General features: G+C 42.5%; 3 protein-coding genes, 3 long non-coding RNA genes and 2 other non-coding genes across 9 annotated transcripts in view; 1 reads left to right on the top strand and 7 right to left on the bottom strand.

The window, feature by feature from the left end:
• LOC147269091 (protein kinase C-binding protein NELL1-like) overlaps positions 1-73,149 on the top strand; it is a 254,959-nt gene extending 181,810 nt beyond the window's left edge. Inside the window, exons 14-20 of the mRNA XM_086179487.1 lie at positions 13,555-13,677; positions 42,895-42,990; positions 53,457-53,597; positions 62,406-62,599; positions 65,751-65,927; positions 66,039-66,263; positions 67,572-73,149. Of these exons, the coding sequence (XP_086035613.1) occupies positions 13,555-13,677; positions 42,895-42,990; positions 53,457-53,597; positions 62,406-62,599; positions 65,751-65,927; positions 66,039-66,263; positions 67,572-67,622 (1,007 nt within the window). The 3' untranslated portion in view covers positions 67,623-73,149. The remainder of the gene's footprint in view (positions 1-13,554; positions 13,678-42,894; positions 42,991-53,456; positions 53,598-62,405; positions 62,600-65,750; positions 65,928-66,038; positions 66,264-67,571) is intronic.
• Positions 73,150-100,706: 27,557 nt separating this feature from the next.
• Positions 100,707-105,195, bottom strand: LOC147269090 (uncharacterized). The gene is made up of 4 exons (XM_086193813.1): positions 105,067-105,195; positions 104,578-104,678; positions 104,312-104,464; positions 100,707-103,880 (listed from the first exon to the last, which is right to left on the bottom strand). The coding sequence occupies exons 1-4, from the start codon at positions 105,076-105,078 to the stop codon at positions 102,194-102,196; spliced, it is 1,953 nt and encodes a 650-aa protein (XP_086049939.1). The 5' UTR covers positions 105,079-105,195; the 3' UTR covers positions 100,707-102,193.
• A 22,449-nt stretch (positions 105,196-127,644) lies between these two features.
• LOC147269089 (uncharacterized) lies at positions 127,645-130,320 on the bottom strand. Its single transcript, XR_015111290.1, has 3 exons — positions 129,957-130,320; positions 128,515-129,117; positions 127,645-128,415 (listed from the first exon to the last, which is right to left on the bottom strand). It is a non-coding gene; the product is annotated as an uncharacterized LOC147269089 (long non-coding RNA).
• Positions 130,321-133,180: 2,860 nt separating this feature from the next.
• On the bottom strand, positions 133,181-139,053 carry LOC147269086 (uncharacterized). Its single transcript, XR_015111289.1, has 5 exons — positions 138,917-139,053; positions 138,064-138,161; positions 136,425-136,524; positions 135,092-135,196; positions 133,181-133,694 (listed from the first exon to the last, which is right to left on the bottom strand). It is a non-coding gene; the product is annotated as an uncharacterized LOC147269086 (long non-coding RNA).
• LOC147269088 (small nucleolar RNA SNORD67) lies at positions 136,688-136,801 on the bottom strand. The gene has a single exon (XR_015111694.1). It is a non-coding gene; the product is annotated as a small nucleolar RNA SNORD67 (small nucleolar RNA).
• LOC147269087 (small nucleolar RNA SNORD67) lies at positions 138,278-138,391 on the bottom strand. Its single transcript, XR_015111693.1, has one exon. It is a non-coding gene; the product is annotated as a small nucleolar RNA SNORD67 (small nucleolar RNA).
• Positions 139,054-140,071: 1,018 nt separating the features above from the next.
• lrp4 (low density lipoprotein receptor-related protein 4) lies at positions 140,072-263,051 on the bottom strand. Of its 2 annotated transcripts, none has more exons than XM_086179464.1 (38): positions 262,524-263,051; positions 206,345-206,491; positions 186,048-186,164; positions 179,276-179,389; positions 179,069-179,185; positions 177,456-177,584; positions 173,600-173,719; positions 173,233-173,358; positions 171,511-171,636; positions 168,608-168,742; positions 168,132-168,257; positions 167,477-167,707; positions 165,693-165,849; positions 164,998-165,215; positions 156,341-156,517; positions 154,634-154,759; positions 153,604-153,812; positions 153,256-153,337; positions 153,065-153,170; positions 152,781-152,982; positions 152,340-152,529; positions 151,496-151,627; positions 151,225-151,365; positions 151,056-151,142; positions 150,800-150,971; positions 150,040-150,202; positions 149,445-149,670; positions 148,967-149,270; positions 148,645-148,863; positions 147,676-147,810; positions 147,485-147,593; positions 147,001-147,193; positions 146,432-146,545; positions 145,825-145,936; positions 145,578-145,642; positions 145,308-145,395; positions 145,081-145,222; positions 140,072-143,670 (listed from the first exon to the last, which is right to left on the bottom strand). In XM_086179464.1, the coding sequence occupies exons 1-38, from the start codon at positions 262,582-262,584 to the stop codon at positions 143,329-143,331; spliced, it is 5,760 nt and encodes a 1,919-aa protein (XP_086035590.1). In that variant the 5' UTR covers positions 262,585-263,051; the 3' UTR covers positions 140,072-143,328. The 2 variants fall into 2 exon arrangements, with proteins under 2 accessions (XP_086035590.1, XP_086035600.1); XM_086179474.1 differs by having other exon boundaries at positions 147,001-147,145.
• Positions 263,052-286,459: 23,408 nt separating this feature from the next.
• LOC147269084 (uncharacterized) lies at positions 286,460-288,181 on the bottom strand. The gene is made up of 3 exons (XR_015111287.1): positions 288,038-288,181; positions 287,360-287,510; positions 286,460-287,235 (listed from the first exon to the last, which is right to left on the bottom strand). It is a non-coding gene; the product is annotated as an uncharacterized LOC147269084 (long non-coding RNA).
• Between the last annotated feature and the right edge of the window lie 177 nt (positions 288,182-288,358).

Below are 288,358 nucleotides of genomic sequence, written 5' to 3'. Positions count from 1 at the left end.
GTGTGTACTGATGATGGGGGCGTGATCATTAGGACCAACAGCTACAGCTGGCTCCATTCTGATGTTTGAGCTCTTGATTGACATTGCACGCATGTTATACTTGGCGGAAAAAAACGCATGTTTTGAAACTTTGATCGTCCACCCACTCACAATTTAGTCCCGTCTCGTTCTCGTCAGACGAAAATGTATACAATTTTGTCACATCTTAGTCTTTACAGGGCGATGGTGACGTTCGTCTTAGTCTCATTTTCGTCATGGAAAAAAGGGGTCTGACGTCGTCATTTTCGTTTTTGTCCAGCGTGACGAAAACAACACTGATGAAGCCAATATAATTGATGTCCAGGTTTTAGACTGGCTCACACTGGCCCAGTATGCGTCACCTGATGGATCCCATATGTTTTGCCGCAATGTAAATCTGCTTTCCCGATACCATTCAAAGAAACTTAATTACAATATTTACAGCTCATAGATTATCTGGGGAGCTTTCGGGTCCTCGGGGTCACACACTGAGGGGCGCAGACGTAATTCAATTGACAGGCTGTTACATGCTGTTACAATATACTGATGATACACTCATATGCTTATGAGTCTGTGTGTCATGGTGAGCAACCCTGGTGGGATGAATGTTACTGCATATTTGTTGGATGTGTCAACAAGCATAATTTGTCAATGTTGAGCTTATATGTCCTTAAATATAACCAGAGATATTTGTTGATGGAGGTTGAAGGTTGGTTAGGTTGACGCAACTTGTTTTTTATTCATTCAAGTGAATGTATTTAATCTTCATGTAATACATAAAATGAATAAGAACTGACATAATGAATAGAGTCAAGTTGAACAATAACTTAGCATCAAAAGATGAAGGGTAATAGCAAGTAATCATTTTAAAGGACAGATGACAATGCAGACTGAACAAAAGTCCCTCTTCAAGAATGGAGTGTCATTGTCATCCTGTCTTAAAACAGTCCATCCATACCTGAACATGCACCGTTTTCCTGCAGGTGCATTGAGGAGAGTCTGTGTCAGATAGAATTCACTGACTGAGTCAAAAGACAAATGTAGCTTGAACTTGAGGTGCATTACTGCAGGAAAATTTGAAATTTACTCCACTAATTTTATGGAAATCTATGTCCTCCGGGGTAAATGCTCTGGCAGGCAGGCAATATCTCTCCCCTGCCACCCAGGACAGAGCTCAGCTGAGTTCTCATCACGCCAAGGTGAGCAGCAAGGCCGATGTAGGAAATGAGCTAGACGACTTTGTGCAAGTGGAAAAAAAGAAGAGAACAGAGACAGAGAGAGAACCCAGGGAAGTCCCTCTGTGCTGGTTTCTGTTTTGATGGGCTTGTTGCTGTTCATTAAATTTTACATTACGGAAGCGTTCTGCCTGATATTATTGAAAGAGACAACAGTAGGGCTTAAGTGATGAAGACATGTTTTAGAGATGCATTATGCAGAGTGCCAGTGAATCAGATGGTATTGGTTAGAGTCAGACAATTGCTAAGTTCTGCAGTCCTTTCACATAAAATGGATCTGGCAACTGAAGGAAACAGAAAATGCATAAATGTAGAATTGTCTTGTCCTGTAGTAACAATGATTTATTTCCAACCACGAATTGCACTGTGAATTATCCTCATCTTTTAACGGTGCATTTTACAGTGAATGTAATACGGTGCTACTATATCATTGACAATAAAAATAGCAACGTTGGTTTGATCTAAAATAAGGGTTTTATTCTTTTACACATCTCAACTAAAGAAAGATCCAAATTTATGCAACTCAAATGATACTTTGATAAAAAACACATCGTGTCAGATATGCTCGAATTCGCTATTTGACAGGTAATGCATTTTTTCAGTTGTTTTTTTCCCTTTGCTGCTGCAATGGCCTTGACTGGAGGGGATGGAAGACACGACCCAAACAAATCGGCTGGATGTGTGAATAAGTAACAAGTTTGCAGGATCAGCTCATCAAAGTTGATCATAGAGACCTAAAACCCAGAAATAAATTTGCAGGGTTGAACATCTCGTTGCCTCATCTCAAAGTCAATGGTTTTCGGTTAAATGCCTGAAATAAAGACTGCTGTTGTCATAGTATTAGCAGTGATGACTGACCTGTTATATGTAAACCGTGTGTGTGTGTCTTTTCAGTAGCTCACACAAGTTGCCTGACAACCTTTTGAGTGGCCTCTCACTAATGAGTCAAAGCCCCGTGGAGTCAAATAACAGGCCTTGGTAGCAGCCTCAGTGAGCTGTGAGTAAAGTGAATGTGGTTGTTTTATATTAATTACAATCGCAGATATGTCTTTTCTTTTTAAGTAATGATTATCTCCAGTGACACACACGCTCAAACATACACTGCACTTGACAAAATGTCATAAATTATTAGTCTGATCCTCCATGCTTCAACACAGATTATATTAAATTTCACACTGTGTCAGAGCCGCTTAAGCTACATCCTGTATTTATATTTGAATAAAGTATCTGAGGCATTGGGCTGTCTGTTTTAACCAGAGCAAATAAGAATAATAAACGATATGTCCAGGAAACTCAAAGTGTGAAACAAGCATACAGTAGAGGAATGAAATAAATTAATGTAAAGCAGAGAAGGCTTGCAGAAAGAGCTCAGTCTTGCCTGCGAAAGCAATTTCTATGAATGTTTTTTGATCCGATGCAAACTCTCTCCCTAACCATAACAGATGACCCTGATTTTCCATTTACGTGGTCGAGGTTTGGTTTGGTTCAGACATAAAATTTACTTAGGTATGGAGAACAAGTGGCCATGTCTTAAACAAAGAAACATTGACAACTAGTCGAACACAGAATACAAAGAAGATGATTCCACAGAAGTTTCTGAAAGTACTTCAGAACTCCTGGAAATTAAAGGAAATTAAGCAGATCCATCTATCATCTGTCTGTTTTACTGTTGGCAGGATTTCTACAAAACGTAACCGTACGATTTAGATGATGTTTGGTGAAAAGATGGGTAATATCACAACAAGCAATAACTCTTGCAGGCTACTGGGGCATAATTGTAGATAATGCTTTATGAAGGGTACAGAGGTAGCCGTTAGCGGCACTGTTCACCGACATGTTGTCTATTTCTGATCATGTTCCTTGAGTCCGCGTGAAATAATTGAATCACCAACATTTCAGATTCTGAAAATCATATTGTTCGTGTTCTTCATCTGTGATCCAGAAGACCCGTCTTTGATTTAATGGTTGATGTCTCACAAAAGTCATATTTTTGATGAAATGTGTTCTTGTTAATATGAGACAGAGAAAGACGGAGAGAGAGAGAAAGAGAGATGCATTCTGCATCGGTGATACTGCACAATACCATCACTGCTTTTATTCTTCACATAATGCTGCTTTTAGTTCAGTCCAGTTTCTATTCTATACTTTATTATATTTGATTGCAGAGAGGATCGCGTACCACACAACATTAGACACAACACACTACAATACAGACAGATGGGCACAAAATAATAATTTAGTTGAGATAAATAGTTACAAATTTTGAATTAGAAATATTAATTAAAAATGTCAATAAATAAGGTAGATGTAAAAGGAGGTAGTGGATGGGGGGCACTAAGTGGACAAGGCTATTTTTTCTTTTTGAATGCATTCAGCACTTGCATAGAAAAGGGGATGAATGAATTTAGTTACCTCTGTTTAAAAACATTTTACTGTAAATTGACTACTAGTACTGTTGCTTTTCTAGCTCTATTTATTGAAGTTCCTATTTTAATGCACACAAACAAAAAAGAAACAATTTTATCTGAATGCATGCAATCTATCTTCCACTTCATAGCATTGCACTGGTTTTATTGTGACCCTTATGAATCATTTATCTGAGAGTTTAATGTATTCTTGGTATTTTTTTACAACATGAATACACTGAAACAGTAAACAGTCAAGCTGACATGCTTAATTCTGCTTTTTTTTCCATCCTGTAGATGGTAATATTGGGGCGTTATAATGAGGTGCTTTTCAGACCTTACCTTTTCCATTTGTTTATGCGACATGGCCGTAATATGAAATAATATAAGCCCAAAGTTATGTCTGTCTTTCCAATAGACAGGGTATTGGTGTTCCTGCAAGCAGCACTAGGGCTTGTCAGTGAGGCTGATTCATGTTCAGGCTATAACAGGACATGATTAGCACACCGCTGTAGTTCTTGGATGTGACCTGGTGATTGTGTGTTCCAGTAAATCTGTGAAATGGGAAAATAAACTCAGTCATCCCACTAATCCTCCATGCTTAGTGTTCTTTGGTGTGTATAAGTACAGGTACCATCCTGAGTGTGATGGCCGCTGGCCATGATCCTGATGATCATTCATTATGCATCATTAGCCCGGCGCTGTGGGGGGTCACCTCGACATGTCCAAGCCTGACACCGCATCACTCCGTAATCATCTCTAATTATACCAAACTTGACAGAGATGTGCTGCATGGACAGACGATGCTGCTGCGAACTCCAGTCCCTGAGTTTACAACCGGATTCCTCTGCTTACTCAGTCAGTACAGTACAGTACAGTCAGTCATCACTGCACTGAAATCTGTTCTAGCAAGATATATTCAAAAACAATATGAGCACTAAAGCAGCTGCAGGATTAAAAAAAAAAAATGCATTCATCTAATATTATAAAGCAGCCAACAATAGAATAAAGTGGCACTAGATCAGATTCCACCTGTCAACACAAGCCAGAACACAAACCTACATGAAAGCATTCAAATAGTTAATAATCATAATTGTTTTCCTACAGTCTGTCTTTGTCCAGTGTTCAGTTGCGGGCCTTGATTTTAGAAGGTGTATGAGTGCAGCTCTGTTAGCTTAGCTAAGCTAGCAGAAGCGGTCATGCTTACTCATGTTGCCTGATGTGCTCCTCTTCCATTGTTTTATTCATTGTGTAATACACTTAATTTGCCTTTTCAACTGCACAGGTTATTGCAGTTAATGTTGAATAGAAGACTGAAATAAGCCAGCTAAGCTATGCAGGTTAGCAGGGCAGTGCTTTTAATTGGCTTTGGTGCCCCTAATTTAGAAATGCAACATTTTCATTTTATTAGGGCCTGAGCCTGAAGGTACTTCAGGCGAAGACCCTATTGTGTTTGCTCGGCAGAGCAACACATTAGCAGCACTAAAAACACACACTAAACAGTGTCCCAGCCCCCCCCCCCCCCCCCCCCCCCAACACCCATGAGGCAGCTCGGCCAGACGGCCCGGAGCCAGTTTTCACATACACCCCCGTTCAAAACCTGATACTGGACTGTTCTTGCTGTCAACGCGCATAACGCGCATCATGTAATTTCACCGCCTGAACATGCATGAAATTTGCTGAAATTTGGCACACTTGTATACAGTCTGACTAAACATTCACTAATCAAAAAAACAAACACCACAAAATTTGTATAGCGCCATCTAGGGAGCCACACAACTAAAAGATCATTTTTTATAATTTGGAGCGCTATAACTCCTCCCACGAATGTCCCACAAACATGGGACCAACACCGTTGGACTCGTCTCATGAAGACAAAACATTCCTACACTCTGACCCCTCACCTATCTACAAATGAATGTCCACAATTTGGACAAAACTGTCAAAATGAGCACTTTTTTTTACTCCCCGAACAAAATCTATCTCCTCCTAGGGCATTAATGCTATCGCTTCCAACCTTTCACACATTACTCTCCCAACTCTGCTGATTAAAAATTGCTAAAGGTTTTTATATGAATTGCTCGGTTTGGATTTTACAAGCCGTCAAAGTGGGGGAGACATGTTTCACGCTTACAATGGAAGTCTATGGGGAGACCGCCTCCTCTCAGGGTACATAGTCTCAAACAAACGCTTCTCACATCTATCTTCAATGACGCGGCCATAGGCCGCACGGGGGCTCAGGCCCTAACAATGCTGCTTGCAGCTTTAATTAGGGCCTGAGCCTGAAGGTACTTCAGGCGAAGACCCTATTACGTTTTTGTGCTTGTTTTTTGTGTCTCTTTTCCAATTTTCAATGAGGAAGTGAGAAGAAGTATCTTCTTACAGAGAGCTCGGGCTTTTTTTGTGGGCGGCCGTTCCAGTTGTAAGTCTCTGCACAAGGCGCTGATGTCGTCACGGTCTCTCTTCTGTGCGGGACATTTATCTCAATCTAAATCTGATATTGGGATTGAGCAAGAGAAGTGGGAGCTGATCAACACTGAATGTTAATGGTAGATATTTCCTGCATCAATTCTGATGTCAACCGATGCTGTCACTGACGCACACCCTTCATCTGTCAGATGAGGGGAAGCAGATTTCGGTTGATGCGCACGGGTGAACAAAAACAGCCGAACCAATCAGCAAAGGGGTCATGCTTGTCTGTTGTACAATTTCTCTGATATCAATCATGTTGTCACAGACACATGACAACATAAAGCTGTACCCAGTGCTGTGCTGTCCCAAAAAAATAGTATGATATTGATCCAAGCCCATGAGAAGAAAGATCCTGTTCTCTTCTTTTTCACCTTTCCATCGTTCTCTGCATCTGCTATAACATTCATGGCACACTTTTACATCTTTGATAGATGCAGCGGTCTGTCAGTCACTTCTGATGAAAAGAAATTAGCGCTAATATGAGGCCGTCAGAGCCACAGCTCCAGCTGCCATGTGACTGCCACATCCACGACCTTGAAAAAACCCTGATAAATCCTTAGCAGTCTGGAGGAGCCGAACAAGGATCTCATGGGGCAAATGAGAATTCAACACCACTGCGAAGGCTCCCTTGAGCTTCAGTATAATACTGCATCCTTTTTACCTCCGAAGTCTGATGTGGATTGTCGTCACACCCAAATTGGGTGAAAGTCGAAAAACACATTGTTGGCGTCTCAGCCCTTCATAATACCAGTTGGTAACATTTTATGCAGTATTGTGAAAATACAAATGTCATACCTTTCCATAGAATATGAACAGCATTGATTTGACTGATTTCATGTGATGGATTAAGACATAAATGCAAAATGTATATTATCAAAACATATCAGAGTTAAGAGTAGGAAGTCCAGCCTCAAGGAGGGAAATTAGCATTATTATAGTATAATTATGAATCTCTATAATGTTACTGCAGACAAGCTTTAATTTGCAGTTGTCAGTGTTGTGCCTGGGCTGCCCTCCCCTCCATCAGTACCCTAAATGTTTCATCGTGTAACTCTTCCTCTATTATGCCACCAATAATGTAGTGTACTTTTCATATCCCTTCACATAAAGTCTTATGCATCCCAGCAGCTCTCTTGACATTCACCTTTTTAGTTCAACATGGGGAGGAAATCCTTGGGAAGACAAAAGCTAAATCATTTCTCCTGCTCGCTCGGGGGCTTCATGAGCAACACTCATTAATTAAGGGAAATGTATTAGTCATGACTCCCACCAAAGCTTTTGCATATTAATTTAGTGTGTGCGTGCATGTGTGGGTGTGTGTGTGGGTGTGTGTGTCAGTGAGATGCCTCAGGCCAAGTCCTGCCTGGCACTTAAAGTCGCAGTTCATGAGTGGATATAAAAAACAGAGTTCAGCCCTGCAGATCTGCTGTAAATCCCGACTGAGCATCATCAAAAGATCACTTTTTAATCTATTGTTTTTAATTGTCCACAGTCATGTCGTATTCTGATTGAAGATCCATTAACTGTTGTTTAATCGGTCTGAAACAAGCTCAGGGGTGAGACTTAAATCAATACACACATTGCTAAAAAAAATCAATTAATCCCATAAGGAGCAGAAATTCATCATTATTATTTATAATCATTATTTATGTTCTTCTTAAAAATGCATGAATGTTAATGTTCCTTGTTTCTCTTCAGTCGCATTACTCGAGCAGGCTTGTGACGGCCTGAGGTCATCTCCAGATCAGCCTCATTAGGATCCATCAGGGCAGGGCTCATTAACCGAACGTGGAACATGTTGGTGTTTTTCGGCTGCCACAAATTTTCTGCGGCAGACTGATGCAGAAAATCAGTTGACAAAAATCCTGTTCACTGCTGATGTCAAAATAAACTCTTCAGTTGTCTTAAAGCCACATGTTCGTCATAATTCACTGCTGTATTTTACTCCTCTGTTATCCAAGAAGCCTCAACTTTTTCATTGAAGGTGGTGTGAGGTTGTGGTAGGTAAAGCTTAGGTTTAAGGAATGAAATGACTCAAGATCGACTTCCTTTTAGTAGCCTTTACTTGAAGGTCCTGTATTTTGCATTCTGGCTCACTGCCGCACTGTTTGGGTTTGACATCACTCCTTCATTCACTGTCTCGCCTACACAACAGCTGACTCAAGGCTGGGCAGTGAAAGTGATTTCACCAGTCATCATTGTGACTGTGTTCACGTCGGTAGCTTCAGATAATAACCTGATTAAGACACTGCCAGATTAAGAACAGCATTTTCTAACAACTTTGACCTGAATAATGACAACAACAATAGTCAAAGGAAACAGTAATCTGATCGTAAGACCTGTGGAGCATTCTGAGCTCACTTGTAGTAGAGGAATGTTGTAGACGGGTTCACCTTGAGAGGCAGCTGGGCTCTTGAGACGATGACTTCTCTCAGTGACACAATGAACCATCTTGTCAGGCCTCATTTTACATGTTTGTGTTTCAACCAATTTCTTTCTTTTGAGTCGATAACGTCGTGATACAATGTTGTGACTGCTCAACAGCCCAACGGCGGCTCCTGACGAGGCTAGCAAAGATATTATGGCTCTAAACAACATTCTCTGCATAGAATTACAGAATCTGTCGGCAAGGGAGAAAATGAAGGGAAGGGAAGCTTCTGTTTTTGGGCTTTGACCAATCACAATGGAGCTGGGCTGGGGTGCGTCCATGTAAACGAGTGGAGTATAACAGAGAGAGAATGCACTGGCTGAAATGCAGAATTGGAAAAAAATGGCAGTAGTAATTGTACTAAGATAGCCATTGTAGTGGTTTTCAATTGTTAATTGAGTGTAAACTGGCGAACTAAGAAACAATCTGCTCATATTTGTCATCTTTCAACTCCATGCAAATGTCTGTAGTTGCTTTACTGTAAACAATGAGCAGCGGACAGAATGACAAGTGTTGGAGCGGCTATCACCTGCCTGCACCAGAACCCTGAAATACTGGCCCTCATTCCCAGAGGCTGAGCAGTCGAACATAGCTGATGGGTTCAAAGATTGGCATAGATGCTACAGTAGCATCAGTTTTATTAGAACTGAAAAGTATTTCTTCTTGACTTTTCCACCAATTGTCTTTATGCTCTACCTCTTTTAGCTGTTACAGACAAACAATGACTGATGGTTCATCCAACCAAAAAAACCTCCATCCATTCATCCATTTTTTTCTTCATACCCTGTTAAGGGTTGCGGGGGGCTGGAGCCTAGTGGCCTTCTGGCAAGAGGCGGGTTCACCCTGGACAGGTCACCAGTCCATCACAGGACCAACACATAACTTTTTCTATCTAGTGCTGTGCAGGTAGTGTTCAGTGGCATATTTTTCCCCTAAAAACAGCTGCCTGCTGTTACACATTTTTAAATTGTCAGTTGTTAATATTATTGAAATACAAATTACTAACACTTAAATGATATCTTGGGTGACATTAATAAATGCCTTAATATGGTGGTATTATGAGTACTTCACTTCTCTGGGTGTTACCGTTTCAGTCAGACGTGGTGCTTCGGATCATTTCTGTTGGAGCTACAGTTTCTGAAGCTACAAGAGGCCCAACTTACTTCCCAAAAGTAATGTAATCCATCCATTTTCTACTGCTTATCCTGTTAAGGGTCGGGGGGAGTGAAGTCTATCGTAGAGGCGGGGTTCACCCTGGACAGGTCGCCAGTCCATCACAGGACCAACACATAGAGACAGACAACCATTCACACTCACAGTCACACCTACAGTCAATTTAGAGTATCAATCAGCCTCGTCCCCTCTTGATGTCTTTGGACTGTGGGAGGAAGCTGGAGTACCAGAGAGAACCCACACAGGAACAGGGAGAACATGCAGACTCACACAGAAAGATCCTGTGATGGAGCTGGGACTGGAACCTGGAACCTTCTTGCTGGGAGGTGACAGTGCTGACCACTGCACCACCGTGCCACCCCAACTAAAAACCTGTCAAGTAATTTTATTTTTGATGTTTTGTAAACTTTTCGAAACCCTTTTTTTTTTTTTTAATTAACCACTCCTTAGATGGTTCCAATAAACAAACCATCTGGCATGTGAGGTAATCACACATTGAAGACCTACTAGAGTTTTCAAGTCTTTTTATGACTGCTTCAGGATGCAGCTCTAGCTGTAACAAGTGTTACAACCTTGGCTCTGAGCTCTGAGTATTTCATAATTATTAAGAAAACACTCAAAACGTAACAGAAATGTACCTGTAAAATGCAGGACTGACCTCAGTAAATTCTCTGCTTCTCTCAGTATGAGTCACCATTCCTACTTTGTGAATAAGGTCTAATTACCTACAATTGAACATACAATTTGGAGGCTTAAATTAAATGAGAGAAACTAAATGTACTGTAGAACAACATGTGTCAAATGCTGATGACCTAGAGAACGATCTGGTCACTCTGGGTGAAGTATGAAATATCTCCAAATTTTTCAGCACAAAAACTCAAAACATAAATGTTCATTTGAATATTCTTCACCAGCCAAGCATCAACACTGGAGTTAAGTCGAGGATATTTCCTGAACACATGCAAATACATGTATGTTGGAAACAGTGGAAGGTGTCTCAGTGGTTGTTGCCTGCAGCACTCATCCCACTTTTTTACTTCCTCTGGCCGCATGTACTCCTCCGCATGTACTCCTCATGTACTGTGTTCCACCAGACTATTAGAGAGTCAGCATTTCATGAATACAACTAAACTGACTGTATTTCCATCATGCTGACCTTGCGTTATGTCGTTAAAGAAGAGCATTCCACTGATTTATGATTATAGAACATATTCAGCTCAAGGATAAGTGGAGAAATATCAACGCGAGGGTCCCGATCTGTTTTTTAAGCTTTAGATAACTGTGTGTACCCCCTCCATTCTGCTGTGTGAGAGCCTTTTGTGTTCCCATATTGATAATGCAATATACTAACAGGGTAGGAAGAATTTATCAGCTCAAGGTGGAAGTAATGTGGCGTAGCTGTGATAAATATGAATGTGAAGCAGATATCTGCTCTGAGAGGATTCTGTTCAATTTCCTCTTCTGTCCTCCGACCAACAGAGGAGGTAAAGCTGGATTTAAGTTGAGTTTTTAGCTCCGCATTGGATTTCACTCACTGATAGAGCCACCGCAGCAACAGGCAGCCTGTCACCCCTGATCTGACCATATTGTGCTTTAGAGTTGTATTTTTTCTACTGTCTATGCAGGGAGGCTCATCAGATTCTTTTCAAATGGTTCCCAAGTGATCAGAAAATTATTTTAGTATTCCCTTTTGCTCAAAAGGTAGAAAGCCTACAACAACCACAATGCACAGGGCCGGTTACCCTCCTAGGTTACCCTAATCTTTATAATGGAACAAGCTGATGAGTGGCAACATGGTGGGAAGTTAAACTCCAGTGTAATGACTCAAAGCTTGTTGGAAATTGGCGCTCTAATTTAATTGCCTTCCACACATTAATTGTGACAGTTTTGTAATTTACTTCGCAAGCAGAAGTGTGAAGGTCCACTTGATCTCGGTGCTGTTATGGTGGTTAGTCGTAGAGACGCGTGTCAAACCATACTGATTCCATATTTAGCCAATTATTATGCTGGGACACTCGTAGTACTACGCAGTATCATGATTGCTATTATTGCTGGTGGTACAATATGATAAACAGTATCTTGAATCTACTCGTGCGGTTTTTAAAGACATTTCTTCGACATTTCTGTAACAGTTGTTTTATCCAGTTGTGTGAATGTGCCGGCTAACACTGGGATTCTGTAATCAGTTGTGCAGCACTAGACACTAGGACGCAACTGAGACAGTGGAAGGAACCATGTCTCACTGGGCTGGTGAGTCCAGTGTTCTCACGTGTTCTTTTATGGACATGATTTAGCGAATGTGTTGATAAAGCTCTTTATGAAGATGTTCTGATACCATTATTTTTTAATTCCTGGTGGCTGTTAATATATATTAACTTGTCAGTCTCTTCCGATATATGTGGGTTACATAAAACCGTTTGCTCTAGTTTGTATATACTGTACATATTAAATTTTTAACACCGATTTTTTTGCTACAGATTTTGCAGTAAATTACAGTGTTGTTCAAACTAAAGAACATCACACTGGTGAACTTGAGTGTACGGTTAGAAAAAAAATGTGCTGAAGTAGAAGCCTGAACTGAGATTGAGAGCCTCTCTGTGTTTCTATGGTCAAATATATCACTATGAGAATGTCCTCTCAAGCAACTGTGCTCTCTGACAACAACTTTTCATCATTTCAGTGACTATAAAACATGACAGCAAACCACAAATGATAAACTATGTTTGGCTGTTTTTGTTGTTGGTTTTGCCAATGAGTCAGCACACATTAGTGGTAGCACTGAAGTTGGTTCAGCTCATATCAAAGTGTTTGTGGATCTCTGACTGATGGAAAGGACGGGGTTTATACTGGAAGATGCACTTTGCTGTTGATTTTAGTTGGTGGCTGTGAGTCGCCGTTAGCATCAAGCTAATTATACACGGTTGCATTCTGGAGAGGTTATGGAGGAGGAAATGTCACGACCCGGCTCAGAGATCATGACATTAAAGGAGGGAGACGCGGATTCGACGTGGAAAAAAAACTAATAATTTATTATTGACAAAAACGCAAAGATCAAAACAAGGCAAACCATAACGTACAATGGAGTGTGGTTATCAGTAGTGTCAGTGGTGAGTGCGAGTGTGTGCATGAGTGTAAAGGGGGTGTATATGTGTGCGGTGTGATGGATGCAGAGAAATAAACAAGACAAAACTCAAGGAACGCAACCATCGCTCCGACATGAGCCAGGAGGAGTGAGCGAGAGCCAGCGCGGCCGGGTTGGCCGTCTGCCTTATAGCTGGGAGAAGCCGGGCCCAGGTGCTCCCAACCAGCTTAATTAGTCAGCTGCTCCGCCCTGTAAAGCTCCAACCTGGAAAGGGAAGGAAGTCACATAAATGATGCCACGCCCCCATGCCCTTGACCATGGGGACGTGACAGAAAGAAAACCTTTGAGCTCAAGACCCCCTGTGTGTGTTTGTTCTTGAAAGGCAAAATATACTTTTTGAGGGAAGTATCACTTTAACATGTTGCGAAACTCTCTGAGCTGAGTAAAACTCGTGGATGACTAAGTGTAGTCATCAGTATCCTTGAACTAATTGATGCTACTGAGTAATTAGCCTTGGCATGTGTCAGCTGCTGCTCTCCACGTTCGCCTCTCTATGGTGGCAGAATCCACTTCATATCCATTCTGAAGTGGAAGTGGTGTGTGGAAACATGGCTGGTGACAGTTGAGAGGCTGTGACCTTTTATTTTCACCCTACAAGCTTGTTTACTATTGTCATTCCGGCCCGGTTTTTAACGTCCTCGGCTCCTCTGACTATGGCGTCTGTCTCTGTCCCTCACTCAGAGCATGACGAGTGCGCCAGCAGCCAAAATTCGTGTGACGATAATGCCATCTGCACCAACACCATCAGAGGACACCTGTGCACCTGCAAACCCGGCTACGTGGGGAATGGGACCATCTGCAGAGGTAGGGTCCTGCCCTGGAATGTCCCCTCTGACACATAAACACACGTACACACTCATAAATACACCGTAGCGATGCTGTGTTCCATAACATCATTGACAGTCTGGCTCACTCTTCCCTCACACCACCTAGCCAGGCTGCAGCTGCCACAGAGATGATGAAAATTGATTCCTGACCAGATTCAGCCTGTTATTCCACATGTGTGCCTCCTCACACAGCTCCCCGCTGACCTGCAGCCTTCAATTAAAAAAAAAAAAAAAAAATCCCAGAAAATGGAAACTTGGCTGGCCAGCCATGAAAGTGAAACGTGCCCTGCAAGTCCTGAAGTGGACACTATAGAGATGGTCATTGGATATGAAATTCCTTTGGATTAAAATGTATGTCGGAGTTTGAACAATTTTATTTTTATAGCACCTTTTAATAAAAAGTGCAACATGGGTTACACTTGGACACTGGAAAAAACAGTTCATTTACTGCTGCTTTTATTGTTATAACATAATTATTATTAATAGTTTAAGATATAGTTACAGTGATAGCATTATTTGGCTTTGTGAGAGTGAAATTAGAAATTATTTTTGTGACTTTTATTTTATTTTCATAGCAACTTGTAAAACAGGGTCTCTTACCTAAAACATAGTAAAGGGTTAACTGTAGACATGGTAATGCATGCCTGATAAAAGACCTACAAACATCAGTGAACAATCATGAAATATCAAGATGACGGGAAGAAGAAGGAATCAAGAAGTAAATTATGAGAGTAACTGCAGATACACATCAGTGGAAAAAGCCTTTTGCGAAAGCAATGTGTGAAATTGTGTGTGAGTGTGTGCAGGTATAGTTTAAGTAGGGTGATGATGTCAAACTGTGATGAGGGCCACGTTTGATTTCACAGGACGATTCTAAGCTTAGATTTGGAGGTGTTTAGAGGTGTTGAAATGTGAACGCTTGGCTCGTCTGTATTGAATTGGAAATTGACGAGTGGGTGTGCGAAGGTAATTTGAGTAGCTTGTCTCATGTGCAAGTGTATGGCTAAAATTCACTCGTAATAAAAAAAAAAACATCGGTGCGTTTTTCGAGCCTTTCCAGCAGCCTGCTGCCGTGCAGTCATTTTGAAGCAACTTCAATTTGCGCTCTCTGTTTCTGATGGGGCAGCGTGGCTCAGAGGTATAGTGGCCGTCCTGCAACCGAAGGTTGCTGGTTTGATCCTCACTTCCCCCAAAATGGGTGGATTGATGTCTTTGCGCATGAACACTGGCTATTGGGCAGAAGTGGGGTCAAGTGTCATCAGAGGTCACTGGTGGGCTGATTCCAGAATGCTGTCTTTAATACACAGTGGGAGCATATTGAAAGATCAAGTGCTTCTCCTTTTCTCTGAGATTTCTGTTTACAACTCCATTATAGAGCAGAATGATAAAATCATAAGAATAAACGATCAACAAACCAGTTACATGAAAAGCACATGGGGAGCTTGCGGGGACATTTTTGTCCGTGTTGTAGTTGTCTGATCTCACTCTCATGTTTAATCTGTGTAAATATCATCAGAGTGTTCTGTTGACTCGACCTCTGACATTCAAGTGTGTGCACCCTCATGTGACCTCCAGCTTCAGAGCGTACGCCTGTGTGTTCACTCATCCATGTTCTCTGTGAACTATATTTAACTGTATTTGCTCTGAGGGCGGCCACGGTGGGAGAGGCTGTGTTGGATCAGGGGAGATGAAGGGGATGGCAGTCTGACAGTCCCTGTAGGACCCTTATGAAGTCTGAGGGGACTCGTTAGAGGCTTGGCAGCTTCTTCAAGGCAAAGGAGTGTCCAAGCTCCAGCTCCCTGAGATGCAGAAACGGAAGCATCACCCAGGGAACTGGACTCTCCTTTCCACCTGACTATTAACAGCTATGTTTGCTGTGGAGCCAGTGAGCTGAAGAGAGAAGCACATTGTAGATCAGCAGCCCTCCAAGCTCAGGCTCAGGCTCAGGCTTAGGCTTAGGCTAACCCAGCAAGGCTCCCCAGGCGCAGCACCTCTAATACCAGATCCCGTACCATTATGGGAACAGTCCTGCTTTTTTTTGTGTGTTGTTCTGAAGTGGTATAAAAAAAGATGAATCTTTGAAGTACCTCCAATAAATTGAAGAACGTGAGCATTTTAATGTTCATATTTCAGTTTTTGCTCTCAAATATTGTGCATGTATATCACTTACAACTGTCCAACTACATATTTATAAGATGAGAGGCTGATAAATATTGATCCCAGGTCCAGACTGACGGATGCTGACTTTCTCAAGGTTACAGGTTGAATGACTGAATTACATCCTCAAGATATCTTAACTAATTTAAAGAACCAAAACAGCCTTTTCTTCCTTTTGGATAGGTTTATCTGCACGAGTTCATCAATTTCAAGATTATCACAACAACATTTCACACAAGGAGTGTCAAGTGTTCATCCAGTTTTTGCTCCTCATTTATCTTTTACATAAATTAAATGATTTGTTAGTCCTGGATTCACCAACAAATCATGCAGAGAAAGGACCCTTACCTTGATAGCACTTGGATGAAATTTCCCTTTTAAAAAGTAATGACAAGCAGTCGTCCTCTGTACAGATTTCATACACGGTCATTTCCACACGTCTTCAAAGAAGCCGTTAAGCACAAACTGACAGAAATACAAACCATTTACAACCCTGAAATAAACCATTAAAGTCGGACTCAAGTTTGACCTATTGGAAATCTCAATTTTGAATGAGGTCTTAAAAATACTTCAACGTTTAAATTCATCATACGATGCTGAGTTTGTTTGGTATTTGTTTATCATGACCATGAATTATTAATTGACTTCAAAGTCCCACTCTATGTTTTGCTCTTCTTTCTCCCACAATTCACTGTTTAGAATGACGGTGTGCAGAGTTCAACACCAGACAGAATTTTTCACATCCTCTCATGACCGTGAGAATCTGCTTTTGAGAGGCGGAGCTTCTTCATTTGTGACATCACAGTATGCACAAATATTACATGGATGTTTGGAACCTCCAGTAATCAAACAGTGAGAATCTTCTTCTGTCCAGCAGACAGGTAAAATGAAATAGATGTAATATGGAATTTTCAATAAGGGATCAGAGTGAGTGGTGTTTTAAGCATTTCAACATGGTAATCGTACATGTTTTTCTACAATGCCAGACACATATCATAGTATTTCTTAAGACTATTGTGTGTATGGAGAGCATCTTTAAGTTGAAATTATCCAATTAAAGCTGATCAAATCCATTCCTAAGACTCGTAGCAAGGCTTGGATGCACACCACTCATGTCAAGTGCTTCATTTGCAAATAAAGTGATCCCACAGGCTCAGGAGAAGCCTTTTCATGTCATTTTCATGACTGTGTGCTTATGCTTGGCTGCTGTCCAGAAATGTGAGGGTCATTAAGCTTAATTACAGATTGATTTTCCCAAACATGATCTCTGTAAACATTCTGCAAAATGCATTGCATCATGGCACAGCCGCTGTGATGGATCCCCAGCTGTGATGGATCCCCAGCTGTGATCAGGTCCTCCAGTTGATCCGATCACGTCTCGCCTCTGTAACATTGAACAGCGGATAATTACGTGCTGTTGTACCTTATCTAGCAGTTGGAATTGTAGTAATAAAATTTCCAGATGTCGTACCAGTCAATCAGTACCAGTGTGATAACACCATTAAACAATGGGCTGATAGCAAAATTCTCATTAAACACAAGTTCAAAAAAATTCAAAGTGTCTTGGACACGGTGTCATTTTCCACCATGATTTCTCATTAATTAAGTCCTTCTCTGCGTCTGCAGTGCTGCTCATCATCGTGAAGTCTAATACTGGTATAATTAAAAAGACAGAAGGGGCAAAAGCATGTCAGTGATTAGTAGTGGAAAATGTGTGTGTGTGTGTGTGTGTGTGTGTGTGTGTCACCTTGTGATCAATTGAGAACGATCGCAAAGTGGTTACACAGAAGGAAAGTGAGAGGAAGCAACCAAGACAGAAATAAAGGGCATTGATGATGATGATGATGATGATGATGGTAGCAGAAAGAAGAAGGTGAAACAAGTGGTCCTGTGTAACTGCAGCCCACCCCTGCTGCTCGTCTCTCACACAGGCATTAAGATGTGCAGCAGGTCCAGGAGGCAGGTCTGGGGAGGGATCAGTGCAATTTGCAAAGTGCCGTCCGTATAATTTCAGCCTCTGGACTGTCTCCAGGTGTCTGGTGAACCATACGTGCACATATTTACACACTCAGACAATAACTGCATGATTGTTCGGCTGCCTCTGCATTTTTCACTCTGGGAATCGTGGCTAATGTGCAAATGAGGCAACAGAGCATTAGCAAAGTGAACATCTTCAAACACTGTTGGGAATATAAACTAAGGCACAAATGCATCGATGACATGATGGAAAGACTCTGTGTTCAAGCTAAAAGTCAGAATATATTATAAAACATGTTGCCAGCAAAGTTATACATGACATGTATGTGTGACTGCTCCATGTTCTAAAACTGCTAACCTTACAGTTAAGTCCAAAGAAATTATGTCAACAAAATGACCACCGTTTTAAAATGCAGAAAGTAAATTTCCCATTCATTTATGCCACTGGCATTTCCCATGACCATCTGCTGGCTAACTGGTCATTCATGCCAGGGAATACATATCAAATGTGTGTAATAGTGATGTAATACTGATTGATTTCAAGTGATTAGATATAGAAAAAAAATAAAATGAGTGAAATTAATCAGGCCCTTGACCCTTGACCCCATCTGTGGCCTTAGCTTGAAGAGCTGAGAGTAACCAGCAATACACCTTGGCTGCATCTATCTGCCGGAAATTTAAGAAGAAGAAAATGAAGACTCCACCCACCACACTTTGGATTTGTGGGTAGTGTAGTATTTCTCCATGAGATTGCTACTTAAATAAAGATGATAGCATCTACACGAGAAGCTTCTACGGGAGCAGAAATCATTGCTTCAGTCATTGCTCACATTATGGCTGATAATCAACTCCTCTGTGGAGAGCATGAATATGGATTTTCACTTCCAGAACCACTCTGGCATCATTGGCTTTACAACGCAGTGTTCTGGGTGGCAGTTGATGTTGTTTTGTAGTTTAGAAAACTTTAACTCTAGAAGGTCATTTCTCGACATGTCACCATCACACAATGCGATGTGGAGCTTGTACCATATTTATGTTACATGTTTTTTGTGAGATCAGATCCAAACAAACCAAATGTGGGACATTTTAAAACATTTTACGTTTTAAAATACTTTCAAGTTTTTTTCAATGAAACCTGAGGGTTGGCGGCTAGCAGGAAATGCTGCAGCAGGGGATGGGGCCCTTAGTGCCGGAATGAGGGGTCAGAGATGCAAGACATTTGCTCGTGTGTGTGTGTGTGTGTGTGTGTGTGTGTAACATGGGACAAGGGATGAAAACGCTGAGTAAGTCCCACACAAAGCAGGACACCTCATAAGATTAGATAACCCTTGGTCAGCCTAAAGTTCAGTCAAGTGCTCACGCACTGAAGTTGGATGCAGCCTGATCACAGCTGTCGAACTGGGTTCTGCAGGGTTCTGTAGTTCTTCACATCAAACTGAAGAAATGTTTCTTTATGACTCAGAGTTGCACCTGAATGTCTCAAATGTTTTTTCCAGGCAGGTGAGGACGTACTTTCCAATAATGTCATTAAAACCTCCCCTATCCTACCTTTCCTACTCTTGCCAATTAGTATTATGTGAGCAGGGAGTTGCAGTAACTGGCCTCTTTTCCCCCTCCCCCTGAGATCTCATTACTGTGTGATGGCGACAGTGTCGGCCAATCGACCTGTGCCTCCCATCTCATTCCCCTCATATATCACGGCATCCCCCTCAGGAATAAAAGAATTAGTCTGAGTGAGACTGCAGCTCCTCTGCCTGTCCCTGCTACTGTTAATAAGGTAAAAGTATTTAGCCCGCTTTGAGCAAAAATCAGGTATTCGAGCAAAACGTGTGTTATTAACAGGACATTCTGAGAGCTGTTCAGGTGATGAGCACCCTTGAGTAACAATTTCTTATTGCCTGTAAAAATAGACATTTTCCTATTCCATTATTGCTCTTTAATTGACTTGCAAAGAGAGTGTACCTTCACAAATGCCAATTTGACCTTTTGTATTTGTGATTCAAGGAATGACAAGCTAGAGATGTGGCTTTGCATGTTTGATGACTTTACACCTTTCTCACATTACAAGTGGTAGTTGATGATGACTTGTGGACTTCCTGTTGCTGCATCAACTTGCCTGGACTTGAAGCATCGGGCCGTTGGTCTGCACATGGACAGTCAGGACGTAGCCATACCAATGTCTGAGGGAGCCTGGTTGCTGTATATTTAGAATTAAGTCATATTTGATCATTCTGGTGATGATACTGAGGCTACATCCCCTAGAAGACCTATTAGACGCAGTGACTGAGAGGGAATGAGTATATTTTTAGATTGGAAAAAAAAAAGAATTTTACTAGTATCAAGTTATTTTTGTATATCCTTTATTTTACGTATTCATGAATATTGCATTACAAGGCAGGTTGTTAGCTGTTGCTCAAATTTTTAGCAGTGCGCACACACATGACCTCAGTTACCTTGTCCCTACTCCCCTGCTGTCCTGGCTCTGGATCTGACCTAGCTGATGGCATGGCTGAGCTCGCTAATGCAAGATTACCACCTTCCTGCTGTCAGGAATGAGAAAGGAGTGAATATCCACTCTCATGTCAGCCTCTCTACTCTACGCACTTTAACACACACTGTCCCTAAAAGGTCACAGCCCAAACTGAAGGACTGCTACTTTACCAGTGAGCCAGCGAACAGCAGGAGGAATACACAAGGTGCACGGTAAGGATTACATCATCAGATTTAATTATGGCGAGCATGAATTACTGGGTTGTGAACCTGTCAGTAATGTTATCTAACATAACGAGCAGGTGTTGAGCAACATTAGAATTGTCATACTGTGTTTCTAGTCATCAAACACATTTAACCCTTGGTGGGGAAACATATTTTTTACCACAGGCATTGCACTCAAACATGGAGGTGTGAGATAAAACAGTCAACTAATTGCTGGTACACTTTTAAAGAATGTACCCTCAAAGGTACATTTGTTACCTCAAAATTACAGTAGCTGTCCTTAAGAGGTCTAGAATATGCTGAAATATCAGATTTTTTTTTTTTTTTAATTCGTACCCTCCAAAAGCCAATGCATTGATCGGGGGCTCCTGTTTTACCTTTCCACCTCGTCCATTCAATCTTTACGTTGCAATACTCTGTACTCAGGTTTAAGAATTTGATTTGTGAGACACTAGAGGATTAGTACCAGGGTGAACCTATTAGATTTCCCCAGACAGACAGGCTCCTCTAACGGATGTGTAACGTGGCTCCAGTGTGGCTCTCAGTGGGGCAATTTCTCCCCTCTCTGTCTGAATCATGATCTCAAGGGATCTGAGCGAATCCCAGCGTATTCACCGCAATCAGTCAGTCTACCTCGCGCGGCCCACTTCTGCTCACTCGCAGACTGTGAGAAAGATGATTACACCTCCCGTCTGTGTTCTATTACAGCAGAGTAATTATGGCTAATGTTGCTACAGAAATGCCATGCCCCGTCGGTCACTGTTAATGACACAATAGAGTTGCCTGCTGCTGATATCATGCCAACAGACAATAGATGGAGAGGTGCTGCTATCCTAGAGGTGCCTAAGCTTCAGCTTTAGAGTGGCGTTGGTTTAAAAGCACCTTTCAAGAGCGCTTATCTCTGACTCTGACCTTTTTCACTGCGTCTAGCTCAGAACCAGATGTTTATTCTTATCTGAAAATTTTCTAAAATTTACCTCCGTGCTTGGCCCCAGTAGACCACTCCACCACCTCCCCTCCACCCACAAGCTTGACTGGGATTATTGCAGGAGCATGTTTTGACTGGCCTCCATCTCAAGAAACCATTATACTACTATACTGTAGATCACCTGGCCTGACTGAAAATGAGACAAAATGAGGGGTTAAGACCACCTCTACCTGTACTTACTCTCTCCACCACACCCCTCTTTATTGTATTGCAATTCCCTTTTGGAGAAAAAGGTTATCATCGTGTCATTGCCTTTTCACTGTGTGGGAGCACAATAAACGGTCCACAGTAGTCCAATCAGAGCAAGGAATGAGATTATAGATTAGCATTGTTCCTGCTGCCAGCCTAATGATCAGCAGCCTATTGCAGAGCCTTTGTCAGCAGCAGAACGAGTGTGCTAATCTTGTTAATGGTTCGTTTCATTCCCCAGGACTGGTTTGTATAGACCAAGGGGTTTTGAATAGAGAGGATTTGAGTAGCGAGTCTAAACAGCGCTGCAGAGGACAAAAGCATTGACTCTGGCTTTTCTCATCACGCTATCAGAGCTAATCACAGAGGAACCATGTTGCAACCAGCTAGCAGAGAGTATTGAAACCCAGACTAATGTATTCAGTGAGGAGGAGCGGGCGGAGGGGGGAGGGGGGGTGGCTATATTCAGCCTTGATTTCCCCTACAAGTCTGAAGCATTTAATTTTCTGTTTACATAATTATTGCTCCCTCTCATCCCTTTTTGATAGGAACAACACATTTAGCGGCTTCCTTGCTGTGTAGTCAGTGCTAGAGGGCATAGTGTTTTACAACATTTAATTGGGTGAAACCACACTATCTGAAGCTATGATTAATTCCAAATGCTAAAAAAAATGTACTAAGGGGGAAAAATTGCTTGCTTTTGAAGCTTTGTAGCAATTATCATTTGAGGCAATTATTTTTAGTCTGTGTCCCGCTGTTAGCTGTTGCTGCGCTCTCTCTTGTGTTCAGCTCTATCACTTCCACTCTTGTAATTTATTCCAAGGCAGCAGGAAGAAATCTAGCGTGCTGTCCCCATTCCATCCGATCATTGCAGGTTTTCTGTCTTCACTTTTTTATCAAGGGTGCTTCACTGTTTGGAGAATTCCTTTCACTATTTTATTAAAGAACCGAGAAAATACCGACTGTATAAATGTGATATTAAGAATGCACCAATGTGACTGAAGTTTGGACTCAATGCACGCGAGACCTCAGTCGAAGAGTTCGACTTCTGTGTGTTGACATGTTCGATGATTATTATATTTGTACAACAATTTCAACATTAAATTTCATACAATTCATTATTCTCTACAAGGCAGAGATTTTGATAGTGTCAATAAACACACGAGGTGAATAATCACATCAGCACCATTGATTCCACTGCGGGTGACAGACGTTGGGGTGTAACTCTGTCAGTAGCCCCGCAGCCTTGAACCAAGGGAGGCAAAAGTAGATCAGCAGATTAATATTAATAAGTCAATTACCATCCCAACACCTCCACCCACCGTGCAGACTTTCACTAACTGCACCTTTGCCTAACATGTGACTGCCACATAATGCGACAATTAGAGGGTGTGACTGCTTTCAGCACATAAAGTAGCACTGCTGCTGGAGGACAAGAAGAACACCAGCTAATGCAGCAGTCTATTATACCCTTTTCACACAGAAAAACGAGTGTCAACGCTGGTTTTTGGACCCCCGTTTGCTCGGCATTAGGGCGCATTCAAGCTTCCAGCAGACCCGGGTCTGAGCTCCGCTGCGAGGGCTGCATGCCTATGTTTTTCTCTCTCTTACGTCATTGCGCTGACAACGTCATCATTTCACATAAACATGCGCCAGAACACTGAGAGGTAAACAAACGAAAGCATGGATGTCGCTGAGTCAAACCTAAGTTGCGTGCATTGCAATGTTGTCTCTTTTGTAAAGCATACAAACTTGGCTCAGATTGGAAAATGTCTGAGCGCTAATGCAGCGAAGGAGGATGGAGTTTTTGGCTCGTCTGGAAGGGAGCCGATGAAGCTACAGGTGAAGCCTGACAGGCGGCACAGTGACAAAATAAGGATGCGACACTTGAGCTGCTGGTTCGGTTCTCACCCCTCCGGCCCCCCAGGTCTGGGATTTACCTCAGATAGATGCAGCGCCATGATAAAGAAACAGCAACTCTGTCTCAAGTCGACTGAAAAACAACCTACTAGGGACAAGATCCTATCTATGCGTCCTCAGAGCGCTTCCATCTATCCAGGGATGGGTGTGGGTCTATTTCAAAAACAGCACCACGCATATGACACAGCTAAACACATTTCAAGACTTCTATCATGTTGAGCCTCATAAACTTCTGAAGCCTACTCAGACCTGCTGTCTTTCTCACACACACACATGCACACACAAAGCAGAGGCTCAGGCTTTTCTTCACCGATCAGTGGCTTCAAGTGAGATTAAATGCAGCAGAAAACAAATTCAATGTGCTGAATAATGAATCACTCACGCTGTATTTCCTCTTTTTGGACTGGGCTCTGCTAAAGTATAGGGGCCTTATCACAACCCTGAGGAATGAGACGGTGTGAGGCATATTGTCTCTCATGAATAAGGACAGTGTTCTCCTCACCCTCCCCTGGCTCCTTCCATTTCATGCAATATATTTTGATGTCAGCGCGACACCTTTACACTACTGAGAAGCTTCCACCTGCTGTCATCATGGACAAGAAATACTTGAGGGTTTGAACATTGATGACTCAATTCTGAGCCAAATGAAGTGCTTCTCTCCTGCCACTGTGATTGATGCACACCCACAAGCACTGTCCCCCTTCCGTCGATGCCAACAGTGCCCTGCCACTAAACTTTCCTGAAAACACCTGAGAGAATGAGAGTTTGCAGGGTAAACAAACATGGAAGTGACAAAGCTAGATGTTTTCATATGCACCATACCTGCAGCAAAAAAGTCTGAAAAACAGGTAAAAAACATTTTTGGGGGTAAGTGTTTGAGGGCGATATGTGTAGAGTGTGGACGACTGGTTGTAGCTGGCAATAGGTGGCCCATGGGCCAAACTTGGCCCCCCAGCAATGACATCTGGCCTGACAGATTATGATGACAAACTGTCTTTTAAAATTAATATCTTTATTCCTTTGCTTACCTGAAAAAAACACTCGCACAAAAAAAATCCAGTGCTTGAATTGTGTACGTTGGTGCCTGTGTGCTATGCTGAGGAACAGACACGGTCTGGATTGTGATTTTTGTCTCTTCTGCTTTTAATTTCTGCTACATGTGAAAGTAGTGCTTGCTGCAGCATTTGCTCTCTTCATAAGAGCTCATGTCTCTCACACACCAGCTGATGCCCCCCCAATATCAGTGATAGACATTGGGGGGTTGTGCTAATCGACACATTCACAGTAACAGTCAACGTGTGACTTGAATGTAATGGAAGCAGCTTTGGTGAAACTTTCCTTCATAGTGACATGTTTCTCTTGTTAGAGATCAATGTTTAGTCAAGTCAAGTTAAGTCAGTTTTATTTGTATGGTGCCAAATCACAACAAAAGTTATCTCAAGACTCTTTACTGGTAGAGCAGGTCTAGTCCCACGCTCCTTCAATGAATCTACACCCAACAATTCTCCATCAGCAAGCACATCCTGCAACAGCGGCGACGAAAACCTTCCTTTTAACAGGCAGGAACATCAAGCAGATCCAGGATCAGTGGGGACGGCCTTCTGCTTTGACCGGTTGGGGGGAAAGAGAGCAGGAGAGCAGGGCAGAGACAAAGACAGATAATGGAGGAAGACAGATATGCAGAAGGAAAGAGAGGGACAGAGATAAAGAGAGAGAGAAAGGAAAGAGAGTGATGGACAGACGGGGACGTGAGTAGGTGGAGCTACGGGTGGCAGCTTGAGCCTCTTCAGGTCTGCAGCCTCCTCCAGCAGCACCCGGGATCTCACATATGGGGGAGCCCGAAGGCTCAGAGAAGAAGACTAGTTAGTAAAACGTATGAGTATGATGTATATATGACACATACAGGAGGACAGAGAGGAGGAGAGAGAAGCCCAGTGCACCATGGGAGATCCCCAGGAGCCTAAGACTATAGCAGCATATCTAAGGGCCATCCTAAGCAGCCCCAACTATAAGCCTGATCAAAAATGAAGGTCTTAAGTCTGCTCTTAAAGGTAGAGAGGGTGCCTGCATCCCGGACTGAAACTGGGAGACGGTTCCACTGGAGGGGAGCCTGATAGCTGAAGGCTCTGGCTCCCAGTCTACTTTTAGAAACTCTAGGAGCCACCAGTAACCCCGCATCCTGGGAGTGAAGGGTTCGAGCTGGATAATAGGAGACTATGAGCTCTGTCAAATACGAAGGTGCCTGATTGTTGAGGACTTTGTATGTTAGAGGAAGAATTCTAAATTCTATCTTTAATTTGACAGGGTGCCAATGCAGAGAAGCCAGTACAGGAAAGACATGGTCTCTTCTACTAGTTCTCGTCAACACGCGGGCAGCAGCGTTTTGGACCAGCTGGAGAGTCTTTAGGGACCTGTTTAGCATGTTTACAACAAGACACTCAACACTGTTTTATCAATCAACTTCACAATGACTTGGCACAGTTAGGATTCCTGTATGACAGCTATTTAGTGTACCTCCAGGTCAACAAATTAACTAGTGTAAACACTTGGTGTCGTTTCTTGGTATACTTGTTTTATCCGTATCTCACATGCCTCCTGTGAGCACGCGGTCTCAAAGTAAATGATAATGACGCTTTGGAACAGACGGAAACTCTCCGTGATGCACAAATGTCTAAAAACAATAAAGTTAGTGCATCCAATCTTTTTAACAAAAGAAAGGACCTTCACCAGCGGCATCTGAGGCTTCAGTAAACATTAAGAGCTGCCTGAGTTGAATTGGACTACTGGGAAGGATTATCACTAATCCCACTCATTTTTTTCTCCCTTCTGTTGTTGAGTGGCCACGAACATGTAAAGGTTCTGAGAGAAGTTCTTTGTGACAGAGCAATGCTGGACTGGTTTTGACTGCTTAACGGGATGGACTCAGAGAGCAGAGCCTCCATGTGTTACAGCTGGGTGAGCAGTCGCAGTTGTCTGAGGGGCGGGGCCATCGGTTGTGTGATGTCACCCCTCGTACATGCCCCAACCTTTAGCCCAGTGCAGTGCTACTTGTTTGAGGGGTGGCCATGGGTTTTGTTACATCATAGAGGTCATTCTTTGGTGCTTACTTTGATGTCGAGGTTCTGACTCTTCTCTGACACCCAGATTATTAGAGCATCAAAGCTATCTGGCAGGATCTGACCGTCATCTCAGCTAGAACAACTGAAACTATTCTCTGGGTGGCTGTCACCTCAGACACCCTTCCACCAATACCACCCCCCCCCCCCCCGACTTAAAAAATGGCACTGCACTTCCTTGAGGCACCTGCAATGCACACATTGATGGGATGAATGGTTGTTGAGGTAATCCAGTGGTAGCTATGTGGAGCCAAACTTGTCTGATTGTCTGATTGCTCAGATTTCAGTTCCAAGTCTCAGACATTGAATAGCAACCACACTGTAACACACGCAGAAATGACATACGTGGCTTCAGTACCACCCTTAAAATTGCAAGTAGTTTTTCTGACTTTGGAGGGAGAATGTGAAGAAAAACTGTGTCTACTGTGGCTTGACGATCTGGAGTGCGTCTGTTTTTTCATCAGTGTTTTTTGGTTTTAATGTTCCATCTCTTCCCGTCAGTACAGTGTCTCTGCTGCTGCTCCTCCATGGCACCATGATGAATGTGAGACAAGTGTGAGAGGTGGGCTGGCTGAGGGCAGGAACGTAGGGATGCAGCTTCCTGCACACTAATAGGAAGCCGTGGATTGGAGCTACTTGTGATTTGTATTTACAGTTCATAGCTATACTGGGAACCTGTGTCGACATCTTTTGAATCCAGTGTGAGTGAGTCTTCCTTTTCTAATTGTGTGATTTCAAGGATTTTTTTTTCGAGGTCTGTCAAGTGTTTCAAAAGGTGTTGAGCAAGAAGGTGTCACCACTGCTGACACCAAGACACCTGTCAGTCAAACAAACAAACAAACAAACACACACACACACACACTTTTTTCCAAAGTAACTCCTGAGACTCTATTCGGAAATAGCTATCTGAAATGGCTCCAAATGGCAGCTGAGGAGGAAGATGACACCATATTGTGCTCCCAATAAATTACTATGGGAGAAAATCTGTTCCTAGCCCTCACGGGCTCTTCATCAGGTACCTTATAGTCAATATACTGTGTCATGTGTCTTCTTCAACCACACGTTCATGACTAATATGACTCAGCCCCTGGAGAAAAAGTTTAAATTCTTTGACTTTTCATTCAGGTCACCATAGCTAGAAGCTCTGTCAGGAACAAGGATAATCTCCTTTGGTAGATGTCACCTATGAAATTAAAGTGATATTTCACCCAAAAGGTGTCTCTTGCCTTTCAAGTACTCATGAATACATGTCCTGAGCTCATGAAGATGTTTTTCCCTCCTCCATCACTTCTTTGTGACTCTAGAATGTAAAAACAATCAGCCATGTATATTTAGCTTGAAGCTAATTTTGAGTGATGGCTTACAACAGCTAAAGCAACAAAATAACACCAAAACTGTCAAAAATGTCTGTATACAAACTTTTATGTGCATCATTTAGTATAACCCACATCGTCACTATGCTCAGTAAACCACAAACACTTGTATTTCAGCTAAAAAAAGAACTAATAACACTTGATGGTTTGTGGCATTGTAGCAGATGGGAGTGTGTGTGACAGAGGAAGTGACATCATTAGTAACATTGGGGAAGGAGGAAGTGGAGATGAATTAGGCTCCACCTGTGAGCTTAAGATGTGCTTTGATTAATCTGTAAAGCTGTTTATTGCACAAGTTTGTTGACATGCTTACTAATTTAGGTGATTTCCTATAGTAAGAAACTGGCCCAGGACATGTTTAAATCCAACCTTTGTCACCCACTTGTCCTGTTTCAGGGTTGCGGAGGGCTGGAGTCCATCCCAGGCGAGAGGCAGGTTACTTCCTGAACAGGTCACCAGACCATCGCAGGGCCACACTGACAGACAACCACTCACACTCACATTCACACATACGGGCCATTTAGAGTGTCTAATTAAGTCCTTCTCTCCTTTTAAATTATGTGGAAATTAAGAGGAAAACTAATTTTACACGGAGCCGGTTGTCTTACTTTTAACATTCTGTAATTTACTCTGAATTTAATGTGCGACCTTCACAAACACCATGAAGAAATTCTCCCAGCATGGAGGTACAGTGTTAGAATACTTCAATGTGGATCCGTGGGTCCTGACTGATTTATGGCTGCAAGCTACCTCTTTATACACACACATAAATAAAAGATGTACGTGAAAATATCTGACAAGAAAAACACCTTAAACAAAATCATGTTTGTCCAAATATGTTCACCCACCGCCGTGCTGAGCACACACACACTTTAAATATTAAGACTTAAATCCGAATTTTTTTTTTTAAAAAAGCCTAACATTTCTCTTGCCTGTATTTCTCCAGTGCACATCTGCCAGATGGTGAATGTGCTGCTGTAAACATGCAGCATTTTAACACCCTGTGTAACTGCTGCCGATCGTAGCCTGTAAAAAAAAAAAAAAAAAAAAAAAAGTGGCAATAGGCTGTGTGGTCACACGATGGAATTATGACAATGATTTGTGACAGCAATGACTGAGGCTACATGACAGGGAACCGGTTCAGTGCCCATTCAGGATCCTAACCTAACCTACAATTGATACGTTCTGAACACCCAAATCAGGTTTGCAACACAAACCAAAAAAATACTGTTTTTCTTGGTGATCAGTGATCACATCTCACCCAGCCCTCGTCCCAGACAGTGAGGTGATACACATGAGTGGGGAACAGTCATTGACAAAAACTTCAGTCGTGACCTCAACACGTCTGCAATCTGCAAAAAGGGCCTGCGGAGACTTTATTTTCTGCGCAGACTGAACACTTTTAGTGTTGACAAAACACTGATGGTCCTATTTTACAGCTCTTTTATTGAGTCTGTTTTAACGCTCTGTATTATTAGCTGGTACGGAAGCCTCACTGTGCAGAACCAAAAAACATCTATCTGGCATTATCAGACCAGCCAGTAAGATAATTGGCACACGGCAGCTTTCTCTGTCAGACATCTACAACCCACAAGTCTCGCAGAGGGCACCGTGGATGTTGGCCAGCACTGACCACCCACTTTTAGGAGAACTTGTCCTTCTTCCTTCTGGGCGGTGTTACAGGTTCCCCAGGGTTAGAGGCAATAAGTTTAAATTTTCTTTTATTCCAAGTGCAATAAGTGTTCTTAATTTGCACTGAGTCTTGATGGATTCAATTTGCCTGCTCTATCTATAAGCACTCCACATGGTCCTGGAACTCAAAGGATTTTTATTCCTTTATAGATTTATTCTTCTATGGACAGCTTGATCTTATCTATCTTATCTATTTATTCATGGTTCTTGTGGTTGTGATTGTTGATGTCATTTTCTCGATTGTCCGTTGTATGTTGAATTGCACTGCCAACCAAATTTCCCCTTGAGGGACAATACTGAACTGAACTATAACACATGAGACCTTATCAGTCCAGGATCCACCAAGTACACCTCAGCACCGGTTCCAGAACTCATACACAACTCAGTTTGGAGGGAGAAGGGCTTGAGAGAGTATTAGCAACATACTTAGGTTGTAAAAGGGAGCTGGAGGTGATCTGTCACATTCACTGTCAATCTGATGATCCACATTCATTCATCATTTCTGCCGTAGATCATTATAGAACATTTGAACTGATAGACTGAGACAGACAGTAACATCGTGGCTGCAGCTGATGAAATCAGCCGCAGCTTGTGTGTGTGTGTGCATGTGTATGTGGGTGAGGTGGGATAAGCTGTTTGTGTGTTTATCATAATCTGAAATTGGGCTTTTGATTTCATCAGCTAATTAGTGCCATGTTTCTAGCTGGCAGGGAATTTGGACACACACACACACACACACACACACACACACACACACACACACCAGGAGGGGTGATATTTCCATCACTTCAGAGGACATGACATTGACTTGTATTAATTTTCTGGAGACCTTGCCATCATCCCAAAATTGAACAATTTATGTAATGTAGACTTGCTTTTGTCCTCACAATGAGACTGTTAACACACAGATACACACACACACACACACACACAAGTAGACAGAGAGAGAGGGAGAGCAGAACAAGCCAGAAATACTAATTTGTCACCCAGACAGCAAATGAAAATTTTTTAAAAAGTAAAAAAAAAAAGTATATAGCCTTTCATCAGTGATAATAATGATGTGCTTTATTGCCCCAGTGAATATCTGTCCTGGATGGACTGATTTTTAAAGACGGAACAGAAAAAAGTGAAAAATAATGACAAAGCTCAGGTGGATACAGCGTCTAAAAGCAGCACAATCCTGCTTTTGTTTACTGCGTTGGCGTGCTACTTTAAACTGATTGGCACTAAACAAAAAAAGTCATTAGATTTGAGGGCAAATGTAGGCCTGATTTTACTGCAGGAAAAGTCAGGAGCTTGATGTTATTATAGCCTCCATAAATATAAAAATGATTTACGCTATCCATCTGCTCTATGCTGAGATTTCATATGGAAGATGTTGACCGCTGCTAGATGGAAAGTCAGAGCTGTTTCTCTTGGGATTCTGGATGTCTGTACAGAGCGTTTTATTATAAAAAAAAAAAAAAAAGCTGCCGAGATGTGCCACAGAGATGTTGCCGTCCCTCGAGCTCCAGGTCACAGAGATAGAAACACGGGTTAGCGTGTTTACAAACTACAGCAGCAGCCATCTCCTGAGATGATACCCTGACAGGTTCTTTTCCTAGCACCTTCCTTTGATAGCAGCTGCTGCTCCGCCTGATGGGGCTGGAGCCTGCATGAGACATGAAAACAAATGCAAATAACTGCACTTCAGCACCCCCATCCCCTTTTCCTGCAGATTTCTGAGCTGCCAATTTGAACATCTTGCTCCTCCTTTCCTCAACTGTCCTTTGTGCCGTCAATGTGCTGTCTAGTATTCGTGGGCTGTGTTGCCTGCCCCGTATCTCTGGATGTACCATATAATAGATGAGCAAACAGATTTAAGAGATTCGTCACTCACTCTTATCAGGACTAATGTCAAAGTTCACCACCATGGCATGTTACAGGATGGGTCCCATTGCTATTACCTTTATACACCGGTGACCTTACTAACATTGTTTAAGGTTTTGGAATCTGGCCAGAGAACTGCACACGCAACTGGTGGAGGGGGTATTGATTTATTTATGTGTTCTTGTCTTAAAGAGTAACCACTGAAACACCATTACTGTTTGTTTACCCTGTTTACTGGTACATTTGCGAGTTCAAACGTGACACACTATGAACAAAAATCGAAAGGACAATCCTCTGTTCTTTTAAAGAAAAAACAAGATAAAGATAACACTGTGCCCTCGCAAATATCATTAAATTGGCTGACTAAATAGAATTTAAAAAGGAAAAAGTCAAATACAAATAAGTTTCAATATACACCCAAGTGAATAAGACCCCTTTCTTCAGTTAAAATGCTAACCAATTAGAAATGGTGGAAGTTTCCTGTCGCGGCCTGGTGGAGGCTGCAGGGATGATAGATTTTTGTGGGCCTCCTCTGGAGTTTGCATCAAGCAAAAGCCAACAGGATTTTTGCACTTGATGTTGGATTATTGCCATATGAAGGAACTACTCCGCAGATGCATGACTACCACGTCACACTTCTATTTTTTATAATGTTTGTGCTCTCTTGTAGCCGCTTGTCAGCAACTGCTGATTTTAAGACCCATAAAGTCTTCATGGTAGCAGTACTTACTGACAGGTGTTATTCTGTACAACAAAACCTTAAAATTTTTCCATTTGATCAAAATAGTTTCTGTTACATCTGCCATCTAAAAGTGAAAGAAAACAAATTACCCAGTTGGCTAAATAGTGATATTTCCCTCACAGTCTCGTCAACATCAGGGCTTGATGTGCTGCACATCCCTCCTCCGAACCCCAGCAGTGTGGGTCACGCCTAATTCCAGCACTACATCCCGCCGCTCAGCAGTAAACGTCTTCTTATCAGTGAAACAACACAGGTTGGTGAATACGGCGGTGCAGAGGGAGATGTTCGCTGTGTGCAGCCCTCGGTTTTGAAAGCTCCTCACATCCCAGCTGCCAAGGACGTCCCTGCCCCCCCCTCCCCCCGCTCTTCTGATAGGTTCATGCCCCCGCAACTCTTCCACAGATGAAAAAAGATAAAATCGTTCAAACGTGTCAAGAATGGCTAATGATCCAGTTAATGTTTCATCACGCTAAGATTGTTTTGAGAGATGAATATTTGTATTCACTTTTTATTCATCTGATTATTTTTTTTTTTTACATGGAAAGTGCTTGGCTTCAGGTTGGTTGTTTTTATTCTTCTTCTTTCTACATTTTCTTTGACAAACTTTGATTTTCAAAGCTATACACATTTAAAAAATTGTCATTTGCTGTTCAGCTGATGCTTTCAAATACATGAATGCGTCTAAATGTAAGTGTCTCTGTTTACAGAGGCATAAATGTTTTTGTATACATCCTGTATGTGGGCATTAACTCACCTGCACTTTGCAATCACACTTAAGAAATTCTATGAAATCAATCAGCCACAAAAATAAAAGCAGCTGTTTGGTTTTGGTAGAAACATGTAAACCATGTGAATTCACGTTTACAGGCTGTAAACGCAAAATAGATCCATTATTTCCTTGTAAGGGGACATTTTTGAGACAGCGCATTGGAACAGATGTAATCAGCTCATTACAGGGCTGTTATCAGTTGTCATTCTGGACATAGTGTTATGACTTCCTGCCTAATGTTGAATAGGTCCCTCTATTGTTACCAAATCAAAAGCCCTTTAAATTGATGTGGACTTGCTGGACTGGATTAAGATCTGCGGATTTTAGAGGTCAAATCAAGTGAACTCATGTGAGTGACCCTCAAACCATTCCTGAACCAGTTTTTCAGTCTGGCAGGGTGTGTTGTCCTGTAGATAAAGGCCACTGCTAGTGGGGAATGGGTGTCCTTGGTGGTGGTCCATGTCAAAATAGCACCCACATGAATGGCCGGACCCAAAGGTTCCCAGTAGAACATGGCCCTGACCATCACACTGCCTCCACCAGCTTGCCTTCTCTCCATAGTGCATCCTAGTGTTGTCTCTTCCCCAGGTCAGCCCCTCCCATATGCATACACCTATCCACATCTTGTCTACGATTCATCAGACCAGGCCACTTTATTTTATTGCTCCATGGTCCAGTTCTGATGGTCAAGGGCCCATAATGGCTGATTTCAGCGGTGGATCGGGGTCAGCTTGGGTACTTTGGCTGGTCCGAGGCTACACAGCAAACTGCAGAGCATCATGTTTTTACACCTTTCCTTCAGAACTGGTATTCATTTTTTTCACCAGTTTGTTCTCCGTATCTCTTCTGTTGGAGAGGGCTAAATGGGCAAACTGCATCCGTGAGCCTTGGGTGCCGGACCTGTCACTGGTTCACAGATTTGCCTTCATTGGAACGTTTGTGGTCAATGCAAACCACTGCAGACTGGGACAGCCTAAGAAGACCTGCAGTTTAGGAGACACTCTGACTGGATCATCTAGCTGCCGCTATCTGTCCATATCAATATGTCCCCACACTCGCCCATTTTTCCTGCTTTCTACACATCAGTCTCAAAGACAAAATGTTCATTTGCTGCCTAACAACCCCCCCACTGACAGGGGCCATTGTAATGAGATCATCATTAGCTGGGTTTACATGGAGCCTAATATTCCAATTAGAATCGGATTAGAAGCCCAAACCGAATAAAAATGTTCCATATAAACACCTCAATCCGGCCTAAATTGAATGGAATTTCATTCGGTTTCACAGGGGTAGAATATTCCTCTTCCCAAACTGATCAGATTTAAAATCTTATCATGTAAACGGTGAAACGGAATGCTGTCAGGCTGTGTTCTTTCTGCGTATGCTCTGTCTTGACGTAAATGCGCAGTGACGTGACAAACGTATGTGAATGATACAAAACCAAGACATTGTCAGCCGTTTCTAATTACTTATTCTCAAATAAAATCCCTCTCCCTACTTCTATCCAAGAGCTTTGTGTGCCTGAACCTAACCAGACCTTAACCACAGAGTTGTCGCTGTTCTCCACTAACACCCTCCTGAGTATACCATGGGCTTGTTTTCACTGCAAGCACTAAGTTCTCATTATGCTGGACATCAAGAGGTTTATGAATCAAAAATTTTGCACAACCTTCCGTAAAATATCCCAAACTTTTTTAAGAGTTGAAGTCTGCCACAGATTACTGGTTCCAACTGCTAGTTTCATATGCAACTGCTTGGCAACGCTATTTTAAAAATGCAGTTTTAGTTTTCCCATTTCCTTACCCGTGTGGTTATTATGGTAACCTTCAGGAAGTAACCCTTGTGCATCTATTTCAGCCTCTCCTTTCTTTTCTTATGACCAGCAAGTACATAGTTCATTTTCAGCAATCAGCTTGTTTTTCCCCCCCATGTGAGGACACTCTAAGCCATATTTGTGAGTATTTATTAACATCTGGCTTCAGTTTAAGACTGTGTACAATGCTTTTAAAATATCAACTGTAACTCTAGAGACAAAAAACCTCACAATATTGAAATGGTATTACAGTAAACAGGGCTTTGCGGTAAAATGATAACTATGTGGTCGCCTAATTCAGTACTTTGAAGGCTTTTATATGAAAGTAGCAATCTCAGAGGGCCATTTAAATGCTGTTGTTGTCAGTTTGTGTCCCTGTCTAGCAAAAACAAATGGCAGCTCAGGTTAGGGAGGCAAAAATAAAACTGTCAGCTATAGGTGCAGTGATTTATTCTCACTGTTTTCCTGTCAGGTTTGATAGTTGAAGGATTACAGGAAACAAATGTAATGCAGAAATCAGGTGTGTTTTGCACAATAGTCTTTACACTAAAGTTCATGTTAACATTAAGTACAATTACAAGTAGCTATCTCAAATCTAAGTGATTTAATTATATTTTAGGAGAATGATAAAGGGATGGAAATATTTCACTTTTTTTATTCCCTTTGATTTTTTTTTTTTTCTCCAAAATTCAAATGGCTGACTAACTTGCAACGCCCTTTACCCTTGAGCTCTTTCCAGAACAGAAAATCTGTAAAAGCACCTGGTGGAATAAATTGTCGTGTCAGCGGTATTGATCAACCACCCTTTCAACCCGCTGCCGATACATTATGCCAGTAAAAATCCTCCTTAATGCGTCTTTAATCCATGGCGATCACTTGGCCCGGCTTGTTATCGTCTAGTAAGTGCGACCATTCATCTGTGGTGTTAGCTAAATACCCGACAGAGAGTTCGGCCAAGAGTGAAGTGCCTCGACGCTGATGCAGAACAAAGTGAGGCATTTGCTTGAGTAAATGGGTCGTCGTTGATTCCTTTTTTTTAGCTGAGTTTCTAGCCTGCTCATCTCCTCTGCCAGAGGAGTTTTACCTCTCCATTTAAGCCTGCTGGTGTGCAGTCATTAGCGCAGAAGCTGGGGGGGGGCTGTCTTCCCCTGAGATCAGGGTTTGGGGTTAGAGTGATGGAGCGTTCCGAGATGTAATTCGCATTTCCTCCTGATATCAGCATCTGCTGGTGGTCATGCTTAGATTTAACTGGCTGCATTAATTTATTTTTATTTTTATTTTTTTGCGGGTTGGAAAACTGCAAAAGAAATAAGGATATATAATTGCTTGATAAACTTCTTGTGGTTAAAGTTTGAGCTAATGGCCTCCTTACACATCCAGCAGATAAGGAGTAACATTGCCACTCAGCTGAGATAATTATAAGTCCAATTCTCTCTGCTGTAGTGATCACATCTGAACAGTCGGTTTGGGCAGGTTCAAAGTGTGCAGCTGTGGGAAAGCTGGTTTGAATGAGAGCAGCTGAACCATAATTCACCTCTGACAAAGATGTCAGTGTTTACGCGCTATGGAATTGTGCATATATACGGTCCAACATGGCCCTGACCTCAGCTACAGCTCTCGCTCTCCTCAGGGCTACATGGAACTGTCAACCAGCAAATACACAGATTTTATTACCTTTATATTTTACTGTCCACTGATTTATTCATTCATGGTGGAGGTGAAAATCTGCCAGTAAAATTAAAGGCCTGGACCCTAATGTTCCACTTTTTACATTATACATTTTGAAAACATGTATGTGATGTGGAATAAGTTATGTCAAAGTGCTTTCAGGAGCATTTATTCATTTTTTTTATTTATTTATTTATTTGTCTGTCTGCCATATTAGACAAAAATTACGAGCCCATTTTTCACCAAACCCATTGGAGGGGTGTAGAGTGAAGGAAGAACCCATTAAATCTGGGGGCAGCACTTGATCTTTTTTCAGTTTGATGTTCTCCTGCTTGTGGGTCATCAGGATCCATCTCAAATTTGGTCAGAAAAACCTTTAGAATTTGGCTAGGGATGGGCATAGATCTGATTTTTACGATTCCGATTCCATTTTTCAATTCTGCTTAACAGTTCAGTTCTTTATTGATTCTCATTTGGTTGGTTAGTTACCTGCACCATTAACAGCAGAGGACGTGCCAACGTTGCCGCTGCTGCTGGGTTGAGATTCACTCCGGAGCAGATCAAAAATGCGACATTCACCCAAAGTTATCACATGCTGTGAGTGCAAATGTTTCTGCATACTGGTAGTATTTCCTCCCTTTGAGGAAAGATCCACTTTGCCAGTTGCCCTGTTGTCATCCTTTATCTTGAAATGTAACCAAACTTTGGAGTGTTTGTGCCACTTGGACGCCATGTCTCCTGCTGGCTGCACAGGTGAATGACATTGCTATGCACATTGCGTAGCTTGCATAAGCAACGCAGCGTGTGTGGTGACGTCATTCACGCCCACTGGAATCGTTAAGGGAATTGTTTGCAAAATTGACAAATGATCCTCTCAGTCAATGTGCCATAAAGTCAGAGATTGAGCTAAAAGGCACACTGACCTTGGTGGTATTATCAGATACATCTGGATATATCAGGTACATGCCCCCTGCGCACAGTGCCCCCTGTCACATGACACGTAAGGAAGCATTTCAGTCACATGTAGTGTGTGTGTGTCATGTGCATAGCTGTAATCCACTAAGAGGCCTTCAGGAAGAGATGGGGTCATTATCAGGAGACGAGGAGACGCCTTAATGCAGCGCATCACTGGACTGTGATGTACTCAATGGGACGGTAATTATTAGCTCAGTTCAATGCTCTCTTTTTTTCTCCTTTTCATATCAACTTGCATGTGTGGTATACCCATTTGCTTCCTCTGTTAAATTCCTTCTCTTAATTCTGCGATGGATCCTTGGATGCCCAACGACTGTAAATGCGTCTGTTAGCTACGGCGCAGACTGGAATGATTTCATTCTCGCCACCCACTGGAAAGCAATCTAGGCCCGTAATGGGAAACTCAGATTGCAAATCCATGGGTATAAGCATGTCTGGAGAAGTCACGAGTCAGCAACAGGCTCAGTTAGGCAGTGAGATAGTTTAGCTTGAGGTCACGGGGACAACAATGAAGGAGGGCGGTCTCCTCCCCCTAGCAACACAGCCTATATGGGTGCTGCAAGGAGGAGGCTGTTAATGTAATGTGGAGGTTAAGCACAGGGCGGTGTGGGAGAGGGAAATGTGACAAATGTGGATAGAAGGTAAGAAAAGAAAAAGAAGGCGGTGTTGTTGACATCCTTTATAAAAGTGAGAGATTGCAGAGGCAGGCCATATTTCCAGCAGCATGTTAGAAGTATGTAACTTCAACAGTAACTTCATGTTCTGGTGTCAGTAAAGGAAACACGATTTTTTTTCTTACAAGGAATGAAAACTGAACACAGAACAATGCACCACGTTTGTGTGTTTATATTTTCAGTTGTGTGGGTTGTTCTCTGTTCTGGCTCTCTACACGTTTTTTTTTTTTTTTTATTTTCTTCTTAAAATATGACTTGTTGCCAGATGGAAAAAAACATTTCTCTACAGTCAGTGTAACTAAAAAAGATGATCTGGCAAAGCAATTCTACTTCGCAATTCTTCTTATTGTCTCACATAAACAGATGTAATCATGATGATGATTAGACCAGAACTGAGACGCAGTAGTCAAAGAAAATAGAACGTGCATCTGAATGAATGTGCCTCTTTTCATCGTCTTTTGTGTCCTCTTGCCCAAGTCAAATTAGCACTGGTTTGATCTCTCAAGTAGTAAAAGTCATAAATGCGTGAGAAGAAAAACCGCTGGTGATAAAAGAAATGTAAGACAAGATGTTGACTTGGTCTGCTTTTTTTGTCAAATGGGAGTCACTGATGATTGACACATTTGTCTTGTAGGTTGTACTCCATTTCAGCCACACACATCTACATTTACTTGTGCTGTAGCACTCATAAAGGGCTGCAGACCTGGAAGTTAGCATCGTGTGACAGGCCCAAAAGCCAGAGAATTAGGCTGAAAGTAAACCCTGTGACAAACAGAAGTTTATGAGACTCACATATTTTGATGCATGCTAAGGCTGTGCCATGCTGTCGTCAAAGTCGCCACAACTAGCTTAACGCTGGTGATGATGTTTGATGTTCAAAACGACCTCTGTAGTCTCATTTAGAAACTTGTCATTATGAAGATCCACAAAGACTTCAAAATTCATTCGTGTCATATTTATTAGCACATTTTGTGACGAAGGAAAATGTTAAACTATCCCAAGCCATAGTTAAGCACTGACATTATTTTAAGTATTTAACTTAAAATCCATCTGAAAAGCTCATCAACGTTGACACGAAGGAACCAGACTCCAACGATGCTGGCGTATTTCCATTTTCAGTCTATACTTCTTCTCCATCTAAGAGTATCCTTCAAATACTGCGGTTGTGATGAGGCCAAGTAACTAATGAGTCATGATGTGTCATTAACCCTGCCTGGTTTTCTGTTTCTCAGATGGAAAGTTCTCATTGGGTGTCTGTGTTCCACAATGTTCTGATTGGCAGCTGGCGTGTCAGTCACACATAGAGTTGGAATGACCCACGAGAAGACACAGTGGTTGCCCGTTGGAGTCGCATCAGAGCTACTCAGGCCGCACCAGATAAATACTGGCACCAACAAGAATAGTAGAAGAGGAATTTGTTTGCCAAAAATGAAATAGCAAGATTTCTTGCCAAAATAATCGTGAACATCGCACATTTTACTGCTGAAGTTCATTGACTGGTTGTAGGTAATAAACAGCAACAATGCTAGGAGCTTCATCATCATTTGTATTACAGTATAATGGTCATCGTGGGTTCGTGAGTCGATTTTCACCCCCCGCCCCTACCATCCTTCGAAGTCATTAGTGTGTGAAGCGGGTGGCGTTATGCTGATGGTGTTTAAATGATAATTAGAGTTGGAGATGGATTGAGTCAATATAAGTGTAATTAATTTTTAAGTGTGAGGTTTATTAGTACAGAGGCAATCAGGCTCCTAATGAGGGCCTGATAGAACTTCTTAAATAGTGGAACCAATCAAATTAATAGCTTCTGGCATGGAACTCTGATTTTATTTATTGCTTTTACGTGTTTGTTTGTTCTTTTTTTTCCCAAAACACGATGGTGATCATTTACAGGAACAAATTATGCGTGTTCAGATTCATACACAGACAAGCTGCTGCACATACACACTGATATTACTCAACATGTATGTGACTATAAATAGCTCTTCAGTCCATTAAGGCTCATCTTTCAAATCATGTCATTAATCAAGCTTAGAAATACTTAGTGATTTCTCTTTAATGAACTTGCTCAATTAACCCTGCTCTTTTTTTGGTGGGGGGGGGGGGGTAATCCTTCTCACTTGAACACTGACAAACTACTCTTCCTTTCCCTTTGTCTTTTCTTTCACCCACTCGCTCTCCCCTTTTTGTTTAGCCGGCTATATTTCTCTATCATAGCTCCTCCATCCATCCCTTCTCTTTTGTGTGTTGGCCTCAGCCGTATTGATGTATCACACAGCACGCGCTGCTCACAGATCAGATCAGTCATTTGCACTGCTAGGCTGCTTCCAGTAGATGGATGTGCACACGGGTCCACACACTCACACACACACACACACACACACACACACACAGTGAGAAGGTTTTCAAATGACTGAACTGACAAATGCAAAGTAGAGGAGGGAAATGTCACCTCATGAATGTTGCAGTCAGCTCTGAAGACGATCAATAACAATAACCATCACCTCACCGTTTAGAACAAATCAGATCGGCTGTTCATTCAGGTCACGCTGGTCCTAGATTATTACCATCAGGAGGTAACGTCTTTAACGGCCACTTGGACTAAAGTCTATGGAAGCAGGGAACTTCAAGCTCAGGTAAACTCAGGTAAACTACTCTTGTGAATAAAGTAGTTGTCTGCCTGGTGCTGTGCAGTGGGTGAACAGCTGCTAGCTACCGCAGACGGGATTGATGGGCCAGCCACTATGTTGTACTGTAAACCGAAACAGAGAGCTAAATGTTATCTGGTATTAAAGTGAGATATATGGAGAGGTTAGCTGCATGGTAATTAGTGCACCAGATCAGATCTGATCTGGAGGTCTGGCTGGAATGGTGTTTGGAATCTTTGATGGGTGTAAACAAAATCAGTACCTGCACAACCATCCTTCTTCCATCCTTTGGATGAATACAGAAAGAAATGGGCGTCAAATCTGCCCTGCTGCTGCTCGCCAGTGCTACACATCTCTCATCAGACGCAGGCGACGGCAGCGGAATATTTGTCCGCAGCAGTACAGATCAAGCAGTGCCTCACGGATGTAATCCACCAAAGGTTTGCCTTCAGAACATGCTCCACTACTCATGATTCTGTCCTCACGTCCACAGAGACCAGTTCACTATCATAGCCTTTACAATGCCTGAACACATGGGTAGGCTTCACAAGCACCATTATCTCATACTTGCCACGTTGACACCTGCACCACATCAGACTCAAGCAGGTTTTCCTCTGGAGGAAGACTGGATCTTCTCTTATCTGGATCATGTGTCCAGATACTGCACACGTTATTTTTTTATACCGGGTGTAAATGGGGTCTTATGTTATTGACAGAAAAACAACCAAGCTGAACGGTTATCGGACTGAGCTGTTGTGAGCTCACATGTCTGACATGACTTTTGTCTCTTTGAGATGCTGCCGTTCTCACTGACTTTTTGATATGCAGGCTGTTCTCAGGATGAATCTGAAGTTATTCGTACAACAAGTTCTACTGTATATTTCACAAGATAACTGCAGGAGGGGAAAGGAGCGAGACATCAGGAAATTTGCAGCCATGCTTGAGGAAACCGAACTGCGCATTCTCATCAGGACATTTTCAGGTGTATTAAGCAGGACGGTCGGGACAATTTTTGCCGTGTTTCTGGTACCAACATCAGGGAGACAATTTGGACATTATTAGCTGTTGCTAATTGTTTATGTCTATTTTAAGCTGAAAAGGAAAAGAACCTCTGACGTCCTCATTGCAGAGGATTACACATCTGAAGGCTGTGAGGTTTAACTTTGTTGCTGCCCAGCTTCTAACACCCTCCAAGTGAGAGGTGAGCGGGCTACGATGGAGCCAAACCCCTGAGACTGTGAGAGCATGTCTATCAAAGAATGAACCAAAAGAATCAACTTAGGCAGTGCTGCTCAACTATGACAGATGATTCTGTTCCCTATTGAATGTGTTCAGAAACATACTTCAGTGTTTGGTCATAAAAACGATCTTATTTGGAACTTGGCCTCCTTGTCGGAAACAACCAGAAAAGCCCCCAACGATGCTGAATGCCACTGATGATGATGTCTAAAAACATTTGCTGGTTTATTTGTTGACTTGTTCCTGCCAGTGAGAATTAAACAGCAGTCTCCAGCTGCATCAGCTGTCAAAAACAGCCGCGTTCACTCGGTTCACAACAGGAACAAATAGCATCAGCACACCAGACTATTTTTATATTAACTGACTTCATTTGATTTATTATTCCTCTGGTCATGACTATGGCCACTAGATGGCGTCTGTCCCTTCACCCTAAGTGTAGTTGGTTTATGCCACTTGTGACCTATCAGGGAGGACAGACTCATTTTATCAGGTCACCCGACTACACGCTCCACATCTGGAGTACACACACTCACACATCCATGATTTATGAACCCACACCAGAGACAAAGACACCTGTGGGCAGGCAGTAACTCTGGATGAAACCTTGAATCCAAAGCTTTTGTCATGCAGCTGTAAAATATAATTTCCCTTCTCTTTTTCCTCCTTCCAGCCTTCTGTGAGGAGGGGTGCAGGAGCGGTGGGACCTGTGTGTCTCCCAACACATGTGTGTGTCCTTCAGGATTCACAGGACGCCGCTGTGAGACAGGTAAGGCCTGAAGATGGGTCTTGACCCCTCACCTGTCTGCTCCTTCTAGCCGTCACTCCTAATTAAAGCTCAGCTGGATCACATTGTTTGTATTGAGGTTCAGATGTAATATGGTCATTAAGTCTATCTGTTTCCTCTGTATTTTGCTCTCTCTCTCTCTCACTCACACACACACACACACACACACACACACACACACACACACACACATTCTCTTTCACGCTCCATCTCAGAAAGTCCTGTGTTTAAATTGGACATTGCAGAGATTGAGGATCCCAGGGGAGTTCCACTGAAGGACAGATAATTCTTCTCTCTACCCCCCCCTTTTCTCCTTCTGACTTCTTCACATTTCCTCTTTCGTTTTCATCCCCTTCTGTTTGACTTCTTCCTCTCTTCTCCCCTTTTCCTTTGGTGTCTTGGACTTCTCTTTTTCCCCTCCCTCCATCCCTAACTCTCATCTTCTTGTCCTCCATCCTTGGATTTTCTCTCATCTCCCTTCCTTCCTCTTCTCTTTGTTCTCTTACTTTCTTCTACATCTCTCCTCATGTCCTTTTCCCATTTTCTAGTACCTTGCATTTATTCTTGGCTCCAAAGCCTCATTTTACATCATTCACCCAACATGGATGGCACCCACATTCACTGTGCTGCTGTTCACAGCACATTCACAGCAGGTTACACATCACATACACGTGCACATTGTTGTTATTAACGATGTAACCAATACTATTTGGACTTTGAATTGATTTCGTTTTCATGATACTTCTCCCAAAAAGTGTAATTTTACCATTCGTGTACTCACAAATAGGAATTGGCTCAGCTGAATGTGCTGGCTGGTCACCCTCAGCTCTACCGTCAACTTACGCCAAACTAGAAATGTTATAGCTTGTTTGTTTTTAGCTCTAGTCAGACTGTTTTGTTGATTACTGAGTAGGTGATTGAATGAAAAATATGTGGGTCATATTGAATGATGAGCTTGAGAGTTTGAAAATGGATGTTTCTGGCTAGTTTTTTTACAGTAGATGTTGTTAGCTGACAGATTCTCCGTTAGCCTCAAGCGTTTTCTCGCTCTCTCTCTCTCTCACTATGTGTGTGTGTGTGTGTACAGGAGGAAAATAACATCTTTGTGCCTGCTTGTAATTTAATTTAACCTGCCAGTAATGCACATGCATACGTCTTCATGACAAGTCTGCTGTCTGTGTAGGATATTCAATCAAACACACTATAACCTTATTACCGTTTATCCTGCTCTGTCATTAAATCCTGCTTTTCTTCTCAGTAAAAAACACTTCAAATTTTATTATGTAGAAAATTATACTGAAGCTAATTTAGACTCTCTCTGGTGTGATCATTTTTCGCAGTAATCAGTGTGCAACACATTTGATAAAATCTGACAATGACAGAGGACTAATTTACATGGCAATAAACAGCCTCAAAGGTCTGTTAATTAATTAACGTGCAAGTTAACGCCTCAGTGCTTATAACCGAAAATTACATTTTATATCCAAAGGTATCATTTCACTGATGTAATATGGGACAGACGTTAAATTAGATTGTTTGGGTTTTTTGTTTTTTTAAATGTCGACAGTGTATTCGAAGTTTCTGTTGCTTCTCTTTCACCATTAACCCATTTTCCGTGTGCACCTGCTGGCCCTTAGAGGATACTGTGTTAATATCACATTGTACCTCACCAAGGTATGAAAAGGTATGTGTATGGAGGTGTAAGAGCCGCAGAGAGTGATGAAACAAATCACAGGAGAACAAAGTTGCAGTACTTGCTGTAGAGCTGTGTATTATTGAGAACTATTCAATGCTAATACTTTCATCAGTACCTTAATTTAGGAGCTGGGTCCTGACTCAACTTTTCTAATTCAAAACCATTGCTACAAAATGACAGTTACATTAAAAATCTTTGGATTTCTGGTATTTAATACATAGAGGTGTTTTATAACATGAAAATATCAACCAGTTGACCAAAAAAATGTTGCATTATCTCTTTCAGCTCTACGGTGAAACATTTTCAAAAATATGAATATGCCCCAGAGACAACATCATAGTGCCCTTTGAGCCAGAAACTGAACTCTGAATCGCTCCGGATGTCTCGATCATCACCATATACACGTGTTGGCACCTTGTGCAGCCCCCTGACTGCCTACTTTCTATGAGCGTATGTGTATGCGTGACTGGGGATGTCTCATAGAATATTTTGAGTGATCGGTAGACCACTGGAGCGTTAACCAGGGTTTTAGGGCCAGGTTAGGCTTGATTTACATTTTTTTTTTTCTCATGAATGTCCAAAAGTGCCCTGATCTTGATTAGAAAATATTCTCGCAGCTATGTAGATATTCTGACTTTTGATCATGATGTGATTGCATAATGTCTTATTTTGTCATGCGCATGTGTGTATGTGTTCTTGCATCATTCTCCCATGATAGTTCCATGTCATTAGAATGCTGTCAGGGCTGGCGGGGTCGTCCTTGAAGTCTTACTGTCGTCAGCTCCTACGGGCTCTTCTTTTACTCTGGGTGAGGCGTGATCTCTGTGTCTGTCTCCACATGCCTCTGTCTGTAAATCCAGTCCTTCACTCCGTCTCTGCTGCCCTTCACTCCTGGCTAACAAGGCTGGTCTTCTCCATTTTGGTACAGTAGCACTGCAGGAAGTTCAGAGCATCTCATTACAAAGCTCTCGGGAACTGCTTCAGTTCATGTGTGTTGCAGGTCTCTGCTGGATTCAGTCGCCTCACATCCACTGTTGCATCCGTGTTTTATTTTCAAAAAGATTTCGAGAAAGGATCAAACAGGGAAAAGCTGAACTTGTTGGATTTCATGACAACCTTTTTTGTTCATGTAGTGTACTGGAAAGTGGAGTTAACTCAGTCTGTAAAACACATAGTGAAATCCAGCATAGTTTACATGCGTGTGTCAGAATATGAACAGCAGGAGCGAGTATGAGTGCATCACTGGAGTAATCCCATGCAGCTCGTGATGACCTATATCAAACCACTCAGGACATCCACAGTCTGACCTGCTGGCCTCTCTGCTGCTCCACTGAAGCAGTTGGGGTGTACATTTTGCCTCTCTTTGCCTCAGGAAAACGTTTTTGCTTTGTTTTGTTTTTCTCTCCTGTGACACTCATGTGACACCAGAATGCAGAAAGACCTCTCTGACCTTTCGGTCACAACTGACATCTCTGTTATGGAAAGCAAAAGAAATAGCATCTTGCATGTTTTATAAACAAAATAAATAATTTTCAATGATGTCATCTGGAAAGTAGAGCATGAACGCACACATTAGATAAGATGTCGCCGAAGTTACAGACGACTGAGACAGGAAGAGGTTCTAACTGTTGGATTTGATACGATTTTTGTTAATTGCTCAGCTCTAATATACAGTATAGATACGTAGCAAGCTCAGAGACTGGCCATAATTGACATTTTCATTTCAGCTTTTATTGTGAAAAGATCAGCATGAGTTTGGTTTTGAAATATTAGTGGCACCATCTGTCTGTCCAAATGAACGAGTCCTTTCAGGCTGTTTTCACAAACATTCATCTGGTCAGACTAAACTGTGTGTGTGGTTTTTGAAACTAGTCCAATGTCCAGTCAGTGGAGAGAGCAAACTCTGTGTTGGACAGATGTCTGCCAGCACAACTGGAGATGCAGGACAATGTTTAGACCACTGAGAGCAGTAAGCTAGGGCCTCGGTTTGGATGGAGGCTTCACAAACAGCGTGTTAGTGGGATTGATCCATTGTTATAGGACGTGCTTCACATGAAAGCGTCCAAAATTTAAAAAAAAAAAGAGAGAGAGAGATTTTTGACCAGCAAATATAAACTGTAGCACCCTCCAAACACCGATTTAGCCCTCCCTCTGTTGTAGCAAGCAAATATTTTGTCAGGTGAACTTTGATGCATATTTATGTGCAAACACAAAGCCCACTTGTTGTTCCTATGGGTAGAACCTTTTACTTCACCTTATGTTTCAGTGGGTTCATAAGGCTGAGACAAGTCCAACTACGTAAAGCTCAGCAGGCCCAGGAGTCTCCCCAGAGTTCAGGGATTATTTTAACAGTGTGGATTAATTCCCATTTCCTCGCTTTGCTCAAATTTACAGCCCTTCACAGTCCATACTGTCATAAAGTCTCCAGATATCCCCGTCGGGAAAATCCACAGAAGTGAAGCCCCGCCGAAAGGAGCACACGCCTTGGTTTGCATGGTAATTAAAGGGAAATGAGGGGAATGTCACTTCCTCCAGCCGTGATAAAGATTGATGTGTGTACGTGTTTGTGTGTGTGTGTGTAACACATTGTAACACACCACAAGGTCACCTGTCCACTTTACTGCCACAGAAAAAGAGGGTGGAGGGCTGTTCACACCTGCAGCAAACACACACATCAACTAACAAGCAGTTTTATGCATGCTGAGCAACTGAAATTACTGACTGTGTGTATGAAATTAACTTTTATTACATTTAAATAAAAAGGTCACACCTGGCAGGACTGATGGGGCTTTAAATAATGTCCTCCCCGACAAAAGACATTCAAGTGCCCCAGCAGTGGAGCCAAATATGGCCGATGGCAGGTTGTTCACTTGCAATCGTTGCAATGATGCGTTACACACTCAGCGTTTATTCTAGTACACGTATATTGACGATTTAACCTCCTAAAATTGGGAATATCATTTCAAAACGACATTGTTGCACCTATTTCTATTTCCAATTTTAAAAACAGATTGAAATCCCTGCACTTCACAGGAGTCCTGGGGGAGCTCTGTGATTACATTTGGTGCTGTCGGAAGTTTTACGTTTCTTTTCTCTTCTACTCATTAGAGGATCCATCGATCCAGACCACTGAATGCTCAAAACTCCTGACGAAAATGAAAAAGATTACAAGACAATCAACCGTTTGAAGTTGCAATGTGTCATGTATTTGCAACTTTCTGTGTTAAACCTTCGTCAGACTTATAGTTTGTGACAAGAAGCTTTCGAAAATTGGTTTCTCATCATCACAAACCATTTGCCTGATGAATGTCCAGCACCAAAACATCACACACGAATGAAATGTGGCATATTTAGACAGTGTGTCGAGCTGACTGGGCAAAGACAGTTTTGGGGGGAAAAAAATGTTCATCGTATTCAAGACATTTTATTGAAAATTTGTCAAAGTAATGATCACAGTCCCCTGGTCTGTCTCCAGGAGGTCTCCTGTCAATAACTGGTCAGATCTGGTAGTTAATAGTTGATAGTTAATAGTACAAACATTTGTGAAAGTTTTAAAATCCAAAGTGTTTTGGTCCATACAGCTAAAAACTATATATCTTATGATTTGTTTGACCGTTTGAAAGAAATGCAGCAGACAAAAATGTCCTGCTGCCTTCTGATGCTCTTAGATGACACTGCTGATTTTTCTGTGGGTGTGTGGGCGGAGCTTAGATAGTTATGTCATTTCAAGGATTCATGGGAATGTCCATTCATCCAGTTTCTATACCACTTAACCGTTAAATTTACATTTAATTCAATTTATTCATTTATTTAAATTTACGTTCCTTTTGAAAGATGCTTGAATTTGGGTGGCTGCAGCTTCTTCAGAGGGAAAAAAAACCTGGTAACCTCCATTTTCTTCCGCTTATCCTGTTAAGGGTTGGGGGGGGGGGGGGGGGGGAGCCTATCCCAGCAGAATTCTTTAAGCATTACCAGGTTTTTTTTTTCCCTCTGAAGAAGCTGCAGCCACCCAAATTCAAGCATTTTTGTAGTCACGTAGCTTTGGATGAGTCACTTTTCATACATTATGTTGGCAAAGAAGGCAGGATTATTGTTATTAGGACGGCTGGCAGTGTTGTCACCTGTTTCCAACTGGGCATTACTGCTTTTCTAAAGCCTCTTTCAAAAGGAACGTAAACACGTATTCATGCAAAACAGGTGTTTTGCTTGAAATTACAAAATGTGGAGCCTCAAAAACACATCTATAGGAGCATTTCATACATGAACAAATTAAAAGAAAATGAATAAATGCATCTGATTCTTGAGTCACCCTGATTATATCATCATACGCTATAGAAAGGTTTGCAGCAGCATGTGTGTAGTTTCACTTGGCAGACATGCCTACAGTGGTATGTCCCTGGTGTGTAAATGTACTTCATGTACAGAGCTGAGGGCCTGTGTGCTGCCACGGTGGCGGATAGAGACTATATGTGTACTGTTGCAGGGTTAAACAAAGACACTCTCACACTTGCAGTATTCACATAAAACTCCAAGCAGCTTCTTAAAATTTTGAATAAGATGGATAAATTGATGAGCGTTTCTGGTGCTCATGTCTCACTGCACTTCTGTGCGTACAACTCCACCACCCTCACTCGATGACCGAACCCAGTAAGTCTTCATGTACTGATGTTCTGTGCACCCGTGCTTAGGAGGGAGGGGTCATGGATTTTTTTTTTTAGAGGTCAGTCTACCCCTAGTTGCTCCTGATGGCCCTACGACGAACTATAGAAAATGGATGAATGGACATTCCCATGAATCCTCGAAATGACATAACTATCTAAGCTCCGCCCACACACCCACAGAAAAATCAGCAGTGTCATCTAAGAGCATCAGAAGGCAGCAGGACATTTTTGTCTGCTGCATTTCTTTCAAACGGTCAAACAAATCATAAGATATATAGTTTTTAGCTGTATGGACCAAAACACTTTGGATTTTAAAACTTTCACAAATGTTTGTACTATTAACTATCAACTACAAAAGATGTGTGTTCTCTCGGTTTGTCATTCATTTCATTTTTCAAAGAAAGATAATTTGATGTGTCCTTGAAAGATTCACAAATCCATCCATTTTCTACCGCTTATCCTGTTAAGGGTCGTGGGGGGCTGGAGCCTATCCCAGCAGCCTTCAGGTGAGAGGTGGGGTTCACCCTGGACAGGTCACCAGTCCATCACAGGACCAACACGTAGAGACAGACAACCATTCACTCTCACAGTCACACCTACGGTCAATTTAGAGTATCAATCAGCCTCGTCCCCTCTTGATGTCTTTGGACTGTGGGAGGAAGCTGGAGTACCAGAGAGAACCCACACAGGAACAGGGAGAACATGGAGACTCACACAGAAAGATCCTGTGATGGAGCCGGGACGGGAACCTGGAACCTTCTTGCTGTGAGGCCACAGTGCTGACCACTGCACCACCGTGCAGCCGAATCACAAATCCCGAGAAGCAAATCATGTTTTCATTAGTTAAAAACTGTTTTTGTTTTTATTCAGATTACAAGCCAAAACGAGGGAAAGAGATTGTTTCTTCTTCTTAAATGTCCCATGGTTGAAAGGATTGGAGGTTTGTTCCAAACAGTTTCTTCCAACTTTGTTTATTTAGAAAAAGAGAAAAAAACCACTTGAGGTCAAGGTCACACCAACTTCTGGTGTACTTTCTGAAAACAAATGCAGAGACTGATCATTTTTAGGTTGAACAGAAAGTGACACAGAAAAAGAAAGTGATGTCTTGTCACACCTTGGTATAGACAAACACAGAGACAACTTCAGAGCCATCCAGACTCTTGTCTCTCATCTGAATTTTTCACCCCTTTCATCTCAGTTCATCTTCTCAAAAGCTCTGTCATCTTAACTTCTCATCTCAGCTGCTTTGTCATTTCAGAACCCAGCCCCCCAAACTCAGCATCCCACTCCTTCAGGCCACCAGTGATCCACATCCATCAGAGGGACAGCTGATGGCATAATCGATCCTCAAACAATAATACCTACTTCCAGACAAGCGCACACATATTTTTACCTTTATTGTTTGACGATTCTCAGCATGCAGGACAGCCTCAGTGATGCGTTCTCTGTCATGCACATGCTCAGTGCTGTTCATTTGCTGAAGACTTACCGGAGCTGCCCTCAGCCGCCAGCCAGCTAGAGATCTTTGTATGTTTCAGAGGGATGTCAGAGAGGGAATCTTTGGGTGTAGCTCTGACTGGGTCTCTGACCTGAGAGGCTGATGGAGGGCAGCCCTCCAGGCATCTGTCACATCTTATTACTTATGGAGCAGCAGGCCAGCAGAGCAACAAAATCACACACTGCTAAACGGATCACCCGCAGTCTCTTTTTTCAATCTGTGGACTGATAAGAGAGACTGTTGTGTGTGTGTGTGTGTGTGTGTGTGTGTGTGTGTGTGTGTGTGTGTGTGTGTGTGTGTGTGTGTCAGAGGTACTGTATCAACTCTGACTTTCACATCAGGGCTGGGAGAACCCGTAAATGTTCCTTGCATGAGAGCAAAAGGCCAGATAGGTTCTACAGGACTGCACGTGTTGATGTCATGTGGAAGGTCTCTTGGTAGCAGCTGTGGGTATTGGAATACAATAGAGTAAAAGGAATCTTGGCAGTACTCTACAGCATGTCCAACTAGTTCAGTAACATCAGGGTGCTGTCTGAGGTGCAGCCCTTCAATTAGACAGGACTTTACAGTAAAAAAAATAACCCATAAATGAAGAAAAAACATGTTTTTTAATGATATTTTCAGGTCTAAGTAATCATTAAATCAGCTTTAACAGCTGAATAATTTCCCATTGAAATATTACATATCAGTAGATAAAATGTTTGACATTGCATGCAATGTGCAAACAAAAGAACTGCTACATGTAATAGTATTATGTGTGTTGTTAAAATAAAGGAACTTGGATCGAGAATGCATCCAAATGGGTCAGTTACCAAGTAGTGTGACGGTAAACTTTGTGGTTGGCTTTTGCTTTGATGATGCAGCTCAGCTGACTTGAACTTCTAAGGAAACACTTGAAGGCATCTCTGCTGTTCACGCCACATCTGCTGCTGGATTGTTCATGGGTCAAAGCCCCTGCTTGATATGCTCGTACTTGGTCATACAACATAAAAGCCTTTGATTTAAGACCATTCCACCACAGCTAATGAAGTAGCTGCAGCAGTGTGCAGCAGAGAGCAGTCCTGACTGAAACGTCCTGCATGGATTAGACAGGGCAAATTATCGGGTGAGTGTTGGCTGTTGGGACTTGTTGTTCCTGTGATTTATTTTTTATTATGTTGATCCCTCATTTGTCTGATGAAGACCTTGATTGTCAAAATGCTCATCAGTTTTATCTATAATGGAAGAAATCTATCTTTCTGTTTAGATGTGGTGATCAAAGTAGTCACAGACAAATGAATACCAAGATCACAGTCAGAGATCGAAGGTGACGTCAGATAAGAGAGACTTATCTTATATGAGAGTATTCCAAATAAAATCACTGTCACAGTATCTACCCGTTCTAAACAGGCATATTTTGAGAGGGCACTGACTCTAAAGCCCCGAATCCTGGGAGCTCTGACTCTAATCTCAGATACTCAGGCACTTCCCTCATCAGTAAAAACGTTAGCTTTGATGCCAGTGTGCAGACGGATCCATCTTTCCTTTTTGGGCACATCAATTGAGTAAGATGTGTCCCTATTTGTCTGAACACCATTTGGACCGATCTCTCTTCTGAACAAAGGGATGGCATTGATATTGATCTCATTGTCAGTGAGAAACAAAAGAATAAGAATATCTTTCTTAGAGCAATAAATAACAGTGACGGTTATATGTCTGCTGGCTGTATTATGGAAAGTAAATTCTTTTAAGCAGGGGTGTATGCATCATGACTTCTACTGCATTAAGTTCAGATCTACTGCGTTTGTTAGAAGTGCGCAGATCTGCAGTTAACCTCTGCTGATTTCACAAGCATCCAGACCACATGGTTACTCTATAAACTGATAAAACTCTACAATCCTGTGAAAACTGCCTGGTGGTCTCGTAGATTTGCTTGGGAAATGAGGTTTCTCTCCTATCCTCCTTGAAAGTATGAGATCTACACAAACATGACAGTTAATGAACAGTCCCAAGATACCTTGCTACGGTTTGCATTTAGGTGATTCAAAGTGTGACTGAAGGTCATGGTTTAACTATGTGTGTGTGTGTGTGTGTGTGTGTGTGTGTGTGTGTGTCTGTCTGTCTGTCTGTGTGTGTGTGTCTGTGTGTGTGTTGGGTCTGCAGCCAGGAGTGAGAGAGCTGCAGTTGAGGGGCAGAACTCACATCATACATAATGGATGAGAGAGATTTAGTCTCCCGAGAGGGAGTGAGGACCTACCGCCTCTGGGTCGGCTGTGTGCGTGCTCTTTGCTTGGCGGGCAGAGCCGGCAGAATGAGTGAGGAGCAGAAATAGAGAAGTGCATGTAGGAAACAACAATGCTGTGATCTCTAATCGACTTGTATTCCTCCTGTGGCAGAGCGGCTGTCTAATATGGGGAGCTGCTGACCCAGCTCCATGAGGTGGTGGTGGGCAGTTTGCTCTGATTGGATGAGTCCCCACTACTGTAACAGATCAAAGAACAGCTAAATACAATATCAGACAACTCATATGAGCTGAAGTGTCAGTTTCAGGTTCATGACCAAGAAAATCTATCTCCATGCTGATTCTCCTGGATGTGTGTGTTTGCATCCTCAGATATTGACGAGTGTGCCGAGGGCCTGATTGAGTGCCACAACCACTCCCGCTGTGTCAACCTGCCCGGCTGGTACCACTGTGAATGCAGAAGTGGTTTCCATGACAATGGCTCCTATCTGCTCGATGGGAGCTCCTGCATTGGTGAGCATACACTTAATTTAACAAATCCTTATCACTGCTTAAAGACCAGCTTCTCAGCCTTTGCATGTCTTCCATCTAGCTACTATACAAATGTTGTGTCTCTCTGTCAGTGTCCAATTACCCACCACCACTCCCTGACTTTCTCTTCACACCTTAATTATCTGGACTCTGATCAATGATCCTCTGATTGTCATGCTTTGTCAGAGCTATCATTTATACTATAGCACTATAGTAACGTGACACATCAGACCCATGACTGACAAGTGACAACAATGTATACTGGAGCCTTACATAGAAAATTAACCTCCTCACCCAACTGGGTCTACATCCCAAGGCACTGATGTCACAGTCTCAGACTCTTTTAAGGTGGAGGATTTTCCCCTCCAGAAACCCCTGAAATAGACATTGGTGGGGTGGAGGACCTCCATGCTCCCATACCATATCAATTTCTGCCATTTGTTCCAGCCCCTGTAGTGTCGCATAGCTATCACCACTCCACTTGGCCAGTGACAAACCGCTGGTGTCGTGTCTGAGGTGTCTGTGTTTGTCCTTTAGACCAAGTGAATATTTTTACCATATTTGAAGAAATTCCCTCAAAGGTAATCCTGAAATATCATGTACTACTATAAAACTATAAAAACACTGTTAACAGTCCAATAAACAATGACACGTAGAGGCAACAATATAGTAAAGAAAACAAAATCCTAATAAAAGGATTAAAAATGGTCCAACAGCAATAAGAGAATTAAATCTAAAAATAAATCTCTGGCTCTGGACAAAAACATAGGATCAAATGTAATAATGTGCGTGCGTGTGTGGTCGCTCTAACATGCTTCACAGCAATTGCATAAGAACCTTGCACATATTACCAAGGAAACCACCTCCAGTCTGTGTGTCATGTGTCCATTGATCCTTCCTCATCTGCTGTCCAATGGAGACAGAAAGAAGCAGTGTTGAAGACACAAACACCAAACACCAGACACCCGTGTTTGTCACAACAGACCACGCTGATTATGGATGAAAGGGGGAAAAAACAAGTTTAGCAGTATAATAAATGATTAAATGGCTTCACTCTGCTTTGCATTGCTTGCATGGGTATTTATAATGAAAAGTATTTTCAGTTTACAATGCTCTTATATTAATGATCTCATACAACAATAAAGTTTCAAACAGGCAAGGGGCAGTATTTGCCGCAGCTTTGACATTTCCTCTAAAGTCATTAGATGATTTTGATGATTTATTAGGCAGTGGCTCACAAACAAGCGCCAGGTATCAAGGAAAAAAAATGAAAATGAGAAAACAAATCAATAAAAGTCCACTTTACTCCAGCGTAGCGGCGTTCAATCTTCCTTCCACATCCAGATATTTGTTCTACTGAAAAGCTGTGAACGGCGGTAATAAGGTGCTCCCGGCTCATGTCTCACAGGTTTCTCCACTAAGCTCAGTCATCCACAAATGGTCAAGACATCTCACGAGCTGGCATCATTTTCATGCTGATGTTAGAACACGATCCAGAAATCATGAGTACCAAGTACCACAAAAACCTCCAGGGCCACAAACGTTTCAACTGGTTCAGGGTAGAAATGTGAGTCCTCAGCATATCGTTATCTCAAGTATGTCATCAAAGTACCCGGCAGCATCATGGCTTGTTGAGGTCAAGACAAGGGGCCCATCTGAGCTCCCGGTCTCTGATCGCAGAACTATTCAGTGACTTTACAAAACTCAAACAGAAGGAAAATTGTTCTGAATGATTAGCTGACAGTTCTGTCTAGCAGAGAGGGTGAGCTGGTAATAATTAAGTCTGAACTGTCATGAGACTTCACCAGACAAAACCTTGACACACAAAATAACATTCATGATTCGCATTTTTCTTCAAATTCATTCAGAAAATATATTAAATGTCTGATTCCTGCCTCGTGTAACAGACTAGACGTCCAAACATGTCATTATAAAATTTTTATACGCACATTGTTTTCATACTCTACAGTTTGCCCCTATAAAACATTGCAGCATATTCTATAAAAATGTATTAATAGAATGTTTATGTTGTGCCAATGTAGAACTTAAAGTGAAGTTTATTAGATGATTAGATTTGGCAGTAAAAATTCATCACAAAACCACATGCTGACTTGATGCATGGGAATATGCCGCAGTTTGTTGATAACTACGAATTTGATCATTTTATGGACTTTTGAATTTTGCAATGTGTTATTTTTATTTACTTGAAAACTTAATGAACAAAGAAGAACATTTTGACAGATCCATGCGTTTCAGCAAGGGAGTATTTAAAAGAAACTCTCCCGTTCTAAACAAACTTTGTAGCATTTATGGGTTTCACGGTGTAAGAGGAACACCTGAGGACAGCCTGATGGCTCTTGGTTTGCAGGATACTGTACGGTCAAGTTTTAAAACAGAGTGATGTTGCACCAAAAGTGTAGATGACATAACCACAAATTCAAAAAGCCAGAGGAAGCAGTGTGTAGTGGGGGTTGCCTGGGGTGTGTGTAGGTGTTTCACCGTCTTCTTTTGGAGAGTGTGTAACTGGGATGTGAATCTCCAAAAATGGAAAGTCTTTGTATTGTGGGTTTTATTGTGGCGGGGCCTTTCAAGTCATCTGTCTCCAGCCAAGTTCCAAGTTATATATATATAACAAGTCAAGTCGAGTCTTTAATCATTGTTAGTCAGGCAAGTTTCAAGCCCTCACTAGTCTGAGTCAAGTCCCGTCTCGTGTTTGCATCAGAGGAGTTACTGATGGGCCAGGAGACTTTACAAGCAGCATAGAACACATAAGTGTTCTAACTTCCGTGATCGCTTGGGGTCAGACTGGGGTACAATTTTTAAAAAAAGGGGGAAAAAAGGACAGATTCATTTGCTGCCACCTGATATGGCCAGTTAAGTAAAATAACCCAGTGCAGTGAATCAGTTTTCAGTCCGCTTGACGACACCGTTACATCAGAGATCTCAGCTCTCCCTAAGACCCCTGAGGGCCCTGAGTGAATGTTCCTCTCTGGTGTGTGTGTGGGTGTGCGTGTCACTCCTTAACCAGAGAGGTGTGTGTTGCCATGGCAGTGTTTCCTGCCTCTACTATGCAGTATCAGGCTGTAAGCCAACAAGGGAAATAAGTACAAATGACAATTTAACAGGATTTTTATCCTCCACAACGTCTCTGCCATAGCATCACGAGTCGAGAAAGTTTCATTTTGTAAGAAGGGAGATGCTTCTGAGCAGAGAGCTGCCAGCGCTCAGTGCTCACTTAACCATCAATATAAGATCAACTGCTGCAATTCGACCATTTTGCAGTGACAAAGCAGAGCGTATCTGTGCATAGATATGTGTGTAGGCATTTTGGGTATTAATCAGCCAGGATTTGGCTATCGGAGATCATTTAAGAAACAGTAGATATAATTGTTGATGATATTAATTGACTGGCTTTAAATTTCAATTAGTCGAGCTGGGGCACCACCCTGAAAGATAAGAAAATAGCTAATATACGTGTTGTTGTTCTTTTTAATCTAATGTTAACAAACAGTCTATGCTGTATGTTGTGTTGTGCCAAGTTATGGTAACCGGTTCACATGTTGTGTCTCAGTGCTAATCTTGTGCTCATTACTGGCAGTCAGTTGTCTGGTTTCACTGCTCTTGTTGACCCTTTACTTTTCATTAGCATCAGTTGCTAACAAATAAACGTAGGCAGGTAGACTCTTGCGTTCCTGCTGTTCTGTGGCAGATGCGTCTGCTCATAGCTCTGTGCTCCGGTGGATAATGAGAGCAGGTCGTTTTTAGGAATCGTAGGAAAGAGGATCATGGGAAGTTGAGGGTCCTTAAATATGTATGTCAGTGACCGCCCATCTAACTTCAAACATCAAGAGAAACTGAGGCAACAGCATATTAGAGGATTATTCCAATTCATGTTTTGAACATGGAGCAACAGTTTGTGCATCTCGGGGACGTCCTGCTGGGTAACGGGCTGTGAAGCTACTGAACACTTGCTTACTTGAACCATGACAGGGCAGCTTGTCACAAACCAAAGTCTTGGTCCTCTTAATTACAAGAAAACACCTCACAGCTGACTCCATCTTATCACCGGTAGATCCTCACGCGGTCATGTCTTTAAGCTTCAAGTGTTTTTGTCTAGTACTTTTGTCGCTGTTTTTTTGTCTGATTGTTGTTGTTGTTGTTGTGTTTTTTTGCAGTGACATTTGTGTGCAAATATGTTGCATTTAATTTGGATCTCTTGTTAAAGTTGGAGGCGTTGTTTCTTGGTTCCCATCCGTCTGTAGGATTCTTTGATCGTGAGATATCTTTGGAAGGCATGAAGGAATTTCTTCATATTCAAATTGTGGGACTCGAGGATGAACTGAACACATGTTGATGGTCAAAGGCAAAAGGGCAAGGTGACTGTCACCTCACACTTGCCAGTCTGATTAACGTGATATCTCTGGAAAACCTGGAAGGATTTTCTCCAAATATAGCTCAAACGTCCACAGGGGATTTTTGGAGGTCAAGGTCAACGTAACAGGCAACACGTGGTATTTCAAGTTGAACTATGGTCTACTAAAACATGGTTTTCTAGAATTAAAGTTGTATTGTTGAGCATTTAACACTGCAACAGTCTTGCTCCGTCAGTGATGTCACAATGTGAGCCTATCATCAACTTCAGTGTCACGTCAAAACCTTGTGTTACATTATTACAGTATTTTTGTAATTTTAGGTCCTTTTGTGTTTTCTTGTGTTGGATGTTGCTGCTCTATTTTGTATTAGGTTGTGCTGCACTGCTTCCCATTTCATCAGGTTGTATTATGATGCAGGCTGTTGCTTTGCATTGTGTTACACTGACTATAGACAAATTCGGGACCCCAGCAGCTGCGAGCAGCAGAGCTTTATTGCTTCTGACTGAGAGCTCCACGGGCTGCATTTCAAAATACATTTGTTGTGCCTGATGCTTTAGGGAGAGACAGGTGGCTTTAATAAACAGATTGTGTGTAAAGATGAGGATAATGCATCATAAAGTCCCATTGCACGACGGTGCATAAGTGTGTATGTGAGTGTTCATTTGTGTGTGTGTGTGTGTGTGTGTGTGTGTGTGTATAAATATCTATGTGAATCAATGTCTCTTTCAATAATCTACTTGACTTTTCACCATACCAAGAAATATCATTTTAATACTCGAATACTGAATTCCCCAGTGCCTTCTAATTACTGACATCTATCAGAGGGATGTATTTGTTTTGTGCGTGCGTGCGTGCGTGCGTAAGTGTTTGTGTTGAGATTAATGTATTCATATACAGTACTCCGCAGGATTAGCGCCTTCATATGTAACACCACATGAAGTTGTGAGTTTTTCATACATTTGGCTGTGCTTATCAAGGCTCTCCAAAGGGCTTTTGTGTTTGTTTGTTTCTTTACTTTTTTTCATAGCCGAAGTATCTCCCAACTGTGAGAAGGCTGAATGTAGCGAGCGTAGCATGAAGAGCATTAATCCCTCAGCGATGCGGCCACGTTCTACCCGCTGATGGGGTTTTCATCTTTCACGCTTATTCAGTACACATAATATACTGAACTATTACAACGTATCAGCAGCGTGACGGTGTGTCGTTGCGGCTGGTGCTGTATGTCACCCAAGAAGTTTCATTTGCCTTCAATTTTACCCACTGATGGGTGTCTTGATGTCTTGTTGTTTCAGTTTTATATTGAAATAACTTTTAACACTCAACATGTGTACTCTAAGTCAAAGAGAACATTAATAGTGCCTACATTGCTATGTTAAGTGGGCCTGTTAACATGTAAAAATAAGATAGTTAGATAGAATAGGCCTTATTTTAAGAACTGCTCTCATAGATTATTCTTGAAGTCATTGATTTCAAGTACAGGCAATTTTACTCAAACGCAATAAAACTCAATGTCCAGACCACTGGCTTGGGTTATATCGTGAACATGTGTCTTGAACCAGCACTGCACGAAGTAACAGCTGAGGTTACTGTTGGGCACCTTATGAAGGAACGTAGAGGCCTAGCATGAGAAGCAGCAGCACTGGAAGTCAGAAGATGCAGCAGACAGATGTTGTGGTTCTCCAAGAGAACCGTGGAACCACACCAGGCAGATAACTACAGTTTATTTTGGTTTTGGTTTTTTTTTACGTATACGATTAGATTTCTTGGAGTGACGAAAAATCCCAAAAGAAATAAATACAAATATCAAATCGTTTTTTGTTTAAAATCACTTCTTCTAAAATAAATACTGTACTTCTCTGACTTTTCAGATTTTTGTTCAAAAACCATTCTAAGTGTTAAATAAACAAACAGAATAGATAAACTTAAAAAGAAATGTTTCATTGAATTAAAATGTGGGCTTTTTTGGGGGGGGGGGTGTGTTCAGTTTTTTTCATTCTCCTAGCAGAATATACTCTGGGTGTTTTAGTGCAAATGTTAGTGACTTAAAACAAAAGCAGTGGCTAGGAAATGGTTAGGTTCATTGAGCCTTTGTTTCGAGACAGGCCTTTTTTTCTTATTTAGCTAATTAGCAGGATCTGTCTTGCTTCCACTGGACCTGTCAGGGCTGCAGCTCCAGTTCAACCTGACGTGGACGCTGTTAATCTCCTTGAAGCGGTTTCTCCTGTGAGAAGAAACATGTCATGTTGTGGCTTTGGCTCTGTCAGTCCTCTTCCTCTAATCTTCTCTGTCAGTTTCCATGAGGAAAATGATGGCAGGGGAAACTCCTAAATGACACCTTTGCTTCCTTTGCAGTTTGAGGTTTAAGGTTTATAATGTTTCTGAGGATGTGGAAACGGACCTGTTGAACATGACGCCGGCAATGTGTTTGTGATGACAATAACCCCAAAGAAACAAATACAGTAAAAACAAACAAACACAATAACAAAAAAAAGTTGGATACCATTTGTATAACCACGTTTCTTCTGGTGTGTTGTTCCTGGGGGTCTCTGTCAGGCTTGTATGGGTGTGATGGGGTTGGGGGGGAGGGGGGGAGCTGCTGTCAAAGCTTCTCTCTGAAGCGCTCCCATGTTGTGAGGATGTAGAGAGTAAAATGACGTGGCTTGATAAGAAAGCAGAGGCAGACTTTTGGAACTTGGTTTCCTGTGTTATGTTGATAGCAGTTGAAAATGTTTCTCCGCTGCTGTTGCTTCTTTAGATGTGTTCAGTGGAAAAAAATAATGTAAAAGAAGCTGACTCAGCAGAGCTGTAATAATCCAACCACATGTACCCAGTGAACAAAGACTTGTGACCGAAGCAGTGATGCTCATATCTCTCCTTCATAAAGCTGCAGGGTGTAAACACTCGTTCATTAATTCCTTCCTCTTGTTTGATGCTGCAGGTTGGGTTTCGTAGACAAACCATGACAGTCTATTTCTTATATCTCATATCTATACGTGCTGGTTGTGCTTTTTTGTGCCGGGGATTTTTAAAGATCTTGAATCAGGAATGTTGCAGTCTACAGCCATGTGACAAATTAAAAGAAAGAGGCCTGAATAAAAGAATGTAGAAAAATACTAAAAAATGTCCATCGCCTCATGGTTTCATGATATAATGGCTATGCAGCACCAGAGCTTCAGTAGCGCAGATGTGAAGTCCAGCGAGCAGGGACAGCTAATGTAGCATACTCCGGCACCTGCTAGACGCCTCAGAACTCTGACAGTCCTCAGCCAACAGCTAAGGTTAGCAAGAAATGTTTCCACCCTGTTAAAGGAGATTCAGGAGGTTTTCTGTCTCTCCGATGGAGGGTCTACGCACTGAAGATGTGCTGTAGCATTGTTTGAGGACTGTCAAGCAAATTCAGATTTGGGATTTTTGGCTTTATCTGTACAAAAATGGATTTATTGAAGGTTTAAACACCTAAAGAAGCTAAAAGATGATTCAAATGTATATAAGCCGTAATGGTAGCGCAACGACGACTGCAGTGTTCCTTCCCCCCTTCTTGTGGATGGGGATACTCACGGAATCCTGTTCACAATGCTCAAATATACAAAATATGACTAGTCTGAGTCTGACTTTAAGACTCTCTGCTGATAGGGGGTTCTTGACAAGTCATGCCTACGGTGGTGGTTCAAGGGGGCGCTACTGAACACCCCTGGAGATATTAGATCAGTGTGTTATATGTGTTTTTTATATATACACACACTGTATATATATATATATATATTTTTTTATTTTTTTTATTTTTTTTTTTTGCTGTAACCCATAAAGGTATATATCAAGTAATCCTTTATTTACTTTGTGTTTCCTTTATGGGTTACAGCAAAAAAAAAAAGAAGAGGAAAAACGGTGAGTTTGGAGGGGTTCATGGTTACTTCAGGGACAAATCATCTTTAGGAGAAAGATTCTGTCAGAGTAGCTGTTTATTATTCCTACATGCATAATACATCACATGAAATTCTATAAAATTCTTCCATATTCGTTGCACAAATATATATTTTGATGCTTTGATATGACAAGAATTTAAACATGCTTTTCAAGTAAGATGTCTTGGCTAATTGGCTCCAAGAAGCCAAGGCACTTGTCATGCTTTAAGTGAGAAAATCAAAAGGTTTATGTCAATCAAACATCATAACTTGCATTAAAAAGTCATATTTGAGTATCTCTGCTGCAGGTAAACTGCCGATGCTTGTTTTCAGATGCAATTATGTTCAACCTGCCAGGTATGGAGGACCAGCACGTCTGGACTTGTTTTGTGTATTTTTATCATAGATGGAGTGACAGGAAATTTCAGTTGCACGACACTATACACATGCACCGTTGTCCTACGATGAAATCTACATCAGCATTCATCTGCCTTGGCTTGCTTTCTGTCTTCTAGACCTGGACGAGTGCAGTTTGCAGACACACACTTGCTGGAATGACAGCGTGTGTGTGAACCTCCCGGGAGGCTATGACTGTGTGTGTACATCTGGTCCAGGCTGCAGCGGTGACTGTCCACAGGACGAGGGTCTCAGACGCAATAGAGAAGACTGGAAACCCAGTTTTGACCTCTGTGCTATATGTTCCTGCAAGGTACTAAACACACACTCACATCACACAAAACAGACACTGATTTAATAATGCAGCAAAATCCAGGTAAGGGTTCAGGGGTCGCTCAGCGTCTCTGTGAGTCAGTGGAACAGTGGGCAGGTGAGGATGCTGCGCTACTGCATGATGATTGGACAGACTGTCTCAGAGGCGGAGCCACTTTTTGGTTGACAGTATTTTAGAAATATGCAATGCCACCATTTTGTGTCTCAGTCCTGCAGAATTTGCAAGCGTAATCCAGTGACAAACTGCAGCCCGTTGTGTGATATCTGCTTGGTGATATAGACCCTTTCCATTTGTACCCCTGTTTCACAGACCAGCAACCGCCACTGAGATCTCTTGAAGTCTGAATGTGGTAATGAACATAAACAAGAGACTTCCTGCTGCACACATCCCGCAGCGGCGTTCCTTTCGGTGCAATTAATATGATGAATTTAGAGACTGATGACCGTCAGTATGTTTTGGTTGCTCCATTCGTCCACCTCGTGTGTAGCTGATCAGATTTAGACTCAGAGAATCTTAACTATCTCTCCCTCTCGTTCCTGTAGTGTTTTGCTAATATGTTTGTTAAGCCCATTCATAATTATATAAATGCTACAGTGAGCGGAGATTTATCAGTTACAGTTACTGTATGAATTTTTTTATTATTATTTTCTGTTTCCAGAGAAACTTATATTAGCAGGTCATGTGCACCTGACAGAACAGAGAAAAGAGGCACTCGAGTGATGCAGGTGAGACTCTGCTCATGGGGTTGAGTGTTAGGTTGCCCAGGTGACCTAACACTGCACATCCCGGCTGGTTTCCATCCTAGCAATCCAATCAGCAGCTGAGTCTGATACTGGATCTTAACTCAGTGTCAAAAGTTAATAGTTCAGGGACCCCGAAGGAAAACTAGCAGCTGCCTGGGTGACAGTCACAAAGTTATTGCAGTGAATGAAGAGAGAAAATATAAGATAAGGTCAAAAATTAAAGGCGTTTGTGATCCGTCAAGTTCAGGCAAACTTGATGAGTCCAAAGCTAGACAAGATAAATGAAAGTGATAGAAATGTTTGTCTCTATAGCTAATATCGTTCTAGTTAAATGTTCAACTTGCTGGAGTTTTAAGGGAAATTGAAACCAGAAATTCTAATTTGATAAGAATTAGTTCCACACAAGAGACCCCACTAATATAGAAAGGCTCATAAATTTAATTACCTTTATGAAAATATCCTATTGAAGCAATTATGCCGATTCATTAAAAAAAATGTTGGCCCCAGTAATTAAATTCAACATAAAGGGGGGGGTGGGGGGGTGATTCAGTAGCATGCAGTGCTGGTGTTCTGGGTAAGACAACAGCACTGCATTGCTACGTACGCCTGGTCTAACTCCTGGTCTTCCCTCCTCCAGCCTGCCAGCACCTCACAATTGGCAGAAATCTCCCAGCTTGCCCAGGGCCAACCCCATAAAGACCGAGGCCATCAGAATTGGCCCCACGGTTACAATACACATCGATAAAACTTTGGCTCTATAGTGCCCTTTTAACAGCATGCAAAATGATTTTATGGCACCCATACATTTTCTAACAGCCCTTTTATGTAACATTTTAAAATCTACATCACACAGTCGTGCCCCTGCCAGAGAGTGTCTCGAGTAACAGGAACCATAAAGTTCTCGCATGATAGAGCCAGGGACACAGTGGCTAGAGACATCTGATCTGTGCTTGACTTTGCTCTCCAGCCCATATGCTCCACCTCTAACACATTCCATCATCCATCCATCCATCGTCATCTTCCGCTTATTCCTTACTAGTAAGGGTCACGGGGGGCCTGGAGCCTATCCCAGCAACTACAGGCAAGAGGCGGGGTTCACCCTGGACAGGTCGCCAGTCCCTCTAACACATTCATTTGAAATATTTTTAAGGCATTAAAACTGATTTTTAAAATCTGCTATCACTTCCAGGGGTGTGTTGACCAAGAAAAATAAGACTGAAACCAGTGGAAAACTTGCGGCTTCTGAGATGAAGTTTATGACTCCTACGTCCACACTAATACGTTTTAATTTAAAAATGCAGAATTATGAAATGTCTGCAAATAAGTGACTTATTGTTTCCATGCGCATGCCCACTGTAAGTGAACGGTTATGTGACGGGAACTTTCAGGCACGTTAGTATGAACCGAAACTCACTGATCCACATTTTTCACCTACCCAGTTGCACTAGCTGAATTTGAATACCTGCTGACACGATTCACTATTGTTTATGTTATCATCAGTGGTAATACTATGTGCAGTGTTACATTAGGATGTACAGTAGTAAACCACACAGTACATAACAGCTTCACCTAAGAGAACTTTGAACAGATCTTGGACCTTATTAGCACTGTAGTTGATTGCAGTTGCTCACATGGGGAAGAGATCGTCTCTGCGGGAGTTCCTCATACGTGTGTATATGATGACAAATGAATTATTGCTGTTTATTGCAAACGTGGCATGCAGTAGAACCTTGCTAGAGCAGCAGTGAAGAATGGATCAGGTCGAGCTGCATGTTGCCCACTGATCACTTACAGCCTCTTTCACATTAGCCTCCCGTGGTACATAAACTACAGCAAACAACCAAATCAAGTGTCCGCGGTTGGCAGAAGAACACTTGGCATTTCATGGTCATGACTTCCACATGCAGCCAAAAGGGTTTAGAGCTGATCGCTTCACTGCATGGTGATATTGATGGATGCAGCTGGGCCTCCGACTCGTGCTCACCGCTATCGATGTCGCTCTGTCGAGCTGGATCAGGCCGTCCTTGATGTTTTAATCCATCCACACCTCTCTGAACACAGATGCAGCAGTCCCTCACACTGCTGTGAGAGGCCTTTAGAAGTCTGGTTTAGTCTAAACGGTAGCCAGCGTCTTCATTTATTTACCAAAATGTAACAGCCTCTGTCCCACTGTCACAAAACCCGATCCAGCAAGAAAACGAAAACTGCAGAAAAATTTGCCTTTTCAGCAACGTTACTAGCATTAAGTGTTTTACAGCCAAGGTATGAGAGGCAACCCATGTGTCTGTCTTTGTTGGCTCCAGTTCTGTGATGCTCGTGACATGTGCCAGAGCCACATAGATGACCAGGGTTTGTTTGCCATGTCTCCTGTGACCTCTGTGTTGCAGGATGGGCAGACGTTCTGCAGGAGGAAACCCTGCGACTGTGGAGACCCAGAGGAAGATCTGTTCTGCTGTCCTAGTTGTGACAACAGGCCCAGCAGCCAGTGTCTGGACCAGAGTGGACGCACACTCTACCGTAGCGGGGCATCCTGGCTGTATGGATGCCAGCAGTGCCGCTGCATGGTCAGAACACACACAAACAAACACACACATGCACACTCCACACACATAAAACTGTTTCCAGCACCTTTTGGCTTATTTCTATTTTTACTCTCTCTCTCTTTATCACTGCAGGAGGGGGAGGTGGACTGCTGGCCTCTGGTCTGTCCCGTGCTGATGTGCGAGTACACAGCAGTGGCAGAGGGCGAGTGCTGCCCGCGCTGCGTCACAGACCCCTGCCTAGCCGACAACCTGTCCTACGACATCCGGCAGACATGCCAGGACCCAGCAGGCATCGCCCGCCTCAGCGGAGACACATGGCATATGCCCAACTCACCCTGCACCACCTGCAAGTGTAAGGTAAGCTGAGATTAAAAGATCGCTCAACTATACAGCAGTCCTGTTTGTTTCAACACTGAAGAAAAGCACTAGTGTCACATAATCCCTGCAGGGAGTAGAATATTAGGTAACACTGAATTTATCAGCTGAAGAAAAGAGTGATTATCTGACGTGTCATGGAGGATCTGGGTCTCTTTGGGTGTGTAACATAACTCTTAGTTAAAGTAATGAAACGAATGTGAAAAATGATTCATTGAGTGTGGACGGTGGCGCCGACAGCCCGGAGACCTGACCTGCATCCGAATGACCTCTGCTTCCACCTTTGAATTTCTTATTTAATAATAATAGATAAATAAAAATAACGCCTATGTAATGCGCTGATTTGAGCAAAATATGAAGAACTAATATGCTTTGTAACATCTTTACACAAGACAACAAGGAAAGAGCATTTATAAATACAGGTTTTCTGAATGAATATAGTTGAAAATAGGGATTCAGAAAGGAAATCTTACTCTCCTTACGTCATTTATCATCTGTTTGATCAGTTTGGAGGCTGGATTCAGGCATCCAGTTTGCATGTGGGTGAAAGTAATTATTATTAATCTTCATGAATTTCAGCAGCTAAATCTCACCCTTTGTCCGCTGGTGTTTTTGGAACTCCACGATCATCAACATCACATTTTTTATCATCCTTATTGACAAAATCAATAGATCTGGTTTACATTTGCTGAATATTCTATATGAAAAGTATGTTGTTGGTCTGAGAACATTTATTTTACATAGGAAAACAATCCGATTTTTATGTGTCGGGCCTTTAAGATATTGGCCTCTCAAACGGCTTCCTAGGAGATATTAGAAGGGGGGAAAAATGAAAACAGTTGGAATGGAAAGAGTGACACTGCAACAGTTTTTCATCCGGAGTAACTGGGACATCATCTCTTAAATTTGTCATCGTGTACAGATATACAACTGTTCACATCCAGTGTGCTCCAGCGGCAGCATGAATCTTACAGCTCTATTTTTGGGAGCCCAACAGGGTGGTGCAGATTGCAGAGAAGTGCTCCCTGAACAGTGTGATATTTGTTTGTGTGATTTTTTGTTTTTGTTTTTTTTGGAGGGGGTTGGATTTAAGGTGTGTGTGTCCTCATCAGATAGTGACAGAATACTTTGAAACATAAGTCAAACTTTGTCTCTGCTCTGAACAGAGGACATTGAGAACTCATCGTCTTCATATGTCAACCAGATGTCGACCTGTTACTGCTTGCAATATTGTAATCTCTTCCATAATCTACCAGATTAATGCTATCTCCTTCTTCCTTCCTGTCTCAGAATGGGAGCGTTTGCTGTTCAGTGGATCTCGACTGCCTTCAGAACAACTGAGTCTCTCCTCCTCCTCTTCCTCCTCCTCTTTTCATGACTCCTCCTTTCACTGCGGGACTGCCACCCCTCCCTTTTTCATTCGACAATTCTACCCTTGGATTTCTGACAGACTCTCGCACACGTACGTGCATGACAGTGTGTGCACAGAAAATACAAACACACACTGGACAGACTGGGGTGTTGAAGCTGTGCTTTTTATGCCTGTTGGCGAATGATGAGTGTGTGTGTGCGTGCGGCTCAGGAGGAGGCCGATGTTGCTCTCACTAGTCTCTGTGTTGTGTATCTCTGTGTTGTTTCCATTTCACTACGTGTCTTGAGGAAACATGTCCACCGTTAGTGTTTGAAGCCCCAAACCAGAGACAAGCAGCCGAGTGTCAGCAGTCAGTGTCGCCTAAATGTAGCTTCACTATCACTTGTTCACCAAGGAAGTCGACATTTACTTTAAAAATAACTCAAGCACTTTTATGTTATTCAAAACAGAACCATCCCAAAAACTGACCAAATCTGAGCTGGATCTGGTTGACTCGCTGGAAGGAACACACAGAATTAAAAAAAAAAAAAAAAGTATTTTCCTGCTACCACCAGAAGTCAGTGTGACAAATGCGTCCAAGAATAAGACGGGTTCTTCTTGACCACTTCTACACCCCTCAACCACCGAGTCTAGTGACGTACATGGAGGTGAGGGAGAATGAAATCTGGAAGACTGTTTTCATCCCTCAAGGATTTCTTCCATTTCCTTCTGTATGCAGAATTCCCTGCAACATTAGTCCTTTGAGAAGAGAGATTGTCTAAAATTGTCATTGACATTTTTTTGTGGTCGTTCCTGTCCTCTATAATAGCAGCAATTTGTCCACCCACGAGTGTGGTTATTTGGAATAGCTAGTGCACACTTTCACCTGTATATAGGTGGACATGACTTTGAAGGAACAACTTCATGTTCAGATCCGCATCCTCAACTGTCAGCGACTTTGTGGGTCCTATTGTCATGAGGGACTTTCACATTCTTCAGAGGGTTCAGCTTCTCAATTCAGACATTGTTGTTTTCCATCCCGCTGAGCCGGTAACCTTTCTGTCTGACACACTTTCTACAACCTCAGTGTTCTTTTGATGAAGTTGCCGGTCAGGTAGACAATGAAACAGTAAGTATTTTGAGGAGAGGCTGAGAAAACGTTCATGGTTTGTGTAGAAATAAAATAAGGTGTTCGGCTGCTCCCTCGCACAGGAAGAAACGTGGCTGATCTGGACACTGAGAAGCTGAGGAGTTTTTCTTAAAACAATTGTAGGCCCAGATGATGGAACACTAGCCTTATATTAGCTAAGCAGATTAAACAGTTGGGGAGTTGTTTTGCCCTTCTGTCCGACTGTCTTTGTCTCTCTCAATCATCCAGATTCCATGTGAATGCAGCATTATAATGCATGTGCTCAGGATTCATCGCTACTGCCGTCAAGGAGGTCACGTGATCACCAGCTTTTGCTTGTCTGTTAGCAGGAGAACTTAAAGTTGTGGAAAGACTTTGATTAAATTTAGTTGAATAATAGAACTTAGATTAAGGGACAATCTGCTCCATTTTGGAATTGATCCAGAAAGAAATCTAGATCAGGTGATGTCATATTGTCATGGCGGAGGATCCGAGGGTCCTTTGGGCGTACTATGGCATCAGAGGTGGTTGAAGTCAAGAGAACATGTTGTACATGTTGAGCTTTACACTGAAGTGTCTGCGTCATGTTTTCAGCAGAGGCCATCACTAGCAGCAACCTTTGATGTCTAGTCCTGCTTACTTTTGTAGTTTTAATTAACCGTACATTCAGAAGAAAGATGTATATTTTGTGTCAAGAACAGCAGTAATGTATTGCTACCTTGATCTTGCAGGAATAAATTCCCGTGTTTCCTGTACATTTGCGTGACGCAAGAAACTTGGATCTGCACCTCACTTGGACATGCAAGACTTACACAATAATAGGGTGTTTAAAAAAGGCTTCTGTGTTTCCCGGGATGTTTTTATTAAAGGCCGTTGCGTTAGCTGGGCAGGGAACACTCTTCATCAGAAGGGTGTTGCTGCAGTTTGATGCTGCTGCACCAATTTCTGGACCCCAGTAGGAGCACCAGTGGTTGACATTGATGAAATTTGAGGATTTTGTTGCAGACTGAACTCCGATACTTCATCCCAGGGCTCCTCAGCTTTGCACCAAATGGCCATTACATACAGGAAGAGAAAAAAGTGTGAAGGGTGAGAAAGTTGGGATCATTAAAGCCGTGTCATGCTGGCCTGGATTTGAGTATGCCAGGAGGTCACAGAGTGTCGAATGTGTTTACAGACGGCCAGGCTCATTAAGGCAGGAGACTCCCATGTTTTTCTGCAACAGTTCACACAGTCAAAGCTGTGACGCTGCTCTGCTCCCCTCTTCTACTCCATGCCTCCCTCCGTCACCCCGCTTTGTCTCAAGATGAGTTTCCCTGAACTGTCTTCTAGCTGCATGTCCACCACTGTCAGGCTTTGTCACAATAAGTTTCTCTCCAAATTTTGTGAAATGACTTGTTCATTGAATATTAGTGGACCGTGCAATGAAACATCTGCTGTGCCAAGTTCACCTTCAGGTCAGGGGAAGTGTTAAGCAAAAGGACAGCTGGTCTTTCCCTCCAAAGCTGCTCAGTGACCAGGGTCAGTCACACTTCTTCTTCATCTTGATTTCTTCTCTCCTGTAGCAGCTAGTAGAGCTACATGTGAGCGTTCACCAGCTGTTCAAGGTAATTCTTCTCAAAAATGAAACTGTTCAGTTCTCTCATATAAAAAGAGCAATAAGATGGTGGTGTTGCCCGTTGTGGTCACAGTTCATTCTGGAACGTTCGAGTCTAGGGCGCATTTTCAACAATTTGACACCAAACACCAAGAGTGACGCTGGCAGCAGCCTGTTTGCTGACATCAGCCTGTTTGCTGACATCAGCGCTTACTTCCATCTATATTAGACACGTGCCATTTTCATGTAAATATAAAGCCAGAAAGACAGCGTGTGCTCCAGTTTCCCCTCACATTTAATACATATATCAGGTCAGTTCTCCTTTCGGGGCTCCTGACGGAAACACTGGCAGAAAGATCTGGAGTTGGTCCCCGAGTGCTGCCCCTCACTGCTCTGCAGAGGATGAGTTAAACACAGGATAAATGTTGCTGCAGCTATGTACGATAAGGAGAAAGACCCCTTCTTCTTCATCTACAAGGAGGCAGGTTAGTTGATGAGTCCCACCAATGCCAGACTCTCCAGAGAAGTCTTTGACTTCAGAGTCAAAAGTGTAACAGCCACCAACTTTCTCATTTGCAACGACTCTGAGATGTGACAGCAAACATAAACAGATTGAGACACTTCCTTCACGCAGATTTAAATGACTTCTTACGATATTGAGCTGCTCGTCATCTGCAGTAAAGTGGAAATCCGGCGACACCGTACAGGATTTATGGAAACATCGCTGGCATTTTGAGGGAGCGCGTGTTTGACCGGACCACCAGGCAGGTCATCAACAAGCTGAAGGCCCTTAAAAAACAGTTCTTAATAAACGACAGGATGAACAGGAGCGGCATGGGGTGGTCTGAGTGGCCTTATGACAACATTACAATGTGCGCAACGACAACGCTAATGTTCGACTCAACGACGTCCATGTTGTCGTTTGTTTACCTCTCTGTGTTCCGGCGCACGTTTCTGTGTAATGATGACGTCAGTGCGATGACGTACGATAGAGAAAAACACAGGCACTCAGCCCTCACAGCAGGAGCTCAGACCCGGGTCTGCTGGAAGCTTGAATGCGCCCTAATGCCGAGCACACGCGGGTACAAAAACCCATGTTGACACACGTTTTTCAGTGTGAAAGGGGTACTACAGTCTGTAAAGGACCAATTTAACATTAGTATCCCATACTGATGGTCCACCAGGGTTGAGAACAGGCTGACACAGAAGCTGCGTTCTTGTACCTCCAGAGCTTTAAAACATGCTTCATCAAAGTTAAAAACGAGACGAGCTTTTGACACGCTATAGATGAGAATGAGACACGAGAACAACAGAAAACCAACGCCTGGAAATAAACTTAACCCAGCTATGTCATACGGTCCAGGTCGAAACATGTCAGAGCTACTACACTCGCTATAAAGGCAAAGCTGTCTCCTCCATCTCCCTCTTCCTGACCTTCCTGTGTTTAATGTCACACAGTGTGTTGTTTGGATTCCAAAATGCGCTGGTCATTTCGCTGATTTCTGGGAAAAGGTGACGCCAGGTTGTTTTGCCTCTGGAGGGATGGCGGCGTGCAGCGAGGCGTGCCACTGCTTTTACCTCTCAGCCACAGTGACCTTGTCTTGACTTTGTTTGCCACCACATCTCTTTGTGTCTCACCGGAGCATTACACTATGTGTTCTCCTCCATTATCACTATGCCTCTTGTAAAATTGAATCTGTTCAATGTGCACAAAGTAACACAAACACACACACACACACACACACACACACACACAAGAAAAACAAGTGTAAATGGTATCTGTACTCATTGAAATTTAACACAGCAATCAAGCGCAGACATTTGTACAAAATATCACAGAAAACAAGCTGTTCAGATTGCTCTGTTGAATGATTTGATATGAAATATAATGACAACTCTAAACCACTTTGCAAGTCTGTGTGTAATCGTTTTTACATACTGACTGATATGATGAAATTATACAGTTTTTTAATTGTGTTCATGAATAACGTGTTCATTTTAGTGGACTACTTTTCTTTTTGTGCGATAGGTTGTTTTGCTGTAAATATTATGTAAAGTGGCGGGTTCTGTAAAGAGAGTAAGATAATGTGAATAATTCTCACTACCACAGCTTCTTAGGATCTGAGTGTTGCAAGTCGAGAGAGAAGCAACATTTCTATTGTTTTTACTATTTCTTTATTTTTCTATTCTTGCCTTAACCCTTTTAGTATTTTTCATAGTTTGTGTCTTTTCACTGTCCTAGAAAAAACATCATGGATTTGACTAGTCTGTGTTTGTACAGATCTCTGATCAGTTTCCCTCCCAAAAACCAAGAGGATTTTTCGAAATCCAAATGAACTTTCACTGCACTGACAAGCCTTTTCGTTTAACACTTGTCCGTATGAACTGAACTGCAAAATCTCCTCGTGAAAATGAACAGAAGACATGTTTTAAAAAAAGGGGGGGAGAAAACATCGGTTGTTAAAAATAACAGTGCTGTTCTGGATTCAGTTCCAGCTAAAAGCAGGCCATTGTGTTGTTGTGCTAATGTCTTTAAACTTTGACTTTTTAAAAAGAGGCAGTTTTGGGCCTTCTACATCCTGATGTGCTCGTTCATGTTTTTATAGAAGACCACGGGAGAACCATGGGGGAATCCATCCATTAATTCACTGTTCCTACTCCTGATCCAACTGGCCAACCTACTGTAATTGTACTCAAAGGGTTAAGTGTCATTTGACTTGAAGACCGTGTCGTGATAAGAGTTTGCTGTAAAACCTTCTTCCGTTAATAAATATTTTAGTTGTTTACTTTATCCGCTGTCAGTATTTGGCCTCAAAGGGTGATGCTGTGGGTTTTATGGTGTAATGGTGAAGCTTTTCGACCATCGTGGGGGCTCCAGCACCCTTCTCTCACAGGGGGTTTCCCTTTGCATCATGGGAAGTTTATAGTTTAGGGCTTCCTCCTATCAAGAGCTTTGCAATGCCTCCTTTTATAAGAATGTATAGAACATTTTTCACCAGTTGTACACAGTCACTGCAAAAAAAAGTAACATAATATTTGCCAGTTAATTGGATGAACAATCTGTCAACCAACATCCATCAACTTCAACCAATCAGATCAATGCACGCATGTCAAAGCCAGTCAGTCGAAGAGAGAAAAGCTCATTTACCAGGAGAAAAGTCTTCAGTGGCGTCCTTTGCTCTTCAACTTCAGGAGTTGCCATCGTTGTTTTGAACCAGTATTTCTGTCATCGTTTCCTTGCCTTCCCCTCTTGTCACCCCAAATCAACAATAATCTGAGATAAAAAAGTCAATCTCCCAACATAAAAACACGGGCCTGGTACCCATATTACACCTTTATATCGACTACTCCACCTTCAACTTCCTCCATGTTTGTGTGCTACATTTGCACCAAATGAAAGGATGTCGAATTGGAGGCAGATGGTTATTATCGTTGTTACCATAAGGTCTTTTTAAAGTGGATTTGAGAAGAAAAAGTGGCAGAAGGAAGCTCTCTGATTAAGAAAAACAAAAATTTTCTATCATAAAACATCCAGAAACTCCACAAAGAGAGAAGGAACATGATGCTGACGTTGCCGCAGGTTAGCAGACCTAGCCAATGTTAGCAGTCTAGTTCTATACTGTAGCTACGATTGTGTTGGGTGGAATGGAGAAAGGTCTCTCGCTGGTCTTTGCCTGAAGCCTCCAAATCTCCAAAACTGGTTCTGCATCCCCTGATGGTAAACGAAAGACACCTTTCTGTGCCTGAGAAATGAGAGCCTGTCCCAGCACCAGGATGCATTCCTGGAAGTCCTTAAAGTCTCTACTTTTATCAGTACTGACTGCTGCTTTCTATTTCCCTGAGGAAATGCATGAAAGGCTGCACTGCAGTAAAGATAACTGCCTCTTTTTGATGATTTAATGGAGCGCCGCTGTGACACTAACGGGAGCTGGTACAAGCAGTGATTTTTGGAACGACGCTGAGGAAGAAATGGGAGAAAGCTGCACAACACGGAAGCTGATGTTTGTCTCTTTCCTGCAGTCACACAAACAACACTAACACATGCACAGCTGAAATTATACAAAGTGATAGAAACGCAGACACCTCAAACAACAGGAAGTTATTCTTAACTCAGCCACAGCTCTTGGATATTATTCATGTTTGGCTTGTAAAGTCAAGGATGAATCATTCAGGTAGTTTTACAGGGAGTCTGTGTTTGTTTTGGGAGAACAAATACTACATTTGTCTTCTTAGTAATGATAAGCTAAATGAATTCACAGTGAAAATACACCTTTTCTCAGTTACAGTAAACGCTCTCTTGGGATTTGACACTACAGTAGTGATAAAAGTAGTAGCAAGAAATAAAACGGTACTAGAACACCTTAGATAAATGCTACTGTGTCTTGTAGTTGCTAGTGTTACAATACACAAACCATTTTGAAGTTAACGCTCTCAGTTAAGAACACGGGGATGCAGTGGGTTTTCTTCAGCTAAAGTTACTCTGGCTTTAAAGATGTTTAAACTCTGTACTGAGCCTGGTGGTTTTAACATGGAGGGCGGTGGTCAGCCTCCAGGAGGATCGTGGTGAGAACAAACACAGCAGCAGCATCAACATGCACAAATAGAGAAATGAATGTGCTTGGTTAGGTATTTGTTTCTCAGCCTCTCCTTTCTGATGTGTGTGATCTCTGGGTCTTGGTGCTGCTCACCATAGAGCCACTGTCTCCTGCTGTCCCCTCCTAAGCAGCCACAAAGGAGCCACAGCTTTACCAGAGGGCTGCGGCAACACTCATGGAACCTGGAGTTACTGTACATAACCACCTCTCGCCCAAGCCCCTCCCCCAGCAACAGAGAGACACCGTAGCAACGCTCGTGTGAGTGTGAGTGGCCACCATCCACAGCTCCTGACCACAGGTGAGGGTCAAGGCTCCTGCTTAGGAAGGGAACGTTTCCTTCGTCCGTACAAAAGGTGGACGTCCAAACTTTGTGATATTAAACAGCCCCTTATACTGAGTTGGAGTAAAACCTGTGACTCCTACAAGTGATACCTCTACTTGTGTTGCTTAACAACTTATAAAGCAGGAGCCTCCAGCACATCAAACTGTTATTGTGAGTATTTATGCTGTCGCGACTACAGTTACACACCTGAAACACGCTACTCTGTTGGGTTTCCTTGTCTTCTTCAAAGGTGACAGAAAACAAAGTTGTTTGGGGTTGGAGCTAATAAAATACTGAACGACAGCTAGTTTTAACATGCACCAACTCTGGCCTTTTGAAATAATCCAGGCGATAAAAACAAGGAATATCCTCCATTAAGATTCCATATTTATAGTCCCCCAACATCTGAGAGGGAAATATTCTACCATTTGTTTCAACTTAAGTGAAAAATATGATGTGTATTTCAATACGATATGCCAGATAACACATCTGCAGTCTGTTACATCCCTCAGAAGAGAGATAAACAACAGATTTCACTGATTAATTTTAATACTCAAACACCAGAGACTACATGGTTTTAACATTATACAGGAACTATTATGTCATCATTCCCAGAGCATTTCCACGAGCATCTGCTTGCCAAAGAACCGTATGAATGTCTTTATCTTACATGGAGAATAGAGACACCTCCTGGGGAGGGGAAGCTCTGGTGAGCAGCACCGTGCAGGGCTCAGTCAATTAACCTGCTGTCAGTCAGCTGTAGAGCAAGTGCTCTGTTCTCTTCGCTCTGACGGCCCTGGTCACGGTGAGTGGCGGCCCTGTGCTCCCTGTCCATCCCTTGGCCGAGGGAGGCTCCACACTGAGGTGCTTACCATTCATGGGCTGGAGCCATGGAGGTCCCCTCCAGGGAGATGGAGTCATTCCCACCGCAGAAGCTCTCATCTACTGTACAAATGCACAGATGCAGCTCGCGTCTGTTTATGAATGGAGTGACTTAAAAGCACCGAATTGAAAAATTGTTCTTTCAATCAGCTCTATTTAACTGAATTTACTTCATTACTGCCCCCCCACACACACATACACACACACACACACACTTTCGCCTCCCCCTCCCACCAACAGTGCTCAAATTGATCTCCCCTTTCTATTGGCATTTCTGCAAACCCGGGTCAACCAGATTGAAATGCAAGAGGCAACAAACAGTGCCTCCACCTCAGGCTGAGAATTAATACATTAACTATGTCCACATTGCTCATGTTAATACAACAAGGATTAAGCTGCTTAAATGCCTTATCGACATCTTGACTAATCAATGGCTGTATAATTAAAAAGTGCAGCTGAGCCAGTGACAAGGCCGTCTGCACTGCTGCTATTGACCTGCGGTCAGACGGAGCAGTTAAGTGTTTATTTAACCCAGCGTCATGTTGTGTGTGTGTTTGTATACTAGAATGTATCAGTATGACCTGCTGCCCCCCTGCTGCTAATCCATGCATTTTTTTTTAAATATGAGAACCACAGTAATGAAAGAATCGATGGCATTTACAAACAGGAATGACCTGCATGCTCAGGCAACTGTGAAATTTGAAGAACAGGCGAAAACAACAAGAAGAATATTGCTTTCTGCTAATTGCTCGTTAGTGTCGTTACAGGCAGTGAACGCATCGATGTTGGCAGTCTGCTGTACTAATCAATGTGGTCTCTCTCCACTTTTTAGAAGGTTCCTCTCCCCGGAGCTGTAGATTCAGATCTAAAGGGGCGGTCTGATTGTAAAGGTATAAATGAAATGATGTGTTTTAAATAAGAGCGAGCAGGTCAGCATCCCCAGGTGTTCATTTTTTATAGAGCTCCTGAAAGGATGGATGAGAGGGAGAAAAGAGACGGACAGATCTAACAACCCAGACTACCTGAGGGCAGCGTGTGACTTATCAGACTGAAACACTCAAGGAAGTCGGAACATTTCTTCAAGACATTTTCTGTTTCTTTATTATTAGTTTTTACAATATGTGTTTTTTTTCCCTCTGTCATGGACAAGATATTTTTTGGCAGATGTTTGGCACCCGGGTCATAATAGCTATAATATCTTACAACCTTATTTTACTGGCTTGTCTCTCAGATTGCACTGAAACTAACTCACAGCAAGTGTTAGCCAGGCTTATAATCTGCGGAGTACAACAATTGACTGAAAAAAAGTTTTTTATTTTTATCGCCGCAGAATCATGCATCCAATGTGATGATGTCACGAGCCATGTGACTCTATAGTCCTGTGGAGCAGAGGAGCCTGGTAGTCAACCAGGGGTTACTCTAACAACTAGCAGGTACATACTGTGTGGTGCTATGTGGTTAACACATGGACAAATTCTCCTGAGTCATTGGTATCCATCCATTGATTAATTAAAAACCAGTATCCTCACCTTTATCAACCATCTATCTTGAAAAGGTAGCATCCACTATGTCTATCAGCTGTATAATAATCCTCCCAGCCATGATGGATGATTAGATGTACGTCATGAGTAGATACACAAACTGTATATGTGGAGCTGAGCGAGCGTATTAAAGCAGACTAACTATTTCAAGCTGGAATACACGAGCTGACTTTTCTACAGGATTCACGATCACACCGAGTCTTTCTGAGTCTGTACTAGTCGCGGCTCGTTGGCGGAGTGTGAGGGGAACGGACTCCTCCTGACATCAGTCTGCGGTCATTACCTCTCCCACCATATCTGCTGCACCCAGCGTTAGCCTGCATAACCTAGCTTCGGCACCAGTACGCTTGTGATTTCATACCATGAGCTGCTCGCTGTCTCACTTTCATGCTTGTTTGCTGTTAGGATTGGGGGAGTCGGCGAGTGTGTTCCAATCTTAGCCACGTCTGTGGGGTCAGCTGTAACATTTCAGTCTGTTGCATTTAATGCAGTTCTCTGAGAAAATATATTTAAATGTGTTGCCAGTCCTGGGAAAAGTCAATAAAGTAGACAGACTTGCATCACCATAACAAACAGCCCTTGTAATCATCAGATAAAGATGTTCTAAATAACAACTTGACACTACCCAGGCTTCTGTCTGTGCCACAGAGAATCTGTCTAGACCCTGGATCCATCCAGCGTGGATCCTGACTCACGTGCCAGCAATGGCCATCTGGATGGTGTCAGAGTGCTGAGGCTGGCTAAAATACTCCAGCCCAGTAAAAAGCAATTAATCCATCAACCATCATCCTACGCCGTGACCTTCAAACACCCGCTCTGACCAGCACCATTCATTTTCTGTCACAACTTATTAAGTTATAGCATTTATCAATTAGGCAAACTGATTTAAATTGAGGAGGGCATACAGCCCAGGCTAACGCACATCCACAGGTGCCGAGCAGGTTTAGAGAATACACCAGACCTGAATTAATTTTTCAGAAGACCTTGTGAGTCAGGAGGTGTCAGCAGATGTGATGGTCTCTAAAGTGCTTGTTTATCACTGTGTATGAGACTAGGGATAAAATGCCAACTAGGCAGCTGGCCTTCATTAAAAAATCATGTTTTTACGGTCAGCTGTTCCGACGCTCGGTGCTCTTGTCCCCTACGAGGATGCTTTATGAGACGTTCTAACAGTAAAATAACAGTTAATCTATTTTTCACTTCACAAACAAAAACAGTTTAATGTGATAACCTACTAAAACGCCTGTAAATGTCTGCATGCCAAGTTCATATTTCAGTTGGAAGCTTAAGTTAAATATTCCAAATTATGTAAATGCAGTGTCACAGGGAAACATTAGGATTATGTTACACCAGCATGACACACAGATCTTGAAAGGAAATGATTGCATAACGTTGAATAATTACATCTAATTATACCTCCTACCAGCTCCTGTGTTACCGTGATTCATACATCTACCCTGCTGTGAAATCCTCAATCTGGGCCTGGGAGAGAAACTGGGGCAGCTTCAGATGATCAATAGATGTTGCGTGATAAGCTGACAGATTCTTGTTAGACGTGATGGACTGCAGGGCCTGGCCCTGTCATCACATTCATCTGGGTTCACGCTGATTGACTTTAAATATTTGGATGAGAACAAAGCAACCAGCGACCTCTCCTTACAGGTTTGACGGCCTGACTTCGGAACTCTGAACGTGTTTTCGCTCCTCTAGTCTGTTTGTTCAGGTGTGACGTGGTTAATATCTTTTGTAAAAACAAGTGACAAGGCGCTCCAAGAAACCCAACCAAACTGCATCACTGCAAACCACCTACTCCTGATGACTCCCTACTCCTGCAGTCTAGCTGAGGGATCGGGTTGTGCTATGGGAGCAGTTGTGGCTGTTGCACTTTCATCTATTGGATGCTGCTCTTTCAAAATGACTCAACACGACTCAGTGACCGTCTCAGTCACAGCCTCAGAAGAAGAGTTTGAAATCCGCAAGGGAAAACACAGGTGTAAATAATAACATTAAAGTGACAATTCAACTAAAAAGTGTATTTCGCCCTCCGGGTACTCACAAATAGGTGTCATGATCTCTCAAAGATGTTTTCTTCACCTCTGCATCACTACTTTGTGACTCCAGGAAGCAGAAAGAGCCGGCCCGGTATATTCAGCCTGTAGCTGCCAACTACAAATAACAGCAAAACTGCCCAAAAACAACAGTTTACATGTTCTTAAGGGCATCGTCTGAATTAATCCACATCTTCTTTGTCCAGCCATTTGCTCAATAGTCCACAAATGCTTTGATTTGAGGGAAAAAACACTCAGTCGCTCTGTTCATAGCAGCGCTGAGCGGGACCAGCTAGCTCGTTCATTTGGACCACCTCACAGCCTTCACATGCTCGTGACGAAGGGAATAAGAACTTGTAGAGGCAAAATATACTTTTTGGCTGAATTAGGTCACAGTTCTAATTGGGAGGGCCAGAGATCTGCAGAGATCAGCTGATGTGGAAAGAACCTATTGCTTCATTGCAGGGGACTTGACATTTGTTTATCAGAGATTAAAAACCATGACGTCAGAGAACCTCACGTGAAAAAAAAAATCAGCTCAGTTCTGCAGACTTCCTCGTGACATTGTCATTCCTCAAGGTCAAACTCCCTTTAGAAAACCAGGGATTTTATAGCAGCAGTGTACAACATGCTGTCCCCTCAACTCTGAGGCCAGCAGGCAACTGTACAGCCTTTAGGAACCAGACGGTGAGCAGCATGTTGCACACTGACCCTGCTGCACATCACTTCTCCTGCCAGCAGACAGAGGAGCTGCAGCAGGACCCGGCTCAGCAGTGAGGCGACTGTCCACTGTCCTCTCCGACTCCAGGTCCAGTGCAACAGCAGGGTCAGATTTGAGCAAATTATTTGTTCCACGGTGGGCTGGTCACCTGCACGCAGCTGTTTTTCGCAGCAGCTATTTAATTGTGTAGTCCTGTGAATGCGTGTCATGCAGTGATGATTCCAGTGACAAACTGGCGACGACACTGTCAAACCCAGGGACACTTGTTTGTATGTCCTCTACTCTTCTCTTCCACTCAGCTGCTTGTGTGTTCTGCCGCATCCAAAAATTCAACAGCTTAACACAAGCGCATGTATTTACTTTATATGGTTGTGGCGACTGAACATTTTGAAACCTCACCACTAAAGGAGTTAGGACCAGTCCACTGCCCTCAGCTCATCATCATTTTTAGGAGAACCAGCCTGGCTCTCTCTAAATAGTCCCACCTCCACACTCGTTGATAACTGCGCTTCCTGAATTCCCGCTCAGAACACCCTGCACCACCCACATGCCTGCAGGTTTCCACCTCTGCACACGCTGCATTTTTGCATTTAGGCCCATTGTTTGGTTGTGGACATTCATATATGTGTTGCTTTGAGTTTTTCAAACAGAGAGTACACTGTCGGGAAAGCTCAATAGCGCTGTGTTCCTGACATTTGCTTTTCGCTCAGTGATTAAGGAGATATTTGGGGAAAATTAACATTTAGGTAGAAACTTGATTCTCTTCTGTTTTGACATTTGAAAGTAAAATAAGGACAGTAAAACCCACTTTATTTCAAGTTGCATATTTTAAATATGCTTCTGTTTACTGATTTTGTTTAGTTGCAAACTATTCAGACTCCTGCTCCCTACATCAACTCTGTTTTCACTTATAGATCAGGCAAAACTGGCACATCAGATTCTTGGAAAGACAACACAGAGTAGATGTGAAGTATGTTTGGTGTTACACACACAGTGATCAGACACTGAGTAATTAATCAAGACAAGCTCCTGTTTTTAAGCTTGTGCCACTAACGTGTGTGTGTGTGTGTGTGTGTGTGTGTGTGTGTGTGTGTGTGTGAGTGAGACAGTAAAGGTCTGCTCATCTGGAACAGATAACATGACTCTCACTGGGTAATGAGACAGGAAGAAATGTTAAGGGAGCCCTTAGAGAGACGTGTAATGGAGCATTGTTTGGATGAGAATACATGCACATACACACACACACACTCTCTCTCACACACACACACACACACACACACAGGTAATGAAGCATTGTTGAAGGCTGAGGCTGGCTGAGGCTGATAACATCCAGTAGCGCCTGATGGAAGACAATGGGCCGTAGAAGTAGAACCACACTGACTGCACATCAAACTCTGCTGTCAAAACCTCACACACACGTGCACCCAGGGAGAGATGGATGTACCTGAAAGATAACAGCCAGGCCTGAGGGGGAAATAGGACGCTCCGGTCCAGGGTCATAGCGTATGTTTGGCCAACATCGCCACCCGTAGCCTGCTGCATTCCTCCAACGAGTTTAATTAAAAGAACCAGTATCCCAGGAGCGGCGCCGAGGATCTTGAGTAAGGAACACAAGATGCCTTGCAGATTCTAAATGTTATGGTGACTTAGAAATGTTCCTGTGGCAACACTTCTTCAATGGCTGGCTGATTTCTTTTCCTTTTCATGTTCCTCTGACAATTTCTGTTTGCCAAAAGATTAGCGCACTGTCAGAATATCCACCCTGCGCCTGTGCTTTACTGTTATATTTGACGCGTGTAGTTAATTATTTGTTGAGTGGGTTAGCCGGGGCTGACGGGTAAAACTCCCTTGGGCTTTTGTTTCCAACATCCTGCTCTCGTCTTTGCTTCTTGTACTGCTAACACAGGCGGAGCAGAACAAGAGTGCAGCACAAATGAAATTGACTGCACTATCTATGTGAGCAGATGGAGAACAGCGGCTGGAAACTGACAGCACCTCAGTGTACACTGTAGTCTAGACCAGCAGCCAGGGTTGAGAAATGATTATGTGGTCTGTTATGTTCCGAACAACTGTTTTGTTTGCCGGAATAATGACGTGATATTGATATGGCTCAGGCAACAGAGAAATGCGAGGAGTGGAAATGGATTCTAAGAGTCAATTAACCCCGGATAGATGGGGGTTGCAATGCAAATTCCAGATGCCGGTCTTGAAATTTGGATCTCATGCAAAGGAAGCCTGGGGAAGAATTTATGCTTTCCATTATGAAAAGGGTGGCATCAATTTCCCTGAGTTAATTTCAATTATATGGTGGAGTTAAGGATACAAATTGTAGAGGGAGTTTAAATAAATTTGAAAAGTAGTACATTTGAGTCTATTTGTGCTCAGCAGAGAGCTGAATCCAAATGAGTAAGGCACTCCACTGGAGAAACAGACTTCTAATGCTCGGATTCCTTCTTCTGAGATAGTTTTCATCATATTCAACCTCATCATCGCCCCACTCATCTAAACAACCCATCTATGCCACTATGACTGGCATCCACAGTGGAATCTGCCCACGCACAGCCACCACAATCTAGGGCCACCTCCCCTGCACGAGCTTCACGTTGCTGCCAAATGCTGTGACCCGGTTTATAGACAATCTGCTACCCAGTGGGAGTCAGAGGGAAGACGGTGTGAGGAGCGCCGCTGCAGAGACCCAGGAGGCCGACCTATAGGGAACCAACTCTTTGCAGCTTTCAAGCAGAACACTAAACACAACAAGAAAAAGTGGGCTAATGTGACCTGAAAAAATAGCACAAGAATTTCATATAATCTAATACTTAAGTTCTGTTCAACCCACATAGGTGGCAGAATGCTTAAACAGTCACTAATTCTCATTCATGTCATCCCATAAAAATGAAAACAACGTATGTAAACAGCATCAAATGGGAAAATGTTCATTAGTGTTGAAGGTTAATTTAACTAACATTATTCATGTTTTTGTCTTACCTCGTCATTTTGTTGTTTTGATTTGTTGTGTTGAGGATGAATCATTGAAAGGGCAGTGCTGTCTTAAGGCATCCATCCATTCTATACCTCTTATCCATTAAGGGTCACGAGGGGCAGCGACACTGACGCTTTCATGAAGCAAGGTTTCATCCACCTGGCCGTCGGTAATAATGGTCCTCGGTAACCTGGTTCAAATATAGACTTGAGCTGCATCCAGTGTGGCTCTTTCTTTACATTGTGTGTGTGTGTGTGTGTATATATATATATATATATATACTGTATGTATGTATATATATATATAATGTATGTATGTATATATATATATATATATATATATATATATATATATAATGTATGTATGTGTGTATATATATATATATATATACTGTATGTATGTATATATATATATATATATATATATATATATATATATATATATATATATATAATGTATGTATGTGTGTATATATATATATATATACTGTATGTATATATATATATATATGTGTGTGTGTGTGTGTGTTAGTCTGCAATCTCCACTAAACAGCCAAACAGTCATTTCACTTTTTCAAGTGCATGTGGCATTTTCCTTTCCTTTTTCATTTCTTCTTTCTTTTTTTTTCAAATTTACCAAGTCAAATGGTTCTGACCCATGAGGACGCACAAGGCTGCTGCCCTTGTATGTGTTTATTTTTTGGAGCATGACTACTCATCTTACCCAGGGGGGAAGGAACAGTTTTGGTTGTCAGGGTAAGTTTAATGATCACACGCAGGAATTTGTTATTTTCCTCATATTGCTTCGTGCAGTAACAAATATAAGAGAAAGAAAAACAGTCATTCACAATGTCCACTGACCTCTTGCTTATTCAGAGAATATTTTGTTATTGTGCCTCCTGACATTTGAAAGAATATTAATTAGCAGCACATTGAGCCCAAATGTCTCTAGTCTTCATGTCCATGAACAAGGAAAAAGATCTTGGACCAGTGTGTTGATGCTGTGTAGAGTTTTGTTCCGCTGGGTGTCACATGAATAATTGTGTTTAATCACTGCATGCTTTACACCCCGGCAGAGCAGTGCTAGCTGGATACGGTGTGATCGGTGCATGACGGGAGTCAGCGTGAAACCCTCAGAGGTTCGCTGCAGGGGAAGAGGATCTGAGGGAAAAAAGAGGAGGGGGAGTCAGACCGCAGCACTTGACATTTACTGGCCTTTGGCTGCATTGTTAGTCAGTGGGAGAAGCCGCACAGGACGCATCATGCAGGAAACAATGTCTTACACTCCTCAACAGAATATTATTATAATATTCAAACCTAAACGTCTCTGAATTGAAATTCCACATAAAAAACTAGGGCGCCGCAGTGGTGCAGTGGTCAGCACTGTAGCCTCCCAGCAAGAAGGTTCCTGGTTCCAGTCCCGGCTCCATCACAGGATCTTTCTGTGTGAGTCTCCATGTTCTCCCTGTTCCTGTGTGGGTTCTCTCTGGTACTCCAGCTTCCTCCCACAGTCCAAAGACATCAAGAGAGGACGAGGCTGATTGATACTCTAAATTGACCGTAGGTGTGACTGTGAGTGTGAATGGTTGTCTGTCTCTATGTGTTGGTCCTGTGATGAACTGGTGACCTGTCCAGGGTGAACCCCGCCTCTCGCTTGAAGGCTGCTGGGATAGGCTCCACCCCCCCTGACCCTTAACAGGATAAGCAGTAGACAATGGATGGATGGATTCAAAAAAACTCTGTCATGAGACATTGTTTTTTGTCAATATATTGATTACCTGACCAACAATACAATGTAACGAGCTCAAAGTCTGAATATTGATCCATATTTTGCTCTGCCATCTTATACCTGCACCTTTATTTTGAAATTCCCACAGCACATCTTTTTACTGTACCTTTTTCTGTAGCTTCATATTCACATTTATTCAGTTTATAAGTAATAGATAGTAATAGATAGTACAGAAACTAGACAACTAGACACTCATGAGGAGAAATCTTGAGAACTGGAGCTCAGTCTGTTCAGATTGAGCCTTTTTCTACATATTCCTCCAAAAAAAAAAAAAAACCTTATCCCTCACCTCTTTTTCTTTGTGCAGATAAAACCCACACAATCACACCTCCTGCTGCTGCCGCCGCTGCAGTCACCCCCGCAGCGTTGATTCTTCTTCTGTGGTTTTGCTTCTTTCTGTGTGCGGCCTCAGACTTGATATGTTCCGTTTTCATGTCTGCCCCCAGCACTTACATCGTAAATACCAGGGCCCCTAGAGAGGGCTGCGTCCCTCTTAAATAGTCATGATTCTTTGTCCCGAATCACTAGAATCTGTTCATTTACAAAGGTGAGACTTCATTTCTAAAACTTGGCATTTTAAAAGTTTCTTATCTTCATGCAGGAGAAGAATACTGGTCATGGACAGAGACACAGACAGACAGACAGACTACTTTATTACACATGTTGGTTACTGACACTATGCACACGTCAGCTGACTTCAGACATCAGATTTATGTTTCATCCACTTCCTGATGAATCATCTCAGCCACAGTTACCTTCATAACAATTAAAGTCTGAAGAATACGAACCGATTAGATTAGCTGAGCTCATTCAGCTGATATAGTGTAAATGCAGCTTCAATTAACTTTTAGCCAGATGTCCAAGGAAATGCCAACCCCCGCTGCTCCTGAGAGCTGTGCTTCATATTTCACCAGAAAGGTCTTTTTTCATATAAAGGGGTAAAGTTGCACCCTGCTAGATTAACTCTGTGTGAACCCGCCTCGCCTCAGGAGTGACTCCTGTGAGCAGTAACCAGAATAGAAAAGGCATAGAGAATGAAAAACTGTGTACGGACTTTGTCATTCATAGTTAAAGAATGAACACACAATAGAAATATGGCTGTGCCAGATATAAAATTATGCTCAAAGTTTTAATATGCTGCTGTATGTTATCATATCGTGTTTTGATGTGGGAACTATGGTGAGAAATTCTTTGTGCAAAAGCACGGATAGTAGAGAACAGATTACAAGGAGATTTATTTCCTGACATCCTCGTGTTATGTCGCTGCTCTCCAGCGCCAGAAGGAATCGCTGAAACTTTCCGCTTCCTTTCATGTGCAGTTTCACTTGCGCTTTCAATATTTCTGACAGTCTTTGCAGTCGGCAGCCTTTATCTTGGACAGCCAGGCCGTTCTGGTCAGCTTCAATGCAAGCGCAGTTGTTTGGTGTCAGTGACAGCGTCATCAGTCAGCACATATCCAACCTGCTCCAAAACCACAGTTTATACTCATCGCTTTTGTTGATTGTTTACTCATTTATTCCCATCAGTGTGATTTCCAGCTAAACAGATGACATTTTAGGGTAGAGAGGAGGACGACGCTAAAGAGGGTAAGGGGTGAGGAGATGGGGTAGTTACAAAAATCAATACTTTTAATCGCACTGAATCATGACGAAGGCCGTGAAATATGACATAAAACAAGCTGTTGCTCCTAGAAGATACAGATCCATATAAAATGTGTTAGTAGAACCACCTAAAGAACAAAAGGGAACACGGTTGTGAAATATTCCATCCATCCTCGTCTTGACATATTCAACATGGAAAATGACAAACAGGAATTCACTGTGTGTCTATAAAAGTAAGGATTTAATCTTAAAGGTAAGTAATTTGATGTTGACTGCTGTCGGGAGGTGACAGTGTACAAATACTTTTGATAAGATTTTTACTGAATTTCTAAAATAAGACAGTGTTTAACTTTTCTTTTTGATCTTTTTTTTTACCAAACACATTCAATAAAAAACTCATAATCAATATGAACTTTTTTTTTTTTTTTTTACTGTTATAATCCACTGGTATAATCGACCATAGAAAGCTTTTATTTTAATTCATTTAAGCGGAAATTCCTGAGTACTCCAACTAACTTTCAGAGCCAATTTTGAATCAATAGAAGTTGAACCGGTACGAGTCTTTTCTTTTTAACAAGTATCTGCTCTTTCACAACCTTTGAGATCTTGAATGAAATAGTGAAACTTGTTTGTGAAAGTCAGATTGCTGCAGTGTTCTAGATGAATGAATATTTCATATCGTCTGCTGCTGTAAATGGAAGTGTGGGATTGAATGGGACAGAATAGAATACATTAAAGGACGCCGACCAGGATTGGGACAGGAATCTCTCAAGCCGACACACATCAGCATGTCAGGACACCCCTCCGATCTGTTTCCCAGCGTAAACGTACTTTTACTCTCCGGAGGCAGTTTTGACACATTTGGCACCTGGATCTTCACATTTCTCTGATTCAACAGTGAATCTGATTAATGGATGCAAATATCATCAAAACAAAGTCTTTGTAATGATGATAATATTTTAGAGTCAATGCAACAGAAGGGTCCAAGAACAGGATAAAGCTGCACAGATGCTGGGTACAGTTTGAGTTAACACACAGAACAAATACATTTGCAAATGGAAAAAAGAACAATGAGAAGGACTTTGGGTATTTTAATTGCAGTTTGGGATTTTTATTAGTATGACCTCGTTAGATTTGTCAGGTATGGAACTCAATCATCCCAAACCAACAAAAGATTTTTCTGAAAATGTAACAGTAAGAAAATATTATGATAATTTCCCATTAATTTGTAATTTTTTTCAGTGATTACATCGTTCCTGCACAGGTTGCTGCTGTGTTCCTGCACTTCCCACCACAGGTGAGATGTGAAAGGCTAAAGTCAGACATCCTTCTGAACCCCTCCCAGTTGATATCAGTACACAGTTACAGAGGAATTCGTGTAATGCTGTCAATAAAAGATGGACAGGTGGCTACGACGCCTGATTTCGTAGGCTTGATTCGGGCCCCAGAGAGGTGTGTATGATGAAGTCTACTGAACCAGGTATTGTTAGAGATGAGAGGATTTATTTATAATTGACCAACAGCCATTGAAATCCCCGCTAGAATTGGCGAGAGTCACACGTAGTGCAGCGGTGTGGCTGATACGGGCTCCCACACACACTATGAACTACAGTGTTCAGAGCAGGCAGACGTGAGTCTCAGGTGTTCTGATACACAATATCAACAGACTCTTTTTTTTCCTACCTGAGAGGTGAAAAAAGACAAGCTGTCCCCGTTTGCCCTTGCACACTTAAACTTCAGCGTCCACATAGCAGCGTCGGAACTTGTCCTGTGTGTCTTTGCTTTGTTTGTGTTTGTCTTTGCATCTACATCAGGTCCACCGGGGTGTGGCTGCTCCAGCAGCTCCAGGTGAGAGTCAGTAGTGAGGACGAGTGTCCACTGAGAAGATGTGGCTGACCAGCTCCAGCTCTTCTACGCCAAACTACTGCACGCCTGCAGGTTCGTTATATAAGCCATGTTCGATAGAAGGAAGCCTTTTTCAGGATTATTAATTCTGTTTCCGTGTAGCCAATCAAACATCATTGAAATCAGACAGTTGTGTTATTTTATGGTGAAAAATAATATTTTTAATGGCAGTCATCTTTAAAAATGGCATCTGTCTTCAAAACAAATACACCTCAGCCTGTTTGGCTAATAAACAGTAACTTTTGACTTTTCTCTGACGTGAGAACAATCAGTCAACTGGAACTCTAATGACAACCTATGACAAATGATGAATTCAGGAGTTTGAATTCAAAAAGTAGAAGCACAAACAAGGCAATGCATTTTCTACTGGAAAAATACTTGAGACAATAGAATAAGCAACATTTTCATTTTGTCTTTCTAATGTGTTCTTAGTGCATTTATGTGCTTTGTAAGCAGTGTGTTAATGGCAGTGTAAATCACTAACGATGTGCAACAGCAGAAATGGAAAAAGAGGGAAGTTCATGAGAGATGTTCCTGCTCAGTGACTGGTGATGAAAGACAGAACGGAGAGGGAAATGAAGCAAGAAAGAAATCATTTTTGAGGAACCACAGCGCTGACAACTCACTGCAAAACCAGCCTGGGAGTGAGAGCAGAAACAAATCCTCTGCACTTGTCAGGAATCTGTAAATATCCATATTCATGATGGTGCAGTGAAAGTCCTCTGACTCCTCCAGGTACAACAGCCGGTCTCCTGCAGGGAGGGGGTGGGGGAGGGAGTCAGCAGCCTACAAGCTATGGGTTTTCTTTGTTCATCTGTTGTTGTTGTTGTTGTTTTTTTACCTTTACAAGTGTGTCTCTTTGTTGTTGATCTAATTTTGGCACGGACGGCTTCATTAAATAAAGATCCAGCTCCTGCTGTGTTACTTTACATTTGAAGAGTTGTGAGAAAAATTTTATCTTGTCATTCATGACTTGGTCCACAGTGTATTTTTCCTTTTGCCTGTTTAACTCATTATAATCCATATTTCTGTGGTGTTATACTAAAGAAAAATATAATTCATTCAACACAAAACAATTAAGATGGCACTCTCTTAAAATAAAACTTTTTTTTGGGGGGGGGGTAAATCAGTCTGAGGTGGCACGGTGGTGCAGTGGTCCTTTTAATTAGAGAAGATAATGCTGGGGGTGGCACGGTGGTGCAGTGGTCAGCACTGTCCCCTCACAGCAAGAAGGTTCCTGGTTCCAGTCCCGGCTCCATCATAGGATCTTTCTGTGTGAGTCTCCATGTTCTCCCTGTTCCTGTGTGGGTTCTCTCTGGTACTCCAGCTTCCTCCCACAGTCCAAAGACATCAAGAGGGGACGAGGCTGATTGATACTCTAAATTGACCGTAGGTGTGACTGTGAGTGTGAATGGTTGTCTGTCTCTATGTGTTGGTCCTGTGATGGACTGGTGACCTGTTCAGGGTGAACCCCGCCTCTCACCTGAAGGCTGCTGGGATAGGCTCCACCCCCCCACCCCATGACCCTTAATAGGATAACTGGTAGAGAATGGATGGATGGACAGATTTAATCAGTCTAACATGAGTAACAAAAAAAAAAAAATCTTGAAATACCACATTTGGGCTGCATGCCCCTGAGAACTGTACCGGTAACCTTGACCTTTGACTTCCAAAATCTTTTCATCCTTTAGTCCCAGTGGACATCTGTGTCATATCTGCCATATGGTTTTGATGGTTCAAAAAGCTGTTCCATCCACGACCGCTGCTGCCACCATCTGGTGGAGTAATGTGAAGACGTGTCATGTCACGTGAAATGTTCATCAGTTTTTGAGGTGAGGAAATGTGCGACCAACAGGAGCAGCACAAACATCTCCTGCAGCTGATTGGCTGGAACAGTGTTGTGTGGCTGCGTCGGAGCCCCTTTGTTTGTTTTTCATTTACAGAGCCAGGGGTGTGTATGAACACAGGACAACACACAGAGTGGACAGCCAGTGGACCCTTAGGTGTAGTGATGAATGGAGGTCGATGGACCCATTTACAGAAATCCGCCAGCAGCCAAACAGGATCATAAAGGAACTGAATGTATTGTTTCCTAACCAAATTTCAGACGGTCTCAGCCGCTGGCGGAGCTCAACACAAGGCAACCTTTACTGACAAGGACAGAAGCAAAGCATGGAAGCAAAATACAACTGATTCAATCAGACAGGAGGGAGGGACACGAGCAGACATGAACATGAACACGGTGTAGATGAGCTAATGAATCGGAACAAAACATTTATAACTGTTTATTAATAACATGCTAGTGTGCATTAAACCAGAAATAATTCTTTAGGAATGTTCAAGTGTTTAACTTAAGCTTGGTCGTGTGTATTTATTACAAAGTGTTACCGTTCCTTCAAAGTAGAACAGGACGGAACTTGAATTGAGTCAAGAACAACAACATCAAAAGTCTGGGCATCAGAGACCCTGATATCACAGTCGGACCAGGAGGAGGATGCTCCACGCTCCAGTGCACCCACGTCCACGTCAAAGCTCCCCTCACTCATACATCCATTTGCTTCCACATTGTAAGAACACATTCTTATTTCTTTTTCTTGCAACGTTTTTTGTTTGTTGGTTCTCATTTTGAACAGGGAAGCAATGTCAATAACTTGAATAACCTCCTATTGCAAAATAACTATATGGAATATTACATTGTCTGTAGAACAATTGATTAAATTAATTAAATGTGTCAGTGCTGTCCATAGACTGAGAGAAACAACTAGAACTCCCGACTGAGAGGAAGAAAAGAAACAATGCGGCTAGACATAAACCAGATGTAATGGCTGAAACTGATTTAATGAGAAGAGGGCATGAAAACAAGACAAAGAGATATTAGGCAGAAGGGTGTCTAATAGGAAATTGAAGGTGAGGAGTCACAAGTTGTCTGTAGCAGGCGGAGAGTAAATTGAGACGACTAAAGCCAACATCTTCAGAGATCAATGCTTCCTAATCCAGGACACATTCACGCATTAATGAGGTCTTAACCTCTCACACATTCTGTCAGCCCTTCTTGTTCCCTCACGACTGTTATAGAAAATCTTCCCAACTCTCTGGAAAAACACACATTTGCCACCAAGGTTTTAAAAAAGTGACTCCCTGTCAAAAGCGCTCTCCACCCCACAAGGGCACTCTCCTCTTGATAGATATCTCACCATTAACGACGCAATTTTGCTGAAAAGTTCAAGATCATTACCAACCAGAAAGTGAGAGGTACATACGTTAACAGCGACTTTGCACAATGAGACTTCCAATTGGCCAATGAATAATATGAAAGGCTCCACATTTATGGCAGCCCATTTGCTGCAGTGGATATTAGGAATGAGTAATAACCTGTGTGGTATCTACAATAAAATGTGATACAGTAGCAATAAAATTGTGGGTATTTGTACAAAGTGGTGCAGGAATAATTTGATTTTGTCTCATCCACTGTTCCACAAAAGTTCACCATAGCTGCTGAGAGAGATAAGAAACCGGATAAATATGCGATGTGTAGGTTGCTGACCAGATTGTGAGAGCAATCGTGAGTCACTGTAGCACAAAGTAGTGCCAACCTTTCCATCAGTCACTGCTAAAAGTTTGTGATCTAAGGTGAGGGTCATCCGCCTAGAGTAGTGACCACAGTATTGCTGATTACGCACAATCCATCCATCTTCATCACACTCCATTTTACCTCTGGACCAACGAAGAATACTTTAAATCTGTTGGCACCAGAAAATGAAGTGTTTCGATGGTGCGGCATGGCTTCATAGAACAGGAAACTGTAATCGCTGGATTCTCGTCTTCTATAGAGTTCAGCCAACGCAAATCATGGGCGTCGTGTTTGCTGCCAACGCCACACGATTCTACAATGAACTATATGGGGTAGACATGCTATATTGATATGAATCGCTTACCATCACTATTAATAAGCCTATAAATATCAGCGTCAATGTCAGCCATTATGTAGAAGGCCCTCACTTGAATAACGCAGCATGTACTTACCTTAAATATCTTAAATGGGCCTGTCAACTGCATTGTAGCCCAGTCGCTCAAATAATCACGAAGCTGTTTAATCTCTCCTGAGTCTCCCGTGTCCATCCATTGCCAAAAAAGGTTGAAATTACTTTAAAAATTATAATGATTCATATAGTAAAAATTACCTAGTCTGAGTCATACTGTTACTTCTTGTTAGGGTTATCACTAGTATTGTCATTATTAACTCACATAAACCCTTCCCAAGACGACATGTGATTCCAATCATAAAATATCTACATTGGTTAATCCTGCCAAGAAAACCATGCAAGTCATGATGGTAGCTTCTAATTTTCTAAGCATTTAGTCTAGACAAGTAGCTCACTGGCGTAAGGCTAGCTTAAGTCTTGGTAAACTTCATTCATCATTCATTTCTAAAGCGCTGTTAGGAGTTTTTTAGAGCCTGATATGAACAAATATGATATGACTATTAAATCATCAGCTCCCACACCCTCCTCTGTTTTTTTGGTCAGGGGGAAAATGCATTTCTTTGTGCCCCATTCTTGCTATGCAGCTAATGTTGATTGTTGATAATTTATTAAAGCTGAAAATTGATCTCTGATATTCGCTTTGCTATGTGTATCACTGGATAAGTCATGGTTAATGATAGCAAACACGGCGCCCATTGAACACGTGGCCGCCTCTCAACCAATGCCATGACAGAATCGTTCTTGAACGTTCAAACCCCAAGTTGCCCGAACTGTATATACAGCTCTGCACTTTTCATCATTATAGCACCACCTGGTGGTTCCAGGAAGTAAGTCTGATACAACAAACATCATTTGATCTACATCCCTGTTGTCTTCATGTGATGTACAGCAACATCATACATAGGGTGTGTTTTCTGGTTGCACCCAGTGGATACAGGAGGTGATATTGGCACCAAAGTGATGTGATGCATTAGTCTGCTCCTTAACGCAGAGTCAGGTATCACCTACTTCCCTGTCCCTCTGGGTGGGTGCGGAAGGAGCAAAGGCCAACTCAACTCACAACTCACTGATGCAGCTTTTGAACAAAAGTTTGCTTTTTTGGAATTACGCAGTCCCACACTGAGTTCTAGCTGTGGGCTTCACATCCTGTTGACCACAGGTCATGTGACCAAGAGATTTCAAATCACTACCAGGTATTAATACTAACCAGGAAAAATAAGACAATTGTCCTCTTTTTTTAATTTTTAATTTTTTTTAATTTTTAATTTTTTTTCATTCTTTATTTTTTTTTTAAATGTAGTCAGACGGTCTCCACTTCTAAACTAGTTTAGTTTTTCAACAGAAACCCTTTTATATCCCTTCTAATGCTGTGCTGAGGGGGCTCAAGCATGGTCTCCTTCGTACCGTCAAGGTCGCCTTCCACCAACCCTCTCACGCTGCCAAAGTTGATCTGTTAACAGCATTCTCAAGTTTGCATTATACCTGTCATTTTTACCATGACTTTCCTAGTTGTTCTGGTAGGCATACATCACTCTTGAACTCCTGAATTGTGTTCATTATAAATCGTTATAACTCCACTGAATCAGAGCGAAATCACCCTCTTTCCACCGATAAGAAAGAAACCTGTCTGAGCTTGCATTAACACAAAAATGCATAGGTGAAAAAACTGATCAGCAAGGTGGTGCAGTGGTTAGCACTGTCGCCTCAAAGCAAGAAGGTTCCCGTTTTACTTCATCTGATTTTTTTCTTCTCAGTCCATTCGTGCCCCCTCATCGCTACTCTACGGATGCGGTAAACGTTCCTCAGGCCCCCAAACCTTGCGTCACTAGCTGCATGCAGATCCCTGTTGGGAGTGTTGGTCAGAGGACAGATTTCCTCAGACCAATACCACAATTGGCACCTGTGGGAAAAAAAAAAAGCAGCCATGGAACTCCCAGACCCATTTCTCACCATCTCGCTCCATATAACCGTCTACTGCTTTTGAAGCAGTCTTAATAGAGATTCTTTTTTTCAGCGAGCGCTACCCACTCATAACTTCACCACTGGACGGAAACATTTGAGTTTGTTTTGGATCGACGTCTGCAGTCGTCAGATGGAAGGTATGGCTGGAGTGTTTTCATCCAGGAAATTGGGAAACACTTTCATGCACACCGAGGCTATGGTAATGCAGCTAAAAGGTTCCACACGCATTTTGTCTATAAACCCCAACATGCTTGGATCGCTGCAATTTGCATATCAACGAATCCTATAAATGCAGGCAGTCTTGGTTAGGGGCTCTGGCCAGCCTCCTCCTTTGTTTGTTTTTGTTCAATTGCAGTCTCTGATAACATCTTCGCACTGCTCCCGCTGTAAAACAATATTATAAATATAGTTAATATATTTTCAAGGATTTTTGGATGGGTTCAGCATGACCTAAAATATAGTAATAAATATTTAAAAGATGACTCATAAGAAAATCACTTCTTCCTCTTCTGACATGCACTCCAAGTCCCGCTTTTATTTGACAAAAACATGAAAAAGAAATGGTTCTAAATGTCAGAATCAATAAAGTTTTTCCAAATAAATACCACCCAAATCAAATGAGGGAGCTGAATTTGACCAGGATTCAATGAACGGGTATGATAACATCATATCCTGTTATTTAAACATAGCGGCGTGAGGACAAGGTTTCACATACCAATTCCTGTTTCATTTACCTTATTTTCATTTCCATTATTTACCTACATGTTCCTCCATCAGCTTGGGATCTCAGGATGCCGGAACAGATCTAGTTTGAATATTTTCATTGTTTTCCTCAAAGCGTGTGGATTTAATGTGGTACAGTATTTTTATTTTATTGAGATGGTGACATCTTATAGTACCTGGGTGTTCACCTGAACAACAAACAGGACTGGTCAGACAAAACCTTGGCCATCTACACCAAGGGTCAGAGGTAGGGTTGCCAACCGTCCCGTATCAGCCGGGACGCCCCGTATTTTGGGTGCACCCCTTTTAGCTTAAATATGGGGTGTCCCAGCTAATACGGGACGGTTGGCAACCCTAGTCAGAGCAGACTCTACCTGCTCAGGAAGATGAGGTCCTCTGGAGTGCGGGGGGCACTCTTGAGAACCTTCTATGATACAGTGGTGGCATCACCCATCTTTTATGGGGTGGTCTGCTGGGGCAGCAGCATAGCAGCTGCAGACAAGAAGAGACTTGACAAACTGATTAAGAAGGCCAGATCTGTCCTGCGATGCCCCCTGGACCCAGTGGATGTGGTGCGATAGAGGAGAATGATGGCCAAGCTGTCATCTCTGTTGAGTACTGACCTCTCCATGCACACCACCCTGACAGCACTGGAGAGCTCCTTCACTAACAGGCTCCTCACCCTAAGTGAGTGAAGGAGAGGTTCCGCAGGTGCTTCCTACCTGCAGCTGTCAGACGACAACAAGCACTGCTCCCAATAGCCACCCCTACCAGACCCTGGACAGTCTTTTTACACTGTGCTGTGCAATACTTAACATAGTACTGTGCAATAGCCAACACTTATGCTAATATTTACTGTTGTACATAGTGTATTATTGTAGTTTTTTTTATAGTTTCTGCAATTTATTGCTCTTGTTCTTTTGCCCCTGCTACTTCTCTATTTCTGCTGCTGTAACAGTACCAATTTCCCAACTGAGGGACAAATAAAGGTCTATCTTATCTTAAATTAAGATTTAATCATAAACACTCATCAAGATAGACAGCTCTCTCTACCCTGTTGCTGTTGAGTAGTATTTGACATTGGTCGCAGTATGCATATTCAGGTTCTATCTGTCTGTAGACCCATAGACTCAGACTGTTTACTGACATAGGGATTTAAGCAGGAAAAGTGTTTTTTTTCGTCTTATCTTCATCCTCTCCGCACCTGTTAAAGACATGCCTATGATTTTGTGATTTAACGAACTATACAGGTCCGTTTAACAGGCCTGTATAGTTCACAAACAGACCGTCTGTGTGTGTAGGCCATCAGATGCCATTATTCCTCACATTACATGTTTTACGATCTGATGTTTACGATTTGGTGATTTAATAAACTATATGACACAGAGGTCTGTTTATGTGTGTCGGCCATCAGACGCTATTATCTCAGAGGTTTTACGATCTGTGCGTCTACCTCCTTACCATGTAAAGCCCTGAAGGTTGACCTTAGGTTGTTAAAGGTTCCTAAAGTTTAAAAAGTTAGGGTCATTGCTTAATTTGTAAATCATAAGGTGCCAGAACGCTAAGTACATATGACAGCTCAGGGGTGAGAGAGGGGCACAGGTCCCTTAACATATACAGAAAACATACAAATGCCCACTTGCCATGATGTGGGACTTACGAGCCTCCTTTTGATGCCCACATCACCACAGGTGGGACTTAAGAGTCTAAAGTAAGCAATTAGTTTCTCAACAGGTCCAACTTTCAAAACAAACAAAAAAACAGCTCACAATAAATCACACAAATCTTCCATTATTACTATTACGGTATTTAAAGATTGGCACGGCAGGGTCAGGCTCAGATAGTGGTTGTAGCCAAATGTGCCAGGTACCCCAGAGACAGAACAAGGTTTTTCAGTCCAACAAAAAGGTTATTTACTTGAGGAATGGGGAGGGTGCTGACCGAGGCAGTAATGGGGAAATATCCAAGGAGGGGTGTGAGGGAAGAGGGTCCAGGAGGCAGTGGGGAGCTTAGAACGACGACGGGACACTGGGATTACGGAGGGAGCCTGAAACACGGAAGAACAGGATTAAACAGAAGAAACTTAAATGAAGGCAGTAAAACTAACACTCACAAATATACTAAATGCTATGAGAGACACAGCCGGCTAAACTGACCACACTAGTCAACATTCAAGTGACGGGCGCCCCTTCTCAGCCTCCTCTTATACCCAGTCAGTCCTGATGAAGATGAGGAGCAGCTGGGCTGATTGGCATTGCCAGCAGCTGTGCTGGGCTGACTGGCTGCTGGCTGCTGGGCAGCCCCAACAGGCGGTCTATTATTGGACAGTATGCTCACCATTTAGTTGTCCAAGACACCCCACATCACGTTAGACCCGGCTTGGCTAGCTGGAGGTGAACCTGGCTAGCTGTGGTGGTGCTCGCCTCCTGCTGCAGCCGATTTTGATCGTCAACATGATTGCTGCAGCTTCCCTCGTCGCCGCTTGTGGAGGCCTTTCTGACTCGTCTGAAGCGTCATGCGACTCTTCCTTCTTTTTGAAAAAACAGCAAATTTAACTGTCTTGTTGACATGTTGGCGTTGAAATAGTAGCTGTTTATTTCCTCTCTGTTTGCTCCTCAAAGACAGCGAATTTCGAAAGGTTATTTGTGTATGTCAGGGGCGTGGTTTGTTGGCATCAGCGCATCAACAGATCTCCGACTCTTTCAAATGACATTGAGTCTTAATAAACAACATGAAATTCTAAGGATTTGGTCTGTAAATTTATCTGTGCACATTATTGTTGTATTTTAAACATTTTTAAAACATTTTCATATTTCCTTTTAATACAAGAGGTACCGGATCTGCCCAAATAATTACCGGAACACAAGGAGGCCAAAATTCAGAGGTGCCGGATCTTGTCGGAGGATCCGACTCGAATTAACCCCTGGTTAGGGTCTGGTCATATCCTGATAAGCTGGAAAGGAGAAGCGCCAGGGAAAAGCATCGGAAGCCGGGAAAAGTATGGGAAAAATATGAAGGACCCGCCATCATGACGTAGCCATACCTCACTAGATCAGAAAAAAACACCCAAGGAAAACCATGGGAAAGAGGAGGATTCAAGGTATAGCCCACTCATGGCATGGCAACATGTCACTGGATGACTTCAGGTCAACAAGCTTTATACTCTCTCTCCAGTCCCAGCTCCATCACGGGATCTTTCTGTGTGAGTCTCCATGTTCTCCCTGTTCCTGTGTGGGTTCTCTCTGGTACTCCAGCTTCCTCCCACAGTCCAAAGACATCAAGAGGGGACGAGGCTGATTGATACTCTAAATTGACTGTAGGTGTGACTGTGAGTGTGAATGGTTGTCTGTCTCTATGTGTTGGTCCTGTGATGGACTGGTGACCTGTCCAGGGTGAACCCCACCTCTCACCTGAAGGCTGCTGGGATAGGTTCCAGCCCCCCCCCCCCCCCGTGACCTTTAATAGGAAAACTGGAAGAGAATGAATGGATGGACAGATTTAATCAGTCTAACATGAGTAACAAAAAAAATCTTGAATTACTACATTTGGGCTGCATGCCCCTGAGAACTGTACCGGTCACCTTGACCTTTATATAAATTTCGGACAATAAGCTGCTACTTTTTTCCCCTCCTTTGAACTCTGCGGTTTATACAGCTAATCTATGTTTTTTTTTTCCAGCTAACGGCCACTAGGGGGGCTTTTTTGGTTTTGAGAGCGACGAAGGACAGACTAGGAGAGTGGCTGAAGAAGCCCTCCTGAGGCTGTTCCTTTCCGACACTGAAGATGAGGACTTTGGTGGTTTTAGTACGCAGGAAGAACAAAGATGAGGATGGTTGACTGACTTTTCTTGTTACAGCTGCGTTGCTGGATTGATGGATTAATAGATTAATGGACTGGACTTTTCTGGTTGGCAGGTTATATTTTAAGCAGATGTTCCTGCACCTTTCGGCCCACTGCCATGTTACACGCACTTTTAAAAAATGCATTTAATTTAGGCATTGCCTCGTCAAGCGCTGTAAGCTTTGTTTTTGGTACGTGTGCTGAGAGCACACCATTTATTTCTGCACAGTAAATACGTTTCAAATGCTGTGAAAGTTTGTGTGTCTGAAACGCTGTGTCGTGATACAGTACAGTTTACACAGCATGGTACATGTTCCGTACTATTGCACTAAATGGTAACACTTGAATAAGTTATGCATATATGCAACTTGTTGTTTGTAGGAAATGTTAATAAATGGGAAGCTTCCCCAAACAACCATCTCTTTCCTGACAATCCCCTCTGTGCACGAACCCTTGCATATGGTAATTAAACATTGAAACACCTGCAGCTTATAGTCCAGTGCGGCTTGTATATGTACACATTTGGTTTTTTTTCCCTAAATTTCGCTGGTGCGGCTTATATTCAGGTGCACGGAAATTGCGATGCAAAGACGCTTCCCATTAATAGCAGCAGACTATACAGCCACAAGAAATAAAGATTCAGCGCAAATCTAAGTTGCTGCTATTATCTCAGTTATATGTGCAAGTATGTAACATGCACTTGTGTTTTTATTAGTGTAAAAAAAGGGGTATTACGAAATGTACCAAAATAAAAAAATGACCAAATAAAATTCAAAGATGCACAAAATAAAAATCAATGTAAAAAAAAAAAAAAACAATGCGAAGCAGCACCGCTTACGCTGATGATTTTTGACTTTCTCACCTAGTGTATACACATATTACAAGAACAAGAACACTGTAGCAACGCCAGAGAAGAAGAAGCGAAAGTAGCTGACGCTCCTTCATCAAACAAATTGGTTGTGTGGACTTATTTTGGCTTCCCATGTAAAAGACCAGGTAACGATGAGACGGTTGTGGATAAAACAAAAACCGTGTGCAAACTGTCGGTACACAACAAGAAGCAATAACTTGTATGTCTGCATATTAAGGAAGAAAATAAAGAATATTCGATTTTTGCATTCCTGATTTTTCCATCCATCGTCATCTTCCGCTTATTCCTTACTAGTAAGGGTCGCGGGGGGGCTGGAGCCTATCCCAGCATCTACGGGCGAGATTCACCCTGGACAGGTCACCAGTCCATCTCAGGGCCAACACATAGAGACAGACAACCATTCACACTCACAGTCACACCTACAGTCAATTTAGAGAATCCAATCAGCCTCGTCCCAAATTGCATGTCTTTGGATGGTGGGAGGAAGCCGGAGTACCCGGAGAGAACCCACGCAGGCACGGGGAGAACATGCAAACTCCACACAGAAAGATCACGCGCCCAAGCCGGGACTCGAACGTGGAACCTTCTTGCTGTGAGGCCACAGTGCTGACCACTGCATCACCGTGCAGCCATTCCTGATTTTTGATTTTCTTAAATCTTTATTTCATATTGTGAATATTTCGTATCATTTCGTGAGTTGACCATTTCATTGCATCCCTAGTAAGAAGATTTTAGAAAATGTCCTTTTATATAGCTACTTCACCTGTTCAAACAATTAAAGGTAATGTGGAGGTGGTGGTAAAATCAATGAAACTTAGACACTATTTATTCTTTATGGAGGTAAATTTAGGAAATTGGGTTGGAAAACTTGGAAAACACTGATCCAAACCACTTCAAGCTAGGCCCTGAGACAGTCAACATAGGTTTTACAACTTTTCACGATATTCCATTGAATTTTTTGTGGAAGTAATTAATGATTTGAAAAGAAACGCTAACCACCATTAACTTCCAAATAGTAGAACTTATGTTAGTCAAACAATCATAAAACTACTGGAGATGTATGATATTGTTTTTAAGGGGTTAGGGTTAGGTTAGGGGGTCGGTTAGGTGGTCACTACTCAACATGCTGATATTTTTACAACTGATTTGGCTAATAAATGACATCCAACAAATGCTGATAACAGTAAAAAATAAAATACATATTTATATGTACTTATGTACGTATGCATACTGAATGTACTCACTGAAAAAAAAGTGAACATGAATTTGATCAATTAATGTTTATGTCTTTAATAATCCCAAAAATCAAATTCATTTGGTGATATTCCCTTATCATTAATAACAGGTGATCTAATATCGAGATGAAGTGGCTCGAGCATCTGGTCGGGATCCTTCCCGGACACCTCCCTAGAGGTGTTCAGGTTATGTCCAAACGGCAGGAGGCCTCGGGAAAAACCCAGGACCGAGTCTGTGTCTCTCAGCTGGCCTGGGAACACCTCAGGATCCCCTGTTAAGACCTGGACAAAGTAGCCAGGGAGAGGGAAGTCTGGGTCTCTCTGCTTAGGCTGCTGCCCCTGTGACCCAACCCGGTAAGCGGAAGAAAATGAATGGATGGGTGGATGGAATCAATTCGCTTATATCCCCATGCCTTAAAAAATATTGAAATGACTACCATCTGGATTTTGACCTGACCCCACCATAGATATTGGAACTAATGTTAAAAATACATAATATCAAGGATGCTATGGGGTGGAGCAGCCTGAGTTCGGTCTGTCAGAATCGATCCAGAAAAATATCATTTAAAAAATCCATTCATGGGGCAGCATGGCTCAGAGGTGGAGTGGCCGTCCAGTGACCTCCTTTTATCTATATCCCCAAATCCTAAACCCAAGTACCCTCGTGGGTGCATTGTTCTTCTCCAACGTTTAGAGCTGCAAAGGTAATTCCAAGTTGTTAAAGTCATCAAAAATCTCTGTCTCTGCAACGATTTGCCCACATTTTGGCTCTGGGATCAGGAGTCAGCCCATACACCAGGTTTCACCTAGTCTTGTTGTCATCCTCTTTGAGGCCTCAGCAGAACCACTTCCTGAGAATTCTGCAAATGAATGTAGGCCTCTTGGTGGTGTCAGGGTGGCCCTGTTTTGTTCCAGAACCCAGGGTTGCTCCAGTAGCCGAAGGGACTTGACTGGCGGGGCAGATTTTTGAGTTCTTTTTGAAAAGTCTCCTCATTTTTTCAAGAAAGCTGAGCTGCTTGGGCATCTGCAGCTGGGCTTTCAAGGCCCTGGCAACAGCTTTGGTAAAGGCCACGTTATCTGATGTCAAGGCAGCCTGCAAAAGCTCCTTGGATCCGAACTCCTGACAGAGCCTCTTGTACACGGGAATGTGCACGTCAGAAGTGGTCTGAGGGATTTTGGAACCAGTTTCTGCCACGGTAGCTGTGATCAGACTCTCCAACATCCCATTAAAGCTCAGAGGCAATAAAAAAATTTTAGAGGACCGAGTAATGCGCCTCAGCAACTTCAAGAGAAGCAAAGCAAGAAAGAATTTCTCCGCACGTGACAGCTCCACTTCAGGACTAGGAGGAGCGGAGCAACTTGAGTCATCCTTCCTCGTGCCACAGTCCTCATTGGCATGATGGGGAGTACCAGGACAAGGGGATTTAGTATCCTTTACGCTCATGGCCCATTTTTCAGGACTGGGAGTACCAGTGCAACTGAGCGCTAAATCCTCTATGTTTGTGTCATCGTTTGCAGGACTGGGAGTACCAGTGCAACTGAGCGCTAAATCTTCTATGTTTGTGTCATCGTTTGCAGGAAAGGGAGTACCAGTGCAACTGAGCGCTAAATCCTCTATGTTTGTGTCATCGTTTGCAGGAAAGGGAGTACCAGTGCAACTGAGCGCTAAATCCTCTATGTTTGTGTCATCGTTTGCAGGAAAGGGAGTACCAGTGCAACTGAGCGCTAAATCCTCTATGTTTGTGTCATCGTTTGCAGGAAAGGGAGTACCAGTGCAACTGAGCGCTAAATCCTCTATGTTTGTGTCATCGTTTGCAGGAAAGGGAGTACCAGTGCAACTGAGCGCTAAATCCTCTATGTTTGTGTCATCGTTTGCAGGAAAGGGAGTACCAGCAAAGATGAATGTAGTACTCTCTGTGTCTGTGTCCTCATTTGCAGGACAAGGATCATCTTCTGAACCAGAGTCCTCCCTAGCAAAACAGGAGGTGCCACCGGACAAGAAAGCTGAACTCTCTGAATCTGAGTCTGTGCCTGAGTACGAGTCTGTGTTTGAGTCTGAGTCTGAGTCGCTGCTGGTTTCATCACTGTCTAAGCGCTCACTGACAATGAAGGGAGTACCACAGTAAAGGAATTTTGTACTCTTGGTGTCATCGTCCTCAAAGACAAGACCAGTTGGATGAGGCTGACAGTCTTGCAAATCTGCTTGTATTTGAGGTGCCTTCATTCCTAGCGTGCGCTCCCTCATTAGTTGCACAGTTTGGTTAATAATATCCAATAACTTTGCTGCATGACATGTGTCAGTCTCAGCCAACATATCTGACTGTACGTTACAGGCAAACATTGTAGCCAGATTGGTGTTCACTCTCGTTGTCACCTCCTCTGCAACCATCTCCATGAGTCGTTTGGAGTGGACACTTTCGTTGTCTCTGACTGCTAGCGCCAGTTCAATAGCTGGACAAAGAGAATCCCCAAGGGTGGCTTGGATGTCTTCCTCTGTCACACTGTGATAGTTGCGCTCCATCCTTAAAAAAAAAAACAGACAGTCATTAGTCAGTTGATCTTCCTCCTGCAGTGGAATTCAAACATATCCCCCTTATATCACTTAAATGAAATTAATTTTATATCCTGGGTTTGAACGGAGCTCATAAATTAGGACTCTGACAGCTGATTACTCAGACCAGAAGTTACTGGTAAATCGTTAACCAGATCATCGATGGAAAGCAGCATCTACGCTATTGCTGTGCTCAGACCAGTAACTGTAATTTTTTTGGCCAGACCCAGGAACCGATGCTAGCATAGAAAAGTTCCAGGTTCTTACTGGGTGACTAAGTGGGAAGGGAACATGCATCAAAGCCAGAAATTAAAAGTGTGTGAGCCTCTGGGAGGTTTATAAGCTGGGCGCGACACAATAATGCCGTCTGCGAAGAAACTCCAAATATCAGACCCAACTTACATGTCACAGCTTGTATCCAGGCGCACTTGAGGTACAACAACATCCAAAACAGCAGTGGTGGTCAAATCCAAGATCTTCTCCCACATGCTGAGCAGGATGGGGTTGCATGTAGGATTTATATCAGCGGTACAAACTACCATTTGCATCCAGTCCCTGCAGGAAACCATAAGGAATGGTTAGGCAGAGCACACATTTACTTGCACATTTTCAGTATATAGACATCATTTCTGCTGCTTTGCTTGATGGTTTGAAATCTTTTTACTCACTGTTCGGTAATTTGTTGAAAATATTCCTCAAAATGTGGCTCAAAGAAGTCTGGCATGAGCACTGGCACGTCCAAGTCACTGCACCGCAGCTCTCCAAAGCTCTTTGACAAAGAAAGAAAAAAGAATGTCTATCATTCAATCTGTAAGATAACATGTACGACATAGAAGCTCGCAAGCAGGTCTGCTAATTGTGTTTCGAGCCAGAAACAGATCAACTTGTGAGGAGCCATGTTTTGGTTGACATTTTGGGCGGATATAAAAATGCTGCTGTAAACAACATCTGTTATTTGGTTGTTGTGGCTGATGAATGGTTGTCAGTTGGGGTTCTCAACTTCTATCATTTCTTAACGTCCAACCTCTTAGGATTGCTAGCCCGATCATATATCATTCTATATTGTTTTATCACAACTGAAACCAACAGGAGGTGGAAACCCCCAGTCTTGCACATTTCTACGTGTTCTCGTGTGAATCCAAGTGTTATTTTCTTACCGCGAAATCCATCTCAACACTTATTTTCCTCAGACGGTTTAAAACACTTGAGTTTTTTAACGTTTGATTACGGGGAAATGTTTGTTTCAAGGTATTGAATTTCTGTTGAGATTCTTTTTCAAGGTCAGAGGAATTGTAGTCGATTTCATTTCATTGGGTCTCAAACTTCAAAATTCAGTCAATGTCAGTGAAGATCACAGGATCACAGGATCACTGATCAAAAGCAGAAGAATCTGGCTGGCATTCATGTTTGGTTCATGAACACTGAACACTGGAATCACACTGTTGTGACATCATCACATGACCAGTTTTTCCACCCCCTCAGACAGCAGGCACTACACAGTCTGAGATCAAAGAGAGATGAAAGTCTGAACTCAGAGATCAGAGTCATAGTTTTAAAATCAGACCCCAAGATCAAAATCAAACCATTCAAAAACGTCTTGATGGGATAGTTCACCCAAATATAAAAAGTCAGTGATAATGTGTTTAACCTCACTAAAAACATGGGGTCTTAGTTTGGAGCTCCAGGCTTCAGTGAGCAGGGAGGCTAAAAACCCACAGCTCACATTTAGTGGTTGAGTTCTGCACTCCAAGGGAAAAAGTTGGGACACCCCTGCAGTATAGACTTACTCATGAATGAGAATTTAATTTGTGCCCTCCTGACCGACATGATTCCAAATGTATAGAACATCAAACTAATTAAATGACTGGAAACACTGTTATTGTGCCTAAACAATATTTTTATTTTGTAAAAAAAAGAAGAAAAGTGTCGAAGATACAAAAAAAACTTGACCTTCGTACGAGACATTAACTTGAAACAAACAAAATACCAATGTCTGCTGTCATCAGTATTCAATCCATCCATCCGTCCGTCCATTTTCTACTGCTTATTCCTGTTAAGGGTCAGGGGGTGGAGCCTATCCCAGCAACCTTCAGGTGAGAGGCGGGGTTCACCCTGGACAGGTCACCAGTCCATCACAGGACCAACACATAGAGACAGACAACCATTCACACTCACAGTCACACCTACGGTCAATTTAGAATATCAATCAGCCTCGTCCTCTCTTGATGTCTTTGGACTGTGGGAGGAAGCTGGAGTACCAGAGAGAACCCACACAGGAACAGGGAGAACATGCAGACTCACACAGAAAGAAGAATAAAGCAACACCTATTCCTCTTGAAATTTCACTGATTCAGATTTTCTTAAGAATATTTTCTTGGAATATTGTCAAATGCCTAGTCTATTTTTTTCACTAGCTCCCACGTTAATGTGACCCCGTGTCTCCAAATGAACACAGATAGTATGACTAGAATGACAACTAAGACGCACCTTGTCTTTCTAAAATCAGAAAATTCACTTCAGGCTGTTTGTGAACAATGGCCAAGCAATCATGAAAACAGAAGAAGTGGTTTGATCTCCTGTCTCACTGCTCTCTGTCTTTAATATCACTCGTCACCATCAGAGTCCAGAGGTTGCCTTTCTGAAGAGTCAGTAAGGGAGAAAATGAAAATCTCACTGGGTTGAGTTAATTCTACACCCACAACCTGAATTGTTCAGCAGCCCATCATTCAATATATTTTAATCTCAAATCACACTGGAAACAGAGCTAAACATGCAGCATGTCGGACCTGCGGTGTTGCATCACCGCCTGTGAAAGCGCCACTCTCCCAGAGTATGCGAGCTCTGTTCATAGCGTTGAGATCGAGCAGATAACCCAGCAAGTGTTTTAGTCTGTTTCACTTAAGAGTTGGAATAACATCAAAAACCAATGAGAAGAAAGTCTATTTCTGATCCACTGCCCCATGTACAGAGGTCAGAGCAGTGAACGTTTGAAAGAAAACATGTTAAGCTTCTTACAGAAGCTTTTTAATGAGGAGGTGCTGTTATGATGAGGTTTAGCAGCACTGAGAAAATAAACCTGAGTACAGTGATTAATTTTAATGCTGCCCGCATCCAAATGGATGATAAATGCAAAATGTATGTAAATGAGAGCAGCCCTCCACTTTGTCCAGCTGCAGTATCTTCCCTGGGCTTTTATGATAAATGGCGTATAAAACTGGACAATGAATGACCGTTTAACATGTTATACTCGATAAGCCCCCCCACGACCCTTAACAGGGTAAGTAAAGAACAAATCTGATGAAAATGTAGCCAACCTGACACTTCCACCCACTGTCAGGTGAATTGTCACAGTAATTAAATTCATGGCTCTGTGTTTCTGCCACATCAACTGAGGATTAAAGAACAAAAGGATGAATAAAAGAAAACGAGCCAACAGTGCAGAGTTTAGAGGACGACATGTCATGGCAGCGGGCTCTTAAATTGTGACGAGAAGCGGGATGTGACAAGGACCATGTCCCTGACACTAGAGAGCTTTAATCATCTCTCATGGTTTCACACATCATCTCTCCTGGCTCCAGATTAGATAAATCATTCACTTTAATGAAGCCTTTCTGGGAGTTTTCAGACTCTCAGAGGAACCTGATCTACGGTGTCTCAGATTCCGTGATGTCAAATATATGCACAGGTCCCCTGCAACCTACACGCTGCTGCTATATTACCTTGTTGGTCATGGAAGGTCACAGCGCTGATGCTTGTCACAATATCCTACGAAACTGAAACTGGAGCAGCTCTAGCATCAGATGCTCTGAGGTCATCAGCCCAGTGGGCTGCACCTTTTGGCAGGCTTCCAGTTGTAGTTCCAATGGATGATACAAGATTTTGTTGGGTGCTTTCTTCTCTTTTCTAAGTTCAAATCATTTGCATTCGAGTCTCCCCTGGGTGCCTGTCTCAGCTAACTGGATGTATTCTCCAGGAAGATGGTTTCAGTGATCAGGAAGAGGATTAGAGAAACTATCTTTCCTCAGGTTGATTTCTCCTGGAGAACGCAGATTTCCCTTCTACATACATGAGTAATCCGCTTTAGACAAGCTAGCAGTGCATGACTAAGACTCCAGGAGAGTCCCACTGGAACTCTGGAGGAAAGGTGAGGTTGTTCCATGGAGTGATTAACTTGAACCTAAACTGGCAGCCATATTAGTTATGTTTACTGAAGTGTAGTTTAAAGCGTTTGTTGAAATGTCTCATCAGAAAAGGATTGGAGAAAAAAAAGCTCAATTTTGCAAAAAAAAAAAGTTTTTTTAATCTCACTTAAGGTGATTTTTTTTTTTTTTTTCCTTTCTCAAAGAGTGAAAGTGTGACACCGGAGACTGAAAACTTCAACTTTGAGAAAACTGTTTGCTCCGAATCGGTTGATTGAAAACAATTCATATAATCTTTTTTGCCACATTTTTACAATTTGCAATTAAAAGGAAACACATTTAGGTAATAATAGTTATGACTGGATGTTTTAATTTAAATTGCTTGATTTCTCTGAGTTACCCAGTGTAGACAAATTTATACATATATATTTGCTTAAACTGTAGTTAAATTTATACATACATTCACTTAAAACAGAGTGCAGGAAACACGAGGCAGTTGTAATAAAGATGTTTCTGTGGCAGTTCCCAAAGAGGTAGGAAAGGTTCCAACACTGTATTTAGTTCATCAATGTGCTTCTTTAGTGTTAGTAGCGGTACCGGGATCTCCTGCTCATGCATCCCAGGCAGAATCGATGACTTAGCTGCAAGTCACCTTATTTGACCTCGTGAACATCTGGAAGTAGTAAAAGGTGTTTTACAGAGGGGTCCCACAAATCTCCAAAGCACCAGGACTAGTTGGTGCCGTTGCGACTCCAGGAAGGAACTTATAAATACTGGAGACAACACAGATAGACGTTCCAAGATATAAGACAACAGAAAAACACTTACTATCAGCAGTGAAGCAGAGACCAGACTGTTTAAGAGTGGACAGGTGAAAAGGTCACAACAGGGAATAGCGGGAGTGTAGCTCATGCTAGCATCACTCCCTCAAGCTAATTAAGTCAGAACAGAGTCCACAAGAATTTCTATGGTGGGATGAGGCCGTGAAAGATAAGAGCATGGCCGTAAATCGGAAAGAGGTTTTAATCTTCACAGCTGCAACAACAAGGCCACGATGGAACAGAAGGGACTGGCATGGGGTCAGACAGAAGATCCTGCAACAGACATGAAGATCAAAAATACACACTTGCACGCAGAAGCGATCACATAAGCACCTCCCCTGTAACACATAAAACTGGAGAAGATAGTTAGATCGTTGGACTTCTTGCCCCAACGCCAGGGACGACGCACCTGCGTATGCTGACTCCAGCATAGGGGAAGACCATCTCCAGAGCTCTGTATTCTTTCCTGTTAATCTGAATAAATTCTTTTGAACCAACTGGAAGGTGTCCTCTCCGGATTTGGAACAGCGCAATACATATACTCTGTGGGTCCTTCTGATTGATTAATGATGACTTGTTGAAAAATTCCTACACCAGTTACAAAGATTTGTAGAATTCACTTCGTACGTTAACGCTACGTACGTTAACGCTACGTACGTTAACGCTATGTACGTTAACGGTCGATTGTGTTAGTCAGGCAAAAACTGATCTTTTTAAATGCACACTTCAGACTAACTTAAATTGTACATTTTGACGTCGGCCTTACTTACCTAGATGAAGCATTTGAAGATTGATTTATGCAAGTCTACACTTCAGTTGGCGCTAACTTGGCCAAAGCAGTGCGCACATGTTCTGCAAGTCCCACTGCTGTAACATGGATGTGGAATGAGTTGTTGTATCATCGTGGCAGGGGTGAGGGTGAAAACAAGACACTTCTGGACGGATGAAGAGGCAGACTTCATGCTGTCTTAGCTTTAGTAGATGTCTGCTTTCAGTCTTTAAACTAAGTCCACCGTGTGACCGGGACGCTGCTTGCTATTTACTAACTTGTTTTGTATATGAAGCAAATTGTGAAGTGGAACAAGCAGCAGCAAGTTACCACCTACTGTTACAGAAGAGGAGCTCCGTCAATAAATCAATGGCTTCCCAGATCATGTATTCTGGGACAACAGCAGGACGCCAATTAAATGGCCAGTGCATGTACGTAATCCCGCTGGTAATATTTTTCCCATTAAAGCACCAAAACACAAATAGGTGGAACTTCAGAATAAAAATTCAGGTAGTACAAATTATTTGAATTTATATTTTTGTTGAGGGCTGCACGGTGGTGCAGTGGTCAGCACTGTCCCCTCACAGCAAGAAGGTTCCAGGTTCCAGTCCCGGCTCCATCACGGGATCTTTCTGTGTGAGTCTCCATGTTCTCCCTGTTCCTGTGTGGGTTCTCTCTGGTACTCCAGCTTCCTCCCTTTGTTGAGGAATTATGTCGAAGACATAACAAATGGAAACAAAATGTTGCTCTTGTGCTCTTGCGATAAGTATTCAGGTGGCACCAGTTGCAGCTTCCTGTATTTGAGTCACATCCTCCAGATTCTCAGAGGGTATCCGTACTTACATTCTAATCCCATTGCGTCTGCCACAGGGGTTCTTTGCAGTGCCTGGACTCCTTCAGGGAAATGTAAGAGAGGCGTGATCAGATGCCCAAACCAACACAGTCAGGTCCATTCAGTGTAAAGGAGCAGCAATTCTATACCTCAGCCGGTCCCCCGGGAGGTGAGCCCACACAAACTCAGAAAGTAACTCATTTCAGCCTCTTGTGTTTTCAATTTCAGTCAGCGCTTTTGGTGCAAGATAAGGACAGAAATGTACAAAGAGCAACAAAATCTAGTGCACATCCATCACAGTGGGGAATGTAATGATTGTATCAAGTGGATAATTTATACAAACATGTCAGAACAAAAGTTTCTCAGCTTCCAGCAGGCCTAAAGTTGTGGCACTGGAGTCAGAACGTGTTCTGTTAAAAAGAAAAACAAGGCATTATTCCTCCTACAGCCATCCATCTTAAAGTTGAAGTTCAACTGAACAATAAAGTAAATGATTAAGTCATCCAATTGTGGTTAAAGTCAAATCCAGAATACATAATTCACTGAGGTGAAACGTCCACTCGTAGCATGTCTCCGCATGTCGGACTGCTTCCTTCATCAACTCATTGAAGTCTTCACCAAGAACCCTCACAAGCAAAGATCGTTGGATGAAAAGGATGAAGATGGAATATAACTGCAGAAAGCCTCTCTCTATATATGATGAGTCATTATGTTTGTTCTGGGTTTTTTATTTTTTTCACTCCAAAAACTAGCAGAGAAGGCAAAATATTTTTTGAAAAGAAAAACGGAGACGACCTGAGACAACACCCTGATGAGGGCAAGCTAGCTGCAAACGTTTCATGAATAAAGCATGATGTACTGGCTCAGAGATGTGTGAACTGTTTAAAATTAGAATTTTTTGAGCTTCTGGGGCTCCAGACCCAAATATTTTCTCAAAAGTACTGAATCTCTCAGGTTTTTGAAATATTTTCAACTTTGTATCTTCATGGCAAATCAATACGGCAAAGTTATAACAGTCGAGCTGAAAACGTGGAACCTTCAGACACAAAGTCACAACGGCACTCACCGTGCCTAATGGTCTGCACCGCACCGTGGCAGTTTGTGCGGCACTGAAACATTACTCTGTTCACTGTGGTTTGGCCTGGTGTTTTTCACTTCATTCATAATTTATTCATATTTAAGAGGGCTGGAAAATCTTAGTGAGGCCAATTAAAAAAGTCACCTCATAATTTCAGGAGTTCTTGCCATTTTGAAAAGTATCAGTCTGGTTTCAGAGCCCTTTCAGGGAGGTCACTCCTGACTTTATCCTGGTGATTCCTTAATCCTGGTCAGCCTTGACTGAAGTGTGGACCTCATTGTACTCTTCAACCATTAAGTATACTGGGAGGTCTTGGCTGCACCACCATCCAACTTCTGTGTTCAGAACCCCTCTGGTGTTCTTGGCAATACCTCTTCCTTTGTCAGCCCATCTCACTGTGGTCTGGCCTCTCAGGGCCTGCCAAGCAAAAGTCCAGTGTTGTTTTCGTCACGCTGGACGAAAACGAAAATGACGACGTCAGACCCCTTTTTTTCATGACGAAAATGAGACTAAGACGAACGTCACCATCGCCCTGTAAAGACTAAGATGTGACAAAATTGTATACATTTTCGTCTGACGAGAACGAGACGAGACTAAATTGTGAGTGGGTGGACGATCAAAGTTTCAAAAAAATGCGTTTTTTTCCGCCAAGTATAACATGCGTGCAATGTCAATCAAGAGCTCAAACATCAGAATGGAGCCAGCTGTAGCTGTTGGTCCTAATGATCACGCCCCCATCATCAGTACACACACAGAGACAGTCTGGGCCTGTCTGCAGCGGACGAGACTCACACCACGGCAGCAGCAGCGGCGTCGGGTGGTCGTAAAAAGAGGGATGATTAAAGCATAGCTTTAGTCTATTTTAGGCCAGCCCTGTGATGCATTTTCTTGTTTGTATTAAGCCTAAGTTTGTGGTGGTGGTTCCACCTCCCCCGTGGTGCAGAGAGCGCTTCCTAGTGCTACATGCTAAAGCTAGAATGAATGGGGCTGCCAGGGGCCCCGCTAATGTTGGCTCATTAAAACCAGCCCTTCTATTACTTTAGCACGTTATGAATAAAACCCCTGTCCATTTGTGGACGGGTGGCAAGTGAAATGCTTTGACCCATGTTTGTGGGACTGGGAAACACGGTAGTCCTCAGACCTGCTGCTGTTCCCTGTCGTAAGCAACACACGTGGATGCTTTAACCAATAACAGCAGCTGAAGCCAATATGTAGGACATGTGGTCATTTATATGGAAGACAAGTGTGCTTTTATTTTTTGTTTAATCCTATTTTATTGTGATACAATGCTCATGTTGTGTGCCAGTGTGTTGTCTGCATCTGCAACAAAATGATAAAAGTAAAAGGTAGAGAAAGAAAAAGAGGGGAAAAACTCACCTTTGAAGGTAGATCAGTTTCAGTGTGCTTCATTTTAACACCTGTATTGGCCTCTTAAGTACATGCACATATCTTTTATTTATAGGTATCTTTGATATTTGACTAAAACCTTAGAGTATCAAGGATAGAAATGACTAAAATGTGAGTAAAACTAAGAAGCATTTAGTCCAAAAGACTGAGACTAAAACTAAATCTAAAATGCCTGCCAAAAACAACACTGGTCTAGTCTTGTTTCATAATCCTTAGACACATTTCTATGATTTCTCATTGCTCTTAACTCATGTCTCAGCGGACTATTCTGTCTGTGGTTGGTGCTGAATGTGGCTCCACTTACTCCTGGGTGAAGGAGGTTTTAACTTTGGTTTTAATGTGCTGTTCACTGGCTGACAGTCAAATTTAAGATTGATTTTTTTAAGATTGTGTTGTTAACTTTTAAAGCTCTTCAATGTCCAAAGCTCTTAAATCTTTCTTGGTGACTCAGGACGCTTGTATGGTTTTGCTTTTGCCACTGAAAACCCCAAGACTTTGGAACAGCCTGCCAGTGAACATCAAGTCACCCAGTTCACGTATTAACCACTTTTTCCGTACCGCAAGTAAGATGGCTTCTTAGAAATTCAAGGCAGTACCTTGGGCACCTGCATTTACAGTTTTGCATAATTCAGTCCTCTTATGCTTGTCCTGCTTTCTTTTTGTTTGTTTGTTTTTTTTTGTGTGTTTTTGTATGTTATCTTTTCAACAAATATAAACCTCCAACAGGGAAAACTTGATTTCATCATTTCATCAGAATCAGCTCAAAGCTTAATAGTGTTCCTCAGTCTAGGTTCCATGATCCTACCAAGTTTCATTAAAAACAGTCACAACATTTTGAAGTTGTCCTGCCAACAGACAGAAATTGTACATCTGTGTGTTCAACTGTGTCCCGGCGGAGAGGTTAGACCAGATGAAGAGCAAATGAACACGCTGACAGTTTGTGTAACTTGGCAATAGGAGCAGGTGAGAATAATTCACAGGTTTTATTATCTGCAGACATGGAAGAGATGATAAATGAGACACTGAGGGCTATTCACTGCAAATTTGTTACAGGAACTTGTTCTCTCCAAGGCGATCAGGATAAACAAAACTTCTCATGCTGAACTGAAATTTCATGCTAATTAATTAAGCTTCTGGGGTTTCGCTGGCCCGAGAAAAATGTACATTTTAATTAAGAGCTGAAGGTGCAGTGCTTCTTGGCCCTAAGTATTTAACTATTCATTCAAAAATTAATTTAGAAAATGCCACTCTTATCTCTGCTGGACTATTTCATGCCATGTTTCTACACAAGAAGTAAATATTACATTCTGCGTTCTGCGACGTACGTCCAATTGTTTTCAATTTTTTTTGAAAAAGTTTTCCTCTTGTTTAAAGACTATTCATGTGGTCAGAGAAATGGGTCTGACTCTCTGATACAGCACATTTGTAGCACATTCTGGTTAGATTTAGGAAAAAGTCATGGTTTGGTTTAAAATGAGTACTGCTGATAAAAAAAAAAATAGAGACGACACTGACCACTGTGACTGCTTGAATGCACTCCATGTCAGCGACCGTACGGCATCCAAAAAATCCTAGCAAAATAAAGCATCCTTCAAAACCACTGTCTCCACGCAACATGAGTCTCCTGCACTACCCTGTCCTTTAATCCAGTCAATCCTCCGCTTCCTCCACCTCTGTACACGGTTTTCTTAACTTTTACATTAACGTCATATCTGCTATCCTGTAGTGATAATTATATCGGCCACTAGATGGCATCGGTCACACTTGTATTTTGAACCCATCTTTTTGTTCGTCTGCACTGATAAAAAGGTCAGCATGCTAACCCTGGACCAGGTGGCTGACGGAAACCATTATAAAGTTGACCGAAACAGAAGCGCTGAGAAGAATGTTAATCTGGATCACTTCTCAGGTGACCACCCACCTATTAAAATCAGATGTTGCACCGTGTCAACTCAAAATTAAGGTTTAATTATATATATATATATATATATATATATATATATATATATATATATATATATATATATATATATATATATATTATATATATTTGCATCACTGAAATCCAGATCATTCATAAGAACTCAGCAGCGCTGAAGTCGTCCAAGATCCCTGTCAGCTGTCATGGTCACCAAAGGGGGGCTTGAGCCGACTGCCACAAGGTCATTATGTCAGACCACTTCAGCATCAACATACATCGGCGCTCAAGCTGATCTCCCTTCCAAGATGGAGACATAGACATCAGACACACACAAACAGCTTACAAAGTGGCTCTGAAATGTTTACAGCTTGCAAGATGGCATTTGCACTAAGCCTGGATTTGATGACCCAGTTTGACAGCAAAAGTATAAAAAAAGTAAATTGAAAACTCTTACGCTGTCACTGGAGCAAAATATGCTTTTCCACTGTCTAACCCTTACCCAAAATAATATGTATTACTTTTTAGCCAATCTGACACTTAATTCTTATTCTTGCTTCGTGTCATTTCACCAGTTTTAGTAAGGTTTTAAGTTTTCTTATCATTGAAAAAGAGCACATAAATTCTAAACAGATGATGTCAAAAGATGTCTATTAAATGACAGAGGTAGGCCAGTGCTTTTGTTGTTATATGTGTATTGTCTAAAAGACAGAATGTGAGTCAGCGAGGTTAAGCAGACACATGACAATCAACTCCTTTCATATATAAGATTTCACCGCAGCATGACATCATTAGCAGTGCCTCAAAAAGCTTCAAGAAGTTGTTATTTTTCAGTGTCAACAACTTAACAGTGGGATTCCACCTGCTGGCTGTCCAGCACTTTGTCAGTCTGACTTACTCAAATTGCTATAATTTATGAACAATAAGGGCGGCACGGTGGTGCAGTGGTCAGCACCGTCACCTCTCAGCAAGAAGGTTCCTGGTTCCAGTCCCGGCTCCATCACAGGATCTTTCTGTGTGAGTCTCCATGTTCTCCCTGTTCCTGTGTGGGTTCTCTCTGGTACTCCAGCTTCCTCCCACAGTCCAAAGACATCAAGAGAGGACGAGGCTGATTGATACTCTAAATTGACCATAGGTGTGACTGTGAGTGTGAATGGTTGTCTGTCTCTATGTGTTGGTCCTGTGATGGACTGGCGACCTGTCCAGGGTGAACCCTGCCTCTCACCTGAAGGCTGCTGGGATACGACCCTTAATCAGGAATAAGCGGAAGAAAATGGATGGATGGATGGATATAAACAATAATGCTGCAGCTGTAAATGAAACAAACAATTAAAGTTGCTACCCCACCACACACACACACACACACACACTCACACACACACACACACACACACACACACACACACACACATATGACAGTAATGCTGCTGTATTTCCAGATTTCTACTGAAATCATTTTCTGCCTCTCATACTTGAGTTATATGCCCATAATTTAAGGGGGACTGTGGCATGTGATGTGTTTTCTGTCTCTTGGTGTTATCATGTTCTTGGTGTTCTTCGTTTGGGAGTAAATACTAGAAATACATAAAGTTAATAACAGATTTGCAAAGTGGGATATGCTGGTAATTGTGTGGGCTTTCCCATTCTTTAATGTAATCTGATTTTTACAGATATTTAGAGCAGGATTCCAGATTTAATGCGGGGGGGGGGGGTCTCTACTGACTCTAAAAAGATGGCATCAATAACATTGCCCCCCTCGCACCCTCATGAATGGCGTGATGAGATAAGAGCAGTGCTGTACTTCCATGTACACTTTAGAGGAATCATCCCCCAAAGGCACATTTACTGTCCGTGGTAAAGAGGCCACAAGTCCACCTTTTCACCAGCAAAAAGGACAGATAATGAACTGAACAGTACGCACTTGTCTGTCATCAAGTATGCAAAACTCCATCGATCCCCAGTCACACATTGACTTGAGTCACAGTTGCAAATTTGATGACAAGCTAACTAGTTTAGCTGTGCGCTAATTTAACATTCACCCAGAACTTTTTTTTTGTTTATGTCTTTCCTTTAGTGATACAAACATGCTTTTGAGCTCATGGCAGCTGTAGAAATGTCCGCCCTATAAACTACAACCAGATTGATCCCAGTTTAGTGCAATTATTTGCACAAACAACCAATTCTTACAACAGCAAAAGAAATAAAGCAAATGATATTCACAGTGGTAAAAGACTAAAAGAAACTGTGAGTGGGGTTGATCATGTGACTGAACCAAGCCAGCCCCTCCAACATGGCAGGAAGTAGAAAGGACCTCTGAGTTTTGATCCACTGCTCGTTTGCTCCGCGAGGGCCTCCTATGTAATGACGGCGCTGTTCCGCGCTGGCCTGCAAGGACACAACAAGATGTGCACGTTGATCATGTATCGATCACGTTGTCAACTGACTTCAACAAATTATGCTTTTTTAATTTCACTTAAAATACATGCACATCCCAAAGTCATAGCCACCAGCAGCTGTAAAAAGGGCTTTCTTAATCACATACTTGACATTTAATGTACAATTAAATGTGCAACGTATCACCATCTCCTTTTCACTAGTATCTTGTATTGATTAGGGATGAGCCTTTGTGGAGTGCAGAGCGAGGTTAAGTGCAGCTGTAGATTTATTCATTGCAGACTTGTCGATAGCAGAACAACAGCTAAAAACCAGGAAGCGTAAAATGCAGTATTTTTTAGATAGTTGTGACAAGGCTGTTGTTCAGTTCTGGTCAGGTTCAGGCGGAAAAATCACTTGGTTTATGATTAAGGGAAAATTATGGATTGGCCCAAGATAAAAATGAATAAATCCCAGCTGAGTCACTATGAGGAGCTGTTTTTGTCACCAGAAAAATGGCTGAGAATGTGCCGCCGTCTTGCTGCCGCCTCACTATTAGGGTCGTATACAAACGGCTGTCCAGTGCATTGTTTTTGTTGGTATCACTATGAAGAGGGTTTGAATTTGAGCAAATAAGTTAAACTATGACATAACTGGTGAGGCCTTCCCCCTCTGATCCTGCTGGTCAGTTGCCTCAGATTTTGCATCATGTGATTTATGATACAGGCAACATGACATCACTGTAGCTGATATGGCTGTAAATGTCTGAATCGTGAATTTTTGTCAACATTATTCCCTGTACTTTGTTGTGAGTTAATTATAAATGTGTTTTCTCGTCCATCTTATCTGGCTTACTGCACCACAAATCGTCTCTGAAGACCCAGTCAGGAGCTGGAGAGCGTGGCGAGCGTCTCATTGACAGTCCGAGCAGCTGTGTCTGCGCACATCTCACCTCCATGCTCAGCAATGCAGCACAGATGGCATCAAATATACTGCTTAAAGTCATCATTCACTTTAATGTTGCAACTGCCTGGCTGCGAGAAGGCTGAGGCTCCTCTCCTTTCTGTCTTTTTCTGGACACTAAAAAGTTACCTGCGTGCCCCGCAGACTCACAACAGCCTGCTCTGTATTCTGGGCCGAGGGTGAAGAGCAGCGATGCTCCCCTCTCACCTTCAAATTGATCAAAGGAGAGCAGACTTTGTACTAAGCAACTCTGGAAGTTATACGCTCACTATCTGGTCAGCAGAAATAACAATGGAGCACCAAGAGTCAGGTTGCCCCTTTTAGAGTCTCACAATGGAAGTTTTCAGAGAAAAATACCTTGAACTTCTTCTTTTGTCCAAAGACTGTGCATATTCCACCATTTATTCAGCGGTCCTAGGAGGTTGCTGTCACAGCCTCACCACTGATACTTTAGAAAATATTATGTGCAAGTGGAATACTTCAACTTAATTTGACTTTTGTCCTCGAATCACTCCTTTTGATGAGGAAAAATGTGGTGTGCACTTTCCTACAATGCCTTGGGAGAGGTATAGCTGCCCCATGAAGGTGTGATATTAGCAACATGGCTGACTCAGAGAGATAATCCTCCCTATGAACTGATGATTCATCTGGATGTGAGGGCTTAGAGAGGAGAGGGAGGACTGGAGGGTCCCCGCGGGACTTTAAACAAGGTGTAAGAAACCAAACATGCCAGCAATTTGACTCCACTACTTTGTAATAATCACTCACTCTGTGCAGAATTCAAATGAAAGAAAGCAATTGATGCGAAAGATTACATCTGAAATGAAATCCTTTGTGCAATTTGTTCATACCAGCACATCTGAAGAATAATAATATCCCATCTATGTTCCTGTCACCTTACATCATCAGAAAGAGTAGGCCAGTCTAGCTACTGGATATCCCCACTGAACCTGCTCCCTCCCTCTCACCGCACACATCTGGATGTACTCTCCTTCTAAAATAAATGTAATGCAGGAAAATAGAATCAGACCAGGCCACATTTCCTCTTTATGTTCACATATAAAAGCTCTGTAATAATCAACAGTCAAAACTTATACTGTCCAAGAGCCAAAACTCAAACAATATTGATCCAAAACCTAGCACATATGGTGTAGCCACCGCTTCTCCAGATCAATATTATTACTAATATTATTATTATTGGGGCGCCATGGTGGTGCAGTGGTCAGAACTGTGGCCTCACATCAAGAAGGTTCCAGGTTCCAGTCCCGGCTCCAGCACAGGATCTTTCTGTGTGGAGTCTCCATGTTCTCCCTGTTCCTGTGTGGGTTCTCTCTGGTACTCCAGCTTCTTCCCACAGTCCAAAGACATCAAGAGGGGACGAGGCTGATTGATACTCTAAATTGACCGTAGGTGTGACTGTGAGTGTGAATGGTTGTCTGTCTCTATGTGTTGGTCCTGTGATGGACGTGACCTGTCCAGGGTGAACCCTGCCTCTCACCTGAAGGCTGTTGGGATAGGCTCCACCCCCCCACGACCCTTAACAGGATAAGCAGTAGAAAATGGATGGATGTTGTATTTATTATTATTATTATTATTATTATTATTATTATTATTATTAAACCGCTTCAGCCAAAGCTGCATTCTATGTGATGGACACCTGATGGGTGCAAAAAATAGTTTCAGGTCAAAAGTAAACTTCACACTACATTTATCACCTCAGTAAATAGTTTGAGTCATTTTGGTTCTATTGATGATTCAGGGTATTAGGATTTGATTTATTTGTATTTAAGAAGATTTACCACATCTCAGCTTAGTAGGCTCACCTTGCTCCTCTCCTGCTCCACCTTCTTGTCCAAATATGCTGCAAAAAACAAGATGGACGACAGCAAAAGTGCCAAACTTGAGGCTCTGAATTCACAGGAATTCCAGGAATTCACAAACCAACGAGTGACATGACAGTCGGCAAAATGCTTAGATTCCTTTAATCATAGCAAAGACTCAGGATGACGTTGGAGTCACTAATTATGATAAACACACATCTATTATTCTTTCATTTTGATAGCATGATGGAAAACTAAAATATTTCCCTCTAAAAATTAAAAAGGTTTCTCTGAGTGGGTTTTTGGGCAGCCTCTCTCAGGTGTGGGTCAGATGGACGTTCGCGCTGCGGTTTGAGTTACAGCTGCAGATAGAGAAGAGTGAACGCGCAGTTCATTAAATCCTTAATGCTTCTACTAACAAAACTACAACTAAAAACAATAATGGCAGTAACAATGAAGCAACTCTACTGCTAATTCATGAATTCTGAAAGTGCACCCACGTGGTTTGATCTCTGACGTATTTCATACAGACCTGTAGATTTGTCTTTCAATCAAAACTGAGTCAACAACAACTCCAGTCACTGGGGTGTAAAAGGCAGAATTCCGACTAAGCCACTACAGGTCACAACATACGACACACAAGCTGTTCTGAAAACAGCCTACGTCTCAAGTAGGCTGCGTTCTGTTAGCTTCTGTCTTAGATGTGGTCCTTGTTGCAATGAAAACGTCATCTTCTGACTTCTTGAAGGTTTTCTAATGGACAGCCTCTTTCCCGCCTCCTTCTGCTGACACCTTGTTTACATGTAAACAGGAAGAAATACCGAGATGCCACCGTATGACGAAGCTCAGCAAACGTGAGACTGTGACATCCCACTTACATGCTGCTGGTTCGCATTTGCCAAGATGTAAATAATATTAATGCAAAAGAGAAAACAACACAGGGGTCGTCTTCTGAACTACTTAGATGGCAAGCAGACAGGATTCACCTTGAAACAGGGGGGACAAAAAACCTTGGTTGAAGCTGTTGGGACGTTCAATAATGACTGTGTTCCTGATAACCACGCTGGCATTGTGTCAGGACAGGTGAAGGACAGGGATGAAGGTTTTGTCCAGATAGGACCAACAATACCACGATCCTCCACTGAGTAACCTTCATCTCCTTCGTGACAGGCCTGCAACGCCCAGGATCCAACAGTGTTACTGACCCGCTGGGCAAACATCTCTCTTGAAACATTACAATAACAAAGAACGCTACCACTCACCAGAAATGGCGTCTAAATCTACATATTTAGATGCACATTTTGAAGAATCACATTAGAAAAGGAAATGAAAATTTAACCCCCCCTAAAAAAAAATCTCTCAATTTTGCAACGTTTTAACCTTTTGTTTTGAGGTGTTTTGTGCCTTGACGAGCAAATATGCATGTATGTATGAAACGCCTCTCTTGAACATAGCAAATCTTTTAACTGACATGAGGCAGCTGCCGGCGTCTTCCTGGAAATTCCAAAATGTTTTCTTTGTGTCCTGACATCAGCCTGTCCGATGCCAGCTTGGACGGATGAAGTATTACAGATTGTCCAACCTCTGACAGAATTACGAAGCCTATTTCGTTGCCTCCAAACCAGTAGATGGAAACACTACTAATGCGTGTTTCATTTATTGAAACAACTGTAGATGTTCAACTCTCACACACGAGAGACAATTTAAAGAAAAAAGAATGTAAACGCTTCCTTGTACAATCTAAAAACACAAACATAAAAACATCCTCGTAACACATAAATCTGTTAGAGCAAAGTTATTTGTCCTTTGTCACATCGCTGGAAGACCTTTTGTGCTCATGAATTTCAAACATGTAGACGCAGAGGGAGTGCTTAATAGTCCTTATCATATATGCATATACCTATAAGCACATCAGTCACACTTCATGTTATATGTGTGCATGTTAAATGTGAAATCTTGCAGCATAGTTTGTCAAAACCCAGTGCTATTTATGTAAATCTGCTTCCTCCTCCCCCAGTTTCCTCCTCTGTCTTTGTGCCATACGTCAGTCAGTCTGTTTTCTCCCACCTCTCTCTCTCTCTCTCTCTCTCTCTGCTCCCATCATAAGCTGTGGTCACACTGGATGGTCGGCGCTATTTGGATCCTGGCACTGCGATGGAATGAGGAGGTCGAAGAGGAGGTGAGGCGGGAGAGTTGGGAGGGGATGGAGGAAATTTGGGTCATGCTTGATACTGTAATGATGCTATAATGCTGCAGCAAAACCTCTGCTGCAGCACGGAATAAATCATAGATGCAGCACCCTTCATAACAAATGACTCCTCTTGACACCTCAAAGCAAAGTGCACAATATCAAGCTGCAAGCGAGTGAGACAAATGAATCCAATATTTGACATTGAATACCCCCAATCTTTCTCTCTCTCTCTCTCTCTCTCCCTCTCTCTCTCTCTCTCTCTCACACACACACACACACACACACACACACACACACACACACACACACACACACACACACACACACATACAGAGCCAATGGCATTTCCTGACAACATCAGAGGCACACAACACAAAAGGTATCAAACAGGAGATTATAGGACCAGGTTCTGCAAGTTTCCATTACCGGCCTACTAATCCCTTTACAAAGATATGTTCTTAATGGGCTTGAGCTGTGAGAGCTGGAGTGTGTGTTGTGTGTGTGTGTTGTGTGTGTGTGTGTGTGTGTGTGTGTGTGTGTGTGAAGAAGAGGTCATCCATCATGGATGGACCTCTGAGGGAAAAGCAGCGAAGGTTAATGTCAGCTCGGATCTGACTGAGGCTCTCATTTATTCCGTATCCAAATCTCCAGCGACAGCACAGAGCGATTTAGCGGCTTTCTTGTGCTGCTCTCATTGACATCAGTGATACATAAGACAGATAAACGCGGGGTCAGCCACCCAACACACCACACAACAATATCAGCCCTGGCGATCACGCTTTAGAAATGTTCCCAGGCACACAGGACAATCCTCTTTTCCTAGTTTCGCTGAGCGCTCTCAGGACAGCATTAGTATCACGATGCAGCTGCAACAACTGCAGGACACTTCACCAGGGATGCGTCTGTAATCTGCTCAGCTGAGGGAGAAATCACAGCTGTGAAAAGACAAAAGACAGATTCAAATATTTTTTTATATGATTGTCAGGTCAGTGTTGCAGAATGTTAGTCTGGGCATAGCGCATTTTAACACACACACACACAAACACACAGAAAATTCGATTGGAAATAAACCAGTAAGGAGCTAAAGTTTTGCAGCGGTGTGGCTGTGAAATAGTTCCCTAACTCTATTCAAAGTGGCCTCAAAACGTTTTAAATTATAATGCTGATGAAGTGTATATTGAGTGGAATATGGATGTAAATGTGCTGTCCTTACAGATAAATGACTCTCCCTTGACTTGTTGGGAAGACTTGAGTGCACATAGCAGGTAGAGGTCAACTGAACTGAAGGTCTCTCCACATCACTTGTCTGTTTCACAATCGCGGTTTTCTTCCCAATCATTAGGATGAGGATAATTTCTGGAGGCTGCAACGTTCGTCTTTCAAACCATTTCACATGGACTTGAGGGAAATGATTTGTCTTGAACTGTCTTCGGGATCAAGAATGGACAATCTAGATCACCTCCAAACACAGATCACTTGCTCCTGGTAACAGCACTGATCTTTCCACCAAAATTAAGCAAAATCCATCCGTCACTTTTTCAGATATCCTTCTAGTACAGAGGACGTTGGCCGTGACCTCCTAGGCAGGCGTGATAATCAAAATGGTCGGCTTCATGGTGACAGGGAAAACAATTGATATTTGGCGCCAGGAATTGATATCACAAGAGCAAACATCCCAATACTTTGTGATATCGATATTTTGTCCCACCCCGACTTTACATAAAACAACTTTGACCTTATTTTTCACTCACCTTGTCTCAGCTGTGACAAGCCTCATACGCTACAATATCTGCCCCAGTTTTCTGACCTCCTCGACCTCCACCTCTATAGTGCATAGATGTGCTCCAGACTGGCAGGTTTCCAAACCGGCTCTGTCTATTTACTGGGAGTGTTCCGTTACGTTAGGCCCCCTAACTTCATGTATCTCAGTGGCCTTTCTGTCTGTGAAAGCCCTTGTTTGGTTCTGCTGGCCCACCTTCAAAACCAAAAAGAAATCTCTGACTCCAGGCTGAAGTGGCAAAGTACTTCTATCTCCAAAATGTGCAGCCAAGCGCACCCAGAGTTCCTGCTCTCTTCCCCACGCTGGTGGAGAGACGTTTACTCAGCCATTCAGGCTATGATGGGTGGGAATGAGAGGAAACGAGGGAGAATTAATGATCGAGGTTTTAATCTGCTCTCATTGTGGAGGTATTTACTGTCAAAATGGAGGAATGTTTTCTACAAGCGTGTTGAAGCAGAAATCCACTGAGCTTGTAGCCTCGCTGCTCCATCACCTGCACAGGAAGCGGAGAAGTCATCATGTATTCATGAGCGCCACATGAATATGAAAATATGGAGGGGAGGAAAAACATTTGACAGATCTCACTATAAAAAAGCAACCAGCATGACATGATTTCAGAGCGGAGAGGTGTTGCAATATTTCTGAAAGCCTGTTCTATGATATCAGAACGAGCACTCATTGCTTTGATTTGCCCACAGACTCACGCTTTATGAAAATAAACGGCGCGTCTTTGAACCAGAGACATGGCAGTCTATTGAGCACCAGCCTATTTGAGTTTAATTTTCCCGAGGTGAAATAAACAAATGTGCGCTATTCATTTCTGTTCTCCCTTGTGGGTTTGTGAACACCTACACTGGCACGGAGCTGGATAGAAATGTGCTGCACGCTGCTTTTGTTAGTAGAATGTAACTTCAGCCAAAGGCATTCTGTGTTCCTAATTATTATAAACAGTATATTTCCAGTTTTCAACTGTTCTCAACCTCGTGATGATTCACAGTCGGATAAACAGCAGTCAGAAAGAGTTCTCCCTTCAAAGAACATCAAATTGGGTCATCGTGATGTGGATTTTCAGGCTGTGAAGCCCAGTCGGGGCCAGATGGAGCCCGGCCTCTTTCCCGCCTGAGTCCCAACACCTTCTTCCTCAGTTAAAGTTTCAGAGTCCAAGACACAACTAAGTTCTGATAGTAAAAGGCATAAAGTTCAAATAAGCTCTGGAGTCCAGCAAAGTGGAATTCAGAGATTTATAATTCTTGCGGAGTACAAAGCCCGAGCAGTCCTGCAGAAACAACTGAACAGGTATAGACCATTCATCTCTCTTTATATTATAAAAATGGGTGTGGCTTTCACTGCTTCTTTTTTTTAATCAATATCTGATGTCGTTATTCGGTTTATAATGGAGTCTGATAAAAGGGTGAGACGCAGTTCTAATTGGAATCCCAAGAGATATGGAGAGATAGCGGAACTATAAGTTGGATTTTTCAGACCATAAACCTATTGGGGTCAAAAGTTCTTGCATTCAGCTTTTAAAAAAGAACACTTCTCCATGTCTGCTAGGCTTGACAGTGTGCCAAGTCCATCAAAACAAGAGTTTATACACACAAATACACGGAAATAAAAACAGACGTAAAGTTTAGACACCACACTTGCACCAACAAATAAAACGGCGCTACAAGCAAAACTCATCTCTGTTTTCCTGCCTAAGGAGTTTATTGTGTCTCAGCTCGTCGTTCCTGAGTGACAGCTGCCACCTGCTAGCGTCCCTGCGCTAGCTAGCGGTCCAACACGGCAGCAAATTCAGCCTGGCTTGGTAACTGCTGATGCAGCTGGCACTTTCCCAGCCAAGCCTCATGCAGCTACTTTTAAACAACCGAACAATAACTAACATATTTGTTCTGACGGCCAACCAGGAAGTTAGCATCAACAAAAGTTACAACAGAGTATTAGGGTCACATCAAGGGGGAAATTAATGCATTTTGAGACTTTGAGAATAAAGTCGGCATTTTATCAGGAAAAGGAAAAGATTACATGAAAAACAGCGGAAGTAAACAAAACAGGCGGGAGTACAGGCAGCCTCCTTAGCGACCTGTCTCCAGTCTCCTCTATTATCCATGTTAAACATTTACTCAACAGTTTTGCTCATCGGGCAAACCCAGATGAAACAAGAGATGAAGTATTTCCTAGTTTTTTCAACCAATACTGAAGTGCAACTTCACGACCCTCATTTTAAAGCAGGGGACTGCTCTTCAAATATTTCTCTTCTGAAACAACACACTAAAATCACGACTTTACTCTCGTTAAATATAACAACTTTACTCTTGCGAAGCTATGACTTTATTCTCATAAATTTACGTCTTCATTCTCTAAGTCGTCTTTTTTTTTTTTCTCAATGCGGACCTGATACTGAAAAGTAAATGAGACTTTTAAATAGGATTTTTTGCTCTGTGGAAGTTTTATTTTGCAAGATAATTACACAAATGTCCACGTGACTTCTGAATCATATTTGCATTTGGTAGTAAAACACTAACGTCACCCCATGGACAATTTTGGTGCGATGTTCAATGTGAGCAAAAACTTCTGTAGTCTCATTCAACCACTTGTTAGTCACTAAATGTTGCCACTTTAGAGGAATGTAAATGTCTTAAAATGAATGGGTGCAGTACTTACTGACACATTGTACACCATATATCAAAGCTCTTGAGCTGGTGTTAACCACAGACTTTATTTCAAGCATGTACTGTGCTCTGACGTCGACAGTATTGAAGTATTTTTAGGACACTAATCAGGAGTAATTAGAGGTTCAGTATCGTGCTCGAGGACACTTCAACACTTTCTCTGCAGGTTTTAAACCGGTGACCATTTTGTAAGTAGACCTGAACGAGTAGAAATGCATTTGAGGAACTGGGATGTCATGAACTCGACACGATGTGCAGTTACTTTACCAGGGAAGTGCATGTGGACGTATGTATCCATGACTACGCTATGACCGACAGTTTTGATTCAGCGCAGACGCATAAACCAAGCTGATCAACGTGACCTCATCGCGACTCATCCTGCTTCACTCCAAAACAAACGTATAGCCAGACGACTGCATCAGGACGATCATAATCTCGGTCAACGGACAGCGGCGCTGTCTGGGAGAGAGCTCATCTTCAGTCCTGATTTTGACCAGAGGGGGCGCCAAAGTCAAAACAGTCTGAAAGTTGATGGTCTCTTAAGATCCAGACATTTACAGGTATATAGCGAGGTGTCGCGAGTGTGCGCGCTTGAACCACCGCACATTTGAGAACGAGACTAGCAGAGAGGTGACCCGGGAGAGACATTGAGATGAGAGGGTTGAAAGTACAGCTCATCTAAAGCCGGATTCAGACACGAGGAGAATAGTGTTTGAACTCTGAGGACACTTTAGACACGGTAATCTGTCGCATTAGATACTATAAACACACCAAATATACACTATAAGCAGTACAAGCATATATAAGAGACAGATGCAGAGTACTTTATTAAAATAGTGGCACTCCATTATTCTTCAGCCTGTCCTCTCCAGGACCAGCAGGAAAGTAGTGACAGGCCCATCTAGTGAACGTAGTAATTATAAACACATGAACACAGAGAGGCACCCAACATGAATGGATGGATGGATGGATTTATTGATAGATGCTACATGGATGGATGGACAGTTGGATGGGTTGATAGATGGACACATGGATAGATGAGTCAGTGGATGGATGGATCAATGGCTACATGGATGGATGGAAGGTAGATGAATATGTGGTAGATGGACGGCAGGGTTGATGGATGGATGGATGGATATATGTATGGATGAATCAGTGGATGGATGGATGGATGGAGAGACTGGTTTGCTGCTGATTCGTGGCTGTTTAGGTGGAACACCTGGACATGAGTTACTTCCGGTTTCTTTCAAAACTCAGGTCATTAAATACTGTAACCTTCATTTCACACAACAAACATGGGGGAGCCTGAAAATGAGTCAGATCAAACTCCCTCCAGGAAACAAAATAATAGACGAGTGCACAGATGTTCAGGCTCTGGAATAATTTACCTCACCACACTTGCAGGATGTCACCATGTCCTCGAGTGTAAAAGGCCTGTTGTAAGTCTATCACATATGTGGAAGGAACATGGAGACAAAAACAAACACGACAATCGACAATGTGAGAGTTCTGCACACTGGCAGGTTTTGTGTAACCTTGTAGGAACCTGGATATCTCGTGACTGTTTAATTAGAGGCTTTCCAGGGATGCAGCTCACTTCCTGTATATACTGAGGCTGGGAGATGACAGCTGGATCACTTCAAGGGTCGGCTGGACATTCTGCTTTAACTTGACGTGTTTTCTTACCATATTTGATTGATTAAAAAGTCCATTTAAGCTCTGTCCTGGAGGCTGGCTTCAGAGCTGAAAGAGAGGGAAATGCATATCAGCAGCAATGATGGATGACTCAGCAAATCAGTACAGGGCTACACAGCGTGTTTATGTTTAGACCCCAGGGCTCACTTTTTTGCTGGTTTCAAGGTGGAAAGGAGGCGATACATAGACACCATCTGTAACTTTCTTCCCAGCTGAGTCGGATAGAGGTGGTTTAACAACAACAGGGGTGCATTCACAGTTTCAAAGGAGAATAAACTTTATACATTATCAGAAAGCATTCGCAGCAACACAACATTTCCTGTGTGTTTACATACCAGCACACACAGGCCCGAGGTTACCACACAGACAGGTCATGTAGACCTGGTTAGAGAAAACTCAACAAGCAAGCAGAAAATGTATTTAGGTTGTTGATATGAAACCTTCCTTTGATCGCCTGCTCACATCGTCTCAGCAACATATGCAAGTGATCAGAGCATCATGAAAGGTTCCCTCCAGACCTCCAGGACACGATCCTCGGGCAGCACTAACATCTTTTTAAAGAGCTGCTCCCGTCTCACTCTCCGGTTTTTGGCTTACTTTCTCCACTTGATCCTCAGGAGGCATCTGGGGGCGGCCGGTCGCTGCTCTGCGGCCTGCTAAGTTTGGTTAAAAGCAGAACAATAGTTGCCTCAGGTGCCGAAGTCTAGTCGATATGTTCTCTATGATCGCCCTCCTTTCAATCATAGCTTCCTGTGCAGGCAGAGAAGCAGATGAGATGAGCAACTGCAGAAGATTTGAAATCCCTGCAAGGCACGTGCAAAAGAAACATGATTTTCCCTCTGTCTGATTGAGCAACTCCACTGATGTAGTATAAATACTACAAAGCCTAGATTATTCGAGTTTGGGGCCACATGGTAAATCAGGGCAGGATACATAAGGAGCACATCTGGTGGAGGAATCAGTCCTAAAACTGGGACTAAATTTATGTTCCAATTCCTTTGTCATAAAGTCTGATTTTCAGGTAATTGTCTGAAATCAGGGCTATGAATCACACTGGCTTTTAAACTTCCGTTCTACGGCATAAACCACCAGTAAATACAAAGCACGTAAATGTCAAAGCATTTATGAGTCTTAAAGAGGCGACACGGTGCCTGGTCATTAGCACTGTTGCCTTACAGCACGACGGTCCCAGGCTTGAGTCCTTCCTGTGTGCATGTTGTCCCGTCCTGCATGGGTTTCCTCTGGGTGCTGCTGCCCCCTTCAAAAATGTGTCACTGGAGGGGTGGGGGACTTACTTACAGCACGTAGCTCCAGGGTGGTGTAAGGATTACATTTATGCAGCAAGTTAAAAACAAATAAAAAGGGGGGGAGAGCAGCCTTGGTGCCCGGAGAAGCTGTGATAAATACAGGATCTCTGTCTCCTAACTAGCAGCTGAATTCTCTCTTAACTAACACTTACTGCTCCTTGGGTGCTGTGGGTCATTAACCAGACTACTGATAACAAAAGAAACTAAAACAACCACTTCAAAACAATAAACCAAGACGGAACCAAAGTAAAAGCCACAACAAGATAGCTGATCAAAGCTCACCTCTTAAACAAGTCAACAGATCCTGTTTCCTCCAGCTAGCTGGGGTTCAGGTCCTGGTCTCCGAAGCAACAATACGAGAGGGGCGGAGCGCACCTCACTTCTGGCAGGTGTCTCGCTGTTGTGGTCAGGTGTAACACGTCCACCATGCAGCCCCTGCGGGAGGTCGCCAAGTTGCTCAAACCGCCTTGCTCGGCTCCTCCAGCGGTCTGTTGACTCTCCGTTCTGCACACTGTTGCTTTTTTCCCCCCGCTGTTCATCCGCTTACATCTGCACACATATTAATGGACCGCCACTCCGGAAACAGAGCCCACACCTCCAAACACCTGTGCAGTTCACAGCGGAAACAGAAGAAACGGTGACGTTGAAGTCCTGCGTCAGTGGTGTAGTTCCTTCATAGCATAGCAACGTTAGCATTGTACCTATAACAGCTACATTTACACCGCGAAAACATGCAGGCGGTCTTCATTGGTTAAAATCATCAGGAAATCATCGAACTTCTGCTTACCAAAGAGCTTTTTTTCAGCAACATTTCCAAAAAACAAAAACAAAAAAACGAACAATTATACAATGAGGTCGTACACACCTTGTAGGAAACGGGTCATTTTAGATTAAGAGAGTTCATCACTAACAAAGTCTGTTATGAAACTGTTTTTTGAGAAGCAGGATGATGATATTTGAGTGAAAGAAACAGAGGAAGATAAAAAAAAAAAGTTAACCCAAAACAAACAAACAAAAACAATTTGTTTTTCTTCATTTTTACAGTGACTGTAATTCACCATGATGGGAACTGGTCTGCTTTCTCCGTCACATACATTTAACATAAAACTGTTGATATTCTACATTATTAGGCATTATTATGCAGGATTTACACATATTGTGTGTTTTTTTTTAATCATTTTATTTTCATTACTTTAATGCACACTGAGGTAAAAATAGCAGCAATGTGACCTGTAGCAGAGACAAGACTGTAAAAGAGCTGGAGAAGGGAAGAGGAGGACAACATCCTCAGGCAGCGCCACTGAAAGCTGACACCTCAGCAAATAGAACTCACATTCGGCTCCAAACTCACTCCCAAGTGCAGGAGACTGCGAAAATCTTTGAACAAAACACTTCACCAGATGCAGGCGGAGGACACCCGCTGCTCTCGGCCGTGGTAATGCTGGTTTCAGGCTGCAGGTCTTGTACAGTCAGGTTCAGTCTGACAGGAGGAGTGCAGGAGAGGAGCGCAACTGTCCTCCAGTCTGACAGACGGAGCTGATGCTGACAAGCTGGATGAAAAACCACAGCTGGACAGATGTTTGCTGGGAGAAAACAGGCCAAAAGTGAGTCCCCTGGGGTTTTGCGATCTGTAAAGTGATACTACACCCAAAAAGTGTATCCCCCCCCCCCCCAGGTACTCACAACTTGATATCTTAAATTCACAAAAGTTTCACTCCTTCTTTGTTACAGCAGAAGGAGCCAGTCATGCATAGTTAGCTTAAAGCTAATGAAGATTGCTTACCAGCAGCAGCAAAACACTCAGAAAAGATCTGTGTACAAATATATGTCATGTCACCGGTATGCAGCTGTACGCTCATGAATCCACAAACACATGCTGGCACATTCAATCCAAGGGTTTGTGGATTACTGAGCCTATAGTTCGATAAACCAAGATGAGGATTAGATGGGATGATGCGCTTGAGTTTGTAAATGGATGTTTTTGCTCTTGGTTGTAGTTAGTGACGATAAGCTTCAAACTAGATATACATGGCTGGCTCTTTCTGCACTCTGAAGTCACTAAGTGATGCAGTGGTGATAAAGCTGAACTCAAGGCACTTTGAAAGGCAAAATTCTCTTTTCGGTTGGCGTATCCCTTCTCATTCCTCTTGAAACTAATTTTTCAAGCGAAGAAAAAGAGCGAGTATTCCAAGAGTGTTTGTGACTTTGAGTCCCTTTAAAGAAGTACATGGTCATCTTTAAGATGTCGAGTTATCCGTCAAGTCTTCTCCCTGCAGGTGCCACCGTGTGCATGTTTGTATGTGTCTGCATGAGAATCAATCCAGGGAAATGTAATGCTTTATTACCCACCTGAGACAGACAATATGTACCTGTTCTGGCTGGTGTTAAACTGCCCCCTAGTGGACAAAGTCACACTGTACAAGAAATGGACACACTTCAAAGGTTTTGGTCTCCTATGGCAGCAGTATTCAAACATGAGTAAATAAAGGCCAAAAATCGATTTCTCATTAAAAATTTATATAAACCTTCCTTTTATTTTTGTAGCAAGTTTGACCCTGTCAGTCAGTCAGCCTCGTTTCATCCTCAATGTCCTCACCCATGGAAGGAGGCGTTTGCCTAAAATCTCACGATACATGGCCTCATTCATCCTCTCCTTAATACGGATCAGTCGTCCCGGTCCCTTTGCAGAAAAGCAACTACAAAGCATGATGTTTCCCCCTCCATGCCTCACAGTGGGTACGGTGTTCTAGAGCTGCAGCTCAGCATTCTTCCCCCTGCAAACACGGTGAGTGGCGTTTATACCAAAGAGTTCCACTTCATGACATTCTCCCAATCCTCCTCTGGATCATCCAGATGGTCTCTGGCAAACTTTCGACGGGCCAGGGAGATTGTCAGGGATCTTGAATTTATTCCATTTTCTAATAATCGCTCCATCAGTTGATCTCTTCTCACCAAGCTGCTTACCTGTTGTAGATTGTACACCTGCACAAGACTGGGATGAGCCAATCTAGTGCTTGCTCTTTGGTCTTGGCCATGGTGGAGAGGTGACAGTCTGAGTGTGTGGACAGGTGTCTTTGAAACAGATAATGAATGGAGGATAGAAGAGCTTCTTCATGACGAGCTAACATGTCTGAGTGCCAGAATTCTTGTTTTTAGGGGCTGAATACTTAATTTCTGCACCATTATACAAATAAGTACTTCAAAAATCATGGGATTTCCTGTTTTTGTTTTTTTTTTAAATATTCCGTCTCACAGTTGAAGTGTACCAATGATGAACATTACAGACTTCTCTTTTTAAGTGGGACAACCAACCCAGGATCGGTAGCTGCTAAAATCTCTTGCCCCATTGTGTGTGCGTGTATTTATGTGTGGAAGTTTAGGTAAATTGGTATCAAGATTTCGAGTCAAGTTTATTACTGTGGCTTCTGCATCAGCTCAGGATCTCTCATACCGATCGAGTTTAAGAAGACTCTTGAAAGCAAACCAAGATCATGAGAAAAAAACCATTACCATTCATACTGAACTTTACTATTCATTTACTCATTTATTTATTTTAACAAACAAATCAAACATGGCTATGCTAGTTTCAGGACAAGGACCTGCCTCTTTCAGTATTTATTCCTTCTCAGTAATTCATCTGTGGTGAGGTGACATAAGGGTAGTTGTACCCTGCTCTCTACTTTGACCAAACAAGCACGCTGAGCCTCAGGCCCACCGATGATGCAACAGAATCACACAGACTGTAACACTCAGTCATCTGATAACAGCCACCGCTGCAACAGCAGCCCCGCTGTGACATGAAGGGTTGTTCAGCGAGTCTGTGGGTGTGTCTGCACCAGGTTTGAGTTATTGACAAACTGCAGAAAGATAAATGTGCTAAAACTAATTGCCTTTGTCATTAACAATTATAAACCTTGAATGACACTGTGGGGCTCCAAGGTGTCTTCCAAATGTAGACGCCCACCATGTTGATGCTGGAGATGAGCTGCAGCTGCCCCGACGTCCTCACCCCTTCATAACCTGTCAAAGAGGCGAGATGTCAGCTTGGTCTTGTTTAGAGATTCTTGATCAGTTCACACCAGACGCCAGTCAAGTCAACAATTCAGTTCTGCATCGGGAATCATTACACACACATGCAAGATGAAAGCTGTGTATCACAATCTGCCTGTACAAGACAGACCACTTGTGGAGCTCTGGGCCTCTTCAAACTTAAGTAGATTCAGGAGAGCACTGACACAGCCTTGGTAAAGAAATGACTATTCTATTAACAGCCTTCTACTAAGAGGCGTGTTCATATTAGATTTAAAGGTTACTGTCAGTGGGATACACAAGTCTGAACATAAGCTCTCTGAACGTTGAAAAGGTTGCCACATCATTCAGGCTTCAAGTTGATCTCGGGAGATCCCTGAGGTCATTTCAGATTCTCTGGACAGGTATGTGTGTGTGTGTGTCTCTTAATAAAAACAACAACAAGCAATTAATTTATGTGCCTTGATAGCAAAAGGCTGTTCTTTACAAAAGGGTTTATTTGTTCGTAGAAGAACACGGTCAGGCCCGTCAATTTTTTTGGCGAACAATTGAATCTAGCATACCTGCATTCATCCAGTAATTTGCTGTCATGTTCCTGACTTTCTGGATCAATTTGTTCTTTGTGCTTGTACCTGACCCTGGACGTGCGTTTCATATCATCAGGAGGGATCAACTCAGGTGCCAATGCAGCAGCATCAGGGATCAAGAGAGGATACGGTCAGGAGGAACTGGGTTATGATCATTGGCACTAGCAGGCCGTACTCAGTGGAGCTGGCACAGTTTCCTGAATACTAGCTGGCTACTTTCAGGATGGAGGGACAAGACGACTTAAGAAAAGCATAAAAACCCTATGATTATGTTCGGGAAGTAATCAGGATGGAAAAAGGATTGTTGTAGGCAGTTTGTGCTTCCCCAGAGGAGGAAAGCTCATTTCAGTTATCCGACAGACCAGTGATCAGCAGGCAACTGGAGTTTTAAGTGGGTCACCAGGGAGCCAGAGAGGAGCTGATTTTCTGGTCATGGACGTGAACCGACACCTGCTTAGTTACTAATGCGTAACAATCCAATGTGAGGATCAAGCCGGAGAGAACACACCCTCACACTCCCATAGCCACCAGAACTGAACATTTAACACCATTTTTTGAAAACACCTATTGATGAATCCCCCCTCCCCCCCCTTTTTACATGATCAATTATTGTTAAGCTGTTAATCCAGCATGAGCCTCATGGCCCGCCCCCTTTAGTGCTGAGCAGCTGCTCTGATCAGCTTCACACGGCTCTCTCCTAGTGGAAGTTAGTGGGGAATACACACATTGGGAACATCATACACATTCAAACACTGAGAACTAGTCCACGTTACAACCGACAAGCAAAAACTCTTAACTCACCCGTTTGCAGATCGAAGTTCTTGGACTTTATTCCACCAATGAGGTGGAAACATTTCCCATCATCTTCCCAAGAGCTTCATCCTTCTCCTCCTCCACATTTACTAGCTGGGATAAAAGATAGCAAGATGTGTTAGAGCCTAGACATCTTGACACAATGACCAGACTTCTGCTGTCAGGTGAGGGACAACACACCAGAACCCTAATCTCACTTAACTGGTGTAAGTTCTTGAAGCGGTGCCATTCAGTTTTTCTAGATATGGGTTCTGTCTCAGGCCTGACCCATGTATCAGTCAGCTGACATATCAGCCAATCACAGATGTACCAACAGCTTGTTTTCCGATATGCACAGTTATTACAAACCTTTTCACAGCACACAAAATGTAGAAAATAGTCTATGGTGATTTAAAAATGATGTAACAGTGTGCCCAGCAGAGGGCGCTCTGGTGCCCTAGTTAGACTCCCAGCATCGTCAACAGGCAGCGCACATCATTCAGCTACACCAGTGAGACTGATTTCCATTTTTGTTCTAGGTCAGCAGCTAACTTAAAGTGCAAAGTACTTATGTTTATTAATTTTTTGTCTTCAAATACAATACTTTTTTTTTAATTAGCTGTCTGACTGCCTATACATAGTCATGTCAGAACAAAATTGGTGCACAAGGAACACAGGGTCTATTTGGCCATACTGGCATTTTTCTGCAGCAAAATCCCACATTGGTCGGACTCTCGTGCCGCCTACAGAAGCAGCCAGCTTCCTCACCAGTTTTGAGCTGAACCACTGCACCATCAACAGACGGTTTTCCACAGACAGACAGACAAGTGGACAGACAGTACAGCAAAACTAAATTCAAATACAAATGCAGAGCTGCCTCTACCAGTAATTATATAAAGCAATAAGTAATTAAAACATTTTATGTGGGGAATCTAGCTATTTACGGTTGGTGAGAACAAACTTAACTCCTCAGATTAAGGTACATAAAAAGGGTATTGAAGCAATTATAGTGTCACCAGGTAGCAGCACCACTAAGGGGGCTACTCATCCCTCTCGTGCTCCAAATACAGTAGAACGGAACACCGACAACCATTTTGATTAGTTCAGTTTATCCATTGTCTTCTTATTTGTATGGGCTGTTCCTCTCTGTCGTCCCAGGAATCATCTGGATTACACTGTATTAGTAATTGTGCCACATTGCAAATTGATTTGGCAGCAAACTTCTTAGTAGTCGTGAAGATTGTTCAGTTTAACAGATTACAGACAGTAAAGGCTACCACAAACCAATGACCAGATCTACCATGACAGGGTGGAATGACTCGTGTGTGTGAATGTCTCACACCTGAAGGGATGAAGGAACTGAACATGGACAGCTGGCTGAGAGGTGCTGAAGAGCTCAAGAACCCTCCAACACACCATTCTTCCATCTCCAGGTGAAGAACCTAAGAGGAGGGAAAGGGATGAGAAGGGATGAGGTGGCAGCATGTTTTTGTTTCCAGAGGAATCTCACTGGTGAAGACTCATGAGCAGAGGTGATTGCTATTATTATTATTATTATTATTATTATTATTATTATTATTGGAAAATGGTGCCGGGGTGGGGGGGTGGTCGTCAGATGGCCCCTGTGCACACTGGGTGTCCTCAGGTTGGATCAGATTGGGGTGCTGTGGCCACTGCAACACACACCCCAACTGCTTAGTGCAACTCATCACTCTCACACCTTCCCCCTTATTTCATCAATCTGCTGCTGACATTTTATACTTCTAAAATGGGAAAACCCTGGATAAAAAAAACCTGGAGTTAAAAGGCAATAGAATTTGAATTACTTAAGTGTTTAATTAGAAACAGATTAATTGGGTGTAGTCATGACTATAACTAACATTCTCATAACACTTATTTCCAAAATAAACTGACAAACATGTAGTGATGTAACATTAGCACTTAACAGTAACATTAGCCACATGCTGTAGGTGAAATAAATTGGATAAAAAAAAACATGAACTAAGAACAAATTAAAAACAAAACAACACAAACAAAAAAACTAAATGTTGAAAATTAAAAAATGTTTGATGGCTTGAACTGCTTTCCTTACTGGGAGTATTGTTTAGCTGCAGCACCTCAAAAAGCCCCATCATAACTTCAGTTAACAAAGAGAAAAAAAAAGTGTGTTGATGATAAGAGCGACTGCTGCTGCTAATATAATCATGGCTGACTTTGTATGAGAGGAAAAGGGGGATTGCTGGACAAATCAAGACTCTGATCATGATCTATTTGAAACAGAATACATACAGGGGGGAACTGCCAAGACAGGATAGGATAGGATAGGAGGCTGACGTAGTCAAATTAGTCACGGTATGTATCTGATATACGAACATCCCACACACAACGCTCATTCTATTACCGCAAGCAAATACTATTTGCAGCGTGGCTACCTAGCAGTCATCTGTTGGGGGGCGGTCTGGAGCCACAATCCACATGAAGGAGGAGTATCAATCTGCTTGTATTGCTCTAAAACTGATTAAAACAAAAGCATATTCGAGAGGGACTCAGTTGAGGTGGTTCAGGTATCTGATGAGGACGCCTCCTGGACACCCCCCCCCCCGGGTGTTTTCCAGGCATGTCCAACCGTGAGGAGGCCTCGGGGCTGATTTAGGACATGCTGGAGGGATTACATCGCTCTGCTGGCCTGAGAATGCCTTGGGATTCCCCCGGAAGAGCTGGTGAAGTGGCTGGGGAGAGGACAGTCTGGGCTTCCTTGCTGAGGCTGCTGCCCCCATGACCTGGACCAATTGGATAAGCGGAGGAGAACGACGACTACATTTCCCCAAATTTTGGTATGTTCCTTTAACTAATTGCAGCAGGTGATGCATTTTATGGAAACATGATGTGATCATGAAAATCTGAGATATTCAATAAAACTGAAAAACAGGAAATAATCCTACGTGAGTCTGATAAACATAAGAGCCTCTAAAATTACACACCTGAACGATGATGAGGGGGTTTGCCATGGAACAACCAGCCGACCTTTCAGCTGGGAGGGGGCCTCAAACACACCATCCTTCCACCTCCAGATGGTGCACTAAATCAAGAGGAAAAGATTAAGTGAGTGCAGTAATTATTGTGTTTTATTATGCAATCCAACATTTTTCTGGATGTAGTAAGGATTAATATGTGAATGTTTAGAAAGGGGTGAGGCGTGAGTCAGATGGCCCCTGTGCACACTGGGTGTCCTCAGATTGGGTCAGATTGGAGCGTCGATGCCACTGCAACATACACCCCAACTGCTTAGTGCAACTCATCACTCTCACACTTCCTCCCCACTTTAAATGACAAGATAACATTAGCCGCCACAGAGGCTATTCGACTTAAATTTATGTATTATAATGTTTATTAAAAAAAACATCACGTCTTCGACTCCCATGGAGAACTCTCACCCTAACGTTTATCTTTACATTGAGTTTTAAATATTTTAGCCACAATGCAAGCTAACGTTAGCCTTTGTTAGCTGTAGCTTGAGTGCACGAGGCTATACCGGAATGAGTCACCGTGGACCAAAAAAAACACAAAGAAAATGGTCTAAATGATAGAGATCAATGACCAAGAGTGGTTATATTATACTTTCTGAGGTTATTAGTTCCCCAGCGATATTACAACTACTTGGTCCGAACGAGGTTAGCCAAGTTAGCTTTTGGCTATACTCTCCTGCGTTGGCTATGCTATCATCTTGCAAGGAATTTTGTTTGCCAAAAAGGTCAGACTGCCAACTTAACAAATAACGTTGTTATTCATTCTGTTACCCTCATAACATACAAATGAAAAGTATTTTCTGCTCACCGTGGGTAACGCTGCTGTTTCGTCTTCTTCCTGAGGTAGCAACGCATTTCACTTCTCGTTTAAAACAAGTGCGCCGAGTACAGCGAAACGATAACAGGCTCAACAGCTTCTTCTCCCGCTCCTCCTCCTCCTCCTCCTTCTTCTCCTATTTCCGTCAGACTCGACGCACATATAGCAGTGCTGCCTCCTACTGGTAAAACCTGAAAATCCCTGTATGATATTACAACTGCACACCTGATATTTCTTACGACAGAACAATAATTGCTTAGACAAACTGGAGAGAGAGTAGAACTCTAAGATAGCTTTGAAGGGAAAATACCCAAGTGAAGTTAATCAATACTGTAGGCTATGGTGAATAATGTTATACTTTGTATTTCCTCCAGATGAGTTAACCTCCGCTTTCACTTTCCTTTGTTTTAAATTAGGATTTTTAATTTAAAGCTTTTTTTTTTTTTTTTACGTAAACCCCTTCTTCAAGTACCTTTGTTAGAGATTCTATTAGTGGATTTTGGCCATTGTGTATGGCAATATGCATAATAAAGGACATTTGATATTTATTTTTCCTCTTCTCTGGAAATGTGCATCTCATCTCTGACTGAACTCCTGCACCACAGCTGCATTACACAGGGATAAGGCTGCGTTTAGCCTAAATGTCATTCGAGTCCATGTGCCTGTTTATTACAGGTGATTGGTGGAAAATATGAGAACAAAGCATGCTTTCTTCTTGACTTTTTCACAGTCTAATTAATACCTTACAATAATAATATATTTCTGAATAGTTTAAAAATGCTAATTAATCCAAATTAAATATACCTGCCACAAATAAATAGGTTTGGTCTTTGCATTAGAAGGTATAAATACAAGGACGTAGATCTGATGTTTGCCTGAAAAAGCATCAAAGAACAAACTAAAGCACATGAGAGAACATGACAAAGTTTATATAAGTATTGTACAATTAAGTGCTTTATGGCCCTGTAACAGCATCCAGATTCTGTTTTCATCCTGTGTGAATGGTGTCACTGCAGTCCGTCCTCTTCTCAGAACCTCTTGGTTCTTCAGCTCTGGGTTTTTAATTCAGAACACCACTTGAACTGAAGATCGCATAGAAACACGATACATAGATGACCTGATGACCACACTAAACTCGTCTGTCTGGCCCAGAAGAGTGAGGTAACCACACTTCATCTTACAGCAGGGGTATTTAACTGACTGACACCCAGGGACCACCATCCTGAGGGCCGTATGCAACCACACAGGGCCGGAGTGCTGCATCCCGGAAACAAAACAATTAAAACTCCTCTCTAATTAAAGTAAAAGTATAATTTTTGATATTAAAATCCATTATTAAAGCTACCTAGTGTAGAACAGGATCTAGTAAATGTGGAGGCCAGTCCATCACAGGGCCAACACATAGAGACAGACAACCATTCACACTCACACTCACACCTACAGTCAATTTAGAGTATCAATCAGCCTCGTCCCCTCTTGATGTCTTTGGACTGTGGGAGGAAGCTGGAGTACCAGAGAGAACCCACACAGGAACAGGGAGAACATGCAGACTCACACAGAAAGATCCTGTGATGGAGCCGGGACTGGAACCTGGAACCTTAATTCATCCCAGAACAATCTGAGCTGTAAAAACAGATTTCTCTGGAACTCAACATCTCAATGTAAACCGTGTCAACAGATGTAGGATTTCCGACGCTGAACGACTCGGCTTCGAGCCTCCGGGTTCGAACGCTGATTCTCTGATGACATCACTTTAACAACTAGAATTACCCGCAGCAATAAGCGACAGATGAGTGAGTCCAGTGTTTCACTGAAATGCAAATGCAATTTTATATTAAAAGATAGCAAAGGGATAATTCACTATATCACACAACACAGCTTGTTAGTACCGCCATGGAAATACATATACAGTCTTTTCATATTTACACATCAAATGACAACCAAACAAATCATAAATACCTCTTTTTGTTAACTTTACAACAGCTATACGCGACCAGTATTTCATACGATAAAAGAGCACTATTAAATAACTGGCATCTTCCCTATCATTTACAAGGCTTGGAAACACAGTGGTTAAAATAATGCAGCAAAAAAAAAAGAAAAGAAAAGAAAAAGAAACAAACAAAAAAAAATCTTCTTCTCCAGTGAGTAAAATTAATACAAGTCTAAAAACAGTCATGAAATCCCTTTGTACAAAAGACTATACAGCACAATATCTTCAACAGAACTGTTTGCTTATACTCGCATGATAAAATCTGTACAGTTTTAGCGTTCCTGCAGCAGAGTTGGAGGGACTGTGAGCTGGGATGATTGCTTACTGGGTTCCTAGGACGCTCTGGAGGCAGAGACCGTAGTTCTGTAGCTGCCGAGACCCTCGTTCATTGGCTTCAGTGCTTCGTCTAGCAGCAAATCAGCAAAGTTGCTGAGCTTGTAGCAGATACTTCAAATATACACGGTTCTAGAGTCTAACTGATATATTTGTCAAAAGAGCAATATAGTATTTCCTTGTACCATAGTTCAACAACACACAGAATGGTACTCTAGAGTTGAGGCGGTGCATAATATCTTTATTAAATTAACGTACCTTGTCAGTGATATATTTCTACGCTATAACCCTCACTGACTGACGGGCTTGGTCATGCTCAGTGTTGTAACGCTTGTTATACGGTACTGTGGCACATACTGTTATGGAGTCGATAGATCGAAACTTTACAAAAAAAGAAAAATTCCTCATATACCTCACGCAGTAGACAAAGCAGATGATTTGGGATTTTTGAGTCGTTTTACATCTTCACCAAGTCAAACCAAGTCATTCCGTCTAAAAGAAAAATGTTTTTTAAAAAATGAAAGCTTGTGTGTTTTCGTGGTGTGCTCTTTAGTCCGTGAGCAGGATTATGTAGAAACTGTGAAGCCGAATGTCAATGAACTTAATGGATGGATGAAGAACGAGCCAAAGAAAGAACCTACTACATTTTTGGGGCAGATCTTTCAACGTCGTGAAAAACTGCCTTTTTTTTTTCATTGGGTTTGGCATGAGGGAGTTTATGGCTCTTCAAATACGCTCTAGTTCAATATATATTTGTAGCAGCTTTTAACTAAACACATTTCCTAACAGCCCTAAACACATGTGGGTTAAAATATCAAGCTACCGGGATGGAAGGGAGGACCAATTAGCAGTTTTTAGGAGGTAAAGAATACTATGACAACATAGAATACACATTATGCTGAGAAAAACTATGGCAGTCTTTTTTTTTTAAAGCTAACAAATTGATGCTTACCTTTTTAAAATCAAACCGCTTCAAAATCTAACAGTTCAGTAAGTGTTGTGAATGTGACTCCAACATGATTTTATTTTACTTTGAAAGAAAGAATTTAAAAAGAAAATTGCTTTTGGGTCCCAGAAATACAACATGAAAGCAGAACTATCAGTATGGCTGGATACCACAAGTGGTAAGTGAGAAAGTGTTCATTTTGTGTGATTTCAGTGAACCAAAGCCTGAATGAGGATGAGTTAAAAATGATGTCATGGACATTTTACAGCCTCTGAGGAGAATAAATATGCAGCTGAAGATTATGAAATATCTGACTGGCACTTGAACTGGTGGGTCACCGCGCCGCCTCAGAGGATCAGCAAAAGGTTAAATTAAAATTTAAAAATAAATGGAGTTCCAGCAACATCCTTGACCTGCCAAAGGTCTGTAACATAGGAGGTCTTCCATTGGTGCCGTATACATCTCTCTAGACATGTAAATGCGGGATGAAGCATGGAGGGTCAGTGAAGCCCCACCCTTTGGCACTGTCATAAATAAAAATGTTGAATACCCAGGTCCTGCTGCTGCATGGAGGTCTGAACATCAGCAAAGCCACTCGGAAGTAGAAAAATGTTCATAAATAGAGTTCAGTGGTATTAGAGCATCATGGTTATGTAGTCCAGGGGGGATGTTGTTTTAGCTTTGTCAACAAAAAAAAAAAATCACAAAAAAAAAAAGTTGTACACAGAGAAACTTAAGTCGTCTGCATCCTTTAAAAAGGCTCCAGATAGCATTTGTGTCCCTCTGGTCACGTCCTTTGCTTTCTTATTCCAGCGTGCTCATTAGTTTATCGTTTACGCTCAAAGGCATCACTGAGCACTGAGAGGACTGCACTGTACTCTGTGTGTGTGTGTGTGTACAAGTAGGACGGAGCCCCAGTTTCTGAGAGAGAGTTGTGTGTTCATGAGAACTTGCTTGTGTCTAACCACTTTGACTATTGTGTTTGTACCATTTTATCTTCTCTACCTGTGTTTGTATGTGTGTGTGCGTGTGTGCTTGTGTGTGTGTGTGTGTGCCAGCTATAAATACAGAGGTGTTTGTGTGTGTGTGTGTGTGAGCTTCAGGTAAAGCAAGCTAGATTAAGGGTCTCCCTCACACTTCGCTCTCGGTGGAGGGCTTGCGTGTGGAGGCCCAGCCGGTGTCGGGCAGGCTGTGCTGGGCGTGACGCTGGGGAGTGATGGCTGAAGGGGTCAGGGTGGTTATGGAGGAGCATTCTGATGCCTCCTCCTGGAGGAGCTGCTCCGTCTCTCCGTCATCTAGTGAAGCGCTGCTGGCCTGCAGGGAGACGGTGTCGGTGCGCATGCATGTGTGCAGGCCGCCCCGGGATGGTTTGATCTGTTTAAGGTCATCCCAGTAAAGCTCGTCATTGGACAGGAGACAGACACCCTCCACGATGCGGATCTTCTCCTTGGTGTAGCCTCCATCCCCGCCCCCCTGGAGCAAGACAAATAGAGAGATAGTGAGCAGCAGTCTAGCAGTAGCCTAAAGGAAAAAAATCCACCCCAGATGCGCTTTGATAGGTAAGTTCAGCTCAGGCCTTTGATGATGACATGGTTTTTGTTTTCAGTCTTTACTTCAACCAGGAAATGCTGGGAGCCTCCCTCACATCAACCTTCACTCATGGGTTTTCTTTACAACCTTCACAGGAGAACTATGGACATAAACCATGAGCTCAGAAGTCGAAGTTCAGTCTGTTTAAGGTGGATTTTCCTCGCAAAATATGAGTTAGGAACCATGTACACAACACTGCAGAGCAACCTTCAAACACATGCACAGCAGAGACTCCCCTCAGTAACGCTGCACCCCTGCCCGTGCATCTTCTAGAAGTTATACAAATGAACGTGTGTCATGTAGAACTAAATTCACTGTGTGATGACAAAAAACAGTCGTTCTAGTCAAAACACAGCAAGTTTCCACTGCCTATAAATGGCTGATGGAAAAAATTCTGCTTGATGAAATAATGATGATAACAACAACAATAACAATCATAATTATAATAATAATAATGATCCAATTTTTGCCACAATCCATTTCCAAGTCGACTCCCATGGTCTATTTAGAAATATCTTGTCTATTCTCCTAAAGTGCAAACTCTTTTACTTGAAGTATTTCTTTAACGTCCAGATATGAAGAATATCATATTTAAAATGCAGTGTTTGGGGTGAAGCTGGTGTTTTTATATATTCTTTTTTTCTTTTCTACCAGCAAATACAGCTGGTAATACTACCACCACCACTACTACTGGTGTTGATAATTATTATTATTATTATTCTTTTTACAAACAGACCCCAGAGGGCCTCCTGTGTTTAATAATTTCCTGGTTGCGAACCAACAGTGTGCATGGCAACAATCATTTCATTAGTTTGACATTCTTCATTATTCATTGTGTCATAATTAATTTGATGATACACGTCGCACCTCCAGCAAAATCAATCTCACATGGCCTGTTATGTCCATGAAAGAAAACCAGACACTGACATGCTTGTGATTACCGCTCAGGAACCAGACAGAGAAGTCATTAATGTCAAACAGCAGCAGCTCCCATGCAATGAAAGAAGAAATCAAAAAGAAAGATGGAAAGCACAACATGAACAGACAGAGTGTCTCCATGCGGTGTAACTACCTCTCCACAGGACATGTGGGTCAAAAGATAAAGGGAGAGAGGGAGTTGTAGGGATGAGAGAGCTGCAGTGAGGGAGAGAGGGGGAGGAGAAGGTGAGCGCACTGGTGTTGGTGACAAGTCGATCAGAGCAGAGACCGTCCAACTGTCGCAGTGCTTCAGCAGCAGAATAACTCAAGTGATCCATCCTTCTAAGCACCACAGAGCTCCAGCTGCCTCTTTACCTCTTTCTTATATCGTAGCTGGTTGTATATGGGAGGCTTCTGAGACGCCTCGATCTTGACCTCCTGCGTAGACGTCCGGTACGAGGGGTTACTGTAGGTCAGGTTGCTGACTCCCGGATCAGCAAACTTTGACTTTTTATGTCTGTGGATGAAGAGCAAGTTGACATAAGCATTAGACGCTGTGGTTAACAATGACTGTGAGACAAGCAAAATGTAGAAGGACTCACCTGTAAATAATCAAGGCAGCGATGAGGATCAGGATAGCTAGGATGGTCAGAACTCCACCAATCACATAGCTGATATGAAGGCCTTCCCCTGGAACAGAGAGCACACGTCAGAATCCAGACATACTCTGAAAATGGTTTTCATCAACATCCCGAGAGAAGGCAACTAGAAACCTTCCCTTTCTACTTTTGTCTAAGCGTACAGCTTCAGTTCTAATCTCAGCATGGCTGTAAAGGGTAATCAACTTTCCAATGGCTGGACTGAACACTGACCATGAGGAGCTGTCACCACGTTGCTCTGTAAGCAGCCTTCCACATTCAGATTCTTGTCTGTGCAGCTGAAAAACAGAGGCAACCAGTTTGGGAAAATACATATATCAAAGGAAGTTGAAAAGCTTATTATGAGTTTTGAATTTGGATGAGAGAAATAGTCACCGGGCTACTATAAACAGATCAAAGTTATTGATAAGATATTGTAATATGGAATAAATGAATTCATTAAAGAGTCAAAGGGACCTACTTGACAGGTGAGGGTCCTCTGTGTGGTGGTTCTGTTGGACCTCTGGGGATCTTATTGGGGGCAGGCGTGCTGCTGGATTCTCTAGCAGGAGATGTGGGGACATAACCTGAAACTAGTGAACAGATGAGGTTCAGTCATATGTAAATCTGGAAGTTTATCTGCAGAAAGTCATTTTACTGTAAAGGTCCAGACTCACTTGGCAACAGACATGTTGAGATTATTATTTACCCGTGCAGGACACAAGTGTTTTGGAACAAATTCGGTGTTTTTCATCAAGGAAGGAAAAGCAAAACTGAATGAAACATGTGGCGTCCAGTGTTCACGAAGGAAAGATCTCTGAGGACTTTGTGCATGTTGACAAAATTACTCCCAGCATTCACCAAGGAGGAACGACAGTAAATACATTTTGAGGCAGCACATCTGTTAAACACAGTGAAAATGTTCTTTTTTTGCATTGGGTTTGGTTGAGGTGGCCCTGGCGGTCGTATGTGCTCTCAAGAGTTCTCTACTTCAGTCAATTTTTGAGATGACTAGGTTTTACCAAGCTTCTTACTGGTGCAGCTGATTCAGACTAAAACACATTAACAAACAGTTGACTCTCACTTACTGGTGGAACATGGCCGCCCATCTGGTTCATCGGGGCATGCGCAAACAAAGCTGTTGGTTTTAGCGAAGCAGAGGTGAGTGCAGCCGCCGTTATTCACACCGCAGAGGTTGGTCCCTGAAAATACGAGAGGGAATATTCATTGTGAGCACCAAGCAGCCAGTGAGGTTCGTCTGAACTCTGGGAGGGTTTCCTCTTTGACTGGATCAAGTAGGAATGATTGGATTTAAATTTGGCTCAAGTCAAACCCCCGTGACATTACTGGTTTCACAGTTGTGACACTTTGATAGAACTTAAAGTGTAATTCAAACTTATTATGAGATGGTACCCCAAGTAAAAATCTTTATATAATGAATGAACTTAATGTAATCTCTCATCCTATATTACACTACAGGTTCAGACAAAGACAAATCTGTCATGTTGAGGCATTTTTGTTTGGCCACAACTCTCATCTGGGCCTGATGAAAGGTCACTGATTCATGTTTCCTGGCACTGAGCCTTCTGTGTGCATATACCAACCACTGCCTCACTCTTGTCTCCCGCCAGCTGAAAGCGTCTCTCCAGAACCTTACCTGTCTGTCTGTGGGGTGATACCACTATAATGTCCATAAGGCCCTCCACATTGGCCAGCACCGTTTCCTTGTTGCGGCCAGTGTGTTTGTCCACCCGTTGGATGGACTTAGTCTGCCAATCAGTCCAGTAGATCCAGCGATCTTGCTGCGAGAGTCGGGAGAAAGGAGTTAGAGGGGAGGACACCGGCTTCAACTGGGGAAACGAGGGAGAAGAAGAGGGGAAAGGAAGAACACAGACAAGGAGCAGGGGGACGGGAGGAATAAAGGGAGGGGACGGGAGGGAGGAGGAAGAAAAATGAGGGTCAGAGTGGAAAGGAAGAAGAAGAAATGGTTACGTTGAATGAGTTCAGTATGAGTTGGAGGACGAGGAGATGAGAGTCACAGGGTGAGCTGATCAGTGAGAGAGCAGGTGAGTGAAGGAGGCAGCCAGGAGGAAGGGTCAGCCCAGTGATTGACAGCAGAGAGTTGGGGAGGCGAGGGGTACCTGCGTAAGGGCGAAGGGGTGTGACACCGGGCTGACAAGGATCTGACGCAGTTTCCCGTTCAGGTCAGAACTTTCAATCCGGTCAAGATGGGCATCGACCCAGAAGATCCTGTAGAATAGCACACATTCATTCATGGGGAGTCATTAATGGCTGCACCACAAAATCTAACTTTCTGTCTTCTCCTCCGGACCTGCGTGTGTCATAGTCCAGTGTGAGTCCGTTGGGCCAGCCCAGGTCAGTGTTGATCAGAACCTTCCGGTCTGAGCCGTCCAGGTGAGATCGCTCGATCTTCGCAATGTGACCCCAGTCGGTCCAGAACAAGAACCTGCGGAAACCAGGCTGAACTGGTGAGAATGAAAACTGGAATAACATGCAACTACATGTCTCTTTCAAACTGTGAACTTTCTGTGAATATTCAGCTTTCTATTCAGCATAGTTTGATTTCTAGCTGTCCAGAGACCCCAAATATTATCGCAAAAAATCCTGAAAAATGCAAAAATAAATGACCTCAGCAACAATCAAATCAGGGTTATCTTATGTTTTCTCAACTTATTTTCTAAATAAAAAAAACACAAGCTCAAATTCTGTTTATTGAATGATTATTATCTATCTGAGGCTCAAGTACACCTTCATTTTCTAGCAGGCAAGTGCTTAGGGGAAATTCCCACACACAGTCCTAATACAGCGCTTCCAATTTGGCCTGATCATTGTCTACACTGACGCCTTGTTTCCACATAGCAAGTCTGTCTATGAAAAGTTATAAGTCCTTTCATTCGGAAATCTGTGCAATCTCTAATGTGTATATGAAGCCTTCCCTGCTTATTTTTTTGAATTGGTATTTGCCTTGATTATGCTGAAAAATAAGTTATGCTGCAGATCTTTGAGAGACTGCAGCCTGTGTGCTAACAAAAGCAAGCTAACAGGCTATGAGGTTGCTAAACGGCTATTGCTATCTCTAAAGCTTACTCTGTTGCCACATTCTTTGTGTTCAAGATTTGAGGGCATAATTGATTTATGAGCACCAGATAAATCTATGAGAGTAATAAAGTTTGTTGCAAGTATAAACCCAGAGTGCTTGGATTCTCCTCTCCCACTTATTTTAATGATCAAAATGTTACATGAAATCACATGCACATTTAGCTCAGGCTCCGTCTCTCACCCTTTGCTTGGGAACACTGCGATGGCTCGGGGTTCATCCAAACTGTTGTTGACCAGGACTTTGCGGCTCGTCCCATCCAGACGGGCCACTTCAATGGTGTTTCGGCCAGTATCGGTCCAGTACATATTTCTGGCGACCCAGTCCACAGCTAGCCCATCAGTGGTCTTCAGGCCCTGGCTGATCACCGTCTCCATGTTGCTGCCATCCAGGTCGGCACGCCTGAAAACAAGGCATTAAAAAGGAAAATAAATACCTGATTTTGTGTGTTTATACTTTTTCCTATCTGTACTACCGGTTGCAGGTCAGGGTTTTAGGTTTGTACCTTATCACATCCAGCGTGACATCGGTGTAGTACAGTTTTCCGTCGACGCTGTCGTAGTCCAGCGAAATGACGTTGTGCAGCTCAGGTACGGGTACATGCACGTCTGTGTGGTCGTTGGTGTCCAGGGAGATTCTCCTCACGCTGACACGGTTGGAGAAGAGGAGGTATGTCTCTGGTGAATCGTCACATGACCTACCGTCCCTCTTCAGCAGGATGCCGGTGGGACATGCACAGGAGGTGCCGTTGGGACGTGGCAGGCACAGATGAGAGCAGCCACCATTCCTCCTGCCACACTTGTTAAATCCTTAAGAGGCAAAAGAGAGAAAGAATGGTGAAAAGAAAAATACGAGCTCTAGAATGATTAATTTGCTGTCAGTGTGTTTGCTCACACTAACGTAACCCTCTGGATGTAAATGGCCGTTTTCTTTGTGTGACCAAGGTTCCCCTGGACTAGTTGTGATACCGTACTCAGACTCACCCAGAGGTCTCTCCCTGTCCACAGCCTGGATGTCCATCAGGCCTGGTAAGTTGGCCCGCACCGTGATGGTGCTGGCTCCTGTGTTCTTCTCAGCCCGCTGGATGCTGCGGCTCTGCCAGTCCGTCCAGTAGATGTGGGACCCCAGCAGGGTTAAACCGTATGGGTGCTGGACCGGAGTCACGAGTGTGTGACGGTTCTGCCCATTAAGGTCGGCGGCTTCGATACGCTGAAGAGAATCAGAGGGAAAAGAGTTCTTACAATGACAGTTACACTTGACGCTTCCAGTTCAAATCAGAAACCCATTTTAGCCACTAAGTGGTCTGTTTATACACTTTTATGGATCAATCTGCTTTTCCTTTGTATTGTCCAACATTATTCAGTTGTTCAGTGCTGTTATCCAATTATGTCGTTTTTCTGGATGAAAAATGCTTTGAAAGCACATAAAATCTCATTTGAATATAAACCCACTTAGACACAGGCTCTCTTTATTTGTGATATCAAAATAAACATGAAGGCCAAATTTCTCAAAACCAAAGAGGGTAGAGCCTTTGTCTTTGTACACTTTAAAGACCTGTGAGTTGCGATCATTACTGACCTCAGTGTGAGCATCCGCCCACAGTAGCTGTGAACCGGCCATGTCTATGGCCAGGCCATTGGGCCACCCAAGGTTGTTACTGATGAGGACCACACGGTCTGATCCATCCATTGCTGAGCGCTCAAGCTTAGCATGTTCTCCCCAGTCTGTCCAGTACATGTAACTGTAAGATATCAAGCGAGAGGAAGACTGAAAACTAGACAGATGAGCAGATCAAGACAAAATAGAAAATCATTAACATTTTATTTTGGAATCTATTCTGTATATCTGAGCAGCAGATGAAGATGTTGAAGTGATATTCAAATAATAAATATCCTGCGATCAGTTTTTTTTTTCTCTACACAATAAATCAGACATAAAATGAAGACAAGTAATATTTAAAAATCATGCCAGTTTCCTGCTGCATCACTATGACAACCAGCCACACAGAGGGGGTATGAAAAGTGACAGTGGAAGAGATGTTCAGGGTTGCACAAGTTCAGTTGACACGAATAAAGATGACACTGTGTAATGGATGAACAGCTCTACATGAGGACACCGTGACAATAATTGGAGATGATGATCATGAGACTGATGTTAATCTCATCTCAATCTCAGAAACACATGAAATAATCACACTTCCATATATGTTGAAGAACATTAGCTGGACTTGATAACAGCATTATAAATGTAATATAACAGCTCGATCTAATTTTGTCAGTGTTGTCAGATAATCTTTAAGAATTAAAACTGCAGAACTACCAAGCTCTGGCAGCCTTACCCCATTTCATGGTAGAGGGCAATGGCTCGAGGGCTGTCGAGGTTTTGCCAGACCAGAACTCTCCTCATGGAGCCGTCCAGATTAGCCACCTCGATGCGGTTGGTTCCAGTGTCTGTCCAGTAGATCTTTCTGCCAACAGCGTCCACCGCCAGGCCGTCGGTGGTCATCAAACCTAATGAGACAGACAGGTATATGAGTCATACCATTATCTCTGGGTGGAGTCAGATGTGGAGGCACATGAAAGAGTCTCCCTCACCTGTAGATATGATATCTTCATCTGCTGTTCCATTGATGTTGGCTCGGCTGATTTTTTTCAGAGTACTGTCAGACCAGTACACTTTTCCTACAACACACCAACCCAAGGACTCCGTTTATACACCACTTGTCTTTATGAAAATTTGCAACCTTTATGAAGATGAACAAACCTTCTTTTGGGTCAACCCCAATTGCAATAGTGTTTTTCATGGAACTGTTGACAGCAAGGACCACATCAGCAAAGTAGGGGATGTCCAGAGAAACCATCCTGATGTCTGTCCTCCGTGCAAAGATCAGGAAGCTGCTCATCCCTGCACACACACAGCCCAAGCCAAATCATGACTTTTTCATCACAACATCTTTCGTGACTAAAGAGCGACAGAGGTCAAATTGTCATCTCCACATTATCATTCTCAAATGCAACAACATGTTGCTTCTTACCCGGTGTGCAGGTCTTTCCATCTGACTGGAGGTTGATCCCAGTGGGACAAGCACAACTGGAGGCTTTGGGAGCAGGAGCCAGGAGACAAAGATGGCTGCAGCCTCCATTATTCACTGCACACGGGTTGTGTACTAGAGATGGAGACACACAAACACTCAGCTCACAGCCCATCCTCCTTACTAGCTCAGCTTAGAGAAAGGCATCATGAAGGGATGGAGGGATTTGTGGCCAACAAAACACCCAACATGTAGCTACAGACAGTTTAACCCTTCTGGGGGCACAGGAGAGCCCTACAAGTCTGTGAGGTTTCAGTTTGGTATGAGCCCCCTGAGGCTCTGCCTTCTCAGCCACTCATCCTGGCTCAGTTTACCTGTAATCCTCTCAGTGTCAACACACACACACACACACACACACACACACACACACACAGGATCCAAGCTCTTGGAGAAGGTGGAAAAAATCAAGCCGAAAGTGACAGGAGGAAATTTTATCCTTTGAAATAAGAGTGCAACACAGGGCTGCTACACATTTAGTCAGATTAGATAATGTTTCTTAAAACCTTTTTGTTTTGACTCTTTCTAGAATTTTATTTCTAAATTATATTATTCATCGCAAAGCAATGAGCTTCAACTTTACATGAGATAAATTTCATTTCAAAAGTATTTTGAGTCACAATAACCAAAATCACATATTAGCACCTATCAGAAATAATGGAGGACTGACTTAAGAGTGTCTTCTCTGAACGAACCAAACAAGGTTCTTGAGCTCAGCCTCATCTGTACTCTTTCTGTACCCTACATGGACTGGAAGAGATGCAGCACTTGATATCACATGGAACTGGACCTGTTTCACGGTGTCGCTGGAACATGTGAATGTCCATGAGGTTCTCCAGGTTTTCAGCCAGCGTGTGTCGTCCCAAGCCGGTCAGTTTGTCAGCGCTCTGGATACTCTTGGACTGCCAGTCTGTCCAGTAGAGCTTGTCCTCGTGAACAGTCAGGCCGAAGGGGTGAGGCAGCTGACTGCCAATCAGAACCTGCACAGGTGGAGTGACATCTCCTGTTATTTATAAAGTGGATTAGCAGTGTTGATTCCACACTTGCGCAAGCACTAATAATAATTCAAGTCCCGTTGCAACAAAATAAATCAGTTCAAATTGCTGACATTATTCCAATATTTAACGTTTGAGTAATCTATCCAAGTATGATCCACTGAGTTTTTAAGTCTTAAAACATCTCTGGAGGAATTTTTTAAGATTGTGAAGATAGACGAGTATAAAAATGTTACCTGTCGGTCCGAACCATCAAAGTTGCCGTATTCAATCGTCTTCATGCCAGCATCAGCCCAGTACAGGCGTTTCGTCTCATAGTCAATGGCGAGCCCATTGGGCCACGTCAAGTTGGAGGAGATGATGACGATGCGACTGGAAGAATCCATTCCGGCACGTTCGATCTTGGGGTTGGCGCCCCAGTCAGTCCAGTACATGAAACTACAGAAAAAGAAGAAAATGTGAGAGATGTAGAAACGCTCAGGTAAATATGTGGCTTGATTAGCTCTCCCAATCATCTTACCCTCCGACTGGGTCGACAACGATGTCCCTGGGACGGTCCAGGTTCTCCCAAATCAGCACAGTCCGCATGCTCCCATCAGCATTGGAAACCTCGATACGATCCGTACCTGAGCAAACCAAGATATGACACGATTGGCATGGCATGACTGATTCTCCATAGTGCAGCATGAACAGCACTTAAAGTGTGTTTACCTGCATCGGTCCAGTACAGCTTGTTGGTCACCCAGTCAATAGCCAAACCAGCCGGGCTCTCCAGACTGGTGTCCACAACCACCTGGACAAAACAATGAAGAATATGATTTAGTCTATTCCAGCTTCCACGCAGCATCATTTCAGTTGTCATCACTCATCTGTTGTCTTTTCCAAACTTTCGGATTACACGTTTTTAAGTGATTTGTTCCAGAATTGCACTCCTGCATCCCTCCCACTAGATGGCAGTGTTGCCTAAGCTTATCTGCAGTTGTCTTCAGTTACAGATGCTCTGTAAAGTCACTGGGACCTGCAAGACATCAGCGAGGGATCACATCGTCTGTCACTGACCTCCTGTTTGGTGCCATTCCATAGAGCTCTGTTGATGGAGTCAGTGGTGACATCCGTCCAGTAGATGTAGCCCTCTCTGGCGTCCCAGTCCAGTGCCACAGCATTGCGCACATCAGCCAGAGGGATGACATCATCGGACATGTCCTCTGTGTCGAAGCTGATTCGTCGGATGTCCGTCCTTCGGGCAAAAAGCAGGAACTTGTCAAGACCTGATTAAAGACCAAAGGTCTTCTGTCAGTCTTCTAGGTTTAACAGTGGGGTCAACAATGAACACAGCACAGAAGCACTAAAACACAGCAAACAGCCTCCACAGGGCTAATCTACATAGCATGAATCATAACCATTCACCCACCAAAAACTATATGTTTTTTAGGAAGTGTGTTTTATGAACAGCATATTTTGTAAGAAAAAAAAAGGAAACTGGCTTTTAGTTCAGTAATGTAGTTTACACTGAATTGATCCTTAACTCTGGTGAATATCTTGTGAACTTCCACAGGTGCGTTTATTCACTAAATTATGATTTACCCTGACAAACTGCCAGGATGATTAGAAACGTTAGATGCCTGTGTAAAGATGGGGTTCGGCCATTTCAAACCGCTCCAAAAGCAGATGGAATGCATCCAAAGGAAGATGCCTGCTATATGACACTGCTGTTGCAGATCTTTCATTTGGAGCTTCTACACTGTCTGTGCAAGAGATCTACATTAGTGCACGCTGATCCTATCACTTTTTCTTCTACACATGGCACTGACCTCTGTCAGGCATATTAAAAATATCAGAAATTACAAGAATCAGTTCAAAAATGATTATAAAAAAACACCTGATTGTACCAATGTTGGATTGTTTTTTTTCTTCTTCTGCATTTTCTCGTCTGAAGTCGAAACAACTTTAATAACATATTTTTGTACAGGTTCAGATTGTTGCAGTTGGAAAATATTAAACACACATAATATTCTGTATATACACATCATCCCCAAATATTCCAAATCACAATCACAAAAGGTACAAGTTTCTGTGTGTAGGGACTCACTGTTGGCACAGTTATAGTGGTCCACCTTCTTGAAGCCAGTAGGACAAGCACAGGTGTACGTCTTGTTGCTAGGGAGACACAGGTGGCTGCAGCCTCCATTGTCTGTGCCACAGCGGTTCCTGCCTCCTATGGGGGGGGGGGGGGGGGGGGGGGGGGAGAGAGGAGAGAATAGGTGAATCTTTTATATGTTAAGAAATCAAATAAGCCAATGTGAACAAATTATTCCTTCAAGTATTAATCAGTGCTGTGTGTACGCCTCATGTTGGATTATTCCTAATCTAAGAGTACAACTCCAAAAAAGTCACAAGGCCTTTTTGCTGTTTGATGGACACAAAGTTTACATTTGTTGATTTCCTGCATTTCAAACTATACAAAAAGAAAAAGCCAACCTTTTCCTGCTAACATGGGGGCAGCTCACAGTTCACAACGCTGTCTGGATGCTACAGGGTTTTATCAGCATGATATCCAAAATTTTCTCCTGGCCGCAACTCAAGTTCAACAATGTTTGTTAGCAAAGACCACAAAGTTTTGCCAGCATGCTTATAAAACGTCTCAACTTGCCTGTTCACAAAAAGATCTACCACCGGGAGAGCAAATTGTTTTATTTATTTACCATGGTGAGAATCTGTTTTCACTTCTGTATTTTACCCTTCTCTCTTTGTGTCTCCTACAACCTTCTCCTCATGTTCTGTTGTTGAGAATTTCCTGCATGATGTGAGCAAAAAGTTGTTGTTTTTAACTGAAAACTCTGTAACTAAATTAAGTTTAAAAACCTCAAAACTGGTGGCCGTCCACCAACCAGTCCAGTGGCAGTTTACATCCACGTGTGTACAGACTCCAAATATATGATATTATATATATGTTTCATAGCAGTCTCATCTGTCAGACCTTGAATCCCCCCACACCCCTCCATGTTCACTCAGGTCTTCAGGCAAGTAACTGAACAGGGGTGATTGTGTCTTTGCAGTTGCTGTTTCCCATTACTTTCTTAGTTTGGGGTACGATGGAACTTCTCATCGGTCCCTCAAAGCGCTACAGAGGCGGCATTGAATAATGGACAGAACAGGGTTTTTGCAGAACTCTGAATGTAGAGTAGCGCAATAAGCATTTGTCCCAAATTTGAAGGAATTCAATGGACGTATTCAGATTCAACAAGTTAAAGAGAAATGAAAGTAACAGATGGAAAGAAAATGATTCTTAAAATAGCGTAAACCATCCAGTCTGATATTCATACATCTGTACTGTCTTTTGTCAATGTAGCACGTTTTTGTCTGGATTCTACTAGACCACATGAATCTAAAATGAATGAAGCTGCAAACAAAACTGAGTCTGGTTCTTTACTCACTTATCACTCTGTAAGAGAGTCAGTTCTGTGTCTGCCAGCAGCATTACACACACACACTATGAGGCTGAACTTCACCAAAACAGAGAAGGGTGTAGTACGGGGCGAGGAAGAACTCATTCAGTTGTGGGGTACATTGTTACATCAGAGGTCATAAAATTGTTTTACATTGGGTTTGGCAGGTTTGCCTGGGCAGTGATGTGATTCTGATTTTGGGGGAGAAATGGGCCTCTACATCACTTCTACTCCTCCTTACAATCTAAACAGCTCTTTAATCCACAAGGAAAACGGTGACAGGAACATTTTAGGGATGTTAAGCAAACTTTAAACATGTCCTTTAGCACCCTGCCGGCTCATGTACCAACCTGCGGGCTGTCTCTGGGGGTGCAGTGTGTGGATGTCCATGGGGAAGTGCAGCTTGTTGCGAATTATCTCCTGGTTCTTGCCTGTGAACTTATTGGCGCTGTTGATGCTCTTGGTGTGCCAATCAGTCCAGTAGAGGCTGTCTTCAAATACAGTGATGGCAAATGGGTGGGGCAGGCCTGATGAGAGAGAGAGAGAGAGAGAGAGAGAGAGAGAGAGAGAGAGAGAGAGAGAGAGAGAGAGAGAGAGAGAGAGAGAGAGAGAGAATAGGTGAATGTTTTATATGTTAAGAAATCAAATAAGCCAATATGAACAAACTATTCCTTCAAGTATTAATCAATTCGTGCTGTGTGTAAGAGAGAGAGAGAGAGAGAGAGAGAGAGAGAGAGAGAGAGAGAGAGAGACAGAGAGAAAACAGAGAGTAAGAGAAATGAAGCATCCAGTAAATCCAGTAACAGCTTGTTAAAGTAGGAGTTGTTTTTTTTGGAGGGATGAAACCATCACAGTTAACAGACGCCTTCATAATGAGCACAAAATAATGATTATCTTGTGTTAGTGTTGAAATTTTAAACTTTTTCCAAACATAAAATTCAAAAGAACACTTCATTTGGCTTACTCCAGCGACGCATCCTCCCTCTCAGCTCTGCGGGCGTGGTTGATGTCCTTCTATCCTCATTTACTCCCTCATACCAGGATTGACTTCAATCTAATTTTGCTTTGTAGATTCTCATCATTTGAATGGGTGATATAATCTGACGGACTTCCCCAGGGTCTAATCTGCTTTCATGATTATGTTATGACGACATGTTCCTGCTCTCCTTCCACATGATGAACATTGTGACGAAAGAACAGGCGTCTTTATCCCATGTAGCGTGACACAATCCAGGAACAGCTACATCATGACCACAAGTCCTGTCTGGCATACTCGTGGGCAAATACCACTGCCTTTTGACCCTTTTTCTTCTAGTCTGACAGTTGTTGCACCATGCAGGGGATGTGTTGCACGACTGAGAGAATGTCAGTGTTTTCTTGTGCACTGATGTGAAAATCATCGTGCGGAGAGAGCGGGATGGAACTGTTGCCGCTGTCAGATAGAACAACAAACCTGAGGAAGAGTTGTTGAGAAGTGGCAACAACACCACTGCATTTTTGATGTTTCCTGAGAGAGTCAGGAAGGACACACATAATGAAGATTAACAGCCACTTCAGCCACCAAGTGAGTGGCCGGTTAGCTGAGCTATGACGTTCGCTACACAGCTCGGCATACCGTTTACTGTTTCGTGCAATCAAGTCAACATCCACTTTTCCTTCTTTTCAGAGCACAAGACCTCCATAGTCACACAGAGCACTTCTTTTCCAAGAATGACAACAACTCCACCCTCCTCGCTGATGAAGCTCCAGTCATCAGCGAGGAGGGTGGAGTACAGAGAAGGCTGCTATAGTTTTGAGGTTCTACCCACCAACACACGGGGAGAATTTATGGCACAATGTTAACCTAATCTGACATGAGCAGCAAGTTTAGTCTGATCCCGGATTACAAGTGTGTACGTGTGTGGGCTCCAAACCAAAGAAAGAAAAAAAAAAAACAAGGAAAATTAGTTTTACAGAAAAAAGGTACTATTCGTTTGTTATTGGACTTTATAGATTCAGTAGAACACAAGTACAGAAAGTACAGCCACTACTGCAGGAACGCTGTCCTAAGTACTAAATACCGCATGCAGGGAAGTCCATGCACCTTTGTGTTCACAGGAAACGTCACTGAGATGAATCCTCCTCATTAATACAAACCAACATTCTTCCGCTCCCTCTGGTTTAATCCTGCTCCAGTGAAGCAGCTGCAAAACCAACCGTGGGACTGCTGAATGGATGGAAAAACTGATTTGTGCTGCTGCACAGAGAGGCGCTGGTGATGGTGGTGGTGTGGGCAGTGTGCTGGTACTTAAAAAAAACAAAACAAAACAACAGCTCTGCTCATTTAATGACAGCATTTTACGGTGGAGAGTAAATGTTAAAACTGGAGAGAGAAGATTACGATAATGAGCCACAAGAATCACAGCAAGTGTGTGTTTATGCTTGTGTACGCTCAGTTAGACCAAAGATTTATTTGTAATTTAGTTTTATAAGCAACATGCTATTCATCTAATTATTCTGCGGCTGGGGTAAACACGTCTTCATTAGGGCAGATCAAGATACTTTTTTATTGTTAAACTGCGAAGCATTTTACAGCAAATAGCATCCAGAAAATGTTTCCGTCAAACAGAAACGTCACACATTTGGTAACAGTGTCGCCATGGCGAGTCACTCTTTAAACTGTGAAATATTCTCTTCAGTATGCATCTTGGCAGTAATTCTTAAACTCATTAAGACGGTCAACACTTTTTTGAGATGCTGTCCTGACAATCTTGGACAAGTGGGTGCCTTATTGATAAGTTTTGAAGGACATTTGCCAAATCATATAGTCCTGGTATGTGTGTGTATGTGTGTGTGTGTGTGTGTGTGTGTGTGTGTGTGTGTGTGTGTGTGTGTGTGTGTGTATGAGCCGTGCCTCTCACACAAAAGGCAGATGATTTTAACGAAAACTCCATGATAGTTCTCCTTTCTTACTCACATATTGTTGCTTTGATTTAGTTTCCACTTCCTATGTTAACTATTCTCACTTTTTTAGGGTGAGAGCCAAATTCTCATTTGTTGTGATATCTCAGAGAACTTGAGGGAATTTCTTCTAACTTGGCCCAAATGTCCACAGGGATTTGAGGATGGACTGAATATGTTTCGGTGGTCAAACGTCAAGGTCAGAGTGACAGACACCCATCATGACACGAAACAACTGCAACATGATATTTCTAGTATTTACAAAATATAACATCTGTAGAGTTCACTGCTCAGTGGGATTTTAAAAGCTAAAATCATGAACTGTATTTCTAACAGTATATCTTTTTTATCAATTAAGAAGAAGAATGTCCTTGTTGAAAGTCTCTGGAAAAAAAAAAGAGAGAAAGATTCTAAAAATGAAATATCAGTGAAGATGGCCTTGAGGACACAACAACCCATGGACCTGTGGATCCACCTGTGGTGTGTGAGCTGATAACAGCTGATAGTGTGTGTTTTCTGATCTTATCAAACACGAGGGAGAAAGGTAGCACACCCTTATATGCACAGAGGTGCCAAGTTTTGATACGGTCACCTTCTTCTTTGTCACTCTTCCTCACTGCGGCCCTCCTGCTCTTTCTTTCCGGGACAGCTGGAAGAGCAGCTGCAGGCCGACGGGGCATCAAACATGCCAGCCTTCACAGTTAATGTCCCCTTTAACCTACATGTGGCACCTCCTGCTCCTCTCACACCGCGACTGAATCTGTCACCCTGTCAGTGGTGCTGCCTCCAGCTGGACAGAACACTGCTGGTATTCTAATGGACACCAGTGTGGGGAAAGTTTTCTCTCTCTAATCACATTCCTTCTTCTACAACATAGTTTCCTGATACCTGATTACTAATCTAACTTTATAACTGTGATTTATACATTTAGAGTGTCAAAAGAAAAAAAAAAGTGTGATTTACTAAACCTACAGAATGACATAAGCACATCAATGAAAACTAGAAGTACTGCACTGTGAATGTATGGCTCTGCAATGTGTACCTGTCGCAGGGACCTTGACCAAAATCTTTTCAGTTCATCAGTGTTGTTTTTGGCAGGCATTTTAGATTTAGTTTTAGTCTCAGTCTTTTGGACTAAATGCTTCTTAGTTTTACTCACATTTTAGTCATTTCTATCCTTGATAGTTTTAGTCGACGAAAACTCACAGGCTTTAGTCAAATATCAAAGATACCTATAAATAAAAGATATGTGCATGTACTTAAGAGGCCAATACAGGTGTTAGAATGAAGCACACTGAAACTGATCTACCTTCAAAGGTGAGTTTTTCCCCTCTTTTTCTTTCTCTACCTTTTACTTTTATCATTTTGTTGCAGATGCAGACAACACACTGGCACACAACATGAGCATTGTATCACAATAAAATAGGATTAAACAAAAAATAAAAGCACACTTGACTTCCATATGAATGACCACGTCCTACATATTGGCTTCAGCTGCTGTTATTGGTTAAAGCATCCACGTGTGTTGCTTACGACAGGGAACAGCAGCAGGTCTGAGGACTACCGTGTTTGCCAGTCCCACAAACATGGGTCAAAGCATTTCACTTGCCACCCGTCCACAAATGGACAGGGGTTTTATTCATAACGTGCTAAATTAATAGAAGGGCTGGTTTAAACGAGCCAACATTAGCGGGGCCCCTGGCAGCCCCATTCATTCTAGCTTTAGCATGTAGCACTAGGAAGCGCTCTCTGCACCACGGGGGAGGTGGAACCATCACCACAAAACTTTCGGCTTAATATAAAAAAGGGCTGGCCTAAAATAGACTAAAGCTATGCTTTAATCATCCCTCTTTTTACGACCACCTGACACTGCTGCTGTTGCCGTGGTGTGAGTCTCGTCCGCTGCAGACAGGCCCAGACTGTCTCTGTGTGTGCGCGCGAGAGGCTTTTCGTGTGTGTGTACTGATGATGGGGGCGTGATCATTAGGACCAACAGCTACAGCTGGCTCCATTCTGATGTTTGAGCTCTTGATTGACATTGCACGCATGTTATACTTGGCGGAAAAAAAACGCATGTTTTGAAACTTTGATCGTCCACCCACTCACAATTTAGTCTCGTCTCGTTCTCGTCAGACGAAAATGTATACAATTTTGTCACATCTTGGTCTTTACAGGGCGATGGTGACGTTCGTCTTAGTCTCATTTTCGTCATGAAAAAAAGGGGTCTGACGTCGTCATTTTCGTTTTCGTCCAGCGTGACGAAAACAACACTGCAGTTCATCCTCAAGTCCCGGTGGATGTTTGTGGCAAATTTAAGAGGAATTACCTCAAGGAGTTCTTGAGATATCACCTTAATTAAAAGGAGCTGTGTGGGTGTACGCACAAGCTGAAAACATAATCCCTCTGGCCGACAGCTTTTACCAGTGTGGGGGCACAGTAAAACTAATAAATGGGCAGAATTGAGTGAAGAATTTACAGAAACCCTGAGAGAGTCACCTTGGTCAGCCATGTGCACAACAGCAGGGTTGATAAGAATTTACTGCTCTGTTTTAAATGAGGGGACAGCACGGCTCAGAGGTAGAGAGGCAGCAGGCAACCGAATGTTCGCAGGTTCAATCCTCATTTCCCTCAGTGACCATGTCCAAGTGTCCTTGAGCAAGATCCTGAACCCCTAATTGCTCCTGATGGCCCTGTGACGGACTGGTGACCTGTCCAGGGTGAACCCCGCCTCTTGCCAAATGTCAGCTGGGACAGGCTCCACCCCCCTGTAACCCTTAACAGATAAGCAGTGTAGAAAAATGGATGAATGGATGGATGTTTTAAATGAAAAACTGTGAAACCTGCACTACCTTGAGTGAGGATAAAGCATTCCACACCCAAGGATTTCTGCGATAAAACCCACTAAAGTTTGTGTAACACTGAAAGTATAACTGGCCCAACCCGCGTACAGTTTGAACACTGTAGCAGCTGCTACTGATGTAGACATGCACGATCTCCAAAAAAGGAGAGAAACGATCTTGTCTGAGACTTGTTCCCTTTGCGCCACCTTCAGATTGACTTGCACACAGGAATCCAAGTGTATTGAGATACAGATTGATGCATCTCTGCACTGATGATCCCCAAAACAATTCACCTTGGACCTACCCTGAATTCTCCTGTTTCCACAAGCCAAAGGATCAGTTCTGCAAACATCAGTGCAAGAGGAACTATTATCCACCAGGGGGTGCTGTTTTATGGCTCTAACTGACTGGATCCACAGTATCACATTGAGGCATCGCTGCAGTGCACACTCAGTCAGATGTACTCCAAGATCATGTTCAGAGACACAAACACACCCCCACACCTGCCCACATCTCTCCCTGCCCTCCACCACAGGCTGCACAGGTGTGCAGATTGGAGAGCAGCTTTACCCGCCACACCCATCCACCTGGTGTCCAGCTCCAGTGATGGAGGAGCTGGCACATATCCAGACGGCAGATAGACGCTTTTTAACGTTCTGTGGCAAATGGCTGAGAACATAGCCATGCAAACAGAAACACACCCGCACCCACGCCCACACCCACACCCACACCCACACAAATACATTACACACACACATCCCATTTGTCCTGTGTGTTGTCTGAACAAACAGAGGCTATAGAGGACGGACAGGGCCAATTACAGCCTTTTATCCTGAAAGTACACATCATTAAGGAGTGCTCACTGGAATGCTGGCAAACATGCACATTCACACACACGCACGCATGCGCGCACACGCACGCGCACACAATTTCTCTTTTTTTTTAAACACTCAACACTACAGGAAATCTCCCCAACTCTAAAGTGGAAGCCAAATTCAATAACCACATCAGGCTTTTGTATTCATTTCAAACCATTTTCTTGTCCCCGGGAAACACACTCGTCAATAAAATTGCTGTGAAAAGATCACAAACATTTCTTGGATGTGGTTCCTATTCCAAGGCAAAAATGCCCACCAGACAAGGTGGAAATCTGTTTTGGTCTGCAGACAGAACGACAGACAGGTGCATGCAAACACATAGTGTTACTCATTGTAGTGAGGGGCACAGATGACTCCATGTTCAGGCTGCAGCAGAGCTGAACAAACAAGCGCTGCACTAAACTTATCTTACACAGGAAAAAGACACACAAACCTGGGCTGCTGAAAACATCACACCACTGAACTACAGCGAAGAGGGTGTCTTGCTGGTTTGCTGACTGTGAAAAATGAGTGTGAGCACACAACAATGCAGGACAAAATAACAACTATCAGCTAAAAGTGTGAGAAACTAATGTGACTGCAACTTGCAGCCTCAGAAGAAGCCCAGTGAGCGTGTTTGTGTCTGACAGCTCAGTATCCCGCCTGCTTACGTCTGTATATGCCAGATCCCTAATTTTAGTGTACACACAAACGTTTCACTGTAGGGATCAACAACATAAACTGAGGCATGCAAGGTTTTATGGGATTTGCGTGTGCACGCATTTCAGCTAAGGCAGACACAAATGCTTTTTAATGGAAATATGGCACTCATTAACTCAATATGGTATACTGTTGAGTGTGCTAAGTTCTTTATCTATCATTGTGTGTGTGCGTGCTTTGTGTACTTAAACTTAATAAAATATGGCATTTGTGGTCTTCAGAAGAACTGAGGTTCAAAGATTTGTTTCAAAGTTTTCATCATTCTTTCAAAAGCAATCAAAAACATAACTAAAACCTCCTGCGCAGCACGGCGGCATTGAAAATGAAACAAAACGGAAAATAAATATTTGCCACTCAGGAACATTTTGGTTCTTAGAGTAAATTATTTCTTTAATGTTTTCTTATGACTGTCGATGGTAAAGCTTTGATCAGCAACACTAATAAATCTTCAGTTTGCGAGAACACTTGTATACATGTGTGAGAACACCTCTTGTGAGAACACCTCTTGTGAGAACACATCTGTATTTTTAACCACGGCAAAGACAGACACATGCCTCATTTTAAGTTCTAATTCTGCTTCTTGATCCCTGGTTTCGATGAATTTAAGAGAAACAACCTTCATTTCAGAGAGATTTGGGCTGTTGTAAATGCTCACGAACAACTTTTTTCTTACACATGTCCACCAAGTGCTAAATAATTTCAACTGACTATCAGGCAAATGTAACCCAGATTTCCTCAGTCCGTCTGCTCAGGGCTATGATGCATTCTGAGTCTTTCTTAAAGCCGATTTAAGAGTTCTTTTCATCTTTTGTTAAACAAAATATGAGCTGCTCTCATGAGCTAGTACCAACAAGTTTCAGCCAATATGATCCTGACATCTACCTGTCAAACATCTTCAACTTGAAGCAGCGCATGTCCTGCCAGAGTGGAGAGTTTCTGGGGCAGGACCTCACTGATTATTGTTCAAAAACACAAATGCATTATTTGAATCAACTGGCTCATATTTTATGGTGAAAATAATTTCTTTCAGATGTCCCCCAGCTGCGTTGCCCCTGGGATTTACAGTGGTCTTGAGGCCTGCTTGTTGCTTAAGTGCTGGCTAACTGCTGCTAGCTGCACTAGCTCAACAGCCTCCGGCCTTCGAGTAAACAATGCCGTTCCAGGGCCGGATTCCGTCTCAGAGCCTGACATGGAGTTCAGTGCTAAGATGCTTTACAGACTTTGAATACACACTTTCTTTATTGTAGTTAGCTGCTGTGAAGCTAACGTTGGAAGCCCTATTAGTTGACGTAGCCCTTGCAGGAAAACCACGTACTGTGACCTTATTCTTCATCATCGACTTGTGTCCAGCTAGGATGCTGTGTTCAGTATGGCTCTGATCCTGTATGGTAAGGTCACGTTTACCAGGAGCGCCTGGTCAAGCTGAACTGAACTATTGGCTACCTGTTCTTCTCTCAGTTTATTGGTAAGGAGAATTGCAAAACTATACCACTCATTTCTGACAGGAACTAAAACTAAAAAAATGCTTGCCACTCAGAAAAATTTCAGCTCTTAGACCAAATTAAAACTTTTCTGCACATCTTGTTGCTCCATATTGAAATGCTTACTAGACAAAAAAAGGAAAATGCACAGCCCAGCAGGGGAGTTTACCTTGGTTGATGACAGCTTTGCGGTTACGTCCGTCGAGGTCAGCCCTTTCGATGACATGGTGCTTGGCGTCCACCCAGTACATTCGGCGGCCAGCATAATCGATGGTTAGGCCGTTGGGCCAGAATAAGTGTGTGTCGGCGATGATCCGTCGGTTGGAGCCGTCCATATTGGCATACTCGATTCGAGGCGTGTTACCCCAGTCTGTCCAGTAGATCTTCCTGAGGAGGAACATGGGACAGGTTGCTTGTTTACATGTCCGGAACTAAAAGATATCGATTGTCCACCAGTCAAAAAGTAAACAGATTGTTTTCAGGATTGATTCAGCAGATGTTGACACTGTCCTCTTCATTGTCATCCAAACAGCCTCTGAGGAAAAAGCTACTTTTTTGGGATATTTTTCAATTATCCAATGCAAATGAGCAACCTAATAAGCTGGATGATATGTCTAGCTTCACATTTCTCTGGGGCTTCATCCAAAACGCTGCTGTTTCTTTTTTGAAATACTTGTTCCACACAGACGCTCGCCTGTGGGCTCCGTTGTGCTGGCAAACTTTAATCCCTGCTCTGCAACAACACTACAACTGGGACACATCCAGCGAGGATAGGGTACACATTTGGAGCCATCTGTTGTGAATCAGTGTGTGTTCCTGTGTGTGTGTGTGTGTGTGTGTGTGTGTGTGTGTTTGGGCTCATACCCCTCTATGGGGTGCAGAGCAATTGCTCTAGGCTTCTCCATGTTCTGCCACAGCAACACCTTGCGATGAGTCCCGTCCAGATTGGCAACCTCAATGCGGGACGTTCCTGAATCTGTCCAGTACAACTTGTCATGGATCCAGTCAATGGCCAGTCCACCTATTAGAGGGAAAAAAATAGAATAACTCATGCTCAGAGAAGACCCTTACACATGTCGCAGTGTGTGGCTGTTTCAAAGGAGGTGAAACCTGACATTTGGATTTTAAATGAAGGTGAACACTAATGCTGCACTGTGGTGCAACTATTCCTAACAGTAACACACCACAGACTTCTGACTGAAATTGAGATGGATCTGGTTGACCCACAAGGAGGAGAAAAGTCTAGCAAAATTTATAACATTTCCCTTTGCCACCAGGTGATGCTATGCTTAACCCGCACCAAAATAAGATCCATTTTTCCTTGGCCAATACTAAACCAATTTACCAAATTTGGTAAAAATGCCATCAAAAACACAAGACTGAGACTGAGACTGATTTGCAGACTTCATCTTGTCTTCTTCGTGGGGTTTGCAGCTTTCCGATGACATCACTTCACAACGTTCCAAAGGCAAAAGGAAGAAAATGGCTGCTCTTGTGTGAAGTAAACGCAACATTTTTAAACTTTCTGCCAAGATTTGTGTGGCTTTTTTGCAACACAAATGCGGGGATTATGAAATCATGCAAGCCCTGCATATTTTGCCAGTTTTGCGTGGAAACCGGCGATTTATGAGGTGAAAGTGCGGCGTCTCTAAAAAAGTGCGGCCCCTGCATAAATGTGCGGACTTTGGCTGATTATGTGTTGAATTACGCGCATGAATAATCATGTTTTTCAGGAGGGACTGGTTTATGCCCTTGTTGCAATGAAAAGGTGACACATTGTGTTCATTTCTGAGACGCATGCTGAAACTCAGCTTGTTCCCTCCTTGAGTTACTACTTTCCTTCAATGGGACAAGAGCATAAAAATGACATTGATGTAACCTTGGTGGCACAGTGGTAAGATTCTTTGCCTGCCACGTAGATGGCCCGGATTTGATTCCCGGCCAATGCATCGGAGCTCTCTCACAAACGTGCTACTACAGAGAGCATTGCTTCCTCATTCATTCAAGGCTGACAAACCAAAACAACACACTCAAAACCAGAGAGATCATTTGCCAAGATTCTCAACTCTTCCTGTCTTCAATGCGAATATACTGTCGTTTGAAACTTTTGTGTTTTTGGGTTACCAAATTTCTTTTACAGTTTTCTACAATGTATAAACTTTGTATGGGCAAAACGTCGCCCCAAATGGCAAAAAAACAGCCGAAGAGTGGTAAGAAAAAGTAGTTTTTCCATTTTGTGCGATTATTTTTTTTTTTTAACACAGCGCCACCTAGGGACCCATTTTACTCCAGTCATATCATATTGAACCAGGTGGTTCAGTTAATCATCATCGTCGTCAGGATCAGCTAATGGGAGGGTTTCAATCTAAGGAGAGACTTCTAAAACAACAATATTTTAGGGAGTGACATTTAAACACCTACACTTGATTGATAAATGAGGGCCACTCAGGCCAATGCAAAGAAGAGCGCACAGAGCAAAAACAGACTTCATTCCATGTCTTAACTTGTGTGATGAAAGTGACGGATTAAGTGAGGAAGAGCAGAGAACAGTTGGACAGAAAGCAGGAGAGTTGAATAAACTGGGTAAATGTTGAATGCGCCTCTTTGTCCTCAACCTCGACCTGTGTCATACTGGCTTCTGTACCCACCTGGGCTCTCCAGACCTGTGGAGACCACCTCCTCCACATTAGAGCCATTGAGGTTGGCCTTCATGATGCGGTCCAGTGTCACATCTGACCAGAAAACCAGCTCGCGACTGTGATGGAAGTCCAGAGCGATGGCGTTCTCCAGGTTGTTGAGCAGCAGGGTGTACTCTGAGCGATGTGGCAAAACCTGACGGATGTCAATTCGATTGGCGAACAACAGCACTGGCTCAGGGCCTGTACAACGACACAGACATATGAGAATAGAAAAAAAAGTGGAAAACAAAAAAGGCAGCGGAAAAGTAGGAGTTTGAAAATAACAAGGGAAGAGAGAGAGATGAACAATGAAGGCATTAATTTTAATAGAGGTCCAGGGTCAGGGTCATGGCAGCTGCCTGACACAGTCTTGCCTGGAGTTTAACTCTAGTCTGCAGCAGATTGATGGGCTGCACCATTAGTGCTCCGCTCTTGCTGTATATCTAAATCTAGTCCAGACCCTAAGACTGAGCTCTCAGTCCAAGACCCCCAGAGCAGGGGAATGGATATAGTTACTGCAGCACAAAGTATAAACAATATTCAACTATGTTTTTACTACAGGTCAAACCCTGGTAATTCCTTGTGGTCACATGTCAAAGTTGAAACACAGTACAGTAGGTTTTACCCAGGGCCTTGCAGCTGCGCTTATCAGGCCGGAGCTCATAGCCTTGGACGCACCAGCACTGGAAGCCCCCCTCTATGTTAGTACAGCCTTGGCTGCAGTAGCCCTCTTCAGCACACTCATCCACATCTGGGACAGAGGCAGAGGAAAAGGGGGAAGGGCAGTGAGACATTGGCCACAAACAATTCAATACACATAGCAAAGCACCCCCAGGTGTCCTATAGTGAATAAATCATTCACACAGGTAAATGTATAAGTCTAACACTCATTATAATCTAATTAGACAATGTCTCCATTAAAGGCAGAATTACATGTTGAGATTTAACACTACTTTAAAACATATATCTCTCCCATGAGGAGTAATTCACAGGGTGACCCATCTTTGAACTCTGTGTGTTATAAATATAAATATGTTCCTCAGAAGAATCTCATATCAGATTTTTATATGCAAACACACACACACACACACACACAGTTACCCTGACAAGCTCTGGCGTCATCCATCAGTCGGTATCCAGTGTGACAGGTGCACTGGACCAGTCCTCTGACCATCTGACACTTCTGGGAGCAGCCTCCGTTGTTCTGGTTACAGTTGCCCTCACTGGAGCGTGGACCTACATGCCACACAGAAACATCACAGGAATATAAACACAGCATGCTGAATCAATACACACACACACACACACACACACACACACACAGTAAAGAATATTGGACTGACCAAAATTAGGCCTACAGCTCATCTTGACCTACACTTGGGTGCAGTGCAAGGAATCTTAAAACTAGAAAGCAGTTGAAGCCAAAATCACAGATGAGTAGACCCTTGCCCCCCCCCCCCCCATTACAGTGTGTGACTGTTGTGTGGCGTGAGAAGGAGATGAAACCTCTTAATATCTGGATTATGTATGACAGAGTGTGCACTTCTGTACAAATATCACTTCAAGCCTCCACCAGGTGGCACTAACCATTTGGAATCCATAATTCAGTTTCTATGGTTTTCTATTCTATGGTGAAAAACCAAACATGGCACCACAGTAACACCATTCAATGAGAGCTCACACAGTAACTCTTTACATTCGTGTTCCTGACCAAATCTGAGATGGATCTGGTAACCCACTGAGTAAATCCATCCATCCATCCATTTTCTACCGCTTATCCTGTTAAGGGTCACGGGGGGGTGGAGCCTATCCCAGCAGCCTTCAGGTGAGAGGCAGGGTTCACCCTGGACAGGTCACCAGTCCATCACAGGACCAACACATAGAGACAGACAACCATTCACACTCACAGTCACACCTACAGTCAATTTAGAGGATCAATCAGCCTCGTCCCCTCTTGATGTCTTTGGACTGTGGGAGGAAGCTGGAGTACCAGAGAGAACCCACACAGGAACAGGGAGAACATGCAGACTCACACAGAAAGATCCTGTGATGGAGCCGGGACTGGAACCTGGAACCTTCTTGCTGTGAGGTGACAGTGCTAACCACGGTACCACTGTGCCACCGGTTGAGTACATCATTTCCTGTTTCCATCTAGCAGCGCTTCGATATCATATCCCAAATATGATGGCCTCTTTCTGACCAATTATACACCCCTTAACCAAAATTTGTGAAGATTAACTTCATAGTTACACAATCTTGTTGTCAGACAGACTAACAAACCCCACAGAAACAAGACCTTGGTGGAGGTACAGAGGTTGCCGTGTGCTACAGACATTTTGTAACTCAGAAGTGTTTCAGGTGACTCACAAAAAAAAATATTCTTTTAGATCAACAATTCCACCTGCACATCAACAAATTTCCTTCTTTCCTCTTTTGAGTTTACTCATGAATCCTGTCCAGTCTGGATTATCCACAACATCCCTTTTCAAAAACACATCCAATGAGTCAAAGCTGCACCAGTGTTCAATGTTGTCAAATGAAACGAAAATGAAAAATTTTCATTGACTACACTTTATTCTGTCACTCATTTGTGACGAAAATGTAAATACTCGTAAGTACTGACAATGAAAATTAAAACGAAATCGCTGTTCACTATGAGCTGACGAGTAAAAACGTGACGAAAAGGATGACGGCGGCCGGCCGGACTTTCGGGGTTACAACCATCCTTAATGCCTTGATTTCTTTTCTTTTTAACCAATTAATCATCTCAAAACAAATTTGACCTCTCAGTCCGACTTTTTGATTGGCGGGCCCCAACCCCACACCCGCCCCGCCTTCCGCGGTGTTGCAGTGCACGTAGCATGTCGCAGAGACGCTGTGTGGATGAGCAGCAGACCTTCACCTGTGGACGCATTTCTGTTATCATCCTGCCGAACAACAGACGGAGTGTGTTGTTCCCGACAAGGATGGGGAGCGTTGTGGATTTAAGATCAGTGGGAAAAACACGACCAACTTAAAAAGACACCTGAAGGCCCGCCATCCCGCAGTTGGAGCTTTACTCTTGCGGCTATACAGAAATACAGAAAATTAACAAGAACTTGCACTTTTTCTAACAAGCTACCGACGTTTCATTATTATTACCATTATCCTTATTAACAAGAGCAATGTGGTTCAATCTTAGTTTAAATTACTTAAAAAATAGTTTAATGTATGCTTTGTATTGAGTTTTTATATAACATCACATATCCCTCAGTATATAATCTCAGTATGGAATTTCCCCTTGGGGATTAATAAAGTATCTATCTATCTATTTATCTATCCATCTAAAATAAATCATATTGCTTCAGACTAAAATGAGACTAAAACTAAAGACAAAAGACTAAATTTTAACTAAAACTATTCTAAACTAAAAGACCAAGATGGGACTTCAACTAAATCCAGTCTTCGATGACTGACTGTAACTCAAACGAAATTAAAAATTCTTGTCAAAATTAACACTGAGCTGCACATGAGAATATTTTACAAACACAAGGCAATTTTAAAAATTATGGATACAAAAAATAAAAATTACGATGTAGTTACATTACTGTGACAGCACAGCAATGTTTTACTCTACCTAGTCTACAACCAGAGGTGAGAGGTTCTCTGGCTAATGTCAAGTTAAGCAAATGTGTCATGGAATGTTTCTGAAGAAGTTTTACATTTAGGTGACGTTAATATCCAAATGATATTGTTGACAACTTTCATTCTTAGAAATGCGATGGAAAAAATATTCGCAAAACTTGCCCTACCCAGTACAGTTCACCGCAAAACACAGCATCCAAAATCACCATTTAAAACCAATCGAAATCCAATGAACTGAACTGGATAATACTGACGAAGGGCTGCTGTATTATACTGCATTTGTTTAATCTGAATGAACTGGCCGTGATAAAAGTACGTCCCCTTTCAAGACAAACGTCTCAGTCCCATAACTGCAGTACACATGGTGATTGTCAACTCACGGCAGTCATGGTGAGGGTGTTCGTCGGTGCCGTCCTCACAGTCGTTGACCTCATTGCACACCTTCCTCTGACCAATACAGCGTCCATTCCCACACTGGAACTGGTCTGGAGCACAGGGAGGGGTCTCTGGGGGGACACCAACAGACATTCCATTTTATTGAACATCCAGTGAGAAGACAATAAAACCAGTGAGAGGACTTGAAGTGTATAATCTGTGGTTGTATTAGACCAGCACCAGCCACGAGTCAATCACCAGGGCTGCTTCATGACAGCACCAGATATACAGCAAGTTTGTAGTACCTTCACTGATTAGATTCATCATTGGTACGAAAGACAGATTTTACGATGTGTTTATTTTACCTACACAATAAGAATTACACACAAACACTAAATCACCATATAAATCAGGATACAGATGTTTAAAGCAATACTGCGCAGCCTGACTTGTGATGAGTAGAATGGTGCTGTTTTCATTCCCCCTCCGAGCTCCCTTTGTAGCTTAGAATGTAAGCTAGCTGAGAAATCTCCCCATAGGCATTGTGACAGAGGCAAAATAAAGAGGACGTTTATGAAGGAAGCAAATATGGAAAGTGCTATCAACACAAACAATGACAAACACTTGAAAAATAACAATAACTGTTGAACCCTAACAATGCCATCATGAAGTTTTTCTGGAGAAACATAGAGGTCAAAATAATGACATTTTATGTGAAATGTGTCTTTTTTTTAATCTTCTCTCCTGTTTCTGCTGGAATTTCCCTGTTCTTACCTTAAACTTAAATTACAGACATGTACTTACCTGCATCAGTCATGGGAGGACAATGAGGGGTAGATGGCATTTAAGAGTTTTAAAAAGGTCATGAACCCATTTTTTGTGAAAGAAGCTCTAGTTTAAATGATCATTTGTTATTGGCCATATAAGAGTCAAGGGACTTTGACGTTCCATAACTGGTATTGTTATTATTATTATTATTATTATTATTATTATTATTACTGATATTTGATCCCTGGGAGATATAAAAGCATGTACATACGGACAATTGCTTATTTACACATCCAGCAGTGACAGAGCAACGTTAACCTGGTGAATTTAAATCCACTATTTTCTTTTCCTTCTGCTTAATGCTCCACTATGTTCACCAGCTGGTTGCTAACTGTGTCTGTTTGGTGTTTGATGCTGAGCAGGTTGTGTACAGAAGCTCTTTACAGCATCGTCTCTGTCAACAGCTGCCTGCTGTGTTCAAAACTACACAGTGAGAGCACTGAGTCAACCATAACAGTAAAGTTAGCAGACAGCGCTCTCCAGCTCTGTGGAGCTGCAGGGATAATTCATCACTGCAAGCAACACTTCACATATTGCACATCGTCCACATTAAATAACCACCCCCCCCCCGCCCAAAAAAACAGGTCCAAATTGATCTGCCTTGATGGTTAAGCATGGCAAAAAAGTCAAAATTTTTCATCTTCTTCTTTGTTAATTTTTTTCACTTTTTAATCTCCAAAATCCAGGCCAGATTATGTTGTCCGTCCACAGGTCAGTGGTGTCTTTATACCCAAGCTGTCAAACTGATCTGCTGTCTGTTTGACAGCAACTGTGATTCTCTCCAGAAAAAAAAGGAACATGAGAGTTTGTGAGTGGAGGGCTGAGCTGTTGTCATGACTACAGCTGAAGCTTATGTTATATTTAGCTTCAGAAAAAGATCAAAACAACCACATTCTTACCGGTTTTCTCACAGCCTTCTTCATCACTGCGGTCTGAGCAGTCATCTTCACCATCACATCGCCACGACAACCGGACACAGCGCCCAGTTCCACAGCGAAACTGGTCAGCTGTACACATGGACGTGGCTGGAGAACAGACACACACACACACACACACACACACACACACACACACACACACACACACAAGTCACTCTTCTTTCTCAGAAGAGGTCAGCATGTCTTACTGTTCCATCACCAGCATGAGTCACATTGCAGGAGTGAAACTGCCACAACAATATAAATATGGAGACAAATTTTCAGATACACCCTCCCATCCAGAGCGCCAAAAATATGTTTCAGAAACCCAGTAACAGCGGCTACTCACTGCAGTTCTTCTCATCCGAATGATCGTCACAGTCGACCTCGCCATCACACCTCCAGCCTGCATTGATGCACATCCCACTGCTGCACATGAATTCCACTGATCTGCAGGGTTGGTGGGATGCTGCGCACACACACACACACACACACACACACACACACACGCACGCACACACACGCATACCAGTTTAGAACAGTGACAACAGCATTGATGTCAAAGCTTACATTGCGCACTTACTTATACTTGTCTCTGATGGCTGTTAGGGCTGCACAATCAGCCAAAATCCCATTGTAAGTGTCATATGGCCAGTGCAATCCTCAAATTGCAGGAAGGCTCAATATCAATAAAATTAGTTGATTAAAATAGGATTTAAATCAAATATTGTGGTGCTACAGAGATGCCCTGCAAACACATCAATTTCTACAAGGTTAGGCTTAAGAAATAATTTTCTTGTTATTTTAAAGAGTTTTTCAGTTAAAACAACAATTATAATGTACCAAAATAATTTCAGTCAAAAATGTTTTTCTACAAAATCATTCAGCCCTTGCTGTAAAAAGTTATCAACTCAGTTGGTTCTTTTTGCTTTCAGCCGACTAGGTTCTACTTCTCTTGGCTGCCATGATCATCTCTGACTAGCAATCATAGCCGTCCCACATTTCCATTTCCTACCACATCACTCCATGTGATCACATCAAAGTGAACTGGCAGCAGATGAAGACGGAGGTGGACTGGAAGATGAAAGAGGAATCAAATGTAAGCATCTTAAATCCTGAGTGTGTATGTGTGTGTTTCTTTGACATGTTTCCTCCTGACAGCGCGAGTCAGCTCCCATCAAGGAGGGGGTCTGAGATAAGGGGAGAGCGGAGGAGGAAGATGTGGTGGAGGATTGGAGCATCCCTGTGCAGCCTTATCAGCCCGGCGAGAGAAGATAGGGTTGATCAAAACAGCAGGTGGCTCTCCCACAGAGAGACGGGGAGGGAGAGAGCAAGAGAGAATGAGAATCAGCGTGGGACAAACACTGACGCCCCCCCCCCCCCCCCACACACACACACTCTTGAATGATTCACCCATTCCTCAACTCACTCCTTGTTTCTCTCCCCAACACAAAAACTCACCATCTAATCAGATATGCAGCCAAAAGCAGTTTCAGTCTTTGCAAGTGGAAACCAGGCATGCAAGTATGAGTGTTTTGTATGTACTTTTGTTTGTGTGTGTGTGTGTGAGAGAGAGAGCAAGTGTTTTTGTTGGTATGAGAAAGAAAGAGAGAGAGAAACACGTTTTCTCTAACAAAGCGCCCTTCATGTGCCTAGAGACTCGATGCCAAGGAATGCTGTCTGAGGATGGGGTGTCTTACGCCTCTGAGGAATGCTGCCCGTCCATGTGTTTGTGTGTGTGTGTGTGTGTGTGTGTGTAAGCGTGTGCCCCCACAAACTATCTGCATGTTTCAGAAAGCCAAGACATTCCTCACACCTTTTTTTTTTGGAAATACCTCCAAATGCTGAAATTGACAACAACTTCAAACCCTACTAACAGAAACATTTCTATTTGGGAGTAACTGACCCGTTTATGGGGGCAGTTGAAGAGTGACGAATGGCAGGAAATGAATCGTAAAGGGACACGAGGCGCAGCTGCTTTCAGACAAGATGGAGATTGATCCACTAACTTTGCTGATTTTTTTGGACAGGCAGCGCAACAAATCCTTAGTGGGATGATTTAAGACATATGACACCTGTTTCATTTAAAACTTCCCCAAGCATGTACAAGTGTGTGTGTTCTGAACTCAAATGGGTATGATCCATCTTGCTGTTATTATAAGGCTTATGCAGCTATTCCATGCTTCTTTTGAAAACAATTTAAAGCTCTGACACAAGTTTGCATTTCCCAAAAAAGACAAAAAGTAAAAAAACATCTCTAAAACGAGGCAGCGAATAAAAAAACCTGCAGAAACAGAAAAAGCTCGGTTGACTGATGCGACCTTACTAATGATCAAACGATGGTACAAAACCTTGAAGCTGTGCTTATCGCAATGCAGATAAACACATCAAAGATCGGTGTGTGTGTGTGTGTGTGTGTGTGTGTGTGTGTGTGTGTGTGTGTGCGCGCGTGTGCGTGAAAGAGCAAGAGAGATGAGGTGGGAGGTTAAAGGCAATGCGAAAATAAAGTGAACAAGTTTGAAAACAGAAGACTAGAGTATGAGGGAAGACACCGAGCGCGCTGGTCCCTGCAGTGAGGAGAGGGAAATGTGATACTCTGATAATCAGGACCATAGCTTCACTCTGTGTGTGTGAGAGTGTGACCGAAAAGATCTAACAGACTCAGTGTTTCGCAGTCCTGACAGATGCTGTGACTGAGAGCCCCCCATGAAGAGCAGCTGCTCCTGAGCGTGACCTGCATCGAGTGGACAAAGTCGACGTTATGTGTTATAAGCATCTTTGGAAGCTCTTTTTTCAACCTTTATATTTATGCTGCTGCATTTCAACTGAAAATACCAAAAATAAAATAGCAGCCCCTCTGCTTTATTTCACAGATTCTTGGCTTTCAGCTTATCGGTTTAATATCATCAAAAATTAATAATAAATTTCAGTTTCGCAAAGACTGTCAGCTGAATCTGAAAATGTCAGCCGGGTTGTACACATTTACCATCATTTCTCTGACATCTTGCAGACTAAAGTAGAGGTCAGAGCTTGTGAATGGCAATCAAATGGTTGATCTTTGAGTCCATTTCATCTGGATCATTAAAAGTGCATCAGGTCTAATGCACCTCCACGATTCACAGTCTCTCTTTGCCAATTCTTAACGTCATCAACCAGACTGACCATGTTGCAGCCCTGAACCGTGGAGCTCTGGGTCTATAATGTAAAAGAGAGAATTATCGATTGGTTTGGGTTTTATGTTTATTTAATTGTTAAATGTTTAAAAAAAGATTCATAAATGATTAAAAATGAAATCCTATTGTTATAATGCATTTTATTCTCTTTTATCACTGATTGATTGATGAAGTGTTTTGAGGCTACTGGCTTAAATGATATATTAGAAAAGTAGATATATTTCTCAATGAAGTTCAGCAGCTAGATTCAGTTGGTTCATCTGTTGAGGTCATAGGTGATCTTGAATTAGATAAGGTTGATGACCACAGGACTAAGACCAGACCAGAATCAACATCTATTGATAAAGAAAATAGCAAAGCTGCAGCCCACTGAGTCACAGACCACATCAAATGTTAAACGTGCTCGTACTCGAGCTGAACTGGTGAGTTGAGCTGCACGACATGACGACTTGTCATTTCAATCTGGGTCTGCGACAGATGTTCAGTGAAACCTTTGAGATACTTGTAGGTGGAGAAGATGATACAGAAGGAGGAAAGATGTCTGCCGGAGGGAGAGAAGAAGTAACTCCTTCAGTATCATCTAACAGCATAAGAGAGATGACACAGCCTGAGCTCCCCGCGGAGCTTCAGCTTCTCCTCCTGTGACAGACGCTGTTTAGGGAGGGGTGTGTGTGTGTGTGTGTGTGTGTGTGTGTGGGCAGAAAACAACTGCTGACAGTGAGTGCTCTGTACACCAATGGGATGAGTCACTGCACACCAATCTATAACTGTTATTCTGTTATGGTACTTTTCCTTTCAAGTTTGGATTTCAGTTTAAGTTTAGAGCTTGGTCTCCAAATAAGCTTGATAAAAGTTCAGTGTTAAGTCACGTAAAAGTGAAAGAAATCTTTCAAATGTGCCAGAGGAAACCATTCAATCTGCCTAGCAAAGACTAAGAGCATGTGGGGATGATTTTTCCTTAAAAACTTTAGGCTGCCTGACACCTGAAATGATGCTGGAAGTGTGTTTGAGTGTGAACAGCAGCAATCTTACAGCAGTCAGACTCATCCGACCAGTCTCCACAGTCGTCGTCCCCATCGCAGTGGTAGATGTCCAGAATGCAGCGTCCGTATGCACACTGGAACTCTTCAACACTGCAGGTGGCCGTCATCACATCTGATGCTACATATACGCACACACGCATGCACACACACACACACACACACACACACACACACACACACACACACACACACACACACACACACACACACACACGCAGAGATATTAAACAGCTGCTGGTGTTGGGGAAGATGGTGCAGCAGTTGGCTGTCTGAGGCGCTTTGAAGCTGCAACTCTTTGCTGAATGTGTCAGACTCTTGATGACAAGAAGAAGATGCTGAACATGTTGACGTGCTCGCCAGTAGACCACTTCCTTTCATCTGTCTGATTGTAGTCAGTCACCACACTCCACCCTTCAGCCGGATGGCTTTTAATCGCAGCCTGTTTGAATTTTATAAATCATGGGATGAAACTGGATCATCTATATTAATTTTTCAATCACACGTTGGATTTCATCCATCTGATACACTCAAGTCTCAGTATCCGAACCATTAAGAAAATCAACATACTTGACAAAATGTCTCTAAATCTGTGATCTTGATTAAGACAGGGAGGGTTGCCCAGGATCAGTTCAGGGCTTCACTAAGATGCACCCTGAAGGGTCCGATCACAGGTGGACAGCTCTGAGTTCAGGTGCTAACACATTCAGGATGCCCTGTGACCACATTCGGCTGGATTACAAGTTTGTCAAACTCCTTGGGTGGTCTGGTCGTCAGGAATGCGTCACAATTTTGGTGGATTTTCTTTTCCTTTTCAAGCTTTCACTGACACTCGCCTGGAGGAAAACGCACCAAGCTTTTGTTTCCAAATTTTGTATCTGATTAATCAAAGAGATCACTTTTACCTTTAAGTTTAAATCTTACCTTTTGCTGTTCCACAAGACACACAAATTGTGTCAAGTCTCATTAGGTACTGAGAAGACAGCATGAATATGAATGACTTCATCGTGATCACGTGCAGCTGTTAGCTGCTCACTATTGTTTGTGGTGATCACTGTTGATCAAAGTATTTCATTTACAAGGATTGTTTTGTTGCCCAGGGAAAGTGACCTGCTATACCAGCCTAATGTAACCTTTAACTCCCTCAAAGGATGGGACAAGTGACAATAACGTTTTCAACGTAAAGATTGTTTTTTTCTATGAATAACGTAGCTCACCAGTGAGTCATCTGCTTCCTTCCCATCTCTGTTTAGAGGTGCAGATGTGAAGCACTGATTAGGATTCAAATAAATAAAACAATCTGTGAGGGAGGGCCAGTAAAAATCGGCCCACCCAGATTTCTGGCCCACCCGCATGGACCATGCAGTCACTTGACAGCACAGAGAAATATTAACACCTGTACTGTAATTTTTAAGCCAAATTGTTGCACAGTTTTTCAATGATTCCATTATGGAAGTAATTCAAAATATATATTTCTTGCAGTCAAAAACTGAAGCTGGTGCGAATGAAGAGCCTTAACATAAACTAGAACCTCTTTGCTTTAACATGACAGCAACCTGTCTCTCTCTTGAACACACACCCTCACCCACACCCACACCCACTTACGGCAGTTTTCCTCATCAGAACCATCCTTACAGTCTGTGTCTCCATCACAGTACCAGTGCTCAGCGATACAGCTGCCATCCGTGCAGCGAAACTCCTTGTCCGAACATTTACGCATGTCTGCCAGGAAAGACAACACATGTCAATGATGTGGTAGCATGTTTCATTAAATGAGTGTTTCTGTGTGTGTATGTATGTGTGTGTACCCACCACACTGCTCGTCGCTGTTGTCCCCGCAGTCATTGTCTCCGTCACAGTGCCAGAGGCTGCGGATACAGTAGCCATTCTGACAGTGAAACTCGTCTTCCTCACACTCCCTGGGAGCTGGAGAGAGAGAACATAAAGGGAGAGGACAAAAATCAAAGAGAGAAGCTGATGCTGTAGAAGAATGTGATAAGAGACAGCTGTCCCCGAGCTCCAAGGACATGCTATCTGCAGCTGCACCGACACAAGGGACCTCAGAGCAACAGGCTGAACTCTCTCAAGACTGCAGGTCACAGCTCACAGACTCAAAGGCAGAACATCCTGTCGGTCGATGCCAGAACAAAACAAGTTCTATCAATGCATCAACAAAGTGAAGAGGAGGTCAGCAAGAAACCAAGGGCATCAGTGTGTGACTGTCCTCACTGAGAAGACATATCAGAGTGATCATAACTAACCTGTTACCACGGTGAAAAAACACAGGAACGTTTATAGGTCTGTCCTTCAGGGAGACTTAAGCCATCTTCAAATCATGTTAGTCACAACAGAGAGAAGTGATCATGTACACAGAACAGTTCTAGACACAGAAGAAACTCCTCCAACCAGAATTTGTTGTCACTGTTGTCCATCAGGAAGGATTTGCTCTCTTGCTAAGGACATGTGGAGCTCAGGTGCACTCCTCGATTATTTGGTCATTATGTATCATGAAGGGTTGGATTGTGTGTATCAGCAGAGAAGACAGTTCCTGTTCTGCTGTGCTTGAATCTATTTCTCAATGTGAGAATATGCAGAGACACAAAAAGCACGCTCACCGAGATGCTGCATGTTATTGTGGATGATTCTGATTCCTCCCCAACTGTCAGTCAGTAACTTTTTGTTCTGGTGTACTCGAGTGAAATGAAAACATTTGGTTTTCAGAGCTGGAAGTTACTTTAATATGTTCTATGTTCATTATTGCAGTTTCACACGATATATAAAATGTTCCTGACACAATCTCTTCATCCAAATGTGAAATAAATACACTTTGCCTTAACTCTTGTCCCTGTTGACCTCCTTTAGTGCTCAACCTAAAAACATGGGCTGCTTCTGTGCTGCTTTGTCACTCTGTATCTTATATGAGTGTCTGACACGATGATAAACAAAAATAAAAACACAGCTGAGGGTCATAAAGTCTCAAAAGTCATCTTCAGAAATCGATGCACTGAACAGAGTCTCACTTTCTCTTCAACTTGTATGCCAGTTTGAATTGTTAACTGATTCAACTGGGTGAACCTGAGCAGCTTGATTTATGCTGGGGTTGTAAATCCTGGCTGCTGTAAATAAGGACATGTTGTTTGAGCAGACGGCTAACCTTGAGACTGTGGATTAAAGACACATTTGTCATTCATGCCAGCAGCCCCGACGATGCCGTGAGGAAGAAGTCGCTCCCTCCAGTCAACTTTTAGCAACATGACATTGACTGTTCAGTTTCAAAGCCTTTCATACATCCAAAATCTCCCCCACCTTGATTCTTTAATTAATAACGCCAACATTGATTGTAGGACTGAATGGATTTTCAAAACATAGCCTTCTAACTGTTACTGGCCCAAATCAATGGCCAATCCCAGCCGGGCCAGCCCCAGGCAGAGTAAACAGGTTCGTCAAGGAGAGCCAATGATGGATGGCCACAGGCGGGTGGTAATCTATAATTTATCTGCACTGTGTGTGAGTGTTAGACAGCAGAGACAAACTCAGAGAGATGAAGAGACAGAAACAGAGGGATGTCGACAGAACAGAGACTTTAGAGAGATGTTTCAGCTCCATGAAGCGCGACTGAAGACATGATATGAAGACGCCTAGAGAGAGAGAGAGTGTGTGTGTGCGTGTGTGTGTACATTTATCATCAATCAAGAAGGATCAATCAATACACTCCACACATGCGTTTGTTGAGTAGCATCCTGGATCTTTGCAGCCAAACACAGCGGACATTCAATCTCTATGTAACTACATACAGGTTGTATTACAAAGTAATATAGCAGATACTCAGGAACGTTAACAAACCACACTAAACAGCTATTCATATGTTTGTGCGTGTTTAAACATGTAATAATATACATATTTTTTATCTAGTAACATAATAATCATAAATTATTATGACATTCTCAAATGGTCACTTTTTATATAAGCCTACAATCGAAGTCTTAGTCAGTCAACAGGGAGATCATTTTAATGTCTTGCTCTGGAGGAGAACAGAATCACGTTTGTGGTGTTGAGCATTCTGAGAGCCGGGAGCTCTATCAGGCTATGCCAGACCACCCAAAAATCACAAGAGCCACAGTTTTCTCAAAAACCACTTTGGACTGAAGAAGCAGGTCCACTCCAACTGTTGACGGTGAGTAAGTAGACATTCTTCTGGCCAGTGAGATTTCCTGAGGTGCGAGTAGAGACAGCACAATCTTTCTTTTATCTGATATCTGATTTTTTTTTTTTAGACCATTTCCAGGGTTTATATTTGCATATCTTACATTTATATGAAAGGACTATTTACCAGAATACACACAACTAGGGAAATATATCCCGGACCAATTGTAAGACAAAGGACTGCTTACGAACAATAAAATCTTTGTTCTTAGATTCATCAGTTATGGTGAACCACACCTGAGCAACATACGGAGCGCGGGCTAGATTGACAGGCTAGTAATGTTAGCTGTTGTGACGATTTGACGCCTCAAAAAAGAGAAAAGCTGATTCCAGTTGTTGGTGTTTTTAACCAGCACAGCATGTCTGATGTAGCGCGAGTGTCCTGTGATGTACAAGCAATACAACAACAAGATACATTTTGCTAAATAGCATGTGAACAACAGCTTAATTGGCAAGCAGAGTGTTTGTATAAATCAGTCGATAAAGTACGACTTCCTTCATCCAAGTCAGTATGGCACTCTGGAGAAAAGCCTCGTGGTAAAAGTTCTCAGGTCTATAAATGAACATTCAGAGTCATAAGTGTTCCTTGATAAGACTGGTCTCAAATTCATTATGTGCCCTTTATTTGTCACTGTCTTTTATCTGTGTTTTTCAGAATGTCCTTTGAGTCTATGAAACTTTTCTTTTCCAGTGAGAAAATAAAGTGAGGTGTCAAATGTTTTCTCTCAAAACTGGTCAAATAAAGTGCTCATAACGATTTGAGTCAACCACGACGAGCCATTGCTGAGTGTTAAGTCTTATTCAGCTGAAATGATGTTTGCTGCTAGTAGACCAACACTTCCACTAATATTTCAGGGTAGATCATCCATGACCTGATCAAATTCAATCCAGACATCCCAGACGCCTAAAAACCAGGTGCTGATGAAAATTTAATTATTCTTGCACTATCGACAAACACATCTATTTATCTATTATTTAACTGGTAAGGAAAGAATTGATTCTCTTCCCCTCTCTCCCATGCTCTTTCCCATCAGCGAGGTAAACAAAGGGAGGTCAAAGGTCAACAAGCCCTCAAGACGCTGATCATTCACCCAGCTGCCAAATGGCGAAGGGCAAAGGGCGCTGCGAGTCATTACCAGGCTTCCTGCATGTGTGTGTGTGTGTGTGTGTGTATGTATGTGTGTGTGTGAGTGGTGTCAAGTTTTTTTTTCTCTCCGTGAAATATTTTTACCTTCAAGAATCTCATGTTCAAAACACACACTTCAACAATCCACACAGCAAGACACACCTTGGCCTCCGTGTTTGTCTGAGAATTGGACAACAGCTTCAGGTCCATCCGAGCATGGAGGATTGCACCCCCATCTCTAAATAATGAAATAAACCCACCGCATGGCAGGGAGGAACACATAAACGTTGGACCAGACTGGGGTGAAGCAAGGAGGATGAAGACAGAGGCATGAAAAAATAAAGAGTTTAGGGGAAATGGGAGGGAGGGAAATTTACTCTCCATGATGATGAAAAATTCATAGCCAACTCACATCAGACAGCCCCCACCCCCCCCAAAAAAGAAAAAGAATCTACGGGGTGTTCAGTGTTTGGCTGCTGACACAGTATGTGGGTCAACAGAACATCGCAGGATGTTGAACAAATACGGAAAATCATTCTTGTACCTGCAGTATGAGAATGACACGAGGTGCAAGACTATGAATGAAAACAATCACTTACCAGGCAACGAGGAAGAGATGGGGGCTAATGCTATGCTATGGTACACCTTGATTAACTCACAGCACTGCTGCTAAAAGGATTCTCTGGACAAACTTTTGCATTTTGTCCCTGCCAGCAAGCGGTGCACCCTTCTCCTCGGTCCAGCTAACTGAGAGTCATATCAAAGTATCTGGCAGTAAATTGCTATGCCCAAGGTGTGGCTATACCTACTTAATTGTCTTTAGGGTGCGTTCAGGACACATTATGTAAAAACAAACAATCTTTTTGTTTGGTTACAAGTACTCATCATTTTCATTTAAGCTTGGAGGCAAATCTCCCATCTCAAATATGAAGGTCGATCTCAGCTGATCCTCTAAGGCGCCCCAATGCTCACTCCAATGGAAAGAAGACAGTGACCTGATTTATGATCAAGGATACAAAAGTCACATGTTCCAATTAATAGAGATCAGCAGGCAGACATGTTGCTTTTCCAGAATCCTCTTTAAATGGGCTAGTCAACCATCAATACACAATCCGATGGCCTATCAACGCAGGGCTGTCGCTCTCTGGCCTGTCAATTAAAGTACAGAGAAACGTAACATAGGCTTCCTTCTTCAGCCACTAGCCAGCTTTCAAACTCCAGCATGCATGAGGAGAATGCAGAGAATGAAAGCACAACTGCTCATTAGCCCCTGATCTCAAGAGCACTGAGGCTACTCTAAAGCTCCAGAAGACATAAACAGGCTAAGTGAAGACAAGAGAGTAATAACACAAGCAGATACACATATGACCACCAACAGAGGAGAGGCCGCGTCCTACGATCTGCAGAGACAGAGCGTCACATCCTCTTGCATTGGCAGCAAGTGTCCAGAGATCCTCACACACACAAGTGAGGGGAAATCATACATGCAAGCTTTTTCTCTGTCACTACAAGGAGTAAAAAACACACCATATTGATCCGTGCTGATGAAAGAAGGAACTTCGAGGTCAGCGCCTGACCCATTCTGTCACGAGTTGTCTCCATCAGTATTAACACTCTAACTCTGTCCTTCCACATAGATCAGACTGGACTCATGAAACCTTCTGAGTCTTTGAAGCTATAATTACCCCACCGGATGTGACCAATCATTTTACTCGGAGCAACAACAAAGCCAGAGCCTTGTAAGAAACCTTCCTGTCCAACCACTGATTGAATGCTACCTTAACCTGAGAGTGATGCTCTTAATATATCCTCGAGAGAAGCAGCAGAGACTCAGATGGCTAGTAGTCCACTACAATGGCTCTTGTGCAGAAAACACAATCTTAAACGGGCTCCAGGCTGCACCAAAATGGTCAGATATGCTACCTTTTTTGGGAGTCTGTAAGTTAAAGTTTTATAAATTTTTGCAAGTGCAGGATCATTATTATTGTGGTACTAAAATAAGAGTGACGTTTCAGATGAAAGTAGTCCCTTTTCCTTCACTGGCACAGCCTCTCTCTCCCCCTACCTGCATTCTGGTTTGTTCTGGTTAACCAGGCACGGCTGCATCGCAGCACTGATCAAATCTGTACTCCCCACTGCTGCACTTTCTACCAGCAGTGTTTTAGCTGTGTCGTGTTTTGCCCGCCCATCTTTGTTAACTTGCTCAGATTTTAGAGTAGAAGATTTTGTGGTTATGTACTGAGTAACACGCCGTCCATCAAAATAGACTTGCTGCGTGTTCCTTGGGAAACAGAACACCATGGTGCTTCTGGTGGAAGTTGCAGCACTGAGTAGAATGGCAGCACTCAGCTTTGGCTGCCATGACACCGCCGTGACTGACACCTCCCCTCACACACATACACCGTGGCGCCGCCCCTACGTTACGCACATCATCCACCTTGCTGGGCACACATGGTCTTCAAGACAATATTTTGCAAAGTCAATGTTTCACTGAGGAATGTAAAACAAGACAACTATTAATTCGGATGCAACGCCACTGATTAATTCCATGCTGTAACCCAAAAAGGGGTTGTGGCCAAATAATGTGTGAGTAACTGAGAACGTTGGAAGCACCAGTGCTCCCTGTGGAAAAGTTAGTCTACAGCCCTGCTGAACTTTCCATTCTGCAACAACCTCCATTCTTTCTCTAGCCTACACACTCAATTTCAAGTCTCAAGCTCAAACCCATATAACCCTGAAGGCATCAAATGGAGTCTTTTCTCAGACTTTGCAAAGCTCCCTCCAGAGCCACAGATTGTCCTGTACAACTGTTTTATAATCTGACTAGTGCCCTCGTGTCAAGTGAACTGACTTTTATGAATAAAGAGGTGAAGTGCCCCTTAAAAAGTTTCAAGCTGCCCTCAGCAGAAGCTGGGGAGAGAGATTATACCCTCAATGTCAAGAGCAATCCTCAACGCTGTGATCGTCAATTTAAGACATTCATAGTGTGTGTGTGTGTGTGTGTGTGTGTGTATGTGTTGTGTGTATACCAGACAACGCTTTTAAAACCTCGAAAGATTATTGAACATGGCTTGCTCAAAGTGTCCATTCTAATATGTGTGTGTCTGTGTGTGTATATATCCATTTCTATTCAAGTACCACTGACTGACTGTGTTGTATTAGAGCGAGCGAGCGAGCGAGCGAGAGAGAGAGAGAGAGAGAGAGAGAGAGAGAGAGAGAGAGAGAGAGAGAGAGAGAGAGAGAGAGAAAACTTACGACAGTCCTGTTCATCGGAGTCGTCCTCGCAGTCATTGTCTCCGTCACACACCCAGGAGCGGCGGATACATTTGCCGTTGTCGCAGTGGAAGTCCAGCGGCGAGCAGGTGGGAAGCACTGCAAACAAACACAACCAGACGAGTGTGTCAGCATGAAAAAAACAAACAAGTAAGCAGCATGAACAAACAAGCAAGTAAAGAGACTGGAGAGTTGAGGAGAGTTGAGGAGAGTTGAGGAGAGCAGTAGTTTGAAATTCACTGGCTTGCCTCTGAAATTTTTAATACCTTTTAATGTAGTTTCTTTCACAGAAGGTACTTTATAGCAGGGTAAACACTCAGGTTATTGATCTATTGGGTGTCACACCCACTCCAGTAAGCTAGCAGGTACAGTATGAGGGTCCTAAGTGATAGAGGCCATGATGCTATCTGACCAGCATGTTTGCATGAACATTTTCTAAAAACACTTTTTTCAGGTGTCTGAAGAAATAGAACATTTGACCTGGTCCTGATGATGATGGTTATTCACTGATACAGAATGTTTTACATGGTATCTCTATGTTTTATGATTCTCATTTTTCTGCTAATAACTCTTTATTTTGTTACCTTGTATCCAAGGAGATAATGTTATCTGTTAGAATTACGCAAAAACTATGAAGTCAGTTTTCCTCATATTTGGTTAAATGATGTAGCCCAGGAAGAACACATGGCATTTTGTCTTAGTTTTCTTCAACAGAGGTATGTGCTCTCCGAGTGCCCTCAAGTTGTATTATCTGTCTTTTCGTCTGCTGGGCTACGAGATGTCGGTTTCAGGAATGATGCTATAATCTCAGCTACTAATTACATTTTGGCTAAGTGGTGGAATGTTCACATATTTTGTCCCTCATTAAACAAAGAATAGCGCATACTAAGAGTTTAGTTTAGTTTAGTCTGTCACTGAGGGTCAGCTGAAGACTTTGATGAGCACCATTCTTCTTCTCGCCTGATAGGACCCGTGTCCTCCTCCTTCTCAGACCCGGACAGCAGCACTGGGCTTAACTGGGCTCAGCGCATTCCTGCTTAACTTCATATCCGCTCTTAAGTGCAGCTCCTCGCTATCTAAGCAGGGGCCGAATGACTGGCCCTTTGTCATCCGCAGACAGAGCTAATTGAATTACAGGTCAGAGAGGGATGGAAAGAGAAGGAGGAAGGGGAGGAGGGTTGGGATGAGAGGAGAGGGAGTGAGACTTTACAGTGGACTCGCCTGTCAATATCAGGTATAAAATATTGACGGGCTAGCTAGACTTTATGAAAAATACATGACGCCACGCCACCAGTTAGCCAACACACCAGACAGACAAGTCACAGCTCTGTGAGTGAATTAAGTGTGTGTGTGTGTGTGTGTGTGTGTGCGCGCGCACGCTAGGGTGTGGCACTGGTCTACACTGACCCACATAGCCCTGCATGGATAGTACATTATTCAAGAGAAACACAAAGTGAGGCCCAATCACTCAGCGTATTCTCTTCACCTTCTCATGAACTCTCCTGTCAGAGTTACACGCTGATACTGGTGGTTTGGATCAGATATGGCGAGACCTCGCTGCAAACATTCATCTCAGTCATGCTGTCTCTACTTGGCACTTGCCAGACAGCCCTTGGTTTGCAGTTTGTACTGATTTGGTGCGTAATTTGTTAAAGACATTTGAGGATTGAAGCCTTTTCATTTTTCACTTTGAAAGACCAACAACAACAAAAAAAAGTCCTTGACTCACGCCTCACATTCCGCTCTGAAGAAAACACCCACAGCTAATACTGAGAGGGAAATGGCGAGAAGGTTAACTAGCAACATCATCATCATCCTTCTTTTTAAGATGCTACATTGCGTTCTGCGTTTGTTTTCTGGGTTCGACACTGCAGTAACATATGCTGGCTTACGTACCAATACAAACTTGGTTGTGAGAACACATTTCTATGAGGGCTCTGTAAATTCTACTGAGTTTTTTAGATGTGTGTGCAGTCGTCAGGTGTTCTGGACTTTAACTGAGATAGAGGAGTGGCTGCCGAGCTGTAGGATTCAATGGGATGGAAATTCAAATATGTGCTTGATTGCATTGACTAACAACCAATATTATTAAAAAGGTAAAGTCTTGCCAGTTCATTGGATCACAGCTACATCTTCCTGAAATGAATGATTCCGTAGTTCTGATTCACAACAGAGAAGTTAATTGTGTCTGAGGGGTGTTCATTTTCTCAGAACAAATAATGAATTATGAAAGAAGAACTAGCAGACTCTTACTGCTACAGCTTAATTTTGACACAGACAATCAAAATCAAACAGTGAGATTATTAGAGACAATTGTAATGTCTCATCTTGAAGCTAGAAAACACCATATTTTCATATAAATGAACATCCTTTGTGTTCAAGACCTTGTCAGGTAAAGCAGAGCATGGAGTTTATTTCGATTTCTTATTCTGATGGGAGGGTGCACACGAGGCATGCTCAGGGGGTGGAGCTTGCTACTTCCAGATTGCCCTCTGCTAACCTGATTGTGGATGAATACATGAATCGTGTTGCTCTTCTAGACTATTCAAAAAGTTATTTGACAGAAATGGATCTAATAGTGGATCCTGTCAGGTCAGCACCTGTCAACAGATGTTTGAAGGAACTCTAACTGAAAGGAGACAAAAGTGCAGCACTGTAGCTTTAACCTCTGCTATGCCAGAGCTGCTGTGGTAAACTGGAAATTAACTAGTAGCAGAAATCCCACAGATCCATCAGTGAAACATGGCGTACACCAACTGAATGATGTCTAGAAATATCTTTTTGTCAGGTTAAGTAGTTTTTGGATCTGTGTTCTGGGGGTTTCTGGGTGCCCTGGTGGCTTGGTCCTGACCTGCCTGCTATCCTGGACCGGGGGCGTGTTTTTCTGGTCCCCCACATCAGCTACAGTCAGCTACCCACAGCATCCAAAGACAAACCGTAGCACACACATACACACACGGTGCACAACTGATACATAATCACACACTCAGACATTTATTTTAAAATTTTATTAAACCAAATGGTAAATTTGCACTGGAAATTCTGCAACCAATGTTTCTCTTTTTTTTTCCTGTTCTTATTATTGTTACTGTTGTTTTTTTGTTTGTTTTTTTGCTATTGTTGTTTTTGTGTCCCCCCGTCTTCCCTATCCTGTCCCTGTTCTCTCTCTTCCTATCCACTCCTGAGCCTCAGTCCGGTAGCTTTATCAATGAACCAATACCATTCCAAATAAAGTGAAACACAAATGGCGATAGGAGGAGTTTATCAGATTCATTCAGTACAACAAGGCACCAGGAGCATCTTTACTGCTTGCCCCAGCTGCTGAACAGGACAGGTAAAAAAAAAAGAAAAAAAAAGTAGTTTTTGGATGCACTTCTAAACCAGGTGTCAGATTAATCAACTCAGCAAAATGGAGGAGGGAGAAAGAAATGCTGTTCCTCTACTTTTAATTAAAGATCTCAGTTTATCTGACGTGTGCATTATTACATGTGCACACACACAAACACATGCCAACTGCTGGAAAAGCATCACGGGCAAATGGAAACAAGTGTGTGAAGCACACACGCGCACACACACTCACACACACCAACCACAGGGAGAGGTGCAAATGGTATGCAAATTTGTCTCTCTCACACAAACACACACTCTTCGCTGGGCTGGTTCCTGGTATCAGGAGGATCAGCAAGGACCATGCTAGCAAGGTTGATGAGGTCTCTGGGCGCTTTGATCCCCCTTATCAGATAGATTCTGCTCGGCTCAGCGACACTGTGCTTGCTACCACTGCATTCCTCTGAGTCTCTCTCTCTAGTGTGCGTGTGTAGTGTGCGCACACACACACAGACACAGACACACACACACACACACACACACACAATTAAACCCACAAGAGCCTTCACTAACCTTTAATCTCTCCACTGTGTGTTGGTAGCGTTCCAGGAATCACTGTATGATGTATTGCACTTTTCCACTTTTCCTTCCCCCTTAGATGTAGATATTATTTTCCCAGTCAAGAAAAGCGCAAGAGCTCAAGCAGAGGAATGCCACATCAAACGCACATTAAAGACTTCTCAAGCTACTGACGATAGGTGCACAGCACGTCCGAGTCTGCTCCTGCAGCGCTCCATCAGTGATGTAATACTGCCACATCCTCAAGAAAGTAATCACAGAAACGCACATGTTTAGGTTTAACTTGACTAAACTTTCAGATGGACTGAGAACTGGTGGGGCTTCACCATGCAGGTGATGCAAAAGCACAGTGTTGGTCTCACACTGACACCTTTGAACGAGGTTTTCTCTGAACATGTATCTCTTATTCCCCTGAGTGCTGTTGAGTTCACATAGGTTATCTTTATCTCTCTCTCTCACACACACACACGCCCTGACCTTCTCCAACAGGCCTTTCTCATCCAAGCTACAAATTCCCCCCGTACATTCCACAGTTCACTCTCTCTCTCTCACACACACACACACACACACACACACACACACACACACACACACACACACACACACACACCTGTTATTCTCATCACAATCGTCAGTGTCTCCATCAAATGCCTAATCCCTGCACATCTCTTACCAGAGTAACACAATATTCCGAATATTTCAAATTACCTCTCTTTGGTTCATGTCAGGACTCATCTTCTATGAGTTTTAAAAACGTGTTATTGTTCAAAAAAGCTTTTCATGGTTAAAGATATTGTTATGGATGCATTTCCATTACAAGCTAAGTGGTTTAATACAAATCAGTATTAATCAAAAAGAGGTTTTTCTCAGTTGAGCTAAAGTGGACCACATGTATTTAAATATTCATTTATTTGTTTTATTTTTATTTTCAAGTTCATCTTCAAATTCCTCAATTTCTACAGGTTTTCATGACCTGAACCCCAGCCTTTCCAGGATATAGGAGTTTTATCTCATCAGACTGATTTACGCTAGCCATCCACCAATCCTCTTTTTTTCAGTCCCCAGCTGATTCTAATCCATTTTTTCAGGTCCAACAAAATTCCAGTGCACATCCGCCAACACCAGAGCTCTCTATTCAGCATCAATATAATTTTTTGGACTGTTGGAGGCATTATTTTTAAGGTTATATCATGAGGCTTGAGTAAACCACACAACACTGCTTTGAAAAATATTTAAAACAGCAAAAACACCTACAAAAATGCTGTAAATATAGATTTACTCAACAGCAGAACAAGTGAACTGTACGGATCGGTGACGTGTCTCCTGGTACGTTATGGTGGTTTCATGGTTCAGTGAAAGCTATGGAATGGAACCTGAAACGGTACCATGCATCAACACCAAAGTTCCTACGTCTGATCCGTGCATGAAGTCGGCCAAACTGTGACTAGCCTCAGTTTCTGCCCCTGATTCCAATATTCCAGAGCGATTCTACCATCTCTGATTGAAGCTTTGTGCTCTGTATACTAAAAAACATCGTACTGCTACAAAACAAGGTTCTAATAACTTCAGCAGAGAAAAATTGAGAGGAAAATCTAAATTCAATTACTTATGTGCTGAAAGACTTTTGGCTGAGATGAATACACATTAAAATATAAAAAGAGCTTGGTAAACTAAACAGAGATTGAAGAGATTATACATCGCTTCAATCTACTTAAATTTGTCTATTTGTCCTGATGTTTTTCACATTCAATCTAAACACTAATAAATTATTCACATCTTTCTCCCTAAAAAATAGAAAATAATGAGTCATTGTTTTGCTGTTAGTTGATTCAATATGCAATGTCTGAGCCGTGTGTGTGCATGCGTGTGTGTGTCCCTGAATCTTCCGTCCCTTCAAGAAGATGTGTGTATCCTTAAGTGGCCTTGAGCAGCAGAGTCAATGGCCTCCGCTTTACTGTAGAGCAGCAGAATCAAGTGACTCTAATGGGACCAATATATCTGCCTAAACACTGCTTATCACACCAGCTCAGCGGATGAAGGGATGGATGGATGAGAGAGAGCGAGAGAGAGAGGAAGAGAGGACACTGACCGACTGAAAAACAGATGTGGACCCGAGGGAGCCATCGAGGAGTCTCAATGTCTAAGGAGAACATTTCATCAGAGCGCTTTTGATAAAGTTTCATTCTTTCAGTCCAAAACAAGTTCGTTCCCCTCCAGATTACTGTCCTTTCTAGTGGAAACTCTCAGTCGCCGTGGAAACCCACGTCCTTTTAGAGTCCTTCAAGATACAATACTTTATTGCAATATCAACATGACTGACTGGAACTTAACTTAATAACTTTTTGAAAGAATCATTAAGAGTAAAATTAACTAAAATCCGACACACACAAACACCAAAAATAAACACCAGCAGGTGCAAGCAAGATTATACACACACACACACACACACACACACACACACACACACACACGGCAAATAGTGACTATCAACAAAAACACTCAGCACTCAGGAGGGGGGGCAGTGACAGCCGAGAAGCAGCTAACTCACTTTTAGAGCCAAGGGGGTGCAGTGGAGAGTCACTTCCCGTATCAGTGTCATGTGGGCCTCTCCACTGCCCCGCCCCCTCTTAGGAGACGAGCAGCAGGAGTCCACAGACACTAAAGCTGAACATACGCTGCATGATTTTAGAAATGTTGTTTAATTCAAACTCAAACTGTGTCGGGAGAGTAATACAAACTCAGACTACGATGGATTCCTTTGCCTCTTAGTCATCACAGTACACATTTGACACGTTTCTCAAGCTACAAGCGGCAGGTGCTTGCTAGCTTTGCTGAATTTAGCTCAAAGGTCAAGTTTTCATTGAGGTGTGATCAGAAGGTTCCTGATTCAGTCTCTGCATCCCCAAGAATCCATGTCACAGAGCCTCTGAGCAAGACACTGAAGCTAGAACTGCTCCTGATGCCTTCACATTTGTGAATTGTGTGTGTGTGTGTCTGTGTGTGTGTCTGTGTGTAAGTGCTTTACGGAGTTGCACTACGTAGATGCAGTTCATTTAGCTATCATTCTTTTCTCTGTGTTACATCTTTGTCACTCGAAGGACTCACGGTTGTGCCTGTGAAGAGATTCCCCTCTGAAGCTTTGACATATTTTTCTTCTGTGGCTCTGCAGTTCAGAACCTTCAGCTCTTCACTTCTCTTACATCTCCTCCACATCTCAACATCTCAATTTCTTATTCCTTATCCATCCGGCTCCAGAGAGCATATCTTGGGTGTTCTCTTCACGTTGCATTCACATAACCAAATGCAATTTCTTTCTTTTGAAACCAAACCAGTGGCAAGAACAACACATTTCAACAAGATTTACGTTCAACTGGCAGAGTTTGTGATTGATGACCATGAGGCAGCCTGCAACATACTGAAACCCATAAATTGGTAACATGACTCTTTGTAAAGCATTAAAAAGCATTTCCCTTGTCCTGCACCAAGAACACACTCCAACTTAGACTAATCCCCTCTGCCCCTCTCATCTATCTCAGTCTCTCTCCTCCTCTGCTCAGCCTTTATTTCCTTGCCTCAGCCAATCACGACAGAGGTGGCTTATCTGATTCTAGGCAGCTCTGGTCAGCAGCCAGCTCATATTTCAGTCTGTCGTAGTAGAGAGGTGCTGCCAGCAGAGTTTGTCTTGGCAGGGTATCTGGTTTGATGGGCTTTCTCAGTCTTCCCACTCCTCTACAGTCGAAGCCTCGCCTCTGCCGTAAACTTGCTGCAGGTCAAAAAAATGTTCTAAGGCCGACGTCAATCTTCTCATTAGTTTGGATATCTGCAGTCCAAGTCTTCCCAAAGTATTATCCTACAGCAACCTATGATTGTTTCTGCTTAATAATTCTTCGTATTTTAGAGTTTGATCCTATGTCATGCATGTCAAATCTTGGTAAACAAAGGACCCAGTATCTACTAATGTCTGGGACAGAAAATGTACAATGTTTCCCCCTGGAATGTAGAGATTTAAGGATAAAGTGGAATAAAAAGCAGATACTTGTGCGCATGAATGGGCTGCCGTACATGCATCAGATATTTTACTCCCCATCACGACAGATTAATGCAGAACCCAAGCTTGTTGCCATGACAAATCTCAGCAGAGTGCTTGACATCAGTAAGTAACACTCAAGCGCTGCAGTCAAAACACAACCCACACATTGACTTTCTTAAGAGGCTGTTTGACAGGAAATACTATAATAGGGTCTAATGATGACAACTATTATAAGACTACGATGATAATCCATCACTGGCCGACTTCAGTTTTACTTTCTCTCAAGTTACTCTGCCTCTTCATCCGCTACTGGCTACCCATCTGTCCCATCGGTTACACTCGGGCTGCACTACTGAGCAAGAATTTCAGGAGGGATGGAAAATATTAATGAAAAGGACTGATTCAGAAACACAATCGACAGACGCTTACAGAGCTTTCAGCAAGAATACCACGAGAGTGAAAAATATCCTATAAGATTACACACATTTTTTTTTCTTAATGGACATGTTGGAGTTATTTAACAATTATTCTCACATCAATACTGTTAGCAAGTTGACTTACGTGAATTAAAAGTAAATGTACAACAATGAAGGATCCTTCTGGTCAGCCTAATGACTGTAAAGAAGATTTGAACACTTAAGTCCCAAAGAATAAACGGTTTCTTGGTGTTATTAGCGTGGAGCTAACGGTGGCTAGGATGTGTGTTGTTAAAGAGGGCAGTACGCAATCATGGACATTTGCTTTAGCCAAAGGAAAAAGTAAAAGGAAATACAAATTTGCTATTACTAATATGATTAAACACTTCCTACGGTGGCTACTTCTGTCCTCATGCACAGTACATTTTGAGTATTGAATTAAGTTAATTACAACAGGAGAAAGAGGAGGTAAGTAGTCTACATATAAAGCATAGAGAATAAACAAGACTGGTGTTACCGAATCACTTTGTCATGCTAGCAACAGAATTGCTGGACTTCTGATCTGACTTTGCTAGAATAAGGCACCCTAAACCTGCTCTGCATTTCTGCTTTTATTCTGCATGCGGCATCACTGCGCTGGAAGTGATTTTGCAGGCAAGCGATACAGGATCACGCATGAAAAATGAAAAATTGAGATCACTGCTTTTTCTGGAGAATGTGTGTCTGCCGTCGGTCTCCAGTTAAATGTCAATACCTCTTAAGTGCAAATTATGGCCTGAAGGGCCCATGATGGAAGATCTTCACTCTGCATTCATAAGTGACCAGAGGCATTCATATCAAATTATCTTTTAATGTGGCATGAAGTTGTTACGTTATGATCAAAGCAGCCATACAGGGTGAAAAGCCTCATATGAGGGCAACAAGGGCAGGAGGGCAAAGAGTTGAGTGTCAGGGCAGCTTTGAGTGTAGATAATAGGACAGTTCCAGAAGAACTCCAACAGATAGTAAACATGCACACACACTCTGGCACACATTCATCCAGAGCAAACACAGCTGAGGTTGTCTGGTTATGTGACATAAGATGATGAATGAGTCTACTCCAGACAACCACAAAATCAACACACACAACCTACACGCGCAACAAAGAACTTTTTGGCTCAAGGAACATCAATAATCAAATTTAGGCAACTTCCTCTCTGCAAGTCTCTGTCTTTACAAATGACCCTTCTATATTTTGGCCTTCTAAAAATGGTGCTGTAATGTCTAGAACTGAAACAAACAAATTCTCAATCGTTTTCCATTGATAAACCCATTACTTATTCAGCCGATAAAACATCACACAAAATAACAGGAGCACACCACAAACTCTCTTACCCTGGGGTGATGTCTGCGAATGGTTTACTTTATCTGGCAGTCGAGAGACCCACAGGAATGATTGCTGTTCCAATATTATAAGTCAAAGCGATACACACTCAACCCCGCAAAAGTTAATTGTCGATTGATTTTTGGAAGTAAATCGGTTCTTTTTATCTGCCACTTTCTTCATGTAAATCGCACAGCTTCATCCAGATTGGAAGCCTCTCATACTGCAGCAAAAGTCTTTTTAGTGGCAAATTCTTTGTGGTTAGCAATCATTTTTCACCTCTTTAATGTGAGGAATAGCCATCACGTGATAGTGATGCCAAATACAATATGCTGTTGCTGCTTATGTGTATATATCTATATCTATCTATCTATCTATCTATCTATCTATATATATCTATATATAAATAAATATAAAAGAAGAATGGAAGTCTGTTTGGGTCAGATTGAGAGAAAAGCTTGGGGACCTTTAGCGTTGTTCAGTGAGATCCTGTGGGCACCTGAGGCTGACAGGTTGGTCCCGGGTTTCTGTCGGTCTTGCTAGCCTTCTTGACGTGGTGGTTTTTAATTTCAGAATACTATGAGACTTGCAAAATATTCACTGCTGCACCCTTCGCTGTGAGTCCAGAGCCTGTCAAGTATTGAAGCCCAGAGACACCAAGATGAAACACCACAAATATCCAAAAACATCTCCAAACTCTCAAGTGCATCATTTATCATAATCCGCAACATCTTTATCCAGCTGTATTCTCAGGAATCCACACACAATTTGATTTGAGCATGAAATTAAAGTGAAACACTTCCATTTTGGCATTTGTTCACTATAGTGCAGCACCAGATGGGTTATCGTAGTTTGAGCCGAATATTATGTCATAGGCTATGTAATGTAGCATTGGCTTCATCTTTGCTCAAAGATTTTTAACCAACATCAAACATATAAACATACAATAAATCATTTTAAATCCAATCTGAGTCTGGGTCTCGTCTTGATCTACAGTAAACCTGTGAGACTGAGCCATAGCCTAGTTAACACAGTAGTGCTATGCCGGAGCAAAGAGCCAAATCTGTCAAACTTGACGCAGCATTGTAGATGAATCAAGAAAAACAAATCATCCAGGGAGCAACATTCTGCACCTTGATGATATTTACTTCAATTAAGGCACGTGCAAGAACTCTTTGTATTAATGTATTTTGATTGTTAAAAGGCAGAGTAATCTATTCAGCAGTAGTGCAATTATTCAAGACATATTCAATTAGTAAATGTATGTTATGAAACTACTCACAGCACTTTCACACCCACCACATCGGCTGTATTTAATTACACAGCGAACCCGACTACAACCTACTCAAACAAGCTTGTACAAGATTTATAAAGGAGGTCAAGTCAGGCCCTGCTCCAACATCCCTGCGTCTCTTTCTCTGACCTCAATCAGCTTCTGATCATGCCCTCTTCTGTGTCGACAAGTGCACTCGCCTCCTTTACTGAACAGGGAGTAAATATTTAGGAAAGAGGCGGAGGAGAGTGTCGGGCAGGGAGGTGGGGGGGGTCGGTAGAGAACGAGGCAATCGGAGAATGGTGAAAAGGAGGAAGAGGATTATGCTAATGTGTCCAAACAACCATGGACAAAGATTAAGATGGAAGGACAGAGAGAGAAAGTGCAAGACAGAAGGAGATGGACAGGAGGGCAGACAAACTGAGTGAGAGGAGACATTCAACCACATGGTGAGGAGTAAATCAGAGTCTGGGATTGAGGCGAGTTTCCTCTGGTCTGCAGGAAGAGAGGAGATGGGATGTGCGGAGGGCGGCGTGGTGAGAGGGAGAGATGAAGGGCTGATGAGAGAAATTGACACTTTGAAGAAAGGGTTCTAATCTTCTCTGCTCCTGCTTTCGGACTAGCTGAGCCCCCGCGGTCAGAGCTGTTTTCTGATTGGCCAGAACAACACAGAGTGGTGGATTAGACGATGGAGGGGGTATTTCTTATTTTCTGGGTGGTTTCCGTGTGTGCATTTGAGTTTCTATCAATAGCATTGTGAAAGCCACTCTGAGTTTAACAGCATCTCATGACTAGTTTCAGGTTAGAATTCGGGTCTGCTCACATTTTTGTCAGCAAAATCATGAGTGTGATGATACTGAGGCAATATAAGGCCTGTACACGACCTTCGACCTGTTGGAAGTTCTAACTGATCATAACTGTGTGAGGGACTGTCTATTCATGTTGGACAGAACCAAGAAATTCATGTTCCCTTGAAGAACTTCAAAGAAAATATTGTATTATTGATTGAAGTGTACATAGTGATTTTTTTCGACTGATTTTGCTTGTGAGTGTGGTTGTTATGACACGTCCCATTTTATATTATATAATCTAGCAAAAAAAATGTAATATATGGAAAATGACAAATTTAGCTGGATATTTTTGGTAATATAAGCTACGAAGCTAAATTTACTTCACATATCTTTCAAGTTGCATTGAACTACGTTGCATGCAATGTACAACCTATAACTAGTTGGTGGTGTCAAAGTTTCTTTGCGTAAAACCAAGCTCAGATTTATCTTACGGAGGGTCCTCACAAGTCAGTGTAACAAATAGACTGCATATATACCAGTGTCTGTGTGGATGAGTTTTGGACACACACACACACACACACACACACACACACACACACACACACACACACACACACACCAAACGTAGCAGTCTTGTGTGAGCTTACAGAGGAGGAACCCTAACCTCATGCAGTGCATTCAATCACGCACAGCAGAGCTTTTCTTCTTCTTCCATTTCATCTCACTTCCACCATAACACACACACACACACACACACACACACACACACACCTCACTCTAGACAAAAGCATTTACTCTTCCTCATCCTCAGCCTTTTTACTCAGCAGGAATCCAGCGTGTGTGTGTGTGTGTGTGTGTGTGTGTGCACGTCCTGCTTCATGGAACAAGTGATGCAGGAAGAGAAATGACTTGGATGTTTTAAAACAGCTACGTAGGAGGAGAGAACAAATTTGAAGAAACAGAAGACTTACACATCCTCCAAGGTTATAGTGTTTTATCTTACAAACCTCTTATATGCTTACATGTGTGTGTGTGTGTGTGTGTGTGTGTGTGTGTGTGTGTGTGTGTGTGAAGAGCTCAGGAAAATTGAGAATCAGATAAGATATGAGATGGAAATAAACCAGCCTCAATTCGACAGTTTAGCCTCATCTACTTATCTATGCATCACCTCAGAGAAGAGATGTGAGAAGATTGGGAACAGTCAGGTAAATAGCTGCATGCTAAAATACTCAGTCACTTAAATACAATTCAAAACAGGATAAATCTTCCTTTGAGAGATGTCAGGCCTATTTAATGCCTGTTTAAACTCAATGCAAGACAAACCTCAAAGCAAGTCGAGCGGTTACATACACTAACTCAATTGAATGACTATAAATCAGGAAGAAGGGGTAAAATACATTTTCAGATGCAACACACATGCTGTCACATTGGTTTATGTCTTCAGGGAAAAGTCTCTGAACACTGGCTCAAATGACAAGGCTTTGGAAGATTTTCCATCCAAAGCTGTATTTTATGTTTTCTAGAGCAAAGCCTGAGTCCCTTCAATGTATAGACCTGCTGAGGTAATATCCATGTTGTTGGGACGGGATTTGAGCTGCCCCTGGATTCATTCACCAAAAAACACATCAGTTTAAATCACACAGTCCAGGAATCAACATGTCCAAATAACTGATGGATCAAGTCTTTAAATTATACTGTAGTCAGTAAAAACTTATTTTACTCCTATTATTATGATTGTTATTGTTGTCGTTATAGTCTCTTCTAATTATATTATTAATGTTGTTGTTGATTAAAAAATGTTTCCTAAAAATAATCGAAAGGAAAACAATAATCTGAAAGTTTAGTATGAGGGGACATCACACACACACACCCAAAACATTTAAACAGCCTTGTATTTGTGTCAAAATCTCTTATCCTTCTAACTGTGCATCGCCTGGCAGTTCCATCGCTGCTCAAAAATTTTAGCAGAATTCTATGCTGCAGTGGCCTGTTATTACCACTCGTGCCAGCAGAGGACGCTACTGGGGTAGCTTGTCTTCCATAGATGAACACAAGTGGTGAGAATGACCTCTATTCATGTGAGAGATGCCATCTTGTGGCCAAATTAATTATGATCACAGTAAAGTAGGATGTCACATGATGTCATTAAAAGGGAAACATTTCAAGGTCATCACCACAATCTGTTACAAGCGGCTCCCTCTTTACAGGAGAGAAGTGCGGTAGGCGCTGACTCTCACTGGCTATTGTTGAATGTGGACCACACAAGAAAAGATCCAACATGCTTAAATGTGCCCACTTTTACTCATACCCACAGACCAAAGGAGAATACACACATCTGATGGCTGACGACATACCCTGTGATGATGGAAAGTTGTCTGAAAAAGTTTTTAAGATGAACCAAAGGAATATCAGCTCTCCAACCCCACGTCTAATAAGAAGCCACTTAAACAGTTGCGTGGACGGCACACAATGACAAACTGTAATTTTTCTTTTCAGTATGAATAACATTCCTGACATGGCCCTGGATAAAAGAGTTGCAGCAGTTAACAGAGGGCCAGTAAGAGGTTGCACAGAAATCACAGAGCACAACCTGATGCTGCCGTGGTCCTTTTCATCACTTTCTGTCCTTCTTCCTTTTCATTCAGTTTCCACTTCAGTTCGCCTCTTCAGACTGCACAGCCCTCTGCACAATGAGCCCTCCCCAGCATTACCATAGGAACCAAATGCACAAATACGCCGTTTAACCTTCCTTCTCCTTACGCTGGTTTATGGATGTGCTGACTGCCAAAAGCATAAACATCTCTGTCTCTAATGGAGCCGAGCCTCTTGTCAAGAGTCCCCCTCAGCTCATATTTTGCGTCCTATCAAACCACAGTAAAGTGTGTTATTCTGGCCATGTGCCACCCGGTCGCTCGATACACCCACTGAGCTCAGACAGCTGTATCAATTAAAAAAAGAGGTGTTATTAATTTTATGAAACGTCTGTGGGTTCTGCTTCCATTAAACATCATCAGGGCTGGAGTCCTGTCCTTGAGATGTGTGACCTGGCGATGTGCGACCGCTCCTCCTCTAGTGAGACGTGAAAATAAAGGCGCTTCTGCTGATGGTAACTCTGTCACAGACATCTGAACCGTCCTCAGACAGGAACTTCAAAGATGTCAGACGATACTCCCTGAACAATGTATTCATCTTTTGTGTTATAATGTATCATGTTTTCTACTTCTATTCTTATCTATATTCGGAGAGTGAGGTTTTTTTCCATGTATTATTCATGGGCTGGATAGTGGTGCCATCATCTCTCAGATATCAATAGAATATCACTCAACAGCATCCTGCAGTTACCACTTGTTGCATCACAGGATGCTACTTGGGCACCTAAATATAGCCAACTCCTGCACGCCTCCCTGGAATATATTCTGGATCCATCAAACCTGGAGCAGTCCCCGGGGTAGACCCAGTCTTAGCTGGATATATGGATGGGTCACATCAAGACTGGGAATGTGGTTTCCAAGAGCCGGAGATTGTTGTTGGGGAGGAGAAGCGTGAGGTACTAAGATTTGCCTTGCTTTTTTTTGGGGGGTTTTTGGCAGAGAAGAATCTTGAATCTGCTTTTGCATTTATGTATGACATCGCATCAAGTTTGCATAACTTTTTGTCAAAGCATTGCAGTTCAACTGAAATGAGAAGCTTCCCGGGACTGTCAGATAAATCTCCCAAGGAATCTTAACATGGATGGTAATATTCCAGATTAAAACATTATTTTGAATTAGATGCTCCCATGTGAATATGACCTTCCCCAGAATAAAGTCATAGTTTCAGTAGGAATCCAACAAATTAACTCTGATCTTAGTAAATTAGCAACAAAACACTCCAAACATACCAGGATAACAACTAGGACTGTCAATGAATGCTCTACATTTACATTTAACTTTGTTGTTTATCATCTCAATAATAAAGGACAAACCCCTCCAAAGGTTTACAGACATAATGTTCAAGAATATATATTGAGTAGGTTTGGAATGTGGTTCTATTTAAGTTTTAACAGCCCTTGTAGCATGACAGAAATGGTTTCAGGTTAAATTCTGGAGGAAACCAAGATGTAGAGACTTAAATGTGTCTTCTGTCATGACTGGGACTGGGATTTGTAGCATGTAAACAAGAACAAATATCTCAGTTCTACAGTCCAAGTAAATTTCAGTGTTGATCAAAATTTCAATGAATGGAATTAGATGTGTCCTTAAACTTGACTGCCGAGCGCAGACCTCCCGGCCCGCCACCTGTGTGGTCGACCTTCAGTCAGAAGTTCCGTAAGGAGGTGATGAGGGGAATTGTGGGCTCTGGAGTTTATTTCGTCCTCACAATGACTCTCCAACAACTCTAGTGTTGAGTTCCTGCACTAACATTCAAACCTTAAAATCCTTGGCTCGCACGCGCACACAAACACACAAATGAAATCCTGTTCTTCCTAGTCCCTCATCAACACTCCTCTCAGTGCAGCTATGAAACTTTATTTGCAGGAACACACACATGCACACACAGAGAAGGCCACATCTGCAGCAATAGACAAATTCGACATGACTCCTGCATCGTAATTTTTAAACAGATAGCTTCATAGACACAGTGCCCACTGGTCCTTCCTCCACATTGCTCCAGTGTGATGTAGGACAATTGTGCTTTCTGTGGAAATGCTTAAATTGATATAAATTATTTAAGAGGTCAAAGAAGTCTGAATTCCACCAACTGCTATGAATTTGCTGAAAAGAGCTTTTTCTGTGTGTGTGTGTGCGTGTGTGTGTGCGTGTGTGTGTGTCCATTATGATTGTTCACTCTCATGGTCACACAGGTCTGCTGCTTCTGCTAAATCGTTGAAACATCTCTCTTCCTCCCCCCCCCCTCTCTCTATTGACAGTCTGCCTCCATAAATTCAACTGTTTAGAAAAACATTAAGAAAACTATAAAATTGTGCTCCTCTGTTTAATGATCTGACTCACTTAATTCAATCAGTGTAAGAGTCACATGGACTCTTCGTGAGAGGGAGACACACACACACACACACACACTGAGCCGTTTCTCACATAAAATGTTACGACGTTTAAAAAGGCAAGCAACATTGTACTGACAAGCAGTGGAAATCTCTCAATGGCTCAGATAACCAGGAGCAATTAAAAATCTGACAAACAGGGGACACTATAGACACCTTTTAAGTAAATGAAATTTTATTATGATATTTTGAGGAAATATAAAAGTACAAACAGAATGACCTGATCAAAGGAGCCACGCAGTGAATGATTCAACAGTATAAATGGCAATATGTTGCTCATTAAAATGCCCATTTCAGTTCCAAGAGCAAGGACGGGCACAGTTAAGAATCCTTAATACAATACTGGGTTTGTTCCACCCGTCCCCACAATTCCTAATTTAGTCGTAATAATATTATTTACTGAATCCTGACTGACATCCTGCAGTGGAATAACTAATGAGAGAGAGCTGAACAGGAAGTTCCTCCAAACACTGATGTGTTAGCTTGCACCAGCAGCAAATACTACGGTTACCTAGCAAACATTGTAATTTTATGGGTACAGAAAGAATTATATTGGTATTACTGAGTGCTCATACTCATTAGACCATTTGCTGACACACTTCAGTACTGCTAATAAAAAGCAACTGATCCTGGCCATCACAGAAACTAAACACTATTAATGCCACTAGATTTTCAACTCAAACAGACTTCCATATCTATGTGCTGACATTTGAATGATGCAAAGTCGCTCATCTTCATGCTCAGCTAGTTTGGTGTTGGAGACGGGACAGAAACCAGGTCCGTAAGTAGGCAAGTTCTACTTTCCACATGTATAATTCATACTATCTGCAAGGCATCGCGGTGTCTGATTGCTTAACTGTGTGTGAGATGCGTCTCTGCTTCTACTTTCACTGATCAAACTCAGTGTCCCATCAGTGGTCTGCAGAGAGCAAATTGGAAAAAAATACGATGACTCTAAAACCGAGTCAAAGTTGACATCAAAGTTGTGCTTGCATCATAAGAAACTAGTCAATGAGTTGAACGAGGAGTTTCACTTTCTCCAGGTAAGAAAAATGCCCACTCGTTGGTTATCGAAGCGTCCAGTTAGGTGTTTTGTCACATCTTTATTTTTGCAACCAAGAGTAGGATAACGTGCACGGTGGTGCAGTGGTCAGCACTGTCGCCTCACAGCAAGAAGGTTCCGGGTTCGAGTCCCGGCTCCATCACAGGATCTTTCTGTGTGAATCTCCATGTTCTCCCTGTTCCTGTGTGGGTTCTCTCTGGTACTCCAGCTTCCTCCCACAGTCCAAAGACATCAAGAGGGGACGAGGCTGACTGATACTCTAAATTGACCGTAGGTATGAATGTGAGTGTGAATGGTTGTTCGTCTCTCTATGTTGGCCCTGCGATGGACAGGCGACCTGTCCAGGGTGAACCCCGCCTCTCGCCCGTTGACGCTGGGATAGGCTCCAGCCCCCCCGCGACCCTTAATGTGTGCAGGAATAAGCTGAAGATGACGATGGATGGATGGATGGAGTAGGATAACTTGGATGAGCGTGTGGCGCTGTGGTGGAGCACCTCTACCTCCATGCAGCGCTGCCCTGGTGGTGAGTTGTCAAGATGCTTCATTAACATCCATAATTTGCTAAATAAACATTAAATACAAATAAAAGTTCATTTCATTTTCTCATGGCCTTTTATCCAATCAGACTAATTCTTTTTTCAACCGGTAAAGCTGCACCTTGCTGGCCATGAGTGTCGAGGCATTTCTGTGTTAGCTTCACTGGACCAGAGAGGTCTGTCCAGTTACTTTATTCAGGATGAACTGAGGACTTCTTAAATGAGCTGCACAAATAAAATATGTACATCTCAGAATCAAAATATAAAGTTGGCACCAAGTCAGTGGGCGGAAATATGAGAATCATCACCCATAGCCTCTTTCAATCAACCAGCAGGACAATGATGTTTTTACGATTCCTGTTGTCTAGAACAAGAATCTCAATGATATGAGCTGACGTGGAGTGAGTTGAAGAGGACGAGCGACTGACTGCAGAGCAATTGAGCGGTGGATCGATCAAATAGTACTAATGGATTAGAAAGGTCCAGCGAGATGCTCTGATATCTGTCAACTGCTTCCAAGTGTCCCCTTAAATAAGTAACGTGCCGCAGATCGATGGGTAGCAATCAGACCCCCTGAACATTTAGCTGGCCGGGGATCAATAACACTTAGCGTCCCTTCTCCCAGTCCCTAACTAGCTTAATGTGACAGAGGGAGACTGATGGAGAAAGAATTTTCACACACACAAACACGACCACACACCTCCGAAAGAGGTTTACGACGTGTCAAACAAAAGGGCAGCATCTGCTTCGCTGCTTTTTGTGCTTGAAGGAAGGAAAAAAAAAAACCCTGACATTTCACATAGATACTCAGAAGTGCAGAAGAGTTGCGGTGGAGATCTCTTCCCCCTGACTGACATGCTCCTCAGGAAAATACTCTAGTCTGGCTCTGCTGCCAAGACTTCCCTCAGGCCAAACGCTGTCTGGTACCAAAATTCACTCAAGCATTTTTCTGCACGGGGCATACACCACGCAGAGCGCCTCGGCCCGCTTCTGCATCAGAAATACTACCCCGCCTGGACCAGTGAACCATTCAGTGTTTCACTGGGTGATGATGGGACACATATGGACCCAATTATACTTTTTCTTCTTATTGTAGACCTTATTGATGCAGGAAATGGCTGACTGATCACATGTGTTCCTTTCTAGCAGAATTCAGAAGTGCTGCAGTTATACAAATTAGCACCAACTGGAGTCTTGGTTTGAGGGCTATGAGTTTAATGCCAAGTGAACGATGATAATATTCAGAAGTGATCTAATCTTTACAAGTGCACATGTTAGATTTGTTATTACTCGCTCTGTACTGATGTTTTAAGAGTCTAAATTGAATCCAACCTCCGAATCCTGAACACGGAAAGTATCTTGTAATGAAATTACATTTGTGCAACCCACAATAAATATGTACAGCAAAACATGAATACAGCAACAATCTGAATAACTATACGTTCCTAAAATATTCAGTTCTGTTTAACCTGGGGGGGCTTATTAAATACCACTGTTTCAAACAATTACATGGCAACAATGTGCATAGCAAATAGTAGGAAATGTTTATCTTACAATGTTTCTGAAAGGAAAACTCAATCAATTGTGATCCAGACAAACAACCTCTAGCTGGATCCAAGAGCACCATCAATGTGTTCTCTCCACTTCGCACTGATGTCATACACTGCTTTTGTTCTGTTGTGTGATTTCAACAATCTTTTTCTGTTTGTCTTTCAAATATTGAAAGTGGATCAAAGCCAAAATCAAACCACTGGTGTGTGTGCGTGTGTGTGTGTGTGTGTGTGTGTGTGTGCGTGCGTGTCTTGACTGGCTGTTAATTAGCATTTTTCATCAGTGTTACATGGGTTTCAAAGTACTCACTGCATCCATCCTCATCACTATGGTCTCCGCAGTCGTTGTCCCCGTCACACTGCCACTGGGCCGGGATGCAGGTACACTCCCCAAACGCACTGACCGCACACGTGAAGTGGTTCCTCCCACATGAACACTCAGCACTGCCCTGAACTCCTGCACACACAGGGGTAGACAGAGAGTTAATCAGAGGTTGTCTTTTATTAGACATCATTTAAGAACAGTTTTTCATCCTGAATCTAGTTCATTAGACTTCGATGGCCTCAATCTCACCTTACCGTTTTAGAAATATTGTCCTGTACTCCCACTAAATCATCTGTGATGTAAAACCACAGCTCCCGATGTATATGCTCACACTCTATGGTATATGTTGGTCCCATTAATATTTGCCAATAAAGCTTAATTTGACAGCTCAGATTCAGATCCAGGAACACAAGACTAGCAGTCCTGACAAGAGAGATGCTTCTACGGACTTGAAGGTGTCATTTATATCCGCTGTGACGAAGAGGCACATATGTAGCTGCCACAGCTCAACCACCCTTTTCAGTCCACATGACCAGAGTACAGTTTGAACATGCAAACGGAACTGAATGAAGGATGAAAGCATTATAGATGGACACATAAAAACCACAACCAGCTGCTGAACAGCACAACGTTCAGGAGAAAACGTGACAGGACTGCAGTTCTGTCAGCGCTCTCGCACAAAGCACAAATCCATGGCAGGCTTTTTTCCTCAGCCAGAAGATACATTTACTACAAAAAAGTATTATTTATTAAAATGTAACTAAAGTCAGCCGGGTTGATCTTGTGTAATCCTGCTGACATACAAACAGACACTGAAAGCTGAGCTGGCTGCTGCAGTTTCTCTGTCTCCGCTCCAACAATCTGTGTACTGTAAACTACAGGCTAATAGGCTCCATACAGCCGTGCACTATGTCACCATGCAGAAATGAGACTTCTCCAACCATCTGGCCATGCTGCAGTGTTAATATGAACCATTTGTGCCATTCACAGAGAGATAGACACACATCTCGTGGCTGATATGAACGGCTGCAGCTCTTCTGTCAGAGTAAAAACCTGTGTGCGCGCATGTGTGTGTGACAGAGACAGTATAAACTTGTGTGGCCTCAGGTAGTTTCCACGATTTATAAACCTGTGTACGTTTGCATGTGCAAACTCGTAGTGCGGTGTTTCCAGCACAGATTCCTTTATTGATAAGACATCAGCGCACCAAGTGATTTATTCAGCCGATTTCTCTCAAATGGTTCAGTTCTCTTAACGAGGTGGTTAATGAGGTTTGCGGGCTGGAAAATGAATTCAGCCGATTTAGGTGTCCAAGTGTGATTCCAAATATGCAATGAAGGTAAAATAACAGATCTTCTATTACACTGTATTTTTCTGTTCAAGTCTTTGCTTGTTTTGGGACTTCAAACCCAGCCGTTTCCAACAGTTTTGGCTTGTAAGCTCGAAACGTCTGGAAACAAAGGAAAATCTATTTGAAGCCCATTATGAGACGAGGCACATATATGAACTGAGGGAAATTGGCCCCCATCTGTTACACAACTTAAAACAAAGTAATGTAATGTTCCTTTTTTTGTTAAGATTTTTTAAAAAAGAGAAAATGCCCAAAAGAAGAGATAAAAAGCTTTCATCCTCGTCTCCAGACCGCGGCGACACACCCATATTTTTTTCCCTTTCTAATCTGTTTGTTACAATCTTGCGAGTCTACCACCATATTCATAAAGCTTAAACTGTCCTTGACAATTGAATGAAAACAGAGTTAAGTTCAGTAAATAAAGCTCTATTTATCTCTGATACATTTTCAGCATTTCTCTGCTGTAACTACACATTATATAACATTAAACTGGGGACGTCACAAGACGTGCTGCTTCAAGTTGATGCCAAAATTTTAAAAACTTGAGTTTTTTTTTCTTCTATGGTTCTGAAGGCGCCACAGATGCTTCACAGACTCAACGGCAGCAGCCGATGCAGGTGCGGCAACCGATCTGCTTGTAGATTGGTGAAGGAAAATAAATAACAAGAACACAAAGACTGTGAAGATAGCAGAGTGTGAGTGTGTGGTCGTGACGGATAGGAAGAGAGAGAGAGAGGGAGAGAGAAAACACGAGGGTGCGTGTGTGTGTGTGTGTGTGTGTGTGTGTGTGTGTGAGCACAGCAGATCTTTCTGATGCATTCTGAAAATAAACTCATTGGGATCAATAAATGACATCACTGTCATACACAGATCTGGGATGTCTACAGGTGAAGTAATTTGTTGGTGAGTAAATGCAGAAACTCCTCAGTATGCAGGATAAGTTTGCTTGGCTTCTATCTGCTCAACGTGAAGAGGGTCAGCAGCTCTCTGTCAAGCTACAGACACACCAGATCAGATCGGTTCGTCTGAACTGGTGGAGACGTGATTGGTGATGATCCGGATTGCAACCCAGTTGTCAGATGAACCTTATTTGAATAAAGTACATGTTGAGTTATGATTTTAAAAAATTTAGATAACTTGAGCGCTCTGATAACTAGACGTGCCATATCCACCCTGCACTGTGTGGCAGCACCGCCTGTGTTCCAGAGAACACTAAAGAGAAACAAGGACTTTACATCTATGGTTGGACTGGTGCATTGTGAAGTTCATATTGTTTTCATCAGCAAAACGTTACTGTCTGCTCCTATACGCAGACAAACATGGAATCCTGAAATACACATTAAAACACACACCAGCCGTGCGTACTCTGCTTGGATTTCCCACCACAGCAGAGAAAAATCTACAATGACCACATCGTCAGACACGTCACAGCAAATAACATCCAGGAGAGGAAATAAGTTTCCCGTATAGCTTTAACTTTGAAGCACATGAATACCGCATGTACGTGTCTGTGAGTGAGTGTGTGTGTGTGTGTGTGTCTGTGTGTGTATGTGTGTGTGAGTGTGTATATGTTCGGATGAAACTAGCCTGCCGCGACAAAACCAGACATTTTTGGAGTGCTCGTGTGTGTGTGTGTGGTTCCTGGCCCCGTCACAAAGGCATCAGTCAACCCAGGAGGGCCTGGCAGTGAGAGCTCAGTAACCTTCAGATCCCTCCCACAGCACTAAATTAATGGCCTCTTTCTTTTTATTTCCCTGTCTCCCTGTTCCTCTCTTTCCACCCCCCCCCCACACACACACTTCCCCTTAAGCTGCCTACCCTCGTTCCTACCCTTCTTTGCTTGCTTTTCCTCTCTCTCCTTCACTCAATTCCACTACCAACAGGAAGGACACTGAGATGGCCTCCTCCAAAGCTCCCTGTTGTTCACCTTGTCCTTGTTATTGTCTTGTGCAGACCTGCGGTGGTCAGACCCCAGTACTTTCTCCTGTGTCACAGTGAGACAGATAAAGCTGCACTACGGACTGTGCCATTGGTAGCCTGAATTGAAGAGCTGCAAGCTGTACTGCACTTGTAACTTTATGCTTGTGTGTTTGTCATGTGTGCGTGTGTGTGTGTGTGTCTGTGGTGTGTGTGTAATGGGCTAAATTAGAGTCTGTGAGTTGGAGCAGAAGTGGTGTCACATGAAGCCACATCACAGGACGAGTATTTGTCAAACATGCTTTAAAAAGCAGAGGCCACTGGCTCTGACCAGAGCAGAAGAAACTATAGAAGGAAACCAACACACACACACACACACACACACACACACACACACACACACACACACACACACACACACACACACACACACACGCACGCACGCACACGCACGTACCAGAGGTGGGAACTGGGTAAAGACTTTGGTGTATCATTTCTTGAAAGGCATTCTTTTTTCTGTCTCTCTATTTATATCAAACCACAGAAAGCCATGATGCAGAGCAATGAGTAGAAATATTATTTTGGTTATTATGTCATTTCTAACTTCCCACTGATTGTGTAGCTGGGAATCACTGGGTAATTCAACATCCTAAGACAGGTAGTGTTGCAATATGAAACAGAAACACCACCTGCAGTACATAGACAGTAGATATTCAGCAGTATTCCGAACGTTTTTACACACAGCAACATGAACACTGTGTTGATTTTCCAGATACAAACTCCCACAATAACCACCACTCAGGGTTCAAATGTCTGAATTACCAGCACACGGCCGTTCGCCTCTGCCAACAATGACCAGGGAAGTGTTCTTGCAGAATCCGTTGTGAAATTCTATCATAATGAGCGTATAAGTTCTAGGGTAAAGGCCAAAAATGTGTTTTCAGTAAGTAGGTCAGAGTGACACTGATGTTGAAAATATAATAGAGACAGACATTCCATTTATTTAAGGTCCCCTAAAACATTACTGTGTGGCATCAACATAGTTGTTGGGTAGAGGCGTAAAGGTCCCATCACAAGCACACCAGCCACAAGTAATGAATTTATTGTAATGTTACTCATTTATATTAAAACTATGGCTGTCACAATAAGTGATTATTTTCATCTAAAAATAGAAAACATAATGCTTTAAACAATGAAAACTATCGTGTACTTGGCCCTTGAGTGAATTTATTGCGTAAATGGAAAACTGAGAAAAACCAGTAGAGGGCAGTAATATGCCTTGGCTGCATCTAGCCTGCCAGAAATTCAAAGAAGAAAAAGGAGAAGAAGGAAAAAGAAGCTGCCATGTGATTAACTACATTGAAACTGAAGAAATGAAAATGCTGCCCTGGTGTTACCTCAGTTAAAACTAAGTACTTAATGGGAGAAAATGGTCTGACAAATAAATGAAATCTCCTGTTCTAAGCTGTTCTAATAGAGAAAGAAAACACTGTCATTTTATGTAACTAAAAGCCTAAAAGACACACACACAAAAAAAAAAACTCAAGGAAGCACGAAATACCGTGACAATACCAGATCAGACCGATAATCATGAGTGAAAGAAAACGTAGAGTATTTGTTTAGGAGACAAGTACACAGATGTGTATCACAACTCGCAGGCAGGCTAGTAACTCCTTTATACTGAGAGACTCATGAAGTGGTAACAAGAACCATGGCCACTGAAAGGCAGCTCACACACACGCGCACACACATGGCAGCCTGGCACTTTCAAGAGCACCAGCGTGACTGCCTTCTGATGCATCCCACAGATAGTGGATCACATGCTGGGCTGTTTTTGAGAGACAGTAGATCACTTTAAGTAAGAGACTCCCTCACTGATTCATAACTCAGCCTATTTTAAGATGCTGATGTGAGTCCAGGAGACTAATGGGAAATGTTATAACGGCCGGATCATAAACTAAAGCAACTTTTATACAGACATTCTGCAATATAGCCGTTGAAAATGACCCACCACTCTTAATTACAAAGAACCAAACACTGAGGGCATTATGCTGCCATCGTGTATAAATTCATAGAGCATCATGGTGTTCAATAGGGCGGTGCAATCTCTGAACTCAACAGTGTTTTGACTGAGCTCCTCTGAGACTGGGTTCAGCACGAATAGTCATTTAAACCTGATCATTTTATTCTGAAATCTCTCAGAAGATCAGACACAACACTTTCAAGAGCAAAAATACAAGCTGCTGCTGAATTTGTTTTCAAAGAATTAATAAAAGGAGTGGCTATTATTGTCAACCACATTCACACTTTATTGCCACAGGTGTAATATCAGGTGTGGGGTTCTATCTTATGGTGCCAGAGACCCACTCTCATGGAGACCCCTCCCCGCTGGCCTACACTCACATAGCTCCATGTCTGAGCATGTTTACATCGTGGCTGAGTCTGATATGTGGTCGGGAATCCTGTGGATCAGATTTTAGATTTCATCCCAAAAGTGGAACTGGAGTAAAAATACACTCCTGTGTCAACTGTACACGCTGTTGCAAGGGGTGACAAGTTTCCAAGTCAAACTGAAAGTTCACCCCTTGGTTTAGCATAAAAACAAACAAACAGCAGGTGGAAGACAAGCAGCAAATACAATTTTCCCACGCTTTCATCTGTAACACTGGACAAAATCTGGAAAATTCAATGGCTCCTTTTACTGGAGATTACATGCTTGTACTGCGACACACACCCAACCACGATCCATATTATGCCCATGTAACTGCACTGTGCTGAAACACACATACTTCCACCTTGGCCAGAGCACAACCAGACTTAGCACAGAGTTCAAAATTAATACCCCTTAAACACTATTTACATATACATTTTAGAGGTCAATGCACCAATTTGGGGGATGATGGTAATGATGACAAACATTAAGTGAATTATTATTTGTCATGATCTCATCAAAACACACCTGTAGGTTCACTTGAGACACTCAGGGGAGATGGAGGCTCCTGGCACATTCCTCATTCCTACCTGCCTGCTGAGGACTTGGACACCAACATCATTCAGATGTGGACAGCTATTTGTGCATCGTCAGCACTATGGGCATGATTTAACAAATATCTTCACGGTGGATTTCGGCACATTACATTTACGCAACTCGTCAAAGGAACTACACTTTGGGGGACAAATGTGCCGGAGCACCATATGGATTGCAAAGTGAGAATCACCTTCATTTCTGTGGCCTTAATTGTTGGATGAGAATTTGGAACTTGATTGCTCAATTTCCACATCTAAATACAACCTTGTCACACCCACATAAAGTCCAAGCGATTGGCAGAGTTCATACCTGTCTTGCTTTTCAAACCAACAGTGACCAAACACTCTCCTCACCTGCTGCTTCCAGAAGCCACGGTGGGAGCTGTGAAGAAGGAACCTCCAGCAGAGAGAAAGAAAACGAAGACCACCAAAGATCACCGTGGCTACGACGTCATGCTGTCCAAACAAGCCTGGTGTGGAGCAACTAAGGTGGTCCCTCCCCCATGTAAACACAGACGATCCCGCAAGCCCTCCCTAATGCCATGCCTGAACCTGATCCACCTACATTGACTCGCCATCAAAATTTTCACTCAGCAAAGCGAGCAGGAAGCTGCCGCGTCATCGGAGTCTTAGATCTAACCAGGTGGCATTCGACATTCATCTCACCATTTCACAATTTGCAGTTGTTAAATAGTTAAATGACAAGCGTGAGGAGTTGAGGAGAGAATGCTGCGGCCAAAACATACAATGGTAACCCAGCCTGGAGAGCGGGTGGCCACATGCTTTGAACCATGTCGAAAGGCTGCCAGTTAATCAGGCATGGACCGCCCTGGAGACTACCTGGAGGGTTGGAGCGGCGTCTTTCTTTCAGTGTGACTGAACTGCTATAAAAAGGGATAAGCGGGAAATTGGGAGGGGAAAAATGAGCCATCTGACAACGTGAAGGGAGAGATGTGAGAGTGAGGAAGGAATGAGTCAAGCCTTTTGTCCGTCCACCGTCATCCTGCCGCTCTTCCGCTGCTGGTGTCAAGCTGTAAAAGAGTCGCTTCAGAGAGACAGCTGCATCTCAGCGTGTCAGCAACTGTTCAGCATGAGCCCTCTCAAATCAGTTGTATTCAGCCGCACCCCACGACGTTACACGGTGTTGCATAAAGAGAATGGAGAAGTGGTATCCCACCTCACTGTCTGGCAACAGTGTTCATTCTTAGTTACCTCTCACTGCGGGAGAGCATCAACAGAATGATACACCTGACCGATCAAATATTGTTCACCTGTAAACCCTGTCAGAAAATGGACAATTAAAAGTAACGTTTCTAAAAAACTTTAAAAAGATACTTTGCATAAGAAGTATACTTTTCTTTCAAGTATTCACAAATGTGCCTTGAGCTAACAAAGATGTTTCCCCCCCGCAGCACTTCTTTGTGACTCCAAAATGAGCCAGCTACATATAGTTAGTTTGAAGCTAATGGCAACTGATGGCAGGCAACAACAAAAACTTGCTCTCAAGCGCATCATCCAGTAAAATCCAAGTCTTTATCCACTATGATTTGAGCTCAAACAGAATGCTAAAACTAAATGCTAATCACTGATTAAAACGAACAGTCCATTTCGCTGATATTAGTGGACATAAGTCAACCTGTCTTCTAAGGGCTTCTTGGTGCAGGGTGAAGGGATGGATTTAAAAGATGCTGCTAAATGAAAACATCATATACGCTACCATCCAGCTAGCTGGGCTAATACTTGAGAGTGAACAGTAGCTGCTAACAGCTGACCAGGGAGCTGCCTGGCTGTTAACACGAACAAATCCTGATGTCATGATGCTGAGGTAATGTCTGGAGTTCCCTCAACCTGCTGGGACCTTAAGACAGTTCTGATTGATGCTAAAAGGAGGCTATGAGTGAACTTGATGATGCAATATCCAGTAAATTCTGCAAAGAATCACTGGACTCACTGCTATAAAAATGCTGATTTGATGGCGCTCAATTGGTTCTACTCTCTATTTTGTGGTCTCCTGCCTCCTCTTTTTTTTATCTCCACATTACTTTCCATTACAACATATGGGGGCTTTAAAGTCTCTCCAACACTCAAAGGACACATTCACTAAATTCCCTGTGGTTCAGTTGGCGCTGGCCTTCACTGGCTTGGCCTCAAGATGCCAAACAGCTCATCCTCCCTGGCCGTTCCCCTGCTCCATCGGCTCATCTCCACCTACTAATTTGCCCATCATAGGTCAGGCTGCCCTGATGCGGTGAGCTGGTAACCACAGCAGCATATGGTGAGCCTTGCTGGGAAAATGTGAGGATGTGCAGAGTGTCAAACAGAAGGAGGAGGGTCTTAGACGCTTAAATTATCCAGTGTACCTCCTAAAGTATGTCAACAAAGCAAGAAAAACAATATCTAAGCTGATGTCAAATCTTCAAAGCATGACTCAAAGTCTTCCTGGATAGGTCACTCATCACAAGCTCATCCTTCTGGGTTCCCCGCTCACACACAACACACCTGAAGGTGTGTACATGAACCGTGCAGCAGTTGGTCAGTAGCAGCAGGAATCTTTTTACACCTGCTCATCTCAGACTTGGATTAAAACTTCAGTCTTATCACACCACAGCATTCAATCACTTTCTTATAGCATATGTCAGCAAGATGGTATGTGTGTGTGTTGTCCTGCCTTGCATGCCAGACTATGCAGGCACACACCCGACCTCACCAGAGACTTCAAAACAGAACTTCATTGCCGCATGTTCATCATGTGCAGTACGTCATTCAAGCAAATAACAGACAGCATCTACACACACACACACACACACACACACACACACACACACACACACACACACACACACACAAGGTCACTGCCTATTAACTATGTGCAACCAAGAAGTATGTGGGAGGAGACTGTCCTTTATTCCCTTGAAATGAGGAAAAACAACTTAATTACACGCTCAGTGATATATCATCGTCCTGCTGCTGCTGAGGGTTAAAAATAAAGACTTCTTAGATCAAACCAGGAGGGAAATGAAAGGACAGTGTTGCTACAGAGCTGTATACAGTACACACACACACACACACACACACACACACACACACACGCATGCACGCACGCACATACAGTGTCATCATCTGTGGCTGGTCAGCCGTCTCTCTGAAGTCAGTTCAAAGATAACACTGTCTTGGCGGGGGATGAGTGGACGGCTGCTGGACGGGCATGCGGGTACCGAGTGAAGGAGGGCAAAGGAGGCAAGGAATGAGGGAATGGAGGGGAAAAAACAGGAAGAACAAAAGTACTGCCAAAAGAGAAATAAAATTAAGAATTTTTTTATTCTCCTTAACTAAACAACAACAAATCAGAATCGATCTCTTCTTAATGATCAATCCTACAAATCTTTTTTTCTTTCTTCTGGGCCACAGATCAAGATCTAGAATTCTGTCAGTTGTGCAAAAGTTTACACTGACAACCTGCTCCAAGCGTTTAAAAATTTAATTTCAAGTTGAAAATTTATGCTAAAAAATATCAAAGCAACCACCAAATTTAGTGTGACAAACTAGATTGCAGAGGTGACATTTTATTTCTCCAAGTAACGGCAGAAGAAAGGAGTTCTTGGATGACCTTCTCCTGGTGTGTGTGCTGTCCTGTGTGGTCTGTCGGGTCACAGGGCCATGAAGGGGTTAAGGAGGGAGAGGGGTGAGCCTGTCACACTACATTTCATTTTCCACTACTGTCAGCCCTTTGTGATGCCACTGGCCTCCACACACTGTACTTATGTGGCTTTGGGACTCGATGTGTGTGTGTGTGTGTTTACTGTACGCAGCGTGTGAATGAGGAAAGGCTGCTTTATGATCAAAGAGAAAACACATGAAAGATGCATCACGAGCGCTTTCATTTGCTTTTCAGCTGCACACGAGTGCTTTAATGACCTAATGGGAACCTGCAGGAGAGGACTACTTCAAAAATGTTCAAGGGACAAACACTAAAGACGCAGATGCTGCTGATGAAGCATTTGTACGGGATGGAGGCGGCTTCCAGGACAAACAGCAGCGTAGAGTGGAGGACGGATGAAGAGTTGCAGGTCTGACTGTCGTAACCCCACGTAGGAGGACTCCTGTGGTGTTTTATGAAGTGTGGGTGAGAAAGCAAGCGCTCTGCATGGAGTCGGAGAGGAAGGTGGAGAGGGATGAGGAGAGAGGAAGCTCTGTCTATTTGTTCAACGGCTGCTGAGGCAGCACCATGACCGCCATACCAGTGAGATGAAAGAGCTGCTTTTGGGAGAGAAAGACAGTTTTGATTGAGGCTCAGTGTCAAACCTCAATGTTTGATTTTGACTGAAATCTTTTTGTGACACGCAGAAGGCCAATTTACACACGGCGAAGCTGCATAGTCCATCGTCTGGTGCGCTCCTCTCTTGAAATGTAACTGCATGTCCTGACAACAGACCCCGAAGCTGGTCTGCTTCAGTAGCATCACATTTCCTCCTCCTCCTAAATTTCCACACCCTCCTCTTGTCAGAGCTGGATTAGAAATCCTACTTACTTCCGTAAATGTAATTTTAGTAGCCATTGTTTGAAGCGCATGAAGAAACTACAGTGTCATAAAAGCCTCACTGCCAACCAGTGTTCCAGCAATGTAACTGCAGCACACTCTCACAGAAGTATAAAAACTGATTGGCGTAGGGTCAGTGACATAGATCTCACAAAGAAGTATTATATTTGTCTGCATATTCTTTAATCTGTTAGTTCATTTTCTAACACGATTACTTATCAAAGTTTTGTCTTATTAAGACAACTCTCGAGCCGTGTTTTAGATGTTTACCTTGTAAAAACTTCTTTGTGAAATGATGAGAGGGTCTTTCAGGAATACTTTTACATCCTCAGTACAGAGTGAATTATTCCAGAGATTTATAGCTGAATGTGAGCACATGTGTGTGATTGTGTGTGTCAGGCCTGGCAGTGTAAACACAGCGGTGCCCCAAGCTTCGCCTCGGGCTGTGAACACCAGACTTGGTGGGTTATGTGCTGAGTGAGCACTTGGTGTCCAAGCTTGCTCTAATCCAGAGATTGTCTCTTTGGGCAGCTGATCCCCCCAACACACACACACACACACACACACACACACACACACACACACACACACACCATCGACCATCCCCACTTTCACCCCAAACTGGGGCCTCCATTGGGGATGCGCAGGTCAGAGCTTAAACTTGGCCCAGAGCTCAGAAAGAGTTTATATCCCATTTGGCAACTAATTTGTAATCGGATTATGCTGGACCTATTCTTAAAATACTGAAAACTGTCTTTCCATGTATACCTCATGAATCTGTAAAGGCAAAGGACCTCCCTTGATTAGTTTAACAGTTCATTCATTTATCAGGAGCCAAAAACTCTCTGTGCCAACCTTCTTAATCCTGCCTTTTTTATTTTACCACACATCAATATTTTCTAGTGCAGAGAACTGAAACCAGCAAATGAATTATAATTGTTCAATTTCTTCATCTCAAAGTCAATGGATTTTTGGATAAACAGCTGAGACAAGGTCTGCCATTAACAATTGTTAAAGGTTGTTAAGATTCCAGTTCTGTAGCATAAATTATGTCGGGAAAGGTTTTTACGTGTCTAAAAAAATATCGGTTGGGAACCAGCGGTTGAACCAGACGAAAGGCTGTTGTGAACAATGTTGAAGTCATGTGTTCGCGTTGTCATTTCAAAGCATAACATTAGCTCATACCTCTAACAATTGCATCTAAATTGCGTGACTGCTACAGACAGTTTTTAGTGATCAGACATATTCTACTGATATTACCCTGATTGAATCTTTAGGATTGGAAGTAAGTAAACAAGAGAAAATGTGAATTAAAGAAAATTAATCTGGAGCTCATTAGCTACATTCAGCCCTCAGAGACACTCGGAGTGCAGTGTTACTGCATAACTATTCTGAACGGAGCTCCAAATGCAGAGGAATCCCACATTGACAACATGAGATTCAAACCTCAAAAATGCCCAGTAAACCCAGACTAAGTGACCCATCTCCAGCGCAATCAGCTATTGTTCTGTAGAAGTAAATCAAAACCATGTTTCTGGGTTGTTTGAGTGGTTGACCTCACCCAGCTTGAAGTTTTAGCTCAAATTTTAGCTCAACCAACAAGAAGATCAACATTGCTGTGTTGAGTCCAGGTAGAGTGGCGATGGTGCACTGGAATCGTTGTGTGTGGGACAATTTTACCCTTTCCAGCAGGACATCTCTGTTGCACACATGGTCTTCTGGTGAGATTTTTTTTCCCCCTGGTCTTTGTGTGTGTGTGTGTGTGTGTGTGTGTGTGTGTGTGTGTGTGTGTGTGTGTAAAACTAGTGTCTGGATCAGATCCAGCTCAGTGGAGTCAGTCTGTAAGTGCTACACGAGTCACTTGTCTGAGCCAAAACCCTGAACGGTCCATGCAACAGTTCCTCTCTCTGGGGTTTATCGATCACCTGCTCTGAGGCCACATGCTGACAGACTGAAATCCATCTGACATACAAATCAAAATCAGGCTGAGCCAACTGACAGGAGAGAGTATAGAAAACCAGGATAGTTGGGCAGCGTACAAAAACTAAAACTACACAAGCCTCGCTATCCACACTTTCAATATGAAATATATTACTGCACCTCCAGTGAGTCTTGGATGTAAGATTCTCATGAGAAGGACAACTTTTATGCTTTAAAAATCATAGTATGTTCATTTGTGGAGATTATATTGCTGAACAAAACATTTAAGCTTTATAAATTGCAACAATCAATCCACAATTCAAAATTCAAAGTAGAAATCACATTTGCTTTTGGTCAAAGGAACCCATGATGATGATAACTTTCTGGTTGGCCTACATACAGGAAATACACCAGGTCATAAATTGTGGCTTCCAGCATTGCTGAGGAAAACAGCAAATCCATGCAGTTTCAAAATTGAATTGTGCCAAAAAAAGAGAAGTGGTTTGCAATTGTCTTTTAAACTAAGAAGGAAGAAAAACACAAAAAAAGGGAGGAAAAAAAATCCTATTGTTGTCTTTCCCAAATAAAAGTCATCATTAAATTCAGACCCAAGATCGACAACATATCCCTACAGGTCATAAACTGCAGGCATCTTAATACCCACAAATCTACTGTTTGCAAAGGTTTCTCATCTTCCCAAGGCTCAAAAACCTGGACGCTCAAGTTTTGACCATGAGTACTCCCAGCGTTCCTGAAGAGGCCTTGTGGCAGCGCTGAATGCCAGATAAGTCTTAACAGCTCCATTTGGTCCATTTGTGTGAATGTGAACCCACTCTGAAGGGATAAGTGTAATAAGAGGAGATTATTCCATGCGGGTGAGCCGTAACTCACTTTATGGGCTTTGACTGGATGAGGAGAGCAGGCACTGAGGTCCAGCGCTGCAATATTCAGCTATAAACTGACGCGGCACGAGGGGCTTCGCTCAGCAGCTCCAACCTCCTCCATGTTGGCACCAGACGTACTATGATGTTAGCGCGTGGGATTTGGGGCAAAAACCAGGCTAGCACATTTCAGTTTCAGTGTATCGACCTCTGTTTTCTCCATCAGTCCAAGAGACTGCCATTAAAATAAGTTGTGTACTGCAAGGATGGCTTGAGACTCCAGATACAGACATTTATTAAACAGCATCCTGAAAAATACAGCAGACTAGGAACAGGACTGGATTTGATATGCCTATGCTGATATATGACAGAAAAGCATAATAGTCGTATTTGGCGTTTCTTCTTGGGTCCCTGAAAACTGACATTTCTCCCTAGAATTAATGACATCTAACTAGTGTTCTTCACGCTGAACCTCAAGATTTAAGCTTTACGCAAGCAAAAAAATGTGTGAACCACTAGAGTCATAAATATGTTCTCCTGTTGGGCAAATGTCAATTTAAATGACATTTCCGCAGCAATTTTTACAGCTGCATTGCTGTAGGGGGCACACTTAAAAAACAAAAAAAACCCACAAAGGCTTCAACTCTTGTTTTTACGCGTCTCCAATAATCTTGAAAACTGGAGATGAAGAGGAGAAACCTTAAGAGCACATTTAAATTTGTGCTGTTCAGGATCAAAATGAGCAATTGTTTCCAATCATGACACATTCATTTGAAATGTTAACAGCGAAAGAGCACTGTCCAACATTAAATAGAGTTTTTCCTTTTTTAAGAAGTAAACTAAATTTCCAAAAAAGGAGTTCACTGGAACCTAGATAAAATTAAATTCAAATGAACAGTGTCCATACCACTACTGCCTATAAAATATCCATTAAGTTGTCTTTTAATCAACCAACACACACATTAATAAGGCCCATAATGAGCTGGAGACAAAGGTCATCCTCTCATCCACGTACATATTTGGTGGAGATGATGGAGATGAAGATGGAGAAACCATAAAATACATGTAGGCTATGATGATGGATGATGAAGATTCTTTCACTCGTTTGTGCCTGTACATCATCCGTGTTGACATCAAGGCTTCAAGCAGAAATATTGATGTCGTACAGTGTTGAAAGCACCTCCTGTGTGTTTCTATTTTAGTGCTGAGTTACATATCTGTCAATCACTTGTGGGAAGAAACAAGTTTACACAAGCTCAAAGCATGTTACTTATCAAAAATTAACTTCTGCTAATTTTGGGGCATATTTATTTGTTCAGACACAAGCAAAATAAAGTTGGGTTTGACTCTCTAAAGTTAATTTATCTTTATGTGTGCATGGAGACCAAAACACAAACAGCAAAGTTTGTGTGAGTGTGTGGAAATTGAGCTGATTGTCATTCAACATTTCAATTCATTTTGTGTCTCCCACCCTACATGCCACATGAACATCACAAAGTTATGAAAGCTCATAAGCTGCACACACACCATGGTCCCCACATGACAACAAAACCCCAGAGCATTCCAGAGGAGGTGGGAGTGGAGAGTTTGCAGGGCGTTGGGGGTGGAGGGATGTTAAATTGGTGACTTGGAAAGCAGAGCCTTTCCAGAACCGAAGCGGACAACCTGTGGTTGGGGTTGAATTCTTTCCCTTTCTGGCTCCTTTTAGAGAAAGAGGGGAAAACGGCAAACACAGACCCCTCCATTCAGAGTAATTTATCCCTATGGCCAGGCCTTCTTTACCGGCTGCAATAGCCCCCTTCCGGGGCTGCCCAGCAGGATGCCTGCGAGTGGCGTGTGAAACTCTCCTGTCTCCTTCAGCTCAAAAGGGAGGGATGAACAATGGCCCTCGCCAGGCGCTGGCTCTGAACAATTCCTCTCTGCCTCGCTCTATGCTTTACTTTCTCCGTCTCTAAAAGCAACCACAAGCTATTCCCGCAAAACCCACATTCCTTCATCCACCCAAATATCGTCCATCGACAGCCATTTCCTTCAACCTAAAATGCTTTCCCTCATCCAGTACTCTTTGCGTCCCCCTTCTCTTACCTTAAAAAGTCTTGACGTGGTCTCCAAACCCTTTGCCCGATCGCTTTGCATGAAGCGCCCCACATTTTTGGGAGTTCTCAGGACCCCATTTGACCCTCCTATTGCCCCAACCATCAAAACCTTGGTGACTGACTCTCCATCAGCATGTTTCACCCCTACTATCTTTCCACCCTTCAAAAGGCCCTGCTGGATCTGCTCTGACTAAAGGGGCTTGGACCAGACTCAGAGAGCGCGCGAACAAAGACATTGTTGGTCTGATTAACAGCATATTTGTCAGGGACGAAATTACAACAGAGTTTGATTTACTGTACCCCATGTGAGATCTTCACAACACAGCCATAAAAACAATGAAAATCAATGTGGACAGCAAGACAGCTTTGTGCCATTACAATTAACCCCATAGCATGTCTCTTTCCACAGGCTGGGGAGGTTTGGAGAGCAAGCTGGGCTTCAGCGGAACATGTGGCTCATCAGTTTGTATGGCCACTCTCCAACTTGTCCAGCCTGAGAAACAGTCCAATTACACATCAGTCTGATCAATCAATAATAAAAAACACTGTTCTTACACTATCCAGTGGGAGACTGCAATTGGGGGAAGGAAATGTGGACAGTTTCCCCTGCACAAGGAGCCTCAGGAACAATCTGCACTGCTCTTGCAGGAAGCCATTTTCCTCCCTGCACTCAACCATTCACCAGCGTCTCCTACAGAGCTATTGAGCATTCACCAGGCACCTCCACATCCCCGACAAGCGCAACAAAAAGCATTTTAAAGCAACACTCCCTGCAGTTCCCACACTATTTCACCTGTCAAATGCTTACAAAACAGCCAAGGAAGGCCAAATGCTCCTCAGGGGCGCCACAGCACACCTCTTGCCAGCCTCGGCCCCACTAAAGATGTTGTTATTCCTCTTGAAGAAAGAATACACTATAAATCTTTCCCACCTACTATCTGGAGGTCCAACTATTCTGAGCTGCAAGGCCCAGACAAGACCTTGCACCCCGACAAGCATTACCTAAAGAGGAGCAAGAAACCCGAAGGAAGCTTTTCCTCTCTGAGCCAGACTCCCAGGACGAGAGGATGAGTCATCTCGGAGCGATGCTCAGGAAATCAATACAAACCAATTGTGTGTTTGAGGAGGGAGACAACACAAACGGCAAAGAAAGGGCAGAGCACCGGAGATCCGGTGTGTTGTAGGAAATTAAAGGTGTCTGCAGAGCCAGAGTTTCGTCTGGCTGAATGACCATTTGAGTCACCTAGAAAGATGTCAGGGTCCCACATATAACGTCACAGGTGTGATGAAGAGGAAGAAAACCATTTAGTTAGAGCATTCAGTCTGAATTCAGGAAGACATCAGCCTGCAGATTACTGATGTAATGACACAGTCAGGTCCAAGTTGATAAAAGTAAATAAAATAAAGCTAAACTCAATTCCCTACTGATGATTCAAGTGTGTAGTTTCATTCATATTTACCTGAAAAACGACAGATTATGCACAAACCAACCGATTTCAGACATCTACCAGAAGTAATTTTAAAAGTCAAATGCCCACAAACACTATATATTTTATCCATCTAATCAATATTCATTTTACCTGATAAGTCATTTTAGTCTGTATTTGGATGCTTTTTTTTTCCACCTCCAGCATGCATGTACATGTTTAATTTGTTTGGAATTTGAAAGTGCGGTGACAAAAGGTCTAACATTCTACCTTACTTCATGGAAAGCCTTGAATTCCCTTCTCTTTGAACTGAAGCCCCATAAATTTGAAGCTCTCCAACTCATTTTAAAAAGGCAATGCTGAACTCCCACTACTTTTTTTAGTTATCCACTGTGTAGGTTGGAGAGGTACAACTTCACTTGGGCTAATTATAAGCCATTGCAAACTGGGTTTGTTGCTATGGCGAATATGATCCTTTATCTGCCAACCAGGACTCTCAAAATCTAAAAAGTGGCTGAGAGGCAGAGTTGCAATCGCTGGGTCAAAACTCATAATGACAGATTATTTTTGCAAACAGGAACTAAACCAATCAGTTTTGCTTCATGATGCTCTGAAACAAAGCAGCTGTCTCCAAAATGTCATGGCCCCAGAGTTTTACAGTGCTGTAGCTCTGGTTGAACTGGGAAAGAAGTTACTTTTCAAACGTCTTCACATGGAAATGACAGCAGCCCACCCCGCTGCCATAATAACCCCCTTGTATGAATAGATAATGCATACATTTGCTCTGTCAGTTTGATACTTCGAGGCAAACTTATTCAAACAACATTTTGACTGCACCCAGAGTTCCCCGGTCAACAGCTCTCTCAGTTGTTAGAACTAAAAACAAACATGCCAGGCCGGCATGGGTGACAGGAGAAGGTGAGGATGCCCCAACATACGAGTGACAAAGACTGCAGAAACAACTCCTCACACTTCTCAGGAAGGACAGAAGAGAAAACGCTTCTATTATAGTTCGCTGCTCAACTACACATTGCACTTTAGCACTTTTGCACTTTTGAGCCCCCAAAATATCAACGTCATGATTTTTGACAAAGCAAGTGATGCTGATGGACATTGGGCAATAGGCGGGGTTCACCCAAGATGGGCCATTCATCTTCATTGCTAGATGTCCAACTTTTATTTTCAGAACATCTTTCCAGCAGTCAAATACACCGCAAGCCTTCAAATCACAGTGGACTGGAAGATGCATCTACGCGTCCCCTTCAGGCAGAGAATAATTGTGCTACAGTGTTATGACAACTGTTAATGAATCATCAACATCCATAAAAATGTGAAAGCACCACACTCATCAAGGTTTCATTTGGTGTTGCTGCAATAATCTAACCACAACATAATAATCCTTTTGTTGGGGTGCAGCTCCCCATCTTGATCGACAGTGAAGCGATCAGTGGGCGCTTGCTCTACACTTCCTCAGCTGCTATCTGGTGTTTAATATGTGCTTGGGAAGAGGCAACCGCTTGTAGACCTTCATAAAAGGAAATTTGGGATGTAACTCAATAAACGTTAATTTGGCCCAAGGCATTTCGGGATATGAAGACATCAATCATAGTACACCCCCGCCCCTGCCTCATCAGCCTTTGACAGCAGCAGATGAAGACGTCACACCAAATAGCATAGCTAATTACAGCCAGAGAGGAAAAAAATAAAGCAGATGGGAAGAAAAATTCATTTTAAAACTTTGATTTTGGCTTTAAACTGTTGGCCGTCATATCTAGTGGGAAGAATAACATTGTCCTCCCTCCCAGTGTTACCGTAATTGCAATAATTTGTTAGCGAAGTCCATTATTGGCTGGCTTATGCACCACAGCCAACACATCTAACTGTCGTTAATTGGCTTCTTTTATGAACTGCAATAAGTTTTCCTGATTTATTTCCAAAGTCCGAATATCCCTGTGAGCTCCTCCAGCTGCAGCTCCTGTCACATTCTGCCTCGCTTTCATTCAGAACGCGAGATGAGGATCATTCTTCATCACATTATTGTTGACAATGCATCAAATTTGTGAGCTAGATGTGACCTGCAAACATCACATCTTTGATTCAGATAAATTTCTTCAAGCTCCGTCATAACAAATGGTGCCTGAGAGACTGTCTGCTGTACAACTAATGCAACGACAGTGTAATATTTTACCATAAGGGTGGAGTAAATGGCTCTCCTGACACATACACGCCTCAATTATCTGTTCAGTTCTGTCCTCTCCACACCTCCATCTTGCTGCCCTAAATCTCAGAGGAGTTTTTATTTATGCTTCAGATCCCCCCTCCTTTCTCCTTGTCCTTATTTCTCCTCCGTTGGCTGTCCTCTACTGGACCGATCTGACAGCTCTTCCCCCGACGAACGTGACGTTAAGACTGCTCCTATCCGTTTTCAGACAGTCTTGATTAAAAAAGCGGACCTGTCGAGGCCACTTTGCCACACACTAACCATGCCGGCAGCGTGATGTGGCCCAGGATGGGAAAAGACAGCTGAGGTGCTGGCTGAGGTCTGAGTGTTGGGCCTACTCAGGCTTGACTGCCGGCTCATATGCCTGCAGGCTTGTGGCTGACAACTGAGAAAACACGCACACACACGGGGACACACACACACACGGGGACACACACACACACACGGACACACACACAACCTCTATTGCTATTACTCAGTTGAGCATAGCATGGCATTCATTTGATAAAAAAGCTTAATAGTAAGTCATGATTGTCGTGATTGTGTTTTAGAGCTGGATGCAGCAGTGTGTCATGCTGCCCATCTTCCTCCTTCGACTTAAGAGTTGCGTGTTGAGAGGCGGATCCGGAAAATGTTCCAACGTTTATAAAACAGGACGTCCGCTTGCAGTCCTCAAAGACATGCTCGGAACATCTGAGCATCTTTGTGCCTGCACACATGTGTTGCGTTTAGAGTATGAGTGACAGCAGGCCAAAACAATCCACACAAAAGACAGAGGTACATTAAGTAATTTATTATGGTGATTATTATTGATCAATAATTACATCATTTAGGGCCTGTGTCCACTCAAGCATTTTCTCATACCTGGGAGAGTTTGAGAGCACTTTGGAAGCTCTGCATTTTTTCAGATGAGACGTTTTGGTGGCTTTGATACAGAATATTTACAGAAGGTTAAATGCCTGTACAAAGCAGAGACCCTCCTCTGGTCTCAGTTCTGATGAAATAAAGGTTTCACGTCGAGGGACAGTAGGCTTTGGCAGACTAGGAAATATTTTGGAGAACAATCAACAGGTTCAAGAGCTCCTCCATCTAGTTGTTCGCCGTGGTTCATGTCAAATGTGACGGTGAGTCTGTTTGTATTTGTCCTGGCCTTCTTCCACTCTGATTGAACAGCTGGATAAAAAGTGACAGTGACAAGTGCAGTGTTTTACCCAAAATGAACAGGTCACAGTTCTCTGGGATGAGAAAAACTAAACAAACAAAAAAAAGCCTAACTCTCAGTGGTCAGCGCTGAGTAGATTAGATGCTCAGTGCCTCATCAGCTGTGGTCTGTGGCACTTCTTAAAATAACAGTTCTACAAACGGCACTCCAGTTGCAAACAAATAAAAAGAAAATCTGGCTTCAGGAAAAAAAAAATGTTTTAGTGGCCCTAGAGGGAAAAAAGTTGTAAAAAAGAAAATCTAATGCAGCTGCTCAGTAGCTTTTTATCACATCACAAGGTTTTAATCTGACCACTTGGCTTCTAAGATTACCTAGAAAGGTGCTCTGGACAGTTCAAGTGTTAAAAATCGAAGTTTCTGTGCTTATTTCAAAAAGCTCATGTCTCAGTGATTGAGACCAGCAGAAGAGCTACTTTCAGTGAGATTATTCACTGCACAGCCTACTTTTACATTACATTTTTTCTTTAATCTTTTCCAGGCTGTAACAGCAGCCTGTAGCTGCTAATTAAGGGTAGTTTCTGCTTCTTTTTTTCCAGCAAGAACTGAAACTGTTATATAAGAAATCAGATAGAAACTCAATATCAAAACCCAAATGTTTCTGTTCCTCAAAGCAGCAGCAGCCAGCTGGACTCCTTTTTCACTAACATCTACAAATAATTTGCTCTCAAAGCCATTTTTTTATAGCAACACTTCAGTATCAATGAAGTAAGACATGCTTAATGAAGCCAACACCGCATGATTAATCACACAGGCAGAGATTAGATTCAATATGAAATACAACAAGGAAGTAATGAAAAGGAACCTTACTCGTGCAGAGAAAGATAACTTTCTTTTCTCTTGTAACATACACTTTCCATCACTGCCCTCCCACCTGCTCCAATCTAGCCATCACAAATTGCTCAATGGAGTTTCTCCCTGGTTCTGCAGCATCTAAGAATATCCACCTTCACATGGAACAGATGCAACCCACTTAAAAAAACAAAGACAAGGGAGAAAATCAGACAGCAGAGAGTTGCTTCAGAAGACAGGAGTGTGGATGACTGCAGGAGCCATTCAAGATGGATCACAGCGCAACTACCTTCTTCCTCTTCGTGTTCTTCTGTTCAAACAGCCACGACCTCCTAGGGTTTTTCTGCTTTTTTTCTAAAGAGAAGAATAAATGAATGAAGTGGAGGGTTGTGGGTCTGGTTGTATAGTTGGCAAAAGGGAAGCGTTTTATGACTCGACGATGAGCAGAGAGACCAGATTTGCATGGTAAAAGCTGCCATTCAGTATAACAGCATCTGGGAGAGCTGAACAGAGACAGAGGAAGATGGTGGTGAAGAGGAGGAGAAGGAGGAGGAGGGCCGCGACATAAACAAACTTGTTTCTTTCTTCCAAGGCAGATGCTGTTCCTTCCCTGTCGAGGTTTTTCAGAGATATCAGTGTCGAGGGGGCTTTGAAAGAGGCAGAGGGGGACTGGCTTCAGCAGGATGCCAGCTTCAGTGCTATTTTTGAGAACAATTTTTTTCTTTTAGTGTCTCATTTTGATTTTTCTCTCTCTTCCTCTGTGACAGAACACCTGCATCATTTGTATTCTGCTAGAAAACTAAGTGGAGGAGATTGTGTCTAATGAACAACCTGCTGATCCTCATTAGACGTGCAGGAAGATCAGATTTAACTTCAGTTCCCCTCCCTCTTTCTGCTGTCAACGACCCGATGAGAAACAGAGCTCCTTTTGTACACGAAAAAGATTACTGACCTCCAGACAGGATGGAGGAAATAAAACCCATAATGATTAAAGGACCTTTAAGTAAATCATTGGCTACTTTGCATGGCAGAAGCCTCTGAGGTCGTCTGAGAGACTGGAGGTGGGGAAACTGAAGTGTGTGTGTGTGTGTGTGTGTGTGTGTGTGTGTGTGTGTTTTTGTGGGAGGGGTGCATTATTCTTTTTCAAGTGCAACAGCCAGTGAAATGAGATGTTCTTGAGGGTCATTAACAGAAGAAGGCCTGAATCCATTTAACTTCCCTTTTTACCACCAAAACAACACCCAAATATGCACACACACACTTTTGAGAACTGCTCAGCTGTGGCCATCCTGGACCTGCAGAACATATGCCAACCAGTACACACACACACACACACACACACACACACACACACACACACACACACACAAACACACACAGCTCTCATTAGCTGAACTAAACTGTCATGTCAGTTGTTCTTGTTAAGTGAGACAGCCAGGCGTGTGCCATGCAGCATTTATTTCAGCTTTAGGATGAGGATTTAGATACACTCATCCTCCTCTGTTTCAGTTGCCTGCCCAACATCATGCTCCTGAAGCTCTGATCTGATTAGGACAATTCAAGTTGTGTGTGTGTGTGTGTGTGTGTGTGTGTGTGTGTGTGTGTGTGTGTGTGTGTGTGTGTGTGTGTGTGATGTTGCTGTGGTAAGATTTGGCTTAGTAACAGGTTGGGGACTACGCACCAGGTTGTAAGATGAAAAGTTACAGGAAAGGGGAACAGTAGTTTTAATCCATGGCGAAACATAACATCCACTCATATTAGGCTTTTTTTGGGAATGGGAACAGCTTTGATCACCACATGACCCTTCGGGAGGCATATTCCTCAGCTCTAGATCCGATCGACTCTGATTTAAACACAAATCCGAGGTGAACGCGACAATTCGCAGGGCGCTTCAAGGAGTGGTCAGGGCTCCACTATCAACAATATACATGGATGCAATAAAACCCATCTGCCTGTAACATTTTGATTTTCCAGCCATAAATTCAACCCATCTGTGTTCCAGCAGCACTATAACACCAGTGAGTCGGTGTTGAAGGTGAAAAACAGACAAACGAAGAAAGACAGAAAACAGCATCCACAGAAACACCTATTGTTCTCCGTGCTGTGTTCACTACAGATTCCAAAGACTGTATACAAGCCTGAGATAATAGTACACTACTTTGACATCTTTTACTTCGTTCCAATGTAGTGACTGTAGTCATGTGATGCACCAGAAAAAAGACAAACAGTGGAAGCAGGATCTATTGAATTACAAAAGCGAGTTTAGCCGGGTGTAGAAAAACTGCACGTACAGTGGAAGTGTGCACCAGCAAAAGTGTATTAATCTCAACAAATGACCCAAAGTTTGCTGAAACAACAACCAATAATGTACATACAATGTCATAAATTCAGGTTTTGTCCGGGAGGTGTGCAGTGGTCCAGCATGGTTGCAACTGTCAATATTTGACAGCCTATCCAGGCTTTTATTTTTATCGACTAAAAGCAATAATGATAAAACTGGCATCAGTCAAACACACACAGCATTCTGCTCATTAATACAAACACACAGGGTGCTCAGGTGGTTCCCAGTCTAATCTGGTTCCAATATCAAACCCCTGGATTAAGTAAATGAAGCTCAGGCCTCTGTCCGTCTGCACACTTCACCGCCGAGCTGGGAGCAATTAGCCACTTACTGCACTTGTGGTCTCTCTCTCTCACACACACACACACACACACACACACACACACACACACACACAATTGACCAAGAAACACATGTTCTCCCCTCATACCTCATATTCACACACACCATCACCTTCTGTTGGACACACACACACACACACACACACACACACACACACACACACACACACACACACACACACACACACACACACTCTTCACATCTATCCCATTACAGGAGCCCCCAGGCCCAGCTTGCAGGCTGAAAAGCCCAATTTGTTTATTCCTGTGGGGATTATTGGGGGGGTGGGGGGTGGGGGTGGGGTGAAATGCATCTAACAGAGCACTGGGGGCCCCCTCTCCAAGCTCTTTAATTACTGCTCCTCCTCTCCCCTCCAACACCCTCCTAACACCACCGCCTCCCGGAACTCAGCCACAATGAACTTGAGCTGAAGTTAACCGCACAGCCACTTTCAGTGTGTGTGTATGTGTGTGTGTGTCTGTGTGCACACATGTGCGTGCATGTGTGTGATTTAGAGGGAGGAAGAAACAGATCATTCGCCAAACACCCTTCTCCCATATTACTCCCTACTCCCTTCCTCCACCTCCTCCTGCCGAGGAATTCCAATCTCAAAGGAGGCCAACATGGAGCAGTGAACTGAAACCAACAGCGTCCCATTGCTGCACCACCACATCACCTGCTGAACATTAAAGGAGGTAAAGCAGAAGAAAACTGTACTCTCAAAAACATTTCTACAGATAATATGTGTTTTTATGCAACCTTGAAGCACCTGTATATCCAGTATACAATACAACAAGCACGTTCAACATTTTGTGGAAAAAATGATTCACACAGCAGCTGCAATAAACTGAATCTGTGGCCAGAAAAAACTGCTATAAAGTGAAAAAAAATGAGCTCCATTACTTGTACTCGCAAAATTTTAAGGTATTACATGTGAAACAAGAAAAAAATGACACTTCCAATGTGTTTAACACTTGAACAAGGGCAATGGATGATGGTTACGATGGTGGTGGTGTTACCGCTTATCCATTCATGTTGCCGGTTTCATGGATTTTCCCACAATCCCCTGCAGCCTTGAGCTGCTCACTCAATGCCTGGTGGTGGTCTTCGGATCCTAAAACAAAAGTATCCTGCTGCCTGGACTGCAGTTAAACATGTTAAAGAAACACTGAAAGGGGGGTTGCCAAAATGGAGACTCACATGAATCTTGATTCAGATAAAGGTGATTCACTCGCACTCATCAAAAGAACACTTTAGAAAAGCCTCTGGTGCACGCTCACACACGCACGCACACACACACACACACACACACACACACACACACACACACACACACACACACTAGGAGCTGTAGCGCCAAAGCTGATTCCAGCCAGCTTTACACTTGCAGGCAAACTCTAAATATAGATCTTGACTTTGATACCAGTTTTAGAATTTGAAACAAGACCACTACTACCATATGAACTGAAACATGTCCTAGGATGCCCCCCCCCAAAAAAAAACTACCTGCCTGCACACTGAATCACATGACCATCAAGAGAAACTTTGAGATTCCTCAGGCCTTTAGTCATTTTTGCTGCTACTTTTTCACAATTTCATGACACATTTGTCGGCCATCTGTGCTGGTGAGGGAGGGGAACCAACCTGCTGCTACAACAGTAGTCCTCATGATCTACCTTTGCTTTTCTGCAGGCCTTGACCTGTCTGTTTAGAGTCCACGTGGACTTGTGCACAGTTGACATCTTCAGACAAATGTTAGAATCACAAACCTTGACACACTTTGATGTCAAAATGCCTTTCACAGGCAGGTTCTGTGCATTTGCAAATAACTAATTGTATAATTTGAGCAATGCTTTCATTTTTTAACAACTTCATCCGCTGTGAGATCAGTCAACTGTTGCTGAACTCAGCTTGGGTTTTTTTTAAGTCTGTCAGCCTCAAAATAAACAGTTGCCTACTTTTAATGATGAAGGAATTAGAACAGGTGGGCTAGTGGCTCCAGACACATGGACACGCATGTAATCATCATGACAGAGGGATTTGGACCTGGAGTGCAGAGCTTTTCACCCTCAGACATTCGATACCTCCTGACATCATGCTGAACAATTGTCCCCGTCAGTGTACAGCATGTGCACAGACATAAATATCTGGTTGGCTCCGCATGGTCTTACTGACCTTTTAATAATTTGGCTCTTCAAGTATGGGTCAACTCAGAAAAGTTTTGACATTTAGAGTGTCTGCAGCTTATGAAATTGAATTTATTTAAAAAAAATAAAAGTACACTGACAAGGACGACACAATGATAAACAGCATAGACAGTATAAACAATAATCCTACTTGGTAGGATCCTATTGAATGCTCCACCAACATTTACTTGTGTCTTGACTTTATCACGCCACCTCAGGAAATATCCGGACACGCATCATGTTGTTCAACAGTCTAGCTCTAAGCTCCTCTCCATCGGGCCGAGGGTTCAGGCATCTCAGATACTGTGTAATCTGGTTTGTTGTTAAAGCTTCCTCCTTATAATCCACCCGCTTGTCTTCATAACCTGTTCGCACCCCTGTGGATGTCCTGCTCTCTCAGTTGACTTCTCCTCCCTGCGTACTTTGGGCCTTTAACCACCATCTATTTGTTGTTCTCTTCAATCTCTAAACTGTGTCTCTGACCCCATGCTCACTTATTCCTTTCTGCTTACTCAGTTCACCATCAAAGAGCTGAGACCTTGTCTTTTACAACACTGGCCACTTTTCCTCTTTGTACAGACATGTCGGGGCCTCCAACTATTGGACGTCTCATCCAGTCGCCAGCACAGCAGACTATCTCTCTCTTTTTTTGATTTACTTCTGAAGTTACAAGACAGACGATTGTTTAAGCAGAACTTCACTCCAGCCAAGACTGGCTATAAATCTGGGCTGGTTAAGACAGCAAAGACAGCTTCCTGGACAGGGCTGAAGCTGCAAGAATACATTGAGATTGGATGGGCTTGATGGTCTGGCCAAGCTTTAGCTGGAAGGGGTGTCAAATAAGAAAAGAAAGACATGAGTGTATCAGAGCCATAATTTTATCTCTGTTGAAGCCCTTGCAATCTATTGTTGTGAACTTCATGTTGGGGCTGTACGGTTAACACTCAGCTGTGATTAGAGACGGTCAGTCTCAGTAGATCCTATTCCATGCCCAGCTCATTTACAAGCACACTGGTTCACATCATGCAAACACCGACAAAGACAGCACCGTTGTAGACAAACAGCCCCTAGAACATCTTTGTAGGAAGTTCTTTACAATGACTGAAGATGATACATACTCTCAAAGCTAGAAATGTGAGTCCAGTATAAGGCGAGGAGAGAGCAGCTCATGTAGTGACTCAATTGTACATTATGTAGAAGCAGTTTTTGAGCGTTATGCGGCATTTTTGTAATCTAGTGGTGCAGTGAAGTTGTGAAGAAAAAGTGAAACAAAGAGTTGCCAAAAGCAGCGGATCCACCACGCGCATAGTTATCATCTAACAATGGTAAGAGTTTGCGGGGTGTACAATTGTTCATCCAGTTGTTTTTAACAGGGACCCCATACAAAAGTTATTGTTCTGCATATATAGATGATCCACACTGACATGGTGAGGGGGAGCAACCATGAAACCGTTGACATAACATAATTAATAGAGGTGCAACGAAATAGTCAACTCATGAAATACGAAACAGGGCTGAAGATACCAAATACTCAGGATACGAAATAAAGATGAAAGAAAATAAAAAATCAGGAATGCAAATATTCTTTATTTTCTTCCTTAATATGCAGACATACAAGTTATTGCTGCTTGTTGTGTACCGACAGTTTGCACACAGCTTTTGTTTTATCCACAACCGTCTCATCGTTGCCTGGTCTTTTACATGGGAAGCCAAAATAAGTCCATACAACCAATTTGTTTGATGAAGGAGCGTCCGCTACTTGTTCAATATCATCTTCCTCCATTTTGAAATAACTGTTTAGCTTCTTTTTCTCTGGCGTTGCTACAGTGTTCTTCTTCTTGTAATATGAGTATACAGTAGGCGAGAGGGTCAAAAATCAGTGTTAGTGGTGCACGGCACCACTTCGTGTTGTTGGTTTTTTTTTACATTGATTTATATTTCGTTCGTCTTTGAATTTTGTTTAATCATTTTTTTATTTTGCGAAATTTCCTGACACCCCTAATAATTAGAGGCCGTTACTGAGATAAACTATCCCAATATCATGGACACAGCAAAGGCCAACCAGCTACAGCCAGTGAGAGAGCAGAGCCAGCCAGCAGTGACTGTTGTTACTTTATCTGTACAGTACGTGATGAACACTGAACTTCATTTTTAATTGATACAACTAGACAATATTTAATTGCATTGAAACTGTTTTATGTAAAATTTTCTTTCTTTTTTTCCTTTTAATTTTTTGATTTTAATTTAAAGGGTGATCACAATTTATCCAGATAATATCCAGATAGAGTTGTTTCATCAGGAAATAAACAAAAACCTATAATGTCTCAACCCAACAGCTACGTTTCACAGCTATTCATGTACAGAAAATTGCACTGACAAAATCTGATCTGTACATTTTCTTGCCTCCAATGTTCATGTGCATGAACGACCTGCTAAAAGTGTGTTTTTAAGCTCCATGTCACAGGACAGGCATCACGGCATTTGCAGAGATGGTCAACGTTGTGGGAGGAGCTTGGCAATCAATAGGCCTGCCAAGCGGCATTAGTCCTTGTGGCCCACAGGGCCCGTCTGCGGACACAAGAGCAAAGGGACTTTAACTCTGATCTTATGTATGAGCACACAAAGGGCAGCACAAGGGGGCTTTTGGTGGGGCCTGTTCAAACAGAAGGCTGATGCGGACGGTTCTTTGAGGGGGCCGGGCCACATTGACTCTAGGGAAGAGAGAGAGGCTGACAGGTCAGTCTTGAAACCTTAACAAATGGGGCCAGGATCAGGGGGTCCGAGGGAGGGGAGAGTGAGCCTTCTCCCTCTGCTCCCCAATGACTAGCAGGAGCTTATAGACAAAAAGTCTGCACTGTGCAGCTGAGAGAAGCTGAAAGCAAGTACTGGTTACAGCAAAGTTGAGGCAGGGAGGAAGGCGGGAGGGGTGCAGGGACTGCTGATCTGGAGAGGGGCTCTCCACCTTGTCCCAGCTGTCGCACCATCCCACACAAGTATACATCGTCCCTCTCTAATGCTCCATTCCCAAGGGCAGGGGAAGCGGTGCTAAATCAAGGGGCGATCCAGCCCCCTCTCCAGGCTGGCAGTGTAGGCACTGATTTGGGGGATGAAGGGCAAAGGATCAAAGCCCTCAGGAGAGAAACACAACAGCTCCATCCAGCTGGACGCTTCCCTCCTGTCACCTTAGGGAGGGGGTGCTGACCAGGGAGCTGTTTTGAGGGGGGAGGGGGTTTGGTATCATAAACCACAAACCAGCAGGATACTTGGTTGTATAGCATGTGAGTGTGTATGTGTGTTTATGTGGGAGGGGGTTGGCTAAAGTCAGATGTGACACTGCTTGAGCCAAAGCGCAGATCTGTCACGGCTGTCATTGTTGCTTAGCAATGAGGCGAATAGGAGAAGAGAAAGTGGAGGAAGAAGTGAGAAAAGCTAGAACAGTGGGAATAGAGCAGAGCAGAGGAAAGGAAACCAAGAAAAACCATGAACGATCAGTAAATAAAGAAGCACAGAGCAGGATGTCTACGTTCTCTCATCCCTGCTGGCTAACGAACCCACATTAATGTGTTCTCATGCACGTGCTTTGTACATCTGCACGTGTTTTTAGTGGGAGCTATGAAAAGTTTCCAAATTCATCCAGCATCACAAAAAGATGTCCGGTCATCCAATTTATGGTTGTCTAAACCCAACCGTGACCCCTCACCCCAGGTCCACTGACCTGGAAGTTACGTCCATTCGTGGCAGCCATTTCCCGACTCTATAAAAGGAAGCAGCGGAACTGAAGGAGACTAAGGGTGAAAATGGAGGGGCAGAATTATTAACTACCAGCACAATGATCACAACTGTGTCCCAGTCCAGCCCAGCGTTTTTGAGGTCAAGCCATATAGATATAAGAGCCACACAGCCAGCAGCATACTGCAACTTCACAGCTGAGGGATAAAAACAGACCTCCGGGACTACAGGCAAAGGCAAAGACCTTCTGTAAACAGCTGGCCGTGCTCACAAACAACAAAGGAAAAAAACATTAGGGGCACATCTTGGTTTTCCAGCAAGTAAAAAATGGAGCCAAATCGGACGAGGCACTGCTGTGAAAAGTGTATGAGAGTTCTGATGCATCAGAAGTCCAAATCTGAACAAATACCAGAAAGAACCCCACTTGGATGCATGTCAAGGTCTCAATAATCAGCTACCAACAGCTGAACGTTTTCTTGCCCCCTTCCCTCCACTTGCTGTGTTTAAACACACAGCCAGCCACACGGGCTGCCTCCATCACAGAGGAGGTAGCTTGTTGATGGACCGTGGTATATTTTAGTGTCCAGTATTAAAGCCGATGAGAAATGAAGTTTCTTTAGCTAATGTAACATTAACTCTCGAACTTTCCATTAGATGAGCCCAGTACCCATACAGCTACTTTAGCTTACATTGTTGCATCATGAGGAGTGGCATGGCTAAGAGGTAGAGTGGCTGGGAACAAGTATATTGTGTGGCAGAAATAATGATGTATTATAGAAAGTAGAGGTCAAAAAAGGTGATATGACACCGTAAGCGACAAAATGAAACACTGTCACCAAGAATAAATTACGGCTTTATCTGGGGTTGTTGGAAAATATTAGGGAAATGAAAGTACACAACTCAACAAAATATGTGAAATCCTTCAGCCATGAGGTAAGGCCAGACAGGCTCAAAGCAAATCTGGAACTTAATGTCCACTGGTGCAGCAACCTTTGGCACAAGGACCAAAAAGCCAGACCTGACTGAGGATCAGAGGCTCTGCCAAAGCTCCAGTCCCCTTAGTTCCAGTGCCAACTGCTCCAAAATTCTGATCCGCATTCAATTTCGAATCCAGCATGGCAGATAAAATTCATACTGCTGTGCTGATGTCCCTGTGAAGGGTTATACACAAAGCAATACTGTTTTGCAATAGTGCAGATAAGCATTCAGCAAAGTCAACAAAGTGATGTTGAAACTGCAGTGTGTTGGAGAAAGCAAATATGTCTTTCATGTCAGACACAATTCATCTTACCCTTGATTCAGCATAACTGCAGTTGCTACATCAAATACCATGTGAAAAACTACCATTAATTACCATCAACTTGACTACTTTTATGTTCTGCTACATGTGCAGATGTACTGTGTGTATCATGTCAAACTCCTCTGTTATATTATCCTTTTCACTGACGCTAGCCAGCCGGTTATTTATAACTTTATGTAACTGCTGATACAACTAATTTTTTACTTCTTGATCCTTCACATAAAAAGGAATATGAAGATGATTTTCAACAAAGCCTTTTTTATTGAGCTTTAGCCAAAAAATAAGGACTAAATTAAACAAGAGGAGTTAAAATGTAGGAAAGCATTTGATGCCAAATGGGGGACAGTTTTATGAAGTAGTATTTCCATCCTTTACAACCCTGAAAATTACACCCTTTGGATCACAAAGTGAATGAAAATACATTAACACAATTACCGGTAAATACTTCAGCACAACACAACTCCATACTGTTTATATCTAGCTGGTGTCACAATGACTCCATCAATGGGATTCATCTGACCCCGAATTATGAATCAATTCCTGCAACAAAGGCATCTTACAGGGGAACATCTCCATGACAAGAACCTCTCAGCAGTGTGAATCAGTTACACGTTGACAGTTCAGCTGCCTTTTGTGAAGCCCACACAACAAGATATGGATGCACATGCAGAGCCAAAATGGGATGAGTATATTTAGCATCTCTGCCTTTTGATGTCCCCCCTCAGCGCCTCTCTCTCTCTCTCTCTCTCTCTCTCTCTCTGCAGATAAGAAGTGCTTCTCTCTCTGAGAGAGATGGGAATATCTGCAAGGACATTGTAAATACAGTAAACTTGGCAAAACACATCAAGTCAGCCATGACTCAGCACTGGCAGGGATCCTGAATTGCTGCCACTGCTGCTATTATTCATTTTTCAAATGGGAGTATCGTGCAATTAGTAAATACATGAATAAAAGAAAGACAAACAATTTCAATACAAAGCACGGAGAATAATAAGTGAAGTAGTAGCTTTCATGTGAAAATAAGCCCACTCGACCACATCCACAGAGAGGGGTTTAACACTCTTGACTGCACAGTGCTGCTTTTCCATCATTTCTTTTTGCACCGTGATTTGATTTCAGCCCCAAAAGCTGACAAATAAAAGGTTTAAAAAGGTACTCAAAAACACTAAAGCACTGAGAAAAGTAAAATTTTGGCTCTGCTCGCCACCTCACACTCAGTCTTCTTTTTTTTTTTAATAATTTCCGGAGAAACAATCTGTTTTGTTGCTTATCTTAAGAATATTTTTGACATCTTCTCAGGCTACGACCTTTCACTTGACCAAAAAGCCAGACACGTTATCTTTTGAATAAGACGTGATTTATGTATAGCTCTTAAGTCGCAATCACAACTAGTTTTTCCTCTTTGAGGCACATAAAAAGCATTTGTGAATGTAACATGTAAAAGGCTCTTCTTTGAGGCTGTTAAGAGTGCTGTGAGGAAATTGCAAAAAAGTAATAGATGAGGCAGATTGAGGAGAAAAAACATTGGTATAAAGAAAGCATTAAGCTGAAGTTATATAACCATGGCAACATATCAGAGTAGAATAAAAAATTACACCCCCACTTATTCTTGAGGAGCCTTACCAAGAATGCAGTTGTTTTTCCCCTGTTACAACAAACGTCTTTTTCACAGCATTTCAGGGATTTCCCTTGTTTTCCAACTTTCAATGCCGTTTTGATTCATTTAACTAGAGCATAAACGACCGATTAAAACGGTGGTTATTTAGTTACATCATCCATCCCAGTGAGCACCATCTTAAGATTCGGCAGTGCGGTCAAAAAATTTATATCACTGTATAATTTGTGTGGGTCTTATTGAGGTTTTCAAAGAGCGAAGTTGGCCTTCCCAGGCAGACGTTAGAGAGGGAATGGTTAACGGACGTGAAAGATAATTAGAACATAATGAAAAAGTAAATGCATGTGTTTCGGTCTAAAAGACCCTGAAGAGATACAGTAGTAGTACCATATTTCATACTCACAGATATTTTATGTGAAGGAAGGTATGTGAAACAGAAATACTGGACTAGCTTGGCTAAATAATAAACGGTTTATAGGATCAAATAACATGAATGATTCTTTAGAAATCCAGAAATGAAACTAGAAGTAATGTAAGAAGGTGTACGGTGCCTTATTCCAACCCTCCATCTCAGACTTTGAAATCCATCCATCCATTTTCTACCTCTTATCCTGTTAAGGGTCACGGGGGGGCTGGAGCCGAAACAAGCAGCCTTCGGGCGACAGGTGGGGTTCACCCTGGACAGGTCACCAGTCCATCACAGGGACTTTGAAATCCTTTATACTGTTAAAGAATGCTTTCTCAAAATGCCTCTGATGTCCCCTGCTATGGCACCTGCATGGCAGCTATCATGGTACTCTTATTTGTATTTGGCACCAATCCAAAATGGGATTTTTGAGCACGATACTGATTTTACAGCAGAAAATATCTGATATGTGCAACCAATATACAAAGTTTTTGTACTGGAATGGAAATAGCCCCTTTCCATGTTCAATGTGCACCAATTTTGTAATAATATGAGCATGTTAAGGTAGATGGAAGGTCAATTTCTTAAATAACTTATGATATTGAAAAAAAAAATTTAACATTGTCATATATGACCATGTAAATGAAGACCAAAATAAAATAGTAAAATGACCAACAAACACCAATCCAGAATCCTTTCCATAACTTGCTCTGGACCATGAACCAGACACATCACCAATTCCTTAAGTTCAGTTCAAATAAATTGTTTTGGAATACATTTAAATTGAATTCATTTGTGTACCTCTTTGTCCTTAGCTTTGCTGTGCAATGATGTACTCACGAACATATGATGAAAATAATACTCCAATAATTCTGTGTCACACAAACTTAAGAGAGGCAACAATTTTCTCAAAACTAAACAGGCAACACCGTGGTCTCTTAAAATTGAGCTCTTTAATGTTACACCACAGTTTGAAGGACTCAAAAGGACTTCTCTTGATAAAATGTTTTCAGATTTTCTTTTTTAAAAGTTTGCGTCTTGAGGTGTGTTTGCTATCCTCTGTTACACGCTGCACAAGTGGTGAAACAACAGCATGTCCTTGCAAATAAACACATGTTTGCAGCAGATTAGTGATTTACTGATAGTTCTTTGTGGAATAATTGTGATTTTGCCCTTTCTGTAATTATGTATGTCTTAAGTGGAAGTAAATGAATTAGCATGGCTCAGAAGAGCATCATGTGTTTGCCTCAGGAGCAGTGTTAGCAGTGGTTGGGACGGGGTTAGTTGTGCTGTCGGTTGCTGCAGTGAATAGCGGCTCTGTTGCAGAAGAGCGAGCCCTGAGCTGTCCGATCAGGAACACAAGGTCAGCAATTTATGTTCCCAGGATATTGCCTTCGTCTTATCTCCAAGCTTCCTCCCACCATGTTACTCACTGCAGGGAGTGGCTCTGTGTTCCTTTCAGGGCTTGAGTCTTTGTGGGCTCACCACTTAAAACCAATTATGTGAATAGGAAAGTTTACATGATGTACAGGGTTATGGGAGTCGACACTGGGGAATCTCTTGGTTTTCTTTTCAGAGGCTACAGTTTAAATAAAAGGCAGATTGGTGAACTGATTCCACAGCCTCCATTTTTTTCAGGATAAAACTAATGGTTTACTTTAGTTAACATTTCATATGTGAGTATTTGTGACAAACGAAAGGAATGACATTGGGTGAAGAAACAGTAGGAGTGTTAGTTGACATGCAGAGATATCAGTCTGGTATACTCAAGCTGCATATCAAATGTTATTCTAAACTGGAGCACCCCAATTCCACCTGGTCCCATCTGAACACATGATTAAACGACATGTTTGTGTTGGATTAACAACTTTGAAGAAGACGTGTGTCAAAGACTCCATTCTACACAAGATTATATGACAGGCTTTTCACACCCCAATTGCTGTCTGGAAATAGAAGGTGGATGACAGGTACAGCATCCAGCTTTTATCCTAACTGTCCTTCCCTTCCCGAACACAAACTGAGGTCAGCAGCAGTTCAAGGGTAAGGAGAGCTTTTGTTTGCATTCCAGGACAGCTTCTATCCTGCTTCAGGCCAGACGGACCGTGTCTGTGAGTCCTGGAGGGGTATAACCTCCTTGCCTGCCCCTGAAGGCCAACAGGTCAACTGATGCAGGGGAAGGGGTTACGAAGGGGAAAAGGGTGTGGGTGTCCCGTAGTGAACCAGCAGTACTTCACAAAGAATAGCAGTCCACAAAAGGGAGGGAGAGTGCCGACACCCTACACCTCAAGACTGAGCGGTAAGGTGGGGAGATCCAGTCACTGAAGGGCCCTCTCTTTGGTATCTTCAACTAGACAATCGAACAGTAATGAAAGTTGGGTTTTTGATAGTGGATTTTGTTTCTGGCCCAAAGTTGTTTGAATATGACAAGTACAATATAGTTCAAAAGCTTTAGAATGAATTGAGTATTGAGCTCCAGTGGTTTTGCTTTGAATTTCAGATCCAAAGCTTTCTTTAAGAGGTAAAAATTGAAACATGATGAGGATTCTATTACATAATTGATAAGCAGGATGGGGTACTTCTTTTCCACTCTTACTGATACGACTCACAAAAAAGCCACAAAAACAATCAAGCAATCCTCCCCCAGTAAATAAACACTAATAAACCAGCTGTGACTAACTTATCATCTTATTTGATGAGCAAAAATGGTTCCATAGATATTCTTCATTGATCCTGTGAGGCAACTTACTGGCACGAAAGGCCAGAGAATGATAGCCTCTATCATCCACAGTAATCTAAATGAGTGGATTTCCAGATATTCACAGCACCAAGCAGTCCGGTGAGAGCAAAGACTAACAGCAGAGACAAAGCATTCAGTGTGGTGCGATGCTTGGAATCAGTCACATTCAGTCTCCCAGGCCTCCCTCATAAATCAATGCTATCCGGCTGAGGGTGGGGAGGGAATACTGCCAACACTAAATCCAATTATAAAACGGGCTGGCACCACTCAGCCTGATGACAGTGTCTACCTGAACTACCCGGGTGACAGTGAAGCTGAGGGTGCCAGCTTCAGCTGTGGCTGCAGAGAAGCAGAGCACTCAAAGTTGGGTGAGTGTTATTTGGGAGTGTGTGTGCATATTTGTCATAACCAACAAGGTTAATTGAGTGATGTGTGTGCGCTTGTGTGTGTTCTTTTGTGGCAAACTGCCAGAGGCACATATCTGAGCGAAACACAGGCGCCGGTTGAACCTTTTTATTTCAGCCTACTGCTACAACTGAATCCAAGCACCTGTCTCACATACAAACACACAACCACAGCATGAAAAACACACAACAGATACAAAAGCATGTATCATCGGGGGGGTTATTAGATTTAAGCTCCAACACCTGTCAAAGAGTTTGAATGACAGTGTAAAAGTGTAGGTGGGAAGCATGTCTTATCAGCTCAAGTGCAAGTCATGACCTTTTCATTCTTTTCATTTAAACCTAAATCTTTTAATTTCTTTGTGGATTCTAGCGACAGCAACCTCCATTTCCATTGGAAACAATTAAGCTCTAATCTGACTTACAACAAGCAGACCAGTTCTCTCACAATAGACGTTGATTTGAGTGGTAGGTTTTACACAATACTGAAAAATATGACAATACCCTGTCAATAAAAATGGTACTAAACCTGCATGTTATTATTGTCCACACATCAAGAGCATTTCCACGCTTGGTGATCTGTACTGTGCCCCAGCAAGCTCCACTCCTAAATGCAGCTGCATTTGAACAGGGTGAGTGCAATGCACCATGCGCAGGGACGGTATGCCTCCCTGGCCTAAGCCCCTTTCACACTGCACCAAAAACGTGGGTGTTTGGGCACTCTGAAAGGGTCAACTCAGCATTTCGACCAGCGTCGACCAACTCGCCAAGCGACCCTGGCGTTTAGCGACTAGGCTCGGCTCTGCTCGGCTCGCCTGCGGTGTGAAAAAGGCAACCCACGCTGTCTCAGGTTTCACGCGACCTTCCTGTCACATCCTGATTTTGTCACTGTGCCACCTGTCAGGCTGTCATTGTGGAAGCTCCACAGAAAAAAATTATTTAAAAAAAAGGGCTGGGTTGCGAGAGCCGCTCACTCATCTCTCAATAAAGTTTTGGCCTCTGCCAGAAGATCAGTCTTCCTGTTGATGTCTCTATTTCACTCCTTTTTTTTCAAACAATTTACATGTATATGATCTTAGGTGAATTAATCTATGCTTGGGAACTCCCACCAGCCGAGGAACCCTAACGTGAACTGTGTGAGCGCAACTGTGTTTATAAACAACTTGCACCGCGATCTTGCACATCTTTTTTAATTGCTCGTGGCAGCACACTGGCAAGATCGTGAAGTCTGCGAGCTCCTCGCCATCCGCGGTGAATTGGAGATCCGGCGGCAGATTTCTGGAACTGCATGGGGCATGGGGATTTATGGGAATATCACCAGCATTTTGAGAAACGGCGCACTTTTATGTGTAATGACGACGATGACGTACGAGAGAGAAAAACACAGGCACACAGCCATCAGCGGGAGCTCAGACCCGTGTCTGCTGGAAGCTTGAATGCGCCCTAATGCTGAGCAAACGCAGGTACAAAAACCCACGTTGACACGCGTTTTTCAGTGTGAAAGGGGTACTAGACAAGGCTAGAAGAGGATAGCTTTGGCACAGTACACGTACATGTGCATGGGCAGCCACAGCACAAAGCATGTGTGAAAACACCAGCAGATGGAGGTAAAAATGTCAAGCTATCTGACGAACAACACTATAAGAACATGAAAATTTATATGTGCCCCCTGGCTGTCAGCTGCCGCTTGCTTGTTGTATTTCAAATTACATAGCAGTCTGACAGTTTGGAGGGGAAACTTGTCAATGCGTTCGGTGCATGAATACTACAATGTGAAACGCACAAAACCTGACATGCGTTGGGAATGTCATGTACTGCTCCTGTGATGTAATATAACATCAGCAGGATTCCTGACCGGGGGGGGGGGGGGGGGGGGTGGTGATCCTGCTTCAGCACGGTGCAGTAGTTGGCTAAGTGTAACTGTACTAGCACGGCAGTGTTTTACTGTGTTTCATTTCTTATGTTGCAGTGATGTGAACCACTCTCTCCTGCTCCAGCTCTCATGACGACGAAACAAGAGGCATGGTCGCAAGTTGTCTTGCCAACCGTCAACGGCTTGTCGACAAAGCAGGCGCACAAACATTATTTTGCGACATACACTACAGTCATAGCAAACCCACAGGCACCACAAAGCTGCTCTGCAAAAAGATGTTGTTAATCCTACGCAGATCAAGGGAGCCCACAAATCCAACTTGGCAAAGTATCTTGCCGACCGGTACAAAGAATTCCATGAGCAACAGAAAAGTATCTGTGATTTAAAACATTGCATCATATCCCAAAATATAACTTAAAAAAGTGAATCTATCTAGCGACAAGCAAATTTTTTCACTGTTCACATTTAATGAGGCAAGTAAAGACAGAGAAGAATATCCTTTTTGGCTTGGCTACCAATCCACATGTATGATATAATAACTTATACATGACCAACTGACCTATACAATACATTTTCTCAAACGTTCTGGTTTTATTTTCTAGAAATTCTCAAGGCCTGGACATTGCCATTTTTCAAATTACATGACATTCTCCAGCAGACAAACCCCTCATCCCAATGACATGAGCAATTTCAGAAGTCACTATGTTTACGAGCATGTGCCCTCCTCCCCGCCATCAGCCAAGGTGGCAGTAATCTATCGACATCTAAAGTAGCCTGTAGGAGGACAGGTAGTCAGAAAGACCACTGACATTGTCAGGACGCATTTGTTCATGTCCCCTAAGTGCTGGTCTTTCTTGAGTGTATAAAGGAGGTTGGGCTGTATAAATCAATCCCCCGAGGGCAGGTACAGTAAGTCGATGCTGTCATTACAGCTGTTGGTTAAACCTTCTGGACGACTACAGACACCACGGTATCCTATCAGGTAATTACCATCATCAGAAGCAAGTGTTAACATATCTCTGGACCTTATGTACATGCATTGCACACCTGACAGCTCTCAAAGATCTCATGTACAATTAAAGACTGAATCTTGCAAGATGGTAATTGCAGCACATATGTGAATCTACTGTCATGAACATCAATGATGCTAACTTGTGTCTACCATCAATAATTTTTCTGGCATCTCCAACCCATTTGACATTGACGAAATCCAACTTACTTGCTTCCTTCCAATGTGTTTTTTTTTCTGGTTTGTAATTAAAATATTCAAACTATTTATTTATAAAGCCCTTTATATGGGTCCAACTAGATAGTGAGTGATTCATTTCTACTGATGTAAACAATTTGGCTCTTATGGAAAATATAGGGAATATGAAAGAACCTGAAACCATCAAACCATCTTGGATAGTAAGAGACTGAAGATGAACAGACCTGCTTGGACACTGACCAGGGGCTTTCAATTACTCAGTCCAACCTGACATCCTCTAGCATGCTGCTACAGCCTATGGGGATGTTCCAGGCCTGGATCTGATTTAACTGTGCCCCAGATTTCCTCTTCCTCCTAGGGCTTACACCTGGACAGGATCTGTAGGTAGCACTAGTCTCTTCGGTCTGGACAAAAACATCCCTGCCTACGCTATTCCAATCGCTGTGACTGTGAGAGCCTTTAGGCTGCTTGACACACTATATTTCAGTCTTTTTTCAGTCTTAGCAAGGGGAAAACAGCATGAATTTGTATTTGTTTCCTGTAACAAAATGGGCAAATGATTGCCCCCATGTTGAAACTTTTGACACATCTCGCAAGATTTCTAGGGGTTACATCTGACTCGGGTCAAACCACTAAACTATGTAGTCCTCTCCTTTAATCACAGACAAAAGCACAGCCATACTGTGTGGATTAAGTTTAGGAAAACCACAGAGCCTCCAGCCTGTTCCTGACTGCCCAGCAATCCAGAGGGCCTGTCCGCAGTTCTCCAAAATACAACAATTATCCCCACATGAGCTTGTGTTGTCCCCACCATATATGATAATGACAAAAAGCGGGCACTCAAGGCCAAGGCCTCCCAGTTGAAAACCATTTATACACAAAAATAACAAAAGAAGTGGAACAAGCCTTTGAGAGAAACCATTTTGGGCCATGATTGTGATGTAGAGCAAGCTCTTATAAGCTTAACGAAAACGAGGACAATGTGAAACGATGGACTTTGCCAAACATAGATGAATTTGTCTCTTGATGGCCAATACAATAATTTTAAGTAGGTGCTTCTCAGATTAGAAGCCCCATAGATCAACCACCAAGCAACAAAAGTGGAAAATTATGGTGACCCAATTAATGCTGACTCTCAGCAGAGTATTGTTGAGGCTCGCTTCAGTTCACTTCATTCAAGGCAGATGGTTCCCCTGGTTCTGGTGGATAGTCTTGTTGTTGTTATCATCTTTCCCTTAGTTTGCCTCAAGGCACAGACTAATTTTTGCCCCTGGGAGAGGCCACTACACATGTCCTCAGGCAAAGTCACTGTAATACTTTATCGCACAGAATTATTCTGTTTTCCTTCCCCTTCTCCATTCTTCCTGCCAGCTTCTGCTTTTTGATCATTTTCAAGACTTTAAGAAATCCCCCTGAACTCATACATCTTTTTCAAATACATCCCAAATATAAGCGATGTAGGTTCACAAGAATTCAATGTCAGGATCCTGTCCAACACCAACTTTAGTTTTACGCAGAATACTGACAATGGCTGACATTGATATTTTGTTGGTTTTCAGTTGCTGGTAAGAGGCCTTGTGATAGACCCAGAACATGCTGGAGGGATTGTACATCTCATCTTGCCTGGGACTACCTCAGAATCCCCCAGGTGGAGATGGAGTTCACTGCTGGGGAAAGGGATGTCTTGTTTATTGGATACACTGGCAGAATTTGAATGGATCAAAACTGTGTTGTTAACTACCTGAATTCAATGTTTTCCAAATATTTAGGTCTAGAAAAGCTGAAATTTCATTCGCTGTGTTTTGACCTTGTTTTTCGTCGTTGTTGTTGTTGTTGATTTAAGGTCCGCTGGGTGTGTGTCAACAGACCAAAGTTGTGTTTTTAAGGTAAACTTGTTTTTTTTGTTGTTTTTTTATAAGGTGTCAATTTGTCACGTTGCCCACGGGGATCAATAAATTGAACAAAATATAGCATGACTGCAATCTGAGTGAAGCAATACAGTTACTGCAACAAAAGGTAATCATAGTGGCAGGAATAACAAAAATCCAATCTATCTATTCTGCAACCAAGAGTTATCTTTCCAACTAAACCAGGGTATAGCAGGTAGGTCAAGAAAACATCCCTTACTTTAGACTTTCAACTGAAACTGACCCCGCTGTAATCACGTTCCTATATTTATGAATGTGATGAAGCCATGGAAGCCTAGTGAATCAGACATCTGACCTCAAACTGGCAGATAAACATCACCAAACAGTACAGCTTTTGTTTATGACATGGAGAGCTGGTGCAGCAAGCCTGATGTGGTTGTCTGGCGAAGGAAGACAGACTTCACTTCCAGCACAAAAACAGCCTGCATGACACTGTGTGCCAGAGAGCAGGATTTTTCATTCCATATATTTCTTTCACGGAGCAATTTGTGATTAAGCATATCAAATAACACTAAACTTGCCTGGAAGCAACGTCTTGTAATTGCTCATTTCGTTAAGGCAGTGCAGAAATGTAGAAAAACAGGTCAATGCTAGATGAGATGTGATTAGTTGATTGCTACAGAACCGGTACAGTCATTTATCCCCAAACTATTCTTTCACCCTTCTCTTGTAGTATACATATTCACATGCCTCAGTCTGTAATAATGTAATAAAATGATGTTATCTCTTCTGTTTACAGTAAATTCTAAACAAACAAATTATGGCACCAGCTCTCTGTCAGTCAGCTCGGCCAACCATGGGTCTTTATCATGTCACTGCTGAGCTCACATTTATTCTGAAGGTGCTGTTATGAAACACTGAGTGGGAGTTGTAGTATTATACATAGCTGCCTGTGTAGGCCAACTCTTTAATCAGTCGTTGTAATTGCCGGGATGGACTTTGAACCACAGACGTATTTGTCTCTGCTTTTCATCCATGGCTAACCGAGGGGGGGGGGGGGGGGGGGGGGTCAGCGAGCACTCTGGTCTGAGCCATGCACTGCTCCTGCCTGAGCCCTGCAAGCAGCCAAGCATGGAGGAGCATCGGAGGGGTCACGAACAGATGAAAGAGTTTTGGCTAAGAGTGGGATAGAGAAGGAGAAGAAACAGAATGAAGGGGGTGTAGTGGCTCAGGAGCAGGAAGACGGAGAACTGCTGTGGTGAAGGGGAAGAATATGATGGTACGTAAGTCCCCAGTGGCAGATTGAGTTCTTTGAGGAGCCCAAACAAGACTCTCCTCTGAATACTAAGACCTTTCATAGAGGCGACACTGCTACAGAGACCCAACTCCAAAGCCTACTCCTTTGAGGCCCCTGCGATATATGGGGCTTTCAACTACTTGTGCAAGAGTAGGCCTAATTGGAAGTCGGGGCGATACAAGAAGGGGGTTAGGGAGGCGGGAGCAGAGGAGTTAGGAGAAGAAGAGAGGCAAGGAGGGGTGCTTGATTTAAAAGGCCATTGTTTTAACAAGTACATTCTACCTCCCCCTCCTTTCTCCTCATGGCCTCCCCTTCAGATGCCCACACTCCTAAGAGTCAAAAGGCGGCGTTTAGCCCCTGTGAACGGCGAGGGGCTGGGCTTGTTTTGACACTTTGTCCTCCTTAGCTTCTGTGAAAAGAACTCGCTTCTATGGACCACTCGAGTTCATTAGGGAGTGCAGCTCTTTCAGTTGTGTCCTCATTCCAGATCCAGGCCTCAATGGGGCCTCCAAAGCCCTTCACTGTTTGTTTAATAAAGTGCCTCACCACCTCAACAACTAACACCTCAATTTTCCTCATCACAAGCCTGCATGAGGAACTGCCTGCAGGGTGAGGATCCACTAAAAGAAAATGGAGAGAAAGAAAAGGACAAAAGAATAGGGAAAAGGGTGACGACACATGGCCGAAAAGGAAGGAGTGGGAGACATATGTTGTTGTTTCTCCTTAAAAAAGTACAACACAAGTGAAGCGCTCTCTCTCTCTCTCTCTCTCTCTCTCTCTCCCTCTCCCTCTCCACGTTTGTCCGTGTTTGTGTGTATCTGGGGTCAGATTTCCGCTCTCACACTTTTTGGTGACATCACTGTGCGTCAGTATCGAGGGGACAAAAGTGAAAGATGTCACTCTAGAAGGGCAAAGGCACAGTGAGATCATACGCACCCTGAGGAAGTCTCCGCTGCCCCTATGTGAGTCTCAGCGTGCACAAGAACGCCATTCAAGATCAGTTCTGTCAGACAGCAAAACTCAGATAAGTGTACACCTCAGATTTACTAGCTACCATTTGGTTTGCTATGGCAAACTTCTATTTAATTCTATGCTGTGGCAGCGGGGCTTTAGTAGTCAACACTGAATATTCTAAATGGTTTCAATACTACATTCACTATGATTTCACTGGTACGAGCTATGCTCACCTTCAATTCTCTGGGGACAGCAAGTTGACGACCCACAAGAGTATCATGCCCATATAGACTCATGGTCATGATGTTTTGTCTTCAGTTGTCTCATTCAAGCCAGGTCAGTAAGGCAGTATTCAATTTTTCACATATGAAAATTTTACAAAGATATACGATATTACCGTCTGACTAGACTCCGGGCAAACTGAAACCCGTGGCCTATCGGAACATGCTATGTCCACGAGGTTACTCATGAGGTGTAGTTAAGCAGGCACAATTCTTAGCATTTGATTCAAACCATTTCACAACCAACACATTAGTCAGACAACCAATGACCGGAGTAACAAAACTGGGGCAACTTTCCCTTAGAGTTACAATAGAATTCCACTGATTGTGAACGTTCTCACACAAACTGTCTGGTTACATCAGCAAAGGTCCAGATAATCAAATTCAGTAAAATATATTGTCCAAAATAATTGATTACATCAATAAATGCTGACAAACTGCTGCTGCATCATTTCAAATGAAGCAGCAGATGCTAGTATTCTCTGGGGTATGTATGTTCAAGGGTTTTTTTGCAGTGTTGAAAATATTAACTCATTACATCAACCGACACTTCCAATACATTGACAACTCTTAAAATCCCCCTCTGTTCTATGTTTTTCTTCCTATAGTCAAACATTTGGTGGCAGCACGGTGGTGCAGTGGTCAGCACTGTCCCCTCACAGCAAGAAGGTTCCAGGTTCCAGTCCCGGCTCCATCACAGGATCTTTCTGTGTGAGTCTCCATGTTCTCCCTGTTCCTGTGTGGGTTCTCTCTGGTACTCCAGCTTCCTCCCACAGTCCAAAGACATCAAGAGGGGACGAGGCTGATTGATACTCTAAATTGACTGTAGGTGTGACTGTGAGTGTGAATGGTTGTCTGTCTCTATGTGTTGGTCCTGTGATGGACTGGTGACCTGTCCAGGGTGAACCCCGCCTCTTACCTGAAGGCAGCTAGGATAGGCTCCACCCCCCCATGACCCTTAACAGGATAAGCGGTAGAAAATGGATGGATGGATGGAAGGATGGATGGAAGGATAGATAGTCAAACATTTGATCTTCACTGCTGAACCTGCAGACTTTGACACTTGATGGCTGTTTTCACATTCACTCAGTCAAGAGTTAAAATTCTCTGGTGAAAATCTGACTAGAAGAGGCAGAAACCAATCCTGGTACAATACTCATCATATACAAGTATGATGAGACAACCTGAAACCTTCAGTGCACAAACACTGAAAATGGATTTAACTGAGACAAAAAGACAAGATTCCAGCAGTTAGCGAGATTAAAAATACTCGCATTTATTCTGGCATTTTTAATAGATGGAGAGGGATTTTAATGCGGTAATTACATATCAGTACATTTTGGACAATTTCTATCTGAAATGTCTGAATAAATGTGTGGAATGTATCTTTAAGTAATTTATCAAGCAAAAAATGGAAATATTAAATGGTTCCTGCTTCTTTTATATAGTTATTTCGCGATTGAGATAAATAAAATAAATGGACTTTCATTTGTATCAGCCAAAAATATTTTCTTATTGAGTGGTTTTGCAACAAAGCAATGTATAAATTAACTGTCATTAAAACTTAAAGTATTGTCTATCCTCTCTTGTACTGTATCATAGTAACAGACACTGTAATCCTTTGAAAGCTAAAGCAGATTTCTGTGTGTGAGATTATTTGCATGTGTATTTAATTCCATAGGCACTGCTGCATGTCTCCTGCTGGTTTCAATGACTGGAAGGACATCAGATACTTAGCAGGTGCTTCCCTGCAGTTGTAATTTCTCAGGGAGGTGTGGGAGGGAAAGCCGACACCGGCATACCACATGTTCTAACTGTAAGCAACATGATCACAAAGTCACCCACGTCTGCTCAGCTGTTTTCCTACAAAGCTAAATGATACACGATCCTCAGCTGGTATATGGACAGACAATACGTGGGAGTTTTGGTTTGACTGTGTTGGAAATTTCTGAAATTATCAATGACATAAGCAATTAACAATTAACCTGATTTATTTTACAGCTCATGTAGCAATCACTCATACTTTAGTGTTTCATGGGCCTCACTAGAATCTTAGAATACTTTTTTGTTTGGACCTTTTTTTTTTTTAGGGAGAGGATTTTCAATTTTGTCATCTTCACCTCTGAAAATTTGGAAAGATACCCTGCCCAAGTGTTTAGACACAAAAAAACAATTTAAGCTCCACTTCATTCCTGTACATTACTGACAGTGTGAACTTCCACACAGGATTTAGTCGTGTGAGCTGGTGAAAGTGTGTGCTGCATTTAGCGTGTGTGGGGTCTCAGTCGAGTCACATCATACTCAAATCTAATCTGGAGCCTGAAATGAAAGAAAGGTGTGTGTGTGTGTGTTTATTTCCCAACATATGCCACACACGCTGTGTGTGCATGCTGGCATGTTGAGGGAGATGAGGAGCCTTCATTCAGGGGCCTTTTGAAGGTGATCTGTGAGACAGCTGCTGGCCCCTATCTGCAGTACCCCAACTGTTGTACACAGAAAAGAACGGTAAAAAGGTTGTGACCATGAGCTGCCTGAAAGACGTTGATGGTGCTGAGGAGAAGAGAACCAGAGATATGATCAGCAAAAGGGAAAAGTTTAAAAAAAAAAAAAAGTTCCACAGGACAAAAGGGGAGCTTTGCCTGAGCAATACCTGCACGACTTACACGACGACAGCGGCCGACGACAGCAGCATGTCGCTCTGGGACGGGATTCTCCTCACAAAATCTCTTCTGAATATAACATTGAACAGCCGCCTCTGAGAAGTTACAGAGGGAATGACACAGAGTCATAGTCAAATACCAATCACCATAAGGAGTGCACTCACACAATCCACTGGCTTAGTACTCTTCTGAAGCATGATTGTCCCTCCTCCCCACTCCTTCGCTGGCCTGCGCTTACATTGCTCCAGGCCTGACCTGGTCTGCGTCATCACTGAGCTGTACATGAGAGCCTGACATTCGATTTGGAGTCCTGCATGTCAGAGTTTATTTCATGAGTCACAAGAGCGAGACGGGACTTCAGATTCTCCTGCTCAGGAACTGCCAATGAAATATAGCTTTTCAGCTGACTCTGGGACAGTCCCTGCCTGTTCATTGTCCCTGCTTAATCCACTAACAAACAAATGAATAAATCTTGCTGGTTGGGCCAGGAGTAAAAAAATCCACAGCCATGTCAGGCCCAAAAGGTGCACCACTAACTCTAGGTTCAGCAGCACATACAATACATCCTTGTGCCTTCCTCATGTTGTAAAATCACTCATGGTGCATCTGGACAACCGAATCCCAACATATATCTGTGTCTAATCTGTAAGAGTTTGCTCATTGCATGTGTGAAATCTGTACAAGGCCGATTATTTAGTCAACAGCCTCATAACGCTGGAATCACTCCTTTTTGTCTGCTGAGCTGCTACATTCCCCCATGTCCACCTTCCATGCCTGCGCTTGTGCTCTTGCCCACTTCGTCCCACCTTAATAGGACCAAGACCGCACACCATGCCAGGGCGCAGGACAGAGCGCAGACAGGAGTAACAAATTAACCGGTGTACTTGTGCTCTTGGGCACGGTACAGATTGCCCAGTGTGAGTGAGCCCAAATTTGCTTAATAAATCACATTTGACCATTTTCAGTTGAGGCCACAATCAGATTGTGAAATAAGGAGGAACGCATAAGTTAAGTTATGTTGTTGGTCAGATCATCTTTGGATGCAGAGGAAGGGGGCAAGCAGCTGCCCAACTGTGAGTATTTGATTCTCAAAAATAGATTTTCTACACCAAATACAATGGGCAATTAAGTGGGTTTTTTTGTTCCATTTGTGAGGGGAAGAAGGATCTCACTCTGACACCAATTCACAGAAGAAGTCCATCTCCCTGTTTCCATGAGCAGTATACAGAAATCCCTGTTTGTGAGCTGCAATACAGTCTAGCTGAAAGTAAATGAAGTCCAGTTCATGAAGAAGCCTGCCATTCTCTGGGGTTATTTATACCCTAAACTCTCACCAAATCTGCTCTTTGTCCACAGGAGGAAACCAAAGTTAGTAGATATAAAAGATATAGCTTTTCTTTTAAGTATGCAGAGGAATAATTTTTAACAAAATGAACATGAGTCTTAAATACTTTCATTCTCCAAAACTTACATTAAAAAGACAGATGTCAGCAATGTGACGGGCTGTCTGAAAACGTTCTGACTGCCCTGCCCTGTCTGTGGTACTCTGGCCACGAGCCCATTTGTTCTTACGGGAAATGTAAATATATACATTTTAAAAAAGACTCAGTAATTAGCCCCAACAGCTGGCCACTGGACAACAGGACAACATTTTGCACTTCTCTGGGACTATTTTCAGCCTAAAAAACACTTGGTGGGTGTACGCAGGATTATGTCAGACTAAGTGACAGCACGTATGCTGCTGAAACAAGTCGCCTTGTGCTGCAGTGCGACTACTTGCTATGTTTTTAATACTGTTTGAGCAAAGATTTAAGTCTACGTAAACAGAATAAGGCATAAAACATGTTGGCTTGACAGACAATACTGATAGAGGGATAGATTCATTCATTTGTCAGATTTTCAGGAAGCTTGCCATGTTTTTTATGAGTGATCTTGGCAAATTAAAAATCTCCTCTAAAAATCAGCTGCAACAATGGCTATCAGTTTAAAAAGAGACCTTTTCTGCTTTCCATATTTCCTGTCATAATGTTATAAAATCAGATGTTCATATTAAATGTGGCCAAAATTTCAAATAATGATGTAAACATATGTAAAACTAATCCCTTTGAGTAGAAATCTCAGGCTTTGGACTGCTCTGAATACGAGGTTTTCTACTTTTGTCTCATTGCAGATGTATGGACACGGTCATGTGTTGCCCCTTGACAGTCTTCCAGAAGGTGGCCAATTGTTGGAAAGGGCCCTTAAAGGGAGAGACAAGCAAAAAGCTAAAAAAGACAGAACTGGTAAACTGCATAAAAAGGACAGTATAACATAAAAAAATGTTTAAATAATGAAAAAAATAGCACTTGAAATGAGCCTTATAAAAATAGCGCCCCCCCCCCCCCCAATCAATTAGTTGGATAGCAGTAATTTCATCCAGCTAAATAAACCCTCGATGGGCCATTCATTTCCAAGAGTGATTTGACCCCTAATAAATTGTTCTGATGTTTCTTTCGCACTGTAAGTTTTTTCTAATCCATATGTTTGCTCTTGTGGCCTGTTGCACAAATTAACCCCTTAGACACGCTGAAAATATGTCACCCCCCCCCCCCCGACATCAGACAAACGTCTCCTGTTTGTCCGCAAAGAGGCTCCCATCATGTCTCAGTTTTCGAGACAATGCAGTGGAATGGTGGCTTATTTATAATGCATGACTGTAACTATATCCAGCGACTAAAAGAAGCCTTGTTAAGCAACAATCCGCTGAAGCCTTGATCATTTTTTTATGGCTTCTTCTAAATTTTTTTTCCCAGAGTTTCAGTCGCAACCCAAAGTCAAAGCAGGAAAAATATAGCTACCGAAGAATTAAGTTAATATGGATCTGTAAAAGTGTGTGTCCTTCAAAATGTCTTTGTGTCCCTGCCCCCCTCCCCTGGTTGTGCTCAGACAGTGAGTCTCCAGCACTGCTTATCTTTCTGTCCTCTACAGCAGACCCCCGCTGAGACAGAGAACCAGGGTTTATTACGGTCTCCAATAATCTGCAACCCCTTAGGAACTCAAATTCATACTACATGGCCTTTAAAAAAAAAAAAGACAAGCGTCCCTTTCGATGCTAAACCGCTGCTGTGATGGGGACTGAATTTCATATTACAAGTCGTTTAAAAGACAGAAAACAGTATCAATGTGACAGTGTACTTGTATTTTGACAAACTTGTGCCCATGCGAGATGGCTGTTGTGTAACTGAAGCCATACTGTTTTATAATTCAGATGCTGCTGTATTTACGGTTGCCAGTTTAAACCAATTCCAGATGACAATGGATTTGATTTATAATACAAAGCATCATCTTGTATTCATTCTCAGACACAATCGTACCAAGAGAGAGGGCTACTTAGCTTTCACTCTCTTTCTCAAGAAAACTTAATCACAGGGATTTTATGTCCAACGTCAACTCATCACTAGAAAAACTCTTTATTAGCTAAGCTACATGAGCTAGTGGGTGAACTCCTGTGGTTTTTGGCGCTGAGCTAACAGCTAACAAATTAGTGAGCTGGGACATGCTAGTCAGTCACGTCAGTCTTGCACGTGTTCAAAGTTCCATCAACTTTGAGGAGCACCTGTCTCCAGCAAGATGACCTCTGCCAAACTCATCAAAAAAACAAAAAAAACAAAAAAAAAGAAGCCATTTTTGACTATGTTCAACTACTCTGCCCCAAAATATCATTGGTTCTTTGGGCCATGCAAACCCCTCAGCAAGTATGGTGAAAATTAGCCTCAATTTTTGCTTAATCCTGCTCACAAACATCACCGAAGACATTCCGTCCTACAAGAGATCATTAAGAGTTACGGTGAAGAGCAGTTTACAAGCTACTTGTTAGCTGTCTGTTAGAAAGTTAATTGGAATGAAATAAAAACCCATGTGAAATTGCCTTCATCAACCTAAGCAGCTTGAGACCGTTAAAACCACCTGCTTCTTTCTATGCCAGCTACACTGACTTTGTTTGTTTGCTTACATTGTGCGCTTCAACCTGACATCTGTGACATATATTAGTGCTGTGAACATAATTGAATTAGGCCCCAGAGCTGTGGAATCATGTTCTGAAATCAGAAACGACCCCAAAAACTAGGGCCTGGGGGTCTCACACAGGAGGCTGGCCTCTGCGATGAGAGAGTCAAGTGATTTATAGGAAGGTGGAGGAACATGAGGAGAGGAATGTGGGTGGATGGGGGGGTTGGTGGGCTCTGAGACATGACATTTATCCATATGAGAATATTGGAGGGGGGCTGGGACTCAAGTAATCACAGGTTACCTCCACTGCTACCTTGGAGGTGCAATTCCATCCCTTCAGCAGAGAAACACAAAGCACAGTGGGGGTATCAGATGGCCCACTCTGCCTTCTCCAATGAAAGCAAAAGCTTGGCCAGCACCAACCTAACCAGCTAAACGAAGGGAAGGCGCGCACGCACGCGCGCGCACACACACACACACACACACACACACACACACACACACACACACTCAGGCCGGAAAATCACAAACCCATACAGCAGCTTTAGTCTGACATCCATTATTAGCCTCTTTTAAACAGCCTATTTGAGGTGGGAATGTCGCACTGTTATTATACCTCACCATTCTGTACAAAATTCACCAAGACCACACGGGGACACATGTCCCGCCATAAAGCCAACATGGAGCTAGTTGCAGTAATCACAATCGGCATTTGTTTAAAAAGGAGAGTCGGCTAGACATTGATACTGATCTGTTACATGTCACGCCTCTGATTGCCGAACACTGCCGTGCTATCTAAAACCACACACCGGGATGGCAATACGCCAGCCGACTTTGATTCAGTGTCACTAGGATGGAAGACGTCTTAGAGGCAGTGCTGAAGAATCTCTGTGCAGGCTAATGAAACCCTCCTAATGCTCCTTCAGCCCCTGAAGAGGTTCAGCATCAACAAGAGAGTCACCAGAGTGGAAGGCAAATGTGCATCCACACCAAAACAATCAAATCCTGCCAGTAGGAAAGCCAAAAGAGAACTCCTCCGAAACAACGTTTCACTGCAAATACTGTCATTTACGTAGGGAACCAAACTAAAATCGAGATAAGATTCAAATCTGCTTGCAGGCTGAGTTATATGGACTAAACCGGCACTACCATTAATACCAACACAATTACTCCAAGGACACTTAATCAAATGTGGTGTTGGAGCTATTTTGCAAGACAAAGTCATAAATTTACATTCTAATGCTCGCTGGCTACCCGAAACCACGCCTGCGGGTACTTTGAAAAGGCCACTGAGAGCATGCGTGAGTGTGTGTTGGTCCAGAATGAGGAGCGCGATGTCAAGGGACTAATCAATCTGATGAGGGGATTCAGGCTGCGGAGAGGGGCACCGAGACCGGCACAAATCCTGAGCCACAAAGCAGAGCAGCAGAGCAAAAACAAGCTTTCAAACACCACACCCCACCTCTCCCTGTTATCCAGGAAGGCGATGTCTTTCTTTTAGCCTCTCCACTGAGAAGTACCACTTGTGTTGATTAAGGAGTAAGCTGGGAGGAAAATGTATTGACAAGTATTGAATAATTATTCACCGATTCCCTCAAGAAAAGGTGTCAAGCGAGAGGTGTTTTTGGCTCCAACATGCCAAGCTCAATCACTCCCTGGAAGATAAAAACACTCACTTCTTTTTCTGGGGATTTTACAGCGTATCCTACAGCTTTGATTAATTGCAGCAGAGCAAAAGTACGCTGTGATCCATCAGTCATCTTCTCAGCTGAGTCCAGCAAATCCTCATGAACCTCGAGGGCTTTCTGTGGTTTGAAACTTTGCCATGGCACAACCTTGAGTTTCTGTGCTGAATCTGACTCTAATACCTTACTTTGAATAACATGTGCGTGTTCTTTTTTTTTTTTTTCGTTTAACCCAAACACTCAACCTTCCGAAAGGTTTTGTTCTGTCACACAACCAACCCTCTGGTTGGATTAATTAGACCACAACAATTTGTATCACAAACGATCTGATTGAAATGTAAGTAAAGAAGAGGAAAAGACAATCAATAAGGAACAGTTCAATACTCATTCCCATCAGTATCAACTCATCTGTGGTGGGTGATAAAATCATTTGTCTTGTTTCTGATGCGCATTTTTAAGTTTTGTATCGGAGAAGGTTGCTGGAACAAATTGCCCAAATTTTGCAAGAAGAAAAAAAAGGTTTTTACCCTCTAGAAGTAGATGTGACATTTGTAGAAAAGAGTAATACTTATTTCTGCCCATGTTGATTTCACAGATATTCCCAAATTTCATCTTCATCTCTGAACGGCATACAATGTATCAAATACCAGCCGGTATTAAGAATAATCACAACTTGTCCAACTGATGGTTCTTCAAGTGATTTTTCCATGGTAGCTGGCTCTTCTTCTCTTATGTTGTTTCAGCCACGCGGGACCTATATCGCCATCTTGTGGCCATCTTTTATTGCTCCAAACCAGTTGATCAAAACGTACATTCAGAACATTTTTTTTCGTAGTATGTCCACAATTTACTTATGATTTGCACTACAATTAAATGCAAACACAAATATTGTTGGATGTTTAAACAAAAATCACAGTCACTGCAATGTGGCAGTTGTGCAGCTCTTTACTGTGCTCTGACCTGCCTCTCCTGCAAAACTGCAAATCCATTTGAGCCATTTGTCAAGCAAAGAAAAAAAAAACCCTACTGCTAGCAGCTTCTTGGTTTTATTGCCATTATAAATCAAATACCTCTGGGTTTTGGAATGATGTTTAGAGAAGAAAAAAAAACATGCAATTGTAAGATGTAGCCTTAAAATGTGGGAAATTGAAATGGACATTTGTTGCATCCCACATCCTTGTATTCTACTGTCATCACCCCCATCATTTTCCTCTTCTTCTTTGTTTGGCTTCAGCAGCTTGAACCGATTCCACACAAGCAAAGAGATGTTGGACGGACGCCCAGCTGTCAGGTTTGTACAGCAGCGCTGTCTCAGTTTAGTCCGGTCCACTTCTACAGAAGAAGACTATCATTTTATCTCACTCCTGTACGATTACAGTCAATTCTTCTTTACTGTAAACACAATTGGGATTTCCAATCGCTGTGAGATATATTGAGTCAACCCGAGAGTCTGACCAATACTTGATTGGTGAGAGACTAGGGGTCACGGAGGGACGCAGAAAGGGTGAGGGCTCGTCGAGCAAAACCTTCTTGCAGAACACACTCTACAATACGCCATTAGTCCCACTCAGCTCATTACTGCTCGAGCAGAGAAGGCATCTTGACCTCACACACATCCTGCAGACACACACTCTCGCGTGTGTGCGCGCACACACACACACACACACACACACACACACACACAGGCAGGGTAATCAATGATGAGGTCATCTGCTGTCAGTTGAGACCAGTGGCCATTACTGTACACGGCTCACAAATTAAAACCTTTAACACTTTATTAATCTATAATGGATAACTCATAATACAAGAGTAACTGATATGAAGAGCAGAAATGTCAGTGAAACTTTCACCACTACGGCAGTATTTGTGATTAAGGTCCCCTTGGAATTTGCCTTTTGTCTATAATATTTTTGGTCAATCATCTCTTTTATGCCCCTCAACAGTTAACTTTTCATTTAACTGTCAAGAAAATTTTAAGCAAACTGTGGAAATGACTCAAAAATGGAAATGAGGATTCATTGTAGTTCCATAATAAAATAGGCTACATAATGTCACCAGAAGATGGCGGTAGAAGCAGCGTTACACATGGCTGGGGCATCAGAAGAAGAGCCGCATGTTAGGTTAATTTCGGGGTTTCCATCTCTAATTCTGCACATTTAGTCCTTTTCAAAAAGAGAAAACAGCCACCTTTTCAATTTCGTATAAAAACCTGTTTTCAAAATTGAGGGGGTTTCGTTTTGTCCACCCACTCCCCCCCCCCCCCCCCCCACACACACACACACATTTTTTTTCATTTACTTCAACCTTTTCTCATGCAATACTTTAAAATACAAGTGTAAGTGTCTCCCAAACACCGGACAGCTGTGGTAGAAATCGTTTTAGTTTGACGGGCTGTCAGTCAGCTTATGTTCCATTTCTGAAGCTTTTCCATCTTAACAAATTATAACTGAGTGGTGGGAAATAATATATTTGTAAATTCAGGTCTGTTGTAATTCAGATCTTGAATCTGAAATTGACTGAAACCAGTTGCAAGCAGGTTCAACCCCAAAAATGTATTGAACTATATGCTGTGTGCAAGTGGAAAATTACAATCGTAGAAGCTGACACTCGGGGACAATGGCTGCCATGATACAAGTCCAGCCGGCTGTATGTCAGAAGAAGCCCATATAAGAGTGTGATCCCGATTAAGAGAGCAGGCAGTGGAAATGCTGATAGCGACATCCGAAAGGAAAAGAGACCCAGCTATAAATAGGAAGCGGATCATCTAGCAGAGCTTTTGTTTTCTGTTGGATATTGACTCTTATCTAGTTGACATTATGGAGACAGCCTTGTGGTGACATTTAGGGGCCGTCACAATTACCGCAACCTTTGTTTGAGGTCCAAGAAGCCAATTACAGATGTAATTTTTGCTTTCTTGCGGGGTAAACCATTTCAAGTCACTTCAGAGGGCATGCCATCTTAGTGTGTGTGTGTGTGTGTGTGTGTGTGTGTGTGTTCATGTATGATGGTGAGCCTGTTTTGTGTGTATGTGCGTGTGTGTGCGTGTGTGTGTTAAGGAATAACTTCAGTAGGGTCCTTGCATTCCAGCGGCTGTTCTAACATGTTGTAAATACAAGGTGTTAGAGAAAACATAGGAAGGGGTGGTGGAAATCACTCAGACCTATTACAGGAGCAGCTGAGGGGGGCAGGATGTAGGTTATCATAGATAAACAACTGTGTTCACCTGCAATCCCAGCAAAGAGCAGTGCTTTTTCTTTAAAACTGAAGGGAAAATAGGTTTCCATGACAGAACAAACATTTAGAGACAACTACAGTTTCAGCACATAACTTTTTTTTTCTGTTAACATCTTGAATGAGGAGCAAAAAAAAAAAAAAAAAATCCATCCTGGACTCATTTTCATTCATGTCTCATTGTCATTCAAAGTATTCGCACTAAAAGATTCATGTTTCACATCAGCCAGGACTGATGAGCGACTGAGGTGACAGCTCATTCTGAAATACACCCTCCCTCACCTGCTTTTAGTACTGAGGGGAGAAAAAAGATAAATATTCCATAAATCCATATAATCACAGACCAATAAAAACCTTTTTACTGTCTATATAACAGCAGCAGCAGCAAGGGATAATTCAAGTGCATTGGACAGTTTATGATATAAGCAGATAATTTAATATATGGCAAAAGTGTGGCGGAAAAGACAATTAAAAAGCCTTCACAAGATGAACAAAAAACAAACTTCATTGCTGTAAACCTCAGAGATGGAACCTTCCCTCCAACACTCGGAAAGCATGTTGTACTACTACTAGGTGCAAACACTGGCGAAGCGAAAATACCTCCGCTCACCTCATCCACAACACATGCCGCTTCAAGCCCGCTTGGCAGAGTTCTCACACGGGCATTTTCTTACCTGAAGTCTGGCAGAGCAGTAAAGTTACCAGGGCGCCCCACAGCACCGCTGTGAGCTGCATCTTGGACCCCGCTTCTCTCGCTCTCTCTCTTCCCCGGGATCCCCCTTTTTCCCTTCTGTTGCTTCTTTTTCTCTGTTAAATATCAACGCGCTTCTGAAACTAAAAAAAAAAAAAAAAAAAAAAAAAAAAAAAGACGCTCCGGCTAAGTTTATACCATGACTGACTGTAAATTTGCCCCTTTTCTCAGCTCGTCCTCCTCCGCCTACTCCTCCTGCGTGTGATAACGCGACAAAACCGGGATTAAAAAGTTAACTAAGAGTGGGACGGCTCCGCCACCGTCTCCAGCATGTTGTGATCCAGTTGTGGACGCTGTAGCTACCAAAAGGAGCTGTGGGCTGTACCAAAGCAGAGCTTCGGGGGGTGATTGAATAGTTAACGGTGTATTTAAGCTGACACGGACGTGAAAGCGCGACATGGACATACTGCTATCGTAGTAAAAAGTGTAGAAAATACTAAAAATTCTACATTTCCCTAATGTTTTGTTTTTTCCCCTTCTGCCTTTGTACATCCCCTCGCGTGCTCCACTATCCCGCAAAACTTTGGCCAGTCCTCAGTCTCATTGCTCTTGTTGTGTCATTTCTTTAATTACAACGTTTTCGTAAAAGCGGCTGGAAACACCAAACCAGATAATAAATTCAGACAGCATGTAGAAGCATTAATTAGCTGCTTGTGCCTCTCTTCACAGTGCTGGAGAAAAACATCTTTTTCCCCTCGTCAGCCTGTGTACTTTTAAAACGATGTTAAAGAAGAAAAGGCATCACACCGAAGCAGTTGCGGCAAACGGACAATTTTTGGAGCGGTGCGACCACATGAGGCTCATATTCACCACCACTCATTTGTAAGAAGTTGCTTCACAAAGGTGGTGAAAACACTGAAATGTAGTCAAAAATTAAAAGAAAAAAGTTTGGAAGGAGAGGATATAGTTACAACACAGGTTTAAGTTTGTGTCAAAAAAGGCTCCTTATATTGACTCTTTCTGACTTCTCTTCACTTACGTCACACTGGTTCCTACGAATGACATTGGAAGCTCAAATATTGTCTATAAAAGTTGTATAAACTAATTTTCTCAGGTTTGGACTCATAGTACCAGTTTCTTCAGAAATTTCCTATAAATTTATATACTGTATAAAAGAGTGGATGTAGCCTCAGGGACATCCTTTGTTTGTGGACTCCTGTTTTGAAGCCTTGAGTTTAGCTTTCTTTCTTTCTTTTTTTTTTTAAAACGTGTTTTGGAATAGAGAGAAATGAGAGACCACGGCAGCAACTTACCAATTGTGATTCAGCCACACCCAAATGCATCAACTACCTTATCAGGTAATGTATTCATATTTCCTAAACAAACATGCTTCAGACAGCAACAAGAAGCATCGCCCCCTAATGGCCAATTTAGGAAAAAAAGCAAGTTCAGAGCACTTGAGATTTAGCGACACTTCTCAGACTGAAAGATATGAGTAGTCTTGCAGCTCAAACATCCTAAAGACCATTTAATTCCCATAAAAACAAATAAGAAAACTAGCTAGATACAATACAGACTCAACATTTACAGAGGAATTTGTGTAACGTATGTCAGTTCAACGTGACAAGTGAGGTAAGAGAAATAGCTGTGATGCTCTGGCATGACTTATTTTGACTTCATGAAGCTTCCTTGGAAACAAAGAGTAAGTCTCCAATCAAATAAAACAGTCTCAAGTTGGGCTGTCTCTCATTCAGAAATGTTCTCCAGTGGAACTTTTCCCAAAACCTCGACTAAGAGACCAGTTCCCAAACAATGCTGTCCATTTGTCATCTTCCATTTCAGTCTACTAAATTTGTCTGTTTCAACTCTTTTGTTTGCTCTTTCGTTGGCATTTCCCCACTCAAAGCAGTTTTAGGGGCATCTTTCAATATTCAATGGTAATGAAGTAATTCGGTCACTGCCATGAAAGTACCTGACTTCTATTACCAGCTCTATTCTCAAGGCTGCTGTTGCACTTGCAGATCAATACAGGAGCACAGGACTGGTCACCACAGTCAGAACAATCTCATTCCACGGATTGTATTGAAGTGATTTTTTTGGATTTATGAGAGTGGGGTTGTATGAGGCCATCAGATATCCCTTTCATATATATATATACATATATATATACACATATATAGATAGATAGATAGATAGATAGATAGATAGATAGATAGATAGATAGATAGATAGATAGATAGATAGATATAGATATAGATAGATATATAGATAGATATCGATATAGATATCGATGTAGATATATATAGATATAGATAGATATATATAGATATAGATATAGATATAGATATAGATAGATAGATATCGATATAGATATAGATAGATATAGATAGATAGATATAGATATAGATAGATATATAGATATGTATAGATAGATATCGATATAGATATATATAGATATAGATAGATATAGATATATATAGATATAGATATATAGATATAGATAGATATAGATAAAGATAGATAGATAGATAGTATTGGTGTACATTTTTTCAGATATAATTTACAACACAAAGAAATTGTGAAAACAATGCCTATAGTGATATAAAAATGGTGTAACATAGTGTGTCCAGCAGAGAGTGCTCCGGCACCTACGCCTTGTTTATTTTACTACTTTATTTTAGGTCTTTATTTAAATGGTCATGTATGATAATTTTGATTTTTTTTTTAATAAAGTAAGTTGTTTAAGACATCAGCCTTCTAAGTACCTTTCCATAGTCGTATATTTACAAAACTGATGCACAATGAACATAGAAAGGGTCTATTTTTGGTCCAGCACATAAATACAAAATATCAGAAATCTGAGATTTCCTCTGCTTTAAAATCGGTATCAGAAATCCTGCATCGTTCAGGCCCTACTTTCTTACATCAGATCATCTGTTTGAATCAGAAAGGGCTGCTACGCTGACACCGACATAAACAGATCGATCTTTTAGAGTTTATTTGGTGGATAAAGTACAACCTGCTGAGAAGCTTGTTCTCAGCAGAGCAATACTGGGCATGAGGGCTCTGTGCAAGGAAGTGGTGCTGACCCACATCTACTGGAGGTAAGACCTGGTCCACAGAAAGCTACGTTACACAACCTCGCTTCAGCAAACCCCATTATGGCCTGCATGGTGCCACAAGATTATCTGTAGTGATTTGGCTGTTTGTGATGCTCACTGAAACACTGAAGTATTTCACTGTCTTCATTTATTTCTGCAAAACATTTTAATATATAATTAATTTGTAAATGTTTGCTCTGTGTATTTGCACGACAAAGAATAAAGGTAGCCTACATTGTATTTTTGGGTCGTTATAGTGTATTGTTACACTCAAGTGTTTAATTATGCAACCTCATTGTCCTTATAAAGTGACTGAATGCAGCTTCATGGTACACATAGTCAAGTCTCGTCTCTATCCCTGGACGGCTTTAGGTCTTTATGTCTAATTAGGCAGCTTTTCTGAGGACGAGAGCTCCCGGGTGTCTAAACAGGACATCATCATTCAGCACACACACAACTCCTCTCCTCCTGTGACATCCATCACACTTACATTTCATCCCAATAAAAGTAGTCTGTGCTGTCACTTGTTCTTGAATCAATACAGATCATTTCAATGCATATTGCTTCGGAAAAAGGACGGAAGAAATTTGTTGCAATGTAACATTTGTGTTTTATAATGTGTAATATATAAGATTTTAGCAAGAGGAAAAAATACAGTGCAATGAAGTGTCAGATAATTAGATGTTATAATCTTTTATTTTACAGAGAACTGCAGTATTACTAAATCTTAGTTATGATATCTATGATACAGTGACATAAAATAAATATCAGAAAGGCAGGATTGACTGTTTATCAAAGCTCACCTTCACGTGGTTTAAAACAAATAAAAAAATAAGTAGTAAAGTGCGCTTTGAGAGCCCAGACCTTCACCAGGATCCATGTAAAATTTCTTGAGATATTCATAAAAAAATGTTTGCTGGCAAGATGGTACTTATTTTTATTTTAATGAAACGTTATAAATCACGAGCATAAAGTAAAACATTTGTTAAACGATTTTGCTCGGAGATCATACTTCTCCTCCGTTTTGGCCCCGTTGTCTTTTAAAAATCAGCGAGCAGGAAAATCCGTCTCCTTCACAGGTGCAGAATATCAAGATGTTGATTAAAAGTCCCCATCAGTACACAGGTGTTCCTGATGATGAGGTCAGTAAAAGGTCACAAATCCTCCAGATCCGAAGCGTCACAGTGCCACATATGTCAGAAGTCAATGGGGAGAAGCATGTTGCAAGCTGTCATGTCAGTTCAGACAATTGCTGCAGCTGTAAATGTTCATTTTTCAACAATACGGCACCTCAGAAGTCAATTTGGTAACACAGCCGTAGATGTTTGAACCATTTGTCTGCTGCGCGTACGAGATCGTCAAAAAAAGCTACTGGCACAGCTAAGATAGAGTCTTATAAAAGTTCTCTTATGCATCTATGGGATATTCTGGAGCATCTGGTACGTCCGCATATTCTGGTGTCTTGGAATATCTCTGACCTCTGCACAGCTCTTGTAATGAATGAATGAATAACTTTTTTCAATTTTTTTAGGTGAAAATGTATAAGTACATATATTTTGTCGCTTGTGGGGGGGGGGGGGGGATAAAGAGAGGATGCATTTTCCTACTATTAGTCAGGAAAATTAAGTTTTAATATCACGCTTGCAGGTCCAGGCCTAAATGCAACATTAAAGAGAGGGAAGAGAAATGTTCTTCCCTCAGCCTTCTACTGCACATGTATTATTCTGCACAGTGAGGTTCACATGTCCACCTGAAATAATAAGTAAAGTACAGTACCGGGCAGTGAGGGACTTCAAATGATTTGTCACCACCTTCACTAACGGCAGATGTGGTTTGATAATAATAAATCCCATTTTTCCAGTCACATGCATCATCCGATCTTCCAGCAACTCTGCCAGACATTCTACAGAGGACCAGCGGCTCATGTATGGGATATGTAGACGGTCATTATTGTCCCAAGAGGGCAATGACTCTTCAGACCCTGTTCGTGTTCCTGTCTTAGATGAGACATATACAGATACACGTGATGGACACGTGTTCTTAAATGTTCTACATCTGCTTCACTAAAGGGTGAAATAACTAGAATCTTTGTATGACAGTGATTTATAAAAAGGATTAAGAGAAAAGGCCATTAATGACGTGCAATGCAGTGTAAGTGTGAATAAAATCTAAACAAACCAGAAATGATGCATTGTCTGTCCAAAGATGACAGGAGCCAAAGAGATTAGAGGCAATAATACCATAATAATAACAGTAATCACACTTTCAAAATATACTCAGAAAACAGAGGCCAAAGCTGTGGTTTTAGGAGAATGTGGAGAATGAATTAAAAGGCAGGATGAGTTGCAGTTCCTCTGTGCGTGAGGCTCCGTGACTGAGCGTGGATCCAAGACCTGGACGGGCTGGTCTCTGAGCAGCCGACCTGGCTGCAGTGGGAGCTGCTAGCAGCTGTGGCCTCTTTAAACTCCCACCCCGTCTCTGGGTGACGAGACGGAGACATTTAATTATAACCCGTGATTAATGTGTCCTCAGTGGGCCAGGAATCTGTCTGAATGGCACAGAGGGTTTTCGTTCAGCTTTCAGACTGGTCTCGCACACAAAAACAGGCAGACAATTGCAATGACTTTGCAAAATTATTGATGAACCTCATCAGTTAAAGTGCCAAGGATTCTCATTCTCTGGCTTTAGTTTTCTCTGAGAAGCTGTTTGTATGCCACACCTTATGGGCAGAGAGAACAGCTGGCAGATGATCTTTTTATCTTCTGGTGATAGATAAAGGCATGTCCCTGGAGATGAGGAGGCCACCACAGAGAGAAGATCAGGCAGTTGTTGGAAGTGTATTTTTATTTTTTATGCGTCGTATAGATTTACATGTGTGTACATGAGAGAGAGTGTGTGAGACACTGATATGAGGTTCTCTCGCCACCACTCCCACACGTGAACATGAGAACCAGAGATTAACACAGGACCTGATTCCCATACACACACACGTACCCCCCCCCCCCCCCCCACACACACACACACACAAACTATTTTGCAGACTGGTTCTGTGTTTTTTGACATTTTACTTTCATCCCTCATTATGAGCAAGTTCAGTTGTAATGGTAATAATCATTATGTTGTTAGTAGAAGAACCCTTAAAGATTCTGATCCTTGCTGCATTTTAAACCATAGTAATCAGAAAACAATGGATTCCTCAGGTACTGTTCCAAGCAAACATGACATCAAGAAATGCCTACATTTCTTTTTGATTCGGCATCAAAAAGCAGCAGTGATGAATCAGCTGGCTCCCCACCCCCAAAAACTGAGTTGCTCAGGTGTCAAAGCTTCAGTCTCTGCTCTGATAAATTGACAATAATCCCAGGGTGCAACTGCATTTCTTTATCCTGACAATGAATAGATGAGCTGATTCAGTAACGGGTCATTTGAATAAATACATTACGCTTTCGACTGGTTTAAAGACCCTACAGATGTAATTTGGATTTCCAAAATTTGGCTCCACCCAGTGGCACTGTGAGAACCCGCAGGATTACCTCAACTCTGCTGTTCTACTATGCCTTTTTGCCTTTTTCGCTTTATTGCTTTAGTTTTGTATTTTACACAACATTTATGGATTCATTCAGTTCTCTGTTTATTTGCCATATCCAGCCTTTTTCAGCTGTTTTTCATTTACTCACCCTACCCTGGTTATTACTCCACCTATTCTGCTGTTCCGGTGGGAGGATATTTCTGTTCCCCCCTGCTCCACTCCCTCATGTGCAGGTGCCCCAGATGAGGTGATAGTGCTGCCAGCAGGACACAGACTGTACCCTCATCCAGCTTCCCATTGGCAGCAGCAGCTTGCTTATTGATAGGCAACACAATAGACCACTGCCCTAGCTAGGCGAGGAACCACAGTCTGATAAGCCCATGAGCAGGTGAGCCCAGCAATAAAACTGCACCACCATAGTGAGCAACTAGCACCCAAACGAAAGAGGTACAGCTGAAGAGCTGACGGAGACAAAAACAAGAGTAATGTTGCTGCATGTCTGCTACTAGCTCTTAACAAGGGGATAGCAGCTGTGTCTCTTATCGTGGCGATGAATAAATAAATACTGTACATACTGTACATACACATATACATGCACACACACACACACACACACATACATAATGCAGTTTTAATGAATTGGTGGTATAACCATACAAGTGCTATGACTTGCTTCGAACATTTGTTTTCTTTAAACTTGCGTCCATCGATTTCTCTTTCCTTCACCCAGTTTCTTCTGGTTGTGACGTAACCAGAGACACCCCGGTTAAAGTTGGTAAAGGAACCTGACCACATCCCAGACCACTTGCCCCAGACTGGCTTTCACGTCATGAATACCCACCCCACACAGACACACACACACACATGCAGTCATGCACGCACGCATGTACGCATGCACGCACGCACGCACGCATGCACTTGCTTTTGTCCCCAAAACAGCGAGGTCTCACAATGAGACTGTTTCAACAGCTTTATGTCCCCACATCATGAGGAATACCTGGCAAACACACTGGTAAACACACACACACACACACACACACACACACACACACACACACACACACACACACATACACACAAACTCTCTCTCTCTCTCTCTTTCTCTCTGTGTCCTGCTGTGGTGTGGTTCAGAGCCCAGCACCCTGTTCTGTGGCCCGTTTAACTACAAGGCTTGTCTGTGTGAGGTTTATTTTCGGGGATGCTCTGGTCTCCCTGTGTTCTCCTTCTACAATGGACTCGTTTACATGTGGCCAAAATCAAACACACGCTGACATGAACACAAGCTTTTTTGCCTCGCTTCGTTGTTGGCCCTTCGCGTCTTGGAGCCTTGGGTTTTGACCGCAGGCTTGTTCTCCATTGCAATGAGAAGGGCCTTTATTTTCTAAACTGGGGTTATTTTGGATCCCATCATAACTTAGCCTTTTGTGTTCTCCTCGTGGAGAATAGGTCCTTTTCACAGCTGCCATATTGACATGTTAAAACAGAATAAACAGGTATAATTGATCAAATTAATTCTATTTAGGGTCACAGCAATTCCACTGAGCCACCATGGATAATACCCAAGCCCTGGCCCACTGAAATGGAACAGGGCCTTAATTACACCTGTGTTTACCTTGCGATGAGTATCGAAAAGGCTGCTGTGAGAAGAGCCAATACAGTTGTTATTTAGAGCGTACACTCAATTCACTTGAGTCTGACATTTTAAATAAAATAAAATCTGTCTTTTGTCTTGTTAAATGGTGTTTTATTATATGATTTTTCTTAAATCTCTATGTCAAGCTAAGGGAACGATCCTACCCAACAAATGGATACAATAGCAGCAGAATGGGTTGCCATGGAAACCATTTGATGTGATCAGTAAGTTCATTTACATTATATGAAGGAAATATATATTGTCAGTCCTGACTTAAACCAACTTTTAAAATACATGTGAACATGTTATTCTGATTGAAATGGTACCTAGTGGATCTCTTCAGACTGAGACATCTAGATCAAACAGTTGGAGACTGATTTACTTGAGCTGGTGCTTCGTGACACAAGATAAAATACAGGTGAATTATAAAATTCTTGTCTGTTAGTCGGGGTGCTCTGGAAGGGTGGAGGTCATTTGAGTTGGAACAAGGGAAACATAAGATGCTCTATGTGCCTCTGCAGCTGTCTGAAGATGCCCTCCATGTAAAAGCAACGGTGGGTTGCTTTCATGTGTTCTCAGATTATTAATGATGATCAGATGGATGTTTTGGTGACTCTGACTCAAAGGCTGTAATATATATTCTGTCCTACCCAGCCAACTTAGCCTTTTAAGCCATTAGGCTGGTCTTTCCAAATTATTTCCCAAGTCCCGTAAACCAAACTAGTGGAAATGGTATTTTAAGAAGTGCAATCAATCCAAAGGACAATTTATAGGTGATACTTGCTTTCAAAGTGTCAACAAGAGCATAGCTTTATCTAAAGCCTGATCTCTGCAGGTCTCTGACATGTTTTCTCGTGACTCGTTACCTTTGGACCACAAGTGGAAAGGCAAAGCCTCACTTTCATCTGTTCAATCATTCTGTTTCAAATGCTTGACTTTTGATAGTATTGTAAAGAAACACAAAACAAATATTAAAGGAATTTGATCTCTGTTGACATCTTTCAATGTAAGTGATCCACCATAAACACTGACAGCAAGCACAAGAGCGACTTGGACCTAAAAGTACATAACCAGCACTCACACAAGCAAACACACACTTGTTCCTGCAGGTGTATATAATGAAACACATGCACATTCCTCCTCAAGCACACACAATGTGAAACCCACCTATACACTCGAGCACCTGGCCTGTTGGCATCGGGCCTTAAAAATTCATTAGAAAGCCATCAGAGCTACCATGAGTCACATCGCCCTGGGCGCCGCTGCTACCAAAGAGACCCTGTAACCAGAGGGCGCCCACTGGGGCCCGGGTTGAGAGGAGGAGAAGCAGCCTGGAGACTCTGGATGGGGCAGGGCAATGTTAAGCCTTCTGTTAAAGCTGCTGAGATGGAAACAAAAGCCAAGAGCTTTGATATGGTTTTGTGGGTAGAATTACCTCTGGGGGTGAGATTAAGACTTGAACATAGGATAAATTGCTGTTAATCATCCTGCACTTTCACAAAGCGTCATAAAGCATGCATAAATGGACACATATGCACTCATGCACTCACGCATGCACGCACACACTGTGGTCTTGAAAAGAAAACTGGATCCCAACAAAAAATGATGTTAGGAGTAGGGAGGAGTACCAAAGGGGGTTAATCATTATGAAATGTTATCTGTCGATCTGTGATTGTGAGTGTGTGTATGCTTGAAATTAAGCTTCTTGTTATCGGACCTTGTCCAAAGGCAAATTGTTCTTCTGAATGGCTACTCTCAAATGTTAAAAAAGATGCAGTGAACTACAAAAATGAGGATAATGTTATGCACTTTAGACTTTTCGAGAGCTTTATAATATGGTTACATTTCCAACTTAAGCACACCTGGCCAGTCACCCATGAAATTGCTGTAATTGCAAAGTAGTTAGGAAAGTTCTAGAAATTGGCCGACGCAGCAAAAGTGTGATTTTTACTTTGCAATGAAACAATTTTTAGTCTGTTCATAGGGTTGTTGCAATTTAAGGCAGTAATGTAATAACGTATTGTGCCTGCTGTTGAAATGGACATTTGGTGAACGTTGAGGAGCCTGTTTGCTCGCTCCTGGCTGGACGGTCTGTGGAAGACTGCTGCACCAGTTTAGCTCTGGCTGAATGCGTCACATGCACTGACTGGAAGGAACAGGACCAAATATTGACATCAAGGTCTGAAAGCCAGCGCTGCTATAAAGCGCACATGTTTACCGTAAGGTCGCTGGTGATTTAATGTTCCTGCGTGCGGCGGGCCAGCCCACTCAGCCTGGATCACAGTTCATCCTCTCAGCACTGCAGCTGCGTTGCACCAAACATGCCAGTAATCCATTTCATGATGTTGCCCAAACCAAGTCAACAGTGTGACAGTGTGTGTATTTGTGCAAATCCCTTTCACTCGGCGTGTTGTCAACCTGTGCTGTTTGACACAAGGAGATGTTGTGTTGTCATGTACAATTTTTTGTTTTTTAGTTGAGAAAAATGCTTCAGTTTGGCACATAAACAGCGTGCTGTTAAAGTCCTTTTGAGTTGGCAAGGACACCATCGTCATTGTCGTAGCTGAACTCCAAATGGAAAAGATGCTTTGCCTCCCTGCCAACAATTAAAAGCTTTGAAAAAGTAAATCATCACACTGTCTTCACTACCTAATGGTGTTTCATTATCAGTTGACAGAGGTTCATCATCTTGCCTGATGCCTCATATATCATGTACCCACCATTTATTTCCCAACCCTTGATTATATTTCGAAAAATAGGGACAAAACTGGCAAAATGGTGAAACGAGCCTGTCAGCTCAGCCTCAATTTGGACGCTATCTCCTCTTTAGTGCTTTATATTTCAGTGTCGCTGATGATGAGATGAGAAAACCCACGTTTTGAGTGGTTATATCCTTTTATTGTTATTGCCAGCCCACTGTAGATGCACATAAAAAAGTGTGGTTCAAACAAGGTGATAATTATGTTACTAAACTCAATCCCATCAACTCAATATTAATATTATACTTTGGACACAGAACCAGAAGGTCCACACCTCACTCTGGAAAAATAAATCCATATATAAATGTAACAAACAAAGAAACAGAGGATTATACAGGCATTGCATCAATATGGTATAATTAGAAACTTCAGTTAGGCGGCACGGTGGTGCAGTGGTGAGCACTGTCGCCTCTCAGCAAGAAGGTTCCAGGTTCCAGTCCCGGCTCCATCACAGGATCTTTCTGTGTGGAGTCTGCATGTTCTCCCTGTTCCTGTGTGGGTTCTCTCTGGTACTCCAGCTTCCTCCCACAGTCCAAAGACATCAAGAGGGGACGAGGCTGATTGATACTCTAAATTGACCGTAGGTGTGACTGTGAGTGTGAATGGTTGTCTGTCTCTATGTGTTGGTCCTGTGATGGACTGGTGACCTGTCCAGGGTGAACCCCGCTTCTCGCCCGTGGATAGGCTCCACACCCTTGTAACCCTTAACATGAATAAGTGGAAAAAAATGGATGGATGGAGGGAGAAACTTCAGGTTAGATGCATTATGTGCCATTTCACTAGGAGAGCTTAGCATTGAGATAATCAGAACAATTCCTCTGATTGAAAATGACATTGTTTGGTTTGGAATGAGAAGTGTCGCCCTTGTCAGTGACAATAATCTGCACCAAATAGCATTAAGAACTGCTTAAACTATTTCCTCTAATTCAATTTTAAGCCAAGGCATTTTTAATACTTACTTTATTATTTATTCCATTCAATCATGGTTGCATTTTGCTCTCTCTGCTCCGTGGATAACTCATGTCAACCCTCAAAACCACATTGAGTTAGTGTGCAACTCTGAATCTTTTTTAGCGAGTCAATCTGTGTACATGTGTGGACAGAAAAAAGCCCAGATCCTCTGTGCCTGCTGCGCTCTGCTCACTCTGGATCAGGTGATCAATGAGAAGGTCCACATAGAAGGGCCTCTCATGGTGATCCCTCTCTCGGGGATTTCACCATGGCCTCCAGCTTGATGCCATATAAAAAAAGGAGGTGAATTATATAGTTCTTGTATGTCAGTCAGAAGCCCTCTGGGAGGGTGGAGGTTGTTTCAACTGGATCAGGTGAAGCACAGGCCCTGAATTTCCACCAGGCATGTCTGTGCTGTGTTAAGGCCATCACATCCGTCCTCTACATTTCTGTAATTTCCACCAGCAGCGTTTCAGGCACATTGCGTTTTGCCAACTGGCATCGTTGACTTGCTTGAATCCTGCTGATGTGGTTGTGGTGTCTTGGTTTATGTGCTTCTGTTATGTGTATGTAGAGTATGTGGTTACGTTGAGTCCTTTTCTGTCACTTTTTGTGGAGTTTGCATGTGGCACTTCAATATGAAAACTGACAGGATTCATTAAACCATTCATGTGGGGACTTCCTGTCTTGCTCGACCTGTTCTGTGCAGGTTAATGTGCCTTCCATTAAAAAAAAAAAAAAAATCACTCGCTGTGTACTCTTCGTGAAACGGTGTGTTGAGCAGCTTCTGGGACATGCCTGAGATGCGCCGTGGCACTTCTGGTGGAAATAGAAAACTAGAATGGTTGCAATCAGCTTCGGCTGGTGGATTGCGTCTGTTTCCTGATGGAAATTAAACCTACACACTGGTCCTTTAATGAAATGTCACTCACTGGGAAGCAATAGTAGGAATGAATTCTATCATACACTACAACAATGTCCAGTTGGTCCTCACACAACAGCTTGATAGTGTCATGTTTACCAGCTCTGTAGGGTGCGTCCCCCAAAAATGGCCACTCTTCGCTCCATGTTAGCTAAAGAATGTAAACAAACAGAAAATATTTTTCCCTGACATGTATTTATGATAAAAGCATCTGTCAAGTAAAGTCAGTGCCCATGAAGGCTCTGATTTTTCTTTGCATTTGAAAATCAAGGCCTTGTGTGCAGAGATGCAACGTACTCTAGCGCATGTTTGCCCTTCAAATGACATACGGATTGAAGCGCCTTTTTACTTTTCATTCTCTGCCATCATTGATAACAAAGCTCGTGCAGAATCATCCCTTTCGCATTTCAACAAAATGATAGGTCATATGCTTAACGGGGTGTAATTATGTGATAATTTCCCTCATCCACATGTTCCATCCCAAACACAAAACTGGCCATCCGCTGCAAACGCCAAGGAATTCACTATAAATAGGTTTCTTTTCTATCGGCCTGTCCACTGCAGCGTTTCTCTTTGTGCTCCTCAGAATGGAACTTGTAATTGCGCTGCTTCTTTTCAAGGCCACGGCCTTTTCCCTGCAACAGCTGGAGAAGGCACACAAGGATCACACACTTATAATCAAAGACCCACAGGTTTATTATACAGTGCATATGCATGTATGTGTGCAGGCAGGTATGTGTATTCAGTGTCCCAATTTTCTGCTTACAAAAGCTTTGGAGCCTCTGGGGCTTATGAAAGCTGGTTGAGTTTCTGTCTGGATCCTTCAGAATGCCTTCTGCCTGCTTGGATTTTCTTTTAACCTTCAAAATAACAGATTGCAGTGCTTGCAAGCCTCTATTCGAGCTTCTTTTTCTTTAGGCGATATGGGCACAAGGTGGGGCCCGCAGCTGTGTCAATAGGCTACCGAGCAAACCCAAAGCAGCCTCCAGACGCAGCAAATTCCCTTTTATGTTGGCCATCTGGCTATGACACAGGCCTGTTTACACTTTAGTCTTTGTTAAGAAAGTTTTACACCTGTGTTTGGGTGAAAGGGGGCGTGTACCACTTAGTGGGAAGGTGTGTGTGTGTACCTGTTGAGTGATGAGCAGCACCTGTTGCGTAAATGGACCCTGTGAACTTGGACAACTCTTTATCAGTAGGACAGTTAGCCAGCCATCAGTGTTGGGAGGGAGGAGAAGCAGAGTACTGATATGCAATGTACTGCACTGATAGTAGTGTAATCATATATTTGATTTATTGCTGCCCTCTAAAGCACCTGGGTCAGAATTTGCAGAAAAGCTGTATCTCTGAAGTCAAGCTGGAAGCTGTTTTTGAACCATTTGGAGTAAACGAATGAGTATGGTCCCATTTGGAAGTTAACAGGATTTTGCTTCAACAGTTAGAATCAGTGTAAATGAAGTAGAGGTTTTTTTGTGACAGTTTTTTTTTTTTCTTGAAGACACCAGATGAATAGAGCTAGAGGGTATTAGCTGCAACACAAGATGTGACCAAGGATCAAGACTGTCCTAATTCATGCTCAGAATTCAGCAGTGTATCATAGAACATATTTATTTCTTTACAGACTTGTAGTATTTAACTCACTGTGGGTATGTTAAGGTGTTTCCAAGTGTGCTGTTTCAGTTCGTTCAGGCTCTAAATGCAGGACCGAGGGAAGGTGCTCAGCTTCATTGCATGATCTTTTCTTGTATTATTGCTTGATTATTACTTTAATTACAGGGTCCGAGTTCACCATTCATTTGTTTACTCTTGAATGGATGTATCCAGGATTAAGAAGGGAAATAAATCACCGCTTTGGCTAATATCAATGGGTTTTTTGGACATTTGTAAATAACATTTGTTATTTGTAAGTAACAGTTGTTTTTTGTTTGTTTCTTTAAATATGGACTGTCTTCTGCTTCTCCAGCCCAGAAGATGATGGGTCTTAGTCACCAAGTGGATCAGGAGGATGACCCCATCCTGTCAGCCTCGTCCAGCATCTAATCATAGCCCGCCATCATGAACGGCAGGTTTTTAAGCCCTGAAATCTGGTCTGTCAGATTCAGAAAATTCAGTTTTATACCAGTCAGTCAGTCAGTAAGACAGTCAGACCCACAGATCCCAGAATGATTGTCTACAACTGCACTTTTGAAAAACACTTTAAAATCTTTAGAGCCTCTCAGAATAACGTCATATTAATGTATCAATATCAAGTGTTTGTTGATGTAAAAATAAGTCAACTGATGTTTTTGTCAGAGCAGTTTTATGGAAGAATGATTTTGTGTTCATCATAACCAACTAGAAGTCAAGCAATTACTAACTGTACATTAAATTCGGCATTTTTGTTCATACCCTTTCAAGGTTTAAACCATTGCTGTCATTGCCTTTTAGTGGATTTGTGCTTTGCTCTGCTATTACTGCAAATACCTGAGAACATTTGTAGTTGAAATGCAGATGTATTGAGGGTTAAGGCCTGAACACATCATAATCCAAAGTTTACATTGCCAATACTAATTGAATCATGAAACAACTTAGCAGTAAAAGCAATATCCTGGCACCGGCGCTGGCTCTCGTGTTGGCACCGTCCAAACTCAGCCAGCCCGGCCACAGAATTCATTTCATGCTTCATGTCTTGGCCTAAAGAGCAGAAGAGGCAGAGAGGACTGCAGGGATGATAGTGCTGTGTGAACAGAGCATGTTTTTAACAACTAGAGGGTCAGAGGGGGAGATGGGCTGGCCTGATACAGCCATGAACTCACACACACACACACACACACACACACACACACACACACACACACACACACACACGGATTAACAAAACGTCATTTGTTCTATTTAATCAAGCTGTGTCTATCAATAGAAGATCAACTCACCCAAATTACAAAAGATAACTACACACACACATACACACACACACACACACACACACACACACACGTCACTATTGTTGTGTGCCTTTGTCCTCCACTTATCTGCCTGTCACCTGACCTACTGCCAGTTTGACCTTTAGCCTCCAGACTTGTTCGTGTGTTTGAGTTGAATAGTTACTTTATATTTTAGGTATATTTTGTAACTGTCCCTCAAATAAACCTGCCCTGCCTCAGTGTCGGCAGTTGGGTTCTTGCCTCCTCAGCTTAGGCAAAGAAAGAAACTGCAATGCCTGGTGGATGTGACAAACTGAACTTTTCTTTTGGATTTTTGTGTGAGGGGTCTTCAGAGAGAAGCCAGAGATTTGGGGCTGAGAACAGTTGAAGGTCAAAGAACTTTTGCTATGGTATGGAAGGAACAAGAATAGTGATCGGAAATACGTTATAGTACACGAGGGCAAGCTGAATGACAGGTGTCACCAAGTAGGTGGTACATTAGCAGTAGTGAGCACTAACCCTGTTTGAGAAAATAAACCTATTTGTCCAACTCACCTTCAGCTCAAAGGCTGTAAGACAAGCTGAACTGTCCTAAGCTGTGACTTCATCTTCAGTTTTTATATAACAGGAGTGCACAAGTCCCAGGAACTGATAATGACACTACACTTCCATGTGGGTTGATATCTGAAGTCATTTTTTATGACAGAAGTTTCTGCGAAATCAAGTCCTTTGACTGGAAAGTGTCTGGGCGCCTGAATTACGTGCAGTGTGTGTTCTTATGAATGAAATATTATGAAGAGGATTAAAGCTAAAATTATGCATGGGCTCTATCATATTTTCTTGAAAGTGGGTGAACACTGAGAACTCTCTACAGAGTCCAGCTGAAGGCGTTACAGTGCAGGTTAGTACAGCCATCATAGTCCAGCCAGTTTTGAAACCTGAGCCTCTACTGCTTGTCCTTGAGCAAGACGCTGACATTCATTGTGCACACACACACTGGCTCGCTGAGGTGAAGAGTCTCAACTTAATTAAACGTGAATCTCTGTTTGCCTCATCAGTGCTGCTGCTGCCTCTCAGAAGAATTTTAAAGTAATTACACACCGTCTGAGCTCTTTACTGCACAAAAAAAATAAAATCCCCCCAAATTTTCTCTGGTCCGTGGCATTTGTTTGGTTTTATATGGTATTATTCATTTATAAGTGTAGTAGGGGTCTATTGAGCTGTCTGGCGCCATCATCCACCAAAACATGTCATTACTGTAACCACAAGGTCAGAACAACACAACCCCGAACTCTGAACTACCAATGAATCTTGCCACAATATTAAAACATGAAACATTCCACAAATATAAACACACACACACACACGCACACGCACACACACGCATATACATCAAATTTAATAAATCATACTGCAAAATTATGTTTAAGCAAAGGAGAAAGGAGGGAGATGGCCTCCAGAGATCGACGTCTCTGCAACGCAGGAAGAAAAAGTGATGCTCCTCTACCTGGTCTGGGTGAGTTTGATGAAGATGAACTTTGAAAAGCCAGTGTACCATCTCAGGTGTCTTAGACAATTATCACCCCCAAATTTAACAGGATGCAACAGTTTGACAAGTTCATATTCACATCAAGTAATGAATTGAGCTTGGTCGCCATACTTTATGATGCACCAGGGGTCTGCTAAAAAGCACCTGGCGATAGGAGCAGTTGGTCTGAGGTGATACTCTCATACTGACTGCAGCCTGCTGTGTCTCATGCAGGGTAAAGGGTACATGATGGTACCAGAAGCTAACAAAGTACTGTATGGCTACAAGGTCTCTACATTAGGGCTGTGGTGGTCTCTTGGGTGGATTTTAGGCCTGTATTGTGAGGACAAGCCTGAAATGAAGCTCGGTTTTGCTTACAGATACATTTAGACTGAAAATGAAGAGAAAATAATGTCAATAGATCCATGGAAGGAGCCATCTTGAGGTGGAAGGTGGAGCTCACCAACGATGAGCTCGTGGTATCAAAAGGATAAAATGACACATTTCATTTACCACATCCTGTTTTCATCAACCACTCCACGCTGGGGATATGAACTGTGAAAATTAACCTAAATCTTTTTTTTTTCTGATGAATTGTCAGACAACAGAACTGAATAACAGTTTATACAGAACCCTGTCATAATTAGAAGTGGCTCTATAGCGGAAACTATGATAAACCGTCTGGCAATGAGAATAATTTGCTATGTCCACTGATGCTACATATCAAAGCTAAGATTCTTGTGATGTAAGCCGTATATTCACAGCAACAACCCTTCTGCACCCATCAAATAAAATCCCAGCAACAATGATGTAGAAACATCTATTTTTAATAAAATATTCAGAATAAAATAAGCACTTTGTATTTAGCACTTAAACTGGTTCTGACTGGGGGAGTAAACATGAGACCATTACTTCTCAAATATCATTGCCTTCTTAAAATAATCACCTGAGTCATTTTTTCAAGTTTTTCAGAAAACAAAAAACTGGACACAAAACATCACAAGGAGTTGATTTAAGCAACAAAAATATCTAAAATGACTTTGACAATATCCATGAAAACTTAATGGTTCAAAAATAGAATCTTCTCTACTTTGGCCCTGCTGATGTGCCTCATAGAGGGTCAGAACAAATCATTTATTTGGAGTTTATGTGGTTCTGAATGTTGCAGTAATCTGTGTTGTCAGCATACGGTAGGTTTAGCTAATGCTAACTCTTACAGATCCCAGAGCAGTGAGAGAGGGACTCAACTAGCTGGTCTGTGGTCTCTAAATCCTCAGAGACTCATTTAGTCTTATTACTCCTCCCTGCTCTCCCTGTCCCATTCATTACTGGCCCACATGCTCCCACACTTACATTGTCTGCTCTGGCAGATTGGAGGAAATGAACGTCTGCAAATTGTCCCCGGGGCAACTCCAAGACCACGTTGGCTCTGCTTTCCAGCCAGCTATCTGGTATGGCGGTCTTTCACCCGCCTCTGTCTCTGTCTCCAGTATCAAATTATCACCAGAGAGTAGGTTTTTTTTTTTTTTTTTTAAACTTTGGTCATACAGTGTTGCTGATTATAGTCTTTGGGCTTTGTGTTTATACTGGACCACGTAAGAGTACCTATTAGTGTTCAACCCCTGTGTGGTGTTGGAGCCTGTTGGACTTGTTTTCACTGTTAATTTTCTGTGAAGAACATGTAAAACAACCAAGTTTAATTGAGTGAAAGTTGCACATTCCCCCACACATTTATATTACACATGTGGTGTTTAGGGTAAACAGCAGAGGGTACTAAAAATGTTGGAAATTTGGCAACAACAAAGACTTAAACATGGCACAAAAGAAAATAAAAGGGTTGCTGTTTACCTTCTATTCTCTTCCTCTCTGTGGGCCTGCTTCTAGTTTGTGTGCATGCGTTTGTGTTCATGAGCATCAAAAACTTAAAATTATGATGAAACAAAGCACCATAAAGGAGGAAAATTTGGATAAACTGGTGACGGACTTGTTCCTAGAGATAGAAGCCCAGAAGGTAGCTGGTCATGGGCCATCATGACACCTCATGCTGCTCCTGGATTGCTAAATGGAATAAAGGTGCCTGTTCGTCGATCCGAAAATTCGGAAGATGACAGTTTACACGTGTCAGTCACAACCACATAGTGTCAGATCTGTCTGAATGTGGGTAGTTTGATCCTGGCATTAGTCAAGGAGTGGGTTTTTACTGGGATCTAAAAGAGTACAGGGACATTGCTGATCAGATCTCACTTATAAATTGTTATGGCAGGATTAATTTAATAACCCGATAATGCTGTATGCACCAGACCCACTAACACTGTCTGAGTAGCATCCACTGTTATGAATAAGGAGTTTAATGGGGCTTAATGGCATGCCATGTGGAAAGCAGCAATGTATTTCATCTGTGTCTGCTTGCAACTCTGCTGTCTTATTTCCAAACGATGAAAGTGAGGTTTGAATCTGAAGCGTTTCCTGAAGTCTTTGTAGAGTTTTGTGAATGGTAAACTGGTACTCTGTAAATCTCAGTGGGGTTTTATCCAGGTGCTGGAAACATTTGTGTTATTTCCTGTCCCTACATAGCTTGCTTTGTCACTTATCTCTGATAAATTCAAAAGTGTGTTTGTATTTGCAGTGAGGAAACAGCGCTATCTACCTTTTAGCGAGATATTATCTATCTAAGTAGGGTTTTGTTGGACAGCAACTGTCAGTAGAGTGGAGTGGCTACAGGTTTATCCACTTGCATTCCACATTTACACAAAGTGTAGATACAGATGTGACTGCTAGAAAGCAATTGTGTTCACAGGTTTCAAAATCTAACATGTTTTTGAAGGTGGCAGCTAGCAATCACAAGTCAGTGTCTATATTTTTGACACTGACTGAAGAATTAAGCATAAAGTGCCATTGTTGATCAATTGCTCACATGAGAAATGCTGGTATTTTTCTTTGGCTACTTGTCACATACGTTTCAGTGCTCACTTAACTCTTAATCATCATTTCAAATGGATGCTCAACATTTCAGGTTAGTCCAAACATCAAAAGACTACAGGCCAGTGTCAGTCTTTTTTTCAAGAGCTGCTGAATATCCATCATCATCTCTGCTTTATCTGCATCTGTGTCATTCATTTCATGCTAGGAATGTGTAACTAGATACATGCCAACAGGGATGCCTTAGATGCACAATAACAATGGGACTATAGAGTCACTTACATGCACAAAGGACCCAAACTCGTGACTTTGGGCACTGGAAGGAGGTGTGCAAGGAAGGAGGCTAAAACCCTTGGGTGCTAACTAATGAGGTTTACTCACTGCACAGGACTGAATGTGCTGGCTATTACACTCACCCCTCTAAAGACCATTCCCAGTGTGGGCCATTGCACCAGTCTAACATGTGTTAGGTAAGAAACAGAGTCCAGCACTGTAACTTTCAGAATGGGAGACTGTCAGCGATTGGCTAAAGCCTTTGGGTTCTAGCATCTGTTACCAGCCCATATCTTGAGGTTTCGTCTCTGAACACACTGTCCCTGCTTGTTACTTTTACACCGAGGCTATATTTACACAAATCTCCTTTAATGATGCAAAAGAAAAAGCCAGGGGATCACAAAAGTCATGAGAATTCCTCCTCTGGACACCATCTACCCAATCCAGTGGGCAGTTGTGGAGATTTTGGTGCTGGACAGAGCGATTGACTCACCAACCATGTGACCCACGCTGTCATGTCTAGTGCTATGCTGCAGGCATATCTAAAGAAGTCACAATGCCAATTAGTGATTTTTTTCTTAATCTTCATCATGTGTGATTACGTTGTGTATTTGTGAAAGCAGAGTGTCTGAGTCACTGCTGTCTCCTCTCTCTTTCTTTCTCTTGTTGGTTGGGCCTCCTCCTGCCCCGTAGGAGTAGCTAGAATTAAGTTTGCTGCTGCCAGTTTTTTTTTCTTTTACAGAAGGTGGAAACTCACAAAAGCCTCAAACGCCCCTAGGGCTAGTTTCTCCCACTGCTGATAGATTTCACATTGCAACTTTTACCGCAGCACACACCCACCCAGCCACACAGCCACAAATTATAACACACTCTCTGTTGCCAGAAGTCTCTTAATAAGCGGCGATTGTCTCACACAAAAGGACAGCTCTGCTGCAAGCTGCACAAGAGTCCAGACCTGCCTCAATTGTTGTGAAAGAGGACGAGGTAGGCTGAGTAAAGGGGTATTAAACTCATCCTGTGAGGTGAACTGTGAGACACATCAAAGAAACAAGGAGTAATCATCCATTGATGTGTTCAATCATATACTTTTTGATTCAATTTAAATGTTAATAAGTTATATAAAACAGACTTTGATCTTATTCACAGCTATCATCTTTGTCAGAGCAGTTTACTGGGTGTCAGCTTGCTGAATGTGATTTTGCACTGTATAATTAAACAGCACGATGAGGTGTATTCCCTACAACATTCAAGACTGCACTTGTGAAGCCTCTTGAAAAACCATCCTCAATTCCTCCCAGCACCCACAGGCTCATCTCTTGTCTTCCATTTTTTTAGCAGTCTTGGAAAAAATGTTGGTTATTTTATATATATGATAACTTGCTAAAATGTCCAAATTTCCCTTTTGGGTTCCCCAAAGTTTAATTTTAGGTCTACTTCTTTTTAATAAGTGTATTCTATGCTGTTACAATGTCATTGGGAGACATTTCTTTGGGTATGTATGCAAATCACACACAACTTTGCGTCCTTTGATGACACAGGACCAGCTGATTCGTGTTTTAGGCTGTCATGTATGTACTGTATCCATTTTATAGCTCAGCCTGGTTAATACTGACATTTTATATGCTGTAAAGCTCAGAGAGAAACTGATACAGAATTTAATTTCCTTGGACTTAGTCCAACAATCAAGAAAACCTGGTATCGTCTTTGACTCACTTCTCAACTGAGGTCTCACGAGGGGTTTGCCACCGAATCTGATTTCTATCAACTCAAACATATTGCCGAAGTTTGAACTTTTCCCTCTGAGTGACACAGACTGAATCGTGCACTGCAAAAAAGTTATAAATCAGCTTCAACTACACTTTCTGGATTGATTTTGACATTCTTTGACTTGTTTTAAAGCCCTTCACTGTCTTACATCAGCATATAGTGTATATCTTGCACTCTATGAACTAGTATGACCCCTCAGGTCCTCTGGCACGAGTCTATTAGTTGTTCCAAAGTGCAAAGCTGTTGACGCAGCTTTTATGCTCCGAGCAATTGGAACAGAGCATCTAAAACTGCTTAACCTTTAAAGGTAAACTTCATACACCATCATCTTTTGAACAGGTAGTCATAATCTATGCCCCGATCTCTATGAGACGGGAGGTTCAGAAACAACATCCCAGTCTACTTCTCTCACTCATTTTAAATTTAAGCCTTGAAGTTGTTTGATTAACAAAACTTATCAGTCCCGGGTGATCACACCTTCCATGCTGTCACGTTATGTTCCCGTCTCACGTCCATTCATGTGCACACACTCTTGTTTCTTTTCTCTTTTCTTACTATTTTATCCAATGCCTTTCATGCCAGTGCCGTACTTACGCCCCGTGTAGTACTTAAGGTTTACTTTCTGATATCATCCCTGCTTGATTGTTTTATTGATTCCTAATTGATTCATGATTCATGATTGTTTTGTTGATTCATAATTATATTGTATCTATCTACAATAAGGAAAGTGTATCAGGTGAGATTGACTCTATAGTCACACTGGCAGCATTTGTTCCTTTTGTTTTTCTGTATTGTACAAATAAAATAATAATAATGAAAAAAGACTTAAAATGAATTCCTGGCAAAATGTCTCATTAATGAGATTAATTTTGTAATCATTTGAGATGTTTTCCATTCTAAGCATAATGTTCTCCTTAGCTTATTCATGAGTTTTGGTTTTGAGCCATTTTAGATTATTGTTGTGCTTTGTAATAGTCATGTTGTTCTGCTTTAAAATAGGAAAAAATATATTTGTTCGTATTCCATTATGATCCCATCCCACCAAACCAACCTCCTCCTAAACAAACATGCACACACCCGTCCCTCATGTAATCTTTGTGTGCTGCGAAGTTCGTCATGCGTTCAGCAGTGACGGCGTTAATGGAGGGGGAAACCCTCTCCGTGGATTACGGACGAGGGTTGGCGGCCTGCTTCCGTGACTGAATCTGTGATGAGGTGATAGAGCAGCATCAGGCTGTTTAAAGTCTAAATTATTCAGGAATCGCCTCTGGCCTCTCACAGGTTGCACTCATTGCACGACTTGATTGATAAATAACACAGAGACAAATTTCTAGACGGCAAAACATTTATGATTAATTTTACACAACAGAAGGCAAAGCAGTGATGTTTAAACGTATAACGTACATCTCCACATCAGGGAAGCCAATTTCATCCTTGAGTCATCTTTATATGCTTGAAAATCATCAGTCTGTAATTTTTAGTGGTCTTTGAGTTATTTTCTCCGATGAAGTGTGATAATTTTCAATTTTGGTGACCCCTCCTCCCCTTTAATGTTGTAGCCTGATAATCAGAATGAAGGGTGATTTTATCGCATCTTTCTACTACTCTGCTGCAACAGAGCTGCTGGACTCATTCCACTCTAACACTAACATACTGTACATGTTTATGCACCCGAGACATGCTGCAGACACATTGAGATCTGAACCGGGACCAAATTTGAAGGTGGTCTGGGCTGCATATGGCTGCATTCTTTAGCTGTGTGTATGTGGATGTGTCCTGGGCTACATTCAAGGACCACCTACTCAACTGATGTCTTCACACACAAGCACATGATCATCTTTGGTTTGGAGTTGGCAATCACGATGGATTTGATTCCTCCCCTTTCAATTTTAAAATTATTAGGTATGCAAAGAGCATCAGCACAAGTTAAAACAATGGTGCGTTTCCTCTTTGCACATAAAAATTATTTTATTTGAATAACTGGTGTGTCCACGAATAATCGGATCACCCATAACTCATAGCTGGTCAGATTATGGTCTATTTGTCCAGTAGAGTGACATGAAGCCCCGGTCCTGGATGAGCCCTGAAAGCTGAATCGTTGCCAGGTTGATACATATGAGCAATATAGTCAAAGAAAAGGCAGCTGCATTTCAAGGAGGATCATTTGCGATACACCTGGAGGAAAAACTGTGAAGAGGAGGCACCTGCTGCAATTGCAAACTTCCTTAAAGGCCCCTAAACGCTGCTTTCAAAAGAGGTCGGATTGAATTGATGTAAATGAGAAATGTATTAAGTAAGTAACAAGTTGCTAGTCTCAGCTGTGTGAGACATTAGGCTCATTTAGTACATGATGGTGCCATTGAGATGATGAAGCAGGGGACGTCTCGGGCTACAAGCTGCCACTCTCCACCTGTCAATCAGGATAGAGGCATAAGAATGCAGCATTCTGATAAATTAATACTCAGAAATCAGCACTAAGAAGTACTCATGGTCAATATTTGGACTCAGCCTTCCTTTTGATCTCAACTACACACCTTTGAAATGTTGTGGCTTGACTTGCCATGACAGTGGCACAGGAGTGTTGGTGAGGATTCTCGGTCATCCAGGTCATGCTATGGTTTCGCCTCTCATCCAAGAGGCTTCCTCAGTTCTATGTCACTGGTGGGGAGTTGCAGGATTTTAAAACTATGCAGGCCGAGAGGAAGGGACAAAAAAGAACAACATTGTCATTCCTCATGTGGTGGAAGTGTTGGAAAACTCAGGAGGATCTTCAACAAACAGCACATCCCAGTTCACTTCAAACAAGGCAACACTGAGGCAGGAGCTGGTCCACTGTAAGAAGAAAACACCTAGACACAAGTAAAGCGATGTAGTTTATGCAGTTCATTTTGGCCAGGAAACAAAACAACCACAACACAACCCAGCAACTCAGGTCAAGGTGAAGTGCCTGAAATAAGGTCTGTTTGGTTGAGGGAACCCACGGTGAAGCTAAATTCCAGGTCGCCGGACAAAATTATCCCTGCAGCTCACTCAGTTCCTCACTGATGTTTCAGCAAAGTCTTCATAGAAAGAGTTTTACACCGGGAACCAAGACGACCAGCGAGAAGATGACATAAAACACAGGGGCCGGCAGAAAAGGAAAACAGGACAAAGGCACAGGTACAAGACTTTGCGCATCCAGTAATTAGCTTGAGAGTTAAAGACCTACTCACCCCGTAAGTTACTGCATTTGATGTTTTTGACTAACCGACTGTTTGGTTGTTGTAACTTGTAACTAACTTGTAACCGATGTTGAACGTATAATATCTAAATATTCCACATTTCTTGTCAGAAATGGGAAATCATGTTTCTGTTGTAGGTTCCTTTCAAATGATGGCAGGAACTCCATGGTAACAGCACGGTCCAATCAGAAACTTCACTGATTGGTTAGTATTTCTCAGCACAATAGTGAATAAACCCATTTTTTTCTTAAATCCGGGTTATTGTCTTATGAACTTGAAGCTTCTACAGGAGCAGCATCCATTGTTCAACAA

The sequence above is a fragment of the Aulostomus chinensis genome, chromosome 2 (assembly GCF_037954235.1).
Source record: "Aulostomus chinensis isolate RoL2024-O1b breed Wild chromosome 2, RoL_Achi_v1.0, whole genome shotgun sequence".
In the NCBI taxonomy this organism is placed as follows: domain Eukaryota; kingdom Metazoa; phylum Chordata; class Actinopteri; order Syngnathiformes; family Aulostomidae; genus Aulostomus; species Aulostomus chinensis.
This window is presented reverse-complemented; position numbering and strand designations above follow the sequence as displayed.

What these genes read in the sequence shown, in the direction of transcription:
- lrp4 (XM_086179464.1), bottom strand. Translation starts at nt 262,584, where the DNA reads ATGCAGCTCACAGCGGTGCTGTGGGGCGCCCTGGTAACTTTACTGCTC. An exon ending in CAACAGCGACGAGCAGTGTG is followed by an intron (nt 179,186 to 179,275) that starts GTGGGTACACAC and finishes CTTTCCTGGCAG; the next exon opens with ACATGCGTAAATGTTCGGAC. An exon ending in CCAGCGACACCGTGAAACAG is followed by an intron (nt 151,628 to 152,339) that starts GTCCAGTTCCAT and finishes CTCCATCTCTAG; the next exon opens with TACACAACCCGTGTGCAGTG.
- LOC147269090 (XM_086193813.1), bottom strand. An exon ending in TTTCAACAAATTACCGAACA is followed by an intron (nt 104,465 to 104,577) that starts GTGAGTAAAAAG and finishes GGTTTCCTGCAG; the next exon opens with GGACTGGATGCAAATGGTAG. An exon ending in CTGGATACAAGCTGTGACAT is followed by an intron (nt 103,881 to 104,311) that starts GTAAGTTGGGTC and finishes TTTTTTTTTAAG; the next exon opens with GATGGAGCGCAACTATCACA.